Source organism: Hippoglossus stenolepis, chromosome 24 (genome assembly GCF_022539355.2).
Source record: "Hippoglossus stenolepis isolate QCI-W04-F060 chromosome 24, HSTE1.2, whole genome shotgun sequence".
NCBI lineage: Eukaryota > Metazoa > Chordata > Actinopteri > Pleuronectiformes > Pleuronectidae > Hippoglossus > Hippoglossus stenolepis.
In genome coordinates, this window is record NC_061506.1 from 8,663,635 (window position 1) to 8,951,992 (window position 288,358).

General features: G+C 41.5%; 9 protein-coding genes, 2 long non-coding RNA genes and 1 other non-coding gene across 31 annotated transcripts in view; 6 read left to right on the forward strand and 6 right to left on the reverse strand.

The window, feature by feature from the left end:
• Positions 1 to 21,105, forward strand: part of LOC124851411 — a 138,611-nt gene extending 117,506 nt beyond the window's left edge. Inside the window, exon 6 of the long non-coding RNA XR_007032465.1 lies at positions 20,979 to 21,105. This is a non-coding gene — a long non-coding RNA (uncharacterized LOC124851411). The remainder of the gene's footprint in view (positions 1 to 20,978) is intronic.
• Positions 21,106 to 50,897: 29,792 nt separating this feature from the next.
• LOC118103440 lies at positions 50,898 to 126,385 on the forward strand. 13 transcript variants are annotated; one of them, XR_007032445.1, is made up of 16 exons: positions 58,028 to 58,859; positions 61,150 to 61,237; positions 62,397 to 62,479; positions 75,874 to 76,111; positions 79,021 to 79,138; positions 104,823 to 104,881; positions 104,983 to 105,094; positions 106,086 to 106,291; positions 106,438 to 106,604; positions 108,297 to 108,583; positions 108,667 to 108,776; positions 108,861 to 110,656; positions 112,143 to 112,211; positions 120,181 to 120,279; positions 123,713 to 123,780; positions 123,997 to 126,385. It is a non-coding gene; the product is annotated as an uncharacterized LOC118103440 (long non-coding RNA). The 13 variants fall into 13 exon arrangements; XR_007032439.1 differs by lacking the exon at positions 120,181 to 120,279 and adding an exon at positions 50,898 to 57,413 and having other exon boundaries at positions 58,730 to 58,859; positions 123,713 to 126,385; XR_007032440.1 differs by having other exon boundaries at positions 123,713 to 126,385.
• LOC118103556 (kynureninase) lies at positions 124,771 to 128,543 on the reverse strand. Its single transcript, XM_047339047.1, has 6 exons — positions 127,836 to 128,543; positions 127,122 to 127,320; positions 126,735 to 126,787; positions 126,477 to 126,571; positions 126,137 to 126,355; positions 124,771 to 125,360 (listed from the first exon to the last, which is right to left on the reverse strand). The coding sequence occupies exons 3-6, from the start codon at positions 126,742 to 126,744 to the stop codon at positions 125,241 to 125,243; spliced, it is 444 nt and encodes a 147-aa protein (XP_047195003.1). The 5' UTR covers positions 126,745 to 126,787; positions 127,122 to 127,320; positions 127,836 to 128,543; the 3' UTR covers positions 124,771 to 125,240.
• Positions 128,544 to 128,794: 251 nt separating this feature from the next.
• On the reverse strand, positions 128,795 to 134,331 carry slx9 (SLX9 ribosome biogenesis factor). Its single transcript, XM_035150708.2, has 6 exons — positions 134,045 to 134,331; positions 132,600 to 132,720; positions 131,012 to 131,089; positions 130,036 to 130,213; positions 129,340 to 129,405; positions 128,795 to 129,213 (listed from the first exon to the last, which is right to left on the reverse strand). Exons 1-6 carry the CDS (start codon positions 134,210 to 134,212, stop codon positions 129,087 to 129,089), a joined length of 738 nt encoding a protein of 245 aa, XP_035006599.1. The 5' UTR covers positions 134,213 to 134,331; the 3' UTR covers positions 128,795 to 129,086.
• A 1,099-nt stretch (positions 134,332 to 135,430) lies between these two features.
• LOC118103693 (dynein regulatory complex subunit 4) lies at positions 135,431 to 138,550 on the reverse strand. The gene is given in 10 exon segments (XM_035150852.2): positions 135,431 to 135,574; positions 135,660 to 135,725; positions 135,867 to 136,070; positions 136,209 to 136,289; positions 136,419 to 136,574; positions 136,869 to 137,071; positions 137,457 to 137,511; positions 137,633 to 137,833; positions 138,243 to 138,437; positions 138,545 to 138,550. Coding segments are annotated over 10 exon segments (1,311 nt in total).
• Positions 138,551 to 140,265: 1,715 nt separating this feature from the next.
• On the forward strand, positions 140,266 to 142,794 carry LOC118103582 (ankyrin repeat domain-containing protein SOWAHC-like). Its single transcript, XM_035150662.2, has one exon. It carries the CDS (start codon positions 140,562 to 140,564, stop codon positions 141,741 to 141,743), a length of 1,182 nt encoding a protein of 393 aa, XP_035006553.2. The 5' UTR covers positions 140,266 to 140,561; the 3' UTR covers positions 141,744 to 142,794.
• A 278-nt stretch (positions 142,795 to 143,072) lies between these two features.
• dhrsx (dehydrogenase/reductase (SDR family) X-linked) lies at positions 143,073 to 152,880 on the reverse strand. The gene is made up of 7 exons (XM_035150663.2): positions 152,734 to 152,880; positions 149,772 to 149,879; positions 149,003 to 149,071; positions 147,228 to 147,329; positions 146,892 to 147,099; positions 145,009 to 145,216; positions 143,073 to 144,482 (listed from the first exon to the last, which is right to left on the reverse strand). The coding sequence occupies exons 1-7, from the start codon at positions 152,831 to 152,833 to the stop codon at positions 144,300 to 144,302; spliced, it is 978 nt and encodes a 325-aa protein (XP_035006554.1). The 5' UTR covers positions 152,834 to 152,880; the 3' UTR covers positions 143,073 to 144,299.
• Positions 152,881 to 158,218: 5,338 nt separating this feature from the next.
• cd99 (CD99 molecule) lies at positions 158,219 to 172,987 on the forward strand. 7 transcript variants are annotated; one of them, XM_035150100.2, is made up of 13 exons: positions 158,223 to 158,490; positions 161,286 to 161,318; positions 163,734 to 163,793; positions 164,291 to 164,323; positions 164,826 to 164,873; positions 165,042 to 165,080; positions 165,512 to 165,565; positions 165,682 to 165,765; positions 167,195 to 167,227; positions 167,497 to 167,517; positions 170,117 to 170,233; positions 170,371 to 170,424; positions 171,208 to 172,987. In XM_035150100.2, exons 1-13 carry the CDS (start codon positions 158,427 to 158,429, stop codon positions 171,234 to 171,236), a joined length of 669 nt encoding a protein of 222 aa, XP_035005991.2. In that variant the 5' UTR covers positions 158,223 to 158,426; the 3' UTR covers positions 171,237 to 172,987. The 7 variants fall into 7 exon arrangements, with proteins under 7 accessions (XP_035005994.2, XP_035005993.2, XP_035005996.2 ...); XM_035150102.2 differs by lacking the exon at positions 164,291 to 164,323 and having other exon boundaries at positions 158,220 to 158,490; XM_035150101.2 differs by lacking the exon at positions 161,286 to 161,318 and having other exon boundaries at positions 158,225 to 158,490.
• Positions 172,988 to 173,665: 678 nt separating this feature from the next.
• Positions 173,666 to 183,943, forward strand: gyg2 (glycogenin 2). Of its 2 annotated transcripts, none has more exons than XM_035149772.2 (9): positions 173,666 to 174,768; positions 176,247 to 176,385; positions 176,781 to 176,955; positions 178,437 to 178,599; positions 179,342 to 179,468; positions 180,231 to 180,414; positions 181,678 to 181,794; positions 183,317 to 183,415; positions 183,625 to 183,943. In XM_035149772.2, the coding sequence occupies exons 1-9, from the start codon at positions 174,762 to 174,764 to the stop codon at positions 183,748 to 183,750; spliced, it is 1,137 nt and encodes a 378-aa protein (XP_035005663.2). In that variant the 5' UTR covers positions 173,666 to 174,761; the 3' UTR covers positions 183,751 to 183,943. The 2 variants fall into 2 exon arrangements, with proteins under 2 accessions (XP_035005663.2, XP_035005664.2); XM_035149773.2 differs by having other exon boundaries at positions 176,250 to 176,385.
• Positions 183,944 to 187,474: 3,531 nt separating this feature from the next.
• Positions 187,475 to 200,890, reverse strand: mxra5a (matrix-remodelling associated 5a). Its single transcript, XM_035150108.2, has 8 exons — positions 200,613 to 200,890; positions 200,128 to 200,348; positions 199,697 to 199,826; positions 198,422 to 198,812; positions 194,328 to 198,233; positions 191,843 to 192,761; positions 191,402 to 191,728; positions 187,475 to 190,876 (listed from the first exon to the last, which is right to left on the reverse strand). The coding sequence occupies exons 2-8, from the start codon at positions 200,310 to 200,312 to the stop codon at positions 189,286 to 189,288; spliced, it is 7,449 nt and encodes a 2,482-aa protein (XP_035005999.2). The 5' UTR covers positions 200,313 to 200,348; positions 200,613 to 200,890; the 3' UTR covers positions 187,475 to 189,285.
• Positions 200,891 to 220,162: 19,272 nt separating this feature from the next.
• Positions 220,163 to 246,716, reverse strand: prkx (protein kinase X-linked). The gene is made up of 8 exons (XM_035150112.2): positions 245,264 to 246,716; positions 240,630 to 240,798; positions 239,049 to 239,312; positions 232,433 to 232,552; positions 228,012 to 228,107; positions 225,798 to 225,855; positions 223,243 to 223,320; positions 220,163 to 222,659 (listed from the first exon to the last, which is right to left on the reverse strand). Exons 1-8 carry the CDS (start codon positions 245,409 to 245,411, stop codon positions 222,534 to 222,536), a joined length of 1,059 nt encoding a protein of 352 aa, XP_035006003.1. The 5' UTR covers positions 245,412 to 246,716; the 3' UTR covers positions 220,163 to 222,533.
• A 5,292-nt stretch (positions 246,717 to 252,008) lies between these two features.
• trnad-guc lies at positions 252,009 to 252,080 on the forward strand. The gene has a single exon. It is a non-coding gene; the product is annotated as a tRNA-Asp (tRNA).
• Positions 252,081 to 288,358: the final 36,278 nt, after the last annotated feature.

The following is a 288,358-nucleotide window of genomic DNA, read 5'->3' on the forward strand; positions in this document are numbered from 1 at the left end:
TCGGCGCCTGTGGTGCCGAGCTTTACCTTCTATTGCATTTTGATCACTCCGCCGCTCTCCAGCCCGATTAGGACGATTAATATTAATGGCTTGGCAGTTTCTCTCTGCTGATCAGAGCTCTCGACTGACTGGTTCCCAGCGTGGGGCCACACCTTGCTGTAGGTGACTGTCAGGTTTGATTATAGGCAGATTAAGGGCTCTCTTTCCTGCTGCCGCTGTTCGACATACTCAGATAAGCAGCATAAGTGCCGGTCGGTTATTCACCGTCACAGAGGTGATTCGCCGAGGTTTGACACTCATGTGATTGCACGGGGCTACACTGTAAAAAGTGTTACATCTGCATACAAAAGGGTGACGTCTGCAGGGGTCAGGGAACCAGGTGGAACGTGACACATTTGAAATATCTGGAGGTGACGCAACCGCTCAAGCACATTTTGTCCCCGGATCAAAACCCTACAGCACGTTTTGCTTGGGGTCCCAGTTGGTGATGTCACAGCAGGTATATCCTATCAGCGTTAAGGGCAGTGACCTGCTGGGACATCATTAATTTAGTTGCGGCCAGATGTGCTAATTCAAACTGGATAACAATGTAGCAGCAGGAGTTTTCCAGCTCCTGTGCTTCAGTGCGTATTTCACTTTCAAGGCATTTTCATAAGGATTCGATATGAACATACAAAACGTAATATGTTTCTCATCCCACTGATTGTTTTCCCAGTGCAACTGGAGCTTTTATGATGTTATACTTTTATGCAAGCTAAGCATCAACCAAGATGGAGTTTTTATAAGCTTTGGATATAATAACGATGTCATGTCTCATGGATCTAGAGCGGAAATATGGCAGTTTTTTTTCAGTGTTTATTTCTTCTAGTGTGGAACAAAGGTTTTGTCTAAATGTAAAAAGTTCTGTAGAGTTAAAAAGCCCAAAGTCAACGTCAAAGGGAGTGATGTCACGATGACGTCACAGTTCCCCACATTTGCATAATGCAAGCCTAGCAGTTAGCCGACCCCTTACAAAGCCAGGTAAGGTGCAGCGAAATAATCATCCTGAATATTAGCAGCATATGTCTCCTTTAACTTCTCATTGTGTTCAATTGTTCTAGCCAGTGGAATAGTAGTTCCTTCAACTATGGGCAGAAACCTCTCGAGTTTAAGCTTATGTATAATATCAAAAATAAAATACATCTCAGAGCAGGGGTAGTTAATCAGTATTTAAATCGTTTGATCATATTTCATGTGAGAATTAGATTTGGTTAATGAAATATTGAGATTACTACATATCTTAAATTGTAAATTACTTGAGTGTTTTAGAAAGATTTGTTTGTCCATTTGCTAATTCATTATATATAAATATATATGTCACAAAGTATATCATTATAAGAATACATATAAAAACAAAAATAAAAAAAAAATCCAAAAAGTAAAGAAAAACCTTTGGATTAAACTAATTGGGCACGGAAATCTATAGCGTTTGGAAGTGCAACACAAACAGGTGAACACAGCGGTGGGATGCAGAGCAGGAGCAGAGAGCATCAGTGCTTCATGGTGGCTTCCCCACTGTGATGGATGAGGCTGACACTCGCTGAAAGGTAAAGGAGTGTATCTAGCACTGGGACGTTGGAGGAGGCGGGGAGGGGGGGGGGCGTCATCCAGCAGCTGCCGTTCAAGTCATTTGTAACACGTTGGATGCTGACTCAGCGATCCTCAGCCTCAGACAGACGGATATTTCCTCTTCACATGTTGCTGCTGCAGCTTCTGTGATTTGTGGATCTTTCTCTCAGTGGAGAGAACAGTGAGCCTGAGATGAATGAGAAGTTTGATCCATCTCATCGTCAGGGTGTTTACATGTACGCGGGGTTTTCTGATTTCTGGGTTTGAATTGTGTCATGAAAAGTTTATTGAATGTACACTATATAACTTGGGGTCTCCTAATCAAACACCTAGTTATATGACGTCGTGAAACAGCGTAGAATTCACCACCATTACACACTGCTCGCCAAAGTCGGGCTGCATAATTAGTTGCACTTAAAAAAGTAAACTTCTCTATAATTTGTGTTTTTTTTCGTCCATTTATTGAAAAGACGAACTATAAACCTCAAATATCTTGTTTTCTCGTTTTCCAGGAAATAACTCCCAGTGAAAAAATCTGCCATTAAGTGGAAACATGTTGGATCACTGTTTCCTGATGTTAATCTGTAGTAGATCTGAGCGTAATGTGTGAAACACATCCTGTATTATCAAGTTAATACTCATTTCTGAGCCGAATTAGCTCAACTTTGGCTGAGCCGGACCAGTAATTACTGTAACGGTGTCGGGTTGTGTTGCGGCGGTTGGCGTTAATCATGTGCCATCAAACCCCGAGCTCCTTTGAGAGCCAATCAGGTATCAGATTGCTTTGGGCATAAAGAAAACAAGGCTGAGTGAGCGAGGTGTCTGGCCGCTGTACACAACCTCATCTGTCTTCCTCTTGGCGGGGGGGCTGCCTGACCCTTGACCCCCGCAGAGAGCTGCAGCATTCATCACGACATGTTAGGTAATGTGGTTAACTACCTACTTCCTCTGTCGGGACCGGGGCTGCTCTGGGGGCTCGCGGGGCGTTTTGTCTCCAGGTGGACGATCCCTCTTTCTGCCGGCTCTGACAAAGAGATCGGAACGTTATGAAGCGATCTGCAGCGGTCGCAGGTGACAAATGAGTGTAGTCCATCATCGGGTGCTTTGGCGTTTGAGATGTTTTCTCCTCCCTCCGATTCTGTTGCGCTGCTGCTGCCGCCGCCGTCGGAGGTGTTAAATGGCCTGTCGTACCTCTCTCAAAAACTGAGCCATGACTGTGTGTCTGTGCAGAGCTTTTTAATCTGTGTTGTAATAACTTCCTGCTCAATAGTTTACAAATGTATCTAAAAGTGCAGGTCACGCTAAATTAAGTCTTCTTAAAATTTAGGGTAGTCATTGACGCATACCATCAAATTTCTTTGAACACAGTAACTTTATTTATATGTAAAAAAACACCCTGAAGAATGATGGGCAAGTGAAAAACTCTCAAAACTACCATTTCCAAGATCAACAATGATTTTTCATGCTCAAACAAAAGCTAATTTTCTGTTATAAAACAAACCTTGTGAGGGTTTTCTGATCTCCTGCTCCTATCTGCAGAATGGCATCATTACCATGTGTCTTCCAAAGCTTTAGGCAACTTAATCCACTCAGTTCAAGATTGTGTTCATGGTCAAAATAAATCAACGTTGTCTATTGGTAGGAAAATGGATACCAATTGCTGGTCTCTGGCGACCACCTCTAACTTAATCCTAAAAGGTTAATACACTATAACAAGTAAATTAACTTCAAATAACTATGGCAAACAACCGTTTTTAACAAATAATAAAACTTGGTAGAAAATAATTCCTTTGTTCAGGGTGAGAAGGCCTAAAACGGCTATTCTGAGAGAAAGACTATAATTTCCAACTGTCTCTTCCCGTAGTTTGTTTCCTTTACTTTACCTCATCAACTCATGCGTCATACTTTGCATAAGTCTTAAATTTCCGTTATTATGGTCTCGTTGAAACCTGCAGAAACCTGACATTTTTGTCTGCAACCTGCTTGATAGCCCTGATCAGTGCATCAGCCTGTTTTCATAATCTGCACACACAAAAAAACACATCCACAGATGAGTCACAGCCTGTAGATGCAAGCGAGCTGATATCCAACTTTCCTCTTCATGTTGGGAAGTGAGCTAAGTGACTCAGATGCAGCGTGATGCTACTGTACGCACCAAGGACTTAATTGATTGTGTGCAGTTTCAGTGGCTTAGCATCTGGCGCTCGTGATAATCCCCCTTCTGTCCTGCATCAGTCGGACGTATTGATGAAGCACTCAGGTCTGTAGTGCTACATTTACTCGGCACATTAGCCCATTACAGTTATGGGCCGACAAGTAAGTAGAGACTCTTTACCTGAAGAGGGATCGTTTGTGTGCAGAGAAGCAAAACAGGCTGCGTGTGAGTGCTCGAGCCCTCCTATCTGTACCTGTATTGAAATATAACTGTTGATCTTTGAGCTCTTCACATATTTAACGCTATCATCTTTTTTATAAATGAACATTTGAAGAGACAAAACGGAGCATCGGACCATCCTGCTCTTGTGCTGTGCATCAAAACTGAAGCACAGAGGAGAAGGAAATGCTTCTCACACTGTAATGTTTGCAGATATATGGATATTGATTTACTAAATAGGATTAAGTGATACTTGACATGCACAGTTTATATAATTGAAACAAAACCTACGTTCCCATTTTGCCACAACGAAGCAGAACATATCTCTCAGTGGATCAAAATCAAATAAGAGGGAAATCTTCTTTTCTCCTTGTATGTATGAAAACTACCAATGTCTACACATAAAACATTTCTGTCTGACCCCATCATGACCCCTTTTAATTTGTGTGGGAGCACATACACTATTTTGCGTTCTTAAGATGTAAAACATTATTATAATTCAAATGATTTCTGACAAATGCCTTTGTTAGGGGAAATCATTTTCATCTCACCCTTCACTTCTGTGTCAAAATAACAATTTAAAGAGTAAAATCAAATTACAACCAATATCTTTCAATGAGAAAATAATGGAAACGCAGCGCTCAAGAGATCCAAAATATAGTTTCTGATTTCTTAAATTGCTGAAGGATAAAAACAGTAATACTTTCTTCTTCCAAGAACAAATATACACACTGCACTGCAAATATTTAACAACATAATCTCTTCACAGATTTCTATACGTTGCCACTTTGATGTATGAATATGTGCACTCAGGGGCATCTTGTGCTGAAATGTAGTGCAAGTACAGTCCATTCAGTCAGGGGAGTCCGTTTGTTGTCAATAAACAGCCACCTAAGGCCCTTTGGAATCTGACAAACACCACTTGATCTGTGGTGCGAAGACCATTAGGGCCCAGGTATATTGATGGCGGCGCGCTGCTGCACCCCGGCTGCATCCATGCAGAGAGGACACTTGTTCACTGTGTGTTTCCAATCACACGCCGGCCGTGCAGCGATGCCTAATGGTCTCGCGCTCAGCCGGTGGCACGGCGCATGCGCTCCCGATCAGCCTCCCATTGGGTGCAGTTTGGGGGGCTCGGGCAGATGGGAGACAGGCATGGAGAACAGGGAAAGGGGGATTTGAAGGGGAGAGTGAGGGCGAAGGGACAGCGTATACGTGTGTGTGTGTGTGTGTATGTGTGTGTGCTGCCTCTGCCCATCCGTGCATTCAACATGCCATCCAGAGACCCCCTTTTGCGTACTGCCCATGCTTCATTAGGATGCCAGGATAATGGCCAACAAGCACGCGCCGTGACACCCCATTTCCCGAGCACTGAGCTCTCCAACCACGACAGATGTCGACAGTGCCGCCGCCGCCGCCGCCGCCGCCACTACTAGGGGCCCCTTTACTTCCTGCCTGCTTGGCCGTCCCAACGCCAGGGAAGCAGGGGTGGCTGGGGCACACCAAAAAAGGGCACCGTTGCCAAACTGAGGTGCTTATGGTGTTGGAGATTTAGTTTATCCTTGTTTTGCTTCAATTTTATTTAGTTTTTTCAAATCTCCTTTTGTTGCATTAATAGCTTATTTGCTACTCAAGCACTTGGGAATACGACACGGCGAAGGATCATTATGCTTTCGTTCCCTGCCTCACCACTGGCGCCCCCTCCAAAATCCAAATGATGTATCTGTAGACAAAACATAAACAGATGTTTCAGTGGCTGTTAGGTGTCCTCACCGGGGATGTGGATAAGGAGGAGGGGGGCGATCATTCGACATGTGTGCTCGCGAGCATCAGGGACAATGTTGTTTTAAAAGGTGTTATTATGCGTGTGCGGCAGCGGCGGCATGGCATGTGCACCGGTAATAATGTCGGGGCCGGATTTAGAGTGCTGTCACAGACGCATCAGGAGAGGGAGCAGGGGCCGCGGACCGAGGCTAATGGAGGCAAAACAACCTCCAGCTCCTGCCCCTGCTGTCCAAAAATCAGCTTTTAGAGGGAAAACACGGGCCACCTCTCAGTGCTCGCGCAACACGATACGTCAATATGAGAGGCAATTTAATCCCCTCATTTGAATATGCATCCTCCCTCCCTCTCCTCTTTGGCGTTTTTTGAACCCCGACCAGATTTCAGGACCACGGGGGGAGGAAATTGTTGTACATTTCCTGGCAAATTGAGTTAAACGGACATTAAGTAGGGCTTTAAGAAAACAAATGGTCGTCTTTATCACAGGTGGACACTGATGGCTTAATGGGGGCCTGTGAGCTGATCGTATCACCGGCTAATGGCTTGACAGGATGCATTAAGGTTTTTGTGTAAAGAACTGGCGAGCGGGGCCAGGCTGAATGGCGAAATGCAGACCTGTCAAGTGCTGCGTGTCCCTGTTTTTTCTGTTTTTTTTTTCCTGTGCGAGGAAGCAGATGTTTGTGTGTATACGGTGGACTGGCAGAGGGGAGGCCGGCAGCAGATGCCTGTACCGGTGCCAAGGTTCAGGATTGTACAGACGGTACATGTTCAGAGACAGAAAGCTGCCGTCCCTCTGCCATAGGTGGCTCCCCAGCTGAACGAGCCCCCTCCTCTGCCCCCCCTTCTGCTTAACCACCGCAACGTCCGACCCCTTTTATTTATTCATCTATTTGTTGAATTATTTACTCATTCCATCGCTCGTTTGGCCGTTTAACGACCCGCCTGGAGGCATGGGAGAGATGGAGCGTTTACTTCAGGGACAGATGACCATTCACTTCATTTATTGGGGAAATAAAAGCAAATGCTATAACACTATGGGCCTTTACAGTGTGTGCTAAAGCGCTAAAGAGCTTTGTTCCCAAATATGACACCCTTCATATGAATAGCTGTTAATGCTGAAGCTAGTTCCACCCTTTGAAACTACATATCACAGAGCACCTCCAGTCACCTTAACAGCATAATCTACCAGAAAGCTTAACTTAACTACTCGAATTTCAAGTAGCATTTAAGAATTAATCCAAAATTTGATATTTCTTTCAGTTGAAGCTCATATAGGAGTTGGTTGAGATCTGTAGTTCTGTGCCAAAATTATGTCAACCATCACAATATGTGTCGTGTGAACACTTCATTTGCACTTGAATGGAGTTCTTGAACAGACTGAAGCCTCTCAATGTTGAATCGTGAATGTCACACAATCACTTCTCACCCCCACAAGGCACACGGTGAAAATAAAGGCCTTTTGTTCAGGTATGAAATCGTCACCCGGACCAATATTATCCTTTGCTGCGGAGGTTCATCTCATCTTCTAATTCTTTTATGATTAACATCTATTGAATGAATGCACCAAAGTGTCAGAGCAATAATGAGGAACACCTCAGCCGTTCATTATGAGAGAGTCTGCATGTATAAGGTAGTGATGCGGTTCGTCGACATTAATAATCCCTGGGAGCACCTCAGCCGCCGCTGTTCACTCTCGCTCACCATCTCCCAACACGGCGAAGGATCACAGCCTCTCCTCTGACACCTCCCTGTAGTTTTGACTTGAAGAGGGAACTTTTTTCTTTTCTGCCTTTCCTCCCCCACCTCCTCCCCTGCCTCCCCCTGGCTTCACCCCCACAGCTCTTTGGAAGGAGAGCTCTTCTTTGCTAAGGTACAGCTTGTTTTATTAACATCAAAAGCGCCCGTGGGAGAGACGGCAGTGATCAAATTCCCCTCTAATTAAAATGAACCTGGGTTGAGATTGTTGCGCTGTTTAATATGTACAGAACGCTGCTGATTGCACAAAGCAGTCCTCCTTTTGTTGGCGCGGATAATGCAGGCCCCGTCGAGGCGCCGACGTGGGTGGAATGAGCGTACCTACGGAGCATCCTCGCGATCTGGGTGATGTCCTCATTGCCGTCTGATGTGAGACTGATGTCAAATGTGGCTGGTGAAACCTAAGCCTCACCTCGCCTTTAATTTGGAGGGTGATTGATGGACCTGGAGGCGATATTGCAGAACGCTCAACTCACGTCTAGGTTGCCTCCTCCACCCTTTACCGAGCCAGCGCTGTTTGGCAGCCCTTCCCTCGTCCTTGCTTCCCAGGATGCCTTAAACTTTCTCAGAGTTCAAGTTCACGTTGCACTTCGTCCTCCGCTTGTAGTGCGAGCGCCATCCTAATGGATTTGTTGCAACTGCAAAAGTTTTCCATCCTTTCGGGGTCAAAGACGGGGCACATCAAATTTGGCATATTATGTGTATGATTCAAGAACGGACAGCAACTTTTAAATGGAAAAGAAGAAAACTATATCCGCATTTTGTCAAAAGAAATTAATACAAGAAATCAGCAGAACGTTGATAGATGATGTTTGTTATCACCAGCGACTCAGTGACTACTTGATGAGGTGAGATGGTTTTCTAATACTCGGCAAACAATATCGGTAGTAGACAGTATGATAAGAAAATCCCAAAATCCGATTTGAGATGACAAAATTGCTCTTGTTAGTTTTTTAATCTCTAAATTAGATGTTGCTGAACTCTGATTGTTGGCCTTATGTTGTAAAAACTCTCCAGCCCACGAGGGTCAACATTCGTCAACGGGACATCGCGGCTCCACCTTCGTTCGGGATGTTGCCTCCTGCTCAGGGGCTTAAGATTCAGGTTTGGGCTCTGGTTATGACAGTGCGGGGTTTTGCAGAGAGGTGAGATGAGGGATACAAATTCAATTTAGGTGTTTCTGCCGATCAATGGCAGCAATCCAACCTTGATCTCAGGTTATGAATACCTGAGCAGAGATTCCATGTCAGGCATACAGATGACAACATCCACAACAACAACTCCAGAAAAAATAAATCCAATTCTTGGTTTGGTGATTTAGTTCATGGAGGTTTGAAGGTTTAATCCCCGTCCTTATATTTGGATTTGTGGACAGGTGCAAATTGAGGGTATGGTGTGACCTTTGACCCCTGCAAAGCTAACTACAAAGAAACCTCGATGCTGCAATGAAAGACCATTTGTTTTCTAGCCTTGTTCTATCATTTGTCAGTGACCTCACTTTTTACTCGTCGCATTCAATATTTGCAAAGTACCAAATCATCTGCAAACACACCAAGTTAAATTATGAGATCTCCAAAAACAGGAGTCAACTTTTTCTTCTATAAACGAGTTCTTTTACGCAAGTGAACACACAAATCGGTGAAAACCTGCTCCAGTCCTTACATGAAAAGTTGGATACACATCGAACCTTCATGTCTGATAGGAATACCAACGCGTAATGATTCTGAGGTACAGCTTCACTCCTCTAACATCATTTCACATACTTGTTTTTAATGATTGATTCGCTCCAAATCCTTCGAGGCGTATGAGAAGCATAGAAATGCAACGTGGATTTACAACAACAATAACACTGCCCAAAATGTCTCCTTTAGATGTACATTCAACTAATTTCACCAACTTTATCTTGAGAGGAAGTAGCAACGCTGAGATCACAGAGCCACAGATTGGATATTCTTCATTTGGTTCGAATTGAAAGATCACGTCCTCGTCGTGGTCTTGCTCCAGAATGGACATCCAGAGTCGTTTTTTGGAAGACAACACTGGGTTAGTGTTTGTGAACATTTGTTAAATGTGCAGCACATAATCAGCACACTGCACCACATTCAGTCTGTGTGGATTCCCGCGGATTTGAATCCAGCCTTTGCTTTTTTACAGCCATCCCACCCTGCTGTCAGACTCCGGAGCAGGTAGCTTGCACTCCATTAAACAAACACTGTGGCCCCTCACTTTTATTTGACATTTTATTTGGCTGTGACAAACGAGCAGCAGTTGGATTATAACATAATTTGTCTCCTCTTTATTACCGGCACAAAGGACACCATTCATTAATTATTCTGCCGTTGCCGCTCAACACTAACTGGAAAGGTCCCTCTTTGGACAGATGGTGAGGACAATGTTATTTATATCAATCAGTCCAAAATGTTCAGCGAGGATTACTATTCCTTGGACTGCTTTGATTTATGTCTCTGCACCTCACCCCGTACCCAACCTCACCAGCTCCTGCAGGGACACTTTAATCGAATGGGAATTGAAAACAGACTGGTGAGGCGAGCAATGTGTTTCGGCATGTTTATTTATACATCTTGCTCCTCTGTTTTTCTCCCCTCTTCGACACAAAAGTTGTTTTGCTGTTGTCTTAGCGGTGGGTTTAACTTATGGTTGGTTAACAGAAGAGGCATGACAAAATCCACATTTCCTTCAGTAATTATAAGTGTCTACCTGAGGCTGAATATATATATATATATATATATATATGTAATAAGCACTTGCACCAGCAAGTCATAATGTTGTCATATTATAATTGACTAGCAGGGGTGGCACTAGTCTTTTCGGGGGCTTTAAACACGGGATCCCCAGGGGACACCATGACATTTTATAACAATTACATCCTTTTAATACTACAAATCTCCTGTAAATGAACATGTAAATGTGACACATACTGTTAAAAAAAAAAATGAATGGACAAGGTGGTTATTGTCTTGTTTTGAACATTTTATCAAAATTGAATGTTATATTCCCTGAAATCTCCTCTAGAGCCTACAACAGATTTTTATACTTTATAATCTAAGAATGTGTTATAGGTAGTGCCCTCATAACAAGAAAATATATTCTTTATTATTTTATATATATAGAGTATATCATGGACATTTTGTAAAATATAACAGCTTTGTAAAATATAACATATATGTGATAATACCTACTCTACGCCATTAAATAATAATGCCACATCCTGATTGTTATTTAGGTTTTTTGGAGTGTCCTGTTTTATCCTGGTTTCTCTGCACAATAAATAGCATAGTAAACAACGAATGCATGAGAGATTCCACATTGTTAAACACGTGCATTTCTGTTGGTTTTCCTCCCGTCTATGGCTCTAATGATGTACCTGCGTGAGGCAGGATGGAGAGTAAACTCACTTCAGTCACACCGGTTTGTAGGATTTAGAATAATGAATCTAAAGCTGCATAACGTGCTCGGTTAGTGCAAACAGAGACAGGCAGGTTTGCCCCTGACACCGCCTCTAACAACTCATCATTACCTTTCTTCTCTGCATGCTAACCAGTCCCAGAGCAACACTTGGTAGCTGGGCGCCGTGATTTACGCGTCTGTGTGGAAAGAGAGAAAATATATTTTGTAATGAATACCATTTACGAAGTAATTAGTTTTATGCAAACTAGTGAAGATGAAAGCAAAAATCGTTATAAATTATGAATCATGTTATAAGTTATCAGGGGTGCTTATCATCGAGTTGACGCACCTCCCCGTTAATTAAAAATGTTCACACGGAGTCAAAGGAGGGAGATAGTTCGCCGGCAGACTCATCAGGTAGCTGTGTCTCCGAGAAAACTGATTCTGAACCAAGCCTTTGTTCTCGCTGCTCACGCTTCAAATCTCAGATCAGGGCCGGCACTCAGGCGAGAGAGGTAAACAACAATAAGGTGGCAAGACAGGCAGAGAGGGGAAGGGAAACAAATGCTGACAGGTGTAAGAACATCATTAAACGCTGGCAGGAGTCGCACTGCAGACAGTGGACAAAAATCACCCTGACAGAAGACATGAGTTCTACGTAAAAACCACTCTGATTTCCCCTCTTTTCCCTTTACCCAACCTACATTCTTCCAAACATTTGCCCATTGACTAGAAAATTCTCCCCGGGCCCCTGATGGTCCCTGGCTCGGCGCGAGGATGCCCAGGCGCTACAGCAACGCTCATAAAAACTCAATTCATCAAGACGAGCGTAATTTGCTCCGAACGGGAAGCGCCACAAAAGGGGGCGAGCTTGTCAGCGAGACAGGTGGCTGGAGATCTCGCTCTGATACTGAGCGATATGAATAATAGATTCTGCTAAATGTACGCCAGGACCCGGGCTGTAAACACAGCTGCCTCCTTTCCCTTCCAAAAGAACAGCTTGGCTGGATGAGAAGCCCGAGCGCTCTGTCTCCACCTGAGGACTGGGGGGGGTAGGAAAGGGAGGACGGGTGGGGGTGGGGGGGGGTGATTAACTAATCAAATGCTCAGGCTAAATAGGAGGCAAGGAGAGAAAGAGGAGACAGACAAAATGAGGGGGGAGAGGTGTAAGTCAGAAGGTTTTGCTCAAGCGCTGAGCCCCACAAAGGAAGTTGATTAGGAAACTGATGTCAGTTTAAACATATGAAGGATGAGCTTTCACTGGTTGAGCAGTGACATTAACGAGGACGGTCCCCAACTGGGTAACTTACAAAATAAAAGTTAAAATTTTGACGTAGGAGCCATTTTTAGCTTTCAAGTTTTGTGTTTGGATAAATGCGGAATCAGTAAAGTCAATTTTATACATATATAATATATATATGTATCCTAAAATGTGTCCTGGACAGTGTCACGATCTGTGCAGCATCTAACAGATATAGAACTACAGCTAAAAATGATTTTACTTGATCAAAACAAAGAGATACAGATGCAGTCCATCTTTCTTTTGTACAGACAAACATGCAGGAGGTGTTTGAAGCAGCAGTAGTGTGATTATAATGTGCAATTCTGAGAGTGGAAATTTGTTTCCCCACCTTTTCTCAAAGACTAGATTTCCTGTTAATACCTTGAATAGATTCCTTATATTCTTAATATGTACAGAACGGTGCTGACTGCACAAAGCGGTCCTGCTTGTGTTGGCGCGGATAATTATTTTACTTTTTGACGGAAGTGTGTGTTGAGAGAACTTTTATGATCCAGAATGAATTTGTTTTAATGCTCAGCTCAGTGTTGTTTGAGCTTTATGAAGCCGTTTTAGTATTGGATGCAGAATCTTTAGTTTCTTTTTAAAGTTGAACTCAAATATACACTCTGCATCCCATAATATCAACTTTATCACCAATGCAAGTGGATGTGGTGAATTTGTTCCAATTGCCCTAATTGGTCAAAATCATCAAAGTAAACAAGAAACTCGAAGAAAAAGAAAACCCTGAACTTGTTTTCAATCAAACAAAACAAGATCATCATCAGCAGAAGTTTCAACACAAAAAAAGGGTGTTTTTGTAATTTAGGTGAACTACCCCTTTAAAGTTGAGAGGCCTGTCCTCGTGTTAATAATAATGAAGGCATCAAATGCATTGCTTCAAGGAAGACCTTCTCTATGTTGGGGAGTATTTGCAGACAATAAGGGATGATTAAAGTATTTATTCAAGGGGAAAAAGTAAATCTTTAATTTCTCCCTCCTGTCCTTGTTTTCGTGCGTTCTAAGTCAAACGCTGTGAATAATGCAGAGGCAGTGACTGGTGTTTGTCTTGGCTGAGACTTTGCGAGCTACAGTTCTGCGGGATGAAGTCACATGTTGCCAGGAACATCGTAGCAGTTTACTCACCGACGTGTGTACTCATGAATTATCACGTGCAATCTCGCCGTTGACTCACAATGGACTACATTTCCTTGCTGATGTAATTTTCCCGCGCCAACCGCCGCCACCACCACCAACCACCCACTCCCTGACACTTCATCGATGGCTGCTCCTCTGCACATTTGATGACTCCCCAGATGAAATTTAGGAGGGTTTTGCCCAGCCGAAGGTAATTAATTCTTCAATTAAAATGTTGTTAAACATTTTTAATGAGTAATTGGCACCGGGGAATCGGATACAAAACTATGTTTAACCAAAGACAGACAGACAACACGGATGTTTCAAAGTTGGTTTCTGCAAATCTGTTCATTGACCCACTTTTTTTCCTCCCCAAGTATTGCACGGTGCAGAAATATAAATAAAAAATCAAATGTGAAGAGTCTCCTGGCACCGAGGATGTGTCCTTCATCTCAGGTGACTACTGCTTCATTTGGCTCTCTTTCTTTTTTTTTTTCCAGTGCTCCCTAATTAGGGCACGAGACGGCACACAACAACCTGAGATATACGGAGCGGCTGTGAAATATGACATCACAGCGCAGATCCACTTAACCTGATTTCACTTCAGTGTGAACAAAGACAAGGACACGTAGATGGAGCAGAGCATGTTTCATTAATCACCACCAAATGACACAAATAAAAACACTTTGGAAACTTGTCTTTTTAAACACACCAGTTTTCCTTCCCGACTAAAAGATACAGACTACAATTGATATTAAAAGAACCATTTAAATATCATACTGCATGTCACACTAATGGATTACTATCTCCTTTAACTTACATATTGCAATCACTGAGCGGTTCATACAATTTGCTAGAGGAGGAATGTATGATTGAAAATACAAAGTCATGGGGGGAAATGTCGTCAAGTCAAAGAGACAGAAAACAGGATTTAATCATACGATTTACTGACTTGTTTTAGCTTCTTCTTCACTGATTCAGTTTAATGTTCCTTTTCTGAAGGTTAATAGGACTCATAAGACTGATTTCACTGAAATCAATGCTCAAAAACTAAGATGTTTGGAAACGTTTTCTGGAAAACTCCCAAGACTGTGTTGTAGTGTGGTTGGACAGAAACGGAGACGTTTGGAAATGCATTTGCTTCCTGATTGGTTCTTATCAGTCAGAACTCGACTACCAGCGTAAAGACAAAGCGTTGCTAACACTTCCTGTTCGTAACGATTCCATCGTGTTATCAGCTGTCACTTTTCCCAAGAATTGAGTCTGAAGGAATTTTCCATGACACAGAATTCGTTCAAATATTTTCAAGAGGGGATGCAATGGGTCAAGCTCAAAGCGAGCGCCCTCTGCTGGCTCACAAGGCAAATGAAAAATGTACTTTATAATTAAAAACGAAACCTGAAAAAATACTGAAACATGTTGCAGTTCTATAGCTTCTCCCACCGGTGGCAGCACTGAGCTCACTCTTACTTCGTCTGTCTCTCTAATTTGCTCTGATCACAGTAAATCATGTTTGTTTTTCTTTTTTGTTACTTTGCACTTGACTAACGTTTGAAAGTTTTCATCACCAGGAATAAGTGGTGAGCAGATTTCAAACCGTCTGATCGTCATCAATGTGAGCCCTGACCAAAATATCACCAGAGTATATTGATCTAATAACACTGAAGACGTCTGGATACGTGTTCTGCAGTAGCTGTAGCGAAAATCACGATATTAATTTGTTGCATTCCGACACGTCATCTTTCAGCTGCTTGAACAAATCTACTTCTACTCTCGTCATCTCCCTCTTTAGCTCAGTCTCGTCCTCCTTCCGTACCCTTCTTGAAATCGACTCAAACACATCAGTGTCTGGAGGAGTCCCTCTTCGTCTGCAGCAGGTGGAAACCATTTTGCTGCGTAGTTACGAGCTGCAACGTTAGCTAATCATGAAAAGCTAGTTCGGGGAGCCTCAGTTCATTACAGCTCTGCACTCTGTAGGTTTTTGGCATTGTTCTCTCAATTAGAGACTTGTAAATGTGTTGCTTGCTTAATCACCCAAAAACTGGCCCCTAGGACTTCCCCCTAATGCAACCCCATTAAGAGGGGCCATCAAAACAAAAGATCTGCCTCTAATGGCAATAATCCCTCACTTCTGTCACAGTCAAAGCCAAACTTGTATCTTAAATGAGCGATGATGGATGAGAGCAGGCCTCCGTGTCAAAGACCTTTATTACTGGTGATGGATGCGCCCGGCAATGCCGCGCACCAAACTTCGGCTGGGGCCCATCGCCCGTCAGAACCAGTCCATCCCAAGTGTGTCTCACTTAACCCGGCGTCTCTGGAAGTCAGATGGCCGCTCGTGGCGCTGAGGGGGAACGGAGGGAGAAATAAGGGCTTATCCAAACAAGCTCATTAGCACAATTAGCACTCGTTTCCTGCCGATGGACCCCTGGAGCTCTCCTAAAGTTTGACTACACACTGCGGCGACTCGGCTGACGAGTCGCAGGGCCGGGGAGGGGTGACGAGCAGCTGCTTTTACGGGCAAGGATATGATCTCGAGGCAGGTGGTGCTATTTGAAGTGTTTGCGGCATATTTTCGATCCGATAGTGATCTGTAATAGTGAGTATTTTTTTTGTATGTATTAATATTTGCAGATATTTTTCTTGGCTTTGTCCTGAATGTCTGTGAAAGGGTTTCCAGATGGACAGGCTTTGCCAGGAGAAGCAGATCTCATCAGAATTAATCAGATGTGATTCGGCCCATATCTGTCAGTCATTACATCAGCTGTCAAGGTTGACTCTCAGAAAGGGACATTTTCACCTTGTCAGTTAATTTCCAGGCCTTAATGTTCACCTTATTTCAATGTAGGTCGTGGAAAATACACTGTAATACACTTCTGGCCACTTTGGATTGACTCCTTCCTGAGTTTGTTCCTGCTTCTCCTTTCTACCAAATATCAATGCACAACAACTGGACGTGATATTATTCTTCTATCCATGGATGGAACTGCTTTAATTACAGAAGCATTATCCCTGTAAGACAAATTTTCTTATCAAGTATTTCAGCCTCACTTCTGATTTTCTGCTCTATTTCTTCTTTCCCCTCCTGATACCTCTGTTCCCTACGACCTTTGACCTTTGAATTCTTCACCATCTCTTCCCCCCTAACCCTGTCCCTCTAGGAACTGGAGGTTTCCTCTTGTGGTTCCTCTCATGTTCTTCAAGCTTCTGTGTAATAGCATCCCAGAGGGAATACAATCTAAAATGTAAATGTTGTTCATGTGAGTATTTCTAAATAAAGCTCTCCCCCCGCTCGCTGTACACCAAGCTGCAGCAGCCATTAAGGTGCAGCACACAGACACATAAACCCTCTAACGTCGTATTCTTCTTAATTATATATGGAAACCATTATATTCCCAAGGCAGCCCGGTATATTTAAAGAAACCAGAGTCCTTCCAACACTTCTTCTCTCAGGGATCTCATACTTAACAGGAGATCTGCTCTTAAGGGAGCCTCCTCTGGGCACGCAGGCTGGAACCAGCCAATCACAACTGTGGTGTTCCTACGCTGTGCCAAGGCCGCCCCAGCTCATTACATATATTTGAAGAGCGACTCCTGCAGATGTGCGTCTCGGCAGACAAACGCATCTCTGCTAACATTTGAGGCGGCAGAGATATTTGAATTGCAAACATCCAGGAAATATGATTGTTTGGGATGTTTGTTACCTTGAAAATGACATTGTATTTTTTTTAAGGTATGTAAACAAATCATTTATAATTAGACAGTTAGCAGTGGTGCAAGGAGAAGCCACTTTAGCGTGGTGAATAAATTATTACAGATATATTTATCAACATACTGTAATGGCTTGGTAACTTTGATCTGTCTTATTAATTGAAAAGGTTTTCATCCTCGAATGTTCAGAAAACACATCACTTTCCTCAAACTGTCCATTGCTGCAGCTCCTCTTTTCAGCCTCTGTCTGAAACACATGGTTTTAGCTCCTGTCTCTTTAAAGCCCCCCCTCCTGATAAAGCCCAGTCTGCTCTGATTGGCCAGCTCATCTACTCTGTTGTGATTTGTCAACTGCTTCCAGCACATGTAGGAACCCAGTGTCTGCAAGACTCTCCGCTAGATTTGCATTATGCAAATGTGATTCCTTATGATGTCATTGTGATGTCATGATTCCCAGGAAGTATGGAGTCCGGGCCACAATGTGTTTCAGGAGCTTCAGGAGCGGTGTTTTTCTCTGCATCACAGACTTTGGGCTTTTTAACTTTAACTTAACACAAAAAAAACATATATCACACTAGTGGAAAGAAACTCTCCTTTAAGTTGTATCAATAATAAAACAATAGTAGATAAAAGTGCTTTTCAAGTTGCACAAAGTTGTTGTGGTTGAGATTTGAAGGTTTTAAATGCAGGCAGCACTTCTTGCTCTAGGAGATTTTTTTTAAATACAGGTGTAGAATAACTAAAGACTCACCTGAAAATTCTGAAAACTGACTTTTTCAGGCTCTGGCAAGCGTTGAGAAACTATTTGTCCTTTTCACCTTAAAAAAAATCAGCGTAGCGTTTGCTGCGTTACAAACTTCGCAGGAAGACAGACACCAGAGAAAAAGTATGAAAAGCGCCTCCTTCCAGCAGGAAGTGCCTCCACACCTCAGACTCTAATTAAAGGCGTTGCAGAAGCGAGGCTTTCAGCTGCATTAGCAAGCGTTTCCAGTGACAGGTAATAAAGCAGATTGGTTAATTGCAAATGAATGCACGCACACCCCCGTTCCATTAGGCATAAATAATTTGGCCACTTGGGTATGTGCCTCCCAAATTACTAATTCTTTTTGTGTCTCAAATTACCTATTCTTTCTGATGTTGCCTTAAGTTGATTAGCGGCTGCGCGCGACTCGCCATTGGCTTTTCCCAGGTTTTCAGCCTGTTTTTCATTTTTTCATACGGCGAAGACGTGTTCACATCGGGCTGTGGATTTGTGTTGCTTTTGTTTGCGCACACGCACAGGGGCAAGACACTTTCATCACTGGCACAGATGATAATTAATGCAGTTATTCCCAACTTGTGCATTTTTGGTGTGATTCTGCACAGGCTTCTCTTCTCACACCTTGCGTAGTTTTTGCTTGGGGATGTAGGATGAATATTTAATACAGTGGCAGCGGGCCACTTGCTTTGTTTTCCTCTGTCACACACACACACACATATCCAGTATAGATATTATAAATTTTTTGTTTGTCTCTTATATACATAAACATTAGACAAGTGGTTACTTGTTGTCTGTGTTTCCTGGCAGCTGATTGTTCGTGATCCTGCTGATCAAAGTTTCTTTCTCTCCTGATCTTTTCAGAAGTCATTCTCTGGGTGTGAGTCTGATCTAAGAGGCGTGTGAATGTAGGGCAAGATGGGTCATATCATGTAAATTCCCTACGAAATAATCAATTTTTAATTTTCAGCAGCCCTATTTCTGGCGTTGGTTGGAATTTTCTTCTGTTCTCGTCTTGCATCCACAAAAATGATCTGATCTCTAATGAGTTTCATTTTCAAAACTTCGTCCCTTTCTGCGGGCGTTTTCGTGCAGATTTCATATTGCGTTAGAGAAATGCAACATATGAGTTTTGCCCTCTTGATTTTTTTTTCATCACTTGATTTCACAATGCACAAATAATGACCTGCAGGCATGGCAGGCGATTCTGGGGAGATGCTTGTCCACGCTGCGTGTCAGAAATTTGCACGGCTGTCATTTAGAGATGTTGGCGTTGGTCGTCTCTGCATTAATTAGTATGTAATGTGGAACATTTTTTATTCCATTTTGAACCCACCCCACAACAGTAAGTTGGATCAATCCACTCGCTTGTAAAAAGTTAATCTTCCTGTCACATTACAGCAGATTAACAAGAGGTTATTAAGAGTTGGTGGGTTAGCTGAGGGTCAGTGAAATGTCCAGGATATTCAGTGAGTGGCAAAATCAGCCTTTCACTTTTGTTTTTTTCTAAGTTGCTCGATGTGAATTTTTCCGAATGAACGCAGCATCACTCTAATGTCATTTGACTGTGTTTGTGTCGTAAAGGGATGGAAATTAGAGACGGGACGGATTCTCGTTTATTTGCCTTGAAACCACTCACATAATTTACATGATTTGCCCTTTTTAAATTTAGGTTTGATAATGATGAATGACGGCCTTTGGATGACTTGATGCCTCCATATTTCTATGTCTTTTTGGTGCTAAACATGGACCGTATATAATATGCATGACACCCTCCCACTCCCTTCCATTATCTTATCCCGTTACCTTATCTTAATATTATCTTAATATCTTAAAAACGAAGCTGCCATCCTGCGCTTTGGACGTAATTTAGAGTCAGGGTCTGTACAGTATCCCTTTTAGTGTGGCTGAGGTCCCATCTGCTAACATGGAGGAGGCAGGATTTATGACACATACTGCTGCCAGTTAACAGTTGTAATTACAATCTGGACTTCAACATGAAGACTATTTTAAAGTTAAAAACTGGTAAATGGATTAAATAAAATCACTGCTAGACTTTGTCCTGATTGGATCTTTGCACTCAAGATTCACAGAAATCCATCCAGTCAGGTTCTTTTGTTGCTTTTGAACCAGGAAGTCTTCACTCAGCAGGTTCAGCCAATGGGAGTTAGAGCGAGTGATGCCCAAACACCTAGACAGCATTACAACTACTTAACAATATATTACTTTACCCACTTTAATGCAACTTTACACTCAGTTTGCACTCGACAGTGCTCTTATCTTAAGCTGAGAACATTTTAAGACTGAAATACAAATCATTACTCATCACAGTGAAGCCCTCTATGCAGATTTCATTTCCCTCTAAAAATGCAGCGAGACTTTCACCCGTCAAACTCCCAGTAGGTGTGATGGTGACCAGACCCCCTCCCGTCCTCCCTCTTGCCCCCCCACCGAGCGAAGCCCGCATGTCGTCTCCAGGTTGCGACAGCCCTAATTAAAATGTCCTTCCTCATTATCATCGATTGCCCCCGTGCATTTTGGAAAACAACTGCAGTGCTGAGTCCTGGCAGTGGCGGCGGCAACGGCCAAATATAGACATGTGACACTGGTCTTTAGCCCCGTCAGATGGTCCCGGTCTGACATGAGAGCGAGAAAGTGGGGCAGCAGCCGAGTTTCCCCAATGGACGCTGGACCACAGCTCTAACACACACACACACATTTAATACACACACAAGACCGCAGATGGCCGGTGCCCCATTCCAGGGTCCATCAGCCCTGAAAAAAAAAACCTCACAAAACTAAAACAAACTTCCAGTCATTAATGGTATGATTTATTCAGTATTCATTGTGTTGTCCAGAAAGTTTCTCATTTGTAAAATGTGTGACAACATTTATAAATACTACACACTGTCCCTATCGGACGTAGTTTTACTCTTCTGCTTCATCTTTTCAGTCATTTTAAGAAAACAAACAGAGATCAAAACTAACAACTATTAATCACATGTAGACAGTTTCCTGCTATTTTGTACTGGGCAGGTAATTTACTGTGGATTTTATTTTTTATTGGAATTGAATTGAGCTTCTGGAAACGATACTAATGAAAGTGTCAGGACCATTGACTGTAAACAAAGATATATGATGCATCTCCATTTCCTCCCGCTATCTAGAAAGGAAGCCAAAAATATCCCAGATACGGATGCTGCCATCTTCTGCTGATGACGTCATGTGGAGCCGGTGCAGTAGCCACCATGGTGTGGAGCAGCGGTACTGACGTCCTGCCGACACACACGCTCGACCAATCCTGAGTCAGTCTCTGCTGTCAATGATGGCGTTTCACTCAGTTTAATATCATCGTATAACGTATGAAAACCATGCTTATCCAAAACATAAGCATTTCCACATACATCATACCTAAAATGACCGGAACCATCTTTGAGAAAACATTATTCGAAGTGCACTTTTTCAGTTTGATCCATCCGCTTACATAAAACTTTATAGGAAAAACTTTGCAACCAGTAGAGTCACCCTCTGCTGGCCATGCGAGAGAATACAGGTTACAGGCACTTCTGCATATGCTCTTTCTGTACTGAGTCTACGTCAATATTTATACACCGTATATACTCTATGTGTGACTCCTCACACACTACACTCGGCTTTTCGAGCTACATTTCTAATCAAAAATAATTATCTGTGCAGCTTTAAGAATCGTTGAGGTGCAGTAGCCTGTAATCGACCCTAAACATTAAAGTTTTAGTTAAAATATCTAGAAACAGGAACAGGGCTCAGCGCTGCAACATGTTGCCATCAATCATTCATCAGCCAACCTGGCCACTGACAGTTAATAAATCATTCATGGGAACATATTGCCTTCCATGAATCCTCTTTTCCTAATTTTAGATATTATTTCTAGAAGTCTATGGGATGGCAAATACCCCACTACAGCCCCCTTTAAATTCCAGTGTGCGTTTTAATAATCAAGGCTTATAATCAGGCTTCATCCGCTTGATGGACAGATGGACGGACGAATGGACAGACTGAGTCAGGCAGACAGACACGCAGGCATGTCAGAGGAGGCACGCTGCCGGCTGGCGAGGCAGGAGAGAGGGAGCATCTGCCGGAGGGTTTGAGGAGCAGCCATGGCTTCTGCGAATCAGGATCTCCCCTGATGCCGGTGGCGGGCCGCAGCGGTGCCAGCGGGTCAGAGGAATCACAAATGGTTCAAAATATCATCACCGGGAAAAAAAAAAGGGGCAGATTTATCGAAAACCTTCTGAGGCCAAAAACATTTTAAACTACGAGTGATTTTGTAAAATGAGTAAGATCAAGAAAGTGAGTTTTGAAAGTAAAAAAAATCTCAGCAGGAGACGTTGGAGCCGTCAGTATCGATCAACGGCTCCATCAACAGATAAAATGCCGCTTATTTTGTCCTTTTGGGGCAACGGGAAATATTCAATTTTACTTACTTTACCAGGGGAGATTAAAGAAAGGCTTTAAGGGCAGAGTCACACTCGTTCGAATTCCCCGTGCCCGATTGCCAGAGCTTGCCCACTGAGTGAGTCTCCTCCCTGCTGGTTATCTATGGAGAGCCACGGAAAACCCGAACGGGGGCGAGGGGGGGGGGGGTTACCAAACACAGCCATGGCCCATTTGACCACAGGGGAGGCCTGTCAATGGCCCAGATAGTTCTGGTAATTTCTCAGCGTTGACTCTGCTGCTGCTGCTGTGTTTTACATATTCAGAGAGGGAATGGAATATGGGGGGACTCCCTTTGTTCTGGCGTGTGTGTGCCGGATCGCCAGGGCAGGGGCCGCGCTCTCCTCCGCGGATACGCCTTGAAGTCGAGAAAAGGCATAAGGTATGTTTGAAATACCGAGGAGGGAGGCAAAGAGAAGTAAACAGGATTAGCGCTATCAGCTCCACTTGCGAGGGAATGCACGCACACATGAGAACACACCACATATACTGTATGTGTTCGAGGATGCAAACGCATACGCTCACACAAGGAATAGCAAATGAAACATGAATAAGTAAAGCAATAAAGCATTCTCCTGATACGCTGGTCTCAGTCAGAGAAATATCACTCTGCTCGGACCATGTGGGCAAATAAGTGTTTTTCTTAATCTAAGTAGTCGAGCGAGATTCTGAATGGAATGATAATTGACCTTAATGCCTCACTTCTGTGAAGGCAGTGACAGCAGCTCATGGCTCATAGTGCCATGAAAGCGCGGGAGGTGAATATGAGGCGGGCGCCGGCGCTTCAGTTGCAACAAAACAGACGATCAGTTAAGATAAAAAAGCGCAGTCGCCACTCAAAACGTCAAGAAAATGAGCGCGGCGGCGGCGTTTCCCCCCCGCAGCGCGTTGAAGAATGAACGTGATTTTCTGAAACTTGTTTCTGCGTGTTTTCTGAATATAAGATATCAGAGGGGCCGTTATTTTGAAAATCAACACCCACCACGTTCCCTCCATCCTCTTCTTCCCCTGCCCCCTCCCCCCCTACAATACAAGCGGCGGATGGCGCTAATTTCACAAACATCATCTCCTCCACGCCGAGTTCAGGAAGTTGATTTATAGACGGTGCTCGTGGAGTTAATTGCAGTGCATGACACCAATCAGTCTTTGGGGAGCTTTCTAAGGCGAGCGGGGATTGAATCGACACCAAGCGCAAACAAACAAACAAACAAACATATTCATATATCCCATATTTATTTATCAATGTTTTAGATTGCGCTCTGCCTCCGAGATTGCCCCCTTTTTCTGCCGAAGATTCAATAAGTTGACAGAAACATTGTCAGCGTCGGGGTGTCGCTTTATATGGGTGCTGCCAACAAATCTGTCTTTGAGAAAATGGAAATGTATGTGTTAGGAGACCCCCCCACACCCCCCCAGCCTCCCAGCACCCCTCCCTTGTTGGATCCTCGAGAGTTGCTCCTCCACAAAATGATCATCGTTGTGTTTCGCAAGCATTCGTCTTGATTATACAGACAGCAACGCTTTGATAATGATCTGCGGGAGGCGGTCGTCAGAAGTTTGTCAAAAAACACTAAATGTCAAATCCCCGCCGGTGGTATCTAACTATCTGGTGGTGTGACACAGGCTGTCACACACACACACACACACACACACACACACACACACACACACACACACACACACACACACACACACACACAACCATTTAAACACACACACACAACCTCCTCCACTCCCAGACTTGGCCAATGAGACTTCTGCCCCATATTGCCTCCTGCGCCTCCTCACTGTACTGCACAGGGATGCAGTGGAGAGCACGCAGCTGCAGACCAACAACAGCAGCAGTGTGTGTGTGTGTGTGTGTGTGTGTGTGTGTGTGTACATGTATGTTCAGGGACATAAAAACACTGCAGGGACAATTCAGCACGTGTTGCAAAGCGGTCACAGACTTATCTTTGTGTTTGCATTCGTTTCTTTCAAAGTGACTTTAAAGATAATCACTTCAACGTTGATTTCAAGCTTCTTGTTTGGATTCAGTAAATAAATGAAATGATGTATATGTTGTGTTTAAGAACCAAGATTTAAAACACTATTTGATGTTGAGAAGGGTCAGTTTGTGGAAAATAGTGACCTCTGAAATGGAAACTGAGCTTCTTTTAAATTGTTTCTTAGATTTTAGATTAGTAATTAAGTCATAGTTTCATATAATAAAATAATGATAACTAGAATGGCTTCAGTGGAGCTCTCACCTCTGCCCAGGCCCAACAGTCCCCTTAAATTCAAGCTGCACCAAATTTCAGATTCCTTCACCATTTATCTTCTAAACTTCCCCTCTCCAAGTCAGAGCATGGAGGAAAATGTACTATCTTAAAGTGATTATTATTTATTCACACATTGTTTAACACAACTCAATCAGCTTTTGTGGGCCTACACAATCACTCTTGTCACGCGCGCGACACACAAACACACACACACACACACACACACACACACACATGCAAGGAGCTGCTTTATAATTTAAATGTTAATGACATTACAGGTTTCACTTCTTTAGAATGACTCGATCACGCTCACAAATGTGGACTGGCAGGTACTAAACGGTAAACGAGTGGATTTCCTCTTTAAAATGCTAATTAGGCTTGGCTCAAATCTGGGAGTGTGTGTGTGTGTGTGTGCGCGAAATGAAAGCACTTCACAGCCAGGCAGCCCACTGTATATGCATGAATGCTTGTGTATGTATTTGCAGCTTCTAAATGAACTGCTCGCTTTCACCACCACAATGCGATGTGACCTTTAAATGGAACTGACATCATATACAGGATTTAGTTCATTATGACGCAACCTAATGCGACGCGAGCCTTTACTTACTAGTTTATTGACAAAAATGTCACTATTGGTCGTCAAGAAATGCTTTTTTCTAGTTGCATGAATGTGTGCCCGCGACCCGCCTGCCCCTCGTGTTTATTCCGTCCCTACATATGGCCGCAGTGGCCGTGCCCGCCGCCCACCCGCCACTGACATTGACAGCCTCCCCCAGCTTCCCAGCGAGCAGGCGGCTAACATCTTGAGTCGCTGCAAAAAACGTGGACCGACCCTCCCTTTTGGCTGACGTCCAAACTCTGTCTCGCATCTTCTGGGAGAACAAGAGGAGAAATGGAACAACTGGTTTTAATGAAACAATTACAAGACACTAATTATTATGTTAATGTTTTGCTACTATCATCAGCCACCGCTAACAGCCTCCTGCACCTAGAGGTTCAGAGCCTGCCGTGTGTGTGTGTGTGTGTGTCTGTGTGTGTGTGTGTGTGTGCTTTTCCGCTAGGTGGGAAGATGGACGTTTTTCAGCAGGCAGCCGTGTGTTAGGCAGGAATGTGTTGAAATGTAAAAAGGGCCACAAAGCGCCGGCTGTTGTCACTGAATGTCAGGTACATTAATTCCCATAATGCTCAGCGCAAATAAATTAGCAGCAGGGTTGCCAGTGATTCAAAGCCATCAGTTTTAGGTGTGTGTGTGTGTGTGCGCGTGTGTTTGTGTGTGTGGAGAAGGGGGCTCAGGAGACAGGCCCGGAGGCGAGAACACACGTGTGCACAAAACACACACACAAATAAAGGCATGCATCATGCAGACACATGAATACACTCATGTATCGCTCTCCTTTCACACACGCACACGGTCATGACAGGCAGCGTAACACTGTGGAGGCCATTGTTAATGCAGCAGCACTCGTGCATGTGTTGTGCATTAAAGGATTATTCCGCAGCAGGTAAAAGCGTTTGACAACAGCGCTCTGTAAATAAATGTAAAACAGCCGCAGCTAACTGTACGTTAACGTGACTGTGAAGCGTTTCTGACCTGCAGAGCAGCTGACAAGTCACACGTTACATTTGTTCCCCACACTAGACGAGGTTGTCATAGGTATGATAACCAAGAAAGAACCTTTTCTTCCCCTTTGACAGGATCAGTCAGGGATTCAGAAAGTGATGTTCTCTTAAAAGCCACTGATGCAATAGATACAACCATTTGTCAGCTATTCAAAATAATGAATATTCTCCAGTTTTAACTTCTCAAAATGCCTCTTTTTGTGTTTTATATAATTTTATTCATAAGTGACTGTTGTGTTTTTTAATTTGGGTGAACCGACGCTTTACTTTTAGTCTCTGATCTTTAAGACACTGATTTATTTTCCTTTCTGTCTGTGATAGTGTCAGTTGTTGCTGTTGCCGCTCTCGGAGCCAGGTCTCCCTCTGGAGCCCTGTTTTATTCTCGGTGGGACTACCTGGCTGAATGATGGGTCAATGAAAGCGGCAACAATGTCCCAGACTGTCTGCCACAAGTCAGTGAAAGAGGTGATTCATGAACAGTGGGCACCAGGTCTTGGCTCGGACTCTTTGATTGAAACCTGTTTAGCCAGAACTACTAATTTCATTACATGGTGTCAGCGCACACTGAGCGGCTCCTAAAGGGCCCGCTTTGAACTCTCGGGGCCCAAACAATGACACGGGCCAGTGAGGGGCCTGATGGGAGTGTGATGGGTCGGTGGTGGGGTTGAAAAACAACCCCACCACCACCACCAACAACAAAAAACAGGAGGGGGACGAAGGTTTTTTTTCATAATGGTGAAGTCTGTCAAATATTTTGATATGTCCCACACACCATGGTGCAGCTCCTCCTGGGCTTTTTGCCTTTCAGCAGGGGGAACAATTGACTTTCTCCACGTTCAAGTCGTTTGCCTCCCCGCCTCCAGGCAAAACCTTTCATGAGGAGCCATGGCTTGCCATTGCAGCTGTTCCACTGGGGTTCTTCCCATGGACACCGTGGATAAAAACTCTTTGAGGAAGCAACTTCACTTGTGTAGCCTCGCAGGTTTCTCTCCTTTTTTTTTCTCTTCCAAAACTTGGCTCACAAGAAACTTGTGTGCTGTTTCTTCTTTGTTGGGCCAGAGTTGGCCTGGGCTTCATCTTTTTTTTTTTATCTCTTTTGTCTTTGTTAGTGTGATGATACATTCACCAGTACAATGATTAGTTCTGTCCAGAATTTGGCTTGTCATTTCTGTTCGCTCAAAACATGGGCGCATTGCAAACAAGCTGTTTTCAGACAGGCGCTGAACTCCGGACATTTTACTGAAATTCTCCGGTGGGGCTGCATTAGAGAACACCAGATATTCTCTGGAACTTCTCCTGCCCCCTGGTTAAATGTCGAGGGAGCCCATGTGAGAATACAGCAGGAAAATTCACAGCAAGTGAGTTGATGACGCTTCTTGACGTTTCACATCAACGAATATCCCAGAATGTAAAGAAGGTGCCATGTACACGGAAGACACAGACAGAGACGTCGACTTGGAAAGACGACGAGACTCGAGAGCTTTTGGCGATTCGGGCCGACGCCACCGACAACGTGCTGTAAACGCAAATGTAATTTCAGCAGTGGAGTTCATACACTGTGTGCTCTACCCAGGCTCCTCCCCTCGCCTGAATGTTCCTGAAAAGCAAACTCTGTACCCAATTTCCCGGATATTTACCAGAGTTCATGTTCATTTTGACGCCTTTGAGGACTCCAGACTTATACTTGACAGTTTTTGTGCTCCAAAATAGCACAAGTGACCCTGTCAGATGGACATTTTTTGCCCCGTCTTACAGCGAGTGAACATCCCCACGAGCAGAGAGACATCCAGAACATGCACCATGAAGGTAACTTTGTAAAGTTCACTGCAGATAGAGTGGGCACATGAATATTCATGAGAAATTACCCGAGCTTGCCTGGCCTGATAGCAGGCCCCTTTCTGCTGCGGTATTAGGCCTGTAAAAGAGATGAAAGGCTTGTGAACCATCCCCACTTCCTTGGCCTTATACTGGGACACAATGGCCAACCAGCCACTCAATTAGTCTGCCATCTTAGACTGACTGTTTGACAGGTCTAGCTAATTGTTAATCCCGCCATAACTGTTTCTCAGTGTAATTAATCATGTAACAAAAGGGCTCTCAGTGAAGCAACCCTACCAGTGTGGATGTGTGTCAAACCAAGAACCAAGAGCTGAGAGGGAAGGAAGAATCGGGAAAGGTTGTTCAATTTACAGCGGAGGTTGATCAACAAACATTTAATCTTCATTTGCAACACCTTAGCGGCGGAGAGCGTCCTCGTCGCTCGCTTTTTTACCGGATGTAAACAAGTGCGTGCGTGAGATCTCCTGGCTTATGTAAATGCGGCTCCATGTGAGCCCCACATGAACGGGTTCCAGGGGTCAAGTACCATTCATCATGAGATGGAGTGTCATTTTCCCCACTTCATACGCAGGCAGCTGCTTAAGAGGAGCAAGAGAAAAGGAGGTATTCTTTGAGGGGGGAAAGAAAAGGCAGAGCCGAGCACAATCCAGTCTTCAGAGAGAAGACGGTGGGGAGGTGGGGGGTGAATAGGAACACAAGGTGCCACTGTGTCAGAATTTAAATGTGAACACAACCGGTGATGTCATTCACCTCCCCAACCCCACCTCAAGTCATAAGACGGGCCACATTCCTGGGAACAGCGAAAGGACACAAAGAGCCACCGTGTTTTGCAGTTTAGCAATAATGACTCATTTCTCTGTGACCCTTAAGTGATTTTGCTTCCTCGGTGTGTCCAAATGATGATTAATATCTGTTTTCTATCTCCAAGCCGGATGGTGGCAGCGGAAAACAAAAGCAACTCTTGTTTGAATGGAAAAAGGAATCCTAGGTTCCCAGGCTATGGAACCTCATAAAGGCCAAATTAGATAATTTGAGGGAAAATTGATGTAGGTCATGTCTCATCTCCATCTCCATCTTTCCTTTTTTTTTTTTTAAGATGTAACGATAGGGATCTGGTGTCCATGTAAGGTTCAGAGACTGTTCTCGGACGCTGGGACAAGATCAAAATAAGAAGAAGTCGAGGCTGGTTCACCTCATCCATCGCCCTTTTGAAAGTCTTTCAAACGTACTGACGCCGTACCGACCTTCCTCTTCCCACTGTGACTGACAATCAGCAATTCCAATACAAGCAGCCAAATATGATAAGAGCTGCGTTATTGCTCCGCCAAAAGGAAGAAAACCTGAGGATTTTGAGCAACAAAACAAAAGCCTTGCGGGAGCCGTCGGCTGTCCCACTGGCCGATCCACCTCCACCACCGCTGCAAAGGACCAAAGCACAATACCGCACACAAAAACCTGCAGACAATAAACAGAAACAGTAGGAATCCTTCCCTAATTTGACTTGCTCCACAGGTGGTCACCAGCTGCTTACGAACAGGTTAGCGGGGGCCACAATGGTGGAGCGGGGATTTTTTCTTCATTTTAAGTCAAACAATGGGCAATTGCTCAGGTCCCAAAACCAGGAGGTTATTTCTCGCTCTTTTCCTTTTTCTTTTCATTTGGCAGTGCCCGGAGGTAGAGTCGCAGGCTCCATGGCTGCAGACAGTGAGGTCTTTTGTCTCAACGTCTGTGCGCAGAAATGGGGGCTATCAGAAATTCCCCCTGTCTTAGTTCACATGATTCAATGAGAGCCCTGTGTGTCAGTCTGAGGACTGTTCTTTTCTTGTCTATTCATGTCATACACTGGATGGAAAGACCCGGCTACGCTGATGGCTGGAGGCCTGTTTTTACTCATCCAAGAAGACAACAAACTCTGCAGAGCCCAGACTGAATTTAACTCGTAATTATATGGCTCTTCGTACTGAATGGTGCTTCAGTCAAACCCGGATGTTTGAGATACGCAACAGTCATTCACTTAAAGACCTTGAAATCCTTTAAATTTGCTACCATACCTTAGCAGAAAATCCCTACTTCCAGATTAATCCTTTTTCCATCTCTAGCAGCTACCAAGGATCCAGATAAACAGATAAATACAGTCTTTTGTCTTTGGCCTCAGACTGAAGAGGCAGAGGCAGGCACGTGGTCAGATTCAGGGAATTAGTCTCCACAGAAAGATGATTTTAGGTAGAGGATATCTCGCAGGCAGAGGGGCTTTTCCAATAGCCCCTGTCGAGATCTTGTGCTTGTAAACACAAACTGCAGTCCCGAGGCAAGCAGAGACACCTGACCACCCAATAAAAGGAAGTACATCAGCGTAAATAACTGACGTAATGTTATTCAAAAAAGAAAATTCCACGTCCCTCTCAAGGGATCTGGGACAGTCAATATTTAGCACATCCCATATATTGGATAAATATATATACATATATATATATATGTATTAAAGACATTGAACTCAATGGGCGACCACTGGGTTTGCAACATTATTAGATCTCTGGTTTATAAAGCAAAATGTTAGTTTCATAAATTAGTTTTTTATGCAAATTGAGGATTATGTTGTCCAGAATTACAGCGAGAATTGTTGAATTTGTCACTGAAACAGTCTTGGAAAGCAACAGTTTTTGTTTTCTTGTTTTTCCTGGCAGTTGCTGGAAAACAAACGTAGTCATTGGACTCCACTAATGTCCATTCTGCTTGGTTTACAGCATATGAAACCACAAATCTTCCAAAAGTGTGCGAAAACAAAAGTGAAGTGTAGGAAGGATGACTTAATCTGGATCTGAGTTGGTTCATTTATCTGGAACCGTCCCACGAGAAAAGCAAAATTAATGTTTTTGAATTTTGTATGAAAGCAGCAACAAATACAAACTGGAGGAGCAGAGGCACAAGTGTGGCCGACCAAATCCACCAGTCCTCACACCTGCTTTAAGGAATCATTGAAGTTTACTCTAAAAAGAACCCCTAAAACTGTTATTAAATATGCTCGAACAATAAATTGAGCTTCTATCAACTGTGTGGATTTTAACAGATTAGTTCTCAGGATGAGATTTTCCCTTCAAAACAGTCAAATTAGGAAAAACGCCATCAAAAGTCATATGAAATAAAAAAAATCAACCATAAACAACAAGAGTAAATGTAAAGGAATTCTGATTATGCTTGTTACCACATGAGTTCTGCAATTAGCCGATTACGTTATGTATTTTTAATGTACTTTTATTATTTTTCATTTGGGGCTTCAGCTGATGAGCTGTGGCAGCAGCGTGCCGTCCCTCCGGGTCACCTTAAGCTGCGGTCAGGGCACTGAGCCTCTGCTCCCCGCGCTCTAAAATAAAACTTTCATCTCCCTCTCCGTCGCATCCTGAACTTGCCCCCACGTCCCTTCATTGAAATTCACACAGCTGATGTTTGTTGTGAGCAGGCGTTGTCAGAGAGGATAAAGAAAGGTTACCTGGTGGCTGAGAGCGAGATGCTTTACACCAGCAGATTTATCCACACTGATGTTTTGATGTCACCACCGACTCCTCGCGGCGCTTTGCTGTTGTAACGAACCAAACCCCAATCAAATCTTTGAAGTAGTCATGTATGCCTAAGTGCCGTCTACCTTAATGCTAAATAATTAGCAAGCGAGCACAGCTCACTGGGATTGCTACCTCAGGGCTAAACTTGCTTTTCCTGCTTTGATCATTACATTAATTAAATCTGGCTCCCTTGACAGGTCGGGGGCTAAAAAACAGGTAGGTGTCATAGGCACCTCGGCGGAGACAGAAGCACCTGGTGTGTGAGAGCGCTCCAGCTGTCAGCGGCGATGCCTAAAGAGTCAGATGGCGGTGGCGTTAATTCGAACCGATGTCCCAAAAGGGGAGGAGAACAACTCAATCGTAAGACACCCCGATTCTCCCGTCTGGAGGCGGGTGAGGCTGCAGCTTTGCGGCAGCTTTGGCCAGAGGAGGAAAGAAGTCATGTTGTCAGACCTCAGTGTCAGCTCGCGTCATAACCAGCGCCTGGGGGACAAATTAGAAGTGTGTTTCGAGAGATGTGTCAAAAGTGTTCTTGGTCCACATCACAGCAGAGAAATTGTGCGAAGAGGGACCTAAACCAAAGTCAAACGCCGAGGGGAGTCAGAGGAGGGACTCACCTATGATTTATTCAAATCAAAATGGCTGCAAACTGTGAATAATAACACGACTGCATTCACGTGTCTTGTTTTACTGTAATTATATATGTAGAGCTAGTTCAGGAGGTAAACATGAGACTGTAAACACCATATGGCAAAAATGGACTTTAATTTTCACATGTACACAGTATAGTGACCAAATACAGCATCAAAGGCCACATGGGTATAGGTTTGGTTCTGTGGGTTCTTTTATGTAAAATGCCAATATGGAATTTAGTCGTTTTACCTTCCACGTGTCTGACAAAAGAATTTGCAGTCCGTCAAAAGTCCCTGGCTCTGTAACGTCCCTGGCTCTGTAAGGACTGCCTGGTATGTGGCCTGAGAGGCAAAACCGAGGGCCAACAACCGAGGCAAGAACACAAACCTCCTTATTCAAGAAGTGTTTATCTTCCCTTAACCCTCAAACTCGCTGAAAGTGGGTCTCTCCTCCACAGAAGACGACTCAGGCTGCAGGGCAGAGAAATCTCATCGTCCGTGATGAAAATGAGACAAATGACATTAATTTCATATGAAATAATGTAGATTTGTGGTTGTTGGATCCGCTTGATTTCAAAAAACGTCTCTTCTGCCTTAGCCCAGCGGCCTTTCCTCCACATCCTCATCCAGCGCCCCACACCACCGAGTGTTCAGTAGTAATTAGTGTCTTCAATATGTTTAACCATCCCACATACCTGTTTAATCAAACCATTTTCTGGGCATGTGTTCAACCTTCAAAGGCAGCGTTTGAAAAGGACTCGCAGAACACAAAAGCAAGTCGTCTCTGAAGCTCCTTTTGATCTAGATCATTAACGTTTTGGAATCAGAAGTTGACATAAGGCCCGGTTTTGTTGCCGCACTCCTGGATCCGTTTCTGTGCAGTGGAAGTTGAAGATGTTTGGAAAATTGCTCCGATTATAGTGTTCATGTGCCATTTGATACCGGTTCCAAGAACAAGGGGAGCCGCAGCCAAACCAGACTACACCAATAAGAGCTGGCGGAACTGGCCGTCCTTTCATAGACCACATGGTCCCTTTACAGAGTGGACACATTTTATTATCATGGTAATCGACTTTGTAATTTCGGTGTGAAACAGCCCCACCCTGCCCCGTTCACAATGAAGAGATCTCAACACTAATTAAAGCAAAGTGTATCAAGGAACAATAGTTTCCGAAAAAGGACAATTGTAGTGAATTGAAAAGGTTACAAGTTCGTCCTTGTCCGTCTATAATGTCATGTTTTCGAGTAGATTTATTCTTGTTCTCCTGGAACAGCTCATTACAGCTCAGACAAACCTAATACAACTTGTGAAAAAATGGTTGCCACCAACATACATTAGCTATTGGTTTGGCTACGTGCATCAAAGATTGATTCCATTGTGGAAAAGTTGTTACATTTAGGGATGTGTTCAAAGCAAGCGCATGGGTGTTCTTCATCGCTCTCCAACAGGGACATCAAATGACGACACAATACGTCCCTTGGACTTCACAAAGACGGTTTGGAGAGAGGGAAGCGCCTCCCACACTGAAGCTCCCTCCATCTCCAAACCTTTTCAACACGAGCCCATCCTCGGCCAACCTCTTTGAGATCGATCCTCCCTGCGACGGACGCATCAAAACCGGGGAAAGCACTCATCATCAAAATCACCACCGTCGACTCGCTCTCCTGTCTTTTTCAGGCAGTTTCTCCCCGAGCCTGAACGCGGCGACGCCTGCGCCCACGGGCAGCATTTCTGAAAAATCACAAGAAATTCATTTCCTCCCTGGATGGAAAATAACAAAGGCATTCCTCATGACAGGCCCCTCTTCCTGTCATCTGCAGGCCACAAGTCTACTGATCTATTAATAGAGACCCCTTCCTCTTTCCTTCTTTATCACAACCAGACTGCAGATCTCTCATCAGGTGATTCGATTAACAAATTACAGACGGGCAGGAAGTCTTCGTAGAGTTTAGGCAAAAGGTAAAAAAAAGATATTTAGATGCTGTGTGTGTGTGCGTGCGTGCGTGCAGGGGGGTTGTGTTAGTATACACTATTAAATATTCAGTTTGATTACTCTTTACTCAGTAGCAGATTTCTGACCTAGTTCAGAGTAATTAGGTTTACACTGTTCAGCCACTTCAGTAAACAAGGCTCTTTTCCTGGTGAGATAACTTCGCAGCAGCTATCGATATCTTGACGCTAAGTCTCAGGGAGGATTATCTCCGATCTTAAGGAGATACCTATCTGCTATGTTGATATTTCTGTTTTAATAACAGGCACTGTGTCCCACCGGAGCGGCACAGAAAGAGCTCGGTGTGCTAAGATGTTTCATCACATATTTGAGTGTCTTTATTCTTGTGTGCTTCATTCTCCTGGTTTCTTCAAACAAGAATCCACATTTGGCTAATTAATTAAACCCTGAACGACACTGTTCAACACATGTTTGCGTGTTAGGGTTAAAGAAGACTGTCAACATTGAGTTTCAGAACTCCTCTTTCCTCTTATCCTCTGTTTGTGTCTTTCTATCTTTGGCAATTTGACCCGACACATGATTTATTACGTTCAGATTACAAGGAAAAAACATGGTTTTCTTTGGAAAGGTTTTTTTTACAAGGGGATTTCAAATGGTTCTTCAGCCAAACACACTGCTGTTGCATTATTAATATTATTTTCAATGGAAATTTCCCATCACCTTAATTCTATTATGGCAGGGTCTGAAATTATACAAATTTACATGTGAATCTGGACCTGATTCGCTGCATCACATAATTGTGTGTCCAAAAATCTGACACAGTTACATGTTGGACCCTTAGAACTTAGAGTTAAATGTTAAATTAAACATTAACAAAATACTTTTTCCTAATTTTAGCACTTTAGAAAAGTTAGTCAACGACAAAAGAATTTATGCAAATGTGTATTTCTGCAGAGTGACAGACATTCGCTCCAACGTCAACATACGAACACGACAAAGTCTGCGCTGCGAGATGCTACAGTACATCCGTCACCCATCAGCGAGCGTGTGCAAACTCACAGACAGACAGTCGGTCGGTCGGTCCATCACAACACTCGATCGTACACTAATATCTCGGGGCATCAGCAGCTATTCCAGAAGCAGAACTAACAAGTTAAGCCCAAACATTGGGCTTGGATGGCAGTGGGGGAGTTTATGAATGTGTGTGCGCGTGTGTGTGTGTGTGTGGCGGGGGGACGAGGGGCATGCATACATCAAACAGAGACGGTCGGTCAATATTGGGGTATGGAGAATCAACACGCTTTTTTTTTAAAGGAGAGGCTTATGCTCAAACATCACAGTGCCAGTTGCCGGGCCCGAGCATTTCCCGAGGCCCGGATCGCCATTTCTCATTTGTTGCATTAGCGGCAAAGACGGCGTACAAATAAAAAATTTCCCTGAGCAAGGGAGGTATCTTTGCATACAAAACAAGGCTGTGTGTAATTTTCAACGGGGGGTTGCGAGGGGGAAATGAGAGTGTACGAGGGGGTGATGCACCTTCATCAGCGCTGTGGACGCAGTCAGGAAAACACATTTAGGGAATTAACATTTTTGAAATAGTGCGTTTTCTGGAGGCAAACTGATGTGAGACTGAGCAGTGTATGAGGTAGAGGGAGAGGAGAGGATAAGAAAGTAACATTTTTCACATGATTTGATTGCACTTATCGTTCCTTGCTTTCACAGAGACACCTTCCTTTTATTTTTGAATCACACCTAAACCAATAGGTGTCCTGGATATGCATTACAGATAAGTGATTCTCTGCATGAACAGCAACTGGTGCCATCCAGATTTAAAGAGAAAGAATAAAACCCCTTGTCCAATCATTTCTGCCTCAAAAACAGACTCTTACTTTAGCTCACACTTCATTTTTAGAAGCCCAGTTGAGCTTTATTGGCCATTCTCCGCAGCACAAACGCACACAAACAGCCATTCCTCTTCAAAATATTAGAGCTGGGACTAATTGCCACCACCTGCGTTATCACACAGGCTACTAAACAGATGTGGGAGAACGATCTCGGCGCGGAAATCACAGCTGAGATGTGGAGCGGAATCTGGCAGAATGCTCAAAGAATCTGTTTGTCGAGCAGCACGGAGAAGAATTCAGCAGCGACTGCAAAAAAAAACAGAGAAGAGAAAAGAGTGCTCGGGAGAGTGAGTCCCTGCCCGCGATGTAAGATGACAGAAGACACCTACAACCACGGCATGTGGTCTGCCCACTAAATAGTACGCTGCCGGTCAAATATAGTGCTGGGGAGTATTTTTGGTGTCGGGTGTGTTGTGAACCCTTCAGTATACTCGAGGTTTTCCTTATGGGAAGATGTTGTCTGACATGTTCTAGTATGTAAAGGAATGAAAAAGAACATTTACCTTCTTCTTTGACCTCTTTTAATTCTTCAATGGCACTTTGACAACACATGGAAGCTCTCTCTCTGTAGGTCAGAGGTCAGTTTAGGAATTTATTTGAAATTTCACACCTGCATGGTGCAAGAAATGCAGCAATTTGGATAATCAACCTCAGAATGTTAATAGGAAATAAAGGTTTTTACATATTTATAATAACTGTGCACTGACTTTACTTCAGTAGGATGTTTTTGACGTTTTTTTCTTTATATCTGCAGCAACTATATGAACAATACAACGAATCAAATGACTAAAACCTAAATTGTGTAAATAGCTTCTGTTAGACTAAGAGGCAGCTTGAAGAGTGTATTCCTCTGTCAAGGTGAACACACCATCTCGCCATGTTAAAGAAAGTGAAGAATATAAATCCTGTATCCGGCCCTTTAAAAAGAGCCACTCCAAAATGTAATGGGTTCTTCCTTGGTTCCTACCTAACCATTCTATAAAATTTCACGGGTGTAGGTTTTGTAGTTTTTTGCGTAAACATGGTAAAAGCCAAATAGCAACGAACAGAAGTTTCAAAAACCTTTGTTGCTCAGCTAATTTAAGCCAAAGATACTGTAACCAGATGAAAGTGTCGGTACCTAGAGCCCCACTGCTCTCTGTGTCTATTTTCCTTCCCTTATCTCTTTAAACACTTGTCACCTCACGTTCAGGATTTCTTGAGTAAAAAGGAACCAGTCCTGACGTCTCGTACAGATCCTGGCTGGTTGGAGCTCCACTGCCCAGCAACACGCTGCCGTCAGTGCAACACTCTCCCTCCACCTCTCCTTCTTGTCATGCCAAATAGTGTTTTACAGCATCTGTTCATTATAGATGGCCGACATGATGGATATGGTCATAATATTAATGTAAGACTGACACAGCAGAGACATGAATCATGGCCGACTTTATTTCAAAGCCGGCGTTTCATTGGCCCATCACTAAAAAGTGATATATAAATGTCAGCGAATGGCAGTCGTAAAGCATTATGAAGTACATTTGATGGTGCATTTTCACCGTTATCAACCCGCTGTTATTTACTAATGTGTCTTCTTCATTTGACAGCCGCTGGGGACGTCCATGTCAGTGTCATTTGCGGATTGTGTACTTAAAGAGCCTCCGTTTTTTTTAGTTTTTTTCCAGGTGTAGGTTTAGCGGTGACAAGATAAAAAACGTAAGAGCAGGATTAAAAAATAAAAAAAGGATGTTCTCATATGCAGCGTTGGCCTTTGGGTACGGAAGCCCGGGACAGACGTTAAATTGAAAGCATTCAATCAAATTGAAATTTCATTTCCCGTGTGTGTGTGTGTGTGTATGACGTATGACAAGAGGTCATCATTCTTTTCCAACCATTGTTTATTTTTATCATCAAAAAGGTGAAAATTGTTTAAAAAAAGATCAATTACATTAAAATGAAGATGAAAATCAGATATGATTCATTCTAATTCACATTTTCAGACATATTACTCATTGCTTTCTAATATAACATATATATAAATATATGCAGAATCTAAATTACTGCAGAACAAAACATGATACGTAGATTAAAAATATAAATACATGTCGGGGCTTCCTGCCGGCCATGCAGTTGCAAAATGACCTTATGACCTATGCTGCAGCCAGCCACCAGGGGGCGATCAAGGCGCTTTGGCTTCACTTTTCCGAGTCACCATGTCGTCCATATATAAATACTGATGCTTATATGATCCTGCACATGTAACTTCACTGGAGGTTTACTCTGATGCTGTAGAGTTGAGGTCAGAATGTGCACAGAATGGATGATGGATTATTATGAATGTTTTGCTTCACATCGTGGTTTAAAATGGACTCGTCACACTTCAAGGCTTCCACACGAGGCCGTGAGTGGAAGGAAAAGGAAGAGGTTTTGTTGACCAGAGCACGACGGGCTAATGGTTTCTTTTAATGTCTGTGTCACACCGAGTTTCTACGTGAATTAAGACATTCGTGTTTTAGGAAATCGAAGCTTCTGTGTACAAGCGAATGGTCAGTTTGGACATTTCTCCTCTCTGAGAACATCGAGCGGCAGATCACACTTTCACAACTGAACAGCCTCAGTCCCAAATATTTGGCAGCCACCTCCCAAACTCTATCCCCTCAGGCCCACTTGAACTTTGCCTCTCTGCTACGAGGGTCTCGTGGTCTCGTTCTCAGCCCTGATCACTGACTGATCATCGAGCAGTGAGAAAAACTTTAACACTGTCTCCACAGCAAAACTCCCCCAAAGCTCTGTTTCTGCTGTGTTCAGCATGAATCAGCACAGATTAGCCTCTACCTGCTCGTAATTGTAAGCAGACGTGTGATCCTGGGAAATACCGACACAGCCATGGAATGTAATTTCTATTATTCATCCCCAAAAAAAACAAATGTAACACACAGACAAACCTGGTATAAATCAATTCCTCAAACATGGATTTCATCAACACTTAAATTCCTTGTTCATGAACCATTTCTAATGTGTCATATCTCCTGTAACGCCTTTCAAAAGCATCCAAATTGGGCCGAATTGATTAATCATCAAACTATTCCGCAAAGAATTCAGACAGATTATTAAAAATATCACCTTGAGCACATGGAAAATTTAGATTTGCACTTTTCTCTTTGCTATTCTCTGACATTCTGTTCACTGCATTTCAGCCCTACTCCTGCAAACCATACGTCTGAACCTAAACGTTTTTTTTGTAGCGTTTCAGTGCACAGCATGGATCTCCACCCTCATATAAATATAGATCTGCGCTGAGTTACTGAGTTCACGTCCTGTGTTGGCATTAAAACAGAGAAACAACGTAAAGATACTGAAAGTCAACACAAAAACCACTGCTAAAAAAGTCAGTTGAAAAACAAGTTGTAAATAATGATGCTGCATGTCAGTTGCACCGCATAAAGAAAACTATAAATGTAGATAAGCAGTGTAAAAGTAAGGCACATAAAAAAATAAAAAAAAGTGAACTAATAGAAATGACAAATGACGTGACAGGGAAAAAAAAGAAAAAGTGAGGAGACGGCAGCACGTTGAAAGAGCCATTAATCGCCTCATCCGGCAGACTGTATGTGAAACGCAGAAGGTCCCGTCTCGTCCGGTGATTGGCTGGCTCGTCGGTGACGCTCTGAATTGGCGGAAGGTTCGTGTCAGTTAATGGCATAATCACTGCAACTTAAGTGGTCAAGTGGCCTGTTAGATGTGTGTGTGTGTGTGTGTGAGAGAGAGAGAGAGAGAGAGAGAGAAAGAAAGAACAATCTCCCACCCTGCACCGCTCGCCTGGATTCCCTCTGTCGTGTTACTGACTGCGGATAAAAACAATCTTCGTCTAATATTTTTCCATGACATCAAGTAATGTAAATTACGATGGGGTGTTGCTATGTAGTCTGTAATTACACATCAACACCCCCCCCCACCCCCTTTCTCCTCGTCCTCCTCCTCCTCCTCTTCTTCTTTTCGGAGCGTCAGTGGTTCTTCTGTTCGGGCCTCAGTCTGCTCTGCCTCCTCCACCTCCAGCTCTGTGCTCGGCTCCGCTCGGCTCTGCGGCGGCTGCTGCTGCTGCTGCTGCTGCTGCCTGCTTGTCGTGTTTGAAAGACGACTGCTGCACCCTACAGTTTAAAAACCGTCTCTCACTGTGGCTGCTCAGCCTCCGCACGCTGCTCGCCCCTCTCTCTTCCTCTCCACGCCGCAAACTGACCAGGGCGGATTTCTCATTAAATATCACAAGCAAAAAAGTAGCCTTCATAGAAAAACAAAGATTTAAAAAATAAAAAAATCCAAACTCTTTGATTTGATTTTTTTGTGTTAAGCTTTTAACTGCGTCCAGCTCTTAAATAATTTCTCCAGTCTGGTTTCACTGGAGAGTTTGTGTCCTATAATGGTCTAAATGAAATATCAAGGCTCTTCTCCCTTAATGAGCAGAAAAATCTGGGTTAAACAGAGGAGATTTGGAATATTTGGGCACGGACATGATTGAATTTAACAATATTTAACATCGACACAAAAAATGGATGAATATTTGCACCGCAGATGCTCATTTTGGCCAAATTTATGACAGAATTTGTGGTTTCTCCTCAATTAAAGACACTGAAATATGCTCTAATGTTAAATTTAATATTACTGTGTACTTATAAAGTTTAAAATTCACAACAAAAACTAAATTAAACCCAAATTCTGTATGTTTACCACGTTATAAATACATATTTATATACACATATTTGTAAAATTGCTTCACAACTCAGCACAAATACATATTCAGATAATTCAATATCTTGAAATTCAATAGATAAAAGCCATGGAAAATACACTTAAGATATAAGTATCTATTTGCAGTGAAAATATTTAAATTTTATATAATTGACCATGTGTTATTTCACATGATCAATTTCATTTCTGTCTCGATAAATGTTTGTATTCGTCTTTAACCCCAGAAAAAGTCATATTTTTTACAACCTTCTGATGCTTTCACAGCGTTAAAGTAAAACTCAAGAGAGAAACAATTTAATCCTTCATCATCTTCATCATTTCTTTTCCTTTCGAAGTGACTTATTGAATATATTATTTATATGTTGTAATAAGCGCTGTCGTTTCATGATGCTGCTAAAATATTTATCTTAAATGCTGAGTTACAACACAATTACACAAATTTGAATGTGAAAATAACAGTACACACATAAATTCACACACATAAATAGCCTCATTTGGTCCAAATTGTTATATTTTGATATGTTTGTTTCATTTCCTCCGGGTTTGACTGGACTTCAGACGATGGATGAATCCTGTTTTCTTCAGGGTCACAACATTTGACCCTTTTTTCCTTCAGGTGAAATAATAAAATCTGATTCGCGAGGAACTTGAACACACATGTTTTTTTTTGTCTTCTAACGCACAAACAACACAAAACCCAAACACTGGTCAGTCCGTACAGTCTGGATGCCCCCCCCTTCCCCCTCCCCCTCCAAACAGGGGCAGCATCAACAAGAGGCTTTGGCTTGTGAATCCTACTTGATTTAGAGGAACACACACACACACACACACACACACACACACACACACACACACACACTCCTCCTGACTGCCAGTATTTCTGAAGCTCTAATTGTACAGTTTGTCTACGAAAATGTAAATAGTATGTTGTTAGTTACCACAAACTCCTGCACTGGAATACTTGAAGTTATTTTTTTATGAGGGGAGCTCAGTCCTTTTTAGTTTTTTTTATTTTCAGATTTTTGCACAGATGTCAAGTAAAAACAACATTCAAGGAAAATTAAATAAATGTCTCTTCTGATTCCATCTGAAGTTTCTTTTCCAAAATTTTTATATTCCCATATCTGTCTCTTTCTGACTAGATTCAGTTAAACCTATGGTTCCAAAGACGACCACGGTTCTGCCGCTGTCCATCAAACTGCACCACAACCAGCGCGATGACCTATTTCTGACATGTGAGTTAAAGTGTGAAACATCAGCTGAGTGACATGTAAAGAAAATGAAACTATCGGCAACAAAAACTGGGCTTAACTTAAAAAAAGAAAAAGTTGATCAATAACTTCTGAAATCAAATAAAAACTTAAAAAATGTTCGACTCAACAAAAGTTTGGCATCGCTGTGTCACTTTCGAAAGTTTGTGCTGAGACGTTAAACACCAAACATCAATCATTGTCTGGTTAATCTAAAAAAAACCTAAGTTATTTCCAGAACATATTTTTTGCTGCAAACATTCGTTTTTTTAATGTTTTGTTGCAGTTTACGACCTTAACTTGTCAATTTACTTTTATACATTTGACGTAAAATTGTGTAAAATTATCCATTCATCTAAAATATGCATATATTCAAACATGAGCGTTACTATCTGCTTTCCCATCTAATCACATCACACCATTAACACGTGTCAGATATAGATACAAAAATATGCACAAATACACCATATTTCTTAATGACTGATGTTCAATCTGTTTCAATCTCTACGATCAATCTATTATCAACATATGTATAAGTGACGTATACTAATCACATTATTATCATATAATATTAATAAAGCAGTGACACTAATATCTACACACATAATCACATGTCTTCATTAGCACATAGCTGTAAAAATATGCACTCATTTGCATATATATATATATATACACATGTGTTTTAACATCATATGTAAATCAATATACGCATACTTATATTACGTCATATAATGTATGATATGAGGTCACTGATTCCACACTCAGCAAACAAGCTTTAAAATAACAATAAAAAATAATTAAATATGAAAATGTTTCCAATAAAGCATCAAACCTCTGCTCCTATAATACAAAGATCAATATACAATAGAATTTAGCAGCTTACCTGCAGTCCAGTTCACACCAGAACTATAAGTCTGATTAAAAACATCATGAGCCAGAATGGAAACGCAGCACACACAACTGCTGCAGATTCAGAAAACAACACAACGCAGAGATATCAGTGTTTCTCTGTTCTGGTCAAAAACCAGCCGTCAATCATGCGGGGAAAAGGTGATTTAGGAGAAATTGACGTCACAAAATTGAAATGACAGATCATAAAAAAAATACAGCAGCAAATTTGATACGTATTTAATCAAAGTTGTCCGAGTCGTAAATCAAAGATTAATAAAAACTAAATTTATTACTTTGGAATTAAGTGTGACCTTATTAAAAATATCATATCACATATTTGTAAACACCTAAAACATGTGTGGAGAATTTCAGTGATACAGTTATTGCTGTGATAGTTGTTTATCTAGCTTGTAGTTATTATTTATGTATATTATCACATTTTTGGTCGAATCTTGCAATTTAACAATAGTTTGTGAGGGGCCCTGGAGATAAAGATAAAGATAAGAGGTTCACTTACATTTTTTTTCTTTAATTGCTGCAATCTGCTATAGAGCATTGATTTCACATTGAGTGATCATTACGTTAAGTGGATTTTCTGAGTGAATTTAGCTGCTGATCACTTTCCCAGTGACCTTGTTGGTCATGGCAGGTTCCTGGAGTGGTGGCTACAGTGTTTTCGCCGTCATCAGAAAACCACATCGGATGTTATTTTAAAGACGTTCAGGTGTCTGTCGTCATAGCTTGACACACGTCAGAGGACTTGATTTATTGTTGTCGTAGCTGCTGAAAGAGCAAGATGGACAAAAAACAGGCTCTTTTACAAAAATATCCTAAATAAAACAAAGAATAAACATGGATTTATGACTTAAGATGATTTTAAATAGATACAGATTAAATGGGCTTGGGCCTTGTATTTCTACTTCCTTTTAACCTGACCGTCATGTAAATCTGCAAAATGCCCTTATTTTGTTGACACGACTTAATTCAAGCAATGACCCCTCATTTGTCTTAATTTTGTGTCTTAAATCGTTCCCCGAGATTACCTGTCACTTGTGTCAGCGGTCGAAGTTTTGGATTAAAAACCCTGCGCTCACAAGGATATCTGATTGTGCTAAAGTTTGAATTTAATCCGGCTTTAGTGCACAACTGTGCAAACCAAATCTACGCGAGCGGAAGATGAAGAGTAGGGGCGGAGGGGGGGGTAAAAGTTGAGGAACCGAGATGGAGACTTGACTTATCTGCGGCCGCCTTAAGTGAAGCCGTTTGGAGATAGACGGAGTAAATAGAAAACAGCGATTGTCGTCTCGCTCTGCCTCCCTCTCCGTAATCTGATTGGGCACGTTCCCCCGAATCGAGGGCAACGCCAAAACAAAAGATCACCAATCAGATAGAAGGGGCTCCCACTGAAGTTCTTGGCATGGTATGAATGCTTTGCCCTCTCATGTGCGCTAGTATCTAGCAGTGAGATTCCCCGTGTCGCTTTTATGTGTTAATCGTCACCGCTCAGTGAGACTATTGTGCTGTGTGCATCGCCGGGGGAGGAAACTGCAAAAAAAGAGGAGTTTATGTGGGGAATGAATGCGAGCGGCGGAGACTGCCAGCACCATTTCACACGAGCAGAGAATTGCCTCATCCCCCCGTTGACGGAGGTCCAAGAGTGCAATGTGGTGCTCTGCCACCGCAGACATCTCTAATTGGTGAGAAGGAAAATGGAGAGCAAATGATTTCTATATCATTTCTATGTTCGGGGCGGAAGGACAATTATCACCTGAAGCATCGTTCTTTTCTTTTACACCTCGGAGATAAAGACGAGACAGGTGTTAGAAGGCCCTGACACTGCTGACTGGATTTACCTGTGATCCCTAAAAAGTTTCCTTAATCACTTTCACTCGCACTTTTAATCCCCTTTTCAAACTCAGCATTTTTAAGAGGAAATTTGAGGGTGACATCAGTGTTGAAATGGACCGAGAATCCCTTAAGCCTCAGGAAAGTCTTTGCATCTATTTTTAAAACTCATACACAGAAGCTTCAATTCAAATTCTACCTTATATTATAAGTTTAAAGAGATCAGATCTGTCAAGTATAATGTGATGCAATGCAAAACCAAAACAGTGCATCTTGGGATTTAATATTTCAATTAATAAGCACAATTAAATGGTTCCTGCCATACAAGGTCACACACTGAGTAAACAAATACATTCTCTCAAATTTTAAGTAAAATATTCCCCTTTAAATGGACGATTTAAGGGGGAAAAACGGAAGTCAAGAACCTTTGGGTAACATTATGTCATGTTCAACGATCAATCCAGTAAAAAAAGTTTCTTCAGGAGAAAAAAGTTTTAGTTCTAATCTGTTAGTCACTTTTTCAAATTGTGCTTCTTTAAGGGGAAATGTGAGGGTTAAATCAGGGTCTAAAACACCCTTAACTCAATCCCCTAAAAGATAACATCATGTTATAAAAAGTATTTAAAACTAAGTATAAAGATGACGTGATTAAATTTCCTTTTAATGGTATTTAGGGATTATATGTTAAACTCAACACACGTACTGTTAAAGCAGATACAGATTATTCTGCATTAGTGATATCTAGGATTTAACACTGGGGAATTTAACAGTGCATCTATTGGATGACCTTGATATGTCACACTTCTCTTCAAGGGGAATTCCACTGATGTAGTGTTGGTTTGCCCTAAAGAGACAGAGTTTAAAAAGTTAAAAACATCCCCCATCATGCAAGTTAACAGTATCACTTCCGTAGTGAGAGCAAACTAAAAAGTTGTTGTATCATTAGTGTTATTTTCTCAGATGTGAGGAAGCTTTATCTTTATTAATCTATCTAATTTCTCAACGTCACCTCTGATATTATGACACAGCAACACAGATGCATCATTTTTGAATAGTTTAATTATCAGAAGACCTGTCCTGTCTGGTTGAGCTCTTCTATATCTCCATGTTCATCGTGCTCTGTTGCTTTCAGTGAAAGACAGTGACCAGGCCGTTTTTTTAAAGCTGTGTCATTGCTTCAAATGAAGAATTCAGGAATTTCCCCCAAAAAATCGGACTTTTCCATTTGTTTTATTGGAAACTTTGACATTAGATGAAGTTGTTTGAGTTTGGACACTGGTTTGTTGTAAACTGTGAGTTTGCACTGATGGAACTAGTGCAATTAGTTAAAGGGGTTAACTCATGCTTAGACATTTTTAAAAGAATTCTTTGCTGCGAAAAAAAACAAGAGAAAAGCTCCTCTGTTCAAGCTCTGCTCTGAATGCTGATATCTCGTGTGTGTGTGTGTGTGTGTGTGTGTGTGTGTGTGTGTGAGTGGGAGTGGGTGTGTAAAGCAGATGCCATTCTGCTGATCTCAGTCCACATCCATCCGTCTACAAACCAAATCTTCCCGAGGGCCGCCGGGACGAGCGGCCCTCCTCGCAGCCTCTCTCCCTTTCGCAGGTCAAACGGCGTCCACACTGTTTCATCCCGTCTCGCAGGTCAGCGGGCGTCTGACGGAGAACATCTGCCCGCCAAAATATTCACAAGCTGCCGCAGAAGCAACATCAACAGTCGGTTTGTTTCCGCTGCCACGCGGTGTCATCGACAGTGTTGAATGTTGACGCATCTGTTGTGCTGCTGACTTAGCTGCGTTTCAACAAGTTTCCATCTGATCTTCAGCGATGGAAACAACAAGAGAATCACATTTAGACCCAGATGCAAATCAGTGGCTGCGGATGTGTTTGTATAAAAACAGCCTTTACATAGTTAATAATAAAATAAAACATTTGACTCTTGTATCTGTGGCAAAACAATCAATTGCAATTTACAACAAAATATTTTAAAAAATCACAAATATATAATGATAAAATGTGAAATTAAAATAACCAACAAAAACTATATTACACGTAAAAATATCACAAGTAAAGCATGTGACAACAAAGGGATAAAATATGTGAAAGACAGTAAAACAAATATTAAGGAAAATATATATTGAATATAGAGATGAATTAAACATGTAGAAAATATGAAAATTATTATGATTAAATATTTAACATGCTTGAAATTTATTAAAAAAAATATAAGGAAGTTTCTTAAGCTTGTAGAAAACATTTCAAGATAACAATATATTTAATATAATATGAGGCAAAATATTGAAATCCCCAAAATAATAGAACGTATATAAAAAATTGAAAATAACGTGTGTAGAAATATTTGTAAAGTAAAAATATATTGCATAACATACAATTCTAAATAAAATATTGGAATATATTGCATGATAAGACAAAATAAAGAAAAACACATAAATGTTGATTTAATGATCTTTGAAAGAAATTTATTATCCCAACTTTTGAATTTGCTATCGCTCTGTGTTGCTTTGCACATGAACCTTGCAAGTGTCCGCAGCAGCAGAGCAATGTGGAGTTTGTAAAAGGTTGAAAGGTTGTGTGGACCGCGTTGGAAAGTACATCTCGTTACGTCTCGAGCTGCGAGAGACCTCGTTCGGACAAACCAAGTGTGCGGGAGGTTTAGAGGTTGCACACAGTGAGCAGAAAAACTGGGAAACCATTTGACTTCACTGGAAATATACAGTCAATATTGTGCGAGGCTTTAATGGTCAAACATATGCATGTTCTCTGCTCGAGCCCTCCTGCTTTGATAAGGCTCAAATGCATTCTGTATCATCTATCAAACAGGGAGGAGGAGTGAGGGGGAGACGGGGGGGGGAGGCGGGAGAACAGAAGTTAGGTTCTGCCACGGTACCGAGCGGTTATTTTATTGACGTGGGAAGACACAGGAAACGAGCTGCTTTCACTCTTGCATGTCGAGTCCTTCTGTTGGCGCGCGAATCCAAAACAATTTCAGATTTTGAGAAATACGGGGGCAGCTGGCGTTCCCACAGCCGCGCTGGAATTAGCCGTTTACGCGCTGCAACCCTATCTGCTCTGCACCTGGGCGACTAGCATGCAGGCCTGCACCTTTGACTCGGGCACACAGGCCACCGCTGCAGTGTGTGTGTGTGTGTATGTGTGTGTGTCTGTGCATGAGAGAGAGAGAGAGAGAGAGAGAGAGAGAGAGAGAGAGAGAGAGAGAATGCAGTGTGTCATTACAGGAGAAACTGACTTCCTGCATGTTTGACATTTTTGTTTTAGCTGGAAGTTAGTGTCAGTTTTATAAACATGGTGGACTTAAAAACTTAAAGTGACATTTCCTCATGAATCTGGCGTTTCATTGTATGAACTGTGTGTTGAACCTGAAAAAAACTGATGATTTGACATAATAATCAAGAATAACATAGGTGAGAAACATCGCAATTCTGCAGTAAACATGAGACAATCTAATTGGTAGGATAAGGACAAATTATACAGTCCAAAAAATGGCAATCCCACATAACTATATATGGATGTTCACCAAGATTTTGTGACTTTATCAAACGCTTAACTCAGGGACCAGCTTTTTCTTTTTGGACAATTAAAATTCAACTGCAATTTCAAATCGTTTTCCTTAAAAATGTGTATTTCAATTGTAACCTTCCTGTTGCAGGATTCAGAAACATATAAGTGCCGCAGCCTCCTGGCTGCGTGCGTTCTTTATGTGTTACCACACCTGTTGTGCTAAAAAAGAATTTACTGCTCCTTCCACAAAGTTAACGACGACCTTGACCGTCTGGTTCTCCTCCTTTCACCCGGCTTCTGGGTTTGAAGATTTTAAAAGTCAGAGGACAGGAAGCCAAGCAAAACGATGTAACATAGCTGTTCTTACGTGACACCACAAGATATATATTTCTCTATCCGAAGCATGGTGGGGCATGTTCATTCCTAAACCTGTAAAAATTGATTATTTTAGTGTAAAAGATTATGTAATGTATAAAAAAGGTTATACACACTCACTAAAACAAAGTTCAAATCCACATCTTACAGGTAGATGAGCACAAAGGGAAAATAAACTGTCTTTGGAAAAGTTGATCTAATCTCATCTATTCTCTCTTTTTTAATGTAGATTTAAAAATAGCTTTGAAATACTGCAAATCCAAACTAGTCCCAACTCCTTTTAACGCCGCACAGTTATCATGGAGGAATCCTCCCGGACTGCAGCGACACTGGAAGTCCATAAAACCTGTAATGAATGAATGTTTCATTAGCAGGACTTCATTAGTTTGGGTTTTAGTGGAACGGCTTCTTTTTTTCATTTTGTCGTAAAAGTACATTTCCTCCGTCATGCCAAAAGCCAAACTCGCTCAAATTCATTCTCAGTGACTTTGTCCTGAAAAGAACGCGCGTTGGACCTTTATCGTATCGGCGAGAGGGGGGGGGGCCCGGCGGCGTTACAGCCAGGCGTGGTAAACAGCGGTGAGGAGGGGAACATGTTGTCGCCCGTGTTGAACATCTGACCTGGCTGGAACCTGCGGCGAGCGGCACAGCTGAACAGGAGGCCGTCTGGATGGGAGAGGAAGGGGGGGGAGGTGGAGGGGGGGAGGGAGGGAGGGAGGGAGGCTTGGCTGTACATGCTTGGCGACGTGCCCCGGTCCCATTGACCAGACAGCTGAACTAGCGAGGGAGGAAAGGAGGGAGCAAGGGAGAAGAGCAGGAAATGGATGGAGCCTCTGTTGTTGTTGTTGTTGTTGTTGTTGTTTTTTTATGCAGGACAAAGTAATAATGTGAACAGTTATCTTTATATAAACCTCCAGGTTTGTTGATCTGATCTAAGGTGTCCGTGCAATCACTCCAGTCCTCAGTGGAGAGAAACACACCCGGATGTTTTAGTTCTTTGGTTTTCACATCTTTGTGTTTTAGATGCTTTAAATTAAACATTGACAGAATTGGCTTCTATCTCCTCTTCAACCCCTCGGCCTCACGACCTGCTTCAGACCATCCGCAACATACAACTCTGCGTCTGTCTGAAAACTTCACGTCGTATGTGCGATTATGCAAAAATGACGTGTGTAATATTTTCGATTTTCCATTAAGGAGATTATTTTTCACCCCAGGCCGTGTGTTTATTTGTTTGTTTGTCTGCAGGACTACGCAAAAACTACTGAACAGATTTCCTCAAAACTCGCTGTAGGGATGGAACATGGGACAAAGAAGAACCTTTTAAATATCAGGGATTTTAACAAATTTCTTGATTGAATTTAAAGGGGACTGTTGGGCCTTGGTAAAGATGTGCGCTCTATTGAGTGACATTCTAGTTCAAATGTACTATTGTGCAGTGAAATTTACCAGTGGCACATCAAACCTCGCTGCAAAATGTGCACTTGTATAGTAGAAGTAACACAGCTAACACTGCGTCCCACCTTGTGCGCGAGAAATTACATTTATTTAGTTTATGGCTGTTTTCCAGTTTAAGAAACATAATAATGTGTGTGTCTGTGTGTGTGTGAGAGAGAGAGAGAGAGAGAGTGAGAGAGAGAACATGAAGTATGAGGAAATAAGTCCCTCCACATCTTTGTATTGGCTGGAAGTTTCCCTACTGTCACCCAGAAACTATCAATATTGTTTTAGTTGCAATAGGCAGATATGTTATTGCAGATGGGTGTTTCAATATTAGCATTCTGGGACTTGCCAGATCCATGAATTAGCAACGTTTCCTCATGGCGCTAACAGAACAGAACGTGGGTGGTGTTACGTTTCCTTTAAAAAAAACTAAAACGTATTTTAACGTTTGCAAACCAGACGTATGTATGTAAACATAATATCTAATAAGAGACGGGGTTGTAAAGTCCAATCTGTGTCCACTGACTAACTGACCACTGCTGTTTCTGGAACATCTCTGATTTAAGTCCCTATTTTATATTTGAAAAGTATTCATGGATGCATTTTTTTATTTCTTTATTCGACAAAAACATTAAAACATATTGTCCGAAACTTGAAATATCTTTGTCTTGCGATTTTAGCTGCTTTCTGTTTCTGTGAACGCAAATGCACGTGTGTGCATTTGCGTTCACTAGTGTGTGTTTGAGTGTCCGTGCTCGTGTGTGTTTGTGCAGTGCGTCCATACTCTTGTAGGCGTACCACAGCATGGGCACATGTGCGTGTTGTCTCTTTCCTCGTCTGCGACTGTCAGTGTGCCCGCATGTGACTGCCTCCGCTGGGTCCCCGCGGGGGGCCGCTGGTGGCCCCGCCCACCCGGGGCCGGTTCCAGCCAATCAGGTGCTAATGTGCGGGAACAGGAGAGGGCTGCGCTGACAGATGGCGGGCTGACCTGGAAAACCTGCCCCCTTTTCAGGGTTCAGCAGTCGGCAGATGACAGGTATTATTTCATAACCCGAAGACTAAAGAGGGGTCGGTGGTGGCACACACACTCACAGGCAAACACGCACACTCTCACTATTAGTTTGAATCATTAACTAGTTGCTGGCTGATTTCCTGTTGAGGTTTTGCATTCATTAGAGATGTTACAAATGTTTTACTATGTTTTTAGATTCTATTTAATTCTTAAAAATCCAAGAATCTCATGTTATAAATTAGAGGGAATATGTTTTAATGGGATTCATGCTTGGAAACCTTTGTTTTGATCCACCAAAGTATAGTGCCTCCTATACCTGCTTTGCACACAGGATTATTCGATCGATGGACACCCTGATATTTAAAAAAAATTTAAATTTATCTTTAAAGAAAATACTAGTTTGATTAGGATGCAGGAGTCAAACCTAACACACACACACACTGTGCACAGATTACACACTGTACTTGCACGCGGTACAGATAATTTCACACTTAGCCATCCACACACACACATTTATCTGAGGCTCCAACCAGCCTTGTAAGTGTGATGTCAGGGCAAATCTGTCTGGCAGAAAGTGCTTTTTGATGAAGTCATTCATAAATTTTAATACAACATGTCAGCGAACATGATGTATAGACTGGCTGCTCATTCATATTTCAAACAGTCTGCTGTTGAGAAAACAGCGGGGTTGTACCTTGCTCTACCTTAAAGTGCTGTGTGGTTGCGGCTGTCAGAGTCTGAGCCTAAGAGCAGACTGTTATACTTTTATCACATATCAGCTGTCAACCCTGTCTGGCAGCAGTGGAAGAATAGACAGCTTGCTTACATATAACCCCACCATTAAGGACCAAGATACAATACATGCTTGGTAAAATATTGTTTTTCAGTAAAATCATTTATTTGCACTTGAAAATCCAAGAGCAAGGAAGTCAATTGCATCATAATTCACTCGACGTTGCCTAATGCTAGCTACCTTAGCTAGTGTTTGTGTCTCAATTCAGAAGAGTGATTGTGTCACAGCAGCGCGACAAGGCTGTGCCATTTCGAAGGCCCCCCCCCCCAAATGCTGGCCCAACCTATCCCAGAATTCATTGCACTTCGGTGACGAAAAGTGTTTCAAAGAGATAATGGCGGCAGCAAGCAACGAGACATCTAATACTTGAGCAACACCCTTCAACTCAACCGAACTGTTAAAAGTACAAAACAAGGTGAATCAAAACTGCTCGTCGAGTCCAACTTCAGCTCTGTCGCTAGGCAACAGCAGTAAGGACGGGACGAGCTGGTGACGCCGATTACGGAAAGCTTCTGTAGACCAGACCATCTCATTCCAGTTCGGCCTTTGCAGTCTCCCCGGCCCATAAAGACGGCCTCCTTTGTTGGCTGTGTAGCCCTTGTCCTCTAGAGACAACAGCCCAGATTTGGGACACATATGGACAGTTGGACACTGTTGTTGTTCTTCAAATAGGAGGAAATACTAGTATATTTAGTTGGGGACTATTTTCAGCAGTGGAAGACTACATTTTGGATGTTCTAGTTGCTGTAGTTAAGTCACAATAGTGGTCATGGTCACAATAATGAGTGAAAGTTCCACTCTGTAAAACACTAAAGTTGTTTAAAACCTTCAAATTCCTCTATTCCCAACATTGAATGTGGGGTCAAAAGGTCAAGTAGACGCCAGAACAAAACATATTCACCGTGTGACAACGGCCTGAACAGCTGAGCCTCGTATTGAATTCCCTTCCACATAACTCCGACTGATGCTCGCCTTGCTGAGTCCAAGGTGGCTGATATCTGATTTTCCCAACCTAAGACGCTCGCCTTGTATGAATATGAGACACATTACCGGGCCATTAATTGATCCGGGCGCCGCTTTGAAATGTGGACCTCCCTGAGAATCAGGAATTAGGGCCGACTCCGGGGCCAATTAGGTGAGCGTCAGCCCGGCTCCTCTGTCGCATCTCAATCAGGCTGGACCGTCCACAGGTGAAATGCCAGACGGAGTCGCGGGTCGCCGCTGTGAATGCTAACGGCAGGGAGGGCGGTAATGCTATTCACGTCCAAGCCACGCCATGCATACAGCGCAGGGGGCAGAAGCTAATCGTCTCTCATTTGCAGGTTTTACCTTTCATGAACCTGCCGCTGCTGCTAAACGCCATCGACTGATCAGAAACAGGTTCTCCTCTCAGTATGTGATGCCAGCGTTTACCTTGCTCTTTCATCTCTGCCAATAATAGACGCAGCACGTCTGTGAGTTGCACAGAAGCAGAGATGAGGAGATAATTATCCCTCTGGGAGGATCCCCGCTCTCTCTGTCATTTTAGAGATTTTACTTTGTAATACACAGTTACTGAAAAGCTCAGGCTTTGATAAGAGTTATAAGAGATTGTATTGATTCCTGTGGGGGATTCTTCACTTTGGCTACTTGCACAGGGAGGTCAGGAGGTAGCATTTCTTTGTCTTGTTCAGTTTCTCATCAGTGAAACAGTCTGAAGTTTAAGTTCTAACTTAGATGCCTCTCGTGCACTTCTTTCAGTCCTGGGAGAGGGATCCCTCACATGTGCCTCTCTCTGAGGTTTTTACGTTTTTTCCCCCTGGTGGTTTTTCCTTACTCTTGAGTAAGGGTTAAGGACAGAGGATGTAGCACCTTGTTAAGCCCTATGAAACAAATTGTGATTTGTGAATATGGGCTTTATGAATATAATTTGATTGATAGAGATCTGTCGTATATTTGAGATCACGTAATGTATATGAATTTTAGCCATTTGCCAATAATTCGACAATATCAATCGTTAGCCTGTTTGACTCCAATGAGGTGGGTGAGTTTAATAAACAATGACTGCTGCAGCTAATTGTTGATTTGTGGTTTGAATGGAGCAAGTCCTTATATCCACGTGTCACAGTGTTCATGATGCGATTTATTTAGGGTTAATATTGTTGCAATTATATTCCAACTTTTATCTTATAAATATAAGACCCACAAAATAACTAGAAGCCTAATGTAACTAAAAACAGTCTATTTCCAAGTTACTTTTAAGGGTTTAACAATAACTTGCAGTGCGAAAGGGCGCTTTAAGAAAATTAGGGCTAACATAATGATATGCCAAATTTATTTTTATTAAAAGTGTTCTCAGTAGAACAAAAATGGCAAATATGCAGGTTTTTAAAAAATACATGACTTTATGATATCGGACTCATATTCTCCTATATCAATACTAATTATGACTGCCTGTCTGTCATGTTTCAGCCATATAATCTCTGGGAGCTGCCTGGCCGACCATGTGCTGTGTTCAGATGTGTCCTGCATCTCTAAACCCTGTTGTAATCCCGCGTACAGCCAGCGTGAGCCTTAATTGAAATAATCCCTGCCGATGAGCGCGGCCTGTGCTGCACAAACCCCGCAGCCCGAGCCAGTTTCGTGATGGGTCCAGTTTAACCCACTGTGTGACTCTGACCTTTCCCTCGCTGCTCGCTGAGACCATCTGAACCCGTCCCAGTGAGGACATCTGGTCGGATACTCGGGAGGTCGTTTGATCCGCCTGGCTGGTCCCAGAGGCCTTTCAGACCCTCATAGACTTACAGTAGAGAGCTGATTGCTGCTGGAGGGCTGAGTGACAGCAGCACAGTTTCATATCGGGGAGGGAAAGTTATGACTGGGAATAGATTAATCATGCTTCCCCACATTTTGAAAATGCAGCTCACTCCCTACTTCAGAATAAAATAAAAATAATGTACACACAGAACACAGAGGGAGCTTATCATGTGAACAGTGAATAATGTTTTGGATACACTATTTTAAACTCTATGGGCCCTGTTTAAAAAAGGTTTTATATTTAAAAAAGGTTAACATAGTTGTAATGTCTATTTTTATATAACATCAGTGTATGTACCAGCTGTCAGTTTTTCAAACAGTAAAGCACTTGAACCAAATCCAACAATGTTGGTCTGCACAGACCGTCTGTACTTGATTGTTTTTTTTAATTTTATGTTATTTTGGGATGGTTTCTAAGAATTTATACAAAATGGTACGATACGGTACAACACTACTCAGTACGATACAATGCGATATGATGGGACACGATAGGTTAGGATATGTATATGTTATGATATATATACAGTGTGGTATGATATCATGACAGTGTGGTACAGTACGATACAGTAGGATATGATGCCGCACAACTCAGTACGATACAATATGTATGATACAATATGATACGATATGATATGTACTATATATATGATACAATATAACACAGTACTGTATAATATGAATTGATTGATACAGTAAAATACAATATGAAAAAGATAATCAAAAAGAGGTCGACAAGGGAGCAAGTTAATTAAGTACAGAAATAAAAATAGACAATAAAATAAAACAAAAGAAATATTAAAAAAAAAAACAGTGCACATAATTTGCACCTTTCACTACAGACAGAATATTAGTGGAACTATTGGTATAATTGTATTTTCCTGATATAATGACCATTTTAACATACAAATAATGTATGAGGATGGATGCTTTTGGTAGATTACAAGATAAACAAATAAAATCAGGTTGTAGGAGACCTTTGAGACAATAGCAATAAAGGCAATGACATGGACGACTCTAAGAGAATCATACATTTAATACAAATAAATAATTTGTAATTAGATAAAATGAAACTTTGAGATAAGAGGTCATATAAAAACTGTCTTTAGCTCCTAAAAATCCTCCACTGACTCCGAAGCTTCTAAAGACAGAATGTTGAGCTAATAAACTACAGGACGACGAGTAAAAACAAGTAAAAACCGACACGTTGTCTGTTATTTTAAAGATTTTAAACATGCCCACTGTGTTTAAACAGCACTGTTTATAATGCATTACCTCGGAGTTATCATCCGCCGTGTGTTCCTCACTAATGAATGTGTTTCTCTCTCTGTATTTAGTTATTCTGCCTCTGAATGGGTTCGTCTCTGCCTCTTTTTCCTGCCACTGTATCTAAAACAGTGCATTAACATCTGCAGCCCATTTAGTGCTGCTGACACCAGGCTAATAACAGTGTGTGTGTGTGTGTGTGTCTGTGTGTGTGTGTGTGTGTGTGTTAGTGCGTAGCTTAAGCACCAGCCAACAAGCACAGCTGAAAGGTGTCACCGAGGCTCCTACGCCTCCTCTAACAGTTACTGATTCAGGGGGCGCTTGTGTTTTTTCTTTTTTTCTTCTTCTTCTTCTTCTTCTTCTCCTTCTTCCATTTCTGTCTTTTATATGACCTAAAGCTGCTCGCTCTAAAGGGACATTCAACTCAAATGCTTTGTGTGCTCAGCAGCCAGTTTCCAGTCTGGTTCTGTGGCTGTAAAGGCGGAGTCATTAGACCTGAGGTTGCCGCCGCCAACACCTGAGGGACTAGTTTTTCGTATCTGTAGGTGAAATTGGTGTGCAGATGGAGAGGAGGGGCGGGTGTTAAAAACCAGAAAATAAAACGCGTGTAACGCAGCGTCCACGCCCCTCGCGTATTCTCCCATGCTCTCTCTTTGTCTGCATTGTTTTTTTTTCCCGTCCATTTGAAATTATTGATCTTTTACAAATATTTTTCAAGGTATCTTAATTACTCGCCAAAGAAGCGGTGCCTTGGCCGGCGGACAACACAAATAAGTTAATTTGCATTTCTGTGTTGTGAGTGTTTTGGCAGGCGCCGCGCCGGTCCAGATTGTAACCCCTATTTCTGCCTCCAAAAACCTGCCTTGGAGGAGCGTCCACGGAGGGATTAGGGATTTAGTGGGGAAGGTAAGTGTGACTACAAGCTTTGGCTCGCCATCTGCTCCCCAGCAGAGTTGAGGCCAACCTGTGCAGCCTGCAGCAAAGACCTGGGCACTGTGCTAACTCTGGCTCGAGCCAACCTGGCGCCCGCGGCCCCAATCACCAACAGTCTGCTGATTAGTTGTAAGAAGCACTCCATATGTAGCAAAGTTTTTTTTCCTCCTCTCTATCTGTGTCTGCCTCCCTTCCTTCCTCTCCTACTTATATATTCTCTCGCCGCATTAAATAAATATGGACGTATGCATGGGGGTGTTTTTTTTTTTTTAGCAAATGGCGGATCGCCTTGGGTTGTCTGGCACCGTAGAAACGAGCCTGTTCTTCTTCTCTCTTTCTCCCTCTCACCTCTGACAGAATACCAAGCCAGGGAAGGAAAGGAAGATGAAGAAGAAGAAATCCTGGCTGTCCTCCTCTCTTCTTCTCCTTTCCTCACTTGCTCTCTTTTGCCTGGCAGCGCCGGAAGACAGATGACAAGGGTTTGTGGCCGTCTGATCACCCCTGGGTGGGTATTTTCTAATTTATTTAGCGGCAGCTTATTAACAAACAAAAAAACACAATGAAGAAGGAGAAAAAGTGGAGGAGGAGGTAGGATAAAGAACACAGGGGGAAGGCAGGTCTCTCACCCCAGCAGCCAGGCGAGTCAACCCAGCAGAGGAAGAACCAACGAAGAAGAAGGGAGAGGATGCGCCGACTCCCCTGGTAGAGATACCCGAGAAGATCAAACGACACCGGAGGAGGTGGAGACACAGAAAAAGGAGGGAAAAAACACAAGAAACATAATGCTCATTATTAAATTGCAGCCATTCCTGTTGCCAGGAACCTATTGCTCAGTATTAATTATTCATATTTTATTTCAGTAATCCAATACTCAGGTGAGAGCGGCTGCTCGTGATAGAACATGTAATTTCGAAGCTTAATGGCAGCAGGGCGGCCTGAGCAAGGGATTAGCAGCAGAGTATAAATCACTAATGGCTGCGTGAACGTACAGAGGCTTGAATCCGTCTTGCTTTGTGTTTACTTGTGTTTTATTGCACTATGTTGCTCCGAGGGAAACACTTTGTGATGACCTTTCTGCAGAACTTGAGAAATACAACTGCAAGAGGGGGAGAGGGTGGGGGGGAGAGAAATAAAAAATCACACTTTCCAGGCGGAATAAGTAATTTCCTGATTTGTCTAAACAAAGACTTCATCAGCATCTTTTCTCTCCCGCTCTCTGGCTGACAATGAATATACAAACACACAGAGCGCAGGACGCCTGACATGTTTGCAAATGCACACACGGCCTGATTCATACAAATTATGTTTTTCAAGGAGAATAGCACCATCACTTACTCGTGATCCGATTAGCTGGATTCTCCTCTGCGCTTGAAATTCATCTCGTCTTCACCCCAACACCTCGATTTGTCTGCTCGATGAAACACTTTGCGATAATAACAATTTATGGGCTCGCAGGAATTTGGAGAAGAGTATAAACATTCAGCGTTTATGTCAGCTAACTGTAAACCCTGAGGCCTGGCCTTCTTTTTTATTTTATGCTTCCCACATAAATGTCTCTGTTAGGGTCCCCATCGTTCTTAGACAGGCTGACAGCGCAGGAGGCATTCGCTCCTTCTTCTCCGTCCATATTCTTCACTGGGGGGTTCGAGAGAAAGTTGACCTTTTCTTACCGTGATGCTGATTTCCCACAAAATAAACTTCTATTCTATCAATGTTTTTCTGCAGAGTTTGAATAACACATTTACATCATTGTTAGTAGAACAAATTTAAGTAAAGGTAAATTTTGCTATAAAGGAACAACTGTGTGTCTTTGTGTTTCAGTCCATTCAGCTCCTCCTGCTCCATCAGTGGCCGCTCTTTCAGGCCCATGATGTTTTTGACCTGTGATCATGATGAGCAGTTACAACCAGCATCTCTCCCCAGAAAGAAGACAGCAATAGATATGTTTCTGGTAAGGTAGTGATAATTATCTCTATTGCGTTATAAGGTTTTTTTTTATTTTCTTAAAAGTTCTGCAAAGTTAAAAAGCCCAAAGTCTGCAGTAAAGGGAGCTGCTCTCCCCCACAGAACACACCTTGTCAGTGGTCCAGCTGATTCTTCCTCCTCATAGTGATGTTGCATTGGTAGTTCACAAATTGTAATGATGCATTATGGGAAACAATGGGGGCACTACATAGGAAATACAAAATTTCACATACATTCAGACACCTCTACATGGACATATAGTGTCTCCCATGTTGAGTGAATATCCCCATTGCTGCAGCTCCTCTTTTCAGCCTCTGTCTGAAACTCTCCTGTCTCTTAAAGGCCCCCCTCCTGATAAAGCCCAGTCTGCTCTGATTGGCCAAGTGGCCCGCACTCTGTTGTGATTGGTCAACTGCTTCCAGCACATGTAGGAAATGCCAGCCTCAGCTCTTGCCTGGCTTTGTTAGGAGGCGTGTCAGACAAGCCGCTCGACTGGCCTTGTGAAGTCACGCACCCTTGGATGTATAGGCTGGTCTACTGACAAGGTGTCCTTTAACTAGAAATCGGTACCGATAAATCTTTTGTTTCTACATTATCAAGATCTTAAACACAAGTACATCAAGGGTCAGAGGTCAACCAACTGATTTTCCTCAAAGGAAATCGTCATTTAACAAGTCGAGCCGACTGCAACCACCTCCATCCACAGGGAGTAGTAACGCCCGTGACTGTAAACACGCGTGTAATGTGCCGTTGCTTTAAAAATGCATGTGATGATGCGGTGTTTGATATCCCACTTTATTTATATTTTTCATTTGTAGGGGCAGCGGGGTAGGTACTGGGCAGCCTCACAAGAAAAAAGGCAATTAGGTCCTAGAATATGCACACATCTTGCATGCTCTCTGGTCTCCCACAAATTTGGGCAAAAAAATAAAAAAAAGTAAAGGTCAGCCACGTTAGTCAGATTGCACTCGACAAATTCTAAAAAGGCTCGCTGGTCACGCCGAATGTATTCCCTGCAACATAATTAGCCCCCTCAATTCCCTGTTGTGCCAGGCTACCGGGTGTCTCAAAAGCCCCACCCATTCCCCCAAAATGCCTTTCACCTCTGCTTGCTCTGCGGTGATGCCTCCCCCCCATTCACCCCTTCCTCCTCATCCCTTCCTCTCCCATCTCACTGCTCTATCACACATTGTTGCTACCCTAAACTTGCTGCAGATGCAGTCGGCTGATGCATAAATTAGTCATCAACATTAGCATTAGCCGGCGCATGGCACCCGGTGCCAACTGCTCTCCGAACGGCCATAAAAGGTCATGTTTTGATGACTGAATGCCACACAGGCACCTTGGCTCCCTGGAGGAGGGTTCCCCAGGTGCACGTGAAAGGTTAAAAATTACCTACCCGCCGCCGCCTGTCTCTGGCGAAGGAAATAATTAGGGGGTTTTTAGGGAGCGGCAGAATGCCTCGCTGTCAGATGACAGAGCGTTACCTAATGGTCGTATCTGGGGAAGAGTCAACCGGCCTGTCATTCTCTTGACAGGACAAATGAGCATAATGGTGGCAGGGAAATGGGCGCCTGTTCCCCCCTTTTTTTTTCCGCCAGGGAAGTGGGGAGGTGGAGGAGGAGGGGGGGTAAAATGGCAGCGCCTGAGCAGAATAACACAAGGATGTTAACCTTTTACATAAATCTGTTAACACGTGTATGAGTGCTGTTTAAAAGTGAGGCGTGATGCTTGCCTCTGCCAAGCTGGGGTGAGCCTGTCAGAATCTTTACTGCTACTTACTTCTTGAATTTATTAAAATGTACTATTATGTTGTTGATGTTATTTTTTTTTTATATTGTTATTATTGTTGTCATTGTTGTTGTCGTTATTCTAGAAGATATATTATAGAAATAATAATAATGAAGACGGCAGGATTTTTCAATTTGAGAAAATAAATTAATCAATAAATTAACATAATCTATACAGGACTCAAATTAAACAACATTTTCTAGATTCATTCCTCTGCTCACAGTTTAGACTTTTTACCATCTGGTGTTGAATCAGAACCAACTTCATTTTTTATTTAATTTGTAGAATTTGTAATTTCTCTGTGAGATTGTCCGATTATGTTTCAAACTCAGACACTTGTTGAATCTTGTACTTGTTGAACCCTCTTACTCAAAGTTTTACTTATGAAATGCAGCTGGCATCAGAAGGTGCACGTGCAGGGGATTATGTTTGATTAAACTGTGATCGATTTGCTCCACTCTCTGGTTCACACGACGAACCACTAGGTGGCGGCAGAGCAGGTCGTTGCATTGGCACTCCCCCAGCAAACAGGAGAAGAAGAAACACAAGGAAGTGGTGGTCCAAGCAGCTCAGGTTTGTCAAACATTCACGTTTTTAATGGTTTTTAAAACTACATGAGAACATTTCTGACTCTGGAGTTGATTGAATTAGGTGCTGTGACTGTTTGTTCCAGTTTGGCTGAGTCACAAAACACAGTAAAGTAACTAAACACTTTCCCTTCAAACATTTGTGTTAATTCACCTGAATGAACACAGCTGTGAGTTAACTAGTGTGTGTTTGACCAGAAAAGAGAAACAAACAACAACAACAACTTTGTTAGTATTATTGTGTGAAATGGAGCAAACTGGAGATTCATGTTTCACTGTTGTCACTGTTTGTTTGTTTTTAGACCAGATTATTATTATTTTAGACAGTTTCCTGCTCTGATCTGTGTGTTTGCTGTGTTTAGAATTTGACATAAATCAGAAAATTAAAACAACAGTGGTTTAGACCCATGTTACACTTGTTTGAAGCAGTTTGGGCTGAATGACATTTAATTATCCTGCAACCTGGTTCATTTCATGTGATAAATTGTTAAATTAATAGTTTTGACCTAAGAGGAAAACCAAAATAATTATAGACACCGATAGTATTTAACTATACATTCTAAAATACAGTATTTTTAATTTATTTGTACAAAGTGTCAAATCATGACACTTTGGGGCTGTAACATCTGCAGATCCTAATATCCTCCCCGTGTGGTCACAAGAGAAACGCATGAAACCAACATTTCATGCATCTCAAATGCTAATTAGGGGAGATATGGTCTGTGACCCCCCCCCCCCCATTTCAGCAACATAGCAATTCAACATGCTTTTACATGAAATATAAAATGCATCAGGACAGTTTGTCAAAGCAACATATCAACAAACAAATAGAGAATCAAAAGTTAAATATAAAAAGTAATGAAAGGATAAAATAAGAATTAGAAGAAAGTGAGAAAATAATAGTCTGAATGCCTAACTTAAACATCAAGCAACTTCCTTCCAGCAAATATCAGAGTTGCAAGTTCAATTCCTCACAGTGATGAATGAACCCTGCCTGTAAAAGTTCAGCTCCAGGTTTACTGGTTAAAATCCCTAGAGCAAGGCACTACATACAACCAGACTTTTTGTCTCTTACTGATTCTGATTTTGTTAAAAATACATAGTTTGTCTAGAAGATTTATGATGATCTTGTCCTGTTATTGCAGAGCGGAGGTTCGGGTTCACCACTGCCCACTGTCCACAAGGTAATCCAACCTACCTGAGGTCCCACCACTCAGCTGCTGTAACGGTAAGATCACTCTTTGAATACTTCATCACATTCAGACACTGTGGAGTTTTTACTGATCTGTGTATTTTATGTGAAGGTTATAATTAACCTTAGCTAATGTGAGATTTTTATTCTTAAACCAATCTTTGAGCACTTGTGAACAAGGTTTATACTCAAAAGCATTATTATATAATACATTAAAATATAGCACACAATGTATAACTTTATTTTTAGCAATTTGAATTTTAAAGTTCACCAGCAACTTGTATGCATTAAATTACCTGTAAAGTGAGCATCTCAGGGTTTTTTTTTGGGGGATTTGAACCTTGCAGTTACATCTGGCCTAAAATAATTTTCAGGTCAACTCTATATTTGTTCTAATATGTTGAAATATGATTGAGTCCTTATTTGAAAGGAAGAGCGCCGGATCATTGTGTGGTCGTCACCAAAATGCAGTTGGATCGTGGATTAGGCTCTGACATGTTGGTCTTCTGTGGAGCCTGCTGTGTTTAGTCTCCTCTAAACTGATCTCCTGTCAGCTCTTCACACCTCTGATCAGCCTCAGAGGTTCCACCAAGCCTCTGAGGTGCAGTTTAACACACACACACACAGCGGCATCATCTCTGTATTCTTCCTGTGTCACATCCTGCATGCTAACGGAGGGGTTATTAACATAACAAACTTAAATGTCCTATATAGATAATACGTTCGCAGAAATGCAAACCGGCTCAGCTGACACTGTTTAGGCAGCGCCTCCAACATCTGTTTATGAGCACTTTGCCTAATGATATCATCCGATATCATTAACTGTGGCAGTGCGCGCCGCAGCAGCAGGTGCAGCTGTTTATGCCCCTCCAACACCTCCCCAACACACACACACTCTAAGAGAAAAGACTTTCACAGTCTCCTCCAACACCAACACCAGTCCTTCCCTCCCTTCCACCCTATGAATCGCCAAACCGCTCATTAGGACAATTTTCCTCAACAAAAAAAAGCGGCCCCTATGATTTCAATCTGTATATCACCTGTAATTGTAGTTTTTAGCAGGAGCCTGATTCCATACATTTAGCAGGAGTAAACTGCGACTGCGGGTGCGGGTGCTGAAAGCACGCCTCTCGCCGCTGCCGCCAGCTGCAGAGGCTGTTTTTAGATGCTAGCCGCTTTCCTCCGGGAGGCTCTCGTAGGCCTCCGCGTATGTGTTTGTGCGTGTGTTTTTTCTGGGGGAGGTGGACTCGGAGCTTGGCGGCTCCCAGCTTTGTTTCATGACTTGATTCGCTCTGTTTAGATGCTCGAAATTATAGAAAATTGTTGAAATTATTATTTCTGGCAGCAGCAATGAGGCTGCCTCCTCTTCCTGACCGGAAGGCCAGGTTCAGGGTCTTCACAGGTTCTGTGGAGCCTGATTTGATCGTACGCGGCTGTAATTAGTCAGATGGTCCATTCAAATGTTGTGCGACACAGAGTTATCTGTTGCATTAGCACTTTACCCGAGGCAATTACAGTATTTATAGATCCAAAACAAACAACGCATATGGCAAAATGATAACTGGGTCCTTCCTTTTCATCTCAGGGAAAGAAAGAATGTATAAAAAGAAGAAATCAGCTCTCTGTTTTCAGGTGATTTGGTTTGAATACATCAATTTTTGTTCATGTTTTATCATAGTTTCCATCAGATACACCGAATACTCAGTGTGGTCGGGGAGGATTCTGCTCTTTTGCCACTGATCTCAGGCCTGCGCGTCTATGTGGTTTTGCAATCGGCTCAGATCAATTGATTCGTAATCGTAGAGAGTTCGTTTTTTGACTGTGAAGTGAAGGAATGAAGGACTGTGTCGTCTTAGACTGCAGCTCGTTCATTAGTGGATGCCCTGCTGCCAGTGAGACAGACCAAACATGTCGAGTTCTGATTTGACGTGGTGCAGTTGTAAATAGCCCCTTACGTGTATTCTTTCTTTCTAGGCCAGCGAAGTGGGCTAGTGTGCTTTCACACCTACCTTGTTTTTTATTTCTGAAGCTATTATTAAAGCGTGAGACTTTTATTAAAAGCTGTGACATCAGGTGGTGAAGAGGCCAAACTTTTTCTCCAGTATGTTCCTTTAATAGATCCCAAGCAAACAAAGATCAAAAAATCCTAAGATATATTTTGCATTCGTTATAATTCTCACTTCCTCTTTGATACTTTGAAACTGCTCATATCTCCGTCCGTCTCGCGTGTTTCATCTCCTCAAAATTTTAAATTTCTTGCTCTGACAGTTCTACCCCAAGATGTGCATATTGGCACCCAGAGGAGGAGTTTTATTTGCAGGCAAAGACCCCGACACTGAACCCGCTCTGAGCACTGAGGCCCAGCAGGGAATACACACCGACCACACACACACACACACATGCACATAATCATGTTGTTCACAACCTCATATCTGAGCTTGTTAATGCTATAGTAGCCGCTTACATGAACACACACCAAACGAAAACACACACACGACAGATCAGATATATCTGAACGTGAGAAAACACACATGCACACAACAAACACACACTGCTGCTCCTCCTCCCAGCTGTTCTCTAAATGTTGATTACACAAGACACCGGGGGGAGCCCCCTCCTTCCTCCCCACTCCTCCTCAATCCGGTAGCCGGGCGATTACCCCACAAGGAGCCTGTGCAGGACCGGCTGACCCGAGGTGCTCGGTGACCCGGGGTTGGGAGTCCAGAGAGGGCCGTGGCCCCGGGGCCTCTTGGCTGGGCTCTTCTTCCCCCTTTCCCTTTTCCTTCCCTCAGCTCCGTGAGCAGCACATCTCAGGATGGGAGACATGGGCAGAGACAGCAACTGCCCGGGGACAACCGGCCGTGGAGCAGAACACAGAAATAAAGAATTTAAATCATAAAACTCCTCCACTGTCGAGACGCTCGGGTAACTTTGTGTCAAGTGAAACGGAGATGAGGCGGAGGAGGAGGGGGGGAATTAAAGTGAGATGATCTTTATCCTACGTGATTTTGTTCAGAGGAAATTTGTACATTTTCAGGCATTTAGCTGCAGCTTTTATCCTGCAGGAAAATAAGATTAAAGTACAAGAGGCAGCATGCTTATATGAAAATACTTTTTTATCAGTCTAAATCACCATGTGCTGCTTTAACAGAGTTTAGATTCATGTGTTGGCCTCATAATCAACTTCTGTTAGCGACCACTGGGAGCTGCGGCAACGAAATTTAAACGTAAATGATCAGTAACGTCGGCGAACAAATTTCAAAGTGCAGTTTAATGCAGTCATCTCAGTTTTAAGGCAATAACCTTGGCTGAGTTTGTTCTACAACAGGTTAGAAGGTCGGACTGTGAAGCAGACTTTTAGTGAGGCAGGTCTGCTTCTGTTGTTTAAATGCACATGGCCACTTTACAATAGTTTCAGCGCTTGATGCTTCTAAAGAGCTGGCAGAGTCTGTCTTTTTGTAACGGCTGTGAGCTTAATTTTCACTTCACAAATGTCCTAATGGGGGAACCTAAAGAAGTCTCTGTGCTTTAGAACCCTTAGGCATGAAACAGTGGAGCCAACATTGAAGTTAATGATCAACCCGAGCGCTGTCGTCAGAGTGCACGGCAAAAAAAAAAAAATGGAAAAGGGAAGAGAAAAAAGAAAACAAGCCACCAGAGTGCAGAGGAAATGTTGGTCTTTAATCCTGCAGAGAGTCTGCAACTTTGTTTTTTGGAGCTGAGACATGTGTGAGTGTGTTATTGTGGTGAAACTGAACTAATGAACAACAAGGCTGAAAACAAGTTCATTAAAAAAATAGGCCAAAGTTTCAAAAGAAATTCCCGTTCAATTGTTTCAAAGGAGGCATTTCTGTGCCATGGTCTTTATGTTCTGTTGATTTCAGGATGATTTCACACCTGAATGTCTTTGTTACATTGTTTACATTTGATTGGTCTCACATTGTTATTTAGGAAACGCACTAAAGAATTTAATCTCGCATGCGTACGTGTTGTCATTACCTACGTGAGCTGCGTCAGCCCATACTTGACATTGATTGGTTTGTAGCGTGTCTGATGTCGTGTTGTCAGTTGGGCGGGTTGTAGTTTTTCTTGTTGGACTGAAAAAAAGGGAATGAACCAGTCAATTTGGTTGTCGCTGTGAAATTATTACCATTTGTACTCGACGTTATATAGTCGAAGGCTGAAAGCAATCCTGCGAATCGCTTTCTTTTTCTTCTTCTATTGTTTAATTCTGTCTCAACTCCTCGACAGTCCGAACAATCCCCCAAAAATGTTCTCTAAACTGAAAAGTCAGATGAACCGGACCAAACAAGGTGGGATTGTTTAACATGATTTGATCCTCTTTTAATTTGGAATCATTACTTGTCACAGTTTACCTATCATCACCTACAATGTATAAGATCAGCAAAGACCAAAGATGGACAGAAGCAGATTAAGACAGTTCAGAACCCGACGTCTAACAGGCAGGAATATGTCATGTAGTAATATCTCGCTTTCCCATTTTGGACTCGACACACTGCACAGTATAAAACAGTCACATTTTTACGCCTGGTCGTCCTCGTATGGTTAGATGAAACTGTTCTTCACGCTCTGCAGGAGAAGGCTGCAAATTCACTTAACAATGCAGGAAGTATGAATATTAAAACCTGCTCGACAGTGACTGTAAACCTTGGGTATTTTTGTGGCCCCCGGGGCTCTGGGGGGCCTCCACTGTCCAGCCGACTGGACGTCAACCAAGGCCGACAAGACAAACAGCAGCCGAAACCGACACAAGTTGGGGAAGAGCACGTCCAGAGTAAAGTCAACTTAATGTTCTCGATTAAAAAAAAATGCTAAACTTGTTTTGAGTCGTCAGAATCTACATATACATGTGTTCAGCATTCAGGCCCAGCATCAGCTGTCTCTGCGCCTCAACTTCCTGCCTGTTAATGTATGCTCGCTGTGCGTTTGCCCGACCTGTCTGAAGTGATTTCTGACGGCCTTGTTTAATTAGCTGGATGTGTGTGTACTTTTATACATATTCATCGGCCGCAGATTTCAGCCCGATTGATGTTGTAATTGATTCAGAGGGTTTTATAATTCCTGCAAAAGCCGACCAAGAATTTCAATGACTTTGCAATTTGGGGGAATGGAGACGAGGGAGGGAGGGCAGGGGGGGGGTGAGGAGATCTGAAGGTGCTGCTTGTACACCTGAGGAAACGTCGGCACGCCTCGGTCGGTATGATCTCTATCGTTTTACGGCGGATAAGAGACGGAGAGGCGAACGTCAGGCTGCTTTGTTGTTCCTCTTCCACGAGTAAATTACACATTTAGGATTTATTAAGACAAGAAACAATTTTCAAATGGTGAATCTTTGGAAGCCTCCATGGAGATGTGCTCATTACTCTGTAGCCTCGGGCCATGTTCACCGCCTCGAATGCATCCTTTTTCTTTTTTTTTCTCCCCCCCCCTCTTCCTCTTCCCCTCTGTCTGTATTTTTCGGCGCGGCGTTGCCATGCCTGACGCCGTAATGTCACAGTGGTTTGTTCAAAGCCGTGGCGATGATTTGGGCTCCCAGCAGGTGCCGCCCCGATGTCTGTTCAATTATTAAAGTGAGGGCCACATGGATGCATTACAGCTGCCGCACCCATTAGATAAAAAGACGATGGCTTTTGACATGGCGCATATTTCCTCTCTGCCTCACAAAGACGCCGCCACCGCCGCGGCCCTTTCGTGTTGCTGCTTTTTGTTTTATTCATCCCCGTTGAATAAAACTGTTTTTTCTTTTGGTATGCGTGGAAATATTAAAGAGCCATTTGTTCCCTTTCAGTGTTGTGGGCACAAGAGCTATTGTGATCTTTTTGATTCCCTCTCATCAAACTGAGGTCATGTCAGCTCCTCGTCGTTGCCTCTACTCTTTCAAACCTCCCAGCAGCCCCCCCGTCGCGCAAATCTATCCATGAAAACGGCTGCCGTGGCGATAAATAAATCATATGGTGGACACAAAGTTAAACCTTGTCACAGTCGCTTCCAGCAGCTTCTTTCCTTCTCTTTTTCTTTTCTTCGCATAGCGCTCAGATGTTTGTGCTCTGATGACGATCTAATGACCAATCAAAGTCCTCTGCGACGGAATCGGGCATAAGCCTGAAGCCAAAAGATGGCACCTATAAATTCTTTATTGGTTATTTCTTCCTCCTCCTTCATTCAGAAAAAAAATCTCTTAAACTTTTCCTTTTGTGTCTAAAACTGAAAAGCAGGGTCAGAGGCACACGACAAGAGTGTTTATGAGCACAAGGATTCAAGTCGAGATCTATACGGGCGTGAAGGCGGCGTGTTTTCAGAGGAAGGTTGACGAGACAAAAACGCTTGAGCAGGCTTTGTGTTGTGATGAAGGAGGTGGGGGGTGGCAGGTTCCATGTCCATTCTCTCGATAGACTGATAGAGAGTCGCCACAGCCTGGTCACGAGGTCAAGGCTTTAAAAAAATAATTACAATTACATGCAGTTGATGCTGTGGCCCAGTTCCTAGTCATGGAACATTTGCTGTCAGGCTATTTGAAAACTGATAAATAGATCAACATATCACTTTCACATGCCACTAGTTTGTGTGTGCTGCTTTTTTTCCTCATAAATCCTGATGACACCTCTAACAGTAAATATCGTTAAACTGCTGCAGCTCATGAGAATATAGGAATATGAGATAAACTTATAGTCTTTCGTCATGTGGCGTCTCTACCCACAGACTAATTAAATTGACCTGAATGAGCCACATGCAGTAGATGTGCGACACGTTTCTCTGGGAAGTAACTGTGTACGTTTAGTAGTTCTGTCCCTGATACTTTTACTCACTTCATTTCAGAGGGATTTTTCAGAGGGACGCTGTTCTGTCAATAAAGACAAATATACCCCCAAGAAATCTTAAAAAAATAACTATTAGAGAAAAGTCCCGGGAAAACTCTCACGTCCCTTCACATTTGTCATGTGACCCTCTGAAAGGGTCCAACCCTGAGGTTTTAAACCCACAACCATCCACCTCCACCTACTACAACATTTCTGTATCTGTTTTATCAATAAGTACTTTTGATACTTAACCTTTTGCATGTAATAAATACGTATATATCAGCAGTGCATGTTACGACAAAACATGAAACTTAGACGACAGAATTGGCAGATTCGATTCAGCTGAACTTCAGTCATTGTGTTTTTTAACAGTTGGATCGTGGTTAGTTTGCTTAAGGTTTCTCATGTGCAGTTATTTGGATTTCACTTTGTTTTCACATGAAATCTCCAGAGACGTTCTGATATTTCATGACTCAAATTCAAACCAGGAGACAATCTGACATTGTCTCGGTTTGTTTTTGATATTCTCGTGCTTCTCGTGTATTTTTAAGTGAAAAGAAAAATAGTTGTGGAGTAGTATCAGGCCACACATGCAAACCTTAACTCCCACTCCAACGCACCCCAACCTCTCCTCCTCTTCCTCCTCCTCCTCCTCCACCTCCTCCTCCTCGTTTGATTCTTCACTGTGTGTTCTGTACATGCCAACAAATCCTAATTGCACCCCGCACTCTTTTCTTCCCACCGATGCTGCGCGCTTCGTGCCACCAAATTCCTTGTGTGCTAATTAGGCACGCAACCACGGTGGATACACTCCTGACAGGTGCTGCTGGCCTGCCGAGGTCACACACACATCCACTCAAAAACACACACACGGCAAAAGAGAGAGAGAGAGAGAGAGAGAGTGAGAGAGACGCTCGTGCTCACAGCATTAAAAATAAATGGAGAGAGGAGAATAACGAGAGAGGCAAGACGTGTTAATTTCTAGCTTCCATCTGTTATTACATAAGCACTGCCAACAACGACGCATCTCTGGAAGAACGACGAAAGGGGAAGAGAGGAGGAGAGGAAGAAGGAGAGCTGAAAAAGCAAAACAACAGCCATCACTGAAGTCCTCCTGCATGGAAGAAGAATCCCTGGGGGAGGCCCACGGAGTGGAAATCAGATTGATCGAGCAAATGCAAACTTGAAGTTTAATCTGAAGGGTTTCGCTTCCAAAACACATAACCTGGTGTTCTTTCTTCGAAATGTGGCAGACAAAAAGAAGCGGCGTCTAAAATGTTTGTTTCATAAGTTAAGGCCTCCAGAGAGCTGGAATCTTTATAAATGTTTAAAAGTGAGTTTTAACTTTCTCTTGCCTACGATTTAGTTTCTACAACGGGCTGAAAGGCAGAAGTAAAGTAAAGTTTAATTCCAGCCTGATTTTGTGAGAAATGCAGAGACGAAAGAAGACTTTCAGGAAAACGTTTCAGGAGACATTAACCCGGAAACTAAAATGCTCCCGTCAAGGCCTTCAGGAAACTTAAACGTCATACTTTTAGTCGTGATGCTTGAAGGAAAAACCTCAACATTTTAGGAAATGTAATAAATTTAGATGAGAAGACTGATACCGCTGGCATATACAGTGTATACTTTAAATATAACATTAAGCTGATTTTCAGCTTAGTATAGAGACTGGAAACAAATAACCTGACACTGGTCAACGATAAGAAAATCCAGCAACTCGTTGTACCATCTGCTAACATGGAGGAGGCGGGGTTTATTACCTATAATGCAGCCAGCACCCAGCGGCAATTGAGATGATTTGACTTCACAAAATATAACGTTTATTTTTCGAGCTTAACCATTTGCTGCGTAAACCTGCCTTGTTAATTGTTGCAGAAAATGTTCATTCTTTGGACGTTGGGAAAAGATGCTGTAATGCTGAAGCTGTTGGTTTAGGGCAGAGGATGTAGCACCTTGTTCAGCCCTATGAGACAAATTGGGATTTGTGAATATGGGCTATACAAATATAATTTGATTGATAAGATGATCCTACACACATTTAGTTTGCGTAGATAGTTTCAATCTACTTCTAATCTCCTCTTACTAGATGTTAACATTCTGTTTCCGTAATGTCCAAAATCTTTCATCATTTTGTCTCGAATCATCTACTTCAGCTGTGACTTTGTGCTGTTTTCTCAAAGCTCAACATTTTCCACCGGCTCTCTCCCACCGAAGCTGCCCTGTGAAAATAATCCAGTGACTGTGAAGACATAGAGTTTGTCATCTTAGAAAAACATTTTCCCCCGGCTGAGGAACAATGGGACGAGCTGAAAACAAAGAGCTCCGAGGAGTGACGAGCACCTCGAAGGGTTGCTCGGGTCTCCTCTGCGTGTTTGGCTTCGGGATCTTTTTCCGCCGACGGGGCACTGAAGCCCGGGACGTGTTGATGTCCTGAGGTGGCGTTTGTTTCCTGTCAGCGACGGTGAGCGAGGTGCGGCAGACGAGAACCCTGCCTTTGTCTTTGTGTTCGGGGAAAGACACCAGGAGAGGCTGTGAATGTCTCACATGTTAACAGCGGACGGTGCGGATTCTTTCCCAGGGCGGAGGGACGGTACTGTCAAGATTCTCCCTGCCAGAATATACACAAGCCCACCATAGATCTTTGGAGCATTTCAACACTCCTATGGTGATATTTTTGGACTGGAGGGAAGCTAAACAGCGCATAAGCCCGTAGCTGCTCTGTCTCCAACCTGCAGTGTGGGAACGCACATTATAATTGTTTGTTCAATTATTTTTCTTGGACACTGCACCTGCACTTCAATAAGTGAACTCCTGGGACGCGAATGCAATTAAAGCCCCGCCGAGCAGCGCTGACGCCTGTTTAAACAGCGGACACGGAGTCAGATAAATACCTTTTAGTGCTCAAGGTAACAAGCTAAGGGTGACAGTGAGAAGGCTCACAGGGAGCAATTTCCTATTTATTTGTCTTCTGATCTGACCTCTCTCTTGACAAGATTCCAGGGCTTATTACCGTATCTGTCCTGCGCTCTAATCGAGGCCCATTACAAAAGTTCAGTGGACTGGAAGTGCCAGATGTGGGCGAGGGATAAAGGGGAGGCCGTTTCTCGCGCTGACCGCTGCTGATGCCCTTTAAAACGTTACGTGAGCTTTTGAAATTTCACGGATAAGCAGCTCAGATGTGTGCAGACATTTTAAATTGTGTTTTCTGACCTGCACTGGCCACTATAATGAGAGTTTTTTGCAAAGTGAAGTGCATGAGGTGGGAGAAGTAGGTTTACACACGTTCTGAGTCGTGTAAAGCTTACAGCGCAAGAAACCTTCACTGTCACTGTATGTGTCTTTTATCGGCAAATACTTCAATAAAAATTATAATAGATAGATTGGAGAGACCTTTGCCCCTCATGAACGTTGGAGTGAGGCACCTTTTTAAAGGCTCGTCATTACTAATTTCGACTGATCCTCACAGTCCAGTATAAAAATAGTAAGATTTCTCTGTTCACTTTCTTCTCCATATGAGCTTAGAAATATTTTCTGCCATGTCTCGTACTTTCTTTATCTCGCTCTTAAAACTCTTTCAAGTGTCAACTCCCGTGACGTCATCCATTGGTTTGGGAGCTGCTGTTTTTGAAGCTTCACGTTTGGCATTTTGTCCATTGCCATCTTGTAGGAGCGGGGGGGTACTAGCTGTCAATAAGATGGTATCTATGCCTTAATGAATTCTCTGCTTTATCATCTATTTGACTCTAAATGGCACCGTAATTTACAAAATAAACATCATACTCTATTTAAGAAGACTCAAAACTAGAGAGTGAGATTATTATCTCCTCAGGCAAATGTTGAGACTATTTTAAAACAAGTGGAGTCGCCTTCTGCTGGTCATTAGAGAGACTACAGGTTTCAGGCATTTCCGCATTGGCTTTGCTTTTTTTCTGGTGTATCGCTCCATTTCTGGCACATCACTGCCACCTGCTGTAGGTTAGTGGTATAGCAGCGCTAGCATGTAGCATTAGAACCAACTGCAATCAGCAGGGGCTCGTATGTGTGTGATGATCAATAAATCATGAATGAAGTGCTCAATAGCATCACCAGTGGTGAAGAACTCTACTCTTTATAGATATCGTTCCAATTTGACCTTTTGACCTTTGCCTTAAAAACCAATGACATCACGGCTGATGTCTAAACTTAGTCTTACGTCGTTGGGAATGACCATTTACATTCACAGCATATTTACTGTGGGTAGGCGGCTCATTCAGCCCAGTTGCCAGTGAGTGTTTTACAGCTTGTTCTGCTCCACACAGACTCACACAGCTATCATCCCAGCCATGCATACCTCTCCTGTAGCATTTCCATGCTCGCCGCCCCCCATGCATTATTCACAGATACATTAAAATACCGGGCCAAGAGTGAGAGTTGCATGTTAAGGCAGCTGAATGAGGGAGGTGCTGTCACAACAGCTGAAAGTGTCTGTCACAGAGTTATAACTTTTTTTTTTTTCCCATAGTTCCCCGGCAGTGCAGCTGCCTAAATGAGAGGGATTAAGTTAACTCCCTGCTTAGAGGAAGAGCAGGCCCTGGATTAGGGCACTGGGCATGGACACAGAGAGCATTCAAGCAAGAGCCACAGCTTCTTTTTTTTTTAAATACGTGGGGGAGAGAGGAGGCAGCGGTGCACAGCCCTCACAGGGACCCACGGCCGAGTCGCCTGAACAAATACATTGACAAGTGCAACGGCGCATCCGCAACATGGAAAAGTGTGTCGGAGCAGGGAGGGAGAACACTGGCGGACACGCTGACAATCACGAATGCTTTTCTTCCCCTTTTCCTTCAGTCCCACCCCTCAATCGTCTTCTATCATATCCTTAAATAACCTTGTTATTTGTCTTCTCTCCTCGAGAGAATGGCAATCGATGATATCCAAACCTATGTCCCAATATTTATAACATTTACATATAGTACAACATTTTACCTGAGAATCCCCAAATTTTTTGCTGTGGATTACAATTATATTCTTTGCTATACAATCTTTTGTTTGAATCAACAATACATGCGCATTAACATTAGAAAGTTTAGGTGTGAACGCACCCAAGATGCACTGAGGACGCATTGATATCCCATAACTTTTGTTTTACTGCCAAATAGGGCAAACAATTTATACAAGACCAAATAAATGATCCTTTAATTGGAAGATAATTCTCAAATTGTTGTATTAAATCCTTATTTCAGATGTAAAACAGATCTCTTCCTACATCTCCTCCACTGGTTACATGATGTCTGAATATTCAGAGGTAAACGTGTGCACACTGCGTTTCTTTCTATTTTTTTTTTTTTTATCCTTAGCAAGGAAGGGAGAAAAAAAAAACCTGGGAAGGAGTGGAGATGAGAACAGGTGGTGAAACAGTGTGAGAAACACGAGGGAGAAAAACGACCGGCACCTGCTCATGAAACCCAACCTGGTTCCTCCATCGCATTCCAACAGAGTTCAGCTGACTGAGTTGCTCAGACAGGAGGCATTCAATCCACTACACTAAATTATGCTGCTGACAGTGTGACCGTATGAGAGAAACGGCTTTTATGTGGCTGAATTGTCTGTATATCCGTTCCTATCGCCTAATTGCTTTTCGTGCGGTGTGTTTGTGAAACCTGCAGCTACTCAAACTGTTTACAAACCTGCATTGTTCATATACATGTTGACCAGCTTGCAGTTGTTTTATTCCTTTTCTTTTGCTACCTTTCTCAGCACATTCCAGCCACCAACTGGGAAGGGAACTGCATGAGCATGTAGAGGACGCTGACCTGTTTGATCCCATGCATGTGCATCCTCATAAGAATGGAAAACACTGCTCCACAGCCTACTAGTGGTCAAAACCTAACCTAACTTAATGAAATAAGCAATGAATTAACACATATCAATATTATGTTTGTATTGATCAGCAGTGGAGATCTAAATTTGACCCTTTACATCCTAAAGTTTTGAATAAATAACTACATTTGAAATTATTTTGTAGAAACTTACCATTACATAACATTTGTTGCTTTCCAAACAGGAAATTTAAGTTATGTATGTCATCTAAACGTTATTAAATCAATCAGCACATGCACTTATTCTATAGATAAGGGGCTAGAGGCCAGAAGGCCAGGATTCCAGCAATACCTCCCAATATCCACGTTAAATAAATGAAAGCTTTTTTACTTTTAAATGCAATATTTACACAAATAAAAAAGATGGTACATATTTTAAAATAGACACATTCATCAAAGTATGTATTAGGGCCACTTAAATAGGGGAGGAATTCTGAGATCATTAAGTGACCCTAATATGCAACATCATAGAAAACAATGTTTCCAATATTGCCTGAAAATTGTAATTGGTTGAAATGGGAAGCAGTTTGTGTCGTGTTTAACTTTTGCATCTCCAGTTCTCCTCACAGGTATTAAAAATACATGTAGCATGAAATTTGTTATCAACAGTATCACAGCCTCAAGTGGACGTGGCAGATTTCAGTGTCACTCACCTAAGAAACCTGACATGTTGTTTCAGTGTCATTGGGACCTGGTTATTTGAGTAAATAATTAACCACCGCTGATCTTCTCTGTCTCCTCCTCGCTGCAGGGAGAGAGAGGAGACCGGGCCTCAGCCACGTCAGCCCCTGAGACATCCAAGCGACCATGACACCGCGGCAAACCGGTGATGACGGATGCCTTTTTGTCTTGTGCAGTCAGGCCGGGTCGCAGGGACGGCGGACGACTGTAATTGCGCCGACAGGTGACACATCTGTAGAAACCAGAAGATGATGGGGAGACTACTTAGATCATGTGACCTGCACCTCACATGTCCCCTCCAAGTGCGGGTAAGTGTGTGAAGAGTTTCCCCGTGACATTAGATGACATTTAGGAAACATAACGGTCTCCTTAAATTGATCAAAAGCCACAGTTTACATGGCAAATTCAATTTTAGATTTAGATTAACTACCGATGAAGGAAATTGTTGTTTCCTGAGACGGTTCAAACATTTTAGAAATTGTTATTTCACTTTTTAATACAACTCTTGTTAATGCAAGACTTTCACTTCAACACTGTGATCCAGCCTTACAATCAAATGCTCTTATCAAATCTTCAATTGCAGCAAATAGTCGATTAAAGAAATGTTGCCTTAGAGTCCACAAATATAATATTACAAGTACAGTTTAATTAATATAGATACAGATACTATTCTGTTATTACATACTGATGATATTGTTAAACTAGATTTTATGGCTCATACAGTATTTACCACACACTGTATATAAAGATGTGTCTCCCATTATCCCAAATGAAGCCAAATGATCCCACTTACAGGAGCTAACATCTTGTGCTTTTGAGCCAGAGTCTGTGCCGTGTGATCGTGGTTTGGAGCCACGGTATCAAGGTCTTGCCGATACACGTGCTCGACCAATCCGTGGGATACGAACAACCTAACATGACAGAAACCATCTTTGTCGTGTATCTTGACTTCTTTGTTTGGCCTGTAAAGGTGGAGTTTAAGACCTGTGCTGCAGCCAGCCACCAGGGGGCAAAGAGGATGCTCTTGCTCTCTTTTATGGTTTTTACATCCCAAAGTGGGATATATAAACATATTAAAGTAGCTTTAGTTAGTAGAATAGATAACGCAGCATGCAGATGGTCATAGAAATTATGGCCGAAAATATGCAGACACCCGTGATTGTGGAATCATGGGCATTAATCTGCAGCTGCACCAACCTCCAGTCTTCTGATTTCAGTTTCTCACTGTTGTCTAAAATATGATTGTATTATTCAGATTTCCCTTATTTGGAACTAAGAGGAAACTAAAACCTGCAAGCCAAAATTACATATAAGATTGTGGAATGGGGTGTCTGCATACTTTTGGCCATATGTACACATACTGTACAGTTATTGAGATTAAATCAGGTGGATTCAGTACATGTAGAAATAGAGGAAGTGCTGAACTCAAGATGCATGAAGCTGTTCCGGCATCACGACACACTCAAGCTGCTTCTGACCTCTGAGGAGAACCTCCCTTATAGCGGATCAATGAACTATCACATTTTAATATGTACATTAAGCTCAAGCTTCATTCAGTGCAAACTAATTATGACCAGTTTCCCTGAAATTATTCTTTGAACCCTGACACCAGGGCGGCGCTGTAATGTGAGCTGTTTGAAGCTGTTATTTGTGTTTTTACTTGACAAACTTCAGAGAAAGTCTGGAGCTCTGGAAATCTGCGGCACAATTAGCAAACAAATTTGCTGGTAAAAAAAAAAAAAATCTATATTCTTACATGTGGATCATTAGCTAGAAATAAATGAAAATCCCCCTCAGTGCTGTTTTCTCACATCTCCACTGTTTCAAAGAGCAGCAGCTTGTTTAGTGCTGTCAAATCCCCTCGTCGTTTATTAGTTGAGGGCGTCTGCCACGGAACCGAATCCCAAATCTTTGCCCCAGCTTCACGTCTCAAACACATCTAAGCTGGCGGAGCTTGTGATAGCCCTCTCCTCTGGATAGAGCGAATAGGCCCACAGGCCCAAGAACGAGATGCAGCTCGGTCTGAGCCCAGGGGAGGCGGGATCTTGTCCTATTTGTCAGAGCTTTCCATCGTCACTTTTCATCGACGGGTGGGTGGGGAGGCGAATGGCTCTAATGTACTCGCTGTCTTCTTCCCCGCATGAGTGTTTTCTGTTTGGCTGCTGTCACTGAGAAAAGACACATAAGTACTCGCTCTGTGTCTTTCACACACACACACACACTTTGTCTCTCAAACACACACTCTGCAGACGGAGCGATGTGCTCTCCAGGGCCGAGAATTCTCCCCTCTTTGTCTTTATCTGCTGGTAAATGTTGACAGACCACTGAACCTTGATGCCGGACTGTGACAGGCTTAGCTGTTTGTAAAGTGTTGGGGTGAGAAAAGAGAAAAACAAAGGGGCCTCTGGTGTGGTGGTTAGCCATCATGGCTGCTCAGCAGCTCGCAGTGAAAGGACCTCTAACTGCATCCCGGCTCCGCCGCGGAGGCGAGTGCTCGGCTGCGCCCGGGTCGGCCAGCTCGCAGACCATTAGGGAAATGGCTGAAGGGTTCTCGTGTTTCAAACCCGGCTGCACCGTTCAAATTAATGAGGGGATTGTCAACATATCAGAGTTGATGGGTGTGACGAGCGAGGCCCCAGCACGGATCCTGAAAACAAGAACGCTCAGGACGAAATTTACTTCAATGAAAACTATCTTGTCTTTGGCCTAGTTTGTGCTGCAGCCTCCAACTTTGGTTTAAGTTTTGGATTCATTTATTCTAAATCACATCTTCTCTAAGTGATGAAAAGACTTGGTTTAGCCGACAAACTCAATTAACTGGTGTTGGACTTTGGTTGGTTGTGGTCGAGGTCTCGACTTTACCGTCTAACTTAGTTTTTCAACCAAAGTCATGAAGAAACTTTTAAAGAGCTGAATTTAAATCAGCTTTCAACTTGTATCTAGCCTTTCCATTGTTTATTTATCAAAATCCAAACCAAACATAACAGGACAGAAACGGGTTTCTGATTTCTTGACAGTAGGGAAAAGACTCTGAATCTATTTATTACCGTCAATAATGTTTCACATATTTAAGAATAAAGCTGCCGATATTTCTAATTACTTAGCTGAGCCAAAAACAAATAGAAAACTCTCATTTGTCAGGGATTGAAGCACCAATGATACTCTGAAAGATCCCTGAGGTTTCTATTTGACACGCATTTTATTTTTTGTCCAATAGGGCCCGAGGTTCTGTTTGAAATGGTGATGGTCAGAAAAAGCACAGACTGACAAGTTGGGACTGGTGATGATGCAAAGTCCTGGATCATCTGGCTTCGGGCGGACCACCATCGTTTACTGTGAGTAACTAAGTCCACACACACACACACACACATTAATACCTGGTTACCAAACTGAGTTTAAGTAATAAAACATTTTATGAAGAGTTAAAAAAGATTAAAAACTGAAGAAATCGTTGAAGCGACCGAGTCATTGATAGAGGTCGAATAATAAATGATAAAAATGAAGCAGACTTCAGGTAAACACCTGAAGAAACCAGAACCTGTGAGGCTGGACGACATGCTGAGTGCAGGGATTGTCATTATGACATCATGTAATAAAAACAAAACGTCCCATACTTTAATACTTTAACAGTGTTTATCTTACATCTAGATTTGTGTTATTATTAAATACAACATGAAAATCTCACTTTCCACAATAAGGGATTTTTACAAATGAAAAAATGAATGTTTACCTGACTTGGATACAAATCCTGATACTAATTTTAGGGTAAAATATGATAATAAACTTATTTGTGCAGCCCTTCTCAAAAAAGTTAAGTTTAAAATAGGATAAAAACAAATGGACCAACATTCCTCTGTTCAGTTGTGTCAAACTCTGCTTTTTGGCGATTCAACATGAAACGTGTGTGTGAAAGACGTTGGACCTTTTTTCTCTTTTACTTTTGAAACCCGCCAGCTGCAGATCTGTCCTCTGAGAGTGTCACAGGCCGTCACCTCTGCTTGTTTGATATGCTTCCTCTACATTTCCTCTCCCAACTTCCTGTGGGAACCGCGCTTGTCGAGCGGCGTTTCCCCTGTCGGAATCACGTCTGAACGACCCCGCCAACGTGACAGTTCATGAAGACACAAAGGCATAAAGGTGAGGATAGACAATGAGGTGCGGGGGATCGACCTACCGAGGGAGAGGCCACCCAGCTTTGACGATGACACCTTCTTCCGTCTAGGATGTCGCCCTGACACATCAGTGGGGAACAATGGAGGCCGGGCCCGGGAGGATGTTACTGAGCAAATTAAATCAGAGTCATCGGGGTTACTTTGAATGAAGATGAGTGTGTCGCACACCTCTGTACTGCAGCTCTGTGGCTCTAACGCGTTCTGCAGGGACCGAGGAGAGAAAATTGGATTTCAGCTCAGGGAAAAACTAAATGTGTCCATGAGTAAAACAGTGCCTCTCTGACCTTTTGGTGAAATGCACATGTAGTTTCTGGGTGAAATAATAAATTGTGGAGCTCAGAAGAAACTAATCTTGAAAATCGAACAAACCAAACCGACTGGAACGCTTCTCTAAATGTTCAACTAAGTTTCAAGCATCATCCCCGACATTCACGTCCTTGCTCTCGCACGTTCGAGTGAATGTTCACATTTTGAAATAAAGTGATAGATCTTTGGTGGTTTGCACTGTAGCCTCACAGCAAGAAGGTTTGCGGTTCGAATCCCAGCTTGTAAGTGTGGAGTTTCCATGTTGTCCCTGTGACTGCACTGGCTCCAGCTCCCCCTGCGACCCTCTAAAGATAAGCTGTACAAATGGATGGAGATATATGGGATGGTCACAGTTCAAATTCTGCAGCCGCCATGACAGATATTATAACGGTTCTATAGAAAACCTCAATGCTTTACATGTCTCTTTATCAGTTAACGCTCTCAGGAGGAAATGAGTTGCCATGTGTCTGTTTTAACATCTGACTGATTAGCGACAGTTAGCCGCAGGGTTACACATACAGGAACGACCCCTCGCGCTGTTTGATCTAAACTCCGCTCTCGGTGGTAAAAACATCCAGGTCTTTAGATAACTCTCACACCGCTGGTTTTACTGAGCTCATGGTTTCTCCTCCACATCCTGGAGGAAACTGTTTTCTCTGCACATTTCCAGGCCGGTCCACTTGTTTTCCCTTTTTCTCTCTTTCTCTCTCCATCTCGGGGAATTCACTTCACTTTAATTGTTTGACAGTCTTTTCCTGCCTTTATGACACGGCCGCTGAAGGTGCCGAGGATTTTTTCTTTCTTTTTTTGAGGCATTAATAACATTCCGCTCGACTGATTCCCCAGGGCACAACCTCATTATGGCTTATAGGCAGAAAAAATAAACTGTCTGTACCGCCTGGCAGCTTTTTTTCCCCTCCTTTTCTCAGAGAAATGAGGAGTTGGTGTAAAGTGCCTGCTTATAAAACAGTCTTCTTGTTGCTAACTAAAACACATGTCCGGGATTTTTATCTGTTCCCATGACAGGGGAGTGACTGGGTGGTGAGAGACGGCTGCTGTTGACGGCAGTCTGCACTGGGTGGCAGCACTGTGGGTGAGATTACAGAGGAGATGAGGCTCAGGGCTCAGAATATGTACAACAGACACGTCAGAAAGGGACGATCTATATTTGAGTCGGTGATAACAATTTACTGCACCTTCTTTCCATAGTTTGCATTAAAAGCACTGAATAAACGCACATTAAAAGGTTTAAAACACACTATGATCTATAGATATAATCTAAATAGAATCATTACAATAACAATTTTCAGGTCATTTATTTGATATCTAAAAAAAAAAAATAGTATCAGTTAACTAATAAAGCTTCCAGCGATGTACTTAGAAATTACCGAAAGCTTGATTGAGTCTTACAGATTTAAAATTTAATTGTGTTCAAAAATGTAGAGAGAGGAGGCTGGAGCGACACATTTCAGAGGCATGAAAGTAAACGAGCATGAATCATTAGTTTTATCATTAATTCACTCTGTTTCTTCGCTGGTCCTTTGAACGCGTTTGCTTATATCCCTGTTGGGATTCGTGTTGCTCAGGATCTGCTGCCTTTATCTCTGTTTTACAACGTATAGTCACCCATTTGTGTTTGCAGGAGATGCTAAAAAAAACTCATTGTTAGTACTGAAACTAATTGAATTGAAGAACCAGTCTATAAAATGTCCGAAAATGGTTTTTAGAAAAAGGCTCGAGATGACGTCTTCAAATGTCCTGCTCTGTCGAACCAGCAGCTTGAACTGGGTAGTTATGAAATTCAAAATACTCAGGGGATAAGGCATGTTATATCAAATGCATACGATCAAGTCCATATAACTCTATTGAACTGCTCACAAACACGCACTCAAAACGCCGAAAACTTCCTAAATATTCCAGAGGGGCTGTAGGTGGGATTTCGGGGGCTCTGCCAGAAAATGTCTGAATCCAATGTGATATTATAGCAGGACAATTCTAGCAAAATTCCCAGCAGGCGAGTGGGTGTGTTAATGACAATTCTAACATGACCTTCCCTGGAAAAACCAACTGGAAAATGTCCAGACCTGATTTTCTGGACATTTTCTGGAGTTCATGTCTGAAAATGGCTTAGAGAACAAAAGACACAAAACTCTGTCAGATCCAGCAGAAGTACAGTGTTATGTGATCTGTCCAGGGTTTCAGCAGGAAGTCTAAATTTATGTCTCAAAAAGTCTTAAATAAGTTAAAATAATACATACTAGGTCTTAAATAAGTCTTAATTGTGACGACCCTACTTATATTTCTGTATTTACTACCATGAGTTGGTTTAGAGGGAGTTTTTTCTCTCCAGTCACCAAAGTGCTCGCTCATTGTGGGAACTTTTGGGGTTCTCTTTAATTTATCTATAATTTTAAGGTCTCCTTTTGCTATGTTAGGTGCCTTGAGATAATCTATATTATGAGTTGTCGCTATATAGATAAAATGTTATCGAATATAGTTTTGTGAAACTTGTGTTTAATACAACTAGACTATTATTTTGAAGGTCAGGGATGAACTTATGCATATCAGCATTCAGGACTGATACATAAATGATCTCCGGCTTCTCTCAGATGTAAATTGAATCTTAGGTTGTGTCAAATCAATAGTTTTTAAAAAGCATCAAATCAATTGTCAAAAAGTCTTTTCATCTCACGCAGTTTATTCAAACTGGAATCCGGCCAGTCCTGTGCTGCCGGACTCTCAGCAGACTGGGGGTCAAGTGCCTTGCCCACGGGCAGCCGGGCAGCAGTAGGTTGGGTCAAAGAGTGCATCCTCATTGACAGGGAGAAGGACTAGAAAGGGCAAACGTGCTGCCGACTGACGGCTGCTCTGATTTTTACAAGTGAGATATTTCAACTTTCAAACAACTTTTCGAGAACCCGTGACCTTCTGGTCAATAACTGGCTTCTTAACAAATTCAACAAGGAGATTTTTTGTTCTGGCACAAAAATCTGTGAAAGGTTACGAGGCAGTCTCGGCAAAAAATGTCAATTTCTTAATTAAACATTTTATATGAATGCTGTGGCCCCCAGTGAGTCTTCTCATGGAGTAACATAATGAATGTGCAGGAGATGCAGCTGTTTATTCCACTAAACTTTCAAAGCACTTTCCCGATTTCTTTCTTTAGTTCAAGACGACTTGTGGCAGGAAGAACATGTTAAAGGCACATTTACAAATGAGCAAACAAAAGAGATGTGAAAAATAACGTCTATTAGAATAAAATACGAAATCTAAATTCGAATCGAATTATTTAAAGGTCGCAAAACCCGAACATGATCTCCACTGCGCAGACTCTGACTCCAAATGACGTCTGTGGTGCAAGATGGTTTGGCATTCGTATCCAGGATATTTTAACATCACGTCTGCATAGTGGGAGGAAGTGGAGACGCATCGTCCATCTTTATTTACTGCCACTACTACTATTTACTTAGTACTGCTACTGTTATTGTAAAATGTGGCTTAAAGGATATTAAAAAAATATCAAAAGTGGAATTAATCCACCTCTAAAACATGAAACAGAGTATTTCTCTCAAATGCCGTCTTCAAGTTTCCGTGTGACAGCGCGAACAAAACGGCTGAACTCCACGAACCCTCTCCGCTCCTCCTGTTTGACAGCAGCAGCAGCCTGAGTTTGTCACTGCCTGAATGCACACAGTGATTGAATATTCAATATAAAACAGATTTATCATATATATATATAGATATATATGTATACGACATGAGTCCTGTACACACTGTCTCTTTTGCTGTCTGGGCTCTTTGTACTGTCACTGTTGTAGTCGTCAGGATCTGTGCTTCTTCTTCACGGAGACAAATTCCTCTAAACTTAATGTCGACTCTGTTTCTAAAAGCTTTTCTTGCACTCAATTTATATTCATTCAGTGAAATTAAGGGTTTGGTTTTTTCGGAGAGGAGTTAAGCGTCAATAAGACTTCAATCAACCAGCATGAATTTCAGGGAGGATCCCGGCAAGGTCTGCATCAAATCCCACTAATGTGCCTCCCACACAGTTTTTAACATTACTGTTATTGAGTGAAGGGTTGTAATTAAAGGCAGGTTCACATCGATGAATATGGGTTATTTAGCTCAAAAGATAATTTCTGCTGATGCTTTACATAATCCTTAAAATATACAAGTAAGCCCTGCTCCTGAGGAAAAAATATAAATTAATGGAAAAGCTAATGGACATGTTGATGGCATTTCAGTAAACCTAATAAGAATTGATTCTTGGTTGTGAGAACATTTTCATTCCTCAAACCTCCCCCGTGCTTTACATGTGTAATGAACCTGCCCGAGCATTGATCAAAAACAAAAATTGGAGGAGTAAATCTGCTTAAAAAGCCCATCTCCCCCTCGCCTGCCTGGGCTTTGTCCTGGCAGCGAGCTGGCCGGCACTTACCGAGGTGCTATATGTCTCTTAAATGACTAAATTGCCTTCTGGCCCCCGTGCTTTTTTTTTTTTTCCCCCGCGATGGTTTGCGGGCATTAGTCTAAAGTTTTTCCCGCAAATATTTAATCCTCGCCGTGACTGACAATGTTGTCAGACCTCCGGACGGGTTTTACGCCGTTATTACAAGCGCTCCTCCGTCCGTGGCACTTTGGATTATTCAAGATTATGTTGTAATCCCTTTAATCCTCATTGCATTAAGATTTCAGTCAAAATACGGCAACAGTAAAGTAGCACTCAGAAGCAATGAGGTCTTAAGCGGGCGTCATGATTGGGCAGCTGCCTTCATTTCCTCCCTTTTTTCTCTTTATTTATTCTTCCGTCTCTCTACATTGTCAATAAGCTGAGCAACAGATACGTATTTGCTTTTCAGAAGCGACAATGATTTATTCCAGGCGGCGAAAGCCATCTCCAATCACCGTGGAGGAAAACACATATTTACCAGCTCGCAGCGTCAAGGCGAGGCAAAGACAAACCGAGGGCGGGGTGTGTTCACAAGAACACTGAGCATCCGAGTCTCCTCCAGTGTGTATCAGGGAACTTTTCTGATGAAATATTTGTCTCCGGCGGTGCGTCCTGTGGTTACTGTTCAACTCTTTCTCCCCCAACTGATGTTCTCCTGCTGCTCTATACAGCCCTTATCTCTCCTCGCTCGACTTCCCGCCACGCCAGAGAGCCGCCAGCAGACTCCTGTCTCTGCATCTCGGAGTTGCATGAATAAAACAACCTCCAACTTTAAAACTGTGGCTTGTTTTGCCATGTGTCTTCATGTGTGTATAAAAGACTAATCCACACAGTGCAGCTGCACGAGTCTTGACAGGATGCACGCAAATATGGAGCAGTTTTGGAATTTGCTGAAGCCAGTTTATTTAACTGGCTGTGGATCCTAATTTAATATTTGACCTGACGCAGCGTGAGACCCGATCAGATGTGTCCACACATTGTCACCTCCTGGCATCAAAAATAAACACCCCAAACTGTTTTGAAAACAGTTCAAAGTTTGACAGGGAGGAAACTTAACACACTCAAACGAATGATTTTGAACTCTACGTTCTCTGTCTGTTCAAAAATCCACTTACTGTCTTTTTCACATCACAGGGGGTTTCCTCCTCAGCAAAACAGAGAAAACAAAGTGAAAGAAAGAGGACGGTAACTATTTATTAACTTTAAAAAGGTTTCCATAGATACCATCTGTACCAGGGTATATGGCAGTGAATTTATATGCATAAAAATTGTATATGTGCAACCTAGCAATGTTTGCATTGTGATATTTTTAATAGGAAAAGTTTGAACATGAATGTCTTTGGAGGCAAAATGAGCCAAACAAAATCCTCAGGTCAATTTTGTACGCATGTGGAGCCCCTACACAAATTAAACAACACAATAAGTCAGCATATTACACTATAACTATAAACAAGCGAGTAAACTTACAAACCTTATGTGTCCATAGTCTTTCCCCCCAAAAAGTGTAAAGATACAGAACTTTATCAAACGTTCCTTATATTGACAATGTATACATGTCGGGTAATAACTATTTCCACAGATTTTCTGTAACTATAACAACAAATAGTACAAATGTATCTCGGACTGGCTGAATAATTGTTAGTTACATTTACACTCAATCTTTTCGGTGTTTAGAAAAATGTGAATCAAATTTTGAGGCTATTTAGCTTGTATACTAGCTTCACCACTAAAACGAGTTTAAACTTATTTATTTGAAAGGTCATAGTTTCTCATTTCCTGATGTATGTAGAGAACCTAGAAAAAGATTTGTCCTGTTTTTTGTTTCTTATCTGTACTGACGTGTTTTCACCGGTCTAAAGGGTACCATCCGGTCTGAGGGAGATTTTGAACAGCATCGTCCTTAATGTGATCACTGACGCCCCACTGATCCTTACCAACCACAAAAGGAAACCGTCCTCGCCTCCTGGAGCTGTTCTGTGTTTTTCCTTCCCTTTTGCTTGATCTGGCAGATACTTGACGATTTTGCGCTGCTTTGTTTTGGGGGACAGAAATGCTCGGAGGTGAAAGGAGAAGCGGGTACTTGTCGGTGCCACGGCTCTCCACTTCAAACCCTATAAGATCTGTAGTGCGCCTCAGAGTTAAACTTCAAACCAGCAGCGAGTCGTTGGGAGAAGATGAACTGGATGATCCTGAGTGGAGCGGATCTTGTTGTCGGTGCTACGGGCCAGCCGCGTCTCTGTGTGCGCGCGCTCATGTTGGTGAGTTTGCATCGACACAATACTGCAGTGAGGTTAGCAGGAGGGTCGGCAGCCTGCGGGGGAACAACCAGGCTGCACGCAGAACTGAATCCGAACAACCTTGTCTCTTGCAAACTGCTTTTATGCACCACTAATGTGCTTTGGAGGACTTGTGATGGCTGCCTGGATTTTAGGTTTCTTCCTAATCCAGGAGGTGTGGCATTCTAACGCCTTTTAAAAAGTTTGATGGAGCAGCGAGAGGTCAGTGTTGCATGTGCTGAGGTCAAGACTTTGACTTTGAAAAAGAAGGGTTCATGTCCTATCTGCCACATGTAGTTTGAGACAAATAATAGATGTGGGAAAGATCATACGAGACGCTTTGTGTTCAGCTTTCGATCGAGTTTAAATTGTTATGCTTCCGACTTGTCAGGAATTCAATGGGGGTTCACTACAAATTTGGCACAAATGTTCACTTGGACTCAATGATGAACTGATTAGATTTTCTTAGATGTGTTCGGTGACGTCTCAATAGGAGCACAGAACACTCTTCCACATAGGGCTCTATGATGGCATGGCAACAAGTTATCAATCACCTAATGTGTCACCTGGTCATCTGATGATTCCAGCGAGACAAAACCTAAACAGAACCATAATACTGCTGCGCCCCACGTACGGAGGCTTGAGTCCCCTTTGCCACGTGCTTTATTCCGTTCGCTCTCTCCATTTCACACTTGTAGTGTCCTGTTAATAAAGGAAGAAAAAACATGAAAAACATCTTAAAGAAAAAAAACAATTCTTCATAATCTGGACATCACGAGGAAAAAAATCTTAAGGAGACATTGTTTCCGACAGGGACAGAAAGCGTTGGCTTTGCGTCGACTCGCACTGGAGAATAAAAGTCCGGAGATCTAGTTTAGGCCTCATTTCAAACTTAACAGTATAACACAAAAATGTATATTTCATACATCATGTAGCACAGACACTGCAGGGCTTCGGGATTCGAGCCACCCACACTGAAACCAATGGCACGCTAAGAACACATAGGCACTTAAGTAGATGCCCCAAAGTTTGGCGAACTACCTCTTCTCTCGTGGCCTTTTGCCTTTGCAAAACAGGCAGAACATCAGGAGCGCACTCCGTCAGGATGTCTGACTCGCTCGCTCTATGTGTGTGTGTATATAATGTGCGGTGGGTGAAAGTAGGTTACAGTTTGCTTTTAGGACATGTATCTAACCCCTTGACCCTGGCTTGGATCCTGCTCCCAGACCCCTTCAGCAGCAACAAACGGTCGAGGCCTCCAGGACTCAGCTACTGGTGTCAGAGTGCACGGGCACCCCGGAGAAGCCTTCACATAGTGGCAACACTCAAATAGCTGCCCGCTCCTCCCTCCAATTCTCTCAGCCACCACCCTACAGATGTTTATTTCTCCAGCTTGTCCCCGAACTCCGCTCTCGTAACGACCGCCGTCCTCATCGTCGTCTCAGTTGTGTCACAGCAGATGAGCGCCCAATCGCCGCCGTTTGAGGCTGAAAAGGTTTGAGTTTCCATTGAGACAGAGCTCCAGCGGACGCCGCTGACATTGTGCCTTCGGATGACCCGTATCATGTTGACAAAAACAACAGCGGCGGTTGAACCTCAGAGACTCGTACTGTAAGACATGCTGAAAAATGTCCCCATCGTCACGCTCAAGGGTTAAACTGACATGAAGCCTATTATAGAGTGTGTTTTGTCCCCCATGTGTCCAACTGTATACAGTGGTGGCTCGTCCTGCCAGTGCAGTTAAATCATTTCAACTAGTTTTCAAAAGAATTTCCCGGATTTACTAATCAAGTTTTCAGTTCTTGTATATTTTTCGAACTGTGGTCACATGGTCTGTGTGGACGCTTTCAGGGACACGGATACAGAGAGTATCATTTGGGCGTTATTATCTCCGCCAAGGAAGTTATTTTTTTTGTCTATTTGTCTGTTACTTAGCAGGATTACACAAAAACCAACGGCTTATAGTATCAGATGAGAAATGTGAACCTTTTTTTAACCTTTTTGGCTTGTATTGATTTTTAGTTTCTTTAAAACTGCAAAAATCATATCAAGACATGTTTCTTTGTGATTTAGGCTGAAAAGTTGTTCAAGTAAAGTGACTGGAAAGTAAAGTTATATCAGATTATGTGTGAGGGAAATCTTGTGAAGGAATTACTTCTTTTTTTTCCTGGGGACTGATGACGTCTTAAGCAGACACGTTTATTCTCAATACCGGATGCTTCAGGGAGACCAGGCAGAAAGTATGCAGCCACTGTGACTTGGGGAGATTATAATACTCAGATTTGGTGATGGCAGTACAACTGTGACCTCGTCAACCATCAGTCTTCGTGTAGAACAAATGTACGATTATATCCAAACCTTTGCTCATCTTTCCAGGAAAGTTAGAGTTTCCTCTTGCAGAGATATTATGTACCTTCCTCCATCTTTTTCTCCCTAACTCAACCTTGGATCCTACACGTACTGCAATAGAGAAATGCAACTTTTATCGAATGCTAGCTTCATGCATCCATCTTTAAATTCTACATCAATCGTGACTTATTCTTTCTTGTATTCATTTCTCGACCGGTTCAGCCAAGTTGTGTCCTGTGAGCGTTTAAGACTTCCAAGAGGTTCAGCCCCGAGTGTTGTTTTGGGAATTACAGCAAAGTTAGTGCAACAGGTTTGGACAGAATGTGAAGTTTGAGTTGTGTCTGCGAGTTTGACATTTGCAGTGTAGGGAAACGCAGGTCTGCAGTGTTTTTTAAGCCGGTTATCCGGAGAGCTTTCCAGGGAGCACTTTTGTGAAACGGGCGAGGTGTTCCCGCCAGCACACTCGTGTTTCTTCCCCAGTTTATACGAGTCGCAGTATACACATGCCATAACACAGAAATATTTTGTCAATAGGCATATACAAAGCACTCTTTGGGCCACAGGAGAGCTATGAGAGTGTCCAATGTTTTTAAGAGGTCGATTCTGTGTTAAAAACAATGGGCAGTAAAAAAAATCCCCTCGCTGGAGGAAAATAGCCACTTTTGCCGCGAGTGTTTACACATGCTCAGCTGGATCCGTCGGACCCCACCTCGCTGCCGACCTGCGCCGCCGTACAAATAAACAGGAAGGCCACAGGCACTTGGACGGAGGCCACGCTCATAATTCACCAAAAGCAGTATATTTTACAGAGGGCCAGGGCGCTTTGGTGTGGCTCCAGCAAAAGGAATAAACTGTTAATCCATAAAAAGGCACGCTGGTTATGCGATACACCACTTAAGGTGCCATCTGAAAGCTCCATACCCTTTTAGCACTGACCCTCCACGCGGTGCCAGTCGATTTGGACGGAAGTTAAAAGAGAATTGTTGTCAATAGGGATTGTGTAACACGGATGTTGTAGTTGTTTGTTACAGGCATAGTTATGTGAAAGGGAGAAACTGCAGTTTGGAAAGAAGGCGGACACTTGAATGCAAAACTCTCCAAAAAACAGCTGGATGCTAAATGAAGTTCTCTCCACAAAATGACTGTTTCCATCAACCACTGACTCCTACCACATGTAATTTAGCACGACGTTGAAATGTGACACCTCTAGAGGGATCTCTGATTGACAGAAAGCGTTTATCTCGTTAGTGGGAAACAATACCAGGAAATTGCCTCTGAAGCCGCCGTTTTCAGACGCTTCAAGTCGTCTCCGAGATGAGTGACTTCCTCTTTTTTTTTTATTTTCTTCATTCAAAAAGCCAAACTGTACCACAAAAGAGGAAAAGCGTCCAGCTCTTCTCTCCTACACTTAGACGCTCAGATGAACGCGGAGAACATGAAAAGCAATCTTCAAACGCTATCTTTATCCCCCGCGGCAGTTTGAAGTGCTGAAATTAAAGTTGCATATGGATGCCATCGAGACGCGAGCCACTCGGGGAGATTAAGGACAACACAAGGCATCTGTGCATTCCTGCACCATGTGTGTCCTGGTCGTCTGCACAGGCAGCTGACGGCATCGGGGGCCAACGCATCCACACAGATCAGGCCACGATAATCTGAAATTGCCTCTTTTCAAAGATCTCTAAGTCCAGACGGAGTTACAGTGGAAAGCCACAGCAGCAGTGTCACACGGTTAATGTTACATGGAAGTTCTGAATTAACCCGCCAGTCAGCATCAAAACTAATTCCTCCTGAACGGTCAAGGCCTTCAAAAATAAATCCTCAGTATCAGTTTAATAAACTATCACTCTGTGAAACGAGTTTATAAATTGTAATTTGTACCATATCTAATTTATTGATCATTGTAGATCAGGATTATATATAAATAGATGATGTACATCCTGCAGCTTATGAATATGATAACTGTAGTGGAAGAGCCCTTTCTTAATGACCTGGGACTTGTATCACGGCATCAAGGCTCATTATAAATTGAGAAACCAAAATTAAACTTAAAGTGCCTTGTTGAAATGTGCTATACAAATAAACATGTCTTGCCTAAATGACAAAATGTTCATAGAGTAGGGAATGTGATTTTTAGTCTGACAGATTCTTTTCAACTTTAAGTTCACAGGTCATAAAGATAAATACAAAATGTTTAAACTTTATACGTCACTGCACAAAAGTCACTGGAATGGGTTTAATTTGAGGTAAGACGAGGCCAGTGATGGCAGAAGGTAGATTTATTAGCAGATATATATAAAATGGCAGATATATTAAATTTTGATGACATTTAGGTAGAAACTGTAACATGTGAAGGTTCGGGAATTTAAGCCAATTCAGAAATGCCGTAAACCTGTTTTCTCTATAATAACCAGCAGATATACCACTTTTACTTCTCCATATTTCAGTCTAACAAACCCGAGCAGACCTGAGAATAATTGTGCCTGATGCGTGATGCTCCGCAAGCAGCCGTGTCCCAAACCAGGAAAAAACATTTCTGCCCTAAAAAAATGTGACACGTTGAGGCAAAAAATAAACTTTCAAGACATTGCATGAAAAAAGTAAAACCTCCTTTGCGAATCATTAAAACCTATTGCTCTCTAAAAGCAAATGTGATCTTAAAACATAATAAATTATCAAAAGAATCAAACGACAACATCCTTACGTGCAAAAAGTCCGAAAGAATTAGAAGAAGTGATACAAAAAGTAGAAATTGCCCCGAATGGGTTCATTCAAATAGTTTATTCACCCATCTTGCCCCAAAAGAAAGTTGTATCGATGTTCTCACTGATAAACCCACAGCTGAAGGTGCAGGTTTATCAGTGACCTAATGCAGCAGCATTAGGTCAACGCGGCCGGGCTGCAGCGGGGCGGCAGGAAATATTTCACAATTAAATATACAACAGGACGGCGGAAAGGGGCTTACAAAATACACCTCTTTTGCAATATAAACAGGATTTTCATCTAAATTGTGTACACAGCCGCAATCGTTCAGCTGGAGAGCTTCAGGTCTTAGCTCACCAATATGGCAAACAGCATTGATGCGGCTATCAGTCACGCCGACCCCAAAGTAAATACAACCCTGCGATTCATCGAAGGTAACAATTGAGGTTATGTACGATATGAAGGAATGTACAACCCCCCGCCCCCCCACCCTTCCACCATTAAACGCTAGTTCAAATATTTATATTTCTTTTTGGTATAAATATAACAGAAAGTTTCACAGTTCTGGCATTGTTTGGAAGGACAAGGAACCCGCTCGCGTTATAAATGAGGGCTCGGTGACAGGTGGTGATGCAAAAATGAAGAGTGTCTGGGCCTGGAGGTAAACAGAGCCCCGTAACAATACGGGCCGATGTGTTTGGAAGCGAAGCTGTGGCATATTTCACGGGACTGAGTCACAGCTTTATGGCCTCGGTGCGGCTGTGAAGGAGAAGTCCACACACAGAACAAACGGCTCTGGTGTCCTGGATGGATTTCTTCTCCACATCCACGTATTTAAACATTTCTGAAGGGATGGATGTGTGTGTGAGATCCTAAAAATTCACATACATAAGAGTCATAAACTGTGCAAATCACATACTGTACTGAGCAGAATCGCACACGCACTTCTCCCCCATCAGCAACACAGACGCACATTTTTGCTTCCTCCACCTCATCAGTTCCTCACTCGTGTCTGGACCTAAAACCGTTAATCTAACTAAAAGGTCAGATAGTTCTGAACATAATTAATAACCCAAATAATTGCGACCACAGTTTTTGAAAAACAGAGCTTGTGTTGTATGTAGTCTGCAAAGAAGATTGAATATTTTGAACTGATATGGACCTTGTTTGGATGCGAATGTAGATTAGCAATGAGATGCTGTAGTCCACCATTGTTGATTCTGTGCTATCGACGTTAGTGTTGCGGGGGAATCAGAGACGTAGTGAGTGATGTATACAGTGATGTAATGACGTGGTTGTATGGTGGCTCCAGCCGGCGGGAAATCCAACTGGTTTGCAAGTTGAACCAGCCCGAGCATCTGGTTCACCTTGGTCGAAAAGGGGTATGTGACTGTATCTTTTTCTATGGTGGCTGCTCCCTGTCATGAACTGCAGCTCAAAAAACGTGAGTCAAAAAGCCGCACTCTGGCTGACTGACCTGGCACAACCACCAGGATCAATAGGAGGTGGCTTTGATAATTGCTCAGCGCTTCATTAAAAGCGAGACGTTTTTCTTCTTCTCGCCATAGATGGGGCCGGATCACATCAGAGGCCAGATTTGAAATCAAAAAGCACAAACCCCCCCCCCCACACACACTTAAAACGTCTCCCTTTTCTCCGGCTGTGATGGTAAACATGTTCTGATTGGCTTTAGGAGGAGATGAGCGAGGTATCAAAGCCAGTTAATTTGCCCAGTTAGGAAAATCTGTCAGCGCTTAGAAAACCTTAAGGAGGAGGCCGCTGTCGACTTAAATGCGACGTGATGTGTCCAAAAGCCATGACCGACCATCTCCATCCCATAGAGGAGCACCCGCACTGTGGAAATTGTTCTTTTGTGGCACACAACCATCGGAATCGCTTTAATCGGCTGCAGTTTCTCGTATTGTTATTTGCTCAAAAAGGAGAGAACCCTCCTAATACATGCTGCTAGTGAATTGAGGTTCATTAAGGTTTTGATGTGACTGGATAATCACCCTTCAAAATATAAGCAGAGCTGGTAAACATGAATTATCAGGGGAGGAGGAGGAGGAGGGGTGGAGGAACCAGGCAGCAGCAGCAGCAGCAGGACCTCATTGGTAATGCAAAACTTTAATACTCGAGACTGAGGAGGCTTGACGTGCGGAGGTGTAATGTCAGCTATCGATTGATCGGCGGTCGGGTGTCTCGGTGTCAGGCCTCATTGACATTCTCTCATCTTACGATGGAGGGAACTAGTTATATCTGTTTACGGCCACATGAATATTCCAGGAATTCCTCGTCCCAGCGGCTGCGGCTCGCTCTTTGTCTCTCCCTCGTTTTTCTGGGAAGGTATCGTAACGGATCTTTTAGCCACGTGTGAGCCACAGCCTGTGCTGTTGACTGTAAGTGCAAAGGCAATTGATCACCCTCCTGTCCTCCCTCCTCCTCCCCCTCTGCGGCACTTCAAACATGTCCCACTCTGCAACTTGTGTAGCATCCCTCACAGACCTTACTTTGAGAATGTCCCTCATGAGCAGCAATGTTTATTAAACATTTTCACATCTCCTTTATCGTCTCACAACTCTTTGAACTTATCTTTTGACCCCAACACATTTGTTTTTAGGATCTGATATCTAAATAACAATCTTAATCCCTCTCTGAAAATCCTGACAGATCTTTCTTTGCCACCCAAACCTGCCTCTCCTCTTTCCTCCTTTTTGCTTCCTCCCCACCTCTCTCTCCCTCTTTCCCCCCCCAAACGCTGACCTACAGTTTATCACATCACGTATCACACCTCCAAAACTTGCTCCTCATGCATGCACGCACGCCTGCACACGGCACATATGTATTTTCTCAAAACAAAATCCCAAACACCCGGAGCGAGTGTGTGTTGTTAGGTGACAAGTCAGCGCCACCTCCCCTCCCCGACATCCCCCCCTCTGTACAAAAATAAAAACACACAGTGAGGTGGCGGGGAGCGTCTACACCCCCCGGTCCATCGCTCACAGCAGGGGTTATTGATTGTGACGTGCGCTCGCAGTGCACCTTCCCAGTCGCCTGTCAGCCAGATGCATGCTGGCAGGTCCGCCCCCACCCTCCGCCCTTGACAGCTCTTGCACGGCAGGGAGGTTGTAGGGGTAGCTTTGGTGTTGGAGGGGTGGGGAATGGAGAAGGGAGGCGTTTGTCAGACAGAGGGAAAAAGACAGCTGGTGGGGCTTTGGCCCTCGATTTCTGCCCTCTCTGCTCTCCACGGGCCCTACAGAAGGTGAACCTCGACCCCTCGACCCTCCTGGACCCCGCTCTTGTTTGCGTCGTTGTCAGTGTTGCTACAAGGTGAGAGTAGCTGCCTGCAATGGTTAGGCTCTGTTTGAGGAAACCCAGGTCTGTCACAGTGGATCTTTTCTGGTTTTTTCACCCTGGAAAAGCCCCTTAGGATAGTGATGAACCGTTTCAGTCTGTGCTCCACATTACTGTCGCTTTTCTCCGCCACGTTTAATACGACAAAACCGTCCCCTTCCTCCTCCTCTCACTGAAACAACCAACCAACACCCCCCCCCCCACCTGCCCAGCTTGTTTAACGCCAGTGTCTCCAGAAGGTGCATCCCGTGCACACGCGGCGGCTGAGACAGGTAATGAGTTAGCTCGGGGGAGGCCGACATGACTGCACGCGTGCGGGAGTGTGAAATTACCTGACACAGCTTTCATCGACACAAGGTGCTTCCGCCGTCTGTGTGTTCGCAGCCGTGGGATTTGTACACACATGTTCACACAGAGAGAGAGAAAGGAGGAGGGAAGGAGGTGGGAGAATAGCATATGCCATTTGGTGAACACTTTAGTCCAAACCGCCTAATGGCACCCACCGTGAGTGAATGATGAGACTCTTTTGGCGGTGTGAAAAGGTCCCTGTTTGCCCTCTGTGTCTAATGACAGCTACAGGGTTATTCAGGAATTCCCTTTTAAAAAATATCAATTGGACTTCAATAAATGTAATCTCTTCAAATTTTTCCAGCTGCAGCATCACAGCTAAATAAAGAGAGTACACGTGAGCAACAGTGTGCAGGTTGTCTGGTTCCTCCTCAGTCAGACTGGGGCTAAAATAAACAAAGTGATGCAGTGTCACATAATGGACAGTGCAGCACCTTTGACTCCCCTCAGAGTAATCTCTGTTTTGTGATCATATTTGTGGATACTTGCTCTAAGCTGAAGCTAATCAATTCAACTTTATCTCTAATATCTCCGATTTGACAGATGTTGTGGATTTTAATGAATATATCTGTTTCTAAGCAGCACTGTATCACACAGTGTTGAATCCAGTCTATAGTATCAAAGTGTTTAACAGAAAGGTGAAGAAGCCGCAGTGGACTGTGATTAATAACCAGCACGTGCCGCATGGTACAACCCTGAAATACTAAATGGATCATAAGCAATAATCACCCCAGGGTTGCAGACAATAACACCCCCACCACCAGTATCTCCATCCATTCGTCTCGGAAAAGGAAATTACTAAATCCAATACAGTTCGATAAAAATCTGGGCTGTCTGGATCGGCTGCTGGAGGATAATGCTGCCCGATAAAGGCGCTCGTTTCCGGCCGCACGCCATCCGTCATCCGGGGGTTGCTCCCCTGGTCAAGCTGTCTGCTACTCCAATAGATGACTGCAGCAGTTGTGCTGCTCACTCCGCTGTCTGGTGGCCTCAGCAGCAGCGGTTGCAAAGTTTATTTGTTTGTAAAGGATCACTCTGTATTGTACAAACTTTATGAATTATTCAGCTGCCTTTTACAGCTCAGTCCAGGCCAGGATCATAACGATAACCAGGTTCACTGCAGGGTTTGGAACTGAAACTTCCTATTACTTTAGTCTTAGTCAGAAGCCTATTTCACTATTGTCAACAAACTATATTCCAGTGAAAGTTTTTAAGTTACTTTTGTAATAAAATAGTTCCAATGGTAACTAAAATCTATTTTGTACATTTTGAGAACACAAATTCAATTTACTTTTGGATCCCAGTTTTATTGAATTTAGATTTGTCCTTATCAGCACAATGTATATATTTTCCTACTGGTGTTTCACAAGCCATTTGTGGGTGGGCCTTACCCCCGGGTTGGCAACCATTGGGTGATGTACATCACGTTTTGTTCCTTTTTGGAAACAATTTTGTCTCCAATTTGCCAGAATGAACTGTATGTGGTGGTACCGTGACCTCTGACCTTTTCAGGTCTTACTACTGATGTTTTTTTACGGTTTCCAGAAATGGGAGCATATTTCATTGTTGAGGCAGTCGTAAGTGGCTCAGGATGGGAGCTTCAGCTGAATAATCGAGATATAATCAACTGCACTGTTTATCCTGCAGTCTGACCTCGAACTCCTGTGTGAGCACAAACACAGAAGGGATGTACGCTCTCAAAATTACAGTTTAACAAGGGTTTCGAGAGCCTCTTAACAACTTAAGTTACTTAAGTCATCGCTGAACGATTCCTCTAGGAAACTCGGTGTGTATTATTGAGGCTTATCTGAGTCCTTGTTTGTACAAAAGACCTGTAAATGTTGACATCCTTTTGTTTTAGAGTCTTGAAAAACCTAGAGGGCTATGAAGTTGCACAAGGATTCAGTGTAGAAATAGGACACAGATGAATACTAATTACCTATTACGATGCAGATTTACTTAACAACTCTTTCCATTTGGCCTGAGGGAGAACAGGATGTCGTCTTTTACTTAAGGTGCTGCCTGCCCTGTGCACGACCCGATGTTAAAGAGGGACAAATGTTGCCGTGGTTAATGAGCAAAGAGCAGCAGAGCTCATGTAAAGGTGTAAATATTAGGACTCAGAGACCAAAGGGAAATGGAAATGCAGGGTTACGAGCAAAGCAGAGTTTCACTGTGTAAAATTAAAAAGTGAAGGAACATGGGAAAGGTTGGAAGTGTTAAGCTAATCAACAATTGAATAAGTGAAGTCCCTAAATAAAATAAAAATGACCGTTAAACAATGACACCCCATTTCTGTCACGTGTTTTGGAGATAGGAATAGTAAAAAGATGACAGTTCAGCGTGAGGCTGAACTGATGCGAAAATTGATTAAAAACATATAGTAAGGAGACAGCGACGGATTAAATGTCATAGTATAGTATGGTTTCTGAAATCACATTAAAAAAGTCCTAGTATAGTATGGTGTCAGAAAACCAATAAAAACATCATAGAATAGGAAGTAGTGAGGACCACACATGAGTTTCAACTAAAAATAATGTTTATTTATTGAAACATAGACATCATAACACATAAAGCAAATGCTTGTTGGAGTAATGGGAGAGGGAGAGACTGGAAAAAGTCATAGGTTAGTATGTCGTTTTCAAACTGGTAAAAAAAAGTCATATGACTTATAACTGACTTGGAATAGAGAGTTTGGTTTGTTTGTTGCTGTGGGAATTAGTCTGGTTCAGAAGGGGGATTATGGGTAATATCAGTTCAGTTGTTTTTCAGTTGAGTGAGGGGGGGGGGCTGCACAGTCAGAGCTCCTCTTAACAAGGTGATCAATTCTGTTGGGCTCTGTGTACGAGAGATGAAGAGATTTTCACGTAGAAACCCCCCCCCCCCCCCAAAGTCTATCAAGGTCTGCTGCAGAGGGCGCTGTTGCTCAGTAAGCTACATAGTGTTGCTTTAAAATGGATAATCCATTGTATAGTATGGCATAAAAACATGAAAAAAGTCAGATTTACACCATTAATCTTTGGCTTCAGATAGATAGTCTGTTCAAATCTCCATTTTCCCTGCAATCCTCTTTGTTTCTCCAGCGCAGACCAACTTTGAGTGATTTGACTCGAGAGGCCACTCTGGTCACCCGCCCACCCTTCTGAAGCCTGCCACCGCTGAATAATGTGAACGTCTCAATTCACTTCACGTCCCTGCCACAGCATTTCAAAAGACACTTAATTTCATACTTGTTTACGGCTCTCTCCAGAGATCTAAAGTTCAAAATCGCATGCATTTTTAATTCCAAATTAAGCCAGGGAAGGAGGAAAAAAAATCATGTTCACTTTGCCACATTTTGACAAACATGACCTCCCCTTGCTGGGGTGGAGGGATTATGCGGAACAAAAGCTGGCCCACTCGCCCGTACCAGGGCTTAAGGCTATTGGGCCGACAGATTAGAATATCTTTCACCCTCTGAAGGAGATAAGAGAGACACAAGCATCAGAAAACGGTGCAAAAACATAATGAACTGGTGATCTCCCACCACCAAAGAGCATGTGTGAAGTAGAGATTCATAAAGCTTCAAAACAGTAATGCAGATTTGTGGACCGTCTCTGCCCTGTTATAAAAAGCTCTACTTATGCGTCTGCTTATGCTTAAAACATGATCTGGGTTATCAAAGGTTGGAGGAATCTTCCTGCTCATTGTCTTTTTCTGGAGGAGTCCACTTCCAGCCCAAACTATCACCCTCAGCTGGGCGGTTTTGTTGCCACATCTCGTTTCTTATTATCCCAGATAATTACAAATATGTCAGACGTGTCGCCGTATGACGTCTGCTGACGCCGGCGAGCCGCGTGGCTGAAATGACACGGTGATGCATCTCACCCTCTCTCGCTCTCAATTAGCTCCCAGTGCTCCAGGTTAATGGAACTTTTGATTGGGGAAAACCCCTGGTTTCCTGGACGCCCGGCTTTCCTGTGGATGGGACGTATGGGGGGGGTCGACCCCGTCCTTATCTTCTGCTGCACAAAGAGGAGTTTACTCTGCTGCTCCTGCTTCTCGCTGTGGAGAAGTATAGCACCATGCTTTTTACTTGGCTTCCTTAGCATTTTGCACTAAATAACAGTTATCGCTCTCGTCCTTTACCAATCGAGAAATGGCAGCAGGCAAACTTCTGTACGTTTGAAGAATCTAATTCAGGGATCAAACCAGTTTGTCCATTGACCTAAACACACGTGGCGGCAACGTGTGTTCTCGATATAGCACCATCCCAACTGCAGATGATAGGAACTGAGCTGGTTTCAGCAGGCTTTCTTCCTGCTATAAATTTAGCGTTGAACATTACAGGAACTTTATGATTCAGCATGTGAGGGACTCACTTCTATCCTTAGCTTTGTTTCAGAACCAGAATCTGGTGTATTTAGGCCAAGTTTCTTGCCAAATGTCTTTGTTGTTAAATGTTAAAAATCCTTCAAAGACTCTATTCAATTCAGTTTCCTTTGTATAGCAGCAACAGTTCATATAATAATAATAATAATACTAATAATAATTGTTGTTGCCTGAATCCTGCAGTTCTGGAGTCAGAGATACCTGCAGAGAGAGAAAGAGAGAGAGAGACTCAAGGATAACACGCAATTCAAATGATGTTAAAGTCGATTAATGGAGTTGTTTGACCTCATTCGTGTTGATTTGAAGTAAAAATGTAGCTGTGAACACAAACACGAGATCTAATTCATCGACTCAGAGTAATGACAGCGTCTCCAATCACAGTGAGTATTTAGGACAGATTTTGGCCAAAGTAGAAGCCGAAGGTTGCAGCATTTATATGTAGTTTGAAATCTGAGCACATTAAACCATATATCGAGATCCTTTTTTCGGAGATGTCTAACCGTCGTACACGAGTTCTAAAAGTTTAAACAGCAGCTGACCGATTTTGTCCTGGATCCAGGTGGTGTCAGTGCACGCTGCAACACCCAGATTTCCAGGGTAAGACGTGGATTACAGCCGGTCCTGGCTTCTCAATGGCCAGCAGCCTCACACTGTTTCCTCCTCTGCGGCTGGGCAGCGAGGTCAGTGAGATTACTGGACACACAGTCGGCGCTCCAGTTCAGCATCCCTCCGCACAAACCTCCTCTGGCCAAACAAAATCCGCTATCAGAGGATGACACGAAACACCAGCCCGCAGGGCATCCTCCTCCTTTTCTTCCTCCTTCCTCCACCACTCTGGAGGAAACGCATCACTGAGTTTCACTTTGGTTTGTTTGCGGCCATGTTGGAGGCAAGGTGACAAGAGCAATACAAGAGAAACATTCCTGTAATTTCCAAAAAGAGCTTAAGGTGGAATTGTTGTCCATGGGGGAAAGCTGCCACCTCTCTTTCTTCTTCCCCTCCTTCCCCCTCAGTTTACCTAACTCGCCAACAAAAAAAAAGGGGGAGATTTATCCACACACACACATACAAACACACACACACACCAACAACCCTCCTGAGGAGTGGCTGGCGAGCAGCGGAGAAATGCGCCCTGACAATCTCCCCTTCCCTCCGGCGGCTGGATGCCAGAAAGGAGCGCTGTTTCTTCTGAGAGATCTTTTACCGAAGATGCCAGGGATTAAGAAAGAAAAGACTGCAGGACACTGCTGTGTCACCTAGCATTAAACAGCCCTAAACTCTCTGGTTATGAGATACTCTGTGCAAAATAGGTCAGAGGAAGAAAAAAAAAGAGAAAAGAGGTTTTGATATCTTTTTTTTCCAGAGTTTGTTGCTTTTCCCTCTGAGCCCTGGTGTCTTCTGGACTCTTGTCTTGGTGGTTGGTGACTGCAAACACACAAGAGGCGTCAGACACAGTCGTTCACATACATGCAAATCAGTTTTCATGAGGAATCCAAAAAGCAACGAATCAACTGTTATTTGGAGAACATAACTCTGTTTGAATCTGAACAAAAATATGAAAACAGGTCAAATTTAAAGAAAACGGTTAAATCAACAGTGAGAAAGAAAGACAGTGGTGGAGGAAGGTGGGTTAATAAACACAGAGCGGGTCAAAAGAGTTTCGATGTAGTTCATTAAAAATAAGTGGGATGTCAATCTCAAATTTGGTCAATATTTGAAGATTCCAGGTTTAAGGCCGAGGTTCGGATCACATTTGACTTGTTAATATCAGAAGGTTCTGTTTCTTATGTTATTGTGTCTTTTCTGTCAAAGTTCCACTTGTGTAGCTTTCTCGTTGAGCCTGGAGCCAAATATACAAAATGAAATCAAAACAGTTGTCGATGAACTTTCTGTAAAAACCCAAACCCCTCTTGAGTTGAGTTTAATTTGATCTTCACAGATGTGAAATGCATCTGGTGCAGATGACAAAGTTTGAGTTTAGTTTTTGGTGCATTTGTGATATTTCACGGAGGAGTTTAGCAAAACTGTCGGGTAAACTAACGCAGGGTGGAGGTGCAGCTGACGTGTCTCAACTCTGACCTCTACAGTGTTTCTCTGCTACTTTAATTGAGACTCCCGTGATGAGTTTTGACTTTGATTGCTTTCTGAATATTTTAGCTTTTACCGGATAGCTGTTTGTTAGCATACAGATAGGAGACATGTGGGGTGGTGGGGGATAAAGAGGGGAATACGTACATAGAAACAGTCTGATTCCAGCTGTCGTAGTTGTAGTTTATGCATCTTAATCAGTAGGTCACCAGGATGCCCTAAAAAGAAACTTGGTTGACAAAGCCACTGCTCCTCTTTCAAGTTGCGTCTGGTCTTGCATTTTGAAAGAAAAGCAGCCAAAAAGTTTCCCGTTGTCATCTTTGCAATCCGCTCGGCCCAGTCTGAATAATTCAGCGGCTGCCTGGTCGAATGCAAACAAACGGAATAAAACATAGATAGTTATGAGGCATAAATATGAACAAACAGCATCTCAAAGCATTAAGGAAACACGGAGCGTCGGGGGTTTGGAGCGACAGATGAGGACAGTGTGTTTGACTGGTTGGACGGAGCCGTTACCCCCCCACATCTCCTTCAGCCCCCTAATGATGTGTGGCCTGTCATAGAGACGTAGCCAAATTACATTCAGGACTACAAAGCCTTCATCCGAGGTTTGCTCTCTCTGAGCAACACCCTGCAAAACAATAACTGGGATTCAGCAGCTGCAAATTGCACTAAAATTTCCCAGTCTCTTTCTGTGAATTATTAATGAGAGCCAAACCAAAAAAGACAAAAAAAAAAAAAAGAAGGAAAGAAAAGGAGGAGGGGGTATCTACAGCGTGCCCGAGCATTGGAGAATGCTGTAATTATGCCAGGGAATGAGAAATGGAACAAAGTTGTTGGAGCCAGAAAAGGCGAGGCAGAAACTGAAACTAAGAGCTGGAAATTTGGAGCTGCGAGTGTGGAGAGAAAAGTAGATTTATTACATTGGCGGAAAAAAATGATCAACACACAATTAAAAATGGAGAACAACGGCATTTGCATTTGTCTCCGTCAGGTTTGCTTCTGTGTGAAAGTGAGGAGACGCGTGACGGGAGCCGGGACGTGTTTTAGGAACGAAGCCGTGACTACAAACACGTCGACGTTTTAGAAGATTTTTGAAAAGTGTCTTGTTTTCACAGCAGGAGTTTGAACTGGAGGAAGTAAAACTCAAGTTTTGGCACAAAAAAAAAAAGTCTCTTAACAGTGACAAAATGCCACCTGATGCTTAAAACCCCCAAATCTGAAAAGATGTTCAGTGACAGTTTATGTAGTCTGTAGAAAAATCATTTTCAAAGTTGTACCATTTGGGGATTTGAACTTGGTAAAGTTGAGTGGAAATGTACCGAAATTGAATCTCAAAGTTTCCCATAGCAACTGCATTGCTAATTGATGCGCTGTTATCTTCCACATTGTAGATCCGTGTTGCCTGTGAATGTTGCTCTGTGCTTTTTGCTGCTTATTTACCGTTACAACATGGATGCATATACTGAACGAGGTCCAGGGGACAGTGATTCTGAAATGACCAAAAAGAAAACAGAGACAAAAGAAGTAGCTGTTTCAGGGGGTGGTCTTCAACATGACGCGTCCATGCTGCTGAGTCAGCGGCAGCTCGAGTGACGGTCCTCTTTGCAAAAAACGAAATTTTCTCTCAGCACGATTAGAAGTCTGCTCAACTCGGAATACGTTGTTAAATACATATGTTACGTTTCTTGAAAAGTCAGCGAGCTCAGTAAAACCTTTCCAGCCTCACAAGATTCAAGTTCTCAGGGGAACATCCCGAACACTCGTCACCTTGGGACTTCAAAATGTTGAGATCAAATGTTAGGTGTGTTCCTTTAAAAAATTAGTTCCGTGCGACAGGAAAAAAAAAAATTCAGTGTATTTGCATCCACACACAAACATACATCGTCGTCATCATGGTCGTGAGAAAATGCCAGCCAAAGTATCTCTCTCTCTCCAACACACACACACACACACACACACACACACACACACAGACGTTTCAACCGAGGGCCTGGCAAGAATCCTCTGCACACAGGAGGCAGCGTCGTCCCTCAGGGATCCATAACCAACCAAATACCTCAGAGAGAGAGAGAGCGAGCAGCTCGTTTACCCAGCTGGGCCACGACGCTCGCTCACTCTGCCTGTGTGTGTGTGTGCGTGTGCGTGCGTGCGTGCATGTGGTGGGTGTAGGGGGGGTGAGGGTCGACCAGATGACACGGGCGACTCTCGGCATACTGTGGCTGAAATGAGGTTCACCACCTGATGAGGAGAGAGAGAGATAAATCTGGTTGAAAAAACGAGTGTTTAGATACAAGATATGGACAAAAATCTGTGGACACCCAAACATTAGACACACGTGAAATCTGACCCAAAAAAATTCACAAATACTGTAAAGAAATCATTACTGAGCTAAAAGTCGCTTGTTTTCTTAGAATGTTAAAATCTGGCTTCTTTGGAGGAAATATAGACATTTTGGGGGGGGGTTAAAAATAACCTTTAAATCTGACTTATTTCTTTGTCAACATTAATCAGTAACGATATATTAATTGCACACACTGCTATCTTTATTGTATTTAGACTTTTTGAGGCTTCTGATATGAAATTCCCTCTGTTTGATTAGTGTTGCAGTCGAGACGAGTTTCACCACGTCGGAGGATTTTCACGGTTCACCGAACTGAGGTGAGTTTAATATGTGGAAGAAATACTTTACCTGACACAGTTCCTGTTAACTGCACCTGGTCGGGGTTAAAGGTCATCGTGTGTGTGTGTGTGTGACTCAGGATTTAAAAAAGCTTCGGTGGATGATGATGATGCTTGGATTTCAGCTGTTCCCTGGTGCTGTTCTGCCCTCTACTGGCTACTTGTTGGAAGTGTCGCTGGTTGACTGAGAAGGTATTTTGTCGTCAATAATTCTCATTTTAAAGCATGACATTTCACTTTATTACAGTACAAGTTAACGTTCATACTATTTCAATCATATTTTATCTATTTCAAGTCATATAAATAGATTTTGGGGGTTGGGGATTTATTTCTATGCTCAAATGTGTAGAAAGAAAAAATAACAAGAACATACTTAACTTTAAATCCAACTGACCTGAAAACAAGGCATCAATTTCAACTGTGAGGAATGTGCAGTAATCATTCATCAAAGAGGATTTATGATCTTAATGTTTGAATGTGACAGCTGTGAACTAAATGTTTTGGAGTAGAACAGTTCAAACTAGAATGTCCCGCAGATGAGCTCATACCTCACCAAGGCCCAACAGTCTCCTTAAATGAAATCAAACTGCACCAAATTCCACACACTCATAAATATGTCTGATTTTTCCCATGACCCATGAATTATTCTCTGAGAAATCAACAAAAACGTGACAATATATAGGGAGTTGCCCTCGATCTGCGACAAAATGGGTTCTTCACTGACCCACATCACATCCCTCCACGGAAATCCATCTGCTGATTTCAACATAATCACACAGGAGCGCAGTTTATTTGCATAGCCCATATGTAGAAATCTAATTTGTTCTCATGGGGCTTAATCCTGTTTACAAACAGAGGGACAGACAGGAGTGAAAACATAACTACCTTGGCAGAGGTAACTAAAGCAAAGGACCTCAAAACTTAACTGAAGTGCAGCATTTGAGTACAAAAGATCCAGTGCGTCTATTTTGTGCCACGTTACACTTATTCCAGTTTCACCCCATTTCATTTCTCTGTCAACTGTAGTAAAAGGTACTTTGTCAGTTTCAGATCAATACAAAACATATTTAACATTTAGCAACAAAAGATTCATCAAGTCAGAATCTGTGAATAGTAAAAATTTGTGTTTGTGTTTTAAATCTGTCTCTCCCATCTTCTCCTCCTCCTCCTCCTCCTCGTGGAGTTCAAGGTCGCCGTGCGGCTATTTCCAGCTCGTCTTGGCTCTGATCTGTGTCGCAAAATGACAAGGTAACGCAACTCGGGGGGTCAGCTGTGTTACAGGAACGCTTCCACGGATCGGCCGAGAGGAAATCAATCCTGCCTGACAGTGTCTTCAGGATACTCTGACCTGACTGTGCCATGACAACTGCACGCGCGCACACACGTGGGGTAAGAGAAGAGACACATGCATAGATAAACACTGGAGCTCACACTCGTACGCACAAACAAACACTCGTAGTATCGTACACAAACATGAGCTGTAACCAAATATAGCTCCGTGCAGCTGTCTGTCTAACACACACAACCTCTGTCAGCTCTGGTTTGTCGCCCGTCTTGTCAAGGTGCATCAGAGAGACGAGGTGTCTGCCGGAAAGTCCATCACCGACTAACTGCTTGTGAAAAGTGGAGCCGACGTTCTCAGGGAGGAAGGAACCAATCGTTAAAGAACGGGGAACGACGAAACACATCCACAAAAGAGTCGGTCCGTCCTACAGACAAATCCAGTTTGCTGCCTTAGATTTCCGTCGTTTCCTGTCCAGTTTGGTAGTTGCAGTTGGCAAGATTGGGGATAAATATCTGTCTTTACTAATCTACAGTTCAGCATTACTCTGGAACTTGCTGCACCTGATTCTGACAATTTAAATGTGCAATACGTAGCTTTGGCCACTAGGGGTCTCTCAATCAAAACAATAACTGAGACTGAAAGAGAAAACATTCTCCCTGTTCCAAATTAGTAGATCATCAAAGTCATGTTCATCAAGCTGCTGCTCGTAGGTAGAAAGTGACTCGTTTCCTCCGCCTGCAGCTGCCAGGTGTCGTCCTACAACACGGAGCGAGATAACTAACCGCCCCTGTCCCTCAGAGGTAGTAATATCTGGTGTCTCTGTGGCCAAACAATGCCTGTAAGCGCTGGCAGCCATTAGACTCACTCCCAGGTCATTGAGCATTCCCTGCTAGCTAATTACAACAGGGCCTGGAGTTGTCTGCACCCCCCTCCCCCTCTCCACCTCCTGTCTGGAAACACACGGGCATCTGTGGGAGGGTCGCGCAGGGGTTGCAAAGGGGGACGTATTTCTGACAAATGCGCCATCTTCATAATTAGCTCGGAAGCAACATATGAAACATTAAACACGCCGGGCGCCGACGACAATCAAAACATTTCATTTGTTGTCAATTATTCATTACTTTGAAGGTTCTGAAGGGGTCGTTAATATGGAAATAAGCTTGCGATGCTAACAAGGTTGTGGTATCTGATTCCAAATCATCTGAGCACAGAGCGCCCCGTCCTCCCTTTTTTCTTTTGGGCTAATATTTTGTCTTTCCTATTGTGATTTCGTCTCTTATTCATGAAGTCTGCTCTTCAAACAAAACCATTTTCTGACTTGAAAAACAAGCTGCTTTTATCCACTTCATTAAAGGAGGGGAAACGCTTGATGGAGTTCTTCAAGTTGAGCTCAACCTAAAAATGAAGTTAAACCAGCCGAGACTAATCTACTCCTTTTAAAATGTTCCAGCTTTCTTTAGCACCTGTCTTTGTTGTTGTGTTTTCTTCCCCCGGTGGTTGTCGCGGCCGACCTGCCAAGAACGCGTTTGCTAAAGTTTTCCTTTCCGCGCAGGGGTTGCAAAGGGGGACGTATTTCTGACAAAAGTGGTGGCAGGGAAAGCTGGAGATCACCACGGTGGGGCGAGCGCCACTTTCAACCTAGTATCGTTTCCAAATATCAAAGTCAATTATATTCCAGCTAAACTATCAAATATTAAAGCGTTGTAAAGCCAGACATTCCTGGCAGATCTGACAGACGTGTTACCGATACACCACAGGAGTTCAGGAGTGGCTTCACTACAAAGCTACCGTAACTTGTATTTGTCATAGCTAAGGCCTCAATCAGTTTGAGACCACACATCAACTTTGTGCCTCAGCTACAGCTGCCCCGCCCCATTCTGCGGCTCTGGACAGAGCGTCGGTAGGTTTGCTTTTCATTTTCACCCCAGATACAAACACTTGATTCACAACCCACACTTGAACTGTTCTGTCGCCTCCAGGTGAGGTTCTGCTCACACCGACGAAGATCTACAGTCCCCCTGTGCTGCCCATCCTCTGTGTAGACGGATTTAGTTTGATATTTTTCTCATGATTTGTCTAAAAATGTTTCATCTGTGTCCCAACCTCCAGGCCCTGATCGAGCAGGACATGCGTCCGTCATCTCCAACAGGCCGGGCGTTCAGGGCCTGAAGAGAGCGTCACTGGCTGGAATCCAGACACGAGTAACACAAACATTTACGAGAAGAATAAAAACCCAAGTTCAGTCATGCGAGTTGTTCCCTAATTGAAGGATTAGATAATTAAGTTGTACGGGAGCCGGGCAGAGTTTGACGGCACCATTGACCGCGTGCTGGAGCTGGTGTGTCTCGCTGGATTCACGAGGATCCTCACGGGAAACTTTGTCAAGAAACGGAACGGTGTGAAGACGCCATCAGGACGACGGAGGTGTTGTTACATTTAATTCCAAAGTCACGTTAAACAGCGTTTGTTTCTGTTGCAGGAAAACTGCTGAATCCACCCCTGCTGCCGCCATTCAATGGCGCGAATGCCCAGAAGCAGGCGCTACAGGCCGGGGTGCGGGTGACTGGCTGCACGGTTCACTTTGTGGCAGTAAGTATGAAAGAGTTCGGGACAAATAATATCAGACAAGTTGTTTTTGTCTTTGAATTAGATAAACAGCTGTTGTCTTGTCAGGAAGAGGTGGACGCAGGAGCCATCATCGCGCAGGAGGCCGTGCCCGTGCTGAGCTGCGACAGGATCCGGGAGGCCGAGCACCGCGCCTTCCTCGCCGCCCTGGAGCTGGTGGCCAGCGGCGCCGTCACACTCAGCGAGGACGGCCACAGCGTGTGGAAGACGAACCCACAGAGTTAAAGACCAGACGTCAAACTCAACTTTATCCATTCGTGTCATTAACACAATAAAAACAGTTTGCTTCTGTAAAACTTTATTGTACAAACAAGTGGGAAAGAAATAGAAAAGTTTAGTCTTTAATTTCCTCCACTTCAAACTGTCCTTTGCTTGTCATTGTCCGGTCCAGTTGAGAGGACATTCTTAGATCAAAGTAGCATTTCAACTTGTACTGTAAAGAAGCATCGTACTGGAAATGACATTCCAATATTAGCCTTTAAGAAATGTTACGATTGTAATAATGCCTGCACTGGAATTAGCTAGTACTGCTTGTAGCGCAATGAATTCTTGTCTGTCATTATTAAAGTGTCTGTTACAGTGTTGCATACAGATGTCATGTCAGCATGTATACAGCAGAAGCACCTTCCACTCGGTCTGAATCTGGGACATTTGTCCTTGTAAAATCCGAGACCCTTAATCCGTCCAGTCTCTTCTTTGACAGCTCAGAATTCTTCCTCTCACGTTTGTCTCCTGTGGAAGCGAAGCACTGACAGTCTCTCGTTTCCAGCTCTTGTGGTCAAACACGACTCTCCCTGCAAGCCACGTTTCCCCAGGAGGTTAATGATGTCCTCTGTTGACAAAGAGGGAGGAGCGTCAAATCACCTTTGTCGTAATTGAAATTGCTTCAGACATTTAAAACTCACCTGGATCATTCTCGGCGATGGTAATGAGGTAAAACAACCCTGTAGTGGACAGCAGCTCCGCCACCAAGGGGAGAAATCTGTCCGTTACTTGTCGTCCTCGCGTCCCACCTGCCCAGGCGGCCTCGATACCTCTGCTCCCCACCTGGACAGGACACAAGAAAAGCTTCCACTGTTAAAACGCTCCCCATCTTCCACCTGTAGAGGGCCTGCTGGACTGAGAGGCGTCACCTCCTCTGATGGCGTCACCACGTAGGGAGGATTGAAGAGGAGGACGTCCACTTTGCCACTCAGCCGGGGCAGAAGACACTCCACCTAAAGAGAGGAAAACATTTAAATATGCATTGTGGTTCATTTGAAATCTGTGCATGTGCATGTAAAAGTCTCACCAGGTCTGTGATGACAGGTTGTAGTGACACGCTGTTGCAGGAGGCCGTCTTCTCTGTGCACTGCGCTGCTGCAGGATTCACATCAGTGCAACTGGGAGACAAACACCGAGGATCACACTGTGCTAATGCACGAGTGTATTTCACTGTAAATGGGATATCAGCTCACATGTATAACGCTGAGGGTCCAACCACCGACGCCAGGAAGGCGGACACCGCTCCAGAGCCGCTGCCGACCTCCACACACACAGCCGGGCTGCAGACAGCGGAGAGAGACACACCTGGTCTGAGTGACGGGGCTCATTTCCGGTTGAGTTACAGCGGAGCGTGCGTCTGACCTGATCGTCTGCAGCCGCCGTGCGTCTTTCTCCAGCGCGTCCATCAGAAGGAACGAGTCCTCCGCAGGCTCGTAAACCTCCTGGAAGTGTCCCCGTCCGGCGTGGGAGTAAACGGGAGTGTGGTAGCCGGCGCACATGTCTTCCTTCACGGCTGCAGCCTTGCATGCGTTCCTGGCTCGCGTTCCCGGCTCGCTCCACCATCCACTGCGTAAATAATGGTACGTAAATTTCAGCGGAGGTTTCGCACAGTGTTGTTGTTTAACGGTTAAGTCGATTTTACGCACTAATCGCCGTCAGAATAGTTCATAAACGACGTAAGCTAACGTTGTGCTAGGCGCTTCAGCTAACGTGTTTTCAATTCACTTCCTCATACGCACTACGTCACTGTGACGTGGGTGGCTCTCTTCTTCGCTGGTTTATTGTAGCAGCTGTTTCTATGTGGTTTTATGAATGAAAATGAAGTAATCAGTTAAATAAAATGTAATGTTAAACCTGACAGTCTCAACAATAACTGTATAAATTAAAATAGTGTTGACAGAAAAAAGAATAAAATGCATGTATAATATATCCTCGTCTTGTTAGGTTTCTGAATAATATGTGGGTCGTTGAAAAATAACTAATTTACAGACAGCAAACTAAATCAAATTGTCTTAACATTAAAAGTGCAACTGAAGCAACATAAAAAAAAACCTACACGTAATGAAGAAATAAGTCCTGGTGCATCACATTAGTACATGTATAATAAATTGAAGGGCAAATATTCAGAGGAGATTTAATTCTGGATTGAAGACGCATTGACACGAGTAAACTATAAGATTGGGACAAATGTGATGTGTTGTGTGTTAAATCAGTTGTAGTTTAGATAAAGAAATGCAACAATATAAAGTAGAGCTGAGGCTCTTGTGATTAAATAATAATTGTTTTAATCTTATAAATGAAAATGTGTGCTTTTAATATACAGTCTATGTTTGCGCCGCGGCCGTAAACGGCGACTGACGGACGTGCTCCGGTCAGCGTCTGGCGTCACTTCCTGTTTTGAATTGTTTGCGCATGGACTAGGTATGGCGTCCTGCTGCTCCTCGTTTCTGCCATCAACTGTCCCCCCCTCCATAAACTCTACGGTGTCCCAGCCCACCCTCACACTGTGTCCCTCCCTCTCTGAGCGACTCGCTCTTCCTCTCTGGTGTTAGCTTAGCAGCTTAGCGTTAGCCTCTCTCACGGTGCTGCTCGGTGATGTTCACTCACTCCTCCGCCTCCTTCATTAAAAACAGTTATTGTATAAAAACTATAGAAATTCAGACTGTCGGAGCAATGAAGGTTTAATGTCGTTTGTTATGAATTGTTTGTCAAGTGTCAGTAGATTAGAATGTAGAGTTTATGACATAATTAAATAGAAAGTCAGCAACTTTGTCATTATAGCACACTCCACTTGCTCATACATCATATTTAATAGGAGCAAGTTATGGAAGCCGTAATGAAAATTAAGCTTATTTCCCAAATTTGTGTAGTAAAGTTACCTGAAAGTGGGGGTCATCCTGAACAAGAGTGAAGTGAAAGTTGTCTGTCACCTCTTAAGGTTAAAGTTAGAAGTTGGTACCTTATTTTCTCAAAATGTGTACAGTAAAATTCGTTGACACTTGGCATAGAGATCTTTATGTATTTGTTGCTGTTACCAGTGTAAACAGAATATTTGTCTTCCCATAGAAAGAGATGAGGGGAAGCATTACCTACAAGATTGTGCCCAGTTACCGGTCCCGGTCCATGTCCCGTGAGGTATGGCATCGAACACACGCACACATTTGATGGTATAGTTAATTGCAGAATCTTCATAATAATATTCATTACAATAATTTGATATTTGATGGTGTTCTGAACTCTGCCTCGTTAACGTGTCCAAATGATGTGTTGTCATCAAAAGATTAGCAAGCCAGCTCCAAACATTTTCTGCATGATATATGTACAAAGGCTGCCTTTCAGCAGCGCATCGCACACCTGCGACGAGAGCGCGCATTCAGTGGAGGAGTGAGGCGTGACGCAGAAGGAATTGGGAGCGAGGATCGACGTAATCGATGACGTAAATACGTCGACTCGCGGAACGTGCGTCCACACGTCGTATGAAAGGATTCAGATACCTAAAGAGCAAGCTGAAGCGAACCAAATCACCCCCGATCTTCGAGCATAGGTCAACTAGGACCCAGATGCTGTTATTAGATTTTGAAGGACCGTTTCTATGTTACGGTAGTCCTATTTTAACCTGCGCAGCCTTTTCCGTCTTTACGGTAGTAAGCCCTGGCAGCGCCTACTTCACTGAACAACAGAAAGTGGGAACAAAGAGGAAAGTTGCAGCTGTTTAGTAGTTAATATTTGGTGAGATTGTTTATATGTGAAACGTAGTTATATATATATATAAAGAAAAAAGAAGAAATGGGGGAATCTCAAACTAAAATATTTATTTGATTATAGTACACTTCAGTGTGAAAATTAATAATAAACATTGTTGAAATACTCTAGGATTTTGACTTTATACAGACATTGATACAACTACGAGGCTACTTCAACAACTATATTAACCGAGTAATCCAAAATAATTGTTACATTAATCGATTAAAGAAATGATAAGAGAAAAGAGAGAGAAGTGGGGTTTTGGCAGACACACCTGGAGCGGAGCTGGAATCCGAATAAGTTTAGAAGATAGAGTCTTTACCAGTCGTCACCGATATTTTGGTCCTTTGAACTGGATCCTAATCTTAACTCCAGGATTAAGATGCAACAATACAGCAGTGGAGACCGTCCAAAGAGGGATAGACGTACGGATGACTACGAAGTGGACTATCTAATGGAGGGAGATGCCCAGATGACATCTCTCACTTGTCATTGGGGGGGTTCCCCAATACCCACCCTGGGGTGGAAGAGAACCTGAAGAACAGTACGGCTCATCCAGCTTCCACAAGAAGCTGGGGATGACATGGGAGGAAAACCCACAGCTCCATTGGGACTTTGAGCAGCTTCACTCACCAAGAGACGAGACGAGGACGCTTGTGGAGGGCATACGCAGCCGCAAAGAACAAATGCCAGCTGTAGTTACTCACTCACTCCCCACAGCCAGTTTCAAATGAGCGGTCCAACTATTATCCCCCACCAGTCCACTTCACGCCTACCTCATAAGGAGCCAGGACACACGAGGAGCCTCCTTATCATCCCCCATAGTCCAGCTCTACACCACATCCGCGTTATTCAGGTCTCCAGACCCATACATATCTCTACCCCCCTACTCCGATACCACGGCTGCTCTGGATGAAAGGTTTGGACAGCCACACCAAGTTGCATAGAGGAGAATGGCATTTGTCTAGGATGCACCTGACGTCCGCGGTGGTGACACGGCTGCCTTTGAGAGGTTTTCACTACCAATCCAGTCAGTGGTGGGACTACTGAAGACCCTGGGTCCATAAGTGGCAATCGTGCGACACGTGTACAACAACCAAGACTGTGGTCCAGAGGCTCTGGGAGGAAAACGGGGAACTGGACGACTGTCACCTCCAACTGGAGATTGTAGATGTCTGGAACAAGTAGGCAGGAGAACTAAAGGTCCTACCATTCATCAGCCTCCCACGGTGTGACACTCCCAAAGAAGTTGAAGGTGCTAGCATCATAGCTCCAAAAATAGAAGATAGTTAGGGCAAGACCTATCTGGCATTGGTCATGTTAAGATCCCAAATTGCCATGGTGATTCAGGAGGAGGAGCTTACCTTGAAGACACATCAGTCAAGCCACCCTGTTGACAGACTGATGTGGCTGCAGTCAGAGTCTTGCCGCTTTAAGGTGTTTGTTGGCACAAGGGTGGCTGAGATCCAGGAGCCCACCGACCACAATGCGGATTCGGTGAGGAATCCTGCGGATGACATCACAAGAGGGAAGACCTTGAGAGAGCTTGCAGAGCCCAACAGAAGGAGTCAGGGCTCACCTTTTCCCCCACCAATCCCCAGATGTATGGCCCAGGAAATGTGCTAACTTTGGAAGTGTACTTTCTGTGGAGTCACATCCACAATGCAAGAGCGGCAAGTTCCAGATGTGGACAAATGCAAATCATGGAGGGAGCTTATGGACGTAACAGCTTCACGGGGCGGCAGACTAGTGCAACAGAAATATTTCTCTTCCAGAGTGACCGTTTCCCGGATGAACCCTGCGTCACCTACTTACCTTGTCCCAAGAGTTTAATGAGTCAAGCGAACTAATCAGAGTTGGTGGGAGACTATGTAGATTTATGGATGGTGGCATGCCACCATCCATCCCATTGTCAAAGTCTTGATCCAGGATTAGGTCTGTCACCCTGGGCCAGAGCTGAAATGAAGCGCATCTTATGGATCCTCAGAGGACGTGAAGCTATCCCTCACCATCGGCAGTCCTGCACAGACTGTCATCGACGGAAGTACAAACCAGCGGTCGTCACAATGTGCGACTTACCAGTTGCCAGCCTTTGTGTCTTTAAGCCTGCCTTTCACTCCAACGGCACGGACCATTTCAGACCCTTCCAGATAAAAGACGAGCGGCGGTCCGAAAAGAGACGGGGGAATAAGATTCAAGCGCCTCGCCACTTGGGCCGTGCACTTAGACGTCATTGCTCGGAGAGGAACTCTAGCAGAATTATTGTCAGATCAGGGGACCAACTTCAAGGGAGGACTGAAAGAGCTCCGTGAGGCCTCCCTGTACCCACTTATACAACAGTGGGTGCTCAGGATGCTGCTCATCAAAGTGGAGGGCATCCTAAACTGAAAGCCCTTGGGTTCCATGTGTAATCTGGTGTCCTGTTGATGGGCCGGTTAGATGGCTCCCTTCCTCAAGTAGTATACCCGAATACGGCGCTCTTCAGTAAACTGATGTGGAGTCATTCCCAGATCCTGACAGATCACTTTTGGTCAAGTTTCATCAGACCCTACTTACCCGGTCTCCAAAGCTGCCAGAAGTGGCACACCAGCGCAGATGGTGGTGAGGTGTGCCGATATAAAGATAAAAGACAAGATGTACACCATGCCTGCGGCTCAGCAGGTAGTCCTCCCAGCCATGTTCCCTCCCAAAGCGGACAGTGGAGCAGTGCATGTGTTATTGTAGCCCAGGTTTTGGCACATGGTCGCAAACACACGGGATTCAAAGTTCCTGCCGTGGTCGGCGGGGGATGACCTCGGGTGCCCCGAACCGGCTGAACATTCCTTCAACCAAAGCATCTACAATGGTCTCTGCTTCTCGGTCAGGCAGGCTGCGTGCCTCTGGCCACTTGGTGAAGACGTAGCGGTTACCCCTTTCCGAGTGGGGGAATGGCCCTAAAAGCCCCTGTTGGAGATGGGCGTGGGATGTGTCTGTGCAGCTGTCGCAGCGGTGACAATAATCTTCCACATCTCGCCTGTGTTGGCCCCGGCAGAGTCTTTGAGATCCCAAAGTGACCAGATCCAGGAGCTCCACGTAGTGCCCGGTACTGCCACGTGTCTCTCCTGTAGCTGGTTCCTTCCAACCCCTTTGTAGAACCCTATCACACAGGCGCAGAGTTTGGAACACTGACCATAGTCACAGCCACTAGTCCCTGATTGGCAGACGGCCCCCCCCCAGAGCTGCACATTTCACCTCAGTCTTTAAGCATTTGCACTCCTGCGCCTCCCTTTTCTCGCAGTAGCTGTTGCAGGGCTGAGGGGAGAGTGCATCCAAAGGGTCCATTGAGTATCATTGAGGCTTAGCAGCAACAGGCTAGTCAGAGCATCCCCAGTAGGGCTTTCCTCCTCTTTTGACCTCTTTCCAGCCTGGGCTAACAGTTGAACTTGTGCACGGAATGCTCCCCAGTTAGCTTTCCTGTCGTATCTGGGGGTTTTCATTGAAGGTGGGATCGCTCCACCTGCGAGCTGTTGGCTGGCATTCATCCCTAACTTCCACTGATTGAAGGCAGCCCCTACGGCCATTGTCTGGGTCATTTCTCTCACCCGCTCTCTGTGTTGGGTCGCACCCTGGTCCTCGTTAGTGTTGTTGACCGTCGGCTCCCTCCTCCCGCAGAATAGTCTTTAAGGTCATCTTGTTAACGGGGGAAAAGTCACTGTAACCCGCCCGGATCTGGTGGTGAAAATGTTTACTCGTGACACCAATGTCGGGTCCTCGCTGCAGAGACGACACGGAAGTGGTGTCCTTATTTGCAACGTTATTAAGGCCAAAAGAGCATGTGGCATTTAGAGTTTATTGCTCTGACACTCGTCACATCAACCCTTGTCTTCTTCAGTCTACTTGTTATTTCACCCCTGTCCTGCCAACAGGCATTGGTCTAGGAGTGTCATGTGCCCTACCCTGACCTGTTCACTTCAGTACTTATTGAACAAGTTACCTAAGAGCTTGTTTGGAGAAGGGGACCAGAGAACAATGTCAAGCCTGAGGGTCGTGGTTGAGATGTCTGGAGCCAAACCAAGTCCAGCATCTTGCAGTCGCAGGCTACCCGAAGTTTGGTCATGCTGCCCCTTGTTGCGACGTCTTTGGATGAGGCCGCTCTGGAACAGAGGGGACAACCGATGCAGGTTGCTTGGCGTTGAAAGGATGTCATAAAGCTCAGCTGCTTTGCTTCCATAACTTGTTCCAGCTGATGTTCCTTGTGTCCACTGGTTGCCAAGTTGTTTGACCGAGGCCTCCTCTTCCTTGCCGAACACGTCCCTACGTGTGAGAGCTGTCTTGAGATTGGTTCAGTGTCATGTGGAGTCTTGCCTTTGTGTCCTTGAAGTCTTCAGTGAGACTGGTGGCACCCTGTGGAATTCCAAGCCAATTGTTGACGTAGGTGGCGATTCCTATTTGTAGCTTGTCCACTGTTGAGATTGGGGGCCACAGCATCTGGGGTAGAAGCAGGCCTTCAGTCTTTGAGGCAGCTGAGTGTTGTTGACGGCCCGTAGCCCACCACCTCTGATGAAGAATCTAAGGTCAGAGACGTGTCCTTTGACAATGGAAATGCTGCTTGACTTGGATGGTTTTATCTTCAAGTGGGCCTAGCTGATATCCTCCTCCAGCGGTGGTCCGAGCAGTAATGGCATCCACGTGAGCTCTGGAGGCGCAGATCAGAGTGAAGCTGCTGTCTGCCCACCACCCATCTTCAGGCTGGGCCAGTGACCTCCATAGCCATTGGAAAAGCCAGGGGTGGGAGGTGCATTCTGCCTCGTCTTGGCCGACGGACTGCATGTTGTACCCATTTCTGATTTGGATGGCTGGCTTCTGATAAAGTTGGGGCTGATTGGAGCGTTGTCAACTTAGTGTCCTCTGTTGAAGGATGAACCTTTGCTGCGTGTCAATGTTTACACGGGTTGAGGAAAAGTCACCTTTCTGATCCTGTTCTATGTAGTCTGTTGTTAAGATGATGCGAGCCAGGGCTGCTTTAATAGGGTTTTCATCTGAAGTAATTGTAGGTGTAAAGTCAGACACGTATTCCAACAGAAATATGACTGAGGAATATGAACAGTATCTAAGTAGATGCGGCGGCACGGTTGAAGAGAAAAACAGCGGTAAGTAAAGACAGCAATTGAGATGAAATTGACCCAGGTATTTTTCTACACAGCTGATTCCTGTCCTGTTTGAAGTGAACCGGCAAAGATGCGAAAGACTTGAATGTTATTGTGTAATGTGCCTAAATTGGGGATTAAAGTCTCGGGAGTGTTGTCACCACTGATGTCTCGTGTTGTTTCTGTTGACTATTTAGATGCTTCAGGCAGCTTAGACTTAGCGTCGCCACTAAAACTAAGTAGTGTACGTGAAGCAAAAGTGCAAGGCTGAACGGAAAAACAATCTTGTACAAGTTGCAGTAGACGTGAAATCAGACAGCACAAGAAAAGGCAAACTTTAATGGACTTGGCAGAGGTACACATGACATTTCATTTAGCACAAGAGTCACATAAGCGCAACAAACAGAAAGTAGTTTTCACCAACGTGTAGTTGGGCGAGCCTTTTCCTGGAAGGAAAAGAAGTTTGGTCAAGCAGCTCAGATTTCAATACATTAGCCTCGAGTGCTTTGGAAAGAAAGGCTAAAGGCTAGTTAGCTAAACAGGCAAGTGCCAACGAGGTGGGCCAGGAGCAGGTGAACAGGATCAGAAGTTGATTAGGAAAGACAAAGGGCTAAAGAGAAATGTTTGGTGGGGGGGGAATAGTAGCTGAATTTAGCACAAAGACTTTAGGGTAGCAGAAAAGTAAGAGTAGCTCTTCAGAGTAGTTAGATAGTGGCCCATTTCTAGGAGAAGGTGGCAGTTTGTTTGTCAAAGAGCGACAGAAAAGGAAGAGTAGCAAGACTTACCTGCGCAGAAGACGTTGGGGGCCGCGCTCCCCGCTGCCTCCCCCAGCTGACTGCCACAGCCGACTGCCGAGTCTTCATTCTCCGAGTCTTCATCGGACGCGGCTTCGTCGGACGCCGGGCGGGCACTTGCTTTTCACCTGCTGCTGCCCGCCTCCCATTGGCTCTCTCCTCTCTTGCCCACCTGCGCACAATTGAAGCCCTGCTGCTTGATTGCTCACCTGGCCCTTCGGGTCAAAAAGCCCTCTTTTCTTTCGTCGCGCTTCCCCAGGAGGAGCGACACCGCTGGGCTTCGTACTGCAAAGGACTGTGCAATGACTATTCGGGTGACTTTCTTTGTCCTCAACCGCATGCTTGACTGGCAAACACGCTTGGTAAGTACCCTTAGTTTGTTTGTGTGTTTAGACTTTGACTCTTTTCTCAATAAATACTCTGCTCAAACACTAATGTTGTCTTCGTTAATGATGCGCGAGTGTCCATCTGACATGCTTATTTTGGTTGCTTGAATTGATTTTATCGGTTACAAATTGGAAATTTATATTAATTAATGAAACTTTATCTATCTACTTGTTATTTCACATTCTTACTTTGAATTTAGATATCAAGCACTTTTCTTACAGCCACATTGATTTCATGCACAAAGGCACTACATTTGATTTGATCATAACTATCAAACAATCTAGGCATATGTTAGTACGTTGTTCAAAATATCATCCCAAAAAGACTAGGGTTACCAGTATGATGTTTGTTTAACACTAAACTACATTCTGTTTGGTTTCTCATTCAAATCAATGCTATGAATTCTCTAAACGCTCAATTAACTGACATTCGTGACACCTGGCCTATATTGACACCAGCTGATCGTCAACTTGACTAACTCGGTCACGCCTTCCTTCTGGGTTCGCCAGAGACTCGACTCCACCTCCTACTTGTGCTAACTCTGCTGTTCTCTGACATGAACGTGCAGATAAAAGCATTTACACAACCCGCAGCCTGAAAACATCAGTGGAGCTGACGACGCTAAGACAACCGACAAAACGAGGATCGTCGCGAGGAACAAACGCCGCCTCGTGTGGGACCTCGGGGGCAAAGTACACCGACACTAACGTTACTAATGTTTAAAGACTCACCTCGTGCATCCTTTTCATCAACATCAGACAGTGGCAGCAGTGGTGATAGGGTTACCTGGGAAACAATCAGTCTGAATGTTAAGATGGATTTGTCACTTTTCAAACAACACTTCATCAAAACCATACAAGGATTTCTACATGTACAGCACAACACAGAGAAAGGAGCTAATCTGGATATTCAAGTGGCTGGAAACAGCTAATCATTACTATTTTTTCTGGATGAATCTACATGCATTGTGGAGTCATCTTCAACTGCATCCATCCATCCTCCTTAATTCTATGACAAAGATGAACTAACTAGCTGCTTTTGCTCATTCTACAGGACCCTGACCTGCAGCTCAGCTACGGGACAATCACTCCAGACATCACAATATACATCTGTGTGTCTGTACATGTATATGACAACACACCACTCTACTGAGTATGTCGTCAAAAATATCCCTTTCTTTTACTTCATCTTAACTGTATATTATCTTCATGTACTAACTACAGCTGCAAGACCAGCGTGATGCAGTACAAATGGAGTGTTGTGAATTGGAAGTACCTCAAAGTCGGACTGAAGCGCAACGTCTGGTTTCTCTCTCGTCCAGTCCGGCTCTTGGCCTCGTGTCTCGCACTGTAAGACAATTCTAAACAAATACAACAAACATCTACTTAAATCACTACTGCAGTACAGTTAAAAGCTTTCGTTGACATATTTGACTATTGTCACATATCTCTACTGTTCACATCTTCAGCTTCACACACCCGTCCTGTGCTTTATTAGAGCTGGCACAAGGTTCTTTGTTGACTTTGCTGACATTTGGACACGTGCTCCAATTAACTTCAATATGACAACACTCACAATCGCTTCCTGTTTGCTAACTTCTCTTCAAAGTAACAGCGCGTTCATTTGTATGCCGTCGTGCTGAGCAGAATTACACAGCTTGGGTCTGAATTCATCTCAAGTGTGATGTGACTAAATAACATCACTTCAATCATTCTGTCAAACTTGTCTATATTCACTAATAAAGACAAATTCCGTTTCATTTCATGACAAACACAAACTTTCTGTCTTTTCTATCTGAACTCTTCATCAAACACTTGTTTATAACAGCTCCAAGCAAACAGCTTTCAAACTGCCACAGCGCTAGTATTAAACATTATTTATGTGTATTCACTTCAATGTGTACATTATTGTTGCCGTCATCTTCACGACATTTTTCTCTGCAGCATTGACAACGAGGGCGTCGTCGTCGTCCTTCACCTCCAGTGACACCGACGCTCTTCTGCATCTGCAGCACACAACACATTTATTTTGATATGGTGAATGAAAACCACTTAGAGATATTTATAGACTTTTTCATGGCAAAATACAAGTAATACAAGTGCTGACAAGGATATAGATCAATCATTGAGACACTCGTATCAAAGACACGTGACTGAGATGTCGCAGCGTTTCACTTCATCTACATCAAAGGTTGAATTTACTATTCTATTTGATTCAGAGACCTCCTAATTCACATTCACTTTTAGCTGACACTTTCCTAAGCCACTTACAACTTCTCTCAACGTGTTTTACAATGAAGGCCGACACCTTCCATATTAGAGAGAAAGCAAACAGTTGGGATGACGTAACCGGCTTCCATTTTATATCGTAACTCCACTTTTAAACACATTGATTCCTCTATTTTACCCAATGAGCAACACTTTAGGGGCAGTGGAGAGAAGATACCTCCACAACCACACTCAATGTGGGCGACATCTCTGTCAATCGCTGCTCCTCAGAGTTCAAGGAACAGATGGATCAGTCGAGCTGTGACTCTGTGTCAGCCTGGCTACACAGCTGAAGAGGAACCTGGGCTCCTTCTCATTTTCTTGTATTAATGATCAACAACTTCAAGTGCTTTCTTGTCATTTCTCGAAATAACTATTGACAGTGACACCGTGGAGCTCCTCTCCTGTTTACAATGAGGCTGCTGTTCTTTTTACAAAGTTAGAACCTAGTGTGGGAGTGAAGTTTGGCTCAGAAAGGCAAATGCTCAGAGCTTAATGTCACTTATTATTACATTTCATTTGTTTTCCACTCAACACCTTAACAACTACAATCAAATGAAATATCTTATGTTCTTTTTACAATATTAAGGTGAAAGTCACCTACTTTTTCTTTACAGCACTGATAACTTACCTAAATTTACTACAATTTCTAACAAAACCTTTACAAGTGATAAACAATTTTCACTTCACTCTTGTTCAGGATCAGCTCCACTTGCTCTACATCAAGTTTCAAGTACTTTTACTGTTCAAACTTAGAGAAAATTAATGGTAAAGTCAGGTACTTTTATTTTAAACCATCTACAAGTGGCTCCTATTAAATATTACAATAAAAGCGGTGACAAACATGTCACTTCTAAACTCTTTCCTCTCAAGAGGCTTTTGAAACTATATTTATTAGGAGCAAGTTCTTGATGCTATCATAAAAACTAGCCTACTTTCCCTTACATTATCTCCTCAACTCTGTCTAATCTTCACTAACTTGACAGATTCACAATCAAACACATCAAACCTTCAGCCTAGTTCTTCGTTGCTCAGTCACATAATCTAATTCACTAACAGCACCTTGTTCAGTGAAGGAGGCGTGAGACAAGCTAAAGCTGCTAAACTAGCACCAGACACCGCGTGTGAACAAAGTCAATCAAACAAACAAAGGCACAAACACAGAGTGAACAACAGTGAATATGGTTCGAAACCCGCCTCCGACAATGAGCGCGACGGTTCAGTTCCGTTCTGTAGAGGAGACACGAGGAGCCGCGGGAGTCCGTACACAAACATTTCAGACCCGGAAGTGACGCGGCACGCTCCACCTCCGCACGTCAGCACGTCCGACAGTGGCCAAGGCCAAATGTACATTAGTCCTTTTTCTGCTTTTAATCAAAACATTCACTTTTTTCCGATTTTTTGAACTATTCTATTAGATAGACATTTTATTTAGTAACAAACTATATCTTACAAACACTGTCAATAGATTGATATTAATAATTAAGCATAATACGAGTAATAGCACCACAGTAGCAATGATGTAGTCATAAACCACCCAAGACTAATCTACTCTTTTTTTTGGATTTTTCTAGTTTGCTCTTGCACCTGTTTTTCTTTCCCTGTCTGTAGCCTTTCACGCTTTAGCTCCCCAACAATTCATTACTGGGATGAAAAGGCCAGCTTCAGAACCTGTCGACTCAGAGCGACGTGGGCTCAGTAAGCCCGAGACCGGGGCTGTTTGGGGTCATTAGTTTGGATGCGTGCAGCTCTCAATCCCCATTACCTGCCACCGCCGCCGCCACAACCTGCCCAGGGCGCCGTTTAGTCCCCACACATGACCAGGGGATAACTACACACGTCATGTTAAACATCAAAATAAGTTTGTTATTTAACCTGCGAGTATCAACAAACTAAAGGTAGAGTCACGTCTAAATTCTGTCTAATATTATTATAGCACTAAAACAACTGACTCAACTCACTGAAGGGTCCACTCACTGTTTCCTGTATTTTTTTTCACTGACATTGTATCTGGTGACACACACACAAGGATTCATTTACTCATCTAGAGAAGCTTTTGTGAGAACATTTCACATAAACTTCAGGTGAGTTAATGAGTTTTCATGTGTCTGTGAAAGGAGGAGGAGGAGGAGGAGAGGAGAGCTGAGTGACATAAGGGAGAGAGAGACAGAGAAAGAGAGGATGGAGGAGTAGAGGGTAGGAGATAGAGAAATGAAGGGATGACAGACAGAAAGAAGTGGTCAATAAATGAAACACCGTGTGAATGCTACAACTTATTTGACTCTATTGAGGTTGATATATTTTCTTCTTATCAACAGGATCAAGTGGAGTCAAACTTTACAGCTTTGAAACAAACAAACCTCAGAAAACTCCTCTCTTGACTAAGGTACAATGTGATGAAATGAGGCAGTAGTTCACGTTTTCTTCTCATCTTTACACAGTTAAACATTACACTAACACGTAACCTGCTCACAATTCACTGTCAATTTGTGCTACTCACATACATTTAGATGTCACTATTTCAAATCGCATGTTTTAGTACTTTTCTTACAGCTGATCATAAATATATAATCTTTCAAACATGTATTTTCTTGGTCTTTAGACCCTGTGTGTGAACTCTTGGTCATCATCAAGAAGGTACATCTGCATTTTTAAGCTCAAGTAGCCCAAAAAAAGACAATACACAGCCTCTCTTCAATTATGTATTCTCACATCACCAAAACATATTTCAACTAATGCTCATTTTGCTCCATTCCCCAGCTGGGTAGCCAAGTGCTCATTAGTTTTAAAGAAGGTTAATCCATTTAGGTTTTTGCATTTTGATATGCCAATTACGTCTGATCGTGGAATAGGCATCCGTCAAGGTAATAGTGCATAAACACGCGCGGGAACATTAGGGAGAAGTCAACGTTATAATAAAGTAGGTGTTAATTGGTGATGGGAGGACTGTCGGCTAACTCGTGTGTGTAATGTACAGTCGGGTGAGGAATAGAGGGTGGGGGGAGGAGGTTTCGGCTTTTTTTTTCTACCCCCAAATCAATCATTTGCATACCTCATGCTGCGAGATCTCTGGGTATCGAGTCCCAATGCTTCACTAGAAAGATGCATCGCACCAGCAGGGAATTGTGCTTTCAACAATATACAACTATTGGTTTACTCAGACAATTGCTGATTTTAAACATTCTTTCATTTGAATGAAGCCAATTTGCCTTTTGTGTCCTGATTTTTACTTTGCCATTTTTTTTTTCTGACAGAATGTTTAGTGCCAATTACTTTTCCCTTTAATATGTATTGTATCCCATCATGCATTGCACTGACACTGAATGAAAGATTACTTCATTGGGACTCAGTACAAGCGGCAACAAACAGTAAATCCTTGAAAGTTGGAGCAGATGCTTCATATTTATTCATAAGTGAAAACATGCTCAGTAAATGTTGAATGCCATTGGACGTCGCTTTGGATAAAGGTGTCTGCTAAATGACATGTAATGTAATATGTTCCGACTAATGATGCAGAGAATGTGACGTTTTCTAGCGTTTTTTTGTTAATTAGCCAGTGAGCTCACAGACACAACAAAGGTGTTTTCCATATGTTAATGGTTCTGATAAGTTTGGTTTTATTCGTTGAAGCACAAGGTGGTGGCAAACTGTATGTGTGATATTTTTGCTTCATTTGTTAAACTGATGGAGACTCATCTTTTAGACTTCAATAAAGCAATTATACATTGAAATAGACATTTACAGACAATGTTGTCAAATGTTTTCCTTGACATCTTCTTGTACCTCTGTGACTTTGCAGCAGTCCAAGCTCATTTACACAGTAAACTTCAGTCCAGCCCTCTTTGTTCACTGGCATCTGGAGGTGAGCGCCGATCCCAGTGTCTGTATGAAGGTGTGGACGTCCCTGAAGGTGTTGTAGAGCGGCACCGGAGCGAGTCGCAGCACGCTGGGCTCTCTCGTGTCCAACTGAGAGACAGGAAGTCAGTGTTGGAACTACTCAATTCCCACATTATTCTGCTTTTACAAGGCTGTAATGGTGAAGAGCTGATTCTTTTCAAACCAGGCTGATGCTCAAGACTCACACAGTTGCAGCCAGTGCGTGTTAATCCCATTGAGGATTCTATTTCCTCTTTAGCATTGTTAGCAATGCACACGTGTGAGTCCAGCACTCATCTTTAAGTGACAGTATGTTACTTGCTATTAAAACATTAGATTGATTAAACTAAGTTTGATGATTCAGAGTTTCCTCACCCTGAACCTCTGTTCTTGCAACATCTCCTGTGACAAGTGTTGAACTGACTGATAGTCGCAGCTTCAATTCATACTGTCAGAATCAGGTGAATGGTGAATTTACACTGATTACATGAGGTTCATTCCATACCTCTCACAGGAGATCATACCTGCTTCATGTTTAAAGGTATACTTCACAGACAAATGAAATTTCACTCCATCTACTCACCACTATGCCAATGGAGGGGTGGGTAAAGTGTTTCACTCCACAAAACACTTTGGGACTCTCAGGAGTAAACAACGTCTGAAGAATGAGTCACTTTGGCTGCAACACTATTTACCCCCGAGACTCCAAACACATCACCCACCCCTCCAGCAGCATACTGGTGAGTACGTTTAAAACTAGCGAGAGCAGGCTACACCTCCTCCTACCAAAGCTAAGCCTCTAAAACACATGAATAAACAACTTGCACGCAAACTCTGCTACAAGTAATAATTTGTCAGTTACTCACTGCGACTCCTCTCTTCTCCAGCTCCTTGAAAACCTTGCCAATGGGGACCGAGAAGGAGAGCGAGAGCTGGGGGTCGGAGGGCGTGATGATGCGGACGTGTGGTTTCTCAGGCTGCACGGCGGCGTCTTCGGTGTAGTGATGCTGGATGAGATACTCCAGGTAACCCGTCAGGAGGAGTGACTTCCTGCGTAATGCCTGCATACTGGTCATGGCAAACACCTGTCAAAAATAAACAACATTTAAAACTCACTTGTTTCATTGTCTTTATTTTCTTGAGGCAAGAAAATACAGACAAGCATTACAATTTCTGACAAGTCAAATCAGATAATTACTGCAGTACCTGTAGACTGGCCTGCAGGGGGCAGACCAGCAGGATGGACTGGTTGGAGAGTCTGAAGCCGCTCACACCGGGCTGCAGCTCCAACACTGAAAACACTAAAGAAACTCTAATGAGTAAACACACACACAATTCAGATGTAATATCAATTGTCGCCACAGGATGGCACACAACAACTATAACATCCATGTCCTTGCTGCAGAAACCTGTTTGAATCGTGACATGATGTAGCACAGTAAAGTGTCGCGTGCAGTCATTTACCGTTAGGCATCTGGAACCGCGTCTTCAGGTCGTGACCCCACCATCCCCACAGCCTGGTGGAGACAAGACAGTCATCTGTTATAGATTTTGTAATTGGTACATTTCTAATTAAATTATTGAACTGCTTAAATTACTTTTAAAGTGTTTCAGTCAGTATACCTATCAATCAAATTCTATTTGTTCACAAATCAGATAAGAAATTTACATGCATGAATAAAACTCTATTTCCCCATACAATGAAGCATCACCTCTATTTGCCCATGACTACTAATTGGTATATTCATGTTTTACAAATACTGACAGTGAATTGAACCTATTATGACATGCATCTACAATTTCTTTGATGAAAACAGTTATAAACTTAGATACACTATAAATCATTTTTACCTTCAAAAGCAGCTTCATTTTTTTTATGACAGCAGGTTTGTCATTTGCTTTGTGCATCATGCACGTTGGAGTTGCGTGGCGGAGAAAGGATTGCATGGGGATCAGGGGGCGACCTGGGCAGAGCGGTTAGGGCGAGGACCACGCGGGCACCGACGGCTGATGGGCCCGAGGAACTGACTTGTTCCCAGACCATTAGGTTCTGAAATGATGTGCACAAACGTGTCATTATTCTGGCTTCGTGCTGTAGTGGAAAATTCTACTGACCACCGTCTAAGGTATTGGAAATCCCCCTGACCAGGTGTCTACCTGACAGGATGGAACCCTTATTTGGCGGTGTCTCACTGCTATGACCTTGATAAACAGGGTGCATGCCCTTATTTGGTGATGTTTTGTTCCAACTGCTACAGAGGACGGACAGGCACAGATGATGATCTCATGTCTTTCATGTCTTTTTTTCTTATTATGTTCTATGTCACGCCTCTTTGTATAAGTTCTGGCTTTTGTGAACTTGCAGCCACTTCCATTTTGAGCACCCGTGCTTGTTGTGTAACCTCTGCAGAGTTTACTATTAAAAAGACTCAAAGGCAACTCCAGTCTGAGAATTTCATTATTTCTAATCTCAAGATGATTTTCCATCACAGTACTCCTTGTGAATGTCACACTCTGATGTGTTCCTCTCTTTTGCTTGTTCCTCCATCAATTTTCTCCACTTACCTCTACTTCCGGGTGCGATCGCTGCCTTCAGCGGGATCAGCTGGCGACCGCGTGACTCCCGAGGCCCGCGGGCACGCCCCCTCGGCCGCAGGTGCCACGTTCACTCCAAAAGAGCAGCGACCCCCCCCTTTTAGCACAGCACGTGCTAAAGCTCCTCACATTCTCCAGCAGATCGCGTCCCTGCTAAACAAACACACGCACACGTCCACAGTGACAGTCTCCACGTTGGCGCGAGCGACCTCCTCGACGGAGCTGGACATCACACCGGTCACTGATTGACGTCCTTCTTCGGTCTGGTGGCAGTCTCACCAGCTGTATACACAAACAGCGCCCTCTACCGACGACATCGTTGCACGCTTCTATACAGTCAATGATAATACAGTCCAGTCAATGCTATGATACCATGTTCTCAGTTTAATCGTGTCTCTAGTGTTGGTTATACCAATCGAAAGAGGCATAATAAGCTACCATTTTATTTATCATCCCTATACAAGTTAGAAATATGCCCCCACACAGAGCTGGGTCAAACTGCATTCACATTCCACCATCCTCATAGTTGCAATAAACTTCAGGACTCAATTAGGCTAGATCGTTTTTTTACCTTACAACTGTTTCAGTTTTTGTTTAAGGACTTTATTTTTATTTTTACTCAAGGTATTTTTGCTTCCCTTTTAGAAAGCTGAAATGCTTCAGCCCATTTCATTTAAAGTTTAAGGTGCCAACCATGAACCGTAAGATCCCCAGTTGTTTCAGCTCTGCAGGTTCTCGCTACCCCCTGCTTACACACACTACTGATTTTGAACCGCCCCTCGGAAGATTGGACATGTAAGAGGATGTCTGTTTTATTTTGAAATACATTTTTTGCCATTTGCTTTCTCATCAGAATTCAGTTTGTGACTTTCCTGGGCTTCTAATTCAGTGCTGATGATGTAGAGAAAACACATTAAATGAGCGATAAATGAATTGAACATTTTATTATTGCGATAAAATGTGCACGAGCCATCATTTTGACATTTGCCTTCATGCCAACCATCTTTGCACATCTTTGTCCATATCTCTACTGTAATATGGGACCTGTCAGCATCTGACGCGTTACTGACGAGAGTACCAGTTTTCAGGTTCTTCCTCCTTATTAACCAGAGAGGACACGGTCGAGTTTCCCAGAAAAAGTCAAATACCCGTTGGGATTCAATGATTTGAGTCTGTACAAGTGCTTGATCTCTCCCAGTTTCACATTTGCTGTTGCTGCCGTTAGCTGGGACCGTGCTCTTCCTCCTGCCTCATCCGCTTCCTTAACTGCTCACCAATATCAGCCAGAGGGTTCATTTTTCCACAGAGGGTCTTTATAACGTCACTGAAGCGGCTGCTCTCCGTTTCTCTGTAATAACAGCAAAACAGAACACTGTTAAGAGGTTTGGAAATTCTCTGCTAATTGTGTAGGCATTTTGAATGAACCACAGAGTGAAAACAAAAACTAAAACAAAAGGAGGAAAAAGCTGCTTACAGAAGTTTGCGTTTCTGTGACTGTTTCATCTGACTGAAATCTGTTGGCTCGGGCCTCTTCACTGGCCTGACGAGAGAGGGGACGACACACAGCAAAATGATAACAGAGTGAACTAAGACCTGGAATTAGACATCACACATATTTCTTCAATAATCTCCTCTGTTCTTATCCCTCCCCACAATGTACTATGAGCCATAAAGTCCCCACATACCAACACACTGCTACCATCCAGCCCTTTCATTTGTGTTAGCTTATCCTACTCTACATTCCTACAAGGATTGTAATAATTAATAACAAACTCTCCCTCAATTGTCCATATCTCTACTATAATATGTTCTTGCTCAATCCCTAAATATCTTCCCTTATAAATGTATCACATCCACCCCCTTATCCCTCCCTCCTATCAAATCCAACAGTAGCATAGCCAACTATTCTGAAATCCTAATTTAGTCTCAACCATGTTTCCTTTACACAAATAACATAATAGATGGAACACCTTTTCTGTATACACAGTATGTGCTGCTGGTTGAAAGATAACCTTTCCCAGTTAGTGGTCTAAAAACAGCTTCTCTTTTTTCTGTTGTGTTATCCCTATTTTTAAGGACAAACAATGTGAGAATTATGGAGGACCACTCGTGAAACAACAGCTGTCACATTGACACTTGATGTCTACTGAGAGGGCACCTTGGCACTCACATTTTGTTTTTTCTGCTCATGCGACGAGCAGTGGAGATCGTGGCAGTGGTTGGGCCATTAAATGGACAGAGGTCTGGCAGGGCGTCTGCCAGCGGTCTCAGGTCTCCAACCACGGGCATGGCCTGCCTGTGGGCCTTGGCTGCCTGCTCCTCTTGGGCCTGTTTGATGGAGCGGATCTCTGAGAGGAAAAGGCAGGAAGCTAATTACCTTGTACAATAACCACCAAAATTACAGACAAAGCCTGTAGTGAATGTCAGTGAAATTTTGAATGTCAAAACAAGTTTACAATCAAGTTAATACAGTTTAATCTGTATCCAAAAAGATAACTTGCTTACTTATACTTTGTGAGAACTCAAGTCTTATCACTGCATTAGTGGCTGCAATGACACTGTTTTGCACTGCACATCTTTTAAAAACAGGGCTGTAGGCTCGATAAAGTCTCTCTTAAGTCATGTTCAACGTTGAGCCTAGATCTGTAATTTGTTTTCAGTGAGACAACAGCAGAAAAGAGAGGACGTGGCAAAGGGATGCAGAATCCTCACAGCCCTCTGTCCTCGGAGTGGACGCTCCCTCTCCACACCAAGCTTTCGTGTGAATGCACTGATCTTGCCAGCCAGGTGTGGAAGGTGCTCGTCTCTGCCTTGAAGCCCAAGATTTAATTCATTCAGCTTTCAGGGAGATTGAACAATGTACACTGAAGTAACAACAATTCCGTGTGTCATGGCGACTTGTTGAAATTTGACGCCACGCCACTAACATGGCGTCCGACGAAAATGTACAGTTTCCATATACCTACATAACAAACACTACCACTACATACATACTAATAGATCTGTTCAGGTCAAAAACACTGTTGTTTCTCTTCAGATAGTATAAATCTTTCACCTTTGCAGCATCTAAGACATCAAAGGTTCATTAATCATAATTAAATGATTTATAATAATCATTTCTATTTCGAGTGTTGATAAGAACTTACTGTTCATCCACTTCTCCCTTCTCCCGTTCATCTTGTCTTTCTTGGCTGGCTGACGCCCTTTCAGAGCTCTGTCAGGACCTGTGAAAGTGACAATGAGAAAATGATAAGCATCATGGCAAATGTAACAAAAAACAAGATTATTTTTCTAAGACAAATAAACAAACTATAAGATGAAAACAGGTGGAAAGATGCAGCTGAACTGTATGAGTTATAAGGACAAATGCTCTTGGTTAAAGTTCACAATCTTTGGTAGCATTCAGATGCCCTAAAAAGAGAATATGTGACAGAGCTGTGTTGCAGCTGCAGGGAAGTGTGTTTGTCCCAAGGAACCATCACAGAGCAGATTACTGATTTGACTCGAGATGTTTAAAGAAAACAAAACTGAAGAACACTAGAGATATTCCGTTTTTTCTCTGTTAACTGGGATGAAGCCTAATAAAATAACATCCAACTCGTCCCTTTTTGAGTGCGATCACAGCTTCATATGAATTTTATACGAGGGAGGAGTTAGAATTTGTCTTTGCAAGCCATGCGACTGCACTGAAGTCAGACACCTCGCCAAAGATAGGCAGCTCCAGCCATTGCAGTGAAGAGGTTAGTGTGATACAGTGAATGAGTAAACTTGTATCTTAAACAGAAACTAAATCAGTGACTTAAATCAATAAAAAATACAAATTATTAGAGAACTACTTAACAAATTGCAAATGCTAAATAATCACAACAAACAAATGACAGACAAAACCCCCCCCCCCCAACATTTGTGTTTAATGTTTCAGTATGGCACATTATTTGGTGTATTTCTACATCAACGCAGTGATCTATGAACATGCATGGTTGTGGTTTATATCGCTGTGCTCAATACGCAGCCTGCCAACCACTGCTGCTGCTGCCCGAGGAAAACACGTATGATGGCTGTTTTTTTTCTGTATGTCTTTCTTTTGTCATGTACTTCTGCCCACCGGTTTAAAGACAGTTACGGGGAATTTCCCAGGTTTGCGGAGGGCTTAGGTGCTTATTTTCCAAAAATTCTCCAAGCTTGGATAAATACTGGCAGCGCAGTTTACATGGTTTCAGGGCCTTGTTAGCTAGCATCTCAGAGCACAGCACACACACACAGGCTTCGGGTTGTCCTCTGAGCCAGCACTCGTAAATCCCAGTGACAGGTACTCACTTGAGTACTTTATAAGAGTCCTCTTTTTTGTTTTAAATGATTCAGTTTGATTTTCTAATTCCCCTTCGTCATAAACAGCTGGCCTCTTTGGCCCTGACAGCCACTGCTCCATCTTGCTCGACCCAGCACATCTCAAAGTTCTCCCTCACCTATGATTCCCGCTAATGGGAAAAACATTTTTAATCTCATGGCTTTGTTTCCTTACCTGTGATGATTTTAGTTTTTTTTTTGTATCTATCATAAATATTTTGTGGTCATTTAATGCTAAGTTACAAATTTGAAACTTCTTTTATTTATACATTTTTTTAATGACCTCTCACGGCCCACCTACAGTGGCTTCACGGCCAACCAGGGGACCGCGGCCCACACTTTGGGAATGAATGATCCTATCCATCTGATGAACGGCCAACATCTTACCTTCTCTGCCGAGTATGGGTGTATCTGGAGTTTCCTTAAACTTCAGGGTCTGTACCAGAGCTTCTGGGGTGATTTTAGTGCCAGCAAAGATTCCAGTCGGGAAAGGGCTCTCTGCCAGGGGCTGTGGGGTTTCAAAATATGGAAATTACCGATACACTTCATCTTCACTCGGTGCAACTTCTAAATAAAACTCGACTGAGTTGAATAAGTAGTTGAAATAGTTGTGTAATAATGGAATTCTATCCTGAAATTACCTTGTCATTTCATAGAAATGTCTTTCATTGTGTGTGTATATATTAGCCTACAACGTGTTGAATACATGTATTCCAGTGCAGTGTTTCCTCCAGGAAATAATCCATTATTCCGACGCTCTCCACATCAATGCACCAAGGCTTGTTTGGTGCCCCCCCACCCCTTAGAAGCACATTACTCCGGGAATGTGTACAATGGAGATGGTGCAAGAGGACACAGAAAGTTCAATCTTAATCCTCCAGTGTTGGACACATCTCATCAACACACCCCAGCCACAACCCTAACCCTAAACTTTGATGCTGGCAAAATGTATCCAAAAACAAATAATCACCTAATTAATTGTGAAAATCCAGGTGTAAAGGATACATGAACATGTGCACCTCAATGGAACCTGCTTTTGTTTTTTGCAAATAAGTGCACATAGTGGTCATTACAATACACATACCAAACATATATCATGACATATCAAAATTAATTCAGTGTTTCCTCTAGGAATTGTTTTAGCAGCGGGGAAGGCAAATGAATAAATAATAAAGTCAATAGTGAATATTTCACATCAAGGCTGAAATATTCGGCCAGAATATAATAAGATTTGGACTTTTTCAAGCAATCAATCAATAATTTTGTCACATATGTGGTAAAATATAATGTGATATTTCACAATGCGAGTAATATTGTTTGTCCTTCATTTACTATATAATATCTAATTTGGATCATTCCTGTCATTATAGTATTTCCAATTTAAATGTTTTTGTTTTATTTATTTATTAAACGTCTTCAAGAAGGGACGTGTAAAGGTATTTTCTTTTCTTCCTTTTTAGGAGCTCCATGCACCCTACCGTAACACCTCAAATAGACAGCCATCAAATTTAAAGCGACGGCTGCCTTGACCGGGTCTTCAGTCTTCACAAACGACTGCTTACACGCGCACACGTGTATGTCGACGTGTCTTGCAAACACTATATATTTATGGCATATTTGTGGCATTTTAACGTGAGCTTTTGCGAGCCCAATTTTCATAAATACGTCGAATGTGCGATTATATGGCGCTGGCATTTACTTCGAAAAGCTAACAAGAAAACAAAGTTCACTAGTGAAACTGGAACATCGGCCGGTGAACTTCACAAGTTCGGCCCTTGTTCTTGGTTCGCGAATATGAAAGTCAGTTAGGTGTCACGTTTCTGAGAACAGACCTGATTGTCCCTCCGGTGGACCTCTGGACGTGGATGGATCATGCGGTGTTTGTCCCGGACGTTCGGGGACAACGCAAAGTCGGTGGTCGCATCGGGACCGCAAGGCCTGTCCAGCTTCACTGCCTCCTGGTGAAGCTTGTGACGGACGTGTCTTATCTTCCACGCCATCTTGATATATTTTGTGTTAATCTCAAAACAAAACAAATCTCCGTTTGAGAGTAACAGTCGTGCTGCTGCCCCCTGCGTCAAGTCAGCTGCGATATCACCGGAAGTTCCTCTGCCACAGACCATTCAAGAGTTGAATGTCTTTTTGTACAAATTAACTAATGGAAAAGTGATAAAAAATAATGTATACGTGGACTCCCGTTGATTCGATGTTTTGTTTACAGTGAATACTGGTTGTAACTAAGACACATACACATATCATGTGACTATTCAAGGCTTTTATTGTGGAAAAATATGAACTACAGAGTATGCTTCCGTGAACACGGTAGCGTAACTGGTGTACCGAAGCTAAAGACTCGGTTAGAAACAGCACAGTAGAATGGTTCCGCCCTCCAACTATTGATTTAGTGATTTAGTAACATGACCTACTTTTACTGTGGTAAGAGAGCAGGTAAGTATTCATTTACTATGAGATAGGCATGTCTGACAACTTATGTATTTACATTTGAAAACAAATATTTGTTTATATCTCTAAAATAATGCTGAAACTGATTTCTGTTACAAGTCAGAGTCCTCCATTACAATTGCTGCTCAACCGAAAATCTGCAAAATGTCCATCAAAAATACTTTGTTATTAAACCATGGTTATGTGCTTTACAAAGAATAAACTTAGTTTAGGGTTAGGGTAAAGTTGGGGTCCAGTTAAGTCTCACTTAACTTGACTTCACTTTTCCACAGGACCTACTCCCAATCAACCAATATACTGCTAATCAACCTAACAATCTGATAAAGTCTTGGAGACTGCCAGAGCACTTGGAGAACATGCAAAGTTGCTGTGAGGTGCACCACGCCTCCATTCAACTCCCTCTTTGTACAAAATGTCATCCCTCTCCATGCATTCCTGGATTAATGAGCAGCCCTATGGGCCCAGGTCTCTAGGTGGGCCGGACTCCCATAAATCAACTTCTCATTATGAAGTGACTGTCATTTTACATTCCTTGTTAGAAAGTCAAAGAGCCGAGTAAAAAAGTAGGGATGTCCTGGTCACATTTTCCTGCTTCTAAACCTGTTTCGAGTAAAACTAAAAATGTATAGGTTGAAAAAGCAACATGTTGCTTATTAAAGCTACAATAACCTTTTCTTGACAAATGTAAATATGTTTTTGAATTCAGCTGCTTTGCTTTAGGGAAACAGTCCCTGCTTCACAGCTGATGGTGTTTTTTATTCAAATGTCTGTTTTGGCACTTTTGGCACAAAGCCAATATCTAAGGCCTGTCCCTGACATTTTCCTGCACCAAGCTACTCCACTGGGACACCAAGAGCCTTTAGCTTGGCCTTATAGTACAGCAGCAAATCCCCATGCGCCTGTCGGGACCAAAAGTAGGATTTTCAGTACAAACATTGTTTAAATATCATCATTGTTTAAACAAATATGAAAATAACCACTAACCTTGGAAATCTGAACTTTTTTATACCGTAAGATCTTGATGGTATTATTGTTGGAGTCAAGGTTTTCCTACAAGTGACAAATAGATCATATCAAAACCAAACATCTTTCTTTCATGTACAAACAGCATAAATCAAACTTGATCAACAACCAAGAATATGAGTGACTGCAGAGGAATAAGTCATGAGGTAGATATACATAAACAGTTACCTCAATGTTGTTTAGGACCTCACAAAGGGCTGTTTGGTCCATGTTAGCGGCAGATAGCACAGACTGGAGCCGAGCCTTTGTCTCCTCCAGACTGTCTGCGAGCGCTTTCAGCTTCGTTTCCAGCTGCGTCTTCTTCAGATCTGCTTCATGCTGCACCTTCTGAATAGAGTGCGTCTTGTACAGCTCGTCCTTCTCAAGCTGAAGCTGTGCGACATTCACATACACGCGCACACATGACATACATATGCAAAAACAGTCACTTCTGGCTAACACCCAAGGTGCAGACAAATCATATTAACATTTGAGCGACATGACACAGTGCAACTCAATCTGAACTTTTACCTTGTGGAATTTCTCTTTCAGCGTCTCGTGATCCTGTTTTAGATCATTCATCTTCTTTACTATGATCTTTTCTTTGGTGTCCTTTCATAAATAGAGTCACTTATGTTAATGTACAGTACGCTACACATCAGTGACTAAAGCACATGTTCAGCAAATAAGCAATTAAGGAGCTGATAGCAACAAATATTTAAAGACGTAAATATGAACAACCTTTTCCATTCCGCTGTGTTTCATCTTTTTCTTCTTTTCAATGATTTCCTCTTTATCTTTGGAAAGATTCTCAGCAAGACGTTTGTCATCACACAAAACTGGAATCAGGTCCTTGTTCTTTTGCTTCTGTTTCATCTTCATTGCTTTGATTTGTGTCTAAAAAAAAAGTTACATACAACGTGATAAAAAAAATATGCTGCAACAATTAAAAGAAATCCAATAGATATAATAATAGATGTCAAATTGTTCATCAGTAAAGATGAGCCTTCAGTCATTATTTTATTAATTTTTTTGTACCATTTTTCACTAATTGTATACACAAAACAATTAATAATCAATAATCAACAGACTCATCAATGATGAAGATAATTATCAGTTGCAGGCCCGAACAGAAACATCAAGCATTTCTTTGTTTTTACTCTGAGAGAGGCTGAGTGTGTGAACTTGTACCTTGAGTGAATCATTCCCATCCACAACCTGTTGTAAGTCTTTACCCAGCTCACTCGCTTCACTGAGAGCTTTGTTGTGGTCTGATATGAGACCATCGATGTGGCTGTTCCACTTATCTTCTCTCTCACTGAGCTCATTTTTCCTCATGTTGTCCAGCTCTTGCAGCAGTAGCGTCATCTTCTCCTCATACACAGCTTCAGTTTCTATTCAAAAAGCAACACAAAATGATGTCGCCCGTGTAGTTCTTGACAGCCCATAGGGTTGAATTCAACTCACACAACTCAAAATTAGATCAGTTATTACTTCCACCGAGGAGATTTTTTATCCGCCCCTGTCCCTTTGTCAGCAGGATTATGCAGGACAACTGATTTCCACAAAAGTCAGTGGAAGGATGGGACATGGGCCATAAACAATTTATTTTGGCCTAGGGACAGATTACAGGAGGTTTTTTTTCTTACATTGCGAAATATGGCTTTTTAAAAAACATTTTCATCAAGTGTGTGCAATTTTGTGCGGCTCAATTGAACATAAGGCGACTATCAGGCTTTGGTAGAGGTATGCTGTCTGCTGAGTGCGTCTCTAGTTTACCTGTGAGTTGCTTCTCCAATTTGTCCCTCAGTTTAGTCATTTCTTCTGCGTGTTTCTGTTGAGACAACAACCACGCTGGCATTTGAAGGAAATACATCGGGGGCAAAAGAAAACAAAACTGAATCGACTTATGTTGTAGTTTAGAAACCGTGTAGACTTGCGTGTGTATTACAAACCAGTTCAAGCTCCTTGACGAGGTATTCATCGTTAATCTCCTCGATCTCGACCTTGATGGCCTTCATTCTCTTATGAAGCTCAGTCTCTAATTTGTGTTGCTCTTTTTGCTGTGTTTCAGTTGAGACTAAAGCGTTTGCGCTCAACTCAGAGATCGTGTTCTGGTGTTCACAAAGGTGGTGCTTCATCTTCTGCCTCAACACCTAGTGGGGAGAAGAAAAAAGTTGAATATAAAATGCATTCTCTTTTGTGAGGCTGTGCCATCACAAACCTATTGGATCCCATGCAACACCATTCTGTAGCCCTGTTTTAACTTAGGGCTTTTGAGCTTACTTTAAATCCTACTCTCACTCAGATATTCAGCAGCTTTGATTTTACATTTCACCAGTGAAGAGCTCATGAAAGGATCAGTATATCTAAAGAAAGTACAAAATGGATTGTGGGATGGTCAAATTTGTCCATCGATTGGCTGCATTTAAAGAGCCAATCAATCTGGACCACCTTGTTCCCTGTTCTGTCATATTCTGGATTAAAATACAGACTATGTGAAATCCTGTCTCTGAAATTGTGAGCACTTTGGACAGTCTATACCACTGGTGTCCACTCCCTTACCTTGATCTCTACTTGGTGGTGCCTCTCATCCTCTCTTATGACCTTTTCTAGGTTTTTTAGTTCATCTTTTATCTCCTGTAGCTCTCTCTGTGTGTTCTCAGAGAGGAGAATCGTGCCTTTCTCCAGCTGAAAGTAGTCTCTCTCCTCCCTCTCTCGATCCAGCTCCTCTCGGAGGTGCGCAATGTGTCCCTTCATCTGAAATAGACAGACACATATTGTTGGTGTTGCTACAGTATATCTGAGATATTTCTAGTCGCTTTTAATTAGTATTACAACTAATGTCAAACCAAAAGCCCCCCAACCGCCATTCCCTCTATTCCAGCTCCTATCTAGCTGTAAGGGCTCAGGTGGACGCCGTCCACTAGTGGCTGTGGCATCTTTTTTTTGGCTAAAAGGTTCATATTTACAGATTTACTTCTATTTCAAAACACACACACTTATATACACCATTAGGCACACATAATTAAAAGAACAAGTATGAAGAAAAGTAATATGTGTTATAGGCATTGCCTGATGTTGTCTTACATCATGGTGTGAGACAGGCTTCATGGTGTAATCTTCACCTTCTTTTTCGGCAAAGGCAAAACACCCACACTCTCTTGTTTCTCCTCAGATTGTATCAATATTTCAGCTTTGCAACCGGTACATTTGGTATAGGCATAGGGCGGAGGCATAGAAATGGCCCAGCTGAGAAATCAAAGCAATCTCCGACATCAAAGCAATCTATGACCACTGAAACTGTAACATGAAAGCAAACTGACAACAAAATACAATTATTTGCCAAATGAAATCCTATGTAGTGTGTAACGTGGATAACAGCAGACATTTAGGCTTAAAACATGGTGTAAATGACACCATTTCAAGTCTAATTTGACGAGGCTTACGGACACTTTTATGACACCACAGGTAAGGAGGCTTTTAAAGTTTTTTTCCACTTTGTAGGAGTTCCCATTTACTTCAATTGCACTGGATTCGGCTGCAATGCTATTTACCCCTGAAACTCCAAATGTGTTTTATGAACTCAAACACTTATGAGTGAGAAGAATTGTCATTCTTGGGTGAACTATCCTTTTAACTGTTGGTTTCAGAGAAAGGGATCTACATTTGAGTATGTTTTATTCCAGAAAACCAAAAATATATATATATTTTTTTATTTTTTATATTTTAAGTATTTTAACTGTATTGCACAAACTAAAATTATACACAAAGGTAACCTTAAAAACCACGTCTTTATCCAAAATATTAGGTAGTTAAGGATCAGTATTTTACTTTTAGGTAAAGCAAATAATTGAGTTGGAAAATGTGATACTTTTAAGTTGACGTACCTTAAATGACTATTTACATCACCTGTCACCACCTGCTCTTCTTCTGCCACTTTAAACAGTCATGCTCCCCATACTGCCACTAGCTCCATCTGGTGGATAAATTACAGTATGCCTCCGGTACACCATCACCCACAGCCTCTGACATTCCTGTCAGGATCACTCCCAGATTGGACTTTATTTGTGACGGACAAAGAAAAGCAAAGAGACAGTCGAGGAGGTGGTCTAGCCTAATAAACGTGCAAATGAAAAATCATAGCCCAGCCGAAAAGCTCAGACATGGACAGAAGGTAAAAATGGCTCTTTTACACATCTGTGCAATTACTAATAAGACTTTCATCATCAATGATTTTATCAGTCAACATGAGCTTGATTTTGTTTTCCTGACTGAAACATGGCTCAATTCAGATGGAGCTGCTCTCTTAAACGAAGCCTCCCCCCTAACCTTTAGCTATATACACACAATATGTGAGGGAAATAATGAAATGTTGTCTTTTGAAAAACATCATTTTGAAATAAGTAATTGTATTTATTTATTTATTGAAGTAAATGGATTCAGTTATATATTTATATTATGCTATATTTATTGCCATATATTTTATTTCAGGGTTTATTTCATAGCCATATTTATTTATTTATTTACCCATTTGTTTATTTCATTATTTCATTTGGACTTAAACGTCATTCCACAGGGTTTCGAGTGCGCAATTGATCGAGCGTTTACGGTAATCGTTGTGAAGCGGCGCAGGGGCAGCCAATGGGGCCCGGGCTTAAAATCTAAATGCGGTGCAAAGTATGTCGGCCTGAGCAAGAGGTTCCAAGATTTTAAAGAAGACAAAAGTCCTCAGGGAGTTCAGGTCAGACAGGCTCCACCGGGCCTGGGTTACGGAAGTGACAACAGGTGAGCGCTCCGCATGATGCTCCTCCTTCAAACGGTGTCTGTCCGCGTCCGGAGTTTGTTTGTAAAGTTGAAGAGGCGGGCAGCAGCTCGGGTGCGATGGGGAACACAGAAAGCTTCTGGGGAGCGAGGAGGGAATCCAAGAAGGAGCAGGCGAGTCTCGCACCCGCGGTGCCGGAAATCTCAGTGACTGAAGCGTCGCCTGTCTCTGCAGAGGGGTTTGTGTTCCCCCTGCCCAGCCCCGAAACGACTGGCAGCACGGGACAGGCGGATTCAGATCCTGCAGCGCATATTCATGTTGTGAGCGGCTGCGGCAACCCTGAAGGATCCAGGCAGCCTGAGACAGACGACGCGGACGATGAGGGACCGTTTGACACTTGCAGTCTCAGTGGCAGTGAAGGTAACAGCAGCCGCCAACACTTCATCCAGGTGATGATGGACAGATCCCCCCAGGTGAGGCGCAGCATGGTGCTGCGCAGGTCACTTTACCTGCCCTCTCGGAGTGACAGCGACTCGGTCTCCATGCTCTCCTCCATCCTGGACGAAGACAGGACCGCGGTCACCCTGGACCCTCTGGAACATGAGTGGATGATGTGTGCTTCCGACGGTGAGTGGGGCAGCTTGAACCGCCTCCTCGCCACAGACCCCAGTCTTATCCTGAGGAAGGATTTCGTGTCCGGGTTCACCTGCCTGCACTGGGCCGCCAAACTTGGCAATCCTGAGCTCATAGCGCTTGTTATTAACTTCGCCATGCAGTACAACATTCCAATCAATATTGATGTTCGATCCAACACTGGCTACACGCCGCTGCACATAGCTGCTATGCACAACCACATGGAGGTGGTGAAGATCCTGGTGGGTGCCTATAATGCTGATGTGGAGATCAGAGACTATAGTGGAAGGAAGGCCTGCCAGTACCTTACTGACATTGTAAGTGTGGACATACGGGACATCATAGGAGCTTACGAGCAATCGAACTCAGAGAACACTGACTGCAGGGACCGAGGCCTTTGGAGGTTCTCCAAGGTTCTCCAATCTAACCTCAGGCCCCTCAGGCTGCTGAACCCAAGTGACTGGGACTCTGTCGATGGGCAGGGTCGAATCTGGCAGAAGCCCCTGAGGAGGATGTCTTCTCTCAGCAGGATGAGGCCCAAACTGCAGCGGCTCCGCTTGAGGACATCACAGATTGTCCACAGCACCTCTTTCCGTGATCCAGAAGAGTTGGAGGGGTCTGGGGAAGGCTTCTGTGAGCCCAGACCTAAGACACATTTCTTTGGGTGAGACAGAGACGGCACAATCTTTATTCTTGATAAGGTAGAAGATCTGTGTGTGTCGATTATTTACAAATGGTTTACTTTTTAGCTAAATATACAGTATTTAATAAGTTTGCTCATGGAGGTTTTGCAAGAGTTGGTGTATGACAGTCGGACTAAGAAGCAACAGTTTAATAACAGCATATTCTATATGTTTTAGACACAGTGAACACTTTGTTGTAAATATAGACATTCCAAATGTATGATATTATTGAGGCTTGTGACAGCCAAGGTCTGAGTCAGATGTGGGGCAACATACTGCTTCGTGTCAGAACTTGACTTAAGCCTCATACTGCAAATGCTTCTCGTGTTAAGCTGTGCTGAAAACTAAGGTCTGTGGAGATGAAGACTGATGTGTTACATTTCTGGTCACACTTTTTCTACGATATCATACACATCCAGTCATGGTTTGTCAGAAGTGGTTTGTCAGTGATACATGGAGACGGAATTCCATTTGTCCCGTATGAGGAATCCAAGACCTTGTCTCTATCTTTGCTGTGTACCCACAAGTTTAAACCTCTTTATTTTTTCAATGTTTTCTAGTATGTACTTGTTGCCATTTCTGTGTATCTCTAACTAGTTCAGCTTTCAAATATTTTGTTTACGTTTTGTAGACGTCTTTGTCATTTCACTTGTATCGTTGCACTTTTGATCAAAAACAAGTCTTAGAATTAATTATACGTGCATAATACCCACTCTGTATAAACCTTTACTTTAAAAAAAAAGCATGAATAGTGAACGTTACAGTAAAGAAATGTAAACATTATTTAGGCACACAGGCTGAGCAAAGCATGGAGATGTTTTAAAAGCCTTTATGTAGTTTATTAATTCAAATGCTGGGACTAAGATTATCTTTGGTTCGACGTGAGCGTGCCCCAGTGAGCACTAGGCCTCATCTTTTGTCTGAACAGCAAATATTGACCTGGTTACCTCTGTCTGGTTTATTGGAACATTTTTAATGCTTTGTATGGTTGACGTTTGTCTTCTAATTAAATAAAACATGCATTGTTGTAATTCTATAAATGACTGTGGCTGCGTGCAAATGTGAACAATATGGATAATGGTTTGTGTGAGAAATGAAATGAATCAAAGTGAGATCTGGAGGGGATTATAGGAGTCCTGATAGTCTTCCAGTTGTCCTTGTCGTAGTTTGGTGTAGTATTAAAGTGTTCCCTTCACACACACACCTTCACTGCATCTGCATAAAAAGCACACGCCTGCAACTGTTTCTTTGTCATTCCCTCTGCAGAATGCTCTTCTGACCTTCCTTGCAAGGAATAAAGTCTACTTAAAAGACTACGATTCTCGAATCTCTTTATTTCAGAAGTCTCGACAGGTCGAATTTCCATCACAATACTGTCATGTTTAATCAAACAAATCACAATTGATCTATAACCTTGTTTTGCATCTTAGCAGATATGTTCATTCAAATATCAAAACTACATGTAATAAAACACAATATGCCAGCTTGCAGTAGTTGTACTAAGAGAGGTCCAGCTCCTGATCATTTAAAATAGACATAAATCTTTTCATTGTAACTCATAAATTCCAGCACCCAAAGATTCACATATATTAAATATAGTTAAAATTACACTGTACAGACAATACACATCCAAACTTGATTAGATGTTATGATAAGTACTTCATGTTGAGTGGTTAAGGCACAAAAACGTCGTGAAAGTCCAAGAAAAGGCGGGGAAGGGTTCCAAGGAAGTATCGATTAAATATTGGTCTCTTTGATATCTAATATGCTACTTAATATAATTGTATGAATGCACACAAAAATGTTTAAACATTCTTTAAGACAGAATATTTCTAAAAAAATAGAGTTGTTCACAGACACTGCTAAAGCATTTATGTTCCTCGAGTGCTCGGGCTGTGTGATTATTTAACATAAGCAGCTCTTCTAGAAAAAGTTTGGCATGAAACCCATATCAAAGTCCGATATAGTGTCACAACAGGTAAATGTGGCACTTGTGTTTCGTCACGAGTGTAACTTGTTGAGTCACATTCATGACTCTATGACTGATGTTCAAGATAAAGAAAACCTACAGAGCCAAGCAACATTTTAGAGGACAGATTGAAAGTATCCTTGTTCCCCGCTTAGGGCCTAATAGTGCTTTCAATTGTTATGCTTAATAGTTTTGCATTTGTTAGGTTGGGACAACGTATCCCTTTATTTTTAAGATATGGTCTTGTTTACACTCAGGTTAGGTATAGGATCAAATATGGTTAAAATGTGGGTAGCAGAGCTATCACAGTGTAAACAGTGTGTGGGAACAACATGTGAAGTGTTAGCGTGGATTATTTTTGGCATATTTATCAGATCAGACATGGGAAATTGTCCAAAATATTTATAATTTTCTTTAAGGTATTTTGGCTTTTGCTACTTTGCTACAGGGACAGCGGCAACTTTATTTACTCAACTAAATATGAAAAATTAACAATGTAAGCAGATGCGGATAGTCTATAGTTGCTCAAGATAGCCTCTCTCAAATGACCTCCGAAGACACAGCAGTGTGTGTCAGGCCTCCTGAAGGCCCACGAGCTCACAGCTCTTCTTCCACAGCTCTTCTTGAAGCTCAGAGTCGAAGGAAAGGTCAGAGGACTGAGTCTTCTTGCCATTGTACAGGTAACAGCCCCCCACTCCCTCCATTTCAGAGGCAGCAGCAGCGTAGATGACCACAGATGCTCCCTCTGCTGGAGTCTAAGAAACACAGATGCAATACGGTAGAACAAATTAAACCAAAATGGGGATGGTGGTGGGGCATGCTCGTCACAAAGTATCCCAGAAATATTGAACCATCTAAAAGGGCCTAAAATCCCCTATAGAAGCCTCTTGAAGTACGACTAGGAACTCCTAAAATCCCCCTTCTCAGCCATCTCTAGAACATTGTCACTAATCATTGGAATTTCCAAACACACAGAGTGTCAACACAGCTATATCGCATTCTTGTTTGAAAACATTTGGCGAGTTTCATTTATAGGCTGAAGGCTAATGCAAGAAGAATATGATCAAGGATTGAGATGATGGGTGGTCTATCTTGGTTTGTGCTTAGTTGATTTATATCCTAAAAAGATAATGTTAAAATCATGGAGGAAAACATCTAAAAATGTAAACCACCACCACCACGCTTAAAAAGAGAACATCAGATTTTTTTTGGCTGTATTGCTTATACTTAGTAGATATAAAATGAATTAGACTGTGTTAAGACAAAACAAGTCATATGTACCCTGAACAGAATCTTGGCCACTGGTTTCTTCAGCATCTTTGCAAGGCTATACAGGTTGTCATACAAGGCTGTGTCCACCATACCAGGGTCCACAGCATTGACAATAACCGGAAAGCCGGCAGCTGACAGCTGCTCCTGCAGGTAGTAGGTGAAGAGGACCAGAGCCAATTTGCTTTGAGAATAGGCACCATGGGAACTGTAGCAGATCCTAGAGACAAGGGGGGGGTTCAGGTTAACTCACAAGTCCCCAAACTCTCAGTCTGACAAATCTCTTTGTTAGCTTAAAAGAAAAACATTTATCTATTCATAAATGCTTTATTTGTTTATAGAGTTGGCCTGTAAGTGACATTCTCTCTCACACCACTGAGGACTACTTCTGTTGCATCGATGTGTTTTGGGTATGACAAGTCTGAGGACGGACAAGAAAATTGTAATTTGCTATTTATGCTGTAGTCTGCTCCCCATAACAGAGTCAAAACTTGAAGTAGTTGAAGACAAATGTAAGGGTATTTTTGTGACTCCAACAACACAATGTCCATGTGGGATTCAGGCTATGACAAGCTATGAAATAACACCACAAGTTGAGGTCATTAATGCCTCCCTTCCTGATAGGCTGAATGAATTTGAAGTCATGTTTGAATCATACACATAAGGACTGGCTGAGCGTCACGTCTCGTGTTGTACTGAGCACAACATGTTGACGAGTCATTTTAATGATGTTTAAATGCAGCCTCATAAACTCTGGGGAGAATCAAACAAACACTAAGTGACTTCATGTGCTGATCAGGTCCTGATAACAGCGTTTATTAGTTCAAGTGAGAGCAGAGCGGAGGAGGACACAGAAACTCCAGCTCGGTACAAACCAAGTGGAGCTTCTGCTCTGATCACTGAGCAGCTGTGACCAGAGAAACTCTGTATTTTTTTGTATGAATTCCATTCAACAATTACATCTTAATATGAGAGAAATATGTTTTGTTGCACACGGGACAAAGTGGGACTATGGGAATATGGATATTCTGTTTCCTTTTGAAACTTTATTCAAAGTACTGAAAGTACTGATGTGGAGACAAGCAGCTGAGTGGATTCTCTCCTTATCACAGCCGACTTTGGATCTTGTTCCAAAGAGCACATTGTTGAAGTCTCAGTGTGTGAGAAACAGTACAAACTGGACTTTTAACTTTTTCGTGTGTCTTTATGTGGACACTCTGCAACATGATATCATTAAGCAATCTCCATTCTGTAGTTGCTATCTCTTGTGAGTTATCTCAGTTCGAATATCTTATATAGAACATTGAAGTGATCAACTGATGATAGGTATTTTTACAAATTTTTGTTATTTTTTATTATTTTTAAACAGTTTAGTTTGAAAAAGCCTCAGCGTGATGTAAACAACTGTTCCTGTATTGCCATGGATTTTTTGTGAGTGAAGCTCTTTGTAACCTTGTTTAGATAAGTGCTATACAAATAGTTATTATCCGTAACTGAGGTTTTGTCTCTGCTAAAGTTTGTTACAACTCAATCCCCGTTTCGAAATCGCTGCATATGTTGTTTCAATTTGAGTGAATGTACCTGTGTTGTGTTTAACCAAATTTAAAAGCAGCACAAAGAAAGTGGTTCGTATATATAGTCTCTGTTTCTGGAGCAACATCACTCAACTACTGATTTGAACACAATTTAAACCAAATAAAACCATGCAAACATGACAGAATAATGCTTTTAACATAAATTAAGCAATATATTTAACACTAAATAATACAAAAAGTGTTAAAATTGCCAATAAAAATGCATGTTTAGTGTAGTTAGGGCAGCAACATTGAACACAATACCTGCGAGATGCTCTGTGTGCCCAACATGTACTGCGGAATTTTCCTTCTTCCTCTTACCTCCGGTTTAAGTCCTCCATGTCCACAACTCCGGAAAAGTGCGTAGCAGAGGACATGTTGATGACTCTGGAGCAGCGGCCCTGTCGTCCTGACGTCTTCAGCAGATCCAACAGCAGGTTGGTCAGCAGGAAGTGGCCCAAGTAGTTGAGACCAAAGTGGAACTCAAAGCCGTCCTTTGTATTACTCTCAGAAACCAGCATAGTCCCAGCTCCATGAGAGAACCACAAGTAGAATATTAGATTGTTTTTTGTTTTTTTTAGAGTTAGCATAAACCATAGGCCCTGTAGTACGACCTTATATGTAAGTGTAATTGACAATGACTGTGAAACAGCTTACCATTGTTAACCAGAACATGGAGTGGTAGACCTCTGTCTCTGAAACCCTGAACAAACTGCCGCACTGATTTCAGTGAGGTCAGGTCCATAAAGACAAACTCAGCTGTGAAATAAAAAATAGATTTTATTAAACAGTCTTTAAAGATAATAAGGAATTTCAATTAAAAGAAAATTTGAATTAGTACACCTCGTGTAGAGTCAACTTCAATACTCTCTATTGATCCTGGTCCCATTTTAGTCTTTTTCCAGAGAAAATGCTTAAAAACTGTGAAACGTAATTAGTGAAACTCCACCATTAATCTACGAGGGCGGCTTCCCCTCCGCACACAACCTCTGACAAATAAATGGACTGCATTCATACATTGGTTTCCAATATTAGAAAGCACTCATCACTTCAAGTTGTGAATAAAAGTTTGAATGCAGAACACTTGGAACAGAACCCGTAGCTAAATCCAATGCAGTCTATTACAGCAGTTCTGGAATAAATGTTCCCTTTGTGAAGTTATGAGTGTCAGGCTGTGTTGAGTGTTTTAAAGAGGTATTGATTCAACTGTATGATCATTCAACAGCACCTCAAATTGCAAATTACACACTTAAATTGACCATATATACCATGAAGGAGGATTTACTGCAGGACTGTTGTACAGTATCAGTGTATTTTTATCTTGTTTCGAAGAAATTGACAACTGAGCTCAAATACTTCATGTCGCTATACATTTGAGCGAATTAAACTAACAACAGTTTGACTGACATCTTCAAATAAGATCCATCTCAAATCACATTTTTAGAGGAAGATACACAGGTGACATTGTCATTCATAAAGAGTCATGTTTGTTTTTATCTGATTAATGGATCTAAGTCAGATATTCCCTTTTTCTTTAGCTCTGCTTTTGGTCTCTACCAATCTCTGATATATCTGTCCAATATCTCTATCTGTCAATAATGGATTAGTGCAGTTGTACAATTACTTGAGGGGAAATTAAGTTTGGGGTTCAAAGTATTTACTGAATTTGGCCTCTGGGATTAGCTCTCTGAACAGTAGTCTAGTTTCTTAGAATGCGAGTCACATGCTGCTGCTTGTGGCTATATTCTGAACTGACTAATCAACGGATAAAATCAATTTAACTTTCACAGTTTTACTGTCCATTATTCTGACGGAGATAACCCACAAGTGATAGCAACTAAAGAATGGAGATTGCTTATTGATATCATGTTGCAGAGTGTCCCTATAAAGACACACGGAAAAGTTAAAAGTCCAGTTAGTACTGTTCCTCACACGCAGTGACACTAATACAATGTGCTCTTTGTAACAAGATACTATGTCGGCTGTGATAAGGTGAGAATTCACTCAGCTGGAAGGTTCTGGGATGCTTGTCTCCACATCACAGTATTTTCAGTACTTAGAATACGTTTTCAAAAGGAAACAGAAAATCCATCCTCCCATAGTCCCAATTTGTCCAGTGTGCAGCAAATATATTTCATACAAAAAAGACATAACAGACATTCATTTTGTAGCTTATCTACCAATGTTTAATTGAAATACAATAATGGACACTGCAAATTACTTCATATGCAAGACATTATTACTTTCAGTTCGGGGCCATAATTATTTTTCTTTGTATCTTCGATATAGTGGGCCAGTTTTACAGGCTTCACTTTTGATATCTCGTTTTAGGGGTTTAATGCGACTGCTTGAAAAGTTTGTGGTTTTATTGCTTTGGCTAAAATGACAGACAAAGATAGAAAAGAGAAAAGTTGAGACAGCGGGATCATTACCTTTTCCTTCGCAGCCTTCCTCATTAATCTTCCTGGCAGCGGCTGCGCCCTCTTCTCTCTCATTTCCAGCTGGAGATGATGGAGAATTAGAGAGACTGACAACCACTAAACCGAATTCCCTACTGCCCTCAGTGACTCATGCCATCTCTGTTTACAATAATAGAAACATCATTAATATTTAAAGCTAAAAACCAGACAACGGAACAAATAGCTACAATCACACAGCGTCCGACTATTGGGGATAGTTCCTGTTTCACTGGGACATGAGATCATTACCTCAGTCAGCCAGTTAAATTGAGTTTTTGGTCTTTGAAATACCCCACGCAGTGTACAACTTGAAAATAAAATAAAACAATTGTACTTCAATTGTTTCTTTGGCCTCCATGAGTCTAATCTTAGGATACAAACCACAAATCTATAGAGGGGAAAAGGGACCAATCAGGAACATGTGCCTCTATGAGCTGAAGTTTTAAAAGGATTGTGCCAAAACAGAACATCTGTGAGCTAGATCATTTATTATGCAAGAAAGGTTCTTTACATTTACATTTTAAACAATTACAGTGCACAACTGGTGTCTTCCTCTGACGGCATTTCCTCAAATTATTTACAGTAATGAGGGGGAAACAAATGACATATATTTCAAATAAAGATGAACTGCAGAGATGCATTAACAAGGGGAAACGGGGTATATTCTGTATACAGTAATTAGAATTTTCGTAAAAGCCAGTACACAGATGGACATGCTGACTGAGTTAGTGCAGTTGCTTACCTATGACAACATGCATGCCTAGGCTTGCCAGATGTTTTGCTGTCTCTAAACCCATTCCTCTGGTACCCCCCGTCACAATGGCAACCCTTCCATTTTGCTTGGGTAAGACTGTGGAGGAGAGAGGGCTCATTATTTTTTTGCACCAGCATACAAAAGCGTATTGTTGCCACGCTGGAAAAAGAAAAGACCAGATTAGTATCACGTTTGTAACATGGTAACTTTTGTAAAAATGAATGATGGTGGATCCTCATAGCAGCAGTGGACCATGGTGATGGATTTAGGATAGTGGTGGCATCTGATTGTGATGGTGGATCCGGATCGTGGTGGCAGAGATGCTCAATTGTGGACTTTCTCAACAAATACACTTGGGTGAAAACAAAAAGGTGGTCCGTGTGTGAATTCAGACAACAATCAGTTAACAAAATTAAATCTGTTGGCCCATGACAGAGTAACATTTTCAATACTTCGTTAAAATAACAGAAACAAAACAAAATGAATAGGTCAGGCAAATGTTGAAAATAATGTATCTACTTTTACTTTTACATAATTTAATATATGTGGCAGTGTTCTGCAGAACAATGCTTTTTAAGTCGAATTACACAGCCCGACAAAAACTAAAAAGAAAGCAGTAAATGTTTCCAGGAGGCAAGGACAGATAATGACAACACACAGTATAAACACAACATTATTATCATAATCACAAACAATTATTTTATAATTCTTTGATCCAAAATGTTATGGCTGCATTGCTGTTAATGTTGTTACAAGGGAATAGATTTTCTGTAGAGAGGTTGAACACCTATAGTCCACCAACATTGGTGTTTTCTAACCAAACCTCTTCTCAGGACTATATGGGTGTGGACCAGTAAAAAGAAAGGCCTACCAACACCTGTAAAGGTGACTAACCTTTAACTAACTCTTTAACTCAAACAGAAATGTAATTTTATGACTGACACTGAGTCCACAGACTGAGTCTACAGTCATACCAGCAGCAGCTCTGTGAGGCTGTGCTTACAACAATATCAAAGCCCGAGCTTGCTAGAGTACCGCCTTGAAAAACTGAATTTCCTGATCGATATACGTCCATTTTAGGACATTTAAGACACTTATCCCACATATTAATAACTACTTAACTCAAAGTCCAGATGTGGCTGAACTATTGTCGATTAAATTACTGTTTAACATTTTTTTTCTAATGAAAATAGTGATCTATCTTTTGCTACCAGATGAATACGGTCCCTTCTCATACACACGCAACAAACCGAAGTAAACCTGCATCGATAATTGGGCTTTGCTGATTAGGCATATTTTAATCTTTTAACTTGACATGGTATTTCAGGAATCTGGTTACTGTTGAAAGTTGAGGAAGAGCACAACATAATGAATTTGAGGTAACCCAACATACTACACAAACATGCCTACTACTGAGTTGTGTAATTACTGGGTCCCGGTTGAACAACAGTGGCCAATGAACATTACTACATGAACCATCCAATATCCCACACAATGGAACTGACTGTTTATCACCCAATCTAAAGCTCTATTTTAAAATCCATGACATTAGTCTTCCTGGTTCAACTTTGACCCATAAAAGTAATTTGCAACACAAATTTGGAAAGCCCTTTGGCCTAGATTCCTTGGGAGATTATGAGTTTAAAAACCCATTTCACCACAAGGAGGCACAATTGGCTCTTTGTCTTCAAGTGTAATTCATTAGCAATTTCTCACTCTACCATCACATGATTTAACACACACTTTCCTTTTGGTTGATTGCTTGGAATACAAATGAAATACTCAAAACAGTAACAATGAAAACACTGTTCACTCCAGAGTTGGTGCAAGTGCATGAGGAACATTACAAAGAGGGAGTTGTTGAATTTATGACCATTTTATCAAATTACCACTTCAAGGGTCAAGGTTGAAGATTAAGAGCAAATGGCAATGTGGCTCACACAAGGTTGTGTTGTTTTGGATGTGTTTCCAGGATAAAGCTCGACAAATCCACTTAGAAATTAGGGGAAAGCAAGTGTGTAGAACTCAAAGATCGCCTTTAAAACGTTTCAAAATCACTTCAGAAAGTATTTAAATAACTGACCAGAGCTCATCATTTAAAATAAAAATAGAAATCCTATTTGAGTCAGGCTTTACTTGAATGATTTTAGACAGTTTCATCATATTTTCTTGTATTCTATAGGCATGCACAAACACACACTGTTTATATTGATATACTTGTATTGACTTCAGAGAGTAAAAATGTTGTGATCGTTTTTTCCAAGCATTTTCTTGGCAAAAAAGTGTTACTAAAAACTACACTACAAATTGAAGCATATTGCTTACGATGCAATAACCATGTTTGAGAACCTGGTGGCCGATGATGCTGTATCTCGGGTGAGTTAAATCCTAGGAAAGGATTCTTGCCACCAAAGAGAGCATGTTGTGACAGAGATGTCAGCAATGTCGGTTGTACCCATGTAGATGAGGTTTGTAGGACTGTGACTTTTCACCTTAGGTTTGTAAGAACTCAATATAAATAGGATTCTGTGGGTACAGGAAGATACTCAAGGGCTTATCACCAGTAAATCCAGAGGAAAAAACAGGGGAGTAACTTGTAACTACGGCTAACCCTGTCTCTGTTGTTGAATAATATCAATCTAAACAACAAAAGGAGTGAAGTGCAAACCTTTTGTTTTGCAAAGTAGTACAATTACTGAAATAAAGCAAAAACAACAACAAAAAGGCACATTGAGCATTCCAGTCTCAGTCAATTGAGACACAAATAACAAATAGATCTAAACTAACCCATATAAAAAAAATACATATTTTCCAAACTCTCTACAGCAGCTCCTTACTTCAGAAATACCAAATACTAAATTAGGGAGTCTGGAAATGCGACAGGGGGAATAATACGTTAAAAGAATACAATTGACAAAACCAACGTGCAGGGAGTGTACATGAACCTGACCTGGTAACGTAAAAGATCGGTTGAACAGCTGATAAAGAAGAACTTTAACGCCGCACAAGTAAAATCGGAGAAGAGTCATCAACACCGGCTGGAGCCACATTCTTCCGAGTCCCGCTGTGTTTCACTTTAAAGCGTCCGGGTCGCAGTCTGGACTGGTTATGGTTCCCTCTCTCCGCGGGTCCTCCCATATATATATAAAAAAAAAGTCCGCCCCGTCCGCCCTCAAGAATACGTCACAAGATACGATAAACCTATGCATTTATATTTTCTCTCTAAGACCTATCTTTTCCAGACATTTATTTATAGGTTTATATGGATTTTTCGAGATCTGTATTACACATTCGATCATACCTTTCTGTAATCCCGTAAATTGCTTTCTCACCACACCTGCAGACAGAATGGAGATATCACACTCAGAGGACACGTGGCCCAGCTTTTACTGTTCTTTGTGCCAAAAAATATAATTCTGCCTTAATTTGATAATCTGGGATAGGTCACTTTTTAATCTGGGACACTTGAATTGGGTTTTTAAAATAAATAGACTATCATCTTGCTTTATGCAGGTCAAGCTCAATATTACCAATTTTTTAAAAACATTGTGAAAAAAGAAAATGAATAAGAAAATGTATATTATTCTTTTATTAATAACCCTATCTTAAATATAGAAACTATGATATTAATTAAAAACATTCTATTAATGGTGTATCACATTTTTAAAACAGGCAAGGCAGTTCTTGAAACCAAGTCCTTACTTTTTGGCTACAAAGATACTTGGCCACAGTTCAATATATATCTATATCTATATCTATATATTGACTTTTTTAATAGGAAACTCAGCTTGACGACAACCAGATTGTCCATATACAGGAGTAGACATAGTGCAAACTACCGGCAACAGGAAATATCCCTTGTGTGACAATTTATTTCGATTTTCATAAAATGTTAATAAAGCAAAATCACATATTTGTCATAGCTCCAAATGTGACTCCCTGCCTTTCCCTGTATCTCCCTCTGCTGTGTCTGCGTGAGTGCGTATCTGCACGGGTGTGTTTGTAGGTCGTGCCTCATGGGTCTCTTCTGTATAAACATTTGTGTGATGATATTTTTGAACCGGAAACCTCACTTGAATTGTGTACAGTATCGAGTTTGTCTCTGTACCAATCTTCTGTGGTTGTTTTGACTTCAACCATTGCAAACTTCTTTTGGGATTTTTTTTTTAGCAGCAGGCTGGACGACATGTGTAAAGATTGTCACCAGGCAGCCTGCATTTTAGGAAAATTAAGGACATGAGCTAAAGGGCATGTACATATGCTTACATTTGATACTGTATTCCATAATTATTATTTATAATTATAGCATGTTGTTGATTTGTCTCTGTTTTGAATGTATTCTCTTTTTCGAATGTGGAAACCACTTGCTGTGTTGTTGTAACATTTTATTTTTAAATTGACATTATGAAACAAGTACTGGAATGATGCGTCCATAACTTAGTGGCAACAGATGATTACTGACCTACGCACTGTTGTTATTAATTGGTGTACAACACAGACAGGTGTAAGCTGACCACTGGGAGGCTCCTGATTATGTCAATAGTAACATAACAATAAACTACTGACTGACATTAATCATTCTTACCACAAATTGCTCAGTATCTGTTTTTTCAGGTTTACTTGGATTATTATTTCACAACACAGAAGGACCTTGACACAGACTGACACACCCAGTCTGTTCTTAAAAATGTTTATTAATACTATTATTGAACAATAGGCTGTATCTGATGTAAGGACATTGTCTCAGACTGGCACACCCCATCTGTTCTTTAAAAGTCAAGGGCCAGGACTGGGGCTGCATAGGAGCGTTGCAACTGCAAATTCCAATACACCGCCAGTCACATCTATCTTCAAGTTGTTGTCATCATGCAGTTTGGTGTGAGGATCGCTTTCCTTCTGCTCTTAGTTACTGCAGCAGTATCTGCAAAAGGTAAGTTGACTATTGGACAAAAGTATAATTTTGACACTGTTACTTAAAATTGGTTAAAATGTGTTATGTAGTATCAATTAACTTTTTAAATTACAGAAGCACATAATTACAACAACGAATAAATAAATATTATGTCTTAATCTAATTGTATAATTTCCTTTTGTTTTTACCAGTTTTTTTATTTTCTGATTTTTATTTCTACTTTGTACCCTGTCAATAATGATTGACATTATTATTTTGATTATCAAAGTAAATAACAGCTTGAATCGATGTAATGTTTAACAGCTTTCATGTTTTTTTCTTAAACAGGATTTAGTTTTTTTGACAGGTTTCGTCACAGTGGTGAGTGACTTCATTAGACATCAATGTTGGTAGCATGCTCTGGCAAACTTACTGCATTCAGGTGTATCCTCCCTCAATAAATTGATATGGAAAAAGTTGATACTGCTTTTATAGCTGCACACTAAATGTAAAGATACACCAGCACATCTAATACTTGGTAATTAACACATATATCTTATCTTATATATATCTTTATTGTCAAATTACATCTTTAAGGTATAGTGAATAAAATATGTAGGGCAGTGACACCTTCTATTCATACATTCATACAAACAACATCTATCTTACAGGAGCTTCTTCCTTAAACCCCAAACCCACTAAAGCCACAAGTGCGGGTGAGTCTACATGCATTTTCTTTTTAAATTAATTTCTTGATTTATCCTTTGATTATGTTCTGGTCCGCCATCTACTGGCTGAAAAAAAACCTTCCGATTAGTGGATGACTCGCTCAACCACAGCCACCTCATTTGAGACTTTCAGAAGAAGCTGAATCTAAGAGCTGCATTTTGTTGGCAACACATGTGTTCTTTAATCGGAATCCCTAGAAGTTAATTACTCTGCTTATATTTTGTTGGTTGAAGATTGACGTCGTATTTCTGTTACTCCATAGATTCCAAACCCTTCAAACCTGTGGGAGGAAGTGAGTACACACAACTTCACTTGCTTAAAATTGAGTTGAGAACAGTCTTCAGAGTTACAGTGACCTTCATAAATATATTAAACAAGCTACATCATCCCACAGAGCACAGAACATTCTTTACAGACACTATATCAATTAAAAAGAGTAAAGAGTAAACTCCACATTGACAAATATATAAAATGCTCAACTTGAGGAGCATCAGTCGACTGACAGTCCCATCAGGGATGATTACAATCTTGACTTTAATGTGTTAGCCCTATTGAGAAGTTACCTATTTCCAATTTAACTTTAAATCTTTCATTCCTAGATGGGTTTTCTCTGGAGGATGCTCTAAGTCCAGGTAAAACGATAATGGACGCTTCGTGGAAGAGTTTTTTTCATATGAATTTAAAATGTTTGCGACTAATTTGCATCACAACCAAATGTAACAAAAGTGCACCCATGAACTCAGCAGAAACAGAACAAGTTCAATTATTTATAACTAGTTTAGATTTGACATATATTGTTTTAAAGTGTTTTATCTGGAGTGTTATGTTCTGATTATGTTCCCCCAGCTGCAAAGCCGACTGAAAGTCCCACAGGCGAGTCAACAAACCTGCTACTCTGGTCTTAAACTACCTATAATTGTACACATGTATTGTACATGTAATGTATGTATTGAGAAGATCTCATACCAACAGAATAATTCAATTTGTATAAACTCTTCCTCAGATTATCAGGGAAATGTGGCTCAAAAACTTGGCAAAGTCATTGAGCAACAAAATCAGCAGCTCCGCCTGCTGCAACAGCTGATGGACAAGTCATCTTCATGTTGCCTCAAATCCCCAGGTGAGTTTGGAGATAAGGTTAGACATTTCTGTACAACGGAATTTTTTGTGTAGGTTTCCCCAGATTTGCTAAATAAAAATCGTATCGGGACACAATTGCAGTCATCGACCCATTTACTCATTTTAACTGACTGACTTGTTTTTCTTTTTTTCAAGACATGAAGAGGATGGGTCGACAGCTGACACCATCTTGAATATGCCTGAACTCCTTAATCATTCTCCTGATGAATAAACAATTATATATTTATTCATGTTATGTCTATCTTTAAAAAAAAACACGTGTTAAGCAGAACATCCAAACATAATTAAAGTTTAATGGGTAGCGAGACACTGATGGGTGAAATGACTGGTGAGGTAAACTCTGTTTAAAAGAGACTTTATTAAACTTTTAGTGAATTCTGGTCTTAAAACAGAGCTTCTATCAAATGGAGGGAGAGTTTATGACAATATATAAATACCTCACAACTATAATCGCTTAATTTCCAATTTAACAAAGATCCTTTGCCAACATATTATTTGATAGTGTTGATGCAGATCAACCTACACACACACATTCTCTATCTCTCAAGCTAGGCCAATAGAGTTTACTACAACACTTTAGTTGTAGTAATAACCAATATTTAATAAAACACTATGTATAACTAATTTGGGAAAAATAACAACACACTCAGACAGAAGCAGAAATTCTTGGATTTACTGTACTTCAAGCAATATACACTCAACTTTGGCTGGTTCATGTTTTAATATTTAGATTAAATATTTACTATTTAGATTTCACATTTAGATTTAACATTTGTGTTTAACATTTGCTTTTAAATCGAATATTTAGATTTGACACCAACAAGCATCATGATCTGTATGTTGTATTCAAATTCTGAAGTGAAAGATAACATTTATCCAGAGTTGTCAGATCCCTGTGTCACTAGAAAGGAATTTTCTAATCATCGTAGAGCAGTCTTAAAATGTCCTCACTCCACTGGGCTGTATTTAAAGATAAAGAGCACAATGCGAACTCCTGCCTGCAGAGGGCAGCATTACGCTGTGCAGCAGGGTTGCCAGGTCCACGATTTTACCCGTCCCTGCCATTTTCCTCTCAGTGGTACCTGCAGACCGGGAGGAGAAGAGAGCTCTGACACTAAATCATGTGGTCATCAATCGTTTATGGTTGTTATGCAATGATGCAGCAATGATCAGTAATCAAATAATCATAAAATGAAATATATAAATATAAAATAAAAATCAGTGCAGCGGTATATTTTGAGCTTTTGTATTGGGCTGGTTTTCTGGCCTTATTTGGTTGCCATTGGGCTAGTTTTGATTCGCCATAGGGCTGGTTTTGTCACGCAGACCTGGCAACCCTAAAGTACAGCCAAACAGTTTGCCGTTACCGCAACTCACTGAGAATTGGTTATACCATTATTTTGGGGGGAATAAAAAAGGGGTGCTTCAGTGTAAACTGTCTACGGTGTAAACCGACATGTATATACGCTTAAAAATGGTTTTCCGGGTTCTTTGCTTTTTGCTGACAAGTAAGATCAATTAAATTCGAAGTGATTAAATATTCAGGAGCTCCATTAAAGCTCTTAAGGCTAAGTGGTAGATTTGATTCGTTTGAGGCTTCATATATCTATTGATAAAATGGTACGCCCAAAAGATTATTGTAAAAGTCTTTTTCACGAGTGCGCGCAGTTAACGCCCATGCGAGGCCGTGCCACACCCAGTGTGTTCTCCCATGGCAAAGTTGACTCATAGTCGGTAACAGGACACCAGCCAGAGCAGGAGAGCTGCTCCAATCCGTGCGAGCTGAAGAGAGACCCTCGGACACGCAGCAGAACAGTCGGCAGCAGCAAGACTCAAACTAAAAGCTTTACCGGAGCGGCGGAGAAAGAAACCTCACAGTCAACATGACGTTTTGCCTGAGGGTTGTTTTACTTCTTGTCCTCGTTGCTGGGACTTTAGGAGAAGAGGGTAAGCCACTTTTCTAAAATGATTATTAAGAGGCATATATGTTGTTATTCTGTCACACACCACATAGTTACAACGTGTATTCTAGTACAGTGGACACAGGCAAGGCTTGCGGTTACTTTAAGACGAAACGTTTCTATTTCTAAGACGATGCCATGATTTGCTGGAAGCAGTAGGAGGGGCATTATCTTCCAGACATGTTACATGAGCCTGACACAAACTTGTTTTAGTAATTGTACATCATGTCTATTTGTCGCCATGTGGACACTTCACGACCTGACGAATCCACCGTTGTAAACCATGTGTATAATAATAATAATAGAACAATAATGACGCTACCCCCATAAATACGCCATCCCATAATGACAAGCCAATACGTTATTAAGTTGAGACAGTAATGGGATTTATCTTAATACATTTATGTTATGCCATGTTACACGTTTATTATAGATATTTAATTTATGCCATGCCTAAATAGTGTTCCTAGACATAAACGTGTAAGATACCCTATTTGCGCCAACCTCAAAATGTTATGGAAAAAATACACATGAGAGAGCTAGACTTTCCTCACTGGTATAGTTATGCTCTGTTTTGATTATTTTATTGTATACAACAATTTAATTTATTATTTAGTCAAGATTTGACAGATTTTTTTCATTTATTTACCAGGGAATTTCTTTTTATAATCAATCTCCACCAAATATTTTATACGTGTTAATACTGAATTAAAGTTTGGGTTGGCAAAATAGGTTTTAATAGGATCAGCTCTAGATATGAAATGAGATCGTGTAATTTGATGGAGACCTGAATATTTAGGTCACGGTTATTACTTGAAGCCTGCAGCTAATTATGATTGACCCAAATGATGATATGATATAATTGTGTGGATCCTTTTTGATCAATTGAATAATTCATCTGGTTTATTTGAGGTAAGAGAATATTTTCCAAAGCTTCAATTGATTTCCAAAAGGAATGTCTGCCCTGTATATACAACAATCGGGTAATGCTTATTTTTTATATGGGAATTATGCGATTTTCAAAGGATCATCACATCATAATTTATACCAAAGGATTTATGTGAAATGTTGAATCGAAATATTAAATATCGAAATATATAATAGATTATATGTCTCTGATCTTTTGCAAAACTTAATACATTACTACATTATATGACTTCATTTTCTGACCCCTGTAATATTATTCCCACTAATTTAAATTGTTATGAACTTTAGGTCTTCATGATGTCACTTATCACATGATATCATATTTCAGGGAATCATTTTCTTATCAATACAAGCTTCAGATTGTTCCTTTAGCCTTAGCCACACACACACACACACACACACACACACACACACACACACACACACACACACACACACACACACACACACATTATGTCTTAGTCAGGACACTACTTCACAAGGTTTGTAACTCTGGAAGGTTTAGGCTGAAAAAGGTCCTCACAAAGATATCTGGCAAATATACAACATGCATACAGGGAACACATCACTTTTCTGATGCGTTTCATTTGTCATAGAGTCATGCTTATTATGTTGAGGCTTTAAATTAATATTTAATATCCTTACATTGGATAATTTGTTACATTGTTTCAATGGTAAAAATGACCCCAACTCGTCTGAATATTCTGTAGGCATGCTGAATATTGTGGCCCAGGCCTTTTAACCTCATTCCACATTACTGTGTGTGGTTAAGTGCAACAGTGGTCACAAACATATAGAACATATTCGAAGCATACTCACCTTTTAAACAGAGGGAATGGAGCATGTTTTACGGTCACTCCTCCATGGTTCGTTCATCATAGATTTACATTATTGAAAGAACCTTAATAACTAACAGCTGTAGCTGTAAAATGAAAGAGCATCTTAGAGTCAAGGCTGAAGTGGTTCAGTCTCCAAGCTGCCACAGTCTCCAGACACTGCCACTATACACTACCAGCTGGATGTGGAAATAGCCTCTGGTTTGTGAAATTAATTAATCTAAAAGGACGTATAACATCACTCTGTCTTAGAATTAAGGTTTTATAGGTCAGTACTTCAGGCCAAGGACCCCCCAACTGATGGAGAGATGGAGCAGGGACCCCCTACTATATATATTGTATAAAATTGTGTTTTATATTAAGCTGGGCCTAGTGCCATGTATAAACATAGCTACCCTGTTATTGTGCATTCAATACTCAGCTATTCAAATAATACACAGGTTCACATATTCATGTTTTTATTTTAAACATGTGCAAGGTACAGGGTGGCCGTGCCACTGCCATTTACAAACATACATCTTGCATACAACACTGAGCTATTAAAATAATTCACAGATTCATGTTAACGTTTATTTAAAGACATTTACATTTGTGGGGGAAAAATTGGTTGAAAAAAAAAAAGGAAAATAAAAAAAAAATGTTGGAAGACCTCTGCTCTATATCGTATACATCAGAATTAGTCCGTTTCCGTAACTCTATTTTACAACCTCCTGGGTAAAAAGTGCTGGCATGTGCTTTACTGTGGAGAAACACGTTACTAGCTTCACTAGTTATTCAGGTTTCAAAGCTGCTTAGTGAGCTAGTGCTACCATAGCAACTAGCAAATATACTGTGTGACTCCTTGCATCACCCAAACACTGAGCCCATCTTTCCACTGTGTAGGGAAACACAGTGGAAAGATACAGATAAATACTTGAGCTGGTCAGTTGTAACAACTCAGAAAAGTCTTAATTCCACTGTGTATACGTCGTTCTGTGTCAGTGCTGATTGTAATGTGCTCCCTTGTCTTTTCCTGCAGGATTTGACCTTTCCCATGCCCTTGGTGATTCAGGTGAGCGACTCTCTCAGTAGAAGTAGTAGTTGTAATAATAATAATAATAATAATAACAGATAGTAAAACAGAACTGATGCTTTTAACAGAAACTATTTTAAAGGATTTTTAAAACAATAAAATCTTAAAAAACGTGATATTAAAGCAATGGAAAGCAAAGTATATAATTAAGACCATAAAAGTACATTTTTAGCATTTCCTGCTATCAAATTTAAGACCATGTTCATTTAAAGACATATCAGTTCACTGTTACTCCATATCTGCTGCTGGGTGAACTATATTTATTTTTTTATTTGACTGCCCCTGTTCCCAGTCTGAAATTTATGCAATATGCATTGGTCTACACAGTTAGTAATCTCACCCGACCCAATCTTGGCACCAGGTCAGTTCTTGTCTGTGTGTAAATAGGGTTAACAAGTGAATCTGAGCTGAGTGTCTTTTAGTTCTAATCTTGTGGTTCAGCCAAATTATATCTGAAACTGATCTGACTGACTGCATAGATATAGGTTCTTGTGTTATATCTAATCAAACCTGTATTTGAGCCAATGCTGTCTATATATATATATATCTTTGAATACAGTGACCCATTTACTTCTCATTCGCCCTGATACACAGACACACACAAACATGTCATTATGATTACTATCATAATTATTATCATTATAATGATTATAATTATTGTAATTATATAATACGGGTCACTGTACTCAAAGATATATACAGCGCTTTGGCTCAAACATATTATGTTTGTTTGATATAATAAAATAATCTATCTAAGCAGAGGACAGTCAGATCAGTAGCGGTCACAAGAGACACATTCAGAACGCATTGCAACGTCAGGTGAGCAACATAATTTGGTCTTTGCAAACGCAAATGACATATCTGTTAGAGCTGGGAAGCGAGATCCGACCACAAGTCACAGGAGAAACATTTAGTGAACAGAAGGACAGGGCCTGAAACCCGCTCAGACCTGCTATTAACATCCATCCAACTCAGGTGACAACCTCGACCTGATACAGTTTCATAATCATATGTTGATACAGTTGTGGCCACCACAACAACATTAAGTCTGAGCACCACATAATGTTTGATACTTTTTCAAATGGGTCAATTTAATTTACCAGTAGAGCTGCGCACAGCCTCCCTTTTGCATGCACACACACACACACACACACACACACACTTAACTGATCAGTATACTTAGATTGGCAAAGAACTATAATTAATTTGGTCTTTGCAAACAGAAGTGACACAAGTATAACCACTTAGAGGGGAAGTGAGATCTGATCACAAATGGCCACAGAAGACTCATTCTGGTTGCATTTGCATGCCAGGCTTGAACAGGGCGCAAAACTCCACCTGCAAACCATGTAGCATTGTCCTGTTGTTGTGATATTAATAGATGGTACACCACTGCCTTGAGTAATTGTCCTATTGTCTTGACTGAAGCCAGACTCAACAACAACAACACAACACACAATATGCCAGTCCTGTAGCCTTCATCGAGCTGCTGAGCAATACTTGAGCAAAAAAGTAGCCTTGTATCTAAATGACTGTGGCAAACTTAATGCCATTTCTCGCACCCACGTCGTTGTCTACAGTACCTCTGTGCAGACACGTTGAAACAGCAAACAGGTGAAGCAATAAAATGCATTATATACACACCACATCCAGTTAGTCACCTCTGTTTCTTATAACGAGAGCAGGAGAAACCCCGGGTGTAAGCTCTTTCTCTTCACTTGCTGCTGAATGTGTAAATCAGGCCGGTCCTCCTTTATCCTGCTTTTTATTGTTGGGTGTTATTGTTAAGTTCCCCTGAAGCCATTCAGTTTGCAGCAGAAGTAACTCAGTGACGGCGGATGTACCTGAGACGGCGTTGAGGGTCGACCAATCACATAAAAAAAACGTTAATCAATACCTATTGGCTGGGGCGCAGAGAGCTGCGTGGAGCAGCCTCAGGTCCTGTGGTTGCTAAAACTTTCAGGACCCCCATTCACATCCATTTGGCCGGCGCCATTGTTTTTTGTTTATTTGTCTATTTCTGTGTATGTACGTTGAAAGCAACGGAAAAACCGTAGTCAAATTCCTTGTATGTGTTCGCATACATGGCCGATAAAGCTGATTCTGATTCTCTCTGCATTATATTTGAAGTGGGTCACATTTTAACACTTTTGTTGCTGCTGTGTTCTTTCCTCAGTTTATTTGATTTGATCTCCTATACCGCTCTGTGTTTAAGTGCATGGCTAGGTCCAGTTTGACACAGAATCAACAGAAAGATAACTTGAGTGCACGCAGCAGCCATTCAAAAGACATTTACATTGTGTCACGTTTTTTGAGAAATAAAAAAGTATTTTTGTCAATGTAAATTTTATAGGTACAAATAGTAACACTGGTTATTTCTTTTTATTCCTTTAGATCTAACAACTGCAAAACCTAAGGAGCAAACAAAGGCCCCGGAGAAGCCTAAATCTGATGGTTTGTACCCTCTCACCTCTCATGACATCCAGATTTTTTTATTTTTCTGTACATACTAATGATTTCCACATGATGAGGTTTAGTATCCCTTGTCTGAAAGGTCTTGGGATAATTTCCACAATGCCCAAAAACGACCACAGGTCATTTGCCATGTTCCATTTTGTCCGTCGACAGTTTAATAACGATTTCCACCAGCCAACACTGCCTACAATTTTTTCAATAAGACTACGAGCGGTGGCGCCAGCTCTGTGAGGCAGTTCTCAAGCACTAGTGGTGCTTTGAGCTAATTGCTACCATCTGCAATACCGGTGTGAGGATTCTGAAACCATAGACAAAACCACTACACAAATCTTGTGTGGTGATACAAAACAGCCGTGATGCCCCAAACTCAGCATGCTCTCTCTGCACTGGAAGACCTCTAGAACCAAAAATAATGCATTTATTTGAGTGACGCTCTGTTTGTATAAGATGGTTTGTTATCTTCCTTTTCCTCCCAGGTGGGCTGGACCTTCTAGACGCATTTGGAGGAGGTAAAATCCAGCGTGCAAGCTGGTGTTATTTTTGTTTGCTCTTTTTTTCCCTTGTATTACCCACCTGTACAAGACACATGCAAAGACAAAGACAAACACTTATCAATTAATGTAAAGCCAAAAAATGACATGAGCACAAACAGCATAGTAACATTCTAGAGTAATGCAAAGGTAAAAGCCTATTAGGTTAACCTATTTTGGTTAGCCTGTTGGTTAAGTACATTTAACCAACAGCAATCAAAGATTCAGTTAATGTAAGCTGCATGCATCAGTGCTTTTTTTTATTAATCTGATTGAGTTTAGAGTTAGCTATATTTTCTTAGTAAGTCAGAAAAAGTAAAGCAAGTGTTACCTGCAGTTTCTGCCATGGTATTGAAGGGTCTAATAATAGGGAAAGTCAGGATATAGCTTTTCTATGTATGATGCTCATGTATTTTGATATATAATATGAATGTATTCTTTGTTCTTTGTGTCCTTGTCTGCATGAATTATTTTTCTCCAGACGACTCAACAACTACGAAGCCAAAGAAACCAAGTTCTGGTGATACTGGTACGGGTTGGTTTAATATTTTCAGCCACATGATGGTTTTGCTTGCGCTGAGGTTTCAAATGTTATTTGGGATGTGAATCAACTGATTTGCCTCATAATCTATCAGGAAGGACACTTGACGAGTACCATTTGGTCAGTTTTTAATGTTTGTGTGCTTGTGTATTACAGGTGGCTTCGGATTTGATCTGGGTGATGCATTGGGTCCAGGTAAAACTGTCAGATGAAAATGGTTGAAACAAATGTGGATCTCTTTATTATTTAAAAGTTTAAAAGTTCCATGTCAGTTGACTTTTTGCGAAACCCCCTCTACAATTAGCAATTGTCCAGTTACAGGAACTGTAATTATAGTCATGATAGGCATGCCAATCTTTAGTTTGCCCAACATCATATCATAATTTTGGAAAATGCAGAATCATAATATTCATAATAAACTTTTTCCATATCTGACTAACAAGTTTATTACCTACAGCAGTAACTTAAGTGTAAATTCCAAGGGCAGGGCATTTTATTCTGTATTAGCTCGTGGTGTTCCAGATAATGTGTAAAAAGCATCATTCTTGCTTATCCAGCTTTTCTTTTGGTTTCTGACCCTTTTCAACCATTGTGATCCTCTGATGATAATATATCTGTCCTCCCAGACAACGACCCCAAACCCGACAAACCTGCGGTCAAACCACCAACGAGTGGAGGAGGTAAGCCTTCAGAACACTTAGACTGTAGAGACATTAACACACTGTTGCTTTGCTTTGAATTCATTGACAACAGATCAATTACAAAATAACATTTAAATATTGTACATTTCCTGCAGGTGGTGGCTCATTTAGTGACTCCGACTTGTCCGATATTGGTGGTGGTGGGGAGTACAAGCCCGATGCAGGCAGCTCAGATGGAGGTAATTTTCACACTAAAAGCATTTCTCATTTTGATTTGGGCTTCAATTTGTGTTGCCAGTCACTGAGTTGATGCACATAAGGTTGTATGCCGCATTCCATAATACTTCCCAATACATGTCCTGCACTTTTAAACTGTTGCACCTCAACTCACTTCGCATTCACTCACAGTCATACGAGTTCAACTAGACGCTGAAATAAAAGATGGATGTGAATCTTTTTATCTGAATTACAGTGTATTGGTAGTGTGAGCTAGTTTGAACCAGCACCACCATTAAGGATGCAATTGTGTTTCTCAAAAGATTGATGGTTTTATTTGTCTCCTAAATGTAGCTGCAGCTATTTTTTACATGAAAACTATTGATATATATATTTTATGCAACTGGGACACAGATTGCTCTCTTTTGGCACAACAATAAATGTGCACTTACACCATGTTTCTGTCCAGTTTACAATAACATATTGCATGGTTTAATTCATACTTTTCAGTGCATTTGTTGGTTCTCTCCAACAATGCGCTCCTTCCGTTGTTTGTTAAGATATCCTTGACTACCTCTGACTCAGCTAAGTTGAGTAATTCAAGGCAATGTTCATGGTAACATTTATTTATTGTCATAGTAACTGACAAATTGTGAGTTTGGGTGATTATCAAAAAATTTAGGGGGGGTCATGTGGTTACATACAAAATTTGTTATCACATATTCACGTTGCCAAGGGAAGTGGAAATAGTTTGTAGTAAATAATAGACAGATGTGCGTGTCACAGACAGCAGGAGTCATGCCGGGCTGAGGCATGCAGTATGTTGTGGTTTTAATGGTAGAGTATGTTACTTATAAACTCCCAACTTCCCCCACAGACAGTTTGTGACTGTTCAGAGGAGCAGCCGATCTGTGTCACATGCAGAGTCACATGAAGGGAACAGCCATATTTCATTTATTTAAGAATAATTCAAAAGTCCTGTCACTTGTCAGAAGACACTTTACGACAGTTTACGCTTATTGTGGTAGAAATGTACTAATTAAAAAGGAAAATGGAAGGAAAAGACGCAAATATAAAGAATTGTAATTCCCTCTTTTAATTATGTCTTTGTGTCTCTGTACTGGGGTTTAGTCAGAGCATGGAAGGAACTGGCCTTTCTGCCAAAGAAAGAAAAATGAATAAATAGCCAGAGGCTGATTAGAACCACATGACTGGTTTTCACATCTTAGGCGGCAGCTACAGTAACCTGTTATTAACTGCAGCTTACTGCGCTCACAACTTCTCAGTTGGAATTTGGCTCATCGTGAAAAAAAAAATTATAAAAGGGGAGATTGATGAGACAGTAATATTGATCTGATCAGCCATACCCACAGTTTCACTACCTCCTCCCCTCAGGGAAACAAAACTGAGAAAAAGGCTAACTTGACTTTTCTCCTCTCCTTTTGAACGCAGGCCATGGAGAGCATCCGGAAAATGATCATCACGGTAAGTGATTCTTCCTATATTTACTGGGCCTGCCTTGATTCCCTACGTCATCCGTTTAAAACCCACTGACTATCTTGAGAAGTACGTATCCATGTCCAGTGTTTAGATTCGTTATAATTCCTCGCGTCTAAAACGTCACCCAGTGGCTGGGGTCTCCAGACATCCAGAAAAGTCAATGTGTCTGTCCAGTAAAAGTGTTCTGTTATTCATCTCTTTTCTCTTCACGTCATAGACCTTGTTGATTGATTTGCTTTCTGTATTCTTCACAGGTGGTGCTGATCAACCTCAAGGTAAATCCACCATTGCTGATCTTGTCTGGCGCTCTTCGGGGTGTGCTTCCTGTCCTAGTGCGTGCATGCTCTTTCCTCGTGGGCATCATTATTTCTCCTCTCCCGATTGATCTGCTCTTGTGCTGCTGCTGGGTATTTCCTGTTTCCTGTCATACAGGAAGCTGTGTATACTGCTTCTGATTTCATACTTATGTATTGTGGTTTGTGGTGTTTCAAAGCACTGGCCTTTTTAAGTATTTGTCAGACTTGGTTTAGATTTATTGTCTTTTCACCTGACAAACATGGCAACTTTGACAGTAAATTGGCCCTTGGCTTGAGTTTCATAGCGGCATATTCCTCATATTGATACCCCTGGTCTGGTTTCTCTGGCTAAAACGATACAATTGTGTGTCGTTGCAGATCCAGACCTTCCGTGGGGCCAAATCCTGAAGATGCTAAATGCTAACATACCAGAGGAATTCTATATGTGGATGTCAAACTTTAAACAAATCGTAACGCCCCTGTTAGAGAGGGCCATGAATCTTCTGCAAGCTATGCCATGAGCCATTGGTCCATTTATGTTCTGACTGGCTTTCAGGTCTGAGGTTGCTGTTGATTAGTGGTTTACTGGTGGTTTACAAATGTCTGTTGGACTGGATGTAAAAATATATAAGGGTGTTTGAAAAGCCAGGAATCGAAGAGAAATTGTTTTGTTCCTAACATATGGAATTCTGGGGTTGTGGGGTGCTCCCCTTTGTGCTTAAGTTTAAAGTATTTCAACCGGAGCTCTGGTGCTCCTCCACAATTACGTGGAGTGGACAAAATAACAGAAACTTATTAACATCAGGTTTGTTGTATAATGAGGTTTTTCTATTAATTTGTCCACCCCTTTTAAAGTAAAAGAGGCCGTGGCATGTTTTTTATTTCTATTATTAGACTGTCTTCCGGAGCTCTTTCTGTCTTTCCAACTCGGCTCAGTTGTTGTCAAAGTTTACAGAGACAAGCTAACTGCTGAGCCACCATCAGGTTTAAACTATGCAGCCCTGCAAATATTATATAGCCTTGAGTTTGGGTGTGTGTGCTTTCCTTTTTTTTGTTTTTCATATCGACACCCTGCTCTTGTCAGTGCCATGACTCATTCATGTTTTGCCGTGAGACGCCATTTATCTTAAGGTGGAGTCTGAACTCCTGTTACATAAAACATCACATCTATTTGAATGAGCTACTTTTCACAAAATAAGACTACTTTTTTTTTTAGTTTTTATGGTGAGAGGCCATTTTTCCTGGTATTTTATTACCACTAAACAAGTCCTTATGTGAAGAAATGAAAACAGCACTGTTCCCAGATGACAGTTCTGTTTTGTTAAGTTCTGAGATCTCAAAATTCACTCAAAAGCAAATATCTTTTATTAATTTGTTGCGGCTTTGTGAATGTTTTTTTCTGTCCTCCTGTCCTTCTGTCAATTCAAACCCTGAGGATCTTCAACAGTCAGCATACATTCTTAGCATCCCCAGCACTCATGGGATTGTTGTAAACTTGTTTCTTATTGGTGGGTTCTTCGTAGTTACATTTTTAAGTTTACCTTGGGTCTTTATAGGATTTGTAACATTGATGCAATCACTAGAGTGTAAGAAAGTGATGACTGCTGTGATAATGAATAAATGATGCATTATCAGGAATCAGTTTGATTTGATGATCGATCAAGGCTGGAGAAGCAAATGAGCAAAGTGGAAAAAACACTGACCATTATTGTGAGTCCATGAGTGAGTGAAACCTGAATGGAATTGTAAGGGGTTCAAAGGGTTAAATACATTTCAGTGGGATCACCCTCGATAGCCAAGCTGGGACAGGACAGGTCGAACCCCTCAGGGGTAAAAATTCAGTCCGAGCAGCAACACTGTTCCAGGCCCTGCATGTGTGTGGGAAAGAACATGCACCTCATGCTCAGCATTTCTCAGTAGTAAGTCATGCTGTAGGCTGGCATCCGGTTTTCATTTGTCTTTTCTCTTTGTGCGTCTAGGCAACGCCCTATTTTCGCACACTGTTCGTGACACACAAATCTAGCTCATGACTCACTGCGGTTTTAAAGTCATGCCAATCCTCAGAACAGCTAGGTGTGTGTGTGTGTGTGTGTGTGTGTGTGTGTGTGTGTGTGTGTGTGTCTTTGTGTTGTGTGTGTGCCTTTGTGCTCCACCCTGCCCTGGTGTTTGGGTGTGTTGGTTTTTTAACTCTTAATCCACCTTTTTTTTTTGGTAGATCTTGTCTCTGCACTGGTGTCTAGTCAGAGCAAAAAAAATATGACAAAGTGTGACAGTTTTTTTTTTTACTTTATTAGCACTTTTTTAAGTTTTTCCTTGCAGTGTGTTGGATGAACCTTTTTCCAACTCAAAGTAGACTGATTATTTAAAGTTATTGACTGCCACCTTGTGGAAAAGGGGGGTTATGACAGCTCACAGGTTGGAAAACTTTGTTCTACAATTCATCAAATACTTTCACTTGAAATATGGTTAGTGTAAATCTCCATGAAATCAGTTCAAGTCAACGTAATGTCTATTGAACGCATAAAGACATCTGTGTGTGTGTGTGTGTGTGTGTGTGTGTCTCTGCTTTGTCCTGCAGAAGCTGGATCTGGAACGATTGCAGGAATTGTCAGTACCATAGGAGTCGCTCTGGCCGGGGTAGCAGGCAGTTACTTTGCTTACCAGAAGAAAAAGCTCTGCTTCAAGCTGCAGGGAGGTCAGTATGTTTTTCTTTGGCCAAAACCTGATATTTTTACAATGGCATAAATTGTATATATATATATATATAGACAAGTATAATACAGTTATCACAGCAGATGACGGAGAGATCATATTGATAAAACCTTCCCTCAGGTGTGGATCCAGAAAGTGGTAAAGCCGGGCAAGGCACTCACTCTGAACCTCAAGGTAAGTTTCTTTGTTTTTCTTGGACACTTACTGAAAATAAGTTTTGCTGTTTACATTGTACTGAAGGGTTACGATTAGGTCGGTCTCTCGCCACCGTACGTTTTAAGGTTGAGACCTGAAAAATTATAGAGCAACTCAGCAGTTCCCACAATGAGCAAGCACTTTGTTGACTGTTGATAGTACAAACTCAACTGGGAGAAACCTCTGCCAGAACTAGATTCAATGGTCCTCGACCAGTTGAGGTGAGCAGAGAAAAAAATGGGGAAATAAGGAGAGGTGGGTGGAAAAGAGGGAGAAAATAGAGAGGGGGGTGGGGTGAGACCAGGAGCAGTAGTGTAACCTGATGGTATGGAAATGGTATGAGTGAAAATTATAGATAGCAACACCAGTTAATGTAATAATAATAATAAAAAAACTAATAAGAGGAACATTTAAAGTCTAACCTGCTGCCTCCCGAACCCAGAATGAAAGCTGGTTCCACAGGGGAGGAGCCTGGCATACTGTATTTTATACTGTAGAATTTTCTATCATTATTGCATTATTGTTTCAGTAGTATTGTACTGTTATTGCTGTTATATGTCGTGCTTTATTTACAGCTCCATAACAACAATGCATCATTTTAAGCGTTATCTAGATATGTATCGTTCAACAAGTCCACAGAAACAGCTGCCTTAAAACCAGCCTGTAGGCTGACACCTAGTGGTAAATTGCAGATGGTGCAGATAGTTACTCGATATTTTGTATTGACTCTTGCACTCGTGGTTCTGTTCTTGTAACTTCCAGTACTCAGCAACCTGCTCAGGACATCCTAGACGGCCTCTTTCCAAGCACAAGACAAAGGGGTCTCTACAACAACACAGAAGTTTATTCAACTCTCAGTCTCATCTGGTCCATAACGTGAGACCTTCTCTGCATCTTCCTGCAGCCGGATTAGTTCAAACTATAAAAGCTGAAGCCTAACTGACAAATGTCAAACTCAAAATACAGTTAGTTATGTACCATTTATTGCTCCATTCACTTTTAACAAAACCTCAACCCTGGTTGTTTTATAGAGCGAAGTGATGATTTCAGCATGTATATTTGCACGGAGCTCTGTGTCCATGTGCTTTGGCTGTGTGTGAGTCCTGTACCAGTTTTCTTTCTTTTCATCATTTTAACACTGTAAGCGTGTGTAGTTTAACAAAGTAGCTACATGGGTGGGGAACGGTAAGGTGGACCTTTTTTTCCTGATGGTCTTCTGGGATTCATTGTAGTATTAGACTCACTCAGTTGGCATCTCAGAAGGATTGAACAAACCTTTAATTGTATTTGTTTGGCTCAGAATGTATATACTGTTTTTTCCGCTTAAGCTCCTATCAAAGCAACTCAACTCTTTCTGCAGAACTTTCAAACTAAAAGCCTACCAATAACTAGATCTGTTGAGGTAAGGGTTTTAATGTGAAATGCATTCCTCAGGAAGGGCCTATTTTAATTGACAGCAATTTAAATTAGAGTTCAATCAACAGTGGACAGGGTGATGACAAGATAATTAATCAGCTGATTGATATTAGCAATATATTATATTTTTATATATTCATTGTCTTTACTGATCTACATGACTGATTTAAGTGGCACTTCATTGCAGTGGCAAGATAAACTACAATTGTTTTCTCAATATTTGAAAACAAATGTCACGAAATTCAGCATACACAACACAAGTAGGCTATATCTAAGATGTAAACCACCCTTTATCACCCACAACATTAGTCAGAGTATGTGTTATCATACTCTGACTAGGTTTTGTGGGGTCTTTTATTTAGTTTTACTCTTTCATAGCTGCACTGACCAATATTTTTGCTGTGGTTACAAACGCACAGAAATTGTGTCTCTTCTGGGTCATTTCTTTGCTTTAACAAGCCAATATTCTTAACAACATTGTTATATTTTTATTATTGTTATTATTGTAATTTAAGACTCAGATGTTTTGACTTTATTTTTGCATGCAAAGCAGCATTACAAGCATCACTCTTGAGTCTATGCATTTTTAAAGACAGCTATTACCATCTGCATTTATGTCTTCATTACATTTTGGTGCATTAGACAAATAGACAAACCAACTGCAAATAAATCTTGCCTATTAGCGGTACAATTGTCTGTTCGTACGTGTCTTAAGTTGCAATATGCTCTCTAGGAATGTAATCAGTTTTGTAATCACAAATACGCACAGACACAAGTATGTACACCAATAAACATTATTGCATCAGGGAATGCCAGTTGAGTGAGAATTGTTATGATGCCAAACAATACAATGAATTGTTTCCTTTGCGAGCTGTAAATACTTTAGGACACTGTTTATAGATATCCGCTAACTTTTGCTTTAGGCTGAGTGCTGCAGTGTGCTTTGAGCATTTCAATATCAATGAGCATGAGCTCAGTTTGAAGTGTATTTTGAGTATTTCTTTTGTTCCAACTTTTACAAGCAGAAACCTGATTCAGTTTTATCTCATCTGATGAGATAAATGTTACTTTGAGTGGATTTAACATGTGTGTACATGTTTTCAATAAAGTGCTGTTGTGTACAGTTTATTAATGTTTTGTGACTCTGTTATATTCTGCTGTGTAGTTACTAATCCAAGTTGAGCACAGATATTTATTCAAAATGTTTGGGGATCAGGATCAACACATGGTTCACTTACTAGCTTTTCAGAGTTTTCATGCAAACGGGGCTTGTAAAAAACAACCTAGTTAATTTAAAAACATGACAACTGAGACAACTTCTTTTGAACTGACTCTATGTACACTTTAAATTTGCTGATGTGGTATGTTGGTGAAAAGACGAGCCCTCTACCTAAATCTTGGTCCTACTCCCCTGACTCATGGTGTCACACAAAAACTAAATAACACTTCACATAACCAAAAATACAGTCAGAACACCACCCATAAAGACTAGTGAACTAACAAAGGGAAACTGTGTGAGTGCACAATGAAATAAGAATAACAAGCACAGGAGACGAGGCATTGAGGACAACAAGCACAGGAGACGAGGCATTGACGACAACGGGTGGCACAGAGACTTATATACACACAGGGAAGGCAGGGGCAATTGAACACAGGTGGAACACATGAGGACTGGTGCAGCCAATCACAGAGACAGGAAGTGAAGAAAGAAAAACACACTAGGAGCAGAAACTACAAAATAAAACAGGAAACAGAACACAGGGAGTGGGAGAACATGAGACACAGAAACAACTCATAAACAAACATAAACACAGGGAGGTAATAGTTAAACTGAAAACACTCTTCATAAAGAGGCGGAAAATAAACAGTCAGATGACAAAACCATGACAGTTATCTGATGGCATTAAAGTTCAATATAGCTCCAGTCATCAAGTGCAGAGGAGGAGAAATGTGTTCCCTTTTGTCATCAACGAAATTATTTGAAATACATTATAAAATATAACAAAATTTAACAAATATAAAAAATATATATTTTCTAAACTATAATTTTGTCTAATTTAGGCAGTGAACCATAATGCATGTTTTTTTTAAAACTTATGATATAACAGAAAATACAAAAAAGTTCAGCCCCAGTTGCATGATTGGTATGGTTTGTGCTACAGTACACGTATTCCTATATGTACTGTCTTTTGTAAATGTTTGATATTAAGTCACTTCTGTCTGTTTTATAACCTGTTCATTAAAGACAAGCAAGGAGGTTCAGTCTTGGCAGAAAGATTAATAAAACGTAAACCCACATTTACTGACTGGTTTTTCTGGAGCATTTACCTAGCTCACCTTCATACATGACTTTTAGCCAAAACTCCTAAAAATTCAATGAAATCGTGAGCTTGCGTGTCAACAGATCCATCTCCATGACAACTCAGCAACGATCATGTAGTGATGAAATCCATGCAATTCAGTTGAAACCCCCAACAAAAATTGAGTTGGAGTTGCTTTGTGAAAGTAAATGATTTGTCTCCATTTGCATTGAGATTTGAGTGTGGGGATGTTTTTCCACGATGTTTTGCTGCACCACTCATGTGCAGAAAGTGAAAGTGAATTGATCGTGTACGAGAGGGACATTGTTGCACAACTTCCGACAAAGCTAACTTTCTACTGGTTGAATGACCAGCTGAACAAACAGATAACAGGACACACACTCTTCCCTCAGCTGTTAAAAACAGACTGCGATGTGACTTTGCGTGCAGTGTGACATTCGTGCTCAGGAGAGGTTCCAGGAAAAGCTGGTGTAAAGATGCAACTGTCATCCGGGCAGGTGTGATTGACTACTTTCTAGACTACTGTCTGAAAAGGCTTTTGCACAAAAGTTGAGCTAGTTCCTGGCCTTTTTTGTGGACATGTCGGGTAAGTGACGTTTTTTATTTAATTGCAATTCTCTCTGGTTTCTCTCTCCGAGTTTTTTAAATATAAAGAGCACTCACTATGCCATGTGACAAACAATACATGCAGCCAGGACAGAGCTGCAGAGTTAAGGTCACTCACAGTATATGAATCATATGAAATTGGTTTTACACTTATTACGGTACAACCACAACGGAAAATATTTACAAAATGGAGCCATTTTTGCCCTTTAGTGAGACTGCCTTGTAGAAGCAAGTTCAAATTTAAATGTGCATATTTTGAAAATTGGGGCAGCAGCTTCAATTGCTCGAAATTGGTCTGTCTTTGTGAATGAATAGATGAGGCATACTGTATGTACACATGACAAAGAAGTCAGAATCGAATATGAATAAAGTTGATCTATGATTGCCAGTGTGAACTTATTACTTAGTTTGGTAATTGTTAACTGAAGCATATGGTTGAGGGTAACCAGGGAATGGCAGACCACATTCTTCTTTTCAAGGATATATGGAGGACTCCCCTAGTTGTACGTCGCCTTGATTAAAAGTGCCTGCCAATTGAGTGAACAAATAAAAGCACTGTTCACCATCTACTCTTATCACAGACAATGGAAGTTATTACTCAGATCTGTCCAGTTGTCGTCAGATCAGCAGAGATGCATGTTGATACCAGGTCTGAACAGTAAAATCAGCCATCCTCTGTGTGGAACATTTCTTACCCCAGAGAAAAGTAGTGTTTGATTTACAGCCTGGGTGACCCCAAAAGGTCAAGAGGAGGGTTCGTGCCCTGCAGTCAATTGTCTTATTAATAACAACTTCCCCCTGATTACACTCCACCGTTACAACCCTTCCACTGCTGGTCACTTCCAGTTTACACCATCACATCAATTCTCACTCTCGACTCCTCACTTTCTATAGTAAAGCTCGTTCTCTGTGCCATGAAGGTAATACTAGAACTCTCTGCCCTTTCAAATTCTGTGGACTTAACCAGCTGAACCCCCCCCAATTTTGCCTGTGGGACGTTTTCAGATTTCTTCATCCATAAAACTGATAAAATGAGATCTTATATCTCACACTCTCCGACTCGGATCCCGATCACTCATCTCCCAGTTGGCTGCATTCTGCACTTTGAACTTCTGATGCCCTCCTACATGTTTCACAAAGAAACACATCTGCATACACAACTGCACAAACAAAAACTAATAACAATAGGATTTAATTCGCAGAAGAATTAGGTCATGATTATATGTCATATTTAGTGTGCTTGTTCTTTTGAACACTATCCACGTGTCCTCCCCTTCTGACATCACTGTAGCTGCTAATATTTGAGCAAGCCCACATGGACGTGTATGTTCAAGTTCTACGCTTGAGTCAAAGATCAGTTCAAAGGTTAAGGACACCAAATAACTTAAAGTCATCAATTCGTCACGATTGGCAGACATATCAGGCTCACTCTAAACCTGCCGTCTGATCATTCTCCAGCAGATGAGGCCTTCATCACCCTGGCCACCACAAACTCCTACTGCAAGGGAGCCACAGTGGTGGCAAGGAGTTTACGGCGGCATGGGACAACTCGCAACATCATTGTCATGGTCACACCAAACGTCTCAGAACAGGCAAGGTGGGTGTGCAAAAGATCCCTTGATCCCCTGATATGGACAGACACTGGCCTTTAACCAGTTTAATGACTGTCAATCCACAAGTTGGAGTATTTCCGGGGCTTTTAGTTCACTAAGTTAGCTCTGTCACATGTTATGAACATGCTGTTGAAGAGACAGTTCCCACATCATAAGTGGCAAACCCTTTTTATTAATAATAGTATCTTATTATCTCAATATCTCGTATTTTCCTGTGTGTAAGAGTTAAGTTATAATTGCTATATGCTTTGTGCCATTACATTATTTTTAATTTCAACTTTTAAACTGCAGTTCCATGCTGCTGTTAAACAAATTGTAATACTGGTAACAGTGGCTAACCTCAGACGTATATTCACCGGTCTGAAATGCTATCCAACAGACTTGGCCTTGAGAGTGTGTTTGATGAGGTCATCCTGGTGGATGTGATGGACAGCGAGGACCACCTCCACCTTTCACTGCTGGGACGTCCTGAGCTTGGGATCACCTTTACTAAGATCCATTGCTGGACTTTGACACAGTACAGCAAGTGTGTCTTTCTGGACGCTGACACACTGGTGAGTCAATTGAACATTTAGTCACAGGTTAAAGCCACATGTGGAAAATGTTTAGGATTATTTCGGGAAATGATTTCTTAACCATTAAATAAGCTACTAGTGACATGTTGTAAATCATACCAAAAAAGAAACAGTAGAAATGTTTATGGTACTAAAAGCGACGAGAGCGATGAGGATAGTTTCAGACATGTTGATGCCTCCTACAAGCAAAAACAAACACAGAGAAACAGTCACGCACATAAGCTGCTTACCTTCAAGACAGATTGATCCATTTACCACATTTTACCACATGTCAAACCATAGTCTTCATCATTAATTCCTAGAATAATTCCTAGAATTTTAAAACAAAGAGCTCATTCTAAATGAATAGATCCTATGCCCGAACAGATATTGCACAAACACAGCATGTGTTGTACATGCACAGGATGTACAGAACTGATCAAACTGGCTGATTGGATGATCAGAGTCTACCTTTAAAGTTCATCTCTTGGCCAACGTCTCTTTGTCAGTCAATAAGGCCACATTTGTTCTTATTGGAATCAATGAAAACACTGATGTTAGGGGACAATGTATCGGAGGATGTTGGGACTGTAGCTTCTATCTCTGTTTGGTCAGTGTAAACATGTACTCATGTCAGGTGGAACAGGCATGTTTGAAGACTGAACTCAGTAAACACAAATGGAGATAGTGTGTTCGGGTCATACCTGCACTGACGCACATACATGAACAAGAATGGTGTTGCAGTCTAAATCTAAAGTGAGCAAATGTCACTCTTTTTCTGGACCTTGAATTGATCATTTCTTTGCTCTTCTTTGAACAAATTGGGATAATTTGAATGATTTTGTTTTTCCAAGTCTGACGTGAACTGTTTAGAATTTGGTAGTCAAAGTTCAAGGGTCGAGGTCATTGTTATCTCTTCAAATAACATGTTTTGGCTAAAACCGTATACTTATTATTATAAAACACACTGTTACATAAAATACAAATACACTTTTTAAATTGAATTCCTTCAAAGTCTTGTACAGTATTATATATAATATATATAATTAACATATATATAACATCTCATAAATAGATATATTATCTCTCCATTGTCCAGGGATGGCAAACAATGCAGGATTCAATGACTTGAGTTGATTTGGGTTTGGGGCTTTCCTATTTGTGTTAATTGAAGGCATTGTAATAAAACATTGTCTTAAAGTATTCATGGGACTTTACTATTCTGCAACAATCTTATAGCATTTGTATTGGAACCTAAAATTGTCAAATGTATTGTGATTCATATTTGGGAAATCTATATCACTGTCTGGAATAATCAAAATGTGTTTTGAGTGATGTGTTGAAAGAAAGTCCAAACCTAAAACTGTCTTTAACAGCCTTCACAGTGCATTAACTTAACCTTACATCATGTATCGACCCACGCATGCACCAGCTCCGCATTCAAATGAAACTGTTTCACCTCACATCATCCGTCTCCTCAGGTTTTGAGTAACGTGGACGAGCTGTTTGAGAGAGACGAGCTGTCGGCAGCTCCTGATCCTGGCTGGCCTGACTGTTTCAACTCAGGCGTGTTTGTCTTCAGACCATCTCTCCACACCCACGCCGGGCTCCTGGATCACGCCCTGCAGCACGGGAGCTTTGATGGTAACACATGATTTGCGTGTCCTCTAAATTCTGACAACTGAACATCTTTATGAAAATGAAGAGGGGCAATAGAAGCACATTATTCGCTGTTCATGTCTTGTCTCTTTCAAAACGAATTGAAATCATCCACGGTTCACTGTATGGCACCTGACAGTACGAAGCTTGAGTACCATTTGACAATTCGATAGCTTGTCATCAGCATTCTAAAATTTGGCTTGTTTCAGTTTTATTTACTCAAAATTGGAGGATTGTTGATTGGACAAATGCTAATTTCCCTTCACATTTTTCGAATGCAAAAAAAACCTATTTATCTCTGTATATGCATACCTAAAATAAATATATTTACAGAAAAGCTACTTGCCATCTCTAAAAATATCATTTGTTTGTTCTTTAGATATGTAATTATTTTCTCTTATTTCCTCTTCTCACCACAAAAATACCATTATATGAAAATAAAGTAAAACATATATAGATGAATCATAGTTCTGCTGTAGAGTTAGATTTGGTTAGTATATTGTGATGTTGTCTTGAGGCATGTATGAAGTAAATCACAGTTCAGGATAATTATTAATTCATAATAAACATTGCCAAGTAATCTGTCCTGAAATCTGAAATCCGTCCCAAAAATAGGATCACAGAAAACAGTTCCTCTTATTTCAAGGTGCTGAAGGCAGAATTTTATATTTATACATGATTTACATATGTTTCACTCAACCCCCCCACCCACCCCCTCTGCTGTAAGGAGGGGACCAGGGTCTGTTGAACTCTTTCTTCAGCAGTTGGCCGCTGGCAGACATCACCAAGCACCTGCCGTTTGTCTACAACCTCAGTGCCAGCTCCGTCTACAGTTACCTCCCTGCTTTCAAACAGTGAGTGTGCTTAAAGTTAAATATTTATTTACAGTTAAATAAAGGATCATTTTTGGTTATTACAACAAAGGTCTCCTTTTTTGTAATTTTAGTCATGACAGTCATTTAAATTCATCCAAGGCATATCTTCAGAACATGTATGATGATAAATGTAATTTGAACTTGAGTAAAAATTCAAAAGTTGATTGTCAAACTTTACGGGGTTTTTTATATTCTAGAATATATCCTATAAGAATGTTTACATTTTCGTAATGTGGCAGTGTCAAAAGCCCTATTGTAACATCATTGGGGACTGATTTAAATTACATGAAAAAAAAAGTCACACAACTGATTTACCTCGTTATATGTACAGATTTCCCATGGTAGAGTTAGTGTAGTGTTTACAAATGAAATTGCGATAGCTTTGTTATTAATCAATAATTATTGTTGTTTTGTTTTGATCAAAGGACAAAACAGATCATGCAAATTACATCTCAGATTCACATATTGAAGAAGACAAGAATTTGCATCTTGTGTTATTCGCACACATTTAGTGTTTATTTGACCCAAACCTAAACTATCAAAGTCTCTCTACTTTATCCTCGTGAGAAGCATGTTCAAGGTGAAATGTTTGCAAAGTACTAATTTATATTTGCCTCAGTTTGCAGTGACTGCAACTAATTTGTTTCTATTTGCATTGAATAGTTAAATTCCGTTGACTGTATATGTAATTGAACAGTTCTTATTTGCAAAATTGGAAAATGCTGGAATTTCTTCCTGCAGGTTTGGCCACAATGCAAAGATTGTTCATTTCCTTGGAGCAATTAAACCCTGGAGCTCCCGTCAGAAGGGTGGCAGCAACACCATGGAACGGTTTATGTCCCTGTGGTGGAAGGAATACCACAGTCAAACAAAACCAACTCCACCAGGGAACCAGCCTGCTCAAGACTGTGATAAACCACAGCAGGTACCAAAAGCTCTGTGATGTCCAAACTCTATGTCCCATCAAGATACAGCACAATGACAAGGCAATCTCATGAACTTAAAACGTCATCAGACTCAGGTCTGTTCATTTTGATTTCATTTTATCTTTAATGGAAAGTGGCAGGAATGAGAGGAAACAATGAAATAAACTACTAAAGCCACACTATCAGTCAAAATCATAGCTATGGGGCTAACTAATATTTTACACTTGACTGATCCAAAGGCAGAAAGAAAGACATCCTCATGTAAAATGAATGGCTATACAAATACAAATACAAATATTATTTATATATATATATTTTCAAAAATATATATATTTTCATTTACTAAAGGTTCTGTCACTGCATATTATAATAGATGTTACTCAACAAGAGGAGACCTTGATTTGCTGGGCATTTTCTTTCAGAAAATCCAATTGGACTAAGTTGAAATAAACTACAGTTTAAGGTACACGCTGATGAAAGACCACGACAACCATTGTGGCTCACTGATGTATTTTGAATCTGCAGTTAATAGAGGAGAGAAAAGGAACGTGAGAATTTACCTATAATGCTTTTCCTTATTTTGTTTATACATATTATATGTTTTATACAATGTCAGATGTTCAATATTAAACAAAAGGAAGGTTTCATAGATGTGTAAACATATGAATGGGCGGCTGTGAGGACACTTAACCCTTAGATACTTAGAATGCAGCAGATGTGAAGGAGATGACGAGTGGACGAGGGTCACAGTGAGCAACTAAAAGAAGAGCTGATAGCAAGAGATAGATAGGTTGGTAAATAGTTAGGTGGGTAAAGGCTAAATAGAAGACAGGCTTTTCAGAAGGCTTCCTAAGGAGGCCTGAGCTAATTATTTCCTGTTTTAGTCAGAGGATTTTCTGACAGGTTGCATAACAGGCAGTTAAACTATTGATTACTCAAAGCTCCAATAGAGGAGCCACAGACTAAAGCTGAGAGCTGCATGATAGGTCCCCCTTTAATGTACTTTCAGCACAACACTCCACGTTGTTGAACCATACAGAATAAATCAATCATGTGCCATGTTTGGCAGATGCACTGCACGTTTTACCCCCAAACACTCCAATAGCACATTTCACTGATGACTTCCCCTCTTCAGCTGAGGGTTTGCTAATCAGTCACATAAGCTGCCGCAGAGTTTGGCTGGAACATAAACACGCAGACTGGAAGCCAAACGCGACACATGGCGGTGCAGCCAGCACTCAACATCCTCTCTTGTGCTGCAGATCCAAGAGAGAGACGCCAAGATGCCATTTAGAGGAAACTTGGACAGCTCCAATTCCCCGCTCACACATCTTCTGCCTCCAACTGAGGAGCTTCATCCACCGTTTGAACCAAAGATGGTAAACTGACAAACCAAAATATTGATCTGTTTAAATGATATCTCTTATTTGTGTCACTGTTGGGTATATATATGTTTTGCTGGAGTATCTTTATGAGTGTGTTTGTGCATATGAGAGAGAGAGAGAGAGAGAGAGAGAGAGAGAGAGAGAGAGAGAGAGACTGGGATATTTCCAAGTCAAACGACATGTCAAAAATACTTTCAAGGTTCCTTACAGTAGAACTGGACTCCAAGGTAACAAGTACATATGATCAAATGATTATTTTCTAAAATAGTCCAATAACTTGTGAGTTATTGGACTCGCAAGTTTTGTTTGAATTGATGAGTTACAAAATTGCAGGTCAAAAACTGCCATAAAAAAGCCATACACACCCTCCTGACAATTGTTTTCCCCACAGCATGTCTGATATTCAGAATACTATAACACAAGGCATCAAACTCTTAATTTAAAATCCATAATAATGACCCCAATGACCTCTTACCCTAAAACGAATACTTTTTGAGACAATGGTAAATGGTCTGTATTTATATGGCACTTTTCTAGTCTTGATGACCCTTCAGCCTTCAGGGGAATTATTGGGTTCAGTACCTTGTCCAAGTACACTTTGGAACGCAGAATGGAGAAGACCAGGATCGAGCCAAAGAAGACATTACTATTAATTGACATTATTGCGAGGCATTGTGATTTTGATTAATGTATATTAAATGAAGGACACTGAAGAGAGATGTGGCAAAGTTACACCAACATGGAAAACATCAGAAGCTACTTTTTAATTTGAACCAACATTCTGACAAAAGCCTAACTGATAGTAGGCCTGTGTATCCCCCCCACACACACCACCACCACCACCACCACATTGCAACCACATTGAATAGTTAGGATAGTTGCCTCGCGTAGCAGAAAGACTGGAAGCAGGAAGAAACTGGTCCTCAGCTCGATCGAAAGAAAAGCTTAACTCCTTTAAACACAGAGTTCATCTAAGGTTCATTTAGGATGAAGAAAAGTAAAGAGTGTTCGCTAATTCGTCCATTAATTAACTTAATGAATAACCTTATTAACATAGCTGCTTTTGTTTATCATACATTACGGTGAATATGAAGGTTCGTTATTAGGCAGCTCCTTGTTAGTTCCAGTGGTTGAGACTGTTATTTTGTACGAATTTGCTTGATTGCATCCAACTCCAACAAAAAACACAATAAGTTAGTCTATTATCTGCCACAGGCCTATGAGCCTCAAGTAGCATTACTGTTATCTGTTTCATTATCTCAGCTTGATGCACTGTGTTTATACAAGCTCGGAAAATTAGCATGAACAAATAAATGCCCTTCAGTACGACATCGGCCATGAACATACATCAAGGGTTGTATCAAGCACTGCACAGTAAAACTGAAGCGGATCCATTTTATATTTAAACATCACACTTCTTCTGCTGATGATACACTTTTAGCCGTCGGTTATTTTACATCGGTGTACACCAGTTGCTGTTGTGTATTGATGAGTAACATAACTCTTCTATCTGCAGTGTTCCCACACAGACAACACACGTTTTGAAGAAGACACAAGCGCACGCGAGGACACGGAGATCCAGGATTTGGCGATTAGCAAAACTGCTACGGATCCCGTACGTAACGTTTGGCTTTTTGACTCCTTCAAAACCCTTATTCTCATGTTTAAGCATACATTCCAACATTCCCAATATGTCATGTGAATAAGTTCATATCACTCCAGTTGCTCACTCTTGACATCTTGAAACTAATTTCTGCATTTATTTTAGTTTCAAAGTGGGAGAGGTTATATTAAGATCTGATTTCTCTCACTTAACTGTGGCAGAGGGAAACGGACAGAGAGCAAGAGGAGCTGGAACGCCGCACGCTGTGGGAGAATGGACAGGCCGACTATCTGGGCAAAGACTCTTTCCAAAACATCCAGAAGATGCTGGACTGTTTCCTGGATTAGAAACCCGCACATGAGAAACCCTCCGTGACTACCAGTGTACCATTCCTGTGTTTCTTCTTGAGGACTGGGATTGTTTTATTTTTCGACATAAAACCAATGCTATCAAGTAAATTGAATGATGATACAACCACATTTCTTAACATTAAAATCTTCTTTTCCACATGACAACTATCAATAAACTAAATGAGTATGACTGAGCACTTTATAATCATGTACTAAGACTACTGAAAACATCTTGAGAGATGACAGTGAAAGTGACCTTTCACAACTTTTTCAGTTTAAGAGGAATCTTAATTTACAGACCCTTTCCCCCAATGGAAATAATAATTTTCTCACTGTCAAGTCAAAGTTAAACAAATACTGAAAACCCCAAAACTTACACTGCACAAAGTAATTTCATCTTTTTTTTTAAGCATCAGCATTTTCTCTAAATCGCTGCCCAATGTTGTGAAACGCTATGAAAGGAACACGAATCATGATATTTTCCTAAATCTAACTAAGTTGTTTCGTTCCCCATACTTAACCACTCTGTGACATAAAACTTAAATCTAAAATCGGTTGTGTGTTCATTTGTCCACTAGGTGACACTGTGGTTCTTCTATCTGAGCTCTTTCCATTGTGGCAGCAAATCAGAGGAGCAGGGAAACCGATTAATAGATGTTTGACTGCAGTTGACAGCATGCTGTGTGATCCTTATCCAATGGGCACATAGTGCATGTAATTTTCATAGGCATTTCTCTCATAATGTTGTGACAGCAATGGAAGATACTGTGCTGAACACAAAGCAAAATGTCAGGAGGTGAGCTCAGGCTCAGCAGAACTCGGGCTGTTAGTGAGAAGGCCTTGTGATGACTGTTTCGAAAGACAACCTGGCACACACTGCTGCTTTTGGCTGAGCGGCTCCATCTTGACTCTGATTCATCAAGATTAAACAGTGAGCACCAATCTGCATTTATTAAGCTCTAAAATAAGCAAAAAGGAATCTGAGATCAGTCCCTGCAGACACTGACATTCTTTTAAAAATAATCCAGTTAAACACAGCTCCTCACCCAAATGAAAACATAAGAGAAATATATCTTTAGACATATCTACACATTTTTATTCTCTCAGATTTACAGCAGCGGAGTTGAATGTGCATATATCTGTACAATCAGCTCCAGGAGCTTCAGACTTGAGGGCAATCCTGCATTGTTGTTGTGTATTATTTCGTGTAAATATAAGGAGCTTGACAAAGTGTATGGCAGTCTCAGATAATTAAAGACATCGATTGGTTGGCTGCAGTTCAGTTGAGGTTCAAAAACTATTTGTTTTAAAGTCAGGGGGCCGACACCTATATGTGATTCCGAGAAATTCCACCTTTGTCAGGTGCAAATCTCAAGGCAGATGGAACTGAATGCTGTGCTTGGTCAAATCACCAGAGCTCCAAGCTGTTTGGTTTAGATCAAGCACCTGGGTTCTGTTCGGTTTCCTCCCCTCTACTGTTTATTCTTTATTTTCAACATAAGTGATTTCCCCTCTCCTACTTCTTTGAGTTTGTTTCAATGAACAAATAGTCTCGATAATGTCCCCATCTGGAACTCCTCTGTGTGTTAATGATTACACAAGCTTTCTGCTTGATGGAGTGTTTGTGATCCGGTGATTAAAGTGGATGTGGATGAGGCTGTGTGTGTTTGTGTGTGTGTGTGAGAAGGGGGGAAAAAAAGGAGAGAAGTTGTGTGTGAGTGCAGATGTCCAAGCCAGTCAGTCCCAGATATCATTTAAGCCATGCTGTGATAACCTTCAGAACCATAAAGTGTGGACGTGAGAGAGAATGTGGTAAGTTTCATAAAGTCCTGTTTAGGGTTTACTCAACCGCCTACTCCGCATGTGTGTGGTGGACATCGCATGACTATTTTGATTCATTCTTAAAGCCAGTCGGCTAATTTGACCAGCGGTTCAACCAGTGATTTTGGATTCTAATGACCCATAATTTTTGTGATCAGGCTAATTGGGGACTTGAGGGTAATGGCAGTCAGCTGTGGAAGGGAATGTGGGGTGCACTCATTTCGAAGCTCCTGATGGGGTGGAGTAGCTAGGTGGAGTTGGTCCTCGCAGCAGCAGAAAGTCGACCAAGACTGGGCCACAGACCAGATTCTCAAAACTAGACGTGTGAGTTCTCTGCTATTCTGCAAACTGAGGAACATCTGAGGTCAATTTGTTGAGATAACCCTCTAGAGGAGGATTTCGCAGTTGTTGAGGCTGGCACTGAGTCCAGAACTTGTAAATTAGCTGTAATATCTGTGAATCCTATTGAACCCAAGCAGAATAAATTGAATAGAATTCAGCACTGTGATGGCCTACAGGCAGATGTGACCATTCCTAATTCCTAGAGTGGGGGGGTGATCCAAATGTTAAGAGTTTACTATACAGCTGGTGGAACCTGAGAGACTCTCTGGGAAGGTCTTGTATCTGTTGCATAGTTGACACAAAGCAGAGGGTGTAATAAAATAATTATCTGGCAAAAAACAATCATTATAATGTTTTAGATAGTTGATTATTTTGTTCATTTGATTTTCAGCAGTCAGATCTACTGAGCATGCGACAATCAACAAATGTTTTCTCTCACATTTTTTTCAATTTAGCAGCTTATTTACTGGGACTGATGAAAATGTTGTCAACATCGCAGAAGCCACAGAGGAAGAGAGGGTTTAACTTACATTTCATTACCAAGGCATCTCCACATAAACACCGTGTTCTCATACACTGAAGCCCATGTCCTCTGATGGCGTCCTTAAAATGCAGTTTCTCGGTTGCTCAGACATAAAGTGCTCTGATGTTCAGATGTATTGATCATGTTGCTGTAGGACACAAATTCTCCACAGCTAGAGCTCCCTTGTTCTGTCTTTGATTCGTCAATCAGCTGCAGATCTATGTACAAATCATAGATCACAGTGGGTTCACTGAGTGATCCCCTTCATTCTTTTTTCCTCTGATTAATATATATATATATATAATATGATTATAACTAATCTCCCTATAATAGAGACTTATTTTTCAATTTCCAACATCAGTTTCTTTAACCATCTGAAATCAGCGCCGATAAGCACAGGGAAGTAACTCTTCATATGAACAGCATGTGGCATTTGAATTTGAAAAGGTGTCAGTACTTAATACTGATGACTGTTTCTTTCAGTACTGAGAGTAAAACACATTCATATACAAGGGCAATTGATGAGCACAAGATGGGAGTTTTCCAAATGGTATTAATGTGACTGTTTATTCACATGCGGAGAAACATTTATCACTGCAGTCTAATCAATCCTCAGAGTGGAAAATGCTAACTTCATCTGAAAGAAGAAAGCTAAAGATCTTTTCTGTGAATATTGGACGAGGCGGAACAGTGTAGCACTGGTTGACCTCAGTGCCCTGAAAGGGGGGGGGGGGGTCACTGATACTAAAACTTCCCAAAGAGTGACTCTTTTAGGCTGAATGCGCTGAACTAATGGGAGATTTCCTCATGGCTCCAGATGTTCCTTCTTTCTGGAAGACAAGACTGCGGCTACATTCCCAGTGCAATGACTGCATGTTTCTACTCTCTGTGAGTAATGGTGACCTACTTCCTTCATCCAAAATGCTAAGTTGAGCATTTTCGCAGGTTTTCATCTGTTCTGTTCTCAAAAGCTGGCTGAAAAAAAACAGTAAACTTTTAATAAAGTCATCACAACAGAAAAGACACAAACATCTGTATGTTTGCTGAAGATATTTATTTTGAGCCTTTTCTTTTCTTTTCAAAAGAGTACACCCACTCATTGATGTTATTTTACAGTTATAAATTGAAAACATTCTTAAAACATATTTCTCCAATCTTTTGCTTTCCCTGCCTTTGCAATAAAGGTTTTTGTTTTTGACTACGAGTAGTAGAAAGGAGTGGAAATCTTATATTAAACTATGGGAAAATTGCAGTTCATTACAGTCTATCAAAGACATTATTTACAAATGAGGACATAGAACTTGCTGAGAACAGGATCAAAACATTATTGAAATATCTGACTCAGATAATGGAAAGGCACAGGATATGAATCATTATCTCAAATAAGGCCCTAAAACAGACAATCCCAGCTGCATTTTACACATTTTCAATTAATTCTGTAATTAAGTTAAACAATATTTCCGAGTTAGAAAAACAGACCGTTGACACAGCTTGACATTATTTGTCATTATCAGAAGCAACTGTACAATGTCAACAAAGGTTCATTTACTGCTCAGGATGCTGCAGAGCCAAATAATCTATTGACAATATCCATTTTGCTCAAATGTGTTTTTCTGCCTTGTTTAGTGAGATCCAAAGTGCCATATGGATTCGCTGAATGTAGGTGTAGCCTGTTTGTCAATAGCTTTATATTTTGTCTCCTGAAACTTCACACATTGTTTGATAATTATGGGTTAATGCTTCCTAAGAAAATTGACTTGGTCTGATGATGGCAATATAAATAACAGCCAAGAAAGTAAGAACTTTAAAAGGCAGCAATTTAGCAGAGAGCCTGTATGGCTTGAAATTGTGCCCTGAAATACACCTCAATTTCTTCCATAAACTAGCAAAGGCAAGGCAAAGGACAATAAAGGCCACTATGATGGATTTGTTTGCTAATTTGCATAATACGAAGAGCAGTAAAATGACATTGACTTTTTGAATTTTACTACTATCAACACCTGAGACTGAGATGATACAATTAATTGGCCTCATATCTGAACTGATTGTGAGGGCAATCCTGATGTCCCACATCCTGATATCCTGATGGGCCATCTGGGACTTGTGTTCTGAACCTACACACCAACACATTTAGTGCTTAATAATACAATCAGGATCAACAGTAGCGATAATAGCAGCTTCAAATGAAATATTGTTCATGGACCAATTGTTAACTCCAGTCAAAGTATTTCCTGATTCTTTTTTGGAAAAATATTAATAAATGTCACTGAAGTAAATTGTGTTCATCAATGGGGGTCCCGAATTAATTTACTACATGGTAGACAAGATAAGATATAACACCAAACAAGTGCTATTTGGTGTATTATACTGTACATTGTGATGATCAAACAAGTGTGTAATTGCTCTCACTTTATCTAATAACAGAACTATCTGACTTTGCTTGGTTTTGTTAAGCCTGTAACACGCTTAATGCTGTTTGATTTTAGATGATTGAACTTCCTCCTTTTGTTATACGCCAAAGAGTTAGAACTTGCAAACTGTAACTACAACTGTTCCGTCATGCTATTACATTGTAGGAGAAAACAATAATTTGACAGGTGTTATTTCTAGTGAAGTGGACACATTAGGTAAAGACCAATATACTGTCTGAGGGGATGAAGTCATTAGACAAGCTAAATTGCACAATGAAGGAGTAAGGCCCATTGCTATTTTCCAGGGATGAGGAATATGAATATATTGAGCACAGCAGTTTTTACATTTGGATCATTAAAAACATTAGCTGCTTTTAACTAGGCAGTTGCTTGGGCAAACAAAGAGAGAACGACCACGATGAAAAGTGAAATTCATCAGTACACATTGAGAAATGTAGCTTTGGAGTCGATGCCAATGGCATTCCTGGCCGTGCAGCGGTAGATACCACTGTCTTTTTTTGTGGGGTTCTGAATAATGAGGGAACCTTGTGGATGGAGGTACTTGTTTCCAAAAAGGCGTGGCTGTGCACTGACAGCCAAGCGGGTTTTATCAGGCGTTTCCCATGCAAGCTCCACTTTTGGAATCCCATTTGCTACACAGTTCAGCTGCACAGCAACTCCATGTTTAGCATAGGTCACCGGGGGAGGGCCATTTGTAATTTGAGGTGGGTATGTAATCACAATTACTGCTGCAGAAAGCTGAGAACTTCCATACTCATTTGCAGCCCGACATATATAGGACCCCCGATCATAGACTGATACTTGTTGGATTGCAAGCGTCCCATTGGGCAGTACAGAGTATCGTCCAGCTCTCTGTGGTCTATTGAGGACAACCCCACTGGGTAGTGTCCATGTTAGTCTGACGGATTCGACATTGGTTTGACAATGTAGCAATAGTATTTCCCCATTCATGATGCTAATAGGAGAGTTGTATCTGTTGTTGATCTCTGGTTTTATTCCTGGGGACAATGTGATAGTTCGTTCCACAAGCCCTCCAGAATTATGCCCCAGACAGCGGTACATACCAGCTTCACCAACAGATGGATTACTGATGATCAGAGATCCATCAGGCTGATGGAAAAACTTGGAGAATCGAGCACCACTTAGCAATGGTATGCCATTGGGTAAGATCCAAGTGACGTGAGGGAGTGTCGAGCCGTCAAAGGAGCAATTCAAAGTCATGGCATTCCCCACAGTCAGTGACAGACTATGTGTTTCGGGACCTCTACTTTGTGGCCTCTCAACAACCTCTTTTACATCCAAATCGACCAACAGTCTGACCTCCCCTCCTTCATTCCGAGCGATGCAAGCCAGTTGCCCTGAGTCTGTCCTCTTGATTGACCGGATTTCCAAGGTACCATTCTGGTGAACTGTCATTCTGTTGCTGTAGTATGGTGCAGGAAGGATCACATTTCCTGTTAGAACCCACATGACGCGAGGGGTGGGTGTGCCCTTTGCGACACAGTCCACCAGTTTCCGCTGATCCTGGACAGCAGTTATCTTGACAGCACTGGCAGTTTCTCTTAGGCCATTGATCGTTGGAGTGGTTACTAGGACTTCCAGCCTGATGACTTTATGGTCTTGTCCTACATTGTTCCTGGCCATGCAGGTGTAGTTACCTCCATCAAAACGTTGGACCTTTTGAACCACCAATGTCCCATCATCCAGGACCTGATATTTGTCCAATGCAGAGGCGATCACTCTATTTGTTGGGGAAATCCATGTGATGACAGGCATTGGTTCCCCTTTGGCATTACATCTAAGTGTAATGGACTCACCATAGAAAACCCGCACAAACTTTTGATCTTTATCCAGGATTTGTGGTGGAGGAGTTGCAACCTTGAGCTTAACTCTGACCTTCATCTCATCTTTGCCAACTTGGTTCTCAGCATAACAAGTGTAGTCCCCTTCTTCTGGCATACCGACATCATTGAAATACAGCGTCCCATTGTCAAACACCAGATACCTACAATACATGCAGTTGAGGAAGGAGAGGGACACAAATTGTTTAAAGACTTTAATGACTTGAGCTTTCAGATTAAAGTTATGTCCATAAATAAATGAAATTAATTATTTGTAATTATATACAGTTACATCATCATGAATGGGCCGCATTCACCAATATCGTCTTTTGTTTTTTTCTAGAATTTCCTGAAATGAATGTTCCTAAGAAAACTCAATGTCAAATTCATGCATGTTCTTGAACTGCAGAATTGTTTACACCTGTGTTCTAATACAGAATTTGAATGCTTGAACAAAATTCATGAGACTGTGGCGCATTGGACTCGAATAAAAATGTAAAAAAGTTGTTGTATTTAGCTGTATCAGCAATGGAAATAAGATAACACAAAAATGATAAATGGGATGCAACTACATGTTCAGTGAAAGTTGCATCGGGAAAAGGTTGCAAAGTTGATAAGGAAATAATTTTGTTATAGTCTTACACACATACAGGAAAGACTTCTTAATAGAGGCCATCAGCAGCTCATACCTGCGTCTGCGTCCTCCACTGACATGGTCCCTCTGTTTCACCGGGTTGACCATGGTGCCATCCGGCAGTGCCCAGCTGATCTCAGGGCTTGGGAGCCCAGACGCCACACAGTCTACCTTCAAGTCTCCACCATAAACCACCTCCTGACTGGATCGCTGCTGCTTCTGTTCAATTTTGGCTGGCCTTGTCAGTACAGTGACCCGCAGCAGAACATAGTCATCACCTATCTTGTTGCGTGCCATACACAGGTAGTCCCCACTGTCCTTGTCGGTCACAGAATGAATGATTATAGTGCCATTTGGGAAGACCTTAATCCTGGGGTCAAAACTACAAAAGTGACAGAAGAAGTACCATTCAGAGGATATTACATAAATGCATTTATTTAAACATTTAATTAAGGATGTAGAAAAATTATTAAATAATAATGTGTGATTTTACTACCTGTACTGAGAATCCACCAGCTTCTTAGAGGGTGTCCTCCAGATGATCCAGGGATTTGGCTCTCCTGTTGCCACACAGTTGAGCAACAAATTTCTTCCATAAATCACATCTGTTCTTTGGGGGGATGATGAAGAGATACTTGCCTTGGAAGAGGATGGATTCTTCTTGGTAATCAAGATCACAGTTCTCTTGCTGGATGCCACTGCATTACTAGCTGAGCACTCATATCTCCCAGCATTTCCCGGGCCCAATCCCTTTATGTATAGGGTTCCATTAGGAAAGACCGAGGGGTTGTGTCCAGTGAAAAACTGGGAAGCAGCGAGTTGCACGCCATCAGATGTGATCCAGTGAATGACAGGTTGAGGGACACCTGTGGCGGTACAGTGGATGTAGGCATTGCTGCCCTCTAGAAGAGTGAGGTTTTCATTTTGTGTCTGTTGAATCAATGGTGGCAATGCTGACACATGAAGGTGGACAGAGACACTGTCAGTTCCAACTGCACTGCTGCCAATGCACTTGTAAATACCTTTGTCTGTGTAACTGGCCTGGCTGATCCGGAGGGTTCCGTTACCAAAAACAGCCACACGCTGCGGAAGGGCCATACCAATTGAGGCAGCAGCTATGCGAACATGGTTAGGGAGCAACCATATGACTTTAGGCATAGGATGCCCCTCTACTTTACACTCCAAATCCACTTTGCCACCGAGATTCACTGTCACGTCTCTGTTCCGAGGCTGGAGCACCCGAGGATGCTGCGACAGGACCACAAGGTTGACCACCATCTTGTCTGTACCATACTGGTTCTGGACCTTGCAGAGGTACTGACCCCCATCCATGTGCTGTGTGTTCTTGATGATTAATGTACCATTTGGTTGGACCTCAAACCTGTGAACCCTGGTGCTCTGCGCAATGCTTGCCCCTGCATGAATGGAAAGACAGATATTTTAGATATGACACACATATACATTATAGGTGAAGAATTACTGTAAAGAAAAGAGAAGAAAAACAATATGCTCTAGGTGAAATTAATGTAGTATTTTTATGGCGTGAAAAATCATTGTGTGGGTCCGTATCTCATAGAACAACTAGACATACACTAGCTTGACTAACTTTATTTTGTCAATTTTTCTATCAGAGTTTGAGAACGTTGGTGTTTGATTATTCATTTTGTATCATATACATACTGCTAATACGTTTGTGTGTCATGTTTGTATTTCACATTGTTTTTTCAAGGTTGTATGTACTTTACACTAGAATCAAATGTAATTATATTTTGAGCTGACTGTATCATTTTGCACATATTACATGTGTTCAGACTTTTGAGACTTCATCCAATTAATAATGAAATATTTTGAAAACCAAATAAAAAAAATGTATGTGGTGTCATATTGTATATTATTATTCTCATCCACATCCTTTTTCGTGTCCAATTGTGAACATGAAAACTTATTTTTACCTATGCTGAGTGTCCAACCATGATATAAACCTAACAACAAGTATATAAACGCGTATTTTACACAAAGTGCATGTGTAAACATTTCCATTCAAACATCTTTTATTTTATCTGATATAAGATAGTTACATACTGTTTGACCCAATAACATGCAGCTAACAGATGCTTGATTGATTGAATTATATAAAGTTGAAAAACAATATAATATAAAATAAATTATGATATATTTACAATATAATAATAATATAAAAATATGATGATAATAATAACAATATCGTTAAATTACAGAAATGTCTGTCTGTCTTTCTGTCTGTGAAACACGTATCTCATTTCTCCATTCAACTTATCAGCTTCTCAACTCACTCTGTGTTGTTAAGGGCCCAAGGAAGTGCAGTGTTAAATTTGTCATGATTAGGACACGGAATGCATTCAATATTAATAAAAGAAATCGAATAAACAGGTGACCAGGACCCAATTGAGCATGTATTCTTCTACGTATCCAGAATACATTTGTTCTACAGTTGTCGTTACTGCTGGTAGACCAAAAGTAATGCATCAGCAATAACATTTGTCCAGTTTATTTTGATAATTTTACAATATCTATTTGACCGTATCGGACCGACAAAGACATTCACAGGTGTTTGGGATGCTGATCTCCATCATGGCAGGAGCATTCATAATAGAATCACTTCCTTTTAAGCAATTTGTCTCCAAAGTATTTTGGAACAGTATAGGCCTGTTTGAGGAGTGCTCACTAATGAAAAAGAATCATTCTGAAGTAGGCCCCTGAGTGTATCAAAGAAGCTATTCTTAAAATTATAATACATATTATTCACAAATGAAATTTCAGAAAGAAAGCTGCAACCAGCTCGACAGGCCAAGCAAACAACCAATCCCAAGCATTCATGTTAATATTCATTAATAATCACAATAATTATTTCCATTTTCCATTAGAGTGTTTGTAAAAAAGGAATTGCAAAGACTGTTCTAAAATGTGTGTATACCGAAGTTTTGATTTTGAATCATACATACCATTGGCAACTTTGGTCCATGACAGGAATGGCTTTGGCTCTCCATTAGCCTCACAAGGAAGTTGAGCATCTGTTTCAGCTTTCACTGTGAACGTTTGGAAATTGCTCTTTGATATCCTTGGCTTCCCTCTTGAAATAGATCCTCTTCCAGGTAGCTGGTGCACACTGGACACATCCTGGGTATTTGTCAACAGTTCCTCTCGAAATTGATTAGTTTGGATTGCAGGAATTGCTGGGGTAGGAGTGGCCTGCTTATGTATTCGCCCACTGGTGAGTTTTAAGGCAAAGGATGTCATTTTGTGGTCAGGTGACTGGGTTGCAGAAGGGTAGTCTGATATTCCCCAAGGCTTTGTGGTAATGATAGGTTTGATTTGCTGGATTGTGATCATAGGGCCATCCTGGGCAGTGGTCTTTGGTCCCACGTTAACTCCTTTGGAATATGTTTGGGGTGTTGTGGCATGTAACACCTCTTGGGATGGGATCAAAGGATCAGGACTTGATGAGGTGGTAGACGGAGCTGTTGTTAGGGTGGTACTTGCGATAGAAGGATTCACAATATCAATATTTGCAGTTTCTACCTCTGATTCACTGCTTGGGGTGTTATGTTGACTGACTATATCATAATATCTCTTGGTAACCTGTTCTGTCTCCAAATGACCATCAAAAAGCAAACTCTGAGTTGTAGTTATGTCACCAGAAGTGTATTCAGATGTTGTCTTGGATGCTTGCTCAATCAGGGGAGAGGATGAGGCAGTTAGAGATGGCAGCGGTGAAAAATGCATCCCAGATTCTTTCACAAGCATCTTTCCACTATCAATTTCAATGGGTGGGTATTGTTTGGCATCTGTTTGCACACTTACAGTCTGAAAATCCACAGTGGAATTGTTAGAAAATGGCACATGTCGAAGGTCTCCTGTTATACTTGCTCCGACTGTCTCTAAAAGTCTAGAAGTTGGAAAAGGTCTGCCTGTTAATGTCTGCAAAGTGGTTAATGTGAGCATATCAAAGTGCTCTCGAGATGCATTCTCTGAGACTCTCAAGGCTGTTTGAGAACTTGTCTTTCCATGACCCACTGCTGGAGAGGCTGTTGGAAATGATGGTGCTGCTGATGTGCTTTTGAATAGTGGTTTGGCCAGGGGTTGAAGGGGGTCCTTAGTTTTGGGGAGAGAAGTTGGCAGCGAGGATGGTTTGGTGGCTGACTCAATGTCATGCCTGGAGACTGTGTTTTCTTTATGACTCAGTCCCCCTGATGATGCTGCTTGGCCTCTGGTGAATGGAACAGTGGTATTGAATTTGGCTTTTGTAACTTCTAATGGTTCTATTTTTAGCAGTGTGGAGGCAGTCGTCCTGGCTGTTGCAAGTGGAGCATTTGCAGGTGTGGTGGCAGTAAACTGGGTGGGTTCATTCAGCTTTTGTTTTCTTCTGTTCGGTCTTTTCCTCCGATTCCCATTCCTTCTCCGGTTGTTAGGCTGGTCGAGGCGCAGGAACTGTGCTGCGGTTGAACTACTTGCAGTGGTGGGCACAAGGGTAGTTGCCACAAATGACGTCGTAAGCATTGCTTGAGAGTGCAAATCATCAAGTGTCGCGTCCTCTGCCTGAGTATACTTTTCTGATATTGTTGTAGCCTCTCGAAGATATTTTCCACTTTCTTCTTGGCTTGTCTCTGATTCATTTCGTTCGACTACAGAGATGATTTCAGTTCCACTGGAAGAATGCTCTCTGTCATTATTAGAGCTGGCAACAACATTCGGCCTATTTGTATTCTCACTCCTCTCAGATGTGTCGGTCCAATCAGTTGTTTCGACTGCATTCACATTTGTATCTGTGCTGTAGTTATCTCTTGGAGAAATTGTGCTGCTGCTGGCACTGTTTGTGTTCGCCTGCCAGACAGTGACATGTAGGGGAACAGGTGGAGTCTGTGAAAGGGGAAATACGCTGTCTGAAGTTGTGTATTGATCCAAGTTTGTGTCATGGGTTGTGCACCATACATTGTCTGTGGTCTGCATTGTCTGTGAGTCTGTTGTAGCATGTATAATGTGTGTGTGCTGACTGTTAGATGTGACATGGGTTCCCTGACTTTGTCTGTTTTGTTCATTAGTTTCCATTTGTGTATGTTGTACTGGACTATTTTGGGTTGTTAGGTAATCCTGTCTCTCTTTCTCCGGCACAGTCATGCCATCTGATGACCCTTCAATCATGTCTTGTCGCTGTGTTGTTTGCTCTATCTGTCTCCTCTCTGTTGTGTGCTGAACTGGTAGTGATGTTACAGTATTCAGAGTATTTCTGTCTCTAATCTTTGCCAAAATATCAGCCCATTTCTCTGGGTCTATTTTACTCTTTGACACATTAATTCTCCTCTTGCTCTCAACTATATGTTTCCTGTCTTCTGTTAGTTTTCGAAGCACTGGTGGCCTCTGCCCAATATTCTTTGATGGATGGCTGCCCCTCCTCCCTGGGGCTACACCTGCTGGAATTCTTCTTCTCACAATATCTTGTCGGTTAACTGGGGACATTTCTTGACTTATCGCAACTTCCCCTGATGCCTCCTCTGGATGTATGTATGTGTTGACCCCTGAGGCTGACTGAGGTCTTGCTGGAAACCTCCTCAAAGGCCTCATGAGCCCGTTGCGCCTGATGACAGTAACTTTTGCAGCCACTGTATCCACACCATGTTGATTAATGGCAATGCATTTATAATAGCCACTGTCTAATAACTGAGTCTGTGGGATATGTAGAGTGCCGTTGGAATAGACCAAAGCTCTGGAGGATTTGTCTTGGCAATGAACAATTTTGTTGCTTGGGAGAATCCAGTTAATTTCAGCATCAGGGGAGGCAGATGTCCTGCAAGGAAGGGATAAGGGGTTTCCTGCAATTACCTCCGTGGGTGTATTCGAGGAATCCTCTCCGGGGGGAGGGTTGGAAGATTCCTGCACTGTCAGGTGAAATGACAGAACAGCCAGGTCTCCATGAACATTAGCAATGCAGTAGTAAATTCCTGTGTCTGTGTGGCTGACAGATTTAATGACCAGCCTTCCATTATTGGACACAGACACCCTGTTGTCTGGGCTGCTGTATGGTGCCTTCACTTTGGAGCCATCTGGTAGCATCCAGTGAACTACTGCTTGCCCAGAACTGTGCACATTACAGTACATTTGATTTTGACTTCCCAGGATAGCACTTAACACTTTACGAGTCAAATTTGTTGACTCAATTAAGACCCATTTCATTTGTTGTCTCCGCAACTGCTCTACTTCCACTTCCTCTGAGAGGTCTGTGCTGAGGATCAATTTCACTTTCTTGGCTGATGATTGAAGTCTGTTCAGCTGAAGCTCAGCAGATGTTTGCATCAGCCACGCCGGCTGGGCCATGACGTTGACTTTAATGCCTGTATAGTAGCGGGCATCCTTCTCAGAGTCCTGTTCATAGACATAGGTTGGATGAGGTTCTTTGCTGAGCATGATTCCCCTTTTTAAGTGGGCTGGCACACTGCTGTAGTAAGCAATTAGCCTCCAGAGTCGTTCATACTTTTCTCTATCAACAGGACATTCAAGATCCACTGAAAAAGTGATATTGGAGGCCAGCTGGAGCTGGTTGACATGCTCCCAGTTGATCCTGGTAATGTTTCTTGGCATGCCAACACAACACTCCAGATCCACCTCATTTCCATGTTGATCAGAAAGGCCCAGGGAGATGTTTCCAAATGGTTCCATGAAGTTCTCTGTAGTCAAGACCTCTGTTTCAGTGTCCTCGGGTGGGGAAGTCCTGTGAGGAAAACGGATGACTGGGCTGCTGCAGACCAGGTTCTCCAGAGCCAGGAGCTCTTTCTTCTCAAGGTGCATGGGAGACAAACACATAGGACACAGCTGGCCACCAGGAAGGGCCTTGTCCTTTTTACATTTCAATACACCTAAATCAAAAGAAAGTAAAAACAATATTACAAAATATGCACATTAAGTAGTCTTGAATAATCATATTTGATAAAATGCTCAAATGTAGCATGGACAATGAAGGCTCAAAGTCTGAGGTCATTCTTTTTTCTCTTCAAGAACAATGAAAGGCCTGAATGAGATTGCATAAAGACGTCAAATGACTAACCTGGGGAGGTTTTATCCCAGTCATGGAGCCAATTCATGTTGCAGTCACAGGCCCACGGGTTCCCATGGAGGTACAGATTTTCGAGCTGAGGCATGGTCGCCACCAGCCCAGACGGCAGCGATGTAAGTCTGTTGTCTGACAGGTAGAGGTGCCTCAGAGTGGACACATGGAACTGGCTCATGAGAGTGAAGGTGGTGAATGTTGCTGGATGCAGCTGCTGAAGCTGGTTGCCTTCCAGCTGCAGCAGTCGCAAGGAGGTAAGACCCTGGAAGGCATCAGGGTGGATAAACTCCAGTTGATTGTGGTCTAGATGTAACCTGGACAAAGACCACAGACCCTGAAGGGTATGTCTGCTGATCTCCTTCAGCTTGTTGTAGCTGATCTTTAACATCTAAACCAATGAGAAAAGGAGAAAGAAAATCATCATTAGTAATCACAACAGTATGAATCTCCTCAACCCTGCCACACCCATTCACAGACATTCACCACAGCCGATATGAGATGCATATCATTCTGAACAGAGGTGAAATCAAAAACACATTGAAGACATTTCTAATTGTTTAGTAAGCTGAGTTTATAAGGTGTGTGTGAGTGTGTGTGTGTGTGTGATAGTTAAAGGATACTTTAAGGGTATCATCTCACTTTCAATTCAAATGAACACTTGTCAATGCTAGAAACACAATGGAACCATAGTAAGTAAAGTTGGACACAACCAGTTCCAAGTGTTTGGATTTCTAGCACGTTGTTTTTATCTTGGTAAACTTGGTAAACTTTGTAAGGGAACCTAGACCATGTTGTGCAAGTTCAAAATTAAAAAGAGCAAGCTCAAAGTTCAGTTGATAAAGGTTAAAATTTACTACAGGAAGAAGCTCATAATAACCCATAATAACCATTTTCTCCAAAACCAAACACAACTCAAAGACCAAGCAAGTGAATGTCGACAAAACAGAGAAACTATACATTTCCACAAAGCCGGTATCAATGATAAAGCTACTTCATGCTAACAAAACAACCCCAGATTTCACAGATACCAACAGTATCTTTCACATCTTTGTAAGGCCAACACTGCGCCTAGATATGATGTTATCAAAACTTTTAAATAAAATAAACAAAGCATGCAAATGACTATGTAAAAAATATTAAAGAGCCTTAAAAGAGGCCAGCACAAACAGTTCCTCGTGGGGTGTCAGAGTCCTGTCCAGGGATATTTCATCCTGAGCAGTAAGTTATTAATATATTCCAAGGTTACAGTTTTCTCCTGTCTTCGGCCAGTACCTGTAGTGACACAAGGTCCCTGAACACTCCATCATGTAGAGTTTGGATATCGTTTCCATGAACCATCAGAAGCTCCAACTTCTGAAGACCAAGCAGTGATTTATCTGTGATCTTATGAATGCTGTTGAACCTGAAACAACAAAACAAATTTTAAAAAAAATCAATACTTGCTGTACTTTTTTCTTTTACACTGAGATAATCCTATATTTGAAAAAGTAAACACACACTTTAAACATAAGGAAATATAAAATATACCTAGAATAGAAATAATGTATACAATGCATAGAATATATCACAGTGAGCTGAGTGCACAGACAGAATGTTATCGCAGTTATATAAGTTATACCTGAGTTTATAGTGCAATACAGTATAGTACTATATTACAACTGTAGCAAATTAACAGGCATGCTGAATCAATGATAGAGACTGACCCCAGGTTCATGCGCTTCACGTATTTAGGAACAGCATCTGGGATGGTGATGAGTGAGCGGAAGGTGCAGTGGAGCTCAGTAGGCTGGGGGCAGGCGCAGGGCCGCGGGCAGGAGACAGAGGTGACCGGGGGCAAAATCATCAGCACCAGCATGGTCTGGAGGACGCGTACAACCGCAGGGTCCATCTTTATCTGCGGGAGGGGAACTCACAGCAACTGTCCCTATAACAGTACAATGGCGGTGTTATTGTTGTTGTTGTTGTTGTCTTGTACCAACAGAACAACCTCGGGTACCATCCATCCGAGAGAGGTGGAGTTAAATTTGGTTCAAGCTCCGTTTGGCTCTCCACCTTCATCATCTCATAAATGGATGAAATCCGGTAAATTACGCACATTACGCTGCAGCGGGATTTAAGCCAAAGTGCTCCCTGCCTTTTTTTTTAAAGTAACGGCGTACTCATTGTAATGAAATATAAATGCTCTCACCTCAAACCCTTGATCGATTCTTTTTAAGAAGATCCTCATATTCCTCTTCAACATGGATCAAGAGAAAAAAACGAACACGCACAAACGCCGCACAGTCGAATTGAAAATTGGAGAGAAACTGAAACTTCTGGAAACCAGGAAGACAAAGTTGGCGTTACGAGACAAAAAAAAAAATTCGCATACAGTAGTAAATAAGCACAGATTTGATAAATATAGGTACGCGCTTGATCAGCATGCGCTGCGGACCTCCTGTAAGAAATGAGAGAAGGGGACTCTCACGCGCACCGTGGAGACACAACAGGAGGAGCCACACGTTTTTCGAAGAGAGAGTTTCAGTGGGAGTTTTTTTTAGTTGCACTTGACTGAGAATATGATACTCTGATACAGACAAATACATACGCTGGTGAGTGTAACGCTGAGTTCATGTGGCTGGAATACATTAGGTGAGCCATATTGAAACCATGGGAAATAGATTAACCCCAATCGGGGTGAATGAAATGCAGGACGAGATCTAAAGTTTAGTAAATTATGTGGGAAACATCATTGAGAGTAATGATTGTTGCCTGTTATGCTTAACACTCAAGCATAACTTTTGTTCCTAATTTTATTAAAGAACGCACATGTTGTGATTCCCTCATGTCCACAGGCTCGAACTGCTGGTTCTTGGTTCGAAGGCAGTACCTTGGGCCAGCTTTGGCTAATGCGCAGTCAAGTGGTGATCTTACAGTGAAATAAAGTCAAAGAAAAAAATACGACTAATAAAATCAACACACTGTATTTGATTATGTGCTTCTACTAAATAAACTTAATAATAGAATAAACAATGCTATGGTGATCCAGTATCTCAACAAATCAAAGCGAGAAAAAAGCCCTCACAATATAGTATCATGCACTGACACACACACACACACACGCACATGCACACAGCTAAACTTCTGGACAAACAGAGGGAAAGATGAGGTAAGTTGTTGCTGCAGAGTTGTAATAAGACTGTATGTTGGGCTTTTATATGTTGATGTTGGATTTGTGTTCATCACAGTTCATGAAACACTACCTGCGTTGTGTTAAATTGGTCTCTCCTCTCAGCTGGAAGTCTCCATCACCTACTTGCTGCAGTCCAGAGGCCAGTGGCTGCTGAATTCCAGCTTTGTGACAGTGTTTAGGTTGGAACAACGTGGAGGTCAGAGGTAACAGAGGTAAGGTAGCAGAGGGCCTCCTGTTCCCGCTGCTGTACTGAGGTCCTCCACCTGTCGGGGTGTCACAGAAAGCATAATTGTACCAAAGCCACAGGGGAGTGAGGTCAGTGACGTTCTGTGCCCTGTGGCAGATTCAAGGCCAGCCTCTATGGAACACCAGAGGATCATGGATCGCTTTCTGTTAAGAATGAATATTTCATAGAGCTCCTGAAAAAATACATGTTAAGCTTACAGTTCTTTCAAAATACAAGTGAGATTCACTTCTTGGATAAACTCCAGTTTCAAATTTCCCTTAGGCCAGTCTTCTCTTATTAAAACAGAAATACCACCTGCATGGTTACCACCGTGACAACTATAGCTTGTACAAGCACTGGATAATGGCATTTGATCACTAGGTTTTGCATTTACAATTTGTTTAAGTAACAATTGTCAATATCGCCATACAAATGGATCTCAATAAATAAGGTAGGCAGTTTAAAGGGAGACGTAGAATACTCTTAAGGGAACACAGCAAAGGTCACAATACAGACATAGAAAGAGGAGACATCAGTAGGCATAGTGGCCACACAGCAAATTCTGCTTCCATCACATGATGCTCAAAAATGTTTTTTTCCCCATACACCAATACTTAAAAAGAGGAGGCTCTAGAATAGTAATCACTCAAGAGATCTGAATAACGTGGTCATCAAATACATCAATGCTATTACATAGCAAAAGAGAAACTCCTGTTCATAAAATTCAAATCCCAGAACAACCTAGTTGAAAATGTGATATATTGTAATAGTGTATATAATTGGGATAAAATAACACAGTTTTAGTTAAGATATTTATCTACTCAATGGTCTGTACCAAGATTTTTCTTCTACATGCGGTCTGTGAGCAGCTTGAGATATCTGAATCTTGTCCGAAACTAGTTCGGACAAGATTCTGCACAACAGACAGACACGTTTTATCAGGAGTGGGTGAAAACCAAACCAGAGCTTAAACCACAGTGAATATTGGACTTATGTTCATCATTTGTCTGTTTTAACAGCTTTGAGTGTTACCACAGTGGACAAATAAAAATAAAAATAAACATTTCCAAAATGTTCACAGTATTAATTTAGAGAGACTTACAGGGAATCAAATGATATTATTGTAATATATAATTGTGCTCTGCTGAGCCACCCCAACATAAATATTTATCGGGATCAGTAGGAATAGACTTTGGCGCTTAGGCATCAGCAGTAGAACACCGCAAGAAGCAATCCTACAAATGAGGGGCTTTGGATATTAATGAGACTTCCCCTTGAGCATAGACACTGGTGGTGGTGAAGAGGGATGAAGAAACAGTTGTTATGATGAACAGGCATCCCAAAATCCGAAGTGGAAGTGGTGCCTCGGTGGAGGTGGGTCATGCGATACACCGAAATAACAACTGAATAGCAGCATAGAGAGGCAGAGAAAGTTTGACCGCTTGTTTCTGCTGCGCTCTAGTGCACAGAATAATTGGAGTATTCCTTTAACCATCATGGTTGCATTAACCCAGGTGGTCCTGCAACAAAAAATTTGCTGTGGGCCATTATTGACTACCTAGAAAATGACTGTATTTTGTGAATAGACATAGATGAAAATGTACCTGATATATTGGAAATTTGGATTTTAAAATCATACGGTTTGTCATATATAGTTCTATAAATAAGTCCGCCAGTCAAGTGTCGTCTCTGTTCTAGTTGAGGAATAGCTGGATGAGTAGACCCCCTTTACCCAGCCAGCTACCATGACACACTTGGAAAAATAAAAAAAAACTTCTGAACGTGTCTCTGTATGTGAGAGAGACTGAGTGAAAATTCAATAAAAGAATCGGTGCGAGTATTCCTGCTTTTACACACGCTGTAAATCTCACTCAGACATATGGCTTTCATATGTGCTCAGGATGACTTTCTGTGATCTAATGATGATTTGGTTGGAAAAAAGCCGAGCTTAGGCCAGAGAGTGTCTGGATACAGTTCTGACATTACGTAAACACCAAGGGAAGCATAATGCCTGGAAAATTAGGGGGTGAAATCCTCAACATCTGCAAATGCATCCCAGGATGTTGGGTTCAAGGGTGACGAGGCAGCAGAAGGTAAAAGGATTAGCACTTCATTCTTCATAGCGCCAAACTGTTTTCAGTGAGAGAGGCAGCACGAGGTGAAGCTTGATCCCACAAGATGTATTCACATGCCCACACCATTTTCTTCTGTAACAGCCAAGGCAGATATTGGGAAGTAGGTCAAGAAATACAGTATGTAACACTGCATGACTGAACTTAAAGTCATAGTGGAGTCATGGCTTTAAAGTCCAAGGAATGGAAAAAGAAAAAAACGATTTACATGTCCCCACACAGCATGGCCTCATGTGCAACCCACAGTGGATGACAGCATATTGTTCCAGCAGTTCAATTTCATAACTCATTGGGGTAATTTGAAATGTTTCCTTGATCTTTTCCCCTATACCTCTTGAGGCAATATGAAGCAGACATTAGAATGAAGAACAATTACCATCTGAGTCTGAGTTCCCCTCAGCTGTATGTACCTTGATCACAAGTTGAATGCCCTGGCTTTCTCGTCACTTGTTTTGAGCAGCAGCAGATGTTTTCAGATGGAAAGCTGTAGAACCCACTGTCCAAATAGCTGCTCAGCAGCAGAGAGCAGACACAGCAAACTAACTAACTGGTAGCCATAGAGGAGAAGTTAGCAACTTAGGAGCCAGATATTTCCCTCAGGGTTGGGTAGACACCAAAAACAAAGCTAAAAAAGAGAGGGAACACTGGACCTAGATCCGTCATGTGAACACACACACACCATTTCACATGATCCACTGTGTTTCAATTTGGTTGCTTTACACTCAGATGTACACTATATATATATATATATATATATATATATATATATATATATATATATATATATATATATATATATATATATATAACTTTCGGGTGTAGTGCATGCATCTTAACAGGGAAGTGTTGTCTCATATCAATCACGTCTGTTGTGCATGGAGATCACAACACTTGAATGCTATTGATTCCCACAATACCAGGCTGCTTTGGTCACTTGCCATTAAATTGAAACTTTATATTCGCTGTGTGTAACCCTGGTCATTCCCCTTCGACTCTATAGCCACGATGGTGACTTTTGACAGTGAGAAGCCTCAAGCTGTCAACACTCAATTATAAGTGGACCAGGTGGGCACTGCAGCTTGTCACACTTGTCTTAGGGATATGCACTCACAGGAGCATGTATGCAAATCGATTCACTGTTTTTCAGCCTGTGGGCTTGGCCTGTGTTAAAAGCTCCGGAGTCTACTCCAGAAAGATTCTTTAAAGCTCAACATGGGCTGGCCCCTATTTACATTTCGCAGCTCTTGACTCCCTACAATCCCAGTCGCAATCTGAGATCGGCCAGCCTGTGCTTGCTCTGGAACTCCCAGCCTGACGAGATTAGGCTCGCCAACCCGCTGCCTATCTTTAAATCACTGCTCAAAACATATTTGTATAGGACAGCCTTTTTAACATGCAATTTGGAACTCGGGTTGTTTTAACTCCTTTATTCCTTTTATCTTCCATTTTGCTACCTTTGAGATTAGGTATTTAGTTGAGTAAAAACAGGCGGGCGGCGGCTCACAATGGATGGTTGGGGGGCCTGGGGGGGGCGCCAATCTGAAATCTCGCCTAGGGCTCCAACATTGCCAGGGTGACAAACAAATATGGCAATAAAAAAGATAATGAAGCCTAGAACCAGGTATGGACAGGCCTCTGACACAGGAGTCGTTCCCTGGACCTCAGGATGCTCTGACTATTTACAATCGCCCTGCTGACACAGCTCAAATGTGATGGAACACAACTGTTCCTGGTCCCCCCCCCCCGCCGCCGCCCACACTGAATCTGGTTCTGCTGGAGGATTCTTCCAGTTAATGAGGGCGTTTTTTTCTTTCCACAGTCACCAAAGTGCTGGTCATTGTGGGAACGGTTGTGTTTCTCTATAAATGTTAAGGTCTTGACCTTATTATGTTATGATTTGGTGCTTAAAATTGAATTAAATTCAAAACCTTTGAATTACAGATTTCTAAATGTAGTATGGCTAGGTGTTGAATGTTCAGTTAAACACAGAACAGACACACACACACACATAAGGGCTATGTGTCAGAGTAAATGTATGCAACCATTCATATGTAATTTGATATGGTTTTATGAAAAATCCCCTGCAACTTACAACACCCTCCACTAAAAAACCTCTATCCAGATGTGTTCCCGTAACTCACTGATTATTTTGCCTATCGCTTGACTCACGGCTGTTGTGTCCAGTGTTGCTGCATGACAGTGGAAAGTGATACGACGCGGGGGAAGTTGAGTAATTTGAGTTTGTTTAACTTTGAATATTGAGGAGGACAATTGGAACTTTCATTTATCTTGAAGGGCGACTAATGGTAGTAACCGAACATTTAGCATTTAGTGCTTTTCTAGTCTTAATAAAGTTTACACTACAAGTCACACTCACCCATTCACACAATCATACAATGCTTTTATATGCCACACCTTTTGTATTATAACACATCATTATCACTCTGACAGAGGCATCAGGGGCAATTGAGGGTTCAGTGTCTTGTCCAAGGACACATTGGCATGTAGGGAATCAAACCACAGTCGTTCTGTTAAGTGAAAGACACACCGGCTGAGCCACATTTTCCTATTTCATTGACTGTGGGGGCCATGACCCCCCAGTCCCCTTCAACAATTTGGCACCTGCTGAAGACACTTTCAATCTTGCTTCATCTTTAGGCTTGCTTTTTGAAACTTTAAAATTTTGATGTGATTTATTCTGTGTCCAAAAAATGTATCTACTGTTTCATAAATTCTTGATTTCCTGATACATTGACAAGTAATTAAATCAATAAATAAATAGATAATTCGATGTAAGGTATTTAAAATCAGATATGCAACTGGTAAACATAAAATCTTAAAATGTCCCAAAATATGCATTAATTCATTGTTTATGTTGCACTGTGTTCTGTCAATAGAGTTCTCACATTGTGAAGTTGTGATGGTGAGACTGTGAGGAGTATGTATCAGAAAGACACATGTGTCTGTATTGTTGTGGAGAGCTAGAAAAAGAGAACAAAATTCAAATTTTTGCTGGCATGTCTATCATTCAAAAACATACTCTGTCATCACAGAACAGTAGAACATTATGTCAAGTCACTGTTGATGGTTTGGGTAATGTATGCTTCATTACTGGTCAAGTAATCATTTAGGAATGGTGGATAGATCAGTTGTAAACTGAAAAAACTACATTAGATTTCAAGTTTGTAAAAAAATCCTTTAGAGGGTTAATAATTTATATTTTATAATAATATTAATGGAGTTATGAATGTTATCAATCCATTAATAAATACCTGGGGGTTCCTATGGCCTAATAAGCCATTACGACTATAATTATACATGATTATAAATGGTTAAGATTCTCTCTGGTTATCAGAGGTGGTGCATTACAGGGACGTCCTGATGAGTTAAATAACTAAACTAAAGAACTTTGATATGGCCCCATACTTCCATTAGTACACGATACAATAATGTGCCAGTGTCTCAGTCACAGGTTTGTAGGTCAGTACCTCCATTCAAGGGAAGTCTTTTGTATTCTGCTGGCTTGCAGCCTCACTTGAGAGAATAAACAGTCTCCCCCCGCCTGCTGTGCTGCAGCTGTGCTCACACCCTGCAGACACCTCTGGCTGGTGGGTCGAAAAAAAAGGGAATGCCAGCCTTCATAAAGCAGTCGCTAACACACAGAACCACCTGAGACAGAGGAGCAGCAGGTCAGACTGCGACTGGCTGCCAGGTGTCGGGAGCCTGGCTGTCATTAAACATACACACTAATTACAGGATTGGGAAAGGGGTCACACCAAACGCACACACTTATGCCAACAGGCACGTTGTCACAACCCCCCTCGAACACACACACACACACAGTTAGGTAGTTAGTGGGAGGTTCGAACGTGTGTGAATGGGTACATGGTAAAACCTGTACTGTAAAGCACTTCGAGTAGTCATCAAGGCTTTAAGAATGTATGCAGTTGTACTATGTATAATATATATTTTTTGTAGAGCTGAATAAAATTTCACACATATTCCATGAATAAAAGAGTGAAAGTTTTTATGTGTATTTCTGAAACTTGGTTGGTCCACCACTGAAACACCTCACCATCTCATGGACAGGAGCTTTGTTACATATTGTCAAAATGCTGTTTCAGAGGACACTAATCTAATAAGACTTCCCTCCCAATTTTAGCTGCAATACTTGTTAACCAAGCTACCGGCCATCAACCACTTCCATCCAGATAAGTTGTTATCAGATGAAGTCCAAAACAGGAACTGGGGATGGTTCCATAAAGATAAGTCTTTGCACACTCAAGGGAGCAACAGATAACTTGTAAATAGCACAAAGATGAGTAAGGCAGTTGGATCATGTGGAAACTATGCATGGGAATTTTGATGTGGGAGAGCAGGGCTGTTTTGTTACCATCTCTTTTTGAACAGGATGCTGCATGCATTTTTTTTTAATGTTTCTTTGTCAAGAGGTCCTATTCTAGTTGCTCTTGATGACTTGGGAGTAAGGGTTCACAGCATGTTTTTACTTTCATGTCATGAACGTTGTCCTTGTGACCTGAATGCATCACATTTAGCCAGATCACAGAGAAAAACTGATCCTAAAATGATCTCCCTGCTCCTGACGTTCCCCTTAGAGCTATCAATATAAGGTAGTAAAACTTCAATTCTAAGGCACGTCTACTCATTTCCAATCTCCTCTCCCTGAAGCGTCTCGCTCTCGGGAGCATCCATTCCCCTGGGGCCTGAGCCAGCCACAGTGTTTCCTCAGCTGGGGATAGGAAATTCAGCCAGGCCCATTTGTCTCCATCAACAGATGGATCCATCTCCAGAGAATAAGCCTGAGCATTATCCAGAAGTGGCTCAAATGGAGGGTTAGGGTTCGGGTTAGAGTTTGCAAAGAAACACACAGAGCTGCTAGCTGTTACACTGCCGAGGAGCAAACTGAAAGCCAGTATTTAGACCAATTATACCTGCATTGAATGAATGAATGAGGGTTTGCTGAAAACCACCACTTGTTGTGGACAGAAAGCAATGCAGTTAATTTAAATTGTCGATTTGCTAACATTGGCATTTCAATGGTTGGTGTTTCGTGGACTGAAACACTTCGACCAACCCTTCATTGGCATAGTGGTCAGTAGATAATGAATGAAATTTCCTTTTTTGGTGAACTACCTTTTAAGTAAATTATTCAAACTTATATAAAAGCCACACACATGAACAATTCAATTCAGTTTCATTTAAGTAAAACATTGACTAACTGATAAATGGTAAATTCTGAAGAAGGCTCTGAAGCATTACCACAGCTAACAGCCCATTCCAGACAGGCATGTTTACAACAATGTTTTATTCCATATTATAGCTTCCATGATTAGGCTGGAGAATTCGAAATCCTTCTCTTGAAATTAACAACTGTAGATCCCTTATTAACCAAACAAAATACAGGCCCACTTGTGGTTCTTAGAGTCTCTAAGAGTAAAATGTTAGGTAGAGCCTTAAGGTACCATGCTCTTCTCCTATGGAACCTGCTCCTAGTTTGGGTCCAGTAGTCAGAAACCATTTCTATATTTAAGGCCAAAATTAAAACGTTCCTCTTTGATAAGGCTTATAGTCGGTGCTCACTCAGTTGACATTTGAACCATTCCTTAGTTGTGCTACTATAGGCCTCGACTGCTGGGGGAACCCCCAAGATACACTAATCACTTGTCCCTCTTTCTCTCTCTCTCTGTCTCCCTATGCTTGACCAATTGAAGGACAAGGTGCTGCTTAGCTACACCTTAACCAGGGTCCTCCCAAACGAGCTGAGCTGCCAAGAGGCCAGCACAAACTGCTGGACAATTTGTATGTTTAGTTTTTTGAATTTATGTTTCCTCCGGTTTTAATAAAGGTGTTGAAACCTTGTCCTGGTTCCCCGTCAGCGGTGAAGCCGACACCTGGCCCTGTTCCTAGATCCAAGTTGGCTGCCATGTTGACGCCAGGTCCTGAGTTCGGCGATGGGGGTATGTGGGCAAGGACGTGGTTAAGAGAGCACCTCCAGCTGAACCAGGCAGATTTAATTGGCACAGTTGAGTCTAATTGGCGGAGAGCTGCCACAAATAGACGTGGGAGAGACTGACACAGGCCAGAGCTGAGCTGCCAAGAGGCGTTTATGGCACATGTATACCCAGTGTAAGTGGTCATGTGATATGTGTTTTTATACATTTATGTGTTTTTACACATTAGTATGGACAGAAAATATTTCCCTAATTTGTAGAGAGATGGGTAATGAAGATTCTATTTCTCAAATGGGCCACTGTGGCTGAAGAGGTAGAGCGGGTTGTCCACAAACCATAAAGTCTGTGGTTCGATCCCAGGCTCCTCAGTACAATGGCTGAAGTCTCCTTAGGCGAGATACTAAATCCCAAATTGGTCCTGACGGCTAAGCCAGCAGCGTGTTAATGGCATTGGGATAGAAAAAGTGCAACATAGAGTAGCACTGTAGAAGATTGGATGTACAGTATAGACATACACAATGGACGTAGATGAGTATGTCTTTTTATTAGATTGTCCCACGGCCATAACCTGAAAGTGAACAAAATGCTTCTCATATGAGGTCACTGTGAGAGACAGTGACCTCAGAGTTGGGAATCCACCCTTGTAAAACTCCAGACACCACACGATTGCTCAGGCCAGACGGACATGCTGAGCTCAGGCTTAATCACAATTCATGTGATGATAGAAGCCTGTTTGTGTTATCATGCTCCAATCAACGATGATTGAAAACAGAGTTATATTCATGTTGGGCAAAGACTGACAAGCTCAGTTGAAACTAGGGAAATTGTAGCATATGGTGCTAAAATATGATATATCATACAAGATGTATTAATCCCTCAAGGGGGAAACTAAATATCGCCTTACACATGGGACTGACGACAGAGAAGAGTCTCCTAATAAGGTACCCATCAATATTATACGAACTTATTCATAATTACCAACATCAATACAATCCTCAGTACAACCATCTCCCTAATCAAGTTAAGCATCCAATCACTATCATCATCAGTGAGAGAGAAAAGATAATGTTCATTGAAAAGGATTTCCGGAATCTCTCTGAAGAGCCCTTCAGCACAACGTCTGCCACTAATGGAGCTCCTTTGCTCCTTTCTTGTAAAGCTTCACTTATCAATATAAATACCAAATCAAATAACTATGTGTAATGTGTCATACATGTTCTTCATGTTGTAGAATTTATTACAAGGCTTGTCTTGTAGATTAGAATGGATGAGTTTAAGAAACAATGGTTTGATTAAATAAACAGACTCACAGGTAGACAAACTATAATTTCCAAAACTCAAAGCAAAGTAACAAAGTCAGTTGATTATGTTAGAAAAGCAGAAACACTAGAAAACAACCGGGGACATGAGCAGATGACCTGACAAAGACAAAGGGAAACAAGGAGACTATATACACAAGGGATGTAGGGTAATTGAACACAGGTGAAAGACATTATGAAAGGTGCTGGAGATCACATGGGCGGAGGTAAAGCAAGAGTGACACAAGGAGCGGGGTTTCAAAGTAGATAACAAAATGAAGAACTCCGATCGCAAACTAATAACCAAACATAGATCCAGAAATCCAAACACAAGCAAAATAAGGTAAACTTCCGTAACATAAATCAGAAAGTCTTTCAAACAGAATCCAAAACCGTCGTTCAAAATGCTCCCAAAAGGTTTAGAATCATGACACACCAGAGCCAGGTACCCAAGATACCACCCAGTTCTCTCAATTTGAAAAGATGAATTGATCAAAATCAAAATTGCAAGTGACAGTAAGTCATATTTGTCCTTGTTTATGTTCTAAAATCAACATTTTGAAGTTTTTAACTAGTTAACAGATAGAATAAAGTAATCGGCAAATTAAGGACACTCCACTATATTCACCTAGTACCAAGCAACAAAATAATTAGAAGAGAAAATTATTGTCAGAAGTAATTGTCGAACCCGATCGTTTTATAAAAAAAAAACCTTGCTTGAGGTTTTCTGTCTCTATTACTTGACACAAAGGAGATAAAATCAAAACTCAAAAGAAAAATGTCTTGTGAAGCTGGTGTCTGTGGGCACAGAGGTGGCTCAGAGCACCTCCACCTGTACCAGAGGATTATTCAGCGCAGGTGAGAGCCGTTAGCTGACTGATGGTACAAAAGGCTGCAGCAGATCTGCCTTAGAGAGACACTCTGGACACTTTCGAGTTGAGTCCTCTGAAGTTATGTTTGGAATGTGTGATGAATAAAATGTGCTGAAAAGCACCATGTTCCTCTCTGGCTGTGTGGGAGACCCCGGTGGCATGGTCGACTGCCACAGCGACTCTTTCCTTTTTCTTACAAAACTCTTTCTGTCTGAACAAATTAGTGCAAAACTACGAAGGTTTTCTGTGAGAAGGTTTTGGAAAGTACGTAACCATTTCTGGCGTCAAGACAACAAAGACAACACAGAGTTGGGGAGAGATTGTGGAAGCCACAGCTGAGCCACAGCAATCATGGTTGGCTTTTTACTAAATATGAAACTACGGTACAGCCAGCCAGCTAGTAGCTCACTCTCATGTGGCAGACTGTTTGTCAGCACTAAGCAGTCAGAACAACAAGAGGAGGCCACAGCAAGTTCATCTACCTTACCACGAAACAGCCTAGCACATAACCCACTGTGAAATGGCAGAGTCAGTCATCCAGATTCCCATGAGAACAGGTGATGTCTGGACACTTTGAATCACTCCTTTCATTATGTATAAAGGGATAGATGGGGGAGGGGGGCCGTCTAGTAGCTGGTCTGAGCTGCACATTTTAGTCAGCTCAGCATGACTAAAATGTGCAGTTTTGTAAAGAAGACACATTAACCGTCAGGAATTAAGATGATTCATTGACTTGTGGTGAGCCAAGTGAACTAGGCAGTAGTGTTTGGATGTGTTCCTGGCCAGCACAATGATGAATCTCTGTATCTCCCCATCTGTCTTGTCTTACAGCCATCAGTTTGTGCATCATGTTTCCTTTCTCTAGTGCCAAGAAGATGTTTTCAATTGCACTGAATCCCACATCAGGCTCGAACAGCAGAGACTCTGCTGAGCACCAGGGCACAAGCAAAACCTCTACTCTCTACTTCAGGGGGTCAAAAGGCTAAGTGGGCTTAATGTGCAAACAAGCATGGACAAACAGCTAAGTAGTGTCCATGGGTGGGTGGGGTGGGGGGGAGAGGAGGCTCATATGAAAATCCATCGATGAAATGGAACAACTTCAGGAATACATTCAAACCACATGGGAGGTTATTGAAAGAAGCCTGGGGGATTAACCTCCTACTGGTTCCTTAAAATGGGCTTTCTCCAGAGGTTCGGTTTGATGTGAGAGAGAATGCTGGGAAGATAGAGACAGCGAGACTCGCGACTGTGTGTGGGTGGGTGTCTCCAACGGGCTTAGAGATGGGGCAAAGAACCCCAATCACATCCAGCTGTTGAGCTGCTGTGCTGACGGATGTGTATTAGATGTGAGAAGCAGCACATTACAACACAAGCTGGCTCTGCAGTCTTTTACATTTTTGGCAAAGTCCAACCTGACATATGAAGAATACTGAACAGACATGGAAAAATACAAAATGTAGATAATATTTGTCAGTTCAGATGTCATGGCAAAAGTATCTATAGTGAGTTTAGTCTTGCTAACCAGGAGGTTAAAAACATAGTAACTTCATCAAGTCTTATTTTTGTTATCAAAGGTTTGGCTTATCCAAATAACACCTTTTCAAATGGAGATATATATATTGGAAATGAATGCAACTTCGTCTTACTATTTAAAAACAAAACCAAATATTTTTACTGTATATATTTATGCATATTTGCAGTAAAAATATTATAGTATATAGTATATTTCTACCAATATAAAGGTAAACTGTATATCATGTATAAAAGTAATACATCTATAGGTCCTTTTGTTTATTTAATTACTTTACATTATACTGTAGAGTGCAAGTAAAATCACTATACATTTATGACTTTAAAGTATCACATGCTATTTGAAATATTATAGAGTAAAACACTTGCCTTGCTGACAGTTTGTCATCATGTCTCGGTGTACTCAGGCACCTAGTAGGGGTGTGCAGCCTGTGATGACCTCAGTGTGGCATCAGTGATTAGGACCAGGAACTGCCTCTCTAATTAAAGTGAACCACACTTTGTTCCGACAGCTTGTGCCTTCTAATTGAAACAGATTAAGGTAGATCCATCGGGACACGCCGCAATATTTCCCCAACACTAGCAACCTCCTCTTAGCAGACAGTAAACACATATTTAATGCACTCAGCAAATACTAACCTAATGGGAACTGAAGCTGTATACATCAGCCATGTATTTTGCTGTATGTTTTCCTCAGGGAGTCTCTTTAACTTTGCACTCCCCCGATTGATGCTTTAAAACTAAATATAGTTCAAAGATTTCAGAAAAGACTCATGGGGAAAAAAAAAATCAATACAAAATGTAACTGTTATTGAAAACAATCCCACAAGAAAATAGGATAAGTAACATGGCAGCAGGCCTACATAAGAGACAGTATAATCAGATCTATATTATATATAATCAGAGTGAGGGCAAACATTAAAATAAAGGTTGAAAATAATTCGGGAATCCAAGAATACAGTTGGAGAATGTATTTTAAGCAAATCTATCTGCCGATGAGATGATGTTGAAAACTCTGGAAAAGCTCATTCGAGGTATTTGAGACAAATATAAATTTGGATCTATAAATTGACGTTGATACATTTTTCAGGCAGCCTTACCACCTTTCACGGAGAGTTCCAGTTGTGCTGTGCATCAGCAGGACATTTACAAGGGTAAGCACAAGTGCAGGTGGATGGGACACCCCCTGGTTGGGGATGGGATGGTGTGTTTAGGTGTCGCCTTTTTCCCAGCGAGAGGTGTGGTGCATTCACAACCTGTACTGATGAGAGGAATGCCAGCTGACCACTGCCGACATGACCTCGGAGCAGACTTGTTATTATAGCAATATCACAGGGCATGTAAACAAGCACACCCTGTCGTTAGGTCGGGTGGGGCTTCACTGAGCCAATGACACTTAAAAGACTTCCCGAGACAGTGTCAGATCACTGTGTATTTACAGTATTGCCTTAAATGTCAGAATGTCAGCCAGTCGGTGTCTTCTTCATTCTCTTCCTCCAAACGTAAACAATCAAAATGTTCTCTTGGCTGTCTGAGTGCAGTATTCACTTCAGTGTGGTGAGACCGGACATTATACTGCATAGACACTGTGTTAAAGAGTAAGTATCGACAGGAGTATCACTAGTCTGGCGTTCATTGCTGAAAGGCAGTTTCGAAGGCAGCCAGTGATGGTTGCAATGAGGACCATTAATCACACACCGTTGAATTAGGTCCCTTTTCTCAACCTTTAGTAATCCATGACTCTATTTTAACCTCCTGCAGGACCCTGGTTGCTCCACCAGAGTCATGATGTCAAAAGATCTTTGTTTTACATTCCAGTGCAGCTCCTACATTAATATTATACTGTATCAGATGAATGTATGGTCTATTGTGCGGTATTTTGATTGAATGGAATCATGCAGCCAGAAAATGTAATTGTGTTTCTCAGCTATTGTAAATTTATATTGTAATACAGTCGTTTAAGTAAAGTGTCCTGTAAAAAGTGCTCTGATATCATCCTCGAAGCCGCGTTCACGTTCCCATGCAAACACCGGAATCACCACACACACACACACTGCACACAAGCTCTTGCCCAGGGGCACGCGCAGGGTGTTAGCATCACTAAATGTACTAGCATCGCTTCTTCCGGTAGTAGACTTTTAGTTTCGAGTCAAATTTGAATGTCGGGGCTTAAGGACACTTGGATGAAACCACACAAGCAGTCTAGAGGCATGTTCACAGCTTGCATTTGCATGCAGAGTTCAGGAGAATTAAAGTTAGTTACAGGAGCTCATCTGTAAAAGGGATAATATGGAGCTATGAGCTCTTCAGTACATGATGGGGCTTGATTATTAAGGCTTTGTATGCGAGGAGCAGGATTTTTTATTTGATTCTGAATTTTAGAATGCAATTATCTCTTCCTCTAGTTCCTGTCAGCACCCGCGCTGCAGCATGTTGCATTAACTGGAGGCTTTTCACAGATTTATTTACAATAATCCAGTCGAGAGGCAACAAATGCACGAACTAGCAGTCAGCATCCTTTTGAGACAGGATGTTTACGCAGTTGGAAGAAGGCTGTCCCAGAGACTTGTTTTATGTGTGACTCAAATGTCCTGGTCAAACATTACTCCAAGGTTCCTCACATGAGCTGGCAAATACAGCTCGGTGTCATTTGTGGAACAATGAAAATGAATGTGGTACTTTCCAAAAATGTTACCTAAAGGAAGCATATATAAACTGAAGAGTATCTATCCTCATACAGAACCTTGTGGAACCCCATTAATCACTTTCTGTATGTAAGTGTGTGTAAGACTTTCTGTCAGTTTCCTGACCCCACCCCTGCATTCTGTCAGCTCAGTCTGGTCTGCCAGTATGTGTGCTCTGTACTGATCTTCAGTCCGTGCTGGACCAACTCTCTGTACAGTGGTTTGTTGTCACATTGAAATAGACTTCAAGTCATTCTGCCAGCTGATTCTGAACCTGTTTGCCTGAATCTGATTTAAGACTGTCTGTGCAGTTTGCCAGCCTACCTGCCCTGCCAAGTCTCAAGCCCACCAGCAGCTCACTAAACCCGACACTCTGGCATCTCCTGCCAAAATCACCCCCACTCTCACAATCAGCACACTTAATTGTTATAATTTAAGACTCTGTTAATCCTATCAAGTCTGTTTGCTTCCTGGGTCCACCCTGTACAAATGTGATAGTTTTGTGTGTACTGTTCAGCAACAGCTTCTTCGATGATTCCTGTCATTACTGACATCATTAGTCCGCTGACTTTGACTCTATTTCACATGTTTGACTGATTCGGTAAGAAAAAGGTAACACGTTGACACACCAGGGGACATGTTTGTGTTCTGTTCTAATTATTGTCATCTAGTGCAACACAAAGCAGGAAAGTTATCGGCATTAAATGACTTGATGGATGTCACCTTATGTCACACACACACACACACAATGTATCATACAGATAAAAAAGGTAGTCGGGGTGGGGTGGGCCACTTTCATTCAAAAAAAGAGGAATGAAGGTTTGGTAAATGCAGGTTTTTGGAAGACTAATAAGAATTTTTAATTACCTCCTGATATCAAATTGTTCCTGTCACAGAGGCTTTCTGGGAAAAAAAAAACTCTCCCACAGCCTCTGCTGTCATTCCACCTAATTCACCTTGAAAGCACTTCATAAGGCATTTATTAGCTGGCTATTAACTCTGTGCAGCTCTCGCTCTGACGGTCATCACTTAGAGTAGACTTGCATGGACTCCAGACAAATCATGACTCACTTTTCCATTGTAAACATAATAACCATTCTCAACACAACTCCTACACCTTTAGATTTAAAAATTAAAGCGAGGAAATTAAACCTAATGAAGGTAACATAACCTAACATAACAAAAAGCCTAATTATCCCCAAACCTTCCTGCTATTATCAATGTGCACAGCAGAAAAGCACTGAAAACACAAAGCAGTAGAGGGCAAGGTCAGACACTGGCAGCCCCACATGGCAGTAAGAGGAACTGCAGTACTCTCAAGTGTAGTTACAATGTCGCAACCGCACAGACATGCAGTCTCTGAGGAGTCAGGAGGAATATATGAGCAATTTCTAGTTTCTCAGATTTTCCACCTTGACATGCAGATTCATTCTGTGGTCAAAACCAAAGAAATGTATTCTTAGTCATACAAGAGAAGAAGTAACCACCTGTGCTCTAGACACTCCTTTCAAGTCAACAGTGCTCCCTCAACTACCGTATGTGGATGAAAAAGACACTGTTGCAGACAGAAATGCACATCGACACAACAACGTGACGACCACACAAGTGTCCTATACTCAGTGGTTTAAAGTATGTTGTGTTCATTAGAACGGATGCGAGTCACAGTGACCTTGGGCCTTGACAGAAAAATCAAATCAGTTCATCCTCGAGTCCAAGTGAACGTTTGGGCCAAATTTGAAGCAACTCTCACTGAACATTCCTGAGAGGCCGTGTTCACGTTAATGGTACGCACGGACAGACGGACAACCGCCAAAGACAAAATGACTCTGTTCAAATCTGATGCCACCTCACAGGCATTAATATCATTAAAGACCCACTGGCGAGAGACAGAGAAAATTGGAGGGCCGCTATGTTTGAGAAGCCAGGAAATCGCCTGCGCCTGGTCGGATCTTTCGAAATAAATGCCAGCTCATAACTCCACCTGGGGTACAAGCCCTCTGTCTTCAGCCGAGGAGGGTAACAGCTGTGACCGGCAGCTTTCGGCATGTCGTCATTCCCCTGGGAGTAAACCAGCTGTCACAGATGTAACCCATGATGTGCAGCGAGACAGAGACGCCAACCTAAGAGCCACTGCTGTCCAGAAACTGCGAAATGTGGGACTCAAGGTGAAGAAGATCATGGCAGGACATGGATGAGATGCTTTGTATAAACAGGAATTCATATTTATAATGAATCGCAGAATCTATACAATATAAACTTGTCTTCTATCGGTCTTAAAGGATAGTTAATAGCTACAGCGGACCAATGGAGAGCAGGAAAAGGGAGTGACATGCTGATCAAGCTGTTAACTACTATTAACAATAATAGTAATAATAATTATTATTATTATAATAATATAATAGTAACACCTTTTGAAACCGTTGTTACAAAGTATTTCACCAAGAGAACAAATCGAATGAAGCAAATAATACAATCTAATTTAAAATCAAATACAGCAAATAAAATAATACAAAATTTGAACTTAAAACAGTATTGATGGTAAAAGAGAAGGAGTTTTGAGAGATATTAGTTATAAGTCTTAAATCCTTAACATGAACAGTTCAGAGGGTTGGGGCTCTGGCAACAAAGATGAGATTTTGCAACATGAATTCACAATAACTCATTTAGTACATTCCACCCCCACTCTCCTCTGGGACCTGGGAGACACTACTGAAAACCTCTCTCTTCATACTCACTGTGTTAGTAGGAGAATTTGAATAAGACAAAATGCTTGTCCTTTTTCTTTGCCACATGTTTAGCAGTATCTTATTACAAAATCAGTTTGTGTTGGTGGAGGTCACAAGTTGTCACGATGTTGTGACTTCCTGTGCAGAGGCCATGGTCAGTCGATGATGGCGTACATTGATGCTTTTCTCTATTAAGCCTTTGCAAGTTGAGCTAAAGATTATGTAAAACTCAGAAATAAAGTGTTCTTCACCGAAATGTCACCCTTTTTACATTTTGTCAATATAAAAGCATTGATTGTCTACACCGGCCAGCAGCTGACCTCCGAAGTATCACCCCCAGCAGCTGCTCGGTGACTTGAGGAGAAAAGGGAATTTGTTTCTTTTTTTGTTGTTGTCACATTTAATTTTTTGAAACAATGTTTTCACAGAAACATGTGCCGTAGCTTACAGTTCCATTATTAAAAGTAGAATAGGGGTTACTGTATATTTACTGTAAAGGCATCACCATGTAGCTCTAGCTACTGGGTAGAAAACTATGGATAGCTGCGGCAATAAAACAAAGATTGTCAAGGAAAACGCTGACAATTATAAAACATATTGCTCTGTAAAACAACATGGGCTTGGGTTGGAGGTTACAGACGTTCTATGAAAACTGTTCTAAATGGATGAGAACTCAAAAGCTTTAAAAACAGAGTGGAGTGTAATTTATGGGCAGGGTGAAGAGCAACGATTCTTAATTTACATCACAAACAGGAGACACAGAAGTGAATATGAAATGTTCATTATAGAAGGGAGGGGCTGATGTGTATGTGATATGAATTCTCATATTAATATTATAGTAAATATGTAACAACCCTTAAATAAAAAACCTAGTGTGTTAGGTACAGTAGAATGAGCCATACATTATTATACATCTACATATAGCGCAGACAAACCGGTGGCATTTCACATTTGTACCGTGATGCAGCAGCAGGAGTTAGATGCTGAATTAAATAAGATGTTTCTCTTATTAATATTAAATCAAGACATGTTCCAAAAGCATTCCTATTTTTGGACTGAAGTTGTCAGGAACTGATACTTTGAATCTGACCATTTTACATAAGTGGACTCAAATTGATTCATCAGCCACGTTGATGTCGGTTTAATAGGTTAGAACACTTTTGATTCTGTAAAGGGAGTATGACATATGTGAACAGAAATGTTCGTATAGAAATGCCAAATGTGTTGCAGTGCAATCATAAAGTATTCACATTTTTTCAACTTTCAAGAAATCCTGCGACATTCGACACTGAATTCCCTTAAGTGCCAAGCAAGCAAAAAACTAGATTTATTCTGCAAATGTATTAAAACTATGTTCTTGCACCCTTTAAGTCCCTCTGTGTGGACATGATTTGGAAAGACACCTCATGCTATTTGACATTTATATTAGTTGAGTATACAGTTCTGGGGTTGCATTTGTGAGTATCTCATTTTACTAGGAGTCCTCCAGATGTTGGGCAGTATGAATGCATGTGTGAAAACACTTGTACGTGCCTTTCATGTGTCCAGAGGGAGCCATCTGTAGTCTGAGAAACGTCCTCAAGTAATGTCACTTGAGTCCGCGTTGGTTGGATCTGAATACTACAAGATATCAGGGGGTTGAAAGTAAAGATATCAGGGGGTGTGGACTTACCGGACCTCTTTAACCCCTCTCATCTCCGCTGCAGGCTGCGGGATACATCAGCTGCTACAAGCAGCCGTGGGAGCAGTCGGCCTTCAAGGCTTTCTGCCAGAAGAGGCTTTAAGAAATCAGGTGAGGTAGAATCAAGAGCTAGAACGTCCACATGTAAAGAGTCAAACAGGAGACTTTGTTTAGATTTAGGCAACAAAACTACCTAGTTAGGTATTCATGTCAGCAGAGAGCCCTGAAGGCTAAATTGCACCTCTTAAAAACACACCTCTGAAATTTCCCTACCCAACTATGGTCAAGTAGCATTGTGGGTAATGTAGGCACAAGAAAAAAAACAACTTGACTGGAGAAAGTTTTGATTACTTGACAAAAAAAAAAGAAAAGAAGCACTATAGGTCCATATGGCAAACGTTGACATTACCCCAAATAGTTCAGTACTGAGGGTCATTTCAGTCCTTTGGTACAGATAATACATGACAGTTTGCAATGTGAACGCAAACAAAACCAAATAACATAGATGTAGTGTTGGGGGGGGGGGGGATTAAAATAACAGATGAGGAAAAATAAAGAGTGATACGGTTTTAGGGTGTCTGCTGAACAGTTTAACAAGCATTGTTAAGAGTAAACATGCAATACACACAGAACTGTTTCAAGTGTTAACTCCTGCGAAATCACGGCTGCTTCTTTGTGCTTAACCACGACCTTGCAGTATCTGTTGTGCTTCAACCATTTCCTCCAGTTAAACGCATGTTGACACATGTAATGGGTGGAGGGCTGAGCAATCACAGAGCAGTACTGTGCCAAAATGCCCTCAGTATATGACTGGTGTCACCTGTACCTGACACATCACTCCCTCACCAACACGTTCAATGGCAGCCTATAAAATGGAGAGAGCAGTATGCAGTTTATTTTAAAGGCCAATAATGTCCTAAAATATAACTATATAAATATGCTTTAAGCCTTGACTACATGATACACTGACATGTGGATGAAAACTGACCTGGTCGACTAATGTAGCTCTACAAAGAAGAAATTAGATGTCAAGGGCCCCACGTCCCAGCACCTTTCACTCCACATGGCTTTTGTAATAAGAAAGTCCCTACTGTGAATAAAGCAGTTTTAGAGGTGCAACAGGAAATAACAGAGCTGGGAGATAAGACTTTTACAGTGGAAGACGAGACGGCACATTCAGCAACACCACGCGTGTGCTGACAGTCCCATGATTCAATTTCCATTAGTACTGCCAGAGAGATTTCTTGTGAACTTTAGGGAATTGCAAGACATCATGCCCAATAAACTGTGATGTAAGGCACCTTTTTACAAGTGCTACTGGTCACACATTTTCAAATAAAGTGTCTGACTCATGACTACACACAGTATAGTAAGTCCCAAACTGCACATTAGTAACCACTTGCCAGCTGACATTTACAGCACCAGTCTTGAGTCATTAAATATGAAGACATGAACATTTGAGAAAGAGAGAAAATATAAAACAATATAAAAAACAGACCTGATTATTTTCTTTTTTAAACCTAGGAAGTAACAGTCTTTTGGTTTCAAATGAACCACACCTTTTGCATATGAGCAGGCTCAGAAAAAAAATTATAAAAATTGAAAACAGCAAAAGTTCGACTTAGGTCACATAAATAAACATATAAAAAGCAAATCATCTCTGTGGTATGATACAGGTCACAGCATCAATCATTTGGAGTTGGTAGGTAGGGAGGTCATTATTACAGATAAAATGTGACTCCCTGCAACAGTACATTTAGAATATGTTGGGCCAATTCTCAGGATGTTCCACGAATAAATAAACCAGGCAGACTGATCAAAAGTTCTTGAAGATCTCTAAGTCCTTCTGAGGCACAGGAGGGTCTTTCTTCCAGTCGTCCTCTGGGTAAACGTCAAAGTTGGAGGTGTCACCCTCGTGGGAAACTTTAGGCACTATAGGAGGCTGAGGACACAGTACAACAGTACAAGTTCAAGTGCTGGCCTGAAATAATTGCTGTAATGACGGTTGTTAAGCCAATCAATAGTATAGACAAATCACATTTGGTCTCATAACAAGGTACGACATCTTATGTTTCTATTTTTTGGGAAAAACTAACCCAAAAAACACTCTTGGAAGGTAAAAAGACCAGCGTTAAGAAGCAAACCCGAGGGTACTAATTCTAAAGCAAATACAAAAGATGCTGGAAGATGTTAAAAATGAGGCCTATGTGTGAAGCTCTTAGAATTATAACAATCCCCTGTACACGTATTTAAGATACAAATAAAGTTCTCTGCTTTGTGTGATAATCTATGTCTGATATGGTTTTCTTTACTCCTGCTTTATAGAAAATATGGCATTTTAGAAAATGTAACCATCTTGTAATGGTTCTATCCTGTGAATCCTGTAACCCTAACCCTACTATTAAGAGATTTTTTGGAATGAAAAGCAAGAATTACTAACATCCATCACACTAACAGACTGATCTACTGAATCCTCATGATAGATATTATAAGATAAGATATTAACACTTATTATTAAGTCTCACCTTCAGTTTCCTTAGAGGAACTGCCTCCCAGTCAATTGTTTTGAACCAGCGGTGCTTCTTCACATCATCTGCTCCATTCTGAAAGAGAAAACATGGCGTCATGACTCTGACCCGGTTGTGAACTCTTGAGACTTTAAAGATTTCTGTTTGGATCTTATGGACTTTTATCAGGACTGACATATCTTATTGTTCCTGGAATCTGCTGGAGCCCCTCTAACAGTTTGGGGGTTAAAGCCCTGAGTTCTCCAATTACCTCCTTACCTTTGTCTCCTTCTTGTTGACCAAGATAGTGTCAGGTTGGTTAGCCATCACTATTTTATCCATCTGGGAGTCCCACAGAATCTTAGCTTGGTCATGCTCAACCACCTTTGGAGGTGCCTTCCATTTTGACGAGAAATCGCATTCACGAGACAAAGAATGTGCTTTGTGAGGTCAGAGTTACCTTGACCACCAAATTCTATTCAGATCATCCTAAGTCTAAGTAAATGTTTGTACCACATGTAATATTTCCTTTGTGGATTCGTGATATATTGACTTCAATGCAAGGGCATGTGACCTTGACCTTTTCGCCTTTGACCACCAACATCTAATCAGTTCAGTTCTTTGAGTCCAAGTGAATGTTTGTGCCAAATGTGAAAGGATTCCCTCAAGGCATTCTTGAGATATTACGTTCACAGGAATGGGACGGACGGACTACCCGGAAACATTATGGCTCCGGCCACTGGCTGTCACTGGCGCGGAGGCATAAAATACACCGTTTTCCACTCTGTCTTTATTACAAAATATTACTGAAGAAATAACTGAAGCTGTGTAAGGGACTTTGGTCAAATCCTTTTCTTCCACATTCCAAAGCTTTTGTGTTTGGGTAACTTCCGCTGGTGCATTCTTGCTGTTGCAGAGAAAGTCAAACAAAACGATTTCGTCTTTCAATATCCCTGTCGAGATTCATTCACTCTTGAAAAGCTATTGACCAGTTTTCTGAGGGAGCCTCAGAGACTTTGAAGCAGCAAGTGGAACTCTGACAGTCAGGGTGAGTTTGAGGTTAATCAGGCGTGGGTAAAAAAATAGTGTTGCTTTCTTCAATCTTATCAACGATTGTCGAGTTAACAAAGTCTGAATATTTTGTTGAGAGAACCAAGAGGGAATCAGATCAGAACTAGTGCTAGAGCTTTCCATTGGTGTTTGTATCCTCAGACTAAGAGCAGAGCAAAACAGTGTGAAGTGTGAAGGTCCACCGTTATCCTGTTTGGCTGTGCCTTCTTTAAGTTTACTAACTTGTGTGGTACATCTGTTTTTTTATTTACCTCAAAGACGGGATACCTATTTAACTCAGTGAGGCTACGTTTGATTTCCTGATTAAATCTCCCTTAAGTGTGCCCCTTAACTCTCATAATTTCCACATAAGAAAAGAGGAATGGATAAAAATGTTAGTACAAAGGCCTCAGTGTCCCTGGCTTTTACCTCTTAGTCTACTCACTGGTTGTCCTACCTGACTGGGGAGGTTGTTGCAGCTCTGTACAGCCTGAGAGCACGACTGCAGGCAATCGAGCTCCAGGCGTCACGTGACTCGTTTTGTTTACACCGCCATGTTGGCAGGAAAAGCCTGAGTCAAAATGAATGGTGCCAGCGTTGATTCCAAGCTGTCAGAGTTCACTGTGCACTTTAGTTCCACGGATATTAAACAATATATTGCGAAACTTGATCGATCAAGCTTTTCACTAGTATTGAAACAGCCGCAACTGACAATGTTCCTGACCTGCAGTATCCAGACATCTAGAACTACCTGATTAACTTCCCATCGTGCTACTCTGAATTCTTACAAAAGCCTGGAGGTGTAAAAATAGACAAAATCTTGATTCGTGATGAATATTCAGCTGTGGAGTCTACCGGCTAAAGATAGCTTCGTCATCACTGGAAGGGTAAGTGTCACTACATCATAGTTATCGTTAGCATAAGCATTGGACAGTGTAATGTAACTGGGTTTGCTAACTTGTATGTTAACTAGTCTGTAGCTTCGATTTACCAAGAGTCAACTACATTAGCACTATGTGAATAAGTTTCAATAGCACCACCTCATACATGAAATGATACGTATATGATAAACAGCGGTTTTCACTGCCATGTGCCATGCAATTTGTATTACAGGTGAATCATTCCCAAAGACTGAATGATCCTCAGTTGAAGCTATGGGTGGTGGTCAGGAATGATGGGGTTGTGAGTCTCCTGAGGTCAAATTTTGAAGGGTTTGCAGATGCAGTATATCTCTGTGGGCTTATGTAACTTTGTGTTGCTGAGCATTGTAAGAGAGTAAGGATGCTACTCTCATTAGGGAATAATAATATTTAGATTACAAGTCAAACATATTATAAATATCAGCATCCACAGTCTGACAATATAATTTCGCTTCATTTATGACTAACTGGAACCACTTGGAGCTTCAGCCACACTGTTGACCCCGTTATGTCCTGATCTGGTCGTCTGCCGACGTCAGACTACCTACGAAATATGGCTAGCTGCCACGTGGCTCAAGGAGACAGAAAGTCTAACCTACTCACCTTCATGTTGCCTAGCCGTCTGGCTCTATCGATGACCAGAAATTTCTTGATGAGGTCTCTGGGGGGGTGGGAGAGAAGCAGTCAGTGAATCCACAGCTGTACAATAGATCTTTGAAAAGTGTTCTCCCTCCCTCTCTGTCAAAAGGAAATCTGCCAGAGGGTTGCACCCATGGGGAAATATTTGTATGTATGTCTTTTAATGGTTTTCATTAAGAAAGACAAATAGGAGAAGGGAGGGGGATCTTTTTTACATAAAAATTCATTTTCAGTTACTGTAACATTAAATCATGGCATGCTTAGGTTCAAGGTTTCTTTATTATTACCCGAAGCTAAATTTGTTATGCAGACAGGGTACAGCAATCCAAAGTTAAAAACAGAAAACAAAAGACAGAGCACGAGTTAAAAAGAGGACATCACACCTTATCAACTCATAAAGCATCAAAACAAACACTCTCAAACAGACCTCAACACAATACAGCAGGGAGCAATGGAACCTAACACAGCCATGACAGAGTGCTTTACCACGCCCATATGCACCCGCTCCTCCTACAGGAGCCTGAAGTGGTCAATGTGCTCAGGGTGAGGTGCATCCCTTGTCTCAATTTTGTTCAGCAGCGCAAAAGCTGCAGGTACAAAGTTACCTCTGTTGAGCTTGGTTGTGCTCTTCCATTGACACGTCTCTCTCCTCAACAAGACGTTCCCGTCCAGAGCTGCAGCTCACAGGATGGATCCATTTGGAGTAAAAGCTTGTGATGTATATGTGAAGGTCCCAGGGGATGAGCACTTGTACAAACACTCAAACCAGCATGTTTCAACCACATTTCTCCTCTCCTCTGATGTTTAATGTGAACATTACCTGTAAGACACTGCTGCCACACAACTGGCTGATTGGAAAATGCACATGCAAAATGTTACTCTGATGAATGTAATATGTAAATGTAGCATTTAAATACCTCTGTAGAATTTTATTTCTAATATGACTGATGATTGGTGTTCACTGCTCTGACCACTTAACTAACAGCTAATTTTATGACTAATGCATTACAAGACTTTTATGGTGGGGTCACCCTGGGACACTTCTCCAGTGCTCGGCAGCCGCTGCTGCTGGAGACACTGCCTGCAGTCTTCAGCAAGGCATTTCACTTCTTGATGGATGGAAGAGTGTGACGTGGAACTGCGTAACATTAATGCAAATGGTGAAATATATAAAAAATCCGTCATCTTGCTGGACACAAAATGGATGGCTTAACAGTGAAGCTCTGGATTCACTGAATTATCAGGGGAAGCAGTGTGTCTGGCCTCTCCGGGGACACCGTATACTCTGTCATGACTGAGAGGAAATTCACTCACTCAATTTTTTTTAAGCGGGCCATTAAATTCCCACTTTTTCCTAATTGAGGAGACACCTTTTGTCTCCAATAGGACAAGCTGTGCCCAACTAACTGGCCTTTAGTCTGAAAATTCCAGCACCGTCCAGCTGGACTAATGGTTGGTGAGAATAGTGGGAGTATAGCATTTATTGTCTCAAAATTGGTGCACATAAAAACCTCGCCCACGCATATGATAAGAATGCACAGAACAGTATCAGTGAGCACAAAGCCATACTTGCAAGTAGGGCTGCAACTAACGACTACTTCCGTACCGTGCTGCGAACGGATCGGGTCCAGTCTACATCCAGGGCATGGTCAAACCTTACACCCCAGCCCGTCCACTCTGCATCTGCCAATCGGCTTGTTGCTCCCTCACTGCGAGCGAAACACTCAACAAATTCACGACTGTTTGCTGTCCTGGCTCCTAAATGGTGGAATGAGCTCCCCAAATGACATCAGGACAGTAGAAAGTCTGCACATCTTCCGCCGCAAACTAAAAACACATCTCTTCCGACTATACCTTGAATAAAAAAAGTTTAAACCAAAACTGTTGTAGCACTTAAATGGCACTTACTTATAGCACTCTGTAGTTTGGCTTTCTTGAAGAAAATTGTGCTTTCTTGATTCTTGTTGTTCTGGGTTTGTACCCTCATGGTTGAATGCACTTATTGTAAGTCGCTTCGGATAAAAGCGTCAGCTAAATGAAATGTAATAATTCCCCCAGCTGCAAAACCAGAGTCATACTTGAATTCCATGCTTTGAACCACAGTGTTTAAAGACACATACATGCAAGGACATAAAGGACATATATATGAAAATAGACATATTGATGTCCAGCACTTACTTGACATAGAAATCCAGATGGCGCGGAAATTCCAGTTTTCCAGCCAGAATTTTCTGGTAGATTCCAAATGGGTTGTCATCAAAGAAGGGTGGGTACCTGTGGAGAGAAATAAATGTCGTCTCAAGCCAGTCCCAATGAAGCTGCACACCCACAGTGTGCAGACTTAATTTATACTCAGCATGATGCAAGCAAACAGGAAAGGCAGGTAAGCGCTTCCACACACTGAACTGTAAAAGTCTGAACAAAATGGAGGGTGAACATGTGGTGAGGTCAACATTTGAAGTGGGGTGTTATAAAAACTTTCAGCTGTGGACAGAGCAGCCTTTGTTTACAGCTATTTTGACAAATTGTATGCGTGTGTGTGTGTGTGTGTGTGTTTCTACCACCCACAGACCCTCTGCTGCTACACTCCACTGAGTGCTCTCCCAGCTCTCCTGTTCTTCCCTCTGCTTTGGCCTGGACAAGTCATTACCCACAAATTACATAATGGGACCAGCCACTAAACACATTACGCACAGAACAGACAGGCCCATAATCGCACCAGTTTGTCATACGCTGCTTGCCTTCCTAGTAAAAAGCTCCGTAGTCAGTAGACTGTGGATGGGGGGTGTCTGGGAGCTGGCTTTTCACCACAGACTGCCCTCATGTAGGTTTTTTTTTTTCTTTTTTCAAAACGGATGCTGTCATAGCTGAAGAATCTGGGTCATTCGTGCAAAATGGGGGGGAAGACAAAAACATATGACCATTTGTTGACTTTAACTGACGGTCCATGAAAGAATAGAAAGTATTACGTGACAAACACTGACACTAAACAATCATAGGAGTACTTTATGGTGGAATGTGTTCATGATTCATCATAATTTGTTATCATCTGGATAGCTGGATAGGAAAAAGAATTTTATGGGATATTAAAACTCTCTCTGCCTTCAGTACAAACTGCGTCCATTGAAAAAAACCCTCCATAGGCCGAGCCACCGTGCGCAATGTCCGGCTAGACGCACACGTAGTGAGCGAGCGCTCCTCTCCACTCCACTCGCTCCGGACAGAGAGCCAGGTGGCATTTACGGCCTCCACTAACTTAGCCACGGTGCGCAATGCCCCGCTAGACGCACATGGAGCGAGCAGCCCTCCTCACCTGTCGAGTATTTGGTGTTATTAAAATATGTTTCCAGCGTTCTAGAGATCCCAGTGCCTCGGCAGCCAAGAAAGGATGCCAAACATCTGGCTCTGGCACATACATAAAAAAAGAATGAAACCTACCTAAATATGTTTTCTTTTTGCACTTTATCCAATATCCTGTCTATCATGTTTAATAAATGTTGACCCTGTTTGGCCCTCGACGTAGTCTCAGTTTTTAATTTTGCTCCTCTCTGTGATTTTGGAGACCGGAAAGTGGCGATGCAGAAGTGAGGTGGTGATCTGAAGCCAGAATATTGATCCACTTCATCATTGACATTAAAATCAACAGCTTCAGTTGTGCTCGCGCGACATATCTGCTCCACGCAAACCTTTTAATTGCTAAATATTTAAAACATCTTACAGCAAATTACGTTCAGATTCCATTAAACAGCAGAGTTACAGAGCCGAGTCATTAATAGTTTTTAATACCATCTTCTAATACTGTGAGGGCACCATCAAATCGCTGCAGTGAACGTGACTGTGCCATCTGGCGCTCAGAGCGCACAGAGCGAACTGGAGATAAAATAAAGAAAAACTATTCACTTTCCAAATAATATCCCAGAGTGGCGCTTTCAAGTATTAGGCCATTCTACCTTCTGTACTAAACTTAACTATACTTGTCTATTTATTTATGTATTTAATTATGATGATGTGTAACCTAAAAGAATGCAGAACTCTTACTTTACTGCCCCTCCCTGGACATGTCTGGTAATTTGCTGAAGGCAGGACAAGGGTCCACTCTCTGCTAGTACTGCAACACTTCAAAACCTGCCCTTAAAGGTCACAGCACCACAAATAATTCAGAGCCACAGTTTCCCCTACCATAGTATAAAGAAGATGGATGTCAGGCTGATGGTAGGCTGGGCTCGCACACAGGTGACCTTTAAGCAGTACTGGAGAAAGCTGCTCCATATTCAAGCGTTAAAGCAATAATGTTTGACCAAAGGCTACATGATGGATGGCAGACATTTGTTTGATTAAATTTTATAGCTGAATTCCTCAACCCTGGATGTCTACAAGAAAACCGTAACATTTTAATTAAAAAAATGTGAATTTCTAGCTAAGCTATTACTGAATGGTTCCAGGAATCACCCGAGATAACCTGTTCTACGAAGCTGGTTATCAACTGTCGTCATTAATTACACGAACCATCGAACCACATTAAGTCCATCAGATGACCTTTCACAAAGAGAAATGTAAATGACGATCACATAACTTGTTGAAATCAAACTGTGGAAATGTTTTTTTATTGACTTTTTCGATATTGCTTTTGTTCAGTTTATTACTGACTATTTGTCTTTTTTGTCTAATCATGAAAAAAATGCATGTATGTGACGCAGATAAAAAAAAGTGAAGTAATGTCTCGGAGATAAGTGGTTTATGTGTGATGAATGGAATTGTTCATTTATAATCATGGGAATTATTGACCAGTGTGTCAGTCATTTTTCTTAGTAAGTTCAACATCATTGTTTCCAGCAGCAGCGGCAAAACACCATTTTTTTATTCTTATGTATGAAAAGAGTCAATATAAAAACAAAACTGGTGAATTTTGCCAAGGGATAGAATACAATCTGCAGCCAGGGCAATGCTATTGTACTGGCACGATTAATTGATTTCAGAATATCACTTGTTGTGTCCCTATAACAAAGTATCAATCAAAGTCAATCTCAACCTTCAGGCTTTTTCTCTTCGACACCAACGAGGCACAGACATTATTCACTGCGGATGACGGAGAACATTAGAATAAACTCGAGTGCTTTCTCAAGGGGATCAACGTCATTGTTCTCCATCCATAACAATGAATCCCATTCACGGATTAATTTGTCGCAGCTCTGCAGTATCCTATAAGCATGCAATGAATAGATTTACCACACTGATACAATAACAGTGACTCTATTAATAGATAATTCCTCCATTCCACTACAGACTCCTCCCCTGTTCTACTCTTTATAGGATAAGATAGGATAAGAAGTCCTTTATTAGTCCCACAATGGGGAATTTGGCGGTATTACAGCAGCAAGAGTCAAACAAATATCAGCAAGTAATAAGTAACATGCAATACTTATGTGTAAGGAATATAAAAAAAAAAAAGAAATATAAAAATATGAATGTAATTAAACTAGTATACAGTGTAAAGACAGGATATAAATATATGCAGTATGAGAATAATCTGACTTACTCTTACAAGGCTGGTACGTTGAATTGCATCACTATAGTTTATCTGCTATTGTATCCACTAGCCCGTGTCTTCTAGTGTTAATTTTCATTCGTCAACAACTTTTTACATGAAAAGAGAATAGCAGATTTACATCTGGAAAAATGCAAAATCATAGCAAAAATGTAAAAATAAAATGTTGCAAATTCATATCTTGGGGTTTCCTCATTTCAATTCTAACTGCGGGAAATAAAGGGTCAATGAAAACCTGGTCTGCATCCTCTTTGTCAGACAAAACAAAGCTATCAGGGGGAGATCCGTCTACTTTAGGTAGCTGTATTGTGTGACTGCCACATTAATTCCCAGTGTTACATGCAATAATGATGCAAAACAACAATGAAATAATCCAAAGCATATAAAATACATTTAATATACCTACCTTGCAAATTCCATTTTGTGGCATGTATTCTATTGTGACTTTACACTTTAAAAGTCACCTTCTTTTTCGTGAATAAAAGGTCGTTGATATTACTACACAAATATTATTTACAGAATTATCTTGTATAAAATGTATTTCAACCACACACATCAATTTAAATGTTAATGTACAACATATTATAAACACTTACTGTATAACACAATATAGTGCAACACAATAACGGTCTAAAATGAACAGGGTTCTGCCTCCTTAAACAACTGATCATTACAACTGGAGGATTTACTCCAGGGAAGTTGTTCAGGGTTCTGAGTTAGATATGATTGGATTTTCTCATGTTATTCCCCCTTTTCAGATTTAATTGTTACAATCTGTGTGTCACTCGTGTGTTTATGTGTGTGTGGTTAAAAAAAATCTGGACGCACTTCTCTGATCTCTCAGACAGGGCTCACTTCTCAGAGACAGCAGCAACTTCCAGTCTGTCACCCTTCACGTTACCACATCCTTTAAAATAAATGGTCAACCACCTCAAAGCCTTCCTGCACTCGTCAGTGTTTGTTGCTGGCTCTGCTGCTGTGGTGGAGGAGAGCGCCCCCCGATGTTTCAAATGGGTGGAGTCTGGTGTATGCTGCAACATCCCTAAGCACTTACCCAGCCAGCATTTCAAAGATGAGGATGCCCAGAGCCCACCAGTCCACTGCTCGGCCATGACCCTTGCTTTGGATGACTTCAGGGGCCAGGTACTCAGGAGTTCCACACAGAGTCCAGGTCCTGATCAGACAGAAGCAGATGACTTTGAAATGTGTGTTTCAAAGTGTCTTTGTTGAAATAAAGTAAAGTTTTATTCTGTGAGCATCATTCCATTTTATTTCCAGGAGTCTTTGTCAGATTTTTGGAAGCCCAATGCCTAAGGTTATGCATTACTGAGTATTTTGAATGATTTGTGATTGATGAATCAGCAGGTGTATACAAATTGACAGACTGTATCAAGGATCTACACTACTGATTATTTTCTTTACTAATTAAGCTGCAATTTCTTTTCTTAATAAAAAAATTCACAAATTCAATAGTTTGATACGATGAAAGTTTTTTTTAAAGATTTCGGAAATTATCACAAATGTGGGTGATTTATTTCTCATCAGCTTAAGTGCTCAAATAGTATATACAGTAAGTAAATGTTTGGTGCGTCAATGTATCTTATATATATACTTTCTGTTGTGTTCAAGATTCTAACAATTACATACAATTATAACTGCCAGGAACAATGTGGCAACTTTCCTAAAATGATTCTTAAAGGTAGGCTGCCAACATTAATACGTTTAGACCTGTCCCTATGTAAAAACATAAGCATCCTCCACATTGTTGTGAGTGTGATGTGGCCACTACTGTTTCACAGGTGATAAGTGATCTCTGTTTGCTCGGCATACATCTGCACATTCTATACTGTGTGTAAGAAGAGAGGCTCTTATTGCATGGGTAATACAACACACTTAGGCAAAGTGATCTGCCTGTGACATCCGACCTGGTTTTGTTATCTTCTATAGTACGGTGAGGATACAAGACCGGGCTGTGGATGCAGCAACAGTAATGGATTTGGAAGAGTCAGTCACTACTTGCTGGGCAGCCACGGGATGAACGTTTAATTAGGGCCCGAGCCCAGATACAAGTGTTGGAAGACAAGTGAAGAATGACTGGTGGAGTCTAAAGCAGATTCCGTCTCTGGCTTGTGGCCGACAGAGCAGCTGATTGACACTTTGCATGTGTAACAAATGTGCACACTGCTCTCTCTCTCAAAGACACTTGTCCTCTGATGAAGAGCACTTGGCCCAGCGCCAGCCTTTCATTGCCTGTCACTGATATCACCTGGGTAATGACCTCTTTCGGCCAGTTGCTATGGCAACGGTGATTTGTATGGAAATGATGTTGGTCCTGGTGTAGAATTAGGAGGCTGTTGCTGTCGGGGGAATAAAGCCTGGGTACTAGATAGGCAGAGGCAAGGCCATGGAGGAAATAATGTGTTGTTGTTGTGCGATATCATACATGGCTTCATGTTTACATGTGTCGATGAGTGTGTTTGCCAGCAGGGGACACTGTGGTAGCATTGGGAGGGCCGAGTTTTGATGACACCCCATCACACCCTGAGCATAGAAAGTACAAGAGAACTGGCAGCAGTGAGGTTACTGTATTCCTATCCCAGGCAATTCTGCTACCCTCCATTTATATAAGTGGGTCACTTGTACATTAGACATGTATCTACTCCCCATCTGTTTTGCTCTCTCAGTCTGGGTGACAATGTAATCTTACTCCATTATGTTTACATGGCAGCGTAGGTCAACGCAGCGCTGGGTGAAACACTGGGGAGAGACGATGCAGTGATGAGAATGTAGGATAGATGGAAAGGTGTCTCTTGTACTCTACAGTGTGTCTTTTTCAATTTTGCAATGGTCACCAAGAGGCCTCACCCGCTGTGTATCTAATTCAGAGTAAATGACATCAGCCATTGTTGCGTGGAGTTGAGAGGATTCCCTCAAATTCCCAGAGGATAATATGAGCTTTTCAAGGACACTGAACACATGCACAAAAGATGGATAAACGAGGATGGGTCCTCCTCATTTCTCTACTGTTAAACACTCCTAGCTTCACAGTAGTAAAATGTGAAGATTAACTGTGTCCTGAGCTGCCGGGACAAATTAAACAAGTATTAAGTGAAGACACCAGATCCAGCGAATACACTGCTCAAAAAAATAAGGGAAGACTTAAATCACACATCAGATCTTGATGAAAGAATTATTCAAGTGAAAAATCTTAACTGATGTACATTGTATAATTTGTTGAGAACAAAATTACATAACAATGGTCAATGTAAAGCAAAATCATCAACCCATTGAGGGCTGGATTCAAAACCCCACCAAAAATCTAATGAACATTTGAAATCACAGGCTTATCCAACTTGCTTGAATTTCATCACAGCAACTCATAATGTGACTCAGTAGTGTGTGTGGCCTTCGTCTGTGTGTATTCCCCCCCCGACAACATCTGGGCATCCTCCTAATGAGTCGGCGGATGGTGTCCGGGGGGGGTTCTCCTTCCACACATGGATCAGTCTGTGGCACCACTTGGCCGCATCGGACACACCGATACATAGGGGCTCAACTGGATTAAGGTCAGGGAAATGTAAGGGCCAGTCAATGGCATCCATGCCTTGGTCATCCAGGAACTGACTACACACTGTAGCCACATGAGGCTGGGCATTAGCTACAGAGCTAAAGATTTTTGTTGGACGAAAAGTCCTCAATAGGATCAGAATAGAAAGCTTCCAAAATCCTTTGGTTTGAGTTGTTTTTAAGGTCTTCTGTTGTTGATTCGTGTCAGTGGTGGTTTTACGGGTTGCATAACAGCATTACATACTTTTCTATTCAGCATTTAAGTGGTTTGTCTCTCTGTTAAAAATATATCTTCTTATAATATTCTTCTGTCCAGGGAACGTGATGTTGATATTGCTTTATCTGTTTCTCAATAGGTAATAATTTGCTTTTACATTGACCTTCCAGGTGAATTGTCCACAGCACCAACCAAGGAGACACCCTGCCCCACATTTTTAAGTTTGATTTAATAAATAAAATGAACCAACATTCCATTACTGTTCAGCCACAAAAATCAATTTCTGATGATATAAGTAATCAGAACATCTTTAAAGTTCAGAAAGAAATGCATTTGTATAGAAGAGCTGCATTTTTTCTTTTTCTCCTGTTTAACATCTCATGACCCCTCATATTTACCTGACTTCAAGGTTGAGAAACATATGACTGTGCCAGGGCTGTCAGAACTGATTTGGACAGAATTTAATCTCAAAAACTATTCACATCTTTTCAAGATGTGTCCTTTCGTTTTCATTTATAACAAGCGATGCCTCAAAGCAGTTTGTAGCTGCAATGAGACAGAGGGCCACATCACACTACTTCTACTAATCCATATATACCAGGATGGGTTCAATCTCATATTCAATTACCGGTACATATTGCACATAATCAATTCAGTATTTGAGATCAGAGCTACCACACACATGCCCAGTCAGAAACACAGCTGCTAATTGGTCGACATGTCAGGAACAAAGGCTCTGATTGGTTGACAGACTCAATCCAAGGCATTGTGGGATTGCTGGTTGACAGCTAACAACCATGGTAACAACAACAATAACTGTTTTCAACACAGAGAAATGGATAAATAATCACAGAAAACATCCAGTATTGGATTTTTCTCTAAACAGATAGTAAAGTTCAAGGTTGGATTAAAAACGTTCTGAAAGGGACACGATCACCACGGAGCCCTTATTAGAACCGCATAAAGCTACCGTTCTGTGCAAAACATCTTTCCCCCTAATGATGAAACTTTCCCATCTGCCCATCCACTACAAGCACACAAGCAGACAGACAGAGAGAGAAAGAGATGAAGACCATCATCATTTACCCCCGACCATCATCATTTACCCCCGAACCCCTACATTGAATGGAGCATACAACAACCAGCGGAGAAAGCAGAATCGCAATCTCAATTTCAACTTTACGACTTTCTTTACTGACTGAAGCTGAATTCAATGTAGCTTGCTACGCACAGCCTGTGAGGAAATGTACAGTATGAGATCAGATCAGTGTGTACTGACAGCTGCTTTGTCATTCACTTTCTACTGACAATCAATCAAGCATCAAACACTATGTGCTGAGAGCAGTGTATTCCCATCTGTCATTCAGCAGCAGCCACACGAAATGCTGACATAGTGGAAATAAACCGCAAAACCAGGATACTACATAGATCTTAAGTGCAGTTATCCAAAAAAGATGCCACTAAACACTTATAAAGTACTGGACTGTCTAAATCATCTACCATGTCCCAAACAAAGTCCCTTCAAACTCGTGCCTCATGTTGAAACGCTGCAGGCAATCAGGTGGGTCTCATGTTTGAATGAACCCTCAAATAACTCGTGCAGTGCCGGTTCTAAACCTGCCTGTTTGAACTGGGCTGCTTGCTTTGCCTGTGTTAATGTTCTGGAGCTACTTCAAAGTATAAATAAACTTTTACATTCAGCATGGGCCCTTCTCAGACAGAATTTATTTTTTGTGTAGAGAATGTATCCAACTGAAGTCCTGTCATGTCTCAATTGAAGATGAAGCCATAACAAATTTATGTAAAGGACATCTCACTCTGAACGACGAAAAGCTCTCACTTACATTTAGATAAGGCCAGAGGAGATGATGGCAAAGAGTATAGTTAGTAAACAAGCGGACGGGGGGGTTAACTTGTTGAACCTTGTTACAAGGGATGGATGAAGCATTGTTTAGCAGTAATGTCAAAAGAGCAAATATCTATGCCATCTAAATGTATTATAATAAGAAAGCATTTCAGAAGAATCATAAATCACATGCACAATGAATCCAGTAATAACATGTTGCTATTACAAACTCAAATAAAAATTCAGCTTATGAATAAAAACAAATCACAGAAACAGGTCACAATCGGGTCTCTCATTGTGCATTTTAGAGATGAAACAGTGTGACAATTTTCACGCATCACCATTATAGTGAACAGAATTATCGCGGTTATCAGTATTATAGCATTATAGTTCAAATGTGCTGTAAATGTTAAGGTTAAAAGGACTTGGTATTTCCCTGTGGTCATTTCGAACTCTTGACGTCAGCAGTTGGATTAGAGTGGTGAAAAGGGGAGGTATGTCATCAGGTGGGCACCCTCCTTCATAGATTGCCCTCCTGTCTTCATCCTGCAGCCCAATTGTTGTCTTTCCTTTTGAGCCAAAGCCAATTGCTGCTTTTTTCCCGCTGCATTTGACAAGGATCGGATTGCTTGATAAAAGGGAGCGACCCCTCACCCCCATCAGAAGTCCAAGCCAATGTGCGCTGATCATTTTTTCCAGCTTTTCCACTTTGTTGATGGGAATTTCATACAGTTAATGGCCACATGAGTTTAGGGAAAATGCCAAACTGGTGGCACTACAGTTTGAGTTTTCCTCGCAGCAAGGTCTTGTTGATGCAAGTCATGTACGTGGGGGTATCCTTTTGAAATTGTTCAAACTGCTTGGTGTTCTTGAGATTTGCATTATACCATCTGCACAAGCTCTTTGCTTGCATTTCTGCAACAGCTGGGATAGGTGTTCCGTCAATATGAAATCTCCGACCTGTGACTTAATGCTTCTATACTTGCTGGGCTTGATCTTTATTCTTGCCCATGTGATGTTTTGATAAAGCTTTTTCAGAAGTCTCTCGGTGCAGGGGGACAGTTTTATGTCTTCCATATAGGCTGGAATTGGTGGATCAACTGACCAAACTGTAGTTGTTTGCCTCATGACCCATTTTGAGGCTCTGATAATAATAATAATAATAATAATAATAAGCTCCATTGCCATAGTTAAGGCCAATGAGGAGATGAAGCACCCCACCATGATGCCTACATCCAGTGGCTGCCAAGCTGTGGTGACGTCTGATGCGAGACAAAATTGCAGATCCTGGAAGTAGTGTTTTACCTGATTTGTTATTGTTGCCTTTTATTGTAGCCTGTCAGGTTGAATGTCTATGAAATGTTCTTCAACCTCTTCCTTTGACACTTTCAGGGATCCACTTTTCTCTTTTGTAAAAATAACGGGATCAAACTATGGAGTCCTGCATTACCGAGTCACGTAATTTGTGTGTGTGCCGTGCGGTGAGATCTTCTCAAGTTATTTGCATGTGCGCTGTGCGGTGAAATCTCCTCTTGTGAGTCTTGAATATTTTAGTTTATCAGCTATATTATTAGCTATATATTGCTTGTTGGTGTCTTTTTCCTTCTATAGTAACGATAATCGTGAAAACAGTGAAACCGTGATATTTCCTCTGACATTAATCAAGGCACCAAAATGTCATATCCTGACATCCCTATTCGCAGGTTGTGTTAACCCTTGTTTACGTGTGTTGCTCGAGCGAGTACACACAAGTGATCCTGCAGCACTGAATTGTGCGAGTAACGCAACTCCTACAATTACATTGCATTTAGTGTGAAAAGATTTGACTCACGACTGATGTGCCTGAGCTCAAAATAATAATCAGCATCATCTCCACGTCTTAAATTCAACTCTTTTACTTGATTAATTTACTGGTTTATATTCCTTTTTTATACCTCAACACCTAAACTCAATTCATTGTCAATTTGATCATTTTTAGGTTCATTTAGATTATTCTGTTACAGTGGTTGTCAAAATGGATAGTGATATTATTTCTATTACCTGTCAGAGAGCTTCTTTGCGAACCCGAAGTCAGTAAGGCGGATGTGCCCTTCGCTGTCCAGCAGGATGTTCTCAGGCTTCAGGTCACGGTAGACGATTTCTTTGGAGTGGAGGTACTCAATGGCACAAACTATCTCAGAAGTATAGAAAAGGCCTGTGTTGTTGCTGAAGCGCCCGCGGCTGCGTAAGTAGCTGAACAGTTCACCTCCTGGCACATAGTCCATCAGCATGTAGAGGAACCGCTCATCATGGTGAGTCCAGAACCTAAGAAACAACAGACAAGATATACAGGTGGAATAACATTAGTTGGTCTTAGGCTAAACATAAGGAAAAGTCTTCTTCAATCCACAGTTGTCCTACATGTCCATTGGTGGTTACAAGTGCTAAAGTACTGTCTGTTGAGTTGAGGAAATCAGATAAAATCAGAGGCTGTATCTTTTATCCCCCAGTGTGGTTTGGAGCAGTATGTAACAACTACTTCAGCTGTAAGGGCACTTCAGAGAAATAAAAACAAGAGAGCTCTGTCACTGATGAAGATGGAGGAGGCTCCAGTGTTTTCCATTAGTGCTGGCTGCTGGCCACAAAGACAATTACTGCTCCACTGCTATTTGTCTCCATACTTCCTTTTGCATTTTCTATTTTCTAAAGCAATTTCGCTGCTATCCGTTGTATTCCTTAACATATGGTACAGATATACAGTATTGGTGAATTATGCACCCAAGAACAAACATCAGAAAAATCATCATAGTTTAGTCTGTTTTATGATGTTGATGTGAAAACATGTTTTGTTATTTCTTTTTAATTGAAGAGCTCAATTATTAGTAGTATTAATTTATATTTGGACCATTAATTCTGTACTTTGTAGAAGTCACTTTGCTTGGTATTATAATGTTCTTGGGTTAGTTTTCACAAGCTACTTATATACACAAAGGGTAAGTTTGACTCATCACACAAAGTAATCTTTCTCCTCATGTCCTTTATAGGCAGGGTAGGTGATCTGGTTCAGAAGCATCATTGTGCCATCTCTTAAAATGCTTTTTACATATTTACAGTAACAAATAAATGAAAGTAACTGAAAAGCCGAAAGTAAAAAAAATCTGTCATGCGAGGAAGCTGGGAAAAACTCATTCAATCATTTTCATTTGTCAAAATGATGTGTATACAGTGTAAAACAAAAGGCACAACGTTAAAAAAAAGTAAACAGGGTTTTGAGTTATGGGATGACTATAAGGTGATTGTGATGCCACCAGCTACTGAGCTGAACTGGATGAATACTACAACATTAGAGAGCCGGAGGGATTCAACTTGTTTGGATCATGACTGGTGGCATAATTTGTGATTTACTGAAATAATCTGTTTGGACATTGTGTTAATATCTAATTGATATAGTATATCTCAATGTAATTAAGCTCAATCCATTAGAATTACTCAGAAGTATGGATCTGCCTTTATCATATATGTGTTGGGATTCCCAGCAGACAATGGACTTTGACCTTTTTCCTTGGAAAGGTTCACCCAATGGATTATACCCCAGGCCACGGGCCCCAGGGATTTGGTGAGTAAGACTGCCTGTGGACTCACAGTCGGATGAGGAAAGGGTGGTTGACCTCTGTCAGCACCTCCTTCTCATTGTGGACGTGCTGCTCCTGCTTCAGTCGGATCACGTCAGGGATCTTCATCTGCTTCAGGGCGTAGAAGGCCCTGCTCTTCTTGTCCTTGACCAGGAAGACTCGGCCAAACGTTCCTGTGCCTGAGAAAGGGAAGGAGGGAGGGGCATTAGCCACTGTGACAGGAACTCACAGCACCCTAACCCTAACCCTGCAAGCAAAAAATAAATGACTGAATTAAAGTTCTTCCAATTCTTACGCTGTTTCGAATTTGAATATCAGGGCTTCTAGACGCTTGGATGACACCACACAAGCAGTATGGAGGCATGTTGTGTTTTTTTCCTGTTGTTTATTACATCTGAAGAAGGAGTCAACAGTTAGTTAAATTGTGTTGGATTCGGTTGCAACCCTGCTTACCCCTGAGACTCCAAAAGTGTTTTGTGGACTCAAACACTTAACCCACCCCTTCATCAGCCTAGTGGTGAGAAGATAAATTAATTTAAATTTTTCGCGTCATGACAACACCCACTCTGAGTCAGACATGGAACTGTTGCAACTTCCTAAAGAAATGCTGACTGTCTGGTTCCTCCGCTTTACCTACAATGAACCTTCTCTGGAAATACACAACACAACTCATAGGTCCACTATGACTTTTCTTTCGAATTAACTCTCAGGTATCTAACCCCACTGCTTTTCAGAACAGCGCACTAAACTGCTGTAAAACGTCACCTTGTTCAACAACCCTGTCACGAAACAAGGACTACATTGAACACATAAAGGGTCGAAGAAAAAAACAAGAAGCTAATCTCTTTTTACACTTAATTATGTTACAGTAACAGATTCACACAAAACACACCACCAAATCCCAATGTTAGGTTTTCGGATTGGGATGTGGATGAAAAAATGTATTTGCTGTAAGAGGACTCCAGTTCGAGTTGACTTTGACTGATATTCTGCGGGTCATATAGGCACGTGACAGCAGCCAATGAATCATGTGGTGCAGAATTTGCCTCATGATTTCAATGACAATGAAACAACAGCGGACAGATAAAGAGCTTTAGCTGATTTGTTTTAGGTAGCAAATCCCTCTCATCAGTCAAAATGGCCCGGGCAAATTGGATTTATATATGGGGCTCATAAGACGGGAGCTTTCCCCCAACAGCACAGGATAAATGTGGTTCCCTGCTGCACACCTCCCTGGCAGACATTAAGTTCAGGCTTCGTTGCGCTGCATGTAACCTAATGCATACTATTGAGATGTCCTCCATAAGTACACAGCATGAGATGATAAATCACAATGTTAAATCTGGCTGCAAAATACAACTACTACTGTTCATGAAAAAGGTCTGAGGGATGCACTGTCATCACTCTAGTGCTTGCTATCATTTCAGCTATCACCATTTGGCCTTTAAGATCAGTATGTGCCACCATTACACTGTCAATAACACAGCACTACTCTACTAATGTAAAAGACTGAAAGGATGTATACTGTATCCTTAGATAACGTTATATCTGTACTGTTCACGCAGAGATTTTTTTTTGCTTTTTACAAAAATACATTGAATTAAAAGTTGGGAGATCACACTTATACTTTTGTACTAACTTTGATTTTGTTAAGTAGCACTAACATCAGGAGCAGTTAAGCTGCAAAACTGTTTTCAGATGACTTGCAGAACTCATTAAACCTTTATTACACATGTTCCTTTGGCATATCTGGGCCTCTGGTCACGTCTCAACAATGTCAGCGAGACACTATCGTTAAGATTAAAAGTATCCTTACCGAATCAGCATTAACAGTATTGTTGTCCTGTTTCCGTAATGTTAATGTTTAATATACAACACTGAATTACTATTTCTTATGGGATGGGCTATTTGTTGGGGTAATACATTAAATAATCCCAGTAAGAAAAAAACTAAAACACAGTATTTGATTACTGATTTGGACTTTCATTATCATGGCAATGGTCGAGGCCTCGAAAGCATTTGGTTCAGCATTGACTGGCCAGCAAGTGCTCATGAATGAATAACCAGGTCGCTTGTCTCTGGTGTTTCAGTTTCCTTAGAGAGGTGCCTGCAACTCAGATTCACTCAGCTCATCTCTATCTAGCACTGAAACCATATTTGGAGGGAATATCAAAATAAAGTATTAAAAAGGTTTCCAGAGCCAGAAACTGAGAGAAAATAATTCTCAGAAGATCCTAAGATAGGTTTAAAAGTCACACTAGGGCTGCAACAACTAATCTATTTATTGATTATAAATCGATTATGAATATTAGGTATGTTGTTATGGACATTACAGACTGTCTATGGGCACATTGTTAGCATTTGTAAAATGGCAGAGACAAACTCCTCTAACAGCAAAATGTGCAAAGCTGACCGCATGGCACGGCAGGACAAAGAGAAAACATGTTGAAGTCATTGTTCTTCCTCTTAATCTCTCAGTTTACTGGCAGATTGTAAACAACTTTAAGGTGCATAACACATATAAATAGATAAATAATAATAAAAATAATGATTTAAAAATTAAAATATATATACACGTTTTTTCTTTACTTTTTAATGTCAACACAAAAGGATCTCTGTACAAAGGTAGACCCACACATCTCATGACTTGCATAACACTGTCAATTAAGCTATTATGCGTGTGTATGATTTAAGTTGTAAATTAAAAAATAAAAGCAAGGAAACTGTATTCTAACACAGCAAATTTGCTTAAAAAACACGTAACAAAGGTCCTCCTAAGAATGTTTGTTATAACAAATTAAAATGCAAGTTACTGTATAACTAATACATTTTATAATTAATATTATCACTGACAATTTACACCATTTACAAGGCTTAAAAACACCTCAGTTTTTTCAGCTGTTATTTAAATTTATGTAATCCAATGAGTCAGCATCCCTCAAAAAATGTAAACAAAGAACAAATCAAACGAACAATTTGGGATTTTTCTGAAATTCTACCTGAACTGAATTCACAAAGAAGTATTGGCCTTCGGGCAAAAAGATTTTTGTATTTTTATCATAAATTTTGTGCAAACATGACATGTCATATTCAACAAATGTGTCTAACTTCAGAAGTGTGTAAATGACCTGCCAAAACATTATGAATGCTATCTGTACATTTTTGAGCAAATATGCATGAGGACGGCAAATTAGCATAATTAAAACCCATATATTATCAAATAAGGCTACACTTCCTGCCCCATGTGAGAAAGCATTGATTCAAACGTTCACTTCTTATAGTTAAAGTTTCGGTCTGTAGAATTTAGTGACATCTAGTGGTGAAGTTGAAAGTGAACCTGTGGTAGCTTTCAGTTGTCATAAAAACTCAAAAGGTGTTTAGTATGTCCAGACTGGACGGCTATAAAAAACATGGCAGCCTCCATAGAGAGGACCCGCTCCCGATCTAAATCTTACACACTGAACCTTTAAGGCGATATTTTTTTGTCTTAATAGCACAGCTTGCAACCTTGTTGAGAGCATTTCATTTTTCTGTTGTTTTTTAAAAATAACTAACCCGAACCCCCGATTGATGACTGAAAAAAGATAAGTCATAGTTATAAATTGTTGGTGTTTATTGTAGTCACTAGATTTAAGATTCCAGATTTTAGTGTTTCATACTCAATAACAGCGCAACCATTATCATTAATCATTCATTTGTTTGTCTCAGAGCCAACTCAACCATACAAAGTATGCTAATATTATGGACTTATTTTAGTTAGTAGACAGACATATTTCAGTACACTATCAAAACTATCCTAGCTTAGTTAACCTCATGAAAACAGACCTCCGACAGCTCCAAACTGGCTGTTGGAGATTGTAGATTGCATAATCATGTTTAAATAAATTTAAAATAAAAACCATGATAGCTAGAACAGTCATTGTTTTCGCACAGGAAAACTAAGGCGTCTGTTTTCTTCCTCAACATATTGCATGCTTGAGTAATCCGATGATGTAGGTGTGACTCAAACTTTTATTACGTGGATAAATCGCACAGTAATGACTAACTCCCTGAAGGGCAAGTCGGTGCCTGAACAAGGACTTTCTCACTAACAGGCTGGGGTCCACGCCTCTGACTTATGGAACATGACTTTCAGCTGTACTGAATAGTCATAGTCTTTCACTGAATTTGGGATGAGACCAGAATTATAGTTAGTTCTTCCTGAGGACGGTAAAAACTTTATGGGGGGGTTAGGATTATTGGAGAGTCAATCAGGCCAACAATGTGCTAAACCTCAGATTAAGACACGTGTGTTTGTGTATCTTTCCCCACAAGGATACCATCACTGCAATATTCTGAAACGACACAATTTACTAAACTGGCCTTATATTAATATAGTGTTGTCATATACCATCCCTTCGGTTCATACCCTGTTATACATGTATATATATATATATATTAGATTGAGAGTGAAAGAGAGAGAGAAAGAAAGAAAGAGCGATATATCTTTACAGATGGTGTTTGTCGAATGGAAGCAGTTTGAAAAGTGATATAAATATATATATATGAATATCTTTTCAGATGCTTTATTAGTCTGGTCATTGCCACGTATCCAGGTTCACTCCAACCTGCTAACATTTGCACGTGTTGTGAGTTGTAGCTCACCGACTGTGGCGACGGTCTCCAGGTCATCCAGGCTGTATGTCCGGTGATTGGGACCCGCGTCCCCGGGAGGACCGATGCTGCTGCTTTTGCTGTCTTTCAGGGGGGTGGTCTCACTGTTGGCTCCTGTCTTTGCTTTAGAGGACGCCATGCCTTACTGGAGGGGGTATCCGGGTTTATTAATAACATCCAACGGGGCGCACACAGGGTTTGTGTCAGGCATTTCCGGACGGAGGCAGAAATCAGTCCATCTTCTTTGTCCGGATCCGGCCGGCGGGGCAGGTAGGACAGCGGAGACAGAGGGACCGGGAAAGGACAGCTGATATTTGCCACACCAAGTTCAGAGGACTGACAACAAGAGGACCCGAAGCCGCCGACGTGACTCAAACAAAGAGGCTGGGGACAGGTGCTTCGGCATGTAGCGTTAGCAGCTAGCAACCCATGGGCAGCTAGTGGGGAAGTCGAGGTGCGAAAGCCGGGTCCACATGAAGCTCTCCTCGGGTGAAAGGAGGTTTTCAGAGACGCCCTAACGCCACGAATCCCGCGGGCTTCTCGCTCTCAACTTTTCGGGGTTTTCTCCATTATCTCCCCAGTTCCAACAACAGACCTCACCCAGCAGGCTCCTTCTGTCCACATCGACCAGGAAGAGAGACTCGGTTTTTCACGCGGTTTTCAAAATAAAACATCAGCCGGCGTGACTGAGGAAATCAGAGTCTCCGAGAGAGTGCCGCTGTGTCCATTCAGGACGAGCGTTTTCCACACGGAGATAAGTCAATGGTTTTATAATGAAAACAGTAACTGGACTCGCGATTTAGATTCATGTGTTGTGCGACAATGGTACACTTCCTGTATTTCCTTACTTGACTATTTGTGTCTTGACTCAGCTGGAAGACAGGCGCTGCATGTTGACAAAACGTGGCCAATGAGAGCCACGCCGTCCTGGGACATTAACCAATCATGTGTGCTGAAGGGCGTGACAACAGAGACAGGACCTTAACCGCCCCGACTCATTTCAAATTCACACTTTAAAACTGTGAAATTTCTACAATGTGGTATGAACCTGGTTATCTAAGTATAATTACTCCAATGTGTTGAAACTATCAAAAGAAAAAAAACTTGAATTAATACTCTACTAAATATATGCAATATGATATAAACTATATAATACTATACTACTGACTCAAATATTATTTCTTAAGCATTAATAGGTAAGGAGCATTTTACTCTTCTCTTTTGTCCCCACGGACACATGTAAAGCATCCTTGGGTCTCTTGAAAGGCGCTATCAAAATTCAAGCCATTATTATTATTACTATAAAGGTTGGCATCTATTTGGTATAACTAATAATACATTTTATTATGGATTAATCTAGTAATATTTTCTAAATTAGTTACTAAGTTGTTAGGTGGAAATGTATCTATAACTATATACTTTAATAATGGTTAATTTATCATCTATCTATCTATCTATCTATCTATCTATCTAGCCATCTATCTATCTAGCCATCTATCTATCTATCTATCTATCTATTTATTTATATAAATACCGATAAATACACACATACACACACACATATATATATATATATATATATATAGGAACAAGTACACACAGTTTTCAAATAAATGTAGGGAAAATATTTCAGAAATTTAGTGGAATAGACAACTAAGACAATACTTACAGAGCAGTACTGAGGTAAGTACTTGCGAAGTCTACATAGTTGTAGCGTAAACCTTTAATCAAAGCAAGAATATCAATAAGCATAGACAAAGTATTTCAAGAAGAATAAAGCTTCGCAGCACATAAATCATATTAAATGTGGATACTTCATGAGCTTTCTTCTGGTGCCCCCCTCAAAATTCAATATCAACATTGCACTGAAGAAAGGATATTTTATAATCAGAATAATCTCAGATTGCAGAGAGATTTGCTCAATTTATTCTTATTCCCAAAACCGGAAAATAATTGATGCTACTGCTGCAACAAAGGCTGATAACAGCTTTGAAACTGAAACAGAATGGTAAAGCTTTGAGCCATAAAACCAAAACATTGAAGTAAAAAAAGTCCAAAAACCTGTTTTGAAGTTGGTGATAACTCTCTGTGAGTTTGATATCTCACATCACACACAGTAATATGATCCACTGTGGATTATTCAAAATATTGATTAAACGCTGGCTTTCTTTTTGCCGATTTCAATTCAGTGTTAGTTTACACCGATCCCAAAGAGTGTAAGTCTCTTTTAAGTAGCCTGTAGTTTTGTTGCCTACTTGGACAGCTGGTAAAAGTTGTGAGGGGTTAAAAGATGAAACACAAGACGTGCGCCACTAACACAGACTTAAGATAGTCCATACTGAGTCAGCTGCTCTCAGGGCTCAGGTCACCCCCCCCCAAGTTCTGCTTGACCTACAAATGTGTATTTTACATTTACAACTCTCCTTCAGAATGGCATTTGCCTCTTCCATACTTAATGAATCAGGGTAATTATCCATATCACAGCTATTTAAAAAGTGTATTTTTCTACATTTTATTTTTCAGTTTGGGTTTTTTTTGGGGTTATGCCAAACAAAAGAAAATGCAACAAGACTTAGGTTATAGGTCCACTCACACTTTTTTTCAAAAGGAATACCAGTCTGAGAATACACCAATTAATTACATTGACAGTGACTACCTATTAAGATTTTTTAAAAAAGCCTACTCTAATGCTGTCGTCTTTGTCGTCCACTATCCTAGGAGGAGAATGTGAGTGCAAGCAAAGCCTAAAGTAGCAACTGGGCTAGCTGAGAGTGTGGGGTGAGGCTGGAGAACAGTGAAAACACTGTAAATGACATGTGAATGGCCGATTGTTTGAAAATCCTGTCACAATACCCTAAGAATTCAATTAATTGCTATCTGTTAGCAAGATTATGCAAAAAGGTGTAGAGTAAGTAACAAAAAGTACTGTTTTCTGGCCACATTAACAATGCAAACAGAATGACTGCTGTTAGTATTCATGCTGCTGTCTGCTTTATTATTAATATTCTTTATTCTTTTTTCAGACTGTGCGTGGCGTGAATGGAATAAAGATGGGTTTGATCGAGACAGAAGCGTCCTAACGAGCTGAGGACTTATTTATAACTCCACTGTGATACTGGCAGAGTTGCTCTGAAGCTGTCAGTCAAACAGAGAAATGGAGAGATGGTTATGGGAGGATTTCCGTCTACAATATAAGAAGTGATGTCACTTGATGTGACTTAATGAATTGATGAGTTAAACTTCATGTAATCATATTAACAAAGAAGTGTTCCTAGATTTTTAACCATGATTTACCAGCCACTAATGTAATTTATCTGAGGGCGTAGAAGAAGACATGTTCAACTCGTCTACAGACTGTTAACATGCTGCCAGCCCACCACCCCTTACACACACACGTGCGCATAATAAAAAATCCCAGTAGCAGATGTGATTTTCCGATATTTCACATGTGTAGTAGAATATTTCCATGGCGACAAGATGTGCACTTCACATGTGTTTTTTGTTTTGAAGGTGGAAATACTTTCTTCGAAACCCCCAATCTCTTAAAACCCTGACACAGAGAAAGGCCAGGGGTAAGAGAATACATTTGAAAAAAGAGCATACATGAATTATTACCACTGGGCAGACTTGGGAGAATCCGGACCATTTTGATATGAAATAGGTCAATTCCCCCATCCCATCATCTTTCTGATAAAACTGCAGCTAACCATCTCGCAAAATTAAGAGCAGGAGGAAAACCTCTAGAAAAGTTCAATTTGGCGTGGAATCTGTTTGTGGCAGGGGTCTGGGGGCAACACAGTTTGCGAAAGCAAATTACACATTTGGATGCATTGTTATTGTTATTACTGACTTCGGAAATACAGGACAGATGGTGGCAGAACACTAAAACACCTACAGCGAGGAGTTGCACTCATGCCTTACATGATTTATGTTTCAGAAATACATTTTGATCATGAACACACTGTGACTTCAGTGGTTTCAATATTGACGGTGAAATGTTGTTTGTGAACTCTTTGCTCATACTTCAGGCATTTCAGTGTGCACATTCAAAGCTGGCTCTGTCGGCATTGGAAAGCATCAGACGCTGCTGTGAAACTACTCCCCCTGCGGATTAATGAAGTTCATTTTATCTTGTGATTTTCAAGGTCACCAGAGGATAATCCCTGACGATCTGGAGCCATCGTGAGATCTAAAAGGCCTTCTTGTATACACTGCTCTAAAAAATGAAATCAGATCTTGATGAACGAATTATTCAAGTGGAAAGTCTTTACTCATGTAACATTGTATAATTTGTTGTATAAACCACCCTGAAAATCAAAGTATACATTTTTAATCACAAGCTGATCCAACTTAGGTGAATTTCATCACAGCAACTCATAATGCGACTTAGTAGTGTGTGCCCTCCTTGTGTCTGTATGCACTCCCGACAATGTCTGGATCAGGGCATCAATGCTGCTTCCTAGAACTAGAGCTCCTCACGCTAAGGTGCAGATCCTTCTTTCTTCCAAGGGAACTTCAAATAATAGCAATTATTACAGGATACATTCCCCCACAGGTAGCGCTTGAAAAGTTGCATCGTGATCGTCGTAGCAGGGGACTTTAATCATGAAGCTCTCAAACTGGTCATGTACACACGCCATACAAATGTGAGTTTTCCAACCAGAGAAAATAACAGTAACAGTCATACAGCAACAAAAAGCCTGAATGTGAAGTGTTTGAATCCACAAAGCACTTCAGGGGTTTCAGGGGTAAACAGAGTAGCATCTGAATTCAATACAACTGAAGATATGGGACTTATTTTCAGACGTAAAAAAAAAAAAACACAGAAAAAAAACATAACATGCCTCCATACTGCTCCTGTGGTGTCATCCAAGAGTCCCAAGCCCCGATATTCATATTCGAATCAAATCGGCATCATTTTGAATACATAAGAAAAACAGGTCTCTAAAATGAGTCATCTGGCAGGATTACCTTTGAGCTCCCATGCAGCTGCCATTACTATGAAAAAAAACACCCCCAGTTATAACTTCACATTGAATTAAAGCAGTAAGGCAAATATTCACCTTAGACTATAAAGGTCTTTTAGTGAGGTTAATTAAAGAGGGGTGAACGTCAAGTTTGCATGAGACCCAGATGTTAACTTTTCACCATCTCTGATTAAATGTCAAGGAATGAGGCTTAGGCTATCCCCCAGTATAAAATGATGACATTTCTTTCACTCTTTCACTTTCTTTCACTCTCATACAGTGTGCATTGTGCCCACTGCCAACTACTTCAGGAGGAAATCATCTTGAACAACTTGTTCTTTGTTTGAGTCAATTATCAACAAAATGTAGATTTGTGATGGCAGCATCACCAATAACTTTGAATCGAGAGTGTTTGAACTGTCAAGGGCTCAACTCTCTCTACCAGGTGAGCGAGCGCAAGCACCTGGCCCATTTGCTGCATGCGTTCCTCACACTCTCTCCCCATTTCATAAATTAATTCAAAAAATGCGGAGAAAATATGTGCAGTGTTTTAACTGAAAATAAGACCGATCAGCACCATAGCACCACATGCAATATACTGACGGATGCTCCGAATTGACTTGAATTGGATTATGCTTCATCTCCAACAAACTTGATTTTATTTATTTTCTTACTCATACATTTCCACAGTAAGTAAACACAGCAGGACAAGTTGTCAGGGCTGTGGAAATAGAGCTGTTCCGACAATTGAGAGATCCAGACTGATGGAGCCTGAGGCCAGCTAGCCATTCTCATTTTCCATCTGTCTCAATTTGGCTGAAAAAAAAACAACATTTCTGCATCTCCCTCATTTTACAAGGAGACACATGAGATGTTATCTAACAAAGGCGAATTGCCACTTTCTCTAACTTTTGGAAAGTGAAATCCTTCCTCTTTCTAAACTGGTTCCAGAAATAAAAGGGAAGATTTTAGCATTATATTATGATAACACATGACATTTCAAACATCAAATTTGAAATGTAGAGTAGAATTTGGGTTAAAGAAGGCAGTTGGTCCAATGACCTATTGACATTTCTCAGACTTCCAACAAAGTAACAGGGTAAGAGAGTAGTGAATGTTGTAAATTCTCTGTATCATACATTCAGATTTGCAAAGTGAACAAATCTTTCGGAATAGTAAATAATAATAATTATCAAATCTATACAGATAACACAGATGAGGTGTAAACAACGACAAGGAGCTGAAGGAGGATTTAAATCTTTGAGACAGCCGGGGAGTGTGGTGGGGCTACAACTCAATATCTGCAAGATGCACCTAATATATAGTGTTGTTCTCTCTTCGTGAAACTGATTTCTCAAAAATACTTCAGTTTAGAAAATAATTTTCGAAACTTAACCACCATCACAATAGATAATGTGTCCAAGTCGTATGAGGTGACAGGTGAAGATGGCACGCTATATGCCAAATCATTTAATGATTTAATGATTTAAAAGTGCTTAGTTGACACAGATTTAAGACAGACAACTACCAGAAACAGCCCTAAGAAAAACGACTCAAACGTGTCTGGATCAACAATGAGCTATCCCAAACTGTTAAGCAGATCCAGACATCACAGCACAAGCTGGACGATATGGAGAATAGAAGCCACCGTAAAACAATCTCTTGTTGTGGGGCTAAAAGAAGGTAATTTCTGCAGACGAGTTGAGGAGACACACAATACAGCAAGCGAGAGACTGATTTGAAGAACTGGGATACTGCAGGAACTCACCTCCTCGTTAGTATAGTGGTGAGTATCCCCGCCTGTCACGCGGGAGACCGGGGTTCAATTCCCCGACGGGGAGTGCAAAATATTTTTTACTCCCTGTTCACGCTTGACTGCGTGGTCACCCATGATCCACGAGAGGGATCACGAGACAAAGAGGGCGATGATGACAAGAAGATTTTCAAAAATCGATGTACATTTTGCAATTACTAGGAATAAGACGTTTTTGATCATGGGTCCCAGCTTGCTTACCACCTAACTGACAGAGTTGGATGAAATAGTTCTCCTAAATAAGGCTGTGACAGAAATAAAAAAACATAAAATCTGTAATACCTTCACTGAGTCCATTTACCTCTGTTCAGCACATCAGCTATTTTTGTTTCAATGTTGTGCATGGACACACTGCTACATTGTATCCACATTACTCTTACATCTCATACTCAGAGCCTTCTATGCCATTTTAAGGGCAATTTGAGTTGGCCCATTTGACAAGCACCACTTGATCGCTTTGCTGCAAAGTGGTTATTGTTTCAGTTACACTGTGATTGCCTGACCATCTGTTGCTACAAGGAGGTGACACTGACGATGTTTAATGAATAAAAGCTGGTTCTCTAGCAGGGACAGAGCCATGCTGAAAGTATCTCCTCTCTTCGGAACAGTCAGACTGCTGATGGCTCTAAGTCCAGACATGCTCCTATCCAACCACCTCTCGAGAGGAGCGTCACAGATAAGCCCCGAGTGTTTGTCTCCCTTCCTTTATCAATCTCAAACAGAGAGCGTTTTTGCACCATTATTCTGTGCTCTGACTGATAAGGTGTGGAGAGCCCAGAGTGGTGTGAAAGACACCTTGTGCCGGCCTGCAGGTTGCAGAGATAAAATGAGAGGGAACCACAAAGGTCAAAGGCATCCGAGAAACCACTGGTCCTGCTTCTGTTAAGGCTGCTCCATTCAACATCCAAGGATCATGTTTAATTCTCAAGCGTTATCAGCTAAATTCCCTGTGTTCTGTGGAAACAATGTTGAGAGTACCTAAATACTATATTAGTTTAGTTAACAGGACTGATATTGAGTTTCACTTTACTGTTATTGTCATTTAGTTTCTATTATACTATTTTATTGTATTTAATATTCAAAATCTTAAAGAAGCATTTATCTCACTAAAATCTCATCTCAATCCAGTGATCTAATCTATATCTTTTTTTGCAACTGGCTCACAGTGGCAGTTTGAGATTATGTGATGCAGTGACCTTGGCTGCATTTGAAAAAGCCACATGGTGCTCCAAATCCTTGAAGGTTAAGGGCTTGGGATCAGCGCGAAGAAGCAACTGAGCAAACCGTAAAGCCAAGCCACCAGTGCATCATTGTGAACATGAGTTCAGTCACCTGAAACGTAGCTAAGGGCACTTGAAGTAGAGTCGGCTCCTGTCAGGGTGCGAAGCTCCGACTGATGTGGGTGTTGACATAAGGCAGAGCAGCAGCACAGTGATTGGTGCAAGGGCTGAAGAAAATGTACACATTTACAGTTTCAACGCAGGAGACGAGAGGAGCTGCCTGGCTGCCTGACCTGAATCTCTAGTCTGATGCCCCCAGCTGTGCTGTGTTGTTTTTACTTTATAAAGAGCTGTTTTAAAATCAGCTCTTTGTCGCTGCTTGACAAGTAGATGACAAGAGATGTAACAGTCGAGGCTTACACTTGATCTGCTTCACTCAGTGTCATCATGTCTGAGACCAGACATTCTTTTTTTTAATACTTTGTTTACAATTTTCAGGTATATAACAAAGTGTTGACAGGACAATACAAAGACAATTTGACTTGAACAAAACCTAACAACTAGCAAAGCCAGGTACGTGTCTTTGTCTCACTGTCCTGTACATTCGCGACTGGTTCACATTGCTCACTGCCATCAACAGAAGAGCAGCTTGAATCATCATCATCTCCAGCGGGATGAAAACTCACAGGGAGTAGAAGGTTTCTGTGAACAACTTGTTCTCTTGATGTCATAGGGGCCCTGATGCAGTAAACATTGATTCCAGGTTGTACAGATGCCACTTCTTGTGGATTCCCATTTGTCCGATATTTTTCTCTTCCCTATCCCACCACGATTTACATCAAGACCCTGTCACCAATGGTGAGGGGTGATCCCTTTGCTTTGCGGTTATAGTTTCTCGCCTGACGAGCCTTTTTTCCGTCTGACTGTTCTGCAGGGCAATGCGTGCAGCTTCAGACAGGTCACGTTCCAAACAAAGGACCAACAACAGCATGCTGAAACATAACATCAACTGGAAACCCGGGAATCCTGCCAAACATAAGAAGGAAGGGAGCAAAACCTGTTGTCTCTTGCTGGGTACAATTGTAACAGAAAGTCAATATCTTAAGCATTTTTGGCCACTTTGCCTACTGATCATGGTTCCAAGAGTCCTGTTGTAGCATTCCACAACCCCATTCCCCATAGGATGGTACGGGGTGGGGTGAGATGTCTGGACACCGGCCACTTCCAGGAGCTCTTTAATGAGTTGACTCCCCACAAGAATTTGTGCAGGTCTGGTCTTGGACAGGGTGGGTTCAATGATGACTGCCTTTCCCACTGCAGATACATCAGAAGCAGGCAACCTAGCCCACACTAAATGTTCAGACATCGGTTGCAGAGTGACTCATCGTTTGAGTTTAGCCGTGCCGATCCTGTTCAGTGTTGCTCCAGCACAACATTTATCCAAATCTGACAAAGGAGACATTAAGTGGGGTAGATTATCAGCCTGGGTGCGAATCCACCGGAGATGTTAAGTGCCGACAACTCTCAGGACTAGACCATTATCAGTGGTAACATCTGTGTAAAATAGGCTATCAGTCTTTGAAAGTCCCTGCAAGTCTTGTTCGTATTCAAGGTGGGAGGCTCACTTACTTGATCAGCACTGTCCTCCGCTGTGTGCAGATCATCTAGTTCCCCTGTTGACGTCATGAATGGCCTGGTAAGTGACAAAGACAACACAGCCTGTTCTTCAAAAGTGGGTGAGGGCAGAGTGAGAGCTGTCATCACATATCCTGCATGGCATTTCATTCAAGCTCTCAATCCTTGGATGCCTGTTGTTGACATGTGGCTTCTTATTAGCTTGAGCGTAACCAGGGCTTTGAGGCAACACTTTCTCCAGCCTTCCAATCATCCTCTCTAGAGCACAGGTGTCTTGGCTCACAGCTTTCTTCTGTTCTGGGATGTCTGAAACTGATGTAGCATTAGGGCTAACCTCAACTTTGTTCATCCCTTCTCTAGATGGTATTCATCTAACACTTCCTGAACCTCACGAGCAGACCATTTATCCACTGTCTTGGACCTAAAGGTAAGAGCTTAATCTCTGCTTGGGCAGTGTCTGATGAACATACGTGGGACTTCAACACTGGGATTGTCAAACACTTTACCTTGCTCTTTCAGAGAACTTGAAGCAACATCAGCAGCTCTGCTCAGTCTAATCCAATACTCATATGGATCCTCCTCCTCCTTTGGTAAAGTGGATTAAAAGTCAGCTAGCGGGACAGGGGAGTAATGGCCAGGGCCAAAATGTGTGTGCAATAGTCTGTAGATGGCCTGTGGGTTACGCTCAACATCAATTTCACCATTCCTTATCCCAGATCTCACCACATCCTTTGCTCTGCCTCTCAGGTGGATGGGAATTTTCTCAGCTTGATTTTCCAGCTGCACACCACCAAGCAACAAAACAATTAAAATAAAACCCTGAGTAAAACAAATATAGCCACTATCGGCTGACGGTTAAACACCCTGAATAAAAAGGACACAGTTCCAAAACGATGCAGCGGCGAGAACACATCAGCCCGGTCCTGCGTGGTCATGGACGAATCACGGCACCAATGTGACCTCTGTCATCTGTCTTCCCACAATGATTTCCTAGAGGCTGGTCAATGTTGTTGGCAACAGGTGTTTATTGACTCTGCATATTTTATATAAACACAAGAGCGGAAGGATCATCACAAATGGTGATCCCCCAACCCCACATAGAGTATGGACGTGCTAACAGGAGATGCATTCTAATGCCAGGTGTGACCTGAGCTCCACATCTGACTCACTCGAGACTGGTAATGCCAGTTCTCAACAGGGGACACTTGCTATGTGTGTGTCCAAAATAGGTTCAATATAACTGTGTGGTAATATTTGGAAGAAGTCACCTGTCTAATGTGAAGACCATGTATGTAAACAGAACATGTATGTTTATCTAATTATGTTCCTGTTGACCTTCATATTGACCTTTGGCCGATCAGTTGCTAAAATTAATTATCTGGAGATACCCTCTCAAATAATATTTCAACCAAGTTTTGTCAAACTAGGGAGGTTTAGATCCATCAAGGACTTGACTGTACGGTGTATATTGGGTTCCTGTCAACCTGAGAATTACGACACAGGCCTCGGTATGTCTGTAACAGGGATGATTAAAATCATACTTCTCATGCCCCTCCCCTCTCTCCTTTTCCTTGCACACACATTCATGCAAGCTGTCTATCACAGGAGTAGAGTACGTAAAGACAACTTACATAATAGCTTCCTGACTAAACATAGCAAAGCCCCTCTGGCTAAGACTGAACTGCTCCTACTGCGCCTCACTACACAGGGGAGGGTCATCCCCTTCACATCCATGTGGGGGCGCTGTGGAACTTTGCCTGCTGCAGGTGTGGGATGCTCTTGTTGATTCTGCTCTGCACTTGAAGTTTAAATTAAACATTAAACACTGAGGAAAATGAGAAGAGTGGAATGGGAAGATGACAAAAATGAAGAGAAAGCGGGAAGGAGAAAAAAAGATTCTATTCATTAAATTTCTTTCATCCTTTCTTTGCAAAAATTGACATAAGACCCTTGCAGGTTAAATCATTGCTCAGAAATTATTTGTTTCAGTAAAGGATGGGTATTTTGGCACCGTTCTTTCCCGTTTGAGGACCAGATGTGATGTTATCAAGTGGTTAAAATGTCAAAGGTGCAGAGAGTGAAAGGATTAAAGCTGTGGCCATGAGCCATGCAACCAGTTTCACTATCATGATCCTGACTGGCTGCCAGTCAACTCAGACCTCACAGGGCTTCCTTACTTGGGGACAAGGCTGTGTCTGTCACACCAACACCCCCCCCTTGGAGATGCCACATGACTGGTAGGCAGCAGTGTGGAGAGTTTTTCTTTCGGTGAACTTCAACCTTGGCTGGAATTTTCTCTCTCAATTATGAACTTTGCAAGGGATAATTGCAGGACTTATTCAAAGACACACACAAAAAGTGATTTAGTTATTGTGTAGCCAGAGGTTTTTGTGTCGAGAATAAAGTGAATAAATTAAATCACATTAGATAGAGCCCAAGTACTTGACACTGTAGCTCAATTAATATCTGTAAGGCCTGCAGCACAGAGCACTGAAGGAGCCTATAGCTCTTTAATGGCAAATATATGACAAAAGTGCGAAGCTTTCGACTTTGATAACCTTGTTTTAATTCCGCAATTACATAGCCGTCTTCTAACCCTGTTCTCTTTGGTGCATTTAAAAGCAGCCTCCAGAGTCAGGGCCATTTGTTCAGCATAACGACAGCTTTGAACTTGCAGGCAATATTATGCAAAAATCTCTCCTTTGATGCAGAGCAAAGTGCGCTTATTAAACAATTAGCATAGTTATTCTGGTGGTAATCACCCAGAGAGATTGTAAATTGGCAGGAGAGTTTAAAAATAGTCTTGTTTCAAAATCTGTGCAGGGTGTTTATTACCTGTCTGCATACCCCGGGGCAAAACATTATGTCTACACTGTATCCACAAAATGCAGATATGCATTCATACAGTCAACAATATGCTCTACATCTTTATAGTCGTATGGCTTTTGATGGTTTGGGTTGCCTGTTGTGTCAGAAAGGCTTATTAATATTGCACAGAAGCATGTTTCATGTAGTGACAATGTTGCTTTGAGGAGAGAAGACATGACAGCAGCAGCTGTCTCTGATTTGGTTATGGATAAAATACTGATGAGGCAGAAGCTTTACCATTACCTTGAGATGTTTTAGTTTTCAGTGAGTGTTTTATCACAAATTCACAACATTGAAGTGCTTGTCCTTTAGATCCTTGCTTTTCTTTTACGCGTGTCTCCATCTGTGGTGTTAAGAGCCCAATGTGTTGGTGTTCCGATGCTGTACATCTCAGGGATCCCCTCAGAGGGTTGGAGCTTTTGTTTTTTTCTTTAGGATTAGTACTATAATGTTTTCTTACAATGGAGGAGAAAAAAATTGAAATCTTTACAGATGACGGAGAAAAAAAGAAAGAAAAAACACATATATATATATGCCATAAAACGAGAAAGACATATGTACAAAATATATGTATATTAATATGCCTCAATATACACAAAAATAATAATAATAACGCCAAAATACGATAATCATTCTAGGGCAGCCAGGTTACCCAGTGAGATAAACCAGTGAGAGTGACAGTATCAAAGAGGATTTCCAATCTTTGACCATGAGTTTCCTCCCGAACATGAGGGCAGTCTGGGTCAAATTAGCAAGTGGTGAACTTATTTTAGTTCGCTTGGAGAGATCATCCAAATCAAATAGACTGGGGGAGAAAGGGATATTTGAGCCAATCATTTTTTACACTGTACTATGTATGTCAGACAGCTCAAGAGCATGTGTGTACCGTCTTCACCCAGACACCTCCAGCATTCCCAGCCGTCCATCAGACCTACTTTGATGGTGTCCAGTAGACTCTATTTATGATTTTTAAATTGGATCAGTCTGGTCCGTACTTCCCTTGACATTTTTTTCCCCCACTTCTAAGAATGCTGCCTCATTCTTCCTCTGTGTATGATACGCTTCAGTCTTTTCCCCAAGGGGTTTGAAGTGATAACATGTTGGAGTCTGAGGCTGTGAAATCCATAGAATGGTAGATAGAGGCTTCATGGTCAAATATGTTTGGGTTAATTTCTTATGTGGGGCATTTGAGGGGGAGCCAAAAGTTTGATCCAGTAGGTTCCTTAATTTCAAAATTGGTTCCGAGGTCAGTTAAATTCTTGTCTAAGGGCATCAAATGATTTCAGAATGCCATCCTAATATAAGTCGGATAGAACTGTAATACCTCTTTGTAACGATGACCATGCCATAAAATATTTAATATATTTAATATACATTTGAGATACTTAATGCCCTTTTTGAGCCAAGCAAAGGACCGTGATTGGAAGAGGGATTTGGGACAATATGCTGTGAGGGGTAGAGCTTCAGACTTTGACTAATTCACCTTATAACCTGAGATGGATGAAAACTAACCAATACATTTAAGCAGGGTGGGCAGAGTGCAATCAGGATCTGAGACCAGCAAGATAATTTCATCTGCATACAAAATGAATGTGTTCTTTATTCTGTAGAGCTTCATTGTAGGTATCAAGTAATAGTGGTGCTAATTCTACAGAATAGGCCTTGTAAAACTCTTAAAAGGTAGATGTTTTATTACAGCAGTAATCTTCTGAACAGTGATTGGTGAGACTAAACATTGACGCTATTCCTCATACAACTGAGGGAGATTGAGAGATGAGAGAAATTAAAGGTCCAGTGTGTAAGATTTAGGTGAAAGGGATCAATTTTATTTAAAATAATCCTAGTGATGTTTTCACGAGTGTGTTTCTTCTAAATTATACAAATTGTTGTTTTATTTACCCTAGAATGGGCCCTTTATATTGAAATACTTTATATTTATATCAGAGCGGGTCCTCTCTATGGAGGCCGCCATGTTTCTTGTAGTAGCCCGGTCTGGACAGATTAAACACCCTTTGAGTTGTGATGAAAACTGAAGGTTACCACAGGTTCTCTTTCATGTTTGGAAGAGGAGGGTGAGGTGAGGGGTGTTCAGCTGCAACATGCAACTTCAACACTTTACGTCACTAAATTCTACACACTGCAACTTGAAGTAATGTCTTTTTTGTTCACCTGAGACTCAAATGTATAAGTGTAGAAAGTCTACACATCTTTTGCCGCAAACTAAAAACACATCTCTTCCGACTACCCCTTGTATTTAATAAAAATAATAATTCATTGGCACTTTTGTGTAGTAAATTTGTATTTCAGTCTAGTCAGTCTGGTGGGATTTATAGAGGATGTGTTTTTTTAAGTTTGACTTTACAAGCTGCTGTAGTTTAGCATTGTTTTGCTTGTTCTTAAAATAACAGTATTGGATTATGTGACCTATCCAGAAAGCTTTTAAAGCCTCACAGCCTACACCTGCTGATGGTGCTGTCGGTAGATTGGTTTCTATGTAAAAGGTCATTTGTGATCTAAGGGATTCTTCAAAAGTCTTATCAAATAAGAGGCTGGAGTTCAATCTCCATCTGGTTTATCTATCTGGACTGTGATCTGACAGAATTATATTACCAGTGTCACTGGACACTACAGAGGATAATAATGGATGAGAAACCAGAAAGAAGTCTATCCTAGAGACTGAGCTGTGGGGTGAGGAGAAGAATGTATATTATGTATATATAAATCTAAAACAACTTTCCAATCCATTCATCCAATTTCTGTACCGCTCATTCTTTGATGGTCACACGGGGTGGTGGAACCAATCCCAGCTGAGATTTGGGCAAGAGGTGGTGTACAACTTTACAATTCAAGTGAATTATACACACACGTTCTTTTCTCCAATTTGTATTTATTTTTATGAGCAACAACTGTACATCTGCTTATTCATGCATCACGTGTCAGCAGTGCAGGTACCTCTGTCAGTATTTCTGAAACTGCTGATCTCCTGGGATTTTCTAACACAGGGAGCAGCAGTTCTGTGTTGACAGAGGTTTGAGGAGAAATGCCAGACTGCTTGTAGCTGACACTGAGGTAACTCAGCTGCATGTTTGATGAAAATATCTCAGACCTCTAAGTTCTCAATTGTGTTATGATCACAGCAACAGTTAATAATAAAAATGGTTATAATAATAATATGGTTTTCGTTCAATTTGAATTGGGAGTCAGATACCTGCAGAATACGAGTGAGTGTGATTGGTAAAATAGATTTTAGAGCTTGATGGGAGTTCCCCCAGCCGTCCAGGCCTACAGCAGCACATAGCCCGCCTGCAGAGCGCACCGAGCCCCAGTCATTGTTGGTTGCCAAGCAATATGGTAAATGGTTTGTATTTGTACAGCGCTTTTCTAGTCTTGATGACCACTCAAAGCGCTTTACAGTACAGTTTGCCATTCACCCATTCACACACACATTCATACAGTGCATCTAGCAGCAGCACTTTTTTGGGTTCTATGAGGGGCAATTCGGGATTCAGCATCTTGCCCAAGGACACTTCGGCATTCAAATGGAGAAGACTGAGGATCGAACTGCCGACCTTCTCGTTGGAGGACGACCAACATCAAAAGGAACATTCTGACGCCAGGGCCACACACTGGCTGCGGTTGCGGTGCTGTATACGACCGTTGTGTAAGGCCGTTGCGTACGCATCTTTCAGACCCCATTTTGTGTGTACACCAGTTCTCACCCAAACATTGGTATCTATAAAGACAAACTTGACGAGACAATGTGCACACACATGCACAAACTTGCGGCGCGGAACGGCTGTGTGTCGCGTGTTTTCACACTGACAGAGGCACATCAGTTATTGATTGCAGCTATTACCAAATCTCAAATGGGTTATTTTTGTCATCAACATGGTGTAAACAGACCCCAGAAGGGCCCGAGGAGTAGCTGCCTTTGTTTTCCAAGGCACCGGCACTGCAGATGCAGCCCCAGGGTGCCGCCAACACCTGTTGGTTGATGGATTAGCACCTTTAAACAACAATCTGCTTAAAATAACCAGATTGTGATGTTACTCACACAATGTTTTCAAAACTGCTGTTTCATGATACCCATATATCATTTCAATGTCAGATTTACGTCATTTGATTTCTTTTAAACCTTTAGGACTGTATAGCGCAAGTGAAAAATAAATCTAAACTCAAACTTTTGTCCCTTTCAACCAAATCTAATAGCCTCATTGGGTAGAGTAACATGGTAGAGAGAGTAAAACAACTATCTCCAAGGTGGAGATCAGCACTGTCATCACCATATGGCAGACCTCGGTCGGGACCAGTTACCAATTTCTGAAAAATGATTGAGAATAATAATATTCAGAGAGCATTGTTTTTCTGATGGACGCGGTTCAGACCGCATGCACAGCTAATCCAGTTATTATGGCAATAGCTTCACTCAACTGAGCCAATCCAATTTTTTGGTATACCCTGTGTAGAGAGACCAACAGAGATACGTGAGAGAGGCGACATCATGCTTGCTCCAAAATATGTGAAATAAGGAAAGTAGACACAGAAAACTCCGCTTGTAAAAATGAATGGACGGACCAATATATGTTTATTCTTCCAGCAGCTAGTTCTCTATGGAAGATGAAAAATGACTTAAGGATAAATAAATAAATGTGTAAATAAATACATATATAAAGAAATAAAAGAATAAAAAATAAAAGCGGAAATAAATATGGAAATAAATACTGAAATACTGAAATAAATAAATACAGAAATAAATGAATAAATGCTTTAATGTATTCCTACATTTTTCTTCACCCACATTTATATATTTCCGTATTTCTGTGTCCATATGTAAATGAGGTAGGAGGTCCTAGCCTCAGTCTCGAGCAGGATTGGTCAACCTTTTGTGCCGGGTACCGTCAGCGTGCCAAATTCATCCACACCATCACGTATTGTGACACCCAGTTTGTGATGCTCAATCCCATCTGTGGACTGAAGTTGAGATGCTGGTGATGAATGATTTATTGATTCATCCGAAGCCCATCACATTCCTGTTAAGTGTGCGATACTAACGTTAACCAAGATGTTTCCCCAGCAGACTAGTTAGTTATTATTTTCAAAGACTTTTCACTTCTTTTGATCCTAGCTGAGGTTTCAAGACTGTTTGGTCCATATACCCATGAAGGGAGAAGCTCGACAAGATGGCAAACCCTTGGTGTGCCCACACTCTCCTCTTACACTCATTCCTTCTGCCGTGTTGAGAAGAAAAGTGCGGACTTAGTCCCCTACCGATACGTCAAAGAGAGACTTGCGTCTGCAGGGTAAGGGGAAAAAACGTCTGACATTTCAAGGTATGTAAGGCATCATGATGAGGTTTGACACACATAAACTCTTAAATGGCAAATATCCTTACAGAACTATAAGCCACCTTCAGTCTATTCAATTTACAGGACCTAGTTTGAAACATTCTTTGTTTTATCATCTCTTGGGATTCTGGATAAAAGTCTGATGAATAACTATGGCATCAAAAAGAGAGACTGTTTACAATTCTTCAAGAGCCAATTAATTACTTTAGATTACTGATGCAGGTTTACATCTACTTTGGAATAGACCTTTCCTGTATTATTTCCCACTGCTACAAGCTGTTACAACAGGAAACAGTTTTTGTAATTTCAGATAAGGTTGTGAGAATGTTGACATTGTTCCATGTAGGACAGTTATAGTAAAAATAAAATTGCCTGTATGGGGTCATCCTGGGCCTCATGTTCATGGCGAGTCCACAGTTGCAAAGGGGATTGGTTTCCCTCAGTGCGGAGTCGGTGGCAGATCCAGCCACGCTGGGGAAACTGAAGGTGCTTCTGTATGTGGGGCAGAAAGCCCCAGTGCTTAGAGATGGATTTGGTTGTCAGGATTGAGAAGGCTTCCTCTCTCAAGGTTAGCAAAGATGGTGTAGAAGATATCAAGCACTCTCACATAAATATCTCTCTAGAGCCTCTCTATTCTGATAGCAACACTACTGGACAACAGTCAGCATTGAAAGGCAGAAGTAGTAGAACTGGATCGTCACACTCCTGTGACTAATCCCGCAGGAGACTGAGGTTAGGACCGCCTTTCTCATTACCATGCGGACACAGAAATACAGAAATAAATAAATATGGCAATAAATTTCAGACATTTTCATTTACTTATAACTTTATTTATGATTAAGTCATTTTTCATCCTCCATAGTTCTTAACCAGTGTGACTTTTATATGTTCTAAAAGTTTGGCTTTAATTGGAAGCAGCAATGTGACGCGCCACAAAGAGACAAAGTGCAGTTCTTTTGAGCAAACATATCCATGGAAGTCTGAAGTGAGGGCATGCAAAACAACCAAACTGAGAGCCCAGTATCGCAGTTCTACCTACTCATCACACATTCATTCACAGCCCAGCAACTTGGAAAAGAATGTTCTCGAAAGATAGCATGGATTTTGGGGCGACATAAAAAAAACGAAACATTTAACGATGGCACAGTATTTAAGAAGTGGTTGAACGCCGTTGCCGAGACGTTACTTGAGGGTAAAGAAAAAAAACAATCAAGCAAATCCCAAAGTCAGCTTCATCAGCAACCAGAAAATCTGAGTGGCACAGCTTGATGCAGTCATTTAGAGTGCAGCATGCATATCCTTAGCCATTAACGAATCGACAGATGTAACTGTGAAAGAAATCGCTATACAGTAGCTGAGCATTAGCAAAGCTGAGCATTATCAAAGAGAAGAAGGAGCAAAGGGAGGACCTGTTGAGTGTAACACCACTTGAGACACACACAATAGGAGAGGACATATATGAGGCAATAAAGGAGAAGCTGAGAAAGAGGAAGACAGATCTGAAACAGCTGCTCTCAGTCACCACAGACGCCCGCCCCTGCCATGGAAGGAAGAGAGAGGAGGGCTGTGCCACAGCTGAACGAGGACAACCCTGACATCATATCCTACCACTGTATTATCCATCAGACTGTCCTGTGTGCCATTCTGTCACAAGACTTTGTTGAAGTAATTATTAAATTGATGAAACTCATCAACTTCCTTGGGGCATCCTCATCACATCCGCATCGCCCGCTGAGACCTATCAATCGCCAACAATGTAAGATGGCTCAGCAAAAACTTCACCGTTGCAGAGGAATGAGCACATACAAATATGAATTCAGCAGGTTATTATATGAAATCATTATTATAAGAATCTGTTCTACGTGTGAGTGATTATAAAAGAGCAGAGGAGCAGTCAATTGTTGACCGGCTCCAAGTATTGCGACTCAATTAATATAAACGTCCACTATCCAGAAATGAAGCATATCCCAGTAATCTTACTGCAGTACGTTTTCACAATTAGGAAGAAAAGAAAAAAATCAAATCCCCGAGTACATTTTGTACACGCACTCGCGTATATTGTTTTCATGACTAAATAAAAAGATACTCTACTCAAAAAATACTTGTGCCTGTTTGACAAGCCTTTGTCATTTAGCAGCATGTTCACCCCATGCAGCCAAAGAATGATGACAGTGTTTCTAGTAAAGTAGACCAAGACAGAAGTGACACCGAGGGTTGGTGGAGTTTTTCAGCTGCAACACAGACCCAGGTACTCCTTAGTAATACGTTTAGGACCGTAGTGGTGAAGCAGTTACCCACTAATGAAGGATCTTAGAGAGGGTTTTGTGGTTGATTGTGTCTTTCCTTCCCTAACCGAGCGTGGAGTAATGTCCCTGATCCATTGCCCCTCAGTCCCTTGTGTCTGTTGGACATCTGGCAACTCGCGATTCATTTGTTTGATGTGAAACATTAACTCACATAGTGTCTTCCACCCTCCAGGGTATGTCTGATCCTCTCGCTCTGACCAGGAAACACAAGTGAACAGCTAACTGATTCTCCCCAACTCTCCATCATTCTCTCGCATTTTGAGCAGGTAGGTGTGTGTGTGTGTGTGTGTGTGTGTGTGTGTGTGATGTGTTAGAGTTACTGGTCACATTGTGCATTACCTGCACACCATACAATCATCACACTCTTTGTGTGCAAGGAAATGTGCATTTTAAATGTTTTGGTAGAAAATTGGGCTTTCTTGTATTCATAGGCCCAATCTCAGAATAATTTCTTCCTTTCATCTGAGACAGCCTAAAATATCAATGTATAGCCAACCTGGCTTAAACCAGCAAGGGTTCTCCTCAACACACTTGCATTTGCAGGGGCATGTGTGTGTGTGTAAACTCCGCCTCGCTGCCAGACACAGGAGAAAAGCGACACCTCGCTAAATGGTGGGGGCATTTTATGGAAATATACATGCATGTAAACACAAAGTTCATGTTTATATGTTGTACGATACGTCGATATGGTAATTATCGTGACAGGCCAAGAGGTGAGTTGGAATTCTAGTAAGCAACATCTGGTTGGTGATGCTTCCCAGTCAATTGCTCCGTATTCCCTCGGAGCCAATTATCAAACACGTTTGTTCTTTACAATTCAAGATCAGGGAGGCTCTGACACAACTGGTAGCATTCAGATTATTTTGTAAAACCCTCACACTTCAGGATTATTTGGGCAGATAGTCTCTAGTCGCTGCCTCTAATCGTGAATGCCCCCACGATGGTCGGAGGGGACGTATCGGCTCTAAATAAACCCAATTATCCTGAAGTGTGCACCATCCCTAATTGTTAGAGGAGAATACCTTTTGAAGACAGGAAACACTAATCAGATTTATCGAAGGATAAGAGTCCACTTCACTGTTCCATTTCTTCTGTGGAGCTGAAACAGGAAATACAGTCATGTGCAAAAACCACATGAGTGTGTCTTGTCTGTCAGTCACAGAGCCACACTCTCTCCTGTCAGACTATTGAAGCTTAATAATAATACTCTCTGACAGGAGGCTTTTTACACAGTATTTGTTGAGCTCATCATCTGTGGCAGCTTTAATTTTGGGCTGTATGACAAGATTTTCTGTGAGTCTGTGCTACACTGGCACTCTCTCCTCTCCAAAAGAATAGCGCTGTGAAAGTGGAATGGTTTTCTTCTCAAGTGCAAGAGGATGCACACTATTTTCAACCTACTTTCCAGAACTATTATCTCATATCTGGGCCAATGTTATACTGTTGTGTATATTGCTTAAAGGCATGAGTATGCAAACATCCAGCCTGCCAGCCTCCCACCTACCTCCCCTGAGACAACCAGGAAGACATATTTTGGGACTCGTGTGGCCTTTTGAGGACCCTGCAGCCTCTGTCAAAGTTCTGGCTCTTGTGTCAGACGACAGCAGACCTCCTGCTGCCGCAACACTGGCCTGTGGTGCACCTCTCCAGTTTGGCCTCCAGAGGGGTTCTGTCTTTGCCAGCACCTTGCTGCTCGGCCCCCCCATGTGGACCAGCCTTCATCCCTCGGGCCATCCGCCTGAGCCCCTGTGCTTTGTCCCTGCGTATATACAGTAGTCTCTGTGCTTCCCTCTGTCTTTATCAGTTGGTCGTCTTTCCCTGGTTCATCGTGTTTCCTTGTCATCTTGTTCCAACACATTTTTTTGTGCAATCTGTGTGTGGTTACCTGTTTTTTTAGCCAGATATGAGTTTTTGGACAGTGCTTTGCTTTTGTATCTTTTGTTCACTTTTATAGCTTTTATAGTTTGCCTTTGCCTTACCCTCGCTTTGCTTCTATATTTGGTTCCACCTGCACAACAAATCGGTAACAATATTTGCCAAAACAAAGAAACCAGACAAAATGGAACATACATGTAGTTGGAGGTTCCAAGCACCAGCTAGACCTGGGAGTTTGCTGATCCCTGGAGTAGGGGGATTCATTCATTCCTCCTCAAATATTTCTTTGGACCTGCTTTGGTCACAGGTACATGACTCTATGTCCATGGTGGAAGCTACAAAATATAGACAACCATCAAACACTATCTTTTAACATTATCTGGATTCCTTTTGTACCCTCACTGCTAATGGCATTATAATGAACATATTACTTAATATAAATAAATGCAAGTGGAGATGCATAAACGACATAACAACATCTCATAAATTATGTTTCTGTCATTTTTAAGATATTGCACTGGTGGGAGAAGGCTGTTCTAGAGACGTGTTTTATGTGTCGGTTAAATGACATGTCTGTGTCAAATAGAACTCTAAAGTTCCATACAATAGAGCTGGGGGCCACGATTATGCCATCCAAGGTAACTATCTGGTCAGACAATGTTTCTCTAAGGTGTGGCACATTACACAAGCTAATTCTCTATTGCTTAAAAAGCAGTTATTATTATCATGAATGACATTGTCTATCACATTAAAAAACTTGTGTTTAAAAAAAATCTATTCAGTTCAGCATGTCATAATATACTAGCAGTTGTCTATTTCTAAGATGTAGTCAAGACAGTGACATCCAGTGAATAAATTACATTAGCCTGGGTTTCATGTGGGAGGGCATAGGTGTATGTATTCTTAGCTGCCTGTAACACAATCTAAAAGTTTGCTGCAGTCTAATGGGTTGGTTCCACAAAAACAATATTTTTGGATTTAGAAAGGCATGCATATTTCATATGCACCAGCGGAGTATCAATCTCTGCCACATGGCATCAACAAAGGGGATATTGATTCAGTTTATTTTCTCATCTCAGAAACGTACCATGGGGCTCCATGTCTGTCGCTGCTGCTGCTGCCTCACACTGTCATCTTTCTGCTGAATAAAAAAAGAGTAGCCATGAATAATTCTATAGATTTTCTCCCATCTTGTTTTTATTGTGGGTGATTTAGAGCTGTGGCTTTATATTCCACCCTACTGTACACAGAGACACACCTGCAGGCATCACCTGCATCCACCCTCTGCCGACAGACACAGCAGGTTGTTGCTCACTGTTTCTCGTCACTGTCAGGAGCGACATGAGCTCCATGTAAAGTTGTGTTAACACAGCATTGAGACACAGGCATGGAGGAGCTGCCAGCGAAGTGCCAACCATGAGATGGAACAACACACCCACAGCTAACAACAAAGGCGCTGTCAGAGTCCCCCACAGGGCTCCAATTCCATTCAGAGCCCAATAACAGAGTAATTTCTCCAGGCTGTACCGGCATTTATCTTATGTGGTTCGGCCACAGATTGTGTGTACAAAACAAATTTCTGACTGTATGGGTGCATGGTGATTCAAAAAAACAAACCTGGAATAATGGTGTCTCTTTTTCACCTTTTCTCTGCTTCGCTTTCCCACTAAGTACTGGGAGCTGCCTTCAGCAGAGCAGCTGGAGGTAAATAAAAGCTTAAAATACATATGCCTTCTCATAAGCCAATAAGTAAGTGCCAAAAACTGCTGTTTACTGACCAGAGGCTGGCCCCAAAACCAAGTCAATACCATAAGACCAGCATGTTAAAATGCCAAACTTTCCAGCAAATACAAATGATTGCCTGTCTACAAAATTCCTGATTGCTGACAATTTTCCTCTGCCAAATATGTGTGACCCAGATTCCTTGAACTCACCCTTTCAACAAATCAGAGAAGGCTGAAGTCAGGGGCAGGAGCTCTCAGCTGTCAATCAACATGTAAACATGCTTCCAGTCTGCTGCTACTCTCTGTGTACTCATATTCTATAAGTATAAATGTAAATAAATGTATGTGTGTGTAAATGGGACTAACCCTTACCCTATGAATAAGGAATTTCAAGAGGCTTATTTGAAAACTTAATGTCAAGTCCCTCAAGTTCTTTGTGAAAACTGACAATAAATATTGTTAAAATATGTTTGCATTTGATCTGTCAGTCAGTCGTTGACCAAATACAGATGTTGATAAATATATATTTCCCTGAATCATAATGCTACTTAGACATTACGATGTTCCAGACCTTTGCATGAGGATATTATCTCTCTCTAGACCACTGTGAATTTTAATTGATTACCCCTGGCTTAATCTGCCATGGAGAAAAAATATTAATTAAAACACACACACACACAAACATTGCACACAGGAACAGAACATGACATTAAGACAAATTACACCTTCATTGATTTCCAGATCAATAAAGCGAAATTCAGCAACAGTGTCACATTTGAACGAATTCAGCAGTTCAAATTAAAAGTGTATCCACATATATATCCCTGTCCCAAAAACCAAACTGCATCAAATTGTTTCCAAAAGGCTCCTTTTGATCATATTGTCTGTTGTTTGATAGACTCATCTGTATCATATCAGTATGTCAGCATCTTTTATTTGTCAGATTACTGTTATTTGACATTTTAAATGCTTCCTTGCTGAATATTGGAGATAAATGCAGGTTTAATCCAATAGTTATGTCTTTTATACTCATCTACAGTTCAGCACTACTCTTGAGCGTTTTAGTCCTGATTCTGACAGTTAAGAGTTTCAGCCAGTTATAAACTTCTCAAAGGAAATGGTATCTGCGCACCTAAAGTTGCATAGTGTTGCTTTAAGATTGTCAGTGGGGGGGACAAGATCCTCCCATCAACAAATGCAAAGTAAATCCAGATGTAAAATCGTCTTGGTTGCAACGGGCTGTCTTTGACGGTGGGAGGGATCCCCGTGTCCCATTGGTCAACTACCACGCGCTCAAAGCTGGGCAGCACCAAGCAAGTTGGGGGTCTGCCTTCTGCAGTGGGAGCCTGCAGCTGAAAGCTTCTCGCTTAACAAGAAGATTGTCAACCATGCACCAGACAAACAACACAACAAAAGACAGAAAATTCCAGCTCTCCGTATTGAAGATGTTTTAGTACAAAGCTTTGGCTTTTGTTTTTCCACATTTCAGCCCTTTTGCTATTGATGAGTTGCTGTAGATCTCTCAACTTCTACTCCACAGTTGACACTCCTGTATGATACAATGCGGGACTGCATGATAAACTACGGAGCACTGCAGTGGAGATCGTGTCGTCTTGAGACAATGCAGCTTCTTGGAAAAACCATAAAAGTCAAGAGGAACCTGCTCTTTGGTTGTTGCTTTTCGTTTGTCTTATCTAGCGTGTCCGTTTACATTCACACTGCACCGACACAACATTCAATGAGCCTGAAAGTCCTCCTTCCTGCTTTTAGTGATTAATCCATGCTCTTTTATTCATTATGGAGTAAATGGAGTCTTAGCACTGCATGAAAAGAAGAATTTGTTTCAGTTAGTGCCCCTGCAAATTTCTGTGGAAGTTCAGGTTAACGACTGTTCACAGGAATCTGCAGGCAGCACAGAAAACTGCCGGGAATTGACGCAGGGTTCCAGTTTCTGGCAGTTTTACAAGCCTGAGAATGTTGGCCGTTGACCCCCCTGCTCCTTGGCCTAGGGGAGGCTTTCACATGTAAATTACAATGCTGTGAGCTTTACAAATGCAAATCAGGATAGTTTTACTCAGTGGTGCAGAGGTAACACCTTTTTAGAGAAACAGTGCATTTTATTTCTGCTGTAAATCCTGTGAAACCAGATGAAATTCGTAGGGGAATTCTTCCAACCTTGTAAGGCACTTTGATGTTCTCTACTCTAGTTTGAAGTTCATCTAGTTTGTTGTTATAATTCCTAGTTCTGTCCACAGTCGGAATACGTGTCTTGCCGTACCAAGGAGAAGGTTGTGCATAGAATCTATGACGACAAAACTGATGGCAACATAGTAACTCAAGCGGAAACGTTCTGACCATCTAGCTCCATACTGGTGTTCAATTCTTTTCTGTTTTGCCTTCGTCCTTGCCCGTCTGGATAATCCAGCATAGTGTATGTGATCCTCTGAAGTCCGTGGCTCCCATGAAGACCGCTCCAATCCAGAGTGGTCCATTTGTGCTCCAAATTCTTTCCTGCTGAACGTCTTCAAACACTTATGGCATCCTGCAAGAGTTAAATGTAATATGTTAAACACACATATTTGTACTTGAGCATTCAATGAAAGAGACCTATCAAATATATCAACATAAACATCTATATTGATTTTATTGATTCAACTATCAATATGTATTAATTATATATTGCAAAGCAAATGTTTGAATATTATATATATTAATATATAGTCCACATTCAGCAAGGCCAAATTATTTTTGCTCTGCTAAAAAAGGCTCTCCATTCACATACTGGTAATCCTGCCATACTTGTCCATCTTAAACATCTGCAGAGTGAACACCTCTTATGTGGGTGTTTGTAGAATGGGAAGTAACGACAAGTCTTGCATTCTCAGAAATCTTGAAGGTTGCTTACCATGACAAAATCGTCATGGCCAGAAGTTTCATCAGTAAGTGTTCTGGTTTTTCTGAAGACTGACTGCTTTCATGTTCCTCTCCAGCTTGCATGATAGGATAGACTTCACTCTGATCCTCTGTCTCCCCTCTTTGTCCTCCTCAGTCATGCACTCATCCTGTCCAAATGTAAAGTACAACTTAAAAATACGCTCAAAACAAACAGGTATAGCTAATGGGCTGTTTCACTCTGAAAGGGATATCATATGTGCAGTTGCCTTTGGAAAAGACCACACCCAGCACATCAACATGTCCTTTTGAAAGTGAAAAGCCCATTAAATGTGCAGCTTCACTCTGAAAAGACCACACCCAGCACATTAGCATGTCCTTTTGAAATGTATTTATATGCTCTTGTCTCGTCTGGTCCTCCATGTGACCATGTAATCGCATGTGATTGGACGATCCATCTAACGTGATGACGTAGACGACTGACCAGGAAGCATATTAAGAGGCGAGGGATCACCGATTTATTTACAGTTTCATGATGGAAGTCCCCGAACGGAAGAAGAGAAGAATCAGGCGCGTTTGTGGACATTGTGACAATGATCTCTCTCATGCGCAGTATTATGAGCATAAAAAACGATATTTCTTAAATGGAGTTTGGGTTAGAAAATCCAAAACAGATCAAACCGATGCTGTAGAGGATTTAGTGGCATCCAGTCAAGACCATGGACAAGACCATACTGGCGAGAGTAACACTCCGTTGATGTTAGAAGATCTCCAAGAGAACTTGGTAGGCGAGATTGAAGAAACTGAGGAAATGCATCTCCTGCCCAACAACCCGGAAAACAACTCAGTACGAGAGATTAAAGAAATGTACCCATCGACTGATACTGCAGACAATGGTATGCAGCACGATATACGTGATTTAAATCAGAAGCTGGCCAATTTAAATCAGATCCTGGCCGAAGTCAAAACTACACTGGTTTCCCTGGACAAGAGGTTGACTATGATGGAAAGCAACAGGTCCAGTGGGCAGGAGTCGAAGAGGAAAAGACGGGCGCGGAATCCCAAACTTGCGGTAAGAGTTAAGCTAAAGAGAGAAGCCATTTTGCTAACTGCTAAGCTAAGTAACTAACACATCTGAATAGCGTGTAAACAACTGTGGGATTAGCGAGAAAGTTAGAAGAACAAAGCAACGAGCGCAGAACGAGTGTACGTTTAAATGTTTATGTGCCGTTAGAACTGGCGTGACTTTTTTGTCCCGTTGTGTTTTATAGGAAACTGTGCGTCGTCTGCATAACTCTGAGGCAGATGGCAGGCGCTACGAACCGGAGCAAGTGTAAGATTAAAAAAAGAGACGCATTGTTTCTACATGAAATGTGTTCTCTCTCTGATCTCTTTCTATCCTATTGTTTTCACAGCCTGAGCTCCCCGCACAACGAGGAAGTCACTACACATTTGGTTGAAGCTCTCGCCGCAAGTCCGGGTTTGCACAGTGTGCGAAAGGACGTCATTATATGTAAGTAACTATAGTAATTGTGTTTTTTTTACTGTGGATCTTTTAGCACCGATTCAGCGACTACTTTACCTACTTTAATAATATTGAACTCATGCTACTCATGTTGTTTTCCAGCTGCATGTAAGACGTACTTTGGGACTGTACGAAGGAAATTTCGCTACAGCCAACCAGACCTGGAAGCTCTGGGAGGCGCAATGAAAAGTTCAGCTCGGTGTCGACAGAGAAGGAAGAGGGTAAGATAACTACTACTACATAAAATAATTCACACTTGTAAGGGTATTGTGTCATTGAACTGTGCTGATTGTACTGATTGTGTTTCAGTTGCTTGAAGCGAGGCAGAGTGTCCTGGTGCCAGATGACGTGGCGTTCTGGAGGGGCACCACCATCGACATGATGTCGGACGAGGAGGATGGCTCGTATGAGGGGTTGTGTGGGTGGATAGTGCGGCCTCCATCCTTCCGCAGCCAGGAGCTCGCCGACCTGTGTGCCACACTTCAGGCTAGGCTGGAAGCTGGTCAGACTTACAGAGCAACGCACCACATGCGTCTGCACACTGGGGCGGATTCGGACAGATTGCCCCCCCGATCCTACGACCCAGAGGCTGCAAAGAGGCATTTTAAGCCTCAAATGATACCCCGGATCCGGGTGTAGGCTGACTATGGCTGACACTGCTTGGGCCAGTTTTGTTTGTTCAAAATGTACACACTGTAAATAAAGCTTTGATTCAACCTTTACCGCATAAGTATTGTTTCTCTTTGCCCCAAAAATGTATATTCACGTCATTGATATAGTGTAGCCAATATGATAACAATGACATGAATATATACAGCATATAGCATCAACAATCTACCAGCCAATCACGAGTGACTTTTGGTTTCAAAGGGCTGTGGTTTCATCCGATGGTGAAGTGAGAGAAGTTCTCACCAGCGGTTTCACTGTGATTCATGTGCTTATTAGCATTTTTGCAGCCTGAAATGCTGAGAACACTAGTGTTAAAGTTAGATATTAAAACAATATTTTGTTGATTTAAATTAGTGTTTACTAGTACCATCAAATAAAACAGCAAACATTGAAACATGATTTAAAAAAACAGAATAAGTCATTCATGGACATACATTAGTAAAACAGAACCAAAACCTGTAGATGTGAATGCAACAAGGATGAATCTTGTTGCATTAAACTGTTAACCCAGTGTAGACATTATTAAACTGTTCAGAAAAGGTCAATTAAATTAAACTGAGATATTAACACAACCTTTCACTCAATCGCTCATATATGTGGTGTTCACTTAACACCATCACTGACTATATGTACTTTTGTTCTGGTGGACTTTTCCAAATTGGAACATTGAATTACCTGACACCTAGATATGTGTATGATAAAGGCATGTCTGTCTGTGTGTGTGTGTTGTTGTGTGTGATTGTCCCCCAAATGTGGGGAAGTGCACAACACAGTGTGTTAATTCGGACTTCATTTGTTAATTACCCTGTTATTTCTGCACTTTTCTCGGCATGTAATCAACTTGATGATATAAAGCTGGATGTGAGTGTACAGTCCAGTGTGTGTTATTCCTCCGTCGTGTTCCTGGGTGTCACCCTGGTGTGAGAAATTATCCCAGCGGCAGAGAAAATTTGAGTGAAACACAGCAAGGCGAGTGTGTCATGTGATTGTCTCGGCTGTCATTCCCAGCTGAAGGTCAGACATCATGCTGAATTATGATAAGACTGTGATGTTATGCTGTAATACAGTTCAGCTCGGATTATTAATGACATTAATAATAGGCGGTCTTGTAAAATGCTGCCAGTTCCTTAATGTGACTTATATGTCAATTAGTATCTTGAGTGATGCTGGGTTTAATACCAATGCTACCAGTGAGGAAACTACTTAATTCCTGGCATGTTCATTGTTGATTATATTAAATGCATATTTTCCACAAATAGTAAAAAACATGTGACAGCTACTGGGGTTATACAGTGTGATGAAGGCGTATCACCTGCCTTTGCCATCCATTGTTCAAACAGGAAGTCTCAGTGTGATGTAATCACAGTAATGATAGATTGCTGCTGGTGTGTGTGTGTGTGTGTGTGTCTGTAAAATGGTTGATAACAAGGTAAAATGAACTTGAGCATAATCAAGCCACATTACAAGGCGATCACACTCCTGCTCAGACTTAGCTTTGATGATAGAGGAGGAATAATCGGCCAGATGAGATAAAAGTAGTGATCTATCACCGGGCACCAGGGTTTCCAGGCCGCAGGGGTATGGAGGCTCCTTCCACTCCAAGAGGACGATCCATCATTTAACATACGAAGAAGGCAAGGGATTTTAACATGAAAGATAATGCAGGTGCGGTGTTATCTGGTGCTCTTAGAGACCTCTGTTAGTGCTGATGGGGAATCCTCTCTTATCTCCAGCCAAGAGAAAACGGACCTTGTGACACTGTGTAAGAGCAGCCAAAAGAAAAGGTTCAACATCCACAGTGAAAAAAGTAACATCTGCTGTTTAATTAAAGAAAAAGATTATATAGGCCAAGGTAAGTGTATTATTTCTGTATGAACCAATGAATTAAAAATTACATTTTATGTTAGGTTCTCACTTGTTCATCCTGCAACAGCCTGATAGTCAGACTGAAGTGACATTTTGTCTCACTGCATTCATTTAGCTTAAAATGAATTTAGGGAAAAAGCCCAGAAAACAAATCAAACAGTGAACAAGCAAACAAAGTGTCAAAGATAAATCCACCGTGTTTTCCCACAGTTTGATGAACACACAGCAGAACCTGCAGGTGGATCAAGAGAGTGTTTACTCCTTCACTAGAATCCGTACCTTTCCACACGACACTAAGGGCACAAGACTGGGTAAAGTAGAAGATTTCTTCCCAGATCTAAAACTGTTCCTTAACTCAGTCAGAGTCTTTATGAGAAACACTGAAGGTACCGATCAGGAAGTTTTCTGCCTCAGAAAACTAATGTCCAAAGTCCGAGCACAAATGGCCATTGATGGTTAAACCCTGTCTGTTCTCCTCTGTCTGTGTGATCCTCTACGTTAAATTCAGCCTTACCCTCAACATGTGTGACATAAAGCTGGGCTCTCTAAATATAAATGGTGCCAGAGAAGATGTGAAGAGAGCTGCTCTGTTCAGTCTGTGTAGGATCAGGAAGTTAAATGTTGTCTTCCTCCAGGACACACACAGCACAGCTGAGAGTGAAGCTGAGCCTGGAAACAGCAGCTAACACACCCTGAACTTTTGTTGATCACCGCTCACTGTGATGGACTAATTCAGCCTGACATCAATGATCCTCTTCCTGATGTAAAAATTGTTCCTGTCTTTAAATGTGAAAGTTTTTGTTAAAGTTTAAAAATGCCTCTTATAACACACTGAGCACCATGGCGGGTAAAACAATGTATTATCTATTAGTTAAACTTCTTAACCAGAAGAGACATGCAAATGAGACAGAGGGGCAGTAAATTACAGACAGAGCCGATAAAAAAATACTTTTCACGGTCAAAATATGTATGGAAAGACCCAAATTAACACTGTAAGTGGACTTATTGGAGCTGTGTATGGCTCCCTGTTACGCAAAGGATAAGCAGGTTACGCAAAGGATAAATGAAAGTATAAATAAATGAATAAAAAGATAAAATTCTAAATATGTCAATATCATCCACATTTGTCACTTTTTGTTAATGCAAGTTTCTGTTTCTACAAAATCGGAGCAATTCTGAGGTCTTGTACCACGCTGTTACATAATCAAAGAACCTCTAAAAATTCTAATTGGATGTTTTGACTAATGTGGCCCAGCACCATTTCTTGTCAAGCCCATGTAACACTGGCAAGATTAACATGTTCATGGGACTAACGATCCATATTATAAATGAATGAAGGATCTAGTAATTTAAATCCAATAACACAAAAGTAAAATTCATTCTAGTATTAAAAAAAAACAATAGAATAATGTGTAATAATCTGTACTGTAAAGCGCTTTGAGTGGTGATCAAGATTAGGAAAGCACGATATAAATACAGACCATTTACCATTTACAATATAATATCTATTATTTTCTTTCTTCCCTGTTTGGTCATTTCCTGGCACCAAAGAAATGTGTTTGTACCAGTGATGGAATAGATCCTCGGTTTAGGCACACACACACACTGACATCTCCAAAATCAAAAAATGAAATGTCTACAGTAAAGCAGATCGATATGTGCATCCAAGTACATCTTGAGACTTTTACCAACACAGTTTTTCAATCGCTTACACATTTGTTAGCTCATTGTGTCAACAAATGACAAAATACACACAAGATAGATAACATCTCACTTTGGAGTCAAAGGGAAACGATGCAGGAATCGAGCAATCTTTTTTTCAAAATGGGATTTCTGTAACAAATTGATAAAAACATGCACCATTTGTGTTACTCTTTCAAAGCAGCAGCACACAGTGTGCTTTGTACAGAACACTGTTGTCTTTAGTAATTCATGTACCTTTTTTAATTTTCTCAAACAAGCTTATGTGAATTAAGAAAAGAAATGCTTCAGATAGCAGTTTACAGTAACAAAAGGAAAGTACCATTACAGTTTACTCCATTAGTCTATCGCTACACTATGTTACTGCACTATAAACTCATAACAAAAAAAATGTATACAGTGAATTCACAATGCAGTGTACAGTCTAGTTACAGTACATAAAGTGTATGTGTTTGTATTATGGTTCCTACCATGTAGTGACTCAGGTCAACGTGGGGACCTACTTTATCTGAAATATGTCTCTGTCTATTGCCTGGTCCCCACACACAGCCAGAGACAAAGGTGTTGCTTTTCAGCATACCTTTAATTAACTCCAAAATGCACTCACAACAGTCAACCCAAATACTCCAGCAGTTTCTGCTGAATGTCTAGCTTTGCAGCTCTTCCCATGTGTGTCCCCCCCCCCCCTCTGGCAGCTCAGCTGCTGCCTTTTGAATCCAGGGAGAGTTGATTGGCCAACTAGTCTCAACTGTGCCAATCCCCTCTCCCTGGTTGGAGTAGCTCACTGAGCCACCTCCACATCCTCTTCTTGTTCCACATGTCTCTATATTCCTCCTGTCCCTCCTTCTGTCCCTTTCTTTGTCTTCATCTTGCTCTCACTACATGTGGCAAGTTCTTAGAAAAGATGAAGTGAGCTTATCTAAGATCTTTTTTGCAGTGCTAAAGCTCAAAATGATTCTTTCAGGTGTCTGTCTGTGTGTGTGTGTGGTGTTGACAATTACCAGGTATGTTTTGCATTCTGGAAGGAAGGTTTTACCCAAATATTTCCAGAGTTTTCATTGTTGAACGACGTGTCTGAAGTAAGAAACGGTGTGTAGTATTTTGCAACAGGTTTGTTGAAATACATACCACCTTTTCTCATTGCACTTAATTACACATAAAGTAAATTACGCTCAAATAATTTGTAAATATGCAAATTACCTGTATGTTATTAACAAAACTGTTAGTAGAAAAGCTGATAGCACAGTATTTTTAGTCCTTGGCAAACTTTTTAAGACCGTTATTTTGGATGGGTTATCTTACTTGTGAAACTGAACTCTTCAGTACAGGCTCATGTGTGAATCTCAATCTTGACATGTCTCATAATTTAGAGAGCAATGGAAATGCTATTTGCTTCCTGGGAATGGGTATGTAAATAATACCCCAAGGACATGCTTGAGGAGCTACTTCCCAAGTGCTATTCAGTTTCCCCCATCTCTGTCCGATCGATGCTATCAAAACTGTTGCCAGTTCTGTTTATTCTGCAGACGGACCAACTTTTCCAGAAGTCTACCCTGGAAGAAATACTCCCCGTCTCTCTTTCCATTCCCTTCGCCTCTCAAGGACAGAACAGAGAGGAGTAGATACCGCACTGCAACCTGATCTATATTCTGGACAGGCAGTGCACTATATAAAGAAAGTGATGGGCCTTTGGAAGTCTACCTGCCTCACTTTCCACCAAAACTTCCCGAAGCCTTTCTTCACAAGTGAGTGTCCGATAAGGTTGGCTGCTGGGATAGGTGAAGAAGTCTGTGTACCAACACTGCTGTCTCCTCCGAATGTCTCCTCAGTCATTCAAAGGCTGTACTCACTGCTCCTGTCCCTCTACTTCTCTATCTACCCAATTGATGTTGCACTACATTTTCTTGAAGCAAACTTGTTGGATATTATCATGTGTAATACCAGATGGAACATGTTGAAAATGTAACCCAGATTTGAATGCCACATTCATAGCACACTGTGCAGCACAAGAGAAGCAAGTTTCTGAGGAGAGAGTCTTGTTTTTTTAAACTTCAGTCTACATTACGATGTGTTGCACTCAGCAAGAGGAGTGGGAAGGAGGATCTTAACAAATGGGTTTGAATAGTAAAGAAATAATACACATGATCAAATACATCAAAATAAGTCGTCAGTTTTCCTGGTTAAAGGATTCAATTTTTTAAATATGGGCCATGCCAATAAGATTTGATTGAGTTATTGAATTGAGGCAAAATGTCAACACTTTACACCTTCAAACACATAATCACAATCAATTGTTATTCAACTTTCTTGTGATAGTGAGAGGTCCAGAATTGTTTTCTTTTGGTTTTGGGCAGGGGGTTCTTAAAGCCTGAGGAATAACCAAGCACATGACCCCCTCATGTTGGATTAAACAAACAAAAAAGAATGCAGCCAGACCAGTTGTTTCCCATTTATAATAGTTGATAATAAATTATTGCTAAATGGCATATATGGATGGATAGATGTACTTTATTGATCCCAAACTGGGAAATTCCTGTGTGACAGCAATAAGGTAACAGGGCACTTAACACATTAAACTAGATGTGCAAATAGAGGGCTAAATTATACTAAATATAAAGCATGAAAATATAAAAAACTGTACATAATACACACACACACACACACACACACACACACACACACAAAGACATGTAAAGAGTATTTCAGACAGGGACGTTTGCTAAAAATGTGCATGAAAATAGAGGCAAAAATAAACCTGTCTGTCTTTATCCTTACGATAGTTCAAATATTTTGATAACAATAAGAAGGAGTTAAGAAAGAAGGCTCTCCTCTCCTCCCTCTGCCATTTTTCTTCCCGTCAATGGCGCTAGTGCAATGCATGATGGTATATATTGCTCGGTTAGTGACCATCGGTTGTACACAGCTTTTCGCAATGACTCCACTATATAGGGTCTAAAAAAATCACTAAACATTTGGACTGCACCAAAAAATGGCAAATTCACTATATCCTGCACTATTTAGGGATTAGTGATTGATTTGGGATACAGCCAAAGTCTGTAATTTCCATGTAAATCAGGAAATAATAAACTCATTAAAAAAAATTCTAACAACTGAAATGTCAACAACAGTAATAATTACCCTCACCCTGTTACTCCAAATAGCAGTGGTGATTCAACATCAGTTCATAAGGCCACAACGTAAGCCTCAAGGCCAGACTCTGCAGTGTGCCACTCTGGTGGCTCTGAAAGCCCAAGTGCCGACCATGTAATCCTGTTAGAGATTGGGATGTGATTTATGATCTTTAGGGGCTGTCATGCCTTTCTCTTCCTCTCCCATTTTTCTGTCCCCTGTATGCAACACTGAGATAATCTCACACTCTAAGACTCTTCAGTAATACGCAGTGTGAAATCCAGCCGTGTTCAGTGGGATTCCACACATTGTGAGGAGAGGCAGCGGGAGTTATGGTGGGAAAAATGCAGTTTGCTCTTGGCCTCAGCACATGTTTCAAGCTAGACCTCATTAATTAGGAGCACATGCAAACGGTGTCCCATATAACACACAATTGTAATACATTTTATGATGAACTCATTTGATAAGATGCTTTATAGCACTTACTTTAACACTTGTAGATCACTTGCAGTTCTAGACCCCCCCCCCGAAAAAAACCTTGATGTCTTTTAGCTAAAGTCTATAATCACAATCTTCACTTTAATTTGCAGCGCCTGTATAAACGTTAAGTTCAGCAGTTTGGTGTTGTAAAATAAGAAACGCTTTTGTATTATTATCCTTTAGATTTATTTGTTACAAATTTTTTCATTGATTTTTGTTGACAGTATCCTTAACTCTTCAGTTCTCATAGAAACACAAAGAAATAACCGTGTCCTTCTCTCCAACATGTTCTTGGGACAAATATTGCAATAGTGTGCCTTTTCACTTATATATCTGAACCCGGCACTCTGTATGTTTTCAGGAAACAGATCTTTGATTTAGTTAAAATGTAAAAAGAACACTACAAGAAGTAGAAAGTACCGTATGTATTGATGCAACATTGATTTCAGTTTACTTTTGACCATCCCTGAGAGTAAGGCCTTGACCATCATGTGTAACTGTTTAACTATTTAATGTAATTTTTAATCTAGGTTTATTGATGAAGAAAAAAAATATCCAAGTTGTAATGTCACTTCATGAGTGCTATGCTCAAAATGGCATTTTAAGTTTCAACCACAGTCAACGTTTATTATAAAGATGCTTAGATCATCAGAGACAGTGAGAGACTTAAATGGCAGCCATTTTTCAGTATTTCATGAATTGCCATGACTTTTGATCAAACTAGTTGTACGCTGTAGTAGTCGGTACTCTGTGTAAATTTGTCTCCATCTCTGTACCTATTACAACATTTAGACCAGTGAAGGAATCCACGCAGGAAGTAAAGAAATCACTTTGCTCCCACTTTAAGATGTGTTGTTTGCTGTGCTCCTCAACAGGTCTCCCAGGCTGCTGTGCCTGTCTGCTGCTAATGTGCTTTCAGACAGTTAGTCAGTGAATGGCCTCTAATTTCTGCCCAATGGATCCTCAAGTCTTCACAGAATTGCATTACCTGTCTGTCCAGTGTGAAGCCCAAAGCGATTTTCCTCTAATGAAGAACAGTTGAGAAGCAATCTAACCCGGGAGTAGGATAGCTCTGTCCCCCTGCAATATCCAATTTGCACCGGATTCATCTCAATGCAGTAGCCCTTGTAGCTCCAGATTAGTGAATATCTGCAATAGCAGGGGCTTAAAGTCCCAGACAATGCTGATTGATTGAGCTCAGGTCAGGTACACGTCTGCAGAGAAGAAATCCCACTTATTGGCTGTTTTCTAGCTCGTCCCTCTGTTATCTCTTGACTTTTTCAAGAATGCAGCGCAGAGTGGTTTCAGTGGGAAGAGAACGTTATCTGTAGCTCTCCCCCAGGCACCGACGGACTAAACTCTCCAGTTGTGTTGATAGACTGACCTGAGGTGGGCCACCGAGGGCCAAGGTCGTCATGTTGATGGAGCAGGTTTCATTAGGGAGACAGCAGAGACAACAAGCATCTTTTATCTTGTGAAGATGAAGCACTGTTGACACGGCACGGAAGCCAACCCTGATGCTGATTTATAGCATTAACGGAGAACGTTTACACAAAGCTGTTCAGATTTTCATTTGAAAATGTTTTTTTGTTACATTTTCACTATTATATGTTTACGTGTTGGTGACAGGTTAAGTGTCTGTCCCACTATGGCTGCTCTTTAAGATTCCTTCTGATTTCTCTCTGTTTGCATTTAACAAAGTGCTGCTGGGGCTGCAGACTGTAATAAGAGACATCCATCTCTGGGCTCCAAAGGCTTTTCCAGCCAAGACCTGCCAGACACCCGCCACTGAGTGCATCAGGATTGCTGATGAATGCAATCTACATGAAATTAGTATTACTCACTATACCAATAATACAATTACTGGCTTTTGTTGCTTTGTGTTTTACTTCTTTGGGCTTCTAAAAAATAAAACACGACCAAAATGAAATGTGATTTGGTTTAGCCATGCATATCTCATGTACACACAAATGCATCCATCCACCCCAATATTCTTTATATGATAACTCTTCTGCAGGAGGGACAGTTTCTACTGGAGCATGTTGTCATTGTCTCTGTCCAACATATCCGTGGCAAAGATAACACTGTTGCAGATGCATTGTCATGCTTGTAGTTCATTTTGTATTGGTGGGGGTGTTACATGCCCCCCCCCCACACACCTTTTGTAGTTTTCTCCTCCTCCTTTTCCCCTCTCTCCTCTCAGGTGCTTGTGAGGAGAATTTTTACATGGAGGGGGAGCTCAACATATAAAACTGAGTGGAGGGTGGAGAAGCAATTTATTCAATTTAATTCAATACAATTTTATTTGTATAGTGCCAAATCACAACATGCATTATCTCAAGGCACTTTTATAAATAGTACGGTCAGGACGTCTGCTGATGTTTGGACTTCAGCGCCGATTATATCACTGATTCTGGTTTACTTGACCCCCCCCCCACCCTTCAGCAGACATGCACCGACAAGCACAGACACTCACACACAAACCCTTTGCACTTTGCCCCTCCTCGCTATTAGTAGTGTTTTTTCATGTAAGGCTGTTTATGTCGGCAAGAGCTCAAGTAATGATGAAAGTGTGTCCATAAAAGTCCGTTAGAACTTGTATGCTGATTTATCAGTATGTGCATTGTACCACTGTGGTTGGCAGATAAAGAGATAAACTTAAGCATCATGTGCGACAGCTGCAGACACCACAGAGGCGTAGTTGTTCTTATTTATACTTCTAGTCCGCATGGAGTCTGCTTGGTGCAGACCATACAGTTGGAGGGTATATGCATAACTGTTCGGAGCCTCACGTACACCCTCTGATGAAATTTACATCACTCAGGGTGCAGAAAGTAGCAGAAGCCAGTCATGAAGCTGAAACAACTTGGTGTGGCTTTTACGTTGTCCGCTTTTTGACAGTACACACATGTTTGCCTTATATGTACAGTATGTTTTCTCTCACCAGACCAATTAATCCAGGCATCTTGCTGCAGACATTTTACGAAATGGACAGGACAACCTGAGGTCGTGGAATTATTCTAACCCAGAGGGCAGCATGACAGTGAGGAGCATGTTATTCTGCAGCTACTTCTAGACACTGGACAAAAAAAGAACAAATGACTTGAACAGTATCTCTCCTCTGAGGGGGTCACTGACTGATGATTTAAATTTTCCACTTTCAGGACCATTTCAACTTTTATGAAACTAATGTGGTGCAAGGTGTCCATTGAAATGGACGTGTGCTTGCATCGCAATGAAACCTCTCTGTGCCCTCTTTGCATTAATGCTCCTGCCTCAGGACTGTGGTTATTATTCAGCCCGACTGGGCCATTCTGTAGAGGTGGATAGGCTGGCTTGTTGTGCACATGGGATACTAATGAATATAGACTCTCTAATGTAATGCATTGCTTTATTTGACAAATAAAAATGTGTGCTATGACAGAATTTGTGTGGGTTAAAGAGTTTCATGAGGGCTGGATTCAATCTAATTCATATTCAGGCATAAAATTCCCAGCCCCCTCTGACACAGCAATAGGGAAGACTTTCAATTTCTACCTGTTTTGCATGGTGATGCTGCATTGCTGTATCTTGACATTGCAGGCCATTGAAGATCAAATAAGTTCTGAAAAATGGAGCCGGCAAATGAGGCCCCTCCAATTACCTGTCTAATTAAAAGCCAAAGCAGTGGTGTGAGCCAGCAGAGTCGCTCGTAGGAGGTCCTGGGGGAGTTGTAACTTTGCAGTTGGCCAGATGTGTCTCTCACTTTCATCCTTCTCTCTTTTAGTGGACCAATGCTGAATTTTGCCCCGCAGCATAAATATCAGATCTGAGGCATGGCGCCCAGTGAAACAGGAGAGAGGAAGGGGATAAAAAACACACATGCCTCACATATCAGTACACAAAGACGGCATTAAAGCCCAAACTTTGCTTGGTTTTAATTGTGTATCTTTCATGGCTTCAAAAGAGCTGTGACTGGTGGAACTGCTTTGATCTTTCTGTCTGAGATTTAGCTCTGTAGGAGGAGTGCGCTGTCACTACTTCACCAGCCAACAAGGTGCTCCAGTAGCATAGAATCAAATGTGAACAAACAACTCGGCAGCACTAGCTGAGACTGGAAGAAATATCTTTATCCCACCAACTTGTTTCTCCTCAGGGCCTTTACCGGAGAGATATCCAGAAGGTATAAACATCATAGTCTTAACACTCTGCAAGAAGGCTCAATCTATATAAGTTATGAAATGACAGCCAGACACATTGATAGGCAGCCTGCAATTGAAGCTGTATCTCCAACAAAGATGTTTCACAACAGTACACAACAGATTAAATCAAAGAGAAAGGTACAAAATACCATGACAAAAATAAGAACAGAACTGCATGGTGATAGAAAACAGTTGAGGGGATTCGATCTGTTATTTAGCTGGAGCCTTCCACCGCAGATACTCTGCATTGTACAACATGCAACATCAATAAAGTCTAGAACAGGGGTTGGAAAGAAAGTTTGGATGTGGGACAAACTTTTCCTCAGCCTTTAGTTGACCAGACCATAATCAAAGATTAATTCAAGAAACTGAATTTGAAAATTGACTTGGAATTTGCGATGAAAACATAATGAACTGATCCACTATCGCCATTGTGTTGTGCAGTCACAAACAAAAGGACTCGTGGTTAACAAGGGGGGTCAGGTTCGGTGTTAAATAGCACTACCGAGGTGGTTAAGACGTTGGTCTGCTGAGAGCTGAACAAGTTGACCTTTGCTATACTTTGTGGGTAAAACTATAACAATGTCCATGAATTATCATCCATGAACTTGTACATGTCAAACTCTATGAACTATCAGCAGAATATAAAAGAGCATTATCTCATTATGTCATGCCAATACCTGATCAATGCCGATACCTGATCAATATATGAATTGATGCAAGAACTACTTTTCTACTTCTCAAGATTCAAGATTATTAGGCATCTTCACATTCTCTTCATTGTAGCCTGCAGGCAAATGGCCAGAACCCAAACTTTGACAATCACAACACAAAGTGAATGAATTATTTCATCATTAATTTATCATTAACTTCTCATGTCTTCCTAGTTAATGCTGCAGTAACTACAAGGGGATAAGGGAATTGAATACACAAGTTTGATTAATAAAAAATAAAGTATTTGATTAATACTATTGGACAACAATGAGCACCTCAACATGGCAGCTCAATCATCACTTTGGTAAAATATTCACCTAATGCATCATTTATGCAATGCAAATGACAAGGCAATAACCAGGCTAAATCAGTATCACCCCTGGCTGTTAAACAACACTCTCCACATCAAACTTGAATTCATGGACGTTTAAAGATACTGCTCTCACCTCCATAGGCTCAAAATTGCAATGTGGCACTAGATTGACAATGAAACACCCATTAATGCACTTCCTCCTCGACCTCAACACACAGTATTTCACCAAGTACCAACCGAGCCAAATACAGTACTAATGGTGAACTGACATATTGGGTAGTATCCAAGAAAAGTTGATTTGACGTCTACTTCTGAACCAAAGCAGTCTCTTCATGAACCAAGTATCAAAAAGCATGCACACTCTGGGACATTAATAATTGGTGATGAGTGGAGGACATGTAGGTGTGCTCTCGACAATTTTGGCTAGAGACATTTTACCATGAACCAGTCAAGGCTATTTGTTGATACTGTTAGTGGGCTGTTCAGAATAAATAGTTGCAGAGAGTATGGTTGACATAAAAATCGATAATGTGACGATCAGGGGGAAACTTAAATGTCAAGCTTTTTTGAACGAGCATCTTGCTGTTTTAGAAGGAACCTGCTGGCTAGGAAACAATAAGAATAAGATAATTTATTGAAATATATGCGGTTCCAGTTTCCTTGTTTACTCACTTACCAGAAGTGTGTACAAATATCTGTTGGGTTTAATGGCATGGATTATCTAATAATGGATTTAAAAAATAGATGTATCTGAAACAGTTTGAGTTGCCTCGTAATCCCCGTGTTTGTTCTAAACACATGATTCCATTATAGTAAAGTCTGTTTCGCAAACTTTATAGGAGGTGTCACAAACAATAAGCATTGAAGTAATGTAATTTCATACCCATGCTATCATTACTTACACATTTACCTTCGGGCTTCCATGAAGAGGATACTACTCAAACATTGGATGTGCGGTTCCCAGAACCAGTTTAATAAATCATAATCGATGATGGTGTAGTCATCTCAGTCAATGCGTTAAGTATTTTGTTGTTCATGTCCAAGGTCAGGAATGATACTTAGAACAGATGATTCATGAAATAATGATGAGTAGAATAATGTATGAATCATGCATGAATTAATCATAATTTACTTACCATAAGGTTTCACTAACTCTTTTAAAATAGAGGGGGGGGGATTTAGATTAATCCAGATGTTATAAACTGTCATTATTGTGCAGAAGAGTTCAACGGCTTATTGACTTCCTCTGAACTGTGTGCGGCTCCACAGGGACGTGTCGAACATGGCTGCTGGGTCTACACGAGGCAGAACCACAGATGTTTGGTTGGGATTGCTCTGGAAGTTCATCAACACTTAATGACTACACGTTTAATTAAAAGGGGTCCCCTGAAGTGAGGAATCCTCCTACCGATAGATAGACACCTGAGCAGTTACACTGCTTGTGTTTAGTGTCACTTAAGGTACAATTAATGAGGGCACGAGGTATTGAGGCAACAGAGCTTGATGTTTACACTGCGTTTAACGGGTAAAATCTCACAGCAGCGAAGGGCATGCTGGGATATTTCATGTTGAATAGATTTGGCTCGAAAGCCCCTACAAGGACGTTTGAAGGTCTTATTTCAATATTGCTGCCTCCTTATGACCCACAGCAGCAGATGAGACAATCAGGGAGAAAATTGGCTTTTTCTCTCATTGGGTAATCCGGGATTTGTTAGCACCTAAATTTGTAACCCCCTGCAACTACTACAAAGACATTAGAGATCAATATTTTACAAAAATAACTTTAACTAACCAAAATGTCTTTATCTGCATGACTACGAGGGAAAGAGGGAAGGCTGCTGTAAACCTGCAGCAAGATACGCA

Excerpts from the sequence above, each read along its gene's own strand:
- dhrsx (XM_035150663.2), bottom strand. The coding sequence starts at position 152,833 with ATGTGGCTCCAGCCGGTGTTGATGACTCTTCTCCGATTTTACTTGTGC. Across the intron at positions 149,072-149,771 it reads AGGCATGCATGTTGTCATAG|CTGGAAATGAGAGAGAAGAG; the intron begins GTAAGCAACTGC and ends CATCATCTCCAG. Across the intron at positions 145,217-146,891 it reads ATGGAGGACTTAAACCGGAG|GATCTGCTACAGTTCCCATG; the intron begins GTAAGAGGAAGA and ends CCTTGTCTCTAG.
- slx9 (XM_035150708.2), bottom strand. The coding sequence starts at position 134,212 with ATGGCGTGGAAGATAAGACACGTCCGTCACAAGCTTCACCAGGAGGCA. Across the intron at positions 132,721-134,044 it reads TCCACCGGAGGGACAATCAG|CCCCTGGCAGAGAGCCCTTT; the intron begins GTCTGTTCTCAG and ends GAAACCCCACAG. Across the intron at positions 129,406-130,035 it reads ATGAGCAGAAAAAACAAAAT|GCCAGTGAAGAGGCCCGAGC; the intron begins GTGAGTGCCAAG and ends CTCTCTCGTCAG.
- prkx (XM_035150112.2), bottom strand. The coding sequence starts at position 245,411 with ATGGCGTCCTCTAAAGCAAAGACAGGAGCCAACAGTGAGACCACCCCC. Across the intron at positions 240,799-245,263 it reads GGAGACCGTCGCCACAGTCG|GCACAGGAACGTTTGGCCGA; the intron begins GTGAGCTACAAC and ends TCCCTTTCTCAG. Across the intron at positions 222,660-223,242 it reads TTCCTCTAAGGAAACTGAAG|CCTCCTATAGTGCCTAAAGT; the intron begins GTGAGACTTAAT and ends CTGTGTCCTCAG.
- gyg2 (XM_035149772.2), top strand. Across the intron at positions 178,600-179,341 it reads GCAGCACGGGAGCTTTGATG|GAGGGGACCAGGGTCTGTTG; the intron begins GTAACACATGAT and ends CTCTGCTGTAAG. Across the intron at positions 181,795-183,316 it reads CACCGTTTGAACCAAAGATG|TGTTCCCACACAGACAACAC; the intron begins GTAAACTGACAA and ends TTCTATCTGCAG.
- cd99 (XM_035150100.2), top strand. The coding sequence starts at position 158,427 with ATGACGTTTTGCCTGAGGGTTGTTTTACTTCTTGTCCTCGTTGCTGGG. Across the intron at positions 165,766-167,194 it reads TGCAGGCAGCTCAGATGGAG|GCCATGGAGAGCATCCGGAA; the intron begins GTAATTTTCACA and ends TTTTGAACGCAG. Across the intron at positions 170,234-170,370 it reads CTGCTTCAAGCTGCAGGGAG|GTGTGGATCCAGAAAGTGGT; the intron begins GTCAGTATGTTT and ends ACCTTCCCTCAG.
- mxra5a (XM_035150108.2), bottom strand. The coding sequence starts at position 200,312 with ATGGACCCTGCGGTTGTACGCGTCCTCCAGACCATGCTGGTGCTGATG. Across the intron at positions 192,762-194,327 it reads ATGGACCAAAGTTGCCAATG|GGGCAAGCATTGCGCAGAGC; the intron begins GTATGTATGATT and ends CCATTCATGCAG. Across the intron at positions 190,877-191,401 it reads AGTGGAGGACGCAGACGCAG|GTATCTGGTGTTTGACAATG; the intron begins GTATGAGCTGCT and ends CATGTATTGTAG.
- LOC118103556 (XM_047339047.1), bottom strand. Across the intron at positions 126,356-126,476 it reads CCCTGCAGGCCAGTCTACAG|GTGTTTGCCATGACCAGTAT; the intron begins GTACTGCAGTAA and ends TATTTTTGACAG. Across the intron at positions 125,361-126,136 it reads TGGAGAAGAGAGGAGTCGCA|TTGGACACGAGAGAGCCCAG; the intron begins GTGAGTAACTGA and ends CCTGTCTCTCAG.
- LOC118103582 (XM_035150662.2), top strand. The coding sequence starts at position 140,562 with ATGGGGAACACAGAAAGCTTCTGGGGAGCGAGGAGGGAATCCAAGAAG.